General features: G+C 35.2%; 1 long non-coding RNA gene across 1 annotated transcript; it reads right to left on the reverse strand.

The window, feature by feature from the left end:
- Positions 1 to 31,783: 31,783 nt before the first annotated feature.
- On the reverse strand, positions 31,784 to 223,695 carry LOC128315147 (uncharacterized). The gene is made up of 3 exons (XR_008297599.1): positions 223,412 to 223,695; positions 222,828 to 223,322; positions 31,784 to 31,933 (listed from the first exon to the last, which is right to left on the reverse strand). It is a non-coding gene; the product is annotated as an uncharacterized LOC128315147 (long non-coding RNA).
- Positions 223,696 to 288,358: the final 64,663 nt, after the last annotated feature.

Here is a 288,358-nt window from a genome sequence, read left to right on the forward strand (position 1 = left end):
AATCTATTTAAACTGGAATGACTTTTGAGCTTATCTAAATGTAAAAGTATTACCATAAACTATTCTCAAAGTGAAAAAGTATTATGCAAATGAAATGGGTCTCTAGAATTCCAATTTTGGGAACAACAGGTTCCCAACAACTGGTATGAAAAGCTTAACTGATGTTGAACATTTAAAAAGAGAAGGGGATAATCATACTTTTTTCTATGTTTTTTCTGATGGAAGAGCAGGTTTAATAGCCAAAACTGGCTGTTAATTTTTAATTAAATGTAAGCCTAAAAATATGTGGCTTAAAGACACCATAGGGCACGATTTAGTAGCCCATTAATATTTGTCTGAATCTTGTGTTTCAGTTTTAGATACATTCATGGAACTCCAAAATATATCTTTAGAATATGTGAAATTTAATAGATCCAATCTTAGCATTTTGAGGACTCCTAGAGGTCACCCAACGCAACCTTTAGTTAATGAATCAATCCTATGCCATTTCTAATAAATAGTTAGAAATGTGCACATTTTTAGTAATGGGTAATTTATAACTTTGTCAAGATATTAGCAAGTAGATATAACTTTGAGAAAGTTTATATATTACATCAAAAAAAGTCTCCTTTTAACTTCTATCCATTGGTCCTTTTTCTGCATCTTGGAAAGTATTGGTGGTTTTTACTTCATAATTTCTCTTAAAACATATTCACAAAATATTTTATTCTGATTATCTTTTTCTTAATATTTCTTAGGTTGTTAATATTTTCCTGAAAGTCTACAGACAATAAGTGAGCAATTTTCCACATGCAGTTCATAAAAATAAAAAGTATAGGAAAAACAGATTCTTCATCATCCCCAAATCTTTAATGTGCATATTTTGTATACATTCAAATACAAAATATATTTATGACATTTTCTTATAAATTAAAAAACAAATAAATAATACCAGTACTTAGAACACCTTATTGGTTATGCTTATAACATTCCACAAAAATTATGTGAAATTTGGGCTACTGGGACAAAGCTGCAGAAATTGATAATTAATTATAAAAGATACTGTTGTGGGATTACTAAAGAGATCCATCGTTTCTTTTAATTAAAAATGAGGCTCCAGACACACCATCTCCTTCCCAGAAGTCACTGTGACCAGTCTGTGTGCCTCGTCCCAAAAATACTGTAGCTACTGCTGCTTTATAAAAATGTTCTCCCTCATAAGAATAAGTATTATATAATTCGGTGTATAAATAAAATAGCGGACATGTGTGTGATGACGGGGAAAGAGGAAATGGAATTATCTTTGAGATCTGAATTGCTATCATTTTGACATTTAATAATTCAATGTACATAAGAAACGGAACGTTTACCTTTTAGCCTTTTCATTTTTCAAAGATGGTAAAGATAAGTCTGTGTCCTGCTGGGAAAATTTTCAAAGAAGTTAGAGTTTTCAAAATAGTTATAGCCAACAATTCTAAAGATTTCCCTCTCAGATAGTATGAGGTGGTTCGGAAACTAATCATTTGATAGAGATTATAGTTTTTTTTCTGTACGAAATAGGTTTTTAGATCTAAATTGTTGTGCTGCATTGTCTTTATTTATTACTGTGATTGTTTATAGATATTATGAATGCCCTCAGATGCAGAAATTTTAGGAAGAGAGATAATAGCTTCACGATGAGTGGATGGACTTAAAACTAGAGCCTCTAGAAGATGATATATAGTGTGGAATGCACTTTCCTGAATTGATTTTATCCTTAAATAATTGTTGAACACCGTCTTTTGAGTAAACAAGTGTCCAAATCTCCTAATTTCTTGCTTTGTAGTTACTCAATTTTATACCTAAAAGGAAGCTAAAGTTAATTGTTACAACACAAAATGTAAAATTACAACTTCACATGTGTTATTGAATGTGTAGATTGAAAAGGTTTCCTGATTTGTAGACATGAGTAGTGAAGATTTATTTTTCTGTTAAGTAACACTCCTTTACCAGTATTTCTGTCTCTGTGATATATGTAAATCTTGTCAGAGTCCTCTTTTTGGAAATGTATACAATACATATTTATACAATATTAGTGGCTATTAATATCATTGTTATTTAAAAGTAAATGCTAATAATTTTTTGGTTTCTTTTAATTACTTTAAAGAGTCGTCACTGACTATATGAAGTTTGCTTTACATGTGTATGAAAATAAATGTTACTCAAAACGGATCATAGACATGAATGTAAAATGTAAAGCTATGACACTCCTGGGAGACAACATAGGAGAAAACTTAGATGACTTTGAGTGTGATGATGACTTTTTAGATACAATACCAAAAGCATAATTCATAAAAGAAATCATTGATAAGCTAGACTTCATTTAATTAAAAGCCTCTGCTCTGTGAAAGACAAGGTCAAGAATAAGAAGACAAAGTCACAAACTGAAAGAAAATACTTGCTAAAGATACAGCTGATAAAGGACTATTGTCCAATGTATATTAAAAACCCTTAAGACTCAACAATAAGTAAACAAATAATGCAATTTAAAAATGGGCTAGAGACCTTAAGAGACACTTCAACAAAGAAGATGTACAGATGGCAAGTAATCAAATTAAAAGATAGTCCACGTCATATGTCATCAGGAAAATGCAAATTAAAACAACAATAAAATACTGTTACACACTTATTAAAGTAGCCAAAATCAGGACACGGAAAACACCAAATGCTGGTGAGGATGTGATAACAGGAACTCTCACTCGTTGTTGGTAGGAATGAAAAGTGGTATTGTGCTTTGTGAGACAGTTTGACGGTTTCCTCCAAAGTGAAACATACTTTTACTGTATGATTCAGCAATTGTGCTCCTTCGTATTTACCCAGAGGAGCTGAAAATTTATGAGTCACAAAAACCTGCACATGAATGTCTAAAACTGCTTTATTAATAATTGCTAAAACATGGCAGCATCCAAGGTGTCCATTAGTAAGTGAATGAATAAACTGTCACATATATAGACAATGGAATATTCTTCAGTGTTAAAAAGAAATGAGCTATTTTCCAGAGTGGCTGCACCAGTTTGCATTCCCACCAACAGTGCAAGACAGCTTCCCTTTGTCCACATCCTCGCCAACATCTACTGTTTCCTGAGTTGTTAATGTTAGCTATTAAGACAGATGTGAGGTGTTATCTCATTGTGGTTTTGATTTGTATTTCCCTGATGATGAGTGATATTGAGCATCTTTTCATGTGTCTATTTGCCATCTGGATGTCTTCTTTGGAAAAGTGTCTACTCATGTCTTCTGCCCATTTCTTCACTGTATTATTTGTTTTTTGGTGTTAAGTTTGATAAATTCTTTACAGATATTGGATACTAACCTTTTATACCATACATCATTTTCAAATATCTTTTCCCATTCCATCGGTTTCCTTTTAGTTTTGTTGTTTCCTTTGTTGTGCAGAAGGTTTTTATCTTGATGATGTCCCCATAATTCATTTTTGTTTTTATTTCCCTTGCCTTCAGAGACATGTCAAGTAAGAAGTTGCCGTGGCCTAGGAATATTACTGGGCAATGAAAAAGAATGAAATCTTGCCATTTCTAACAATGTGGATGGAACTGGAGGGTATTATTCTAAGTGACATAAGTTAGAGAAAGACAGATATCATATGATTTAACTCATGTGGAATTTTAGAAACTCAACAGATGAACATAAGGGAAAGGAAGGAAAAATAAGATAAAAAGAGAGAGGGAGGCAAACCATAAGAGACTCTTAAATACAGAGAACAAACTGAGTGTTGCAGGGGAGTTGCTGATGGGGGGTGCGGGTTGAATAGATGACAAGCATTAAGGAGAGCACTTTTGGGGACGAGCACTAGATGTCATATGTAAGAGATGAATCACTGGGTTCTACTCCTGAAGCCAAGACTACACTATGTGTTAACTAACTTGGATAAAAAAAAAAAAAAAAAGAAAGAAAGAACGAGAGAAAGAGAGAGAGAGAGAAAGAAAGAGCTATCGAGCCACAACTTTTTGTGAAAATTTAAATGCATGTCACTAAGTGAAAGAAGCCAATCTGAAAAGGCTACATATTATATGATACCAACTAAAATCTTATTGTTATTTAGTTACAAATCTTTAGCATATTTAAATTTCAGGAAAATTATATGAGAAGGGGCTATATCTAAAAGTCAAATTAAATATAAATATCTATACCATTTTGAAAATTTATTTTTTCTGGTTTATAAATATCCCTGACTCAAAATCCCTTTGAATTATAAAGTTCCCCTTTTATTTATAAGGAAATTAATTTCTTTTCCATTACATATAGCAGCAAAAAAATAAGTACCGACAAATTACGACATCATAAGAAAACTAATATTCTTTGAGTAATGTCTTCTAACAATAAATGGTTATATATAAAATCCAGAAACTATATTATATTAAATTTCTGAAATGATGAAACATTATAACTCTAATTTCTGAAGTATCCACTTCTATGTTCCTTTGGGGACATGTATGAGCATCATTATCCCTTACCTAAAATGAATGGTAATTTTAAGGAAGATACAGAATATTTATATACTAGAAAAAATCCTTTTTTAAATGGGATTTTTCAATATCTTAAAATTATCAATAAGCTAATAATTAAATTACCATTGGTTTTTTTCCATGGTGAAGAAAACAAACAACACGGGAAGGCACAATGACATTATACATTGTTTATCTTTGAATGATTTATCTCATTCATGGTATTAATACTTAGTTTCTGGATGTATTACTTTCCTTGCATGAGCAGAGCTCTAAGTGATCATCAAAAGCCATTGCAGTGCTAAATTGAGGAAAAGTTTTCAAGTGTGGTCTTTCATTTTTTTAGCTGATTTCCTCATGAAACCTGATGTCACTCCCTGGCCTCGTTCCAGAAATTAATTCCACATGATTGGAAACTCATCAGCATTTTGCATTAGCTGGGGCATGCCTAAGAATCTTTTCAATGGAAATACATATTACCTATTTAAATCACTACCTTTTCTATTGGTTCAGTGAACACTGACTTAGCAGAATTCTCTCCTTGAAACTCTTAAAAGGCACTGTAGATATGTAGGGAACCCAGAAGATTGTAAACTAAAGAGCCTCATAGCTCTAACGCAACATAGGAGGTGATGGCTAAATGAAGGCATTTTTGCTCACATGAATCAGTGATCTTACGTGGATTATATCTGCATGGATAATGAGACTTCCATTTCAAAAACAGGTGTTTTAAGTGTCTGCTTTGCTTGTTTTTGTTTTTAAATCACTACTTTTGGAAAACATTAGAAGCATGGCTTTAGAAAATCATTAGTATGTAATTTTTTTAAGTTTACATAATATTTAATATATTGGCTTGAGTGTAGGATTTTCTTAAATATTGGAAGATAAAGGGGAATATTATTTATACTATTCATGAGCACAGGAAAAAAACAAATTAATATGCATGAATTCTGAGACACAGGGAAGGAAATTTTCAGATTACAACATAGCAGTGTTAAATTTAGAGAGATAGATAGTATATAAATTAATTTTGCTTGTAAAATGAGAAGGAAACATCTTTTTCTCAGACTTCCCTTTAAAATGAGAAAGCAACAGACATTTATGAGAAATAATTTATGAAGATGATCTTTCTCTAATAATGATGAACAACACTAATATTTGTCTTAAGATGCTATTTTAGCTCACCATGCCATAACCAATTTTTTTTATTAATCTATTTTGTTCTGGCCTACAGGACTTGCTTTTCATGATATATGATTATATAAAAGAATAAGCCATATTTTAAGAGACATTTATTCTATTTCAAAAATAAACTTTGAATATCATGTCAAGATAGAAACTCTGATTTAGTGCTGCCTGAAAAACAGTGTAGTACAGGCAAAATACCTATTTGGCTCTATGACTTTAAAGTTTTTGAAATAAAATTTGAAGTTAGTTAACTCATAGGCTTAAAAGACTTCATGAATGTTTTGTAGACAAGGCAAGTGCTTTTACATCTTTTTCTTGCACATGTAATTTAGATATTCAATAGGGTGTTAGAATATGAAGTACTTGTTTATGTGGAGACATTCACTAAAAGTTTTTAAAGGATTTTAATAGACTGAAATTCTTTTGCCTAATTTTAGCAATATGTGAGGACTGATGGTGTGAGACAAATCAGAATATTTTAATTTATAGAGAGCTGAGCTGATTACAGAATATTGTAAAGATATTTTTATTTGTACAAAAAAGACTATTTTCCAGGTGCACCTGGGTGGCTAAGCTGGTTGAGCATCTGACTCGATTTCAGTTCAGGTCATGATCCCAGAAATGGAGGATGGAACCCCGCGTTGGGCTCTGTGCTGAGCATGGAGTCTGCGTAACATTCTCTCTCTCCCTCTGTCTCTCCCTGACTTGTGCTCTTAGTCTCTAACATTAAAAAACAAAGACTATTTCCGAATATTAAACCATAGTTTTGTCTTCAACTTTATGGCACAATAAATTATATACGCTACACTGATAGGTAAAATCGAAACAGAGCAAAGATCCTTCATTAAATCCTGTTTTGATGAACAGTTGTAAAAAATGATACACATTCCTTTTTCTATTTCTCCATCTCTACCACTATCTCTTTATTGAAGAGCTGAAGAGATTGATTTCCATTAGTAAAGCTCACACATATCGAGATAATCTTTTGTTATATGTTTTGATTTTGGTGATGAATTGGGTTGTTTTAAAAATTCTATATTTTCCAGATTTTTTTTCCTCATTCAATGGCCAACTATCTTACTCAAAACAAAAACACTAATTTGAAAAGTTATATGCACCCCTATGTTTATTGCAGCATTATTTACAATAGCCAATATATGGAAGCAACCTAAGTATTCAGCCATAGATGAATAAAGAAGATGTGGTATTATTACTCAGCCATAAAAAAATAATAAAATCTTGCCATTTGCAGCTACATGGATGGACCTAGATGTTATTATGCTAAGTGAAGTGAATCAGACAGAGAAAGATAAATATCATGATTTCACTCATATGTGGAATCTAAAAAACAAAACAACCAACCAAGAAAAGTAGAAACACGCCTGCAAATACAGAGAACAAACTCATGGATACCAGAGGTGAGGAAGTTGGGAGATTGGGAAAAATGGAAGAAGGAGGGTGGAAGGTACAAGCTTCCAGTTATGAAATGAATAAGTTATGAGGAGAAAAGTTACATCATAGGGAATATAGTCGATGGTACTGTAATAGTATTGTATGGTCAAAGATTGCAGCTATACTTGTGAGCATAGCATAACATATAGATTTGTTGAGTCACTATGTTGTACACCTGAAACTACTGTAATATTGTGTAACCATATTTCAATTAAAAAATACTTCATTAGAAAAAAAGTCAACTGGGGCACCTGGGTGGCTCAGTCAGTTAGGCATCCGACTTTAGCTCAGGTCATGATCTCACAGTCTGTGGGTTCGAGCCCCACATCGAGCTCTGTGTAACAGCTCTGAGCCTGGAGCCTGCTTCAGATTCTGTGTCTCCCTCTCTCTCTGCCCCTGCCCTGTTCATGTTCTGTCTCTCTCTGTCTCAAAAATAAATAAAAACATTAAAAAAAATTTAAAAGCCAACTATCAGTTCACTTCAAAATGGTTTTAACTAAGTGTGACTAGAGTCTCTTAAATAGGATGAAATTTGTTTTAGACTTACTTGTTTGAGTTTAATTTATTTCAATTGTCAAAAAAGAAAGAGATGAAGGATACTTAGCATAATTGACTCTCCCCATCTACTTTTAAAAAGATATTTTAACTACATATTTAAATATAAATATTAATATTAAATATAAATATCAAAATATTTTAAAAATCTTTTAAGCAGCTCAGCTTTACAGCACATTTTTGAATATAGCATGGAAGAATATTATTTAACTCCCATCATTGATTGAGTGCATGGTGTCAACGATCTTGTTTGCTTCAAAGGGCCTTGCATAAAGTCACAGATTACACTTTCTTCAATAAAGAGGATAGACATTCCACATCTTTCAAGGATTTCAGTTTTAGAGATAGTTACCTATGGAGAGCTTTACTTAGGCCTGCCCATACATGCATGGTAGAAAAGAAGTCCTCTTATTGATAGTTTCCACTGGAACAAAAAATGGATGCAGAAGAGTGGTATTAACTCAGAAGGATAGTACAAACAATTATAGGATACTCTAGTTACAATCAAAGTAGCAGTGTGGTTAAAAAACAGACTCTGGAAGCAGAGTCAGAGTTATAATAGATTTTTTGAGTTCTATGTCAACTTTGACCATCCATGCTTCTAATCTCAGCCACTTCTTCACTCTGTGACCTTGGGTAATCATTTAATCTATCTGGACCTTGGCTTTCTTATTGGTAAATGGGAAAAATAATAATAGTATATAGATAAATATACTATATATACTATATATATATATATATATATATATATATATATATATATATAGTCTATATTATAGACTAGTTACAAGGACCAGAGGAAAGAACTTATATTGACACTTGAAATATATTATGGAATATAATAGTTTGGAGATTATTTTCTCCAATTCTGTTCTTTTTCGTTTTTACTCCTCAACCTGAGAAGTGTACCCAGAGAAAACATCAATAGATTGCAACCAAAATAACAGATATCCTAAGTGATTTTATTTTACAATAAATTTTAGGAGAGATTCTTTTATTTTCCTTTACTTGAAAAAATACATGCATAATGTTAATTAAAATTTACCTTATATATGTATATATACACATGGTAATATATATTTACATTTGGTACTATGCACAATTTCAGGCATCCCATGGAGGATCTGGAACATATGCCTCATGGCTAAGGGGGAAACCACTGTATGAATTAAATTTATTATTTGTAAGTGACAGGAAAACAATGAAGCTTCAATATCATTTATTAAAAATGCAAATAATAAATTATATTTACTTTTATTCATTTCATCATTAACGTGATATTTCATTATGTTATTTAGTTTAATTACTTTTATTGCTGTCCATCTAATGCCATCCTTTCCTTGTTGTTATTCTGTCACAGGTGATTTTAACAACATGGTATCCATTTACCAACTATGGAGATTTTACAATATGTAGAAACTGAGCTTTTCCTTCATAAGAAAAGAGGTTTATAAACTAATTATATTATATTATATTTTAGAGTTACATGTCAACTTTGATCTACTTTCTATTCAAATAATAAGGTATATGTTAATTTTACTTATGATATGCAAGAAATTCATTCATTCATTGCAGCCACCTTTTACCTATCAGTTTAACTTGTGGTGAATAAAAGAGATTTGGGACATGGGTATCTAAAGAAAGAAGTGGGATCTAGGTTGAGTTGCTGAGTTAGTCTCACACTGAAATTGAAACATTAGCATGTGCCTTTTGCACTAAAAATTAAATTGTTCACCAGGTAGTTAGCTTTGAATAGATTAAATACTTCCAGATTGTGTATAGTTTCTCATTTTTATTCCTCTTTCTCCCCTTTTTCAACTCATCCTCTTAGAAGAAAATATCCATATTTGGAGTAACTCTACTTAAACCTTGTCTGACACATTGTAGGGAGGGAGGGACAAGTATCACTGTCTATTCACACCTTGGCCAGGCCAATAAAAGGAGATTTTGATGGTCAGTACCCAAGGGAACAGGAGATATCCTGAGTTGTGATGGGTGTCACCATCTTTAAATGCACAGGATCAGAACACAACTACAAGGATACCATCTAATACCTTCAAATGTTCTTAAATACCAATAACCTTCCCTCAACTATTATCCATAGCCTCCAGGTAACAGAGTTGTGAAGGCAGTCTTAATTTGTAAGGAGAACCAATCAAGAGTTTATATCCTTTAGAAGAGTTTTCCTCTACATGTGCTTAGAGATATTTGTAAATTTTCTTTTAAAATCTAAGTCATAAAATAATTTAGCCAAAGATAACAAATGCATTCATAGAAACATTCATAAATATATTCACACAAACACACACAAATTGGACTGAAGAGAGACATTCTCAGTGAAAGCTCCATGATTGTACATCATGTACACTAACTCTGTGTCTATAGCCTTGACTTGTGAAGGTGAATTTACATCAAATGCAGATAAAAAAGTTTATTATCCACACTGGGTCCATGAGAGTTAGAGTCTAGCTCCCTTTAGTCAGAAATGCCTAAACACTTACATAGATGGATCCACAGATACATGTCTTACACATAGATAAAAGGGTGTTGCAATGGTTACATAAAGTTACAAACATTAAAAGAATTATCATAGTGTACTCTTGAAGAATAATATTTTAAAAAATTGGTCACATTCTTCTGCTATGGAAAAGTTTCTATTTTAAACATAGGTTGTGATAATCCTGGCTGACCTCTTAGCTTCTGGTTGATGTCATTTTTAATCATAGGTATAAATTTTCCAGAGAGTATTTACTGCTTAAATAGTACAGTGCAAACCAAGGCGTCCACTTAATGCAGTATATAATCAAGCAATTATCTTCACGTTTAATATATATTATGTTTCAATCAAAGTGCCATCTGCCCATGAAAATCTGAGCTTTTATAGGCATGCCATATAGCATCCTTTTCAACATAACGCATATTATCCAAACAGAGGTATGTTCTTCTTAATGAAATCTCCAGGGGTATACAGTGTTCTACACACCTGTGGAGCCACCCTGTATATCTGTTTAAATGTTCAAGAAGGCCAGATCACATTATCAGAAAATATAAAAATCTTCAAAATGACAGAAAGTGGAATTGAGAACTCATTTTTATTTTGGGTAAATTTCGTGCTGTAAAAGTTAAAAATTATGACATGGGAAGGACACGGGATAAGGAGCCAGAAAATATGCTTGTTTTTAATGGTATTGTTACATGTTATAACCACAAAGCTGTACATTGCACATTGCTACTTCTCTAAGAGTAGGCCACAAAGAATCTTATCTACTTTTTATTGATATCTTGTGCTTTGGGTGGGTGCTAGACAGTACAGGTTTCTTCTTTTTGTCCCAGCCTCTTTCACTTTCAAATGTATCATGACTTGCACAAAAAATAATGTGGTCTTCCTGCCCATAGACTAGGGACTGCATATAGCTATTTGTGCACATTATCTCACTGAATTCCCAAGGTATTCCCATAGGTGGAGATATATGAAGAAAATCATATTAAAAGATTTTAGATGATACAGGTAGAGGTCACACAGGAATTACAAGTGCCAAAGTTAGGACTTGACACTCAAAACTTCTCTTATGCTATGTACTATTTATAGGTGTGTTAACGTTTGTTTGTTTGTTTGTTTTCAGAGTTCTCAGTTGTTATATAGTCAACAAGAATGTATATCCTAAAAACTCGTGGGATAGTTGCCAACCTAAATTATATTTCAAAAAACTTTTCTTGAGGGAGTAAACCACTCAATAATTGGCCTTCATTGATTTTCAGTTATTCTATTCTAATCTTCATCTATTCAACAAGTAGAGATCTACTATGTCCTAGGCAGTGGGAGTATAAATAGTGATATACTTTAATCTTAATAAGCTTAACAGTTTGACAGGAAAAAGAAAACAACAACAATTAACACAAATGCACTTTGTGATACATGCTATACTAGAGGTATAGGTAAGATATATAGGAACATATGAGAAACTACACTGAAACCTTGGATTATTAGGATGTCAGTTCTGAGAGAGAGTCTTAAGGAGCAATAGGTATTAGCTAGATAAAGGTGGGAAGAGGAACCTTCTCGACAAAAGAGATAACATATAACAAGGATTTGCATTCAGAGAACAAGTAGCTTAGGGTATCTTGGTCCCAGAATTTGAGAATGGGTATGATTAGCTATGAGGGTACAAAAGTGCTATGGAAAACAAGGAGATAGCAGTTCCATTAACATATTTCTTATCTTGATCCTTTACTCTTGCTCAAGAGTGAAAATAACTGGTATAATACAATTTTTAAATAATCAAGTCTATGAAAATGTATGTATTAGTTACCACGTAAGAATCACTATTCAGTGCAAAGGATCTCAATCTAAGGAATTTTGTCCCTAGAGGATATTTCACAATAGAATGTTACAGAATAGGATGATAGAATTATAGAATGATTGTTGGGTAAAATAAAAAGAGCACTAAAGAAATCCCTTCCTCAATGGATAATTTAAATATCTACTCAATAACAGTATATTAAGAATCTAGTATATCCCAGGTAGTAGAAATAAGAAAAGCAAGAAGCAAAACAAAATCTAAAAAAATGTCCATTCTAGCAGAGGACAAAGGCCAAAAAATAATTGCTATATAGCTAGTGGATACTCTAAGTTACTTGCCTAATATGTATATATTTTCCTCTCTTCTAACTAGAACACTGATTTGAATTTTTTTTCTACCTCCATTAGGTCATGGTTCTTAATATTCTGATTAGTTTAGTCCAGTGCTTTTCAACTGAGGGAGAATGGCCCCTGGGGACATTTGGCATTATCTAGAGATGTTGTTGGTTGTCATGATTTTTATGGGGTTGCATCTAGTGAGTGTAGGACAAGAATGCTGCTGGACGTCCAACAACCTCCCCTACAACAACACCACACACACAAAAAAATCATTTGAATCAAAATGTCAGTAGTACTGAGATTGAGAAAACCTGGTGTAATAGTTAAGCGCGCAAACTGTCTGGATTTGAATTCAGCTCTACATATCCTAGCTATGTGACCTAAAAAAGTTTCTCTTCTTCTTTTAACAATTTTATTAAGGTGTAATTAAATTACAAAGAACTTCACATACTGTATTGTATATAATTTGATGAGTTTGAACATACGCAAACACCCTCGATACCATCACTGTAACCAAGGTTATAGGCATACCTGTGACACCTTCCAGAGTCTCCTTATGTCCCTTTGTTTTTGTTTGCTTACTTTGTTTTTGTGGCAGAAACACAACATGAAATCTACCCTCTAAACAAATTTTGAAATGCATAATATTGTATCATTAATTATAGTCACTATGTTGTAGAACACATCTCTAGAAGGTTTCATCTAGCACAACTAAACCTCTATACCAATTGAGTTTACTAACAATGTACTTAATCTTTTAGGGCTTTGTTTTCCTCATCTATAAAATGATTACAATAATAGTTTCTATTTCACAGAACTGTTTTAAGTGACTTGAGTACAAAGCACTCAATAAACATTAGCTAGTAGTAAGTTCTTCAACAAAGCACTCGGTAGATATTAGCTAGTAGTAAGTTCTTTAAGAACCAGGGAATGGGACTATTTACAAAAACTGTATCCAGGTCATTTGAAATGTAATATACCATTGACAATTCAGCTTTCTTATTTCCTTTTCAGGATTCTGGCCAGTATACTTGCTTATATTTCAAGTTTACATTTTGTTGTTGGTCCTATTTTTTTTAGGACCTAGAATATATTAGGTGTAAAGAAAGCTACAATATTTACTCTTACAGTAACTCACACTTGAACTAATTAATTTGTACATTTAAAATTTTGAATCTCTAGGGCTCAACCAAAATATATCTTTCACAAAGTGAAAAACAAAGTGTGCAAATAATTCAAGATATCACTGGAGAATATTTAATTTTTCAGGAAATAAATTTTTCAAGATTTTAAAATATCTTTAAATATACTTTAAATATCTTTAAATACTTTTAAATACTTAAAATATCTTTAAATATATTTTAAAATATAAAGTAATGTGGTAATTGCAAATATGTCATCTACTTTATCCTATTAAAGCAAAATATCAAAGGACTTCCAAAAGAAAATATAACTTCATTCCTATTTAACAATTCAACATGAAAAAGACATTTCCCTGAATTGTGCATGAAATAGTAAATCTTCACTTTACTTAACCAAAACTTTAACCAGAAAAGTAAATAATTACTTTTATTACTTTCTTACTAATTTTGCATAACAAATTTATTTTAAAAGTACTAAATGCAGGGCTCAGTCAGTTAAGCCTCCAACTCTTGGTGACAGCTAAGGTTATGATCTCCCGGTTGGTGAGTTCAAGTCCCTCATCAGGCTTTGCAGTCACAGTACAGAGCCTGCTTGGGATTCTCTCTCTTTCCCTCTCTCTGCTCCTCCCCTGCTTGTGTGTATGCTCGCTCTCGCTCTCTCTCTCTCTCTCTCTCTCTCTCTCTCTCTCTCATCTCTCTCTCTCTCTCAAAATAAATAAGATAAAAAAAATTTAAGTTAGCAAATGCAGCCAGATGTTAAATAGTAATACTGATAACATCTCATGTATTTAATATTTGGACATAGTTTTAAAGTAATGCTTCAAAACTATCACAACTAGATATAGAAAATGTTAGGAGAATTTATACACAAATATTTTTCTGAAAATATTATTGTTTTTGGTGAGTATCATACTATTATCCAGAAAATTTATTTTAGGAAATGATCCCAAATTACATTTAACATTTTGGATTTGACTCTCAGCATCATAAGTAAACAGAAGTAATTAAATAATCATTCTTTTTGGAATGAGGCTCAAACTTCCACAACTAAAAAAAACAAAAACAAACAAACAAACAAAAAACCCCACAAATCTGTATAGGGTGCCACTTAATATATTTACCACTCTAAAACAGAATCATCATTTTTAAAAATTTTGAAACTAATTAAAGTTCTTCATGTACATAGACACATACATATAATGATGCATAAATACATAAACAATGTTGCAATATCCATGGTTTTTTTAAAGAACAACTTTTCTTCTTTTTCTGGCTTTGCTTTTTTTTGCTCTTTTTTTCTCTTATTTTCAAAACAGCACCATTCTACACCCCTGCCTCTCTCAGGAACTTTTTACCCCTATAGTATGGACCCTTCTCTATTATTTTTATGCTTACGTAATCTTACGTAACGGGGATATTTCATAAATGTGTGCAGACATACACATATAAAGGTATTCAAGTCCATTGTGCATCGGGTCCATATGCACACAAATCCATATATTTCACTCTCCTGTACCTTGCTTTTTCATCTGTGACTACTTTCTTGTTAACTCTTCTTTTTTATTTTTTAAATATTTATCTTTTTAGAGAGAGAGAGGAAGACAGAACATGAGCGAAGGAGGGGGCAGAAAGAGGGAGTAACAGAATCCGAAGCAGGCTCCAGTCTCTGAGCTGTCGGCACAGAGCCTGACGCGGGGCTCGAAATCACAAGCTGTGAGATCATGACCGGAGCCTAAGCTAGACATTCAGACACCCCTCTAATTAACTCTTACAGACTACTGTTACTTCAATTGTATCTTTTAATGGGCATGTAATCGTTGTACAATGGATATACCCTCATTTATTTCACCTTTTCTTGTAGATAGTCATTCAATCTTGCTTCCAAGCTTTATTACTACCTACATACACATAATGCATATACATGTATTTACCTGATAATTGTTTTGTTTTCTACAACATAGGATGACCGCAAAAACGAATCCAGAATTATTTAAGAGAGGTGTTTGTGAATAAAATAAAAGTATTTTTGAAAATGTTTGAACTTCCCTATAAAGTCAGAATGCTATACAGCTTAATAGATCTTAAGCAACATAAATCTCTTTGTATTCAGAAAATAAATAACAAATGTGAAAATATTGAAGTTAATTTTAACTCTCTCCTTTAAGAAACTAGAGGAAGCCATTCATATGCTTGGTGGGTCTGGAACTTTTTTTTCTGAGTCCTCAGTTATCCAAGTTCTGTTGCTATGCTTTTGTAGCGTCTCTTTGCCTTTCTTCTCCCAGGATAATCTGCACCAATTTTCCTACATTATTTACAGAAAATCCTCAGCCTGTGTTTATTCAATTGTTCAACATTCATATTAGGCACCAACCAGTATTAACTCTATGCTAACATTTTGCCTCCCTCTAATATGCCCAGCAAAACATGTCCCACCAGTTACTTCTACTGAAGAAGACCTTGTATTTCTATCTCCTCTTCCTTCCGCTCTGCTCTCTATGCCTCTCTTACTCATTGCCTCTATAGTCTTCTTTTGCTACTGTAAAGGGAGGTATTCTCTCCTGCCAGCTTTCTACACAAAGAGTAGTTTTTTTCATACTGAGTCTGGAGTGAAAGCTTCCTTCGTTGAACACAAACATGGGTTCATGCTTCCTATGTACCCCCATTAGACTGGCCCCATAGCTCTTTAATGTGTTTATGTTCACAAATTACATCAGCTTCACTTTCACATACTTTTATAAGGTACCTCCTTAAAAAAATAATAATTCTGCCTTTTTGTTGAGTCTATTGGATAAGAGAATAATTATTTTCTGAAAGAGTAACTGTTAAACTACTGTTTATTTACCCCTTCATACAACCTCTACCTGGATTCTATACTAAATGGAATAAACTCATGATCTAGTAAATTAAATGGCAATATTTGAACGTAGAATTCTTTGATTTTATAAAATAATGTTGCAATTAGACACAGGGTTACATTTTCTTACATTTTATAGACACTCAAACAATCCATCTTAAAGTTCCATAATGCTGTTTTCCCCCAGCACTGTTTAAAAAATACAGTGTGTATGTGGTGTGTGTGTGTGTGTGTGTGTGTGTGTAATTTTATCTAAAGATATGGAACATTTAGTATTTATTTTTTATTCATAGGTTTCAGACTTTACAAATCCTGAATCAGGGCCTTTCTAAAATTTGAAATTAGAAAGACTAGCAGTTAAGTAATTTCCTAAAAATACTAAAATTGATTCATAGGTGTGATGTTTTTAAGAAGCTTAGATTATTATATTTTAAGCATGGCTGTTCTTACCTGTTATTTTACCCTTGGTGCTTAGGCCACTATTGAGCCCATAATAGACATCCCATGAATGTTCAGAATAAATGCATGGATACTATGGTTTTGAAGGCTTGGACTTGCCTTCAAAACCAATTAGAAAAAAGTTTCAAAGACTAGGAGATGGAAGTGGCCATCTTCTCTATTATCCATCTGGAGGCAATGCTAAACAAAATAAAATTTACTCTCTGAACTTATCTTTCTTAATTCTGAGATCAAGTTCTTTCTTCAAACATCCAAGTAGTCTGTCATCATTTATTCTTGGGGGAACACACAGAGGGGTGTTCTGGCACCAATTGCTAACACAAGTCAGAGATTGCTTAAAAGAGAGAATTCCTTCAAGTCTCCTGCTAATTTTTCTAGGGCATACATCATGAGAACAAATGAAATTCAATCATACTTCTGGTACATTTTCTGAGTTAGGTTCAGTATGTGGTTTTCTCTACCAGACATATGAATTTCAGATTAGTAGAAATTGGGGCAAAAATATTTCATAAGAATTTTGCAAGTCTAAATGATTATTTCTCTTTTTTCAATATTTATTATTTGTAAGCTTCTTGATACTTATAAGTACCAATGTATGCCCCCAAAAGACATAAAACAAAATAAATTATTAATTGTTTTATAAGAATCAGAGGTTTATATAGTTGCAAAGGAGAAACAGACCAGGAATGTCACAGACATTCCATTCATATTTATTTGTAAATTAAATTTATGAATAGATATATTTCTAAAAAATAAATACATGAATAAAATTTTCTAAATTGAATCATATTTTAATGCATCTAAGGTTATTATTACAGGTTAGCCAGGAATGTTTTGGTAGTGCTGAGTATTACTTTATTTGTCTTCATTAATAAGTGGACGCACTTGTGTACTAGGTTTCATTTAAAAAGATAAAAAGACAAAACATACCTATACATTATGTCTTGCACCCACTGTGTAATAAAATTGTTTTATATATTAGTTGTTTTTAGAAAGTATAATCTCAATATTATCAGATTAATTATATGTTGTTATAGCCCTCATAATCTCATTATTAATAATAACCTCCTTAGAAATCCATAGTTTGAAGCCAACTACAATGTCAGATCTATAAAGCTGGTGGACTATCATAAATCTAGATCTCATATTGTGTAGAGTGATAGACTATACTTTATAGGTGCTTATCTGATATTTGAGCCAACCTTAATTCTCTCTTCAGAGCGTGTCTGATTCTTTCCCCTGCTTGGAAAATACAGTGACTCAACTCTCAGTCTGAGAAGAGTAAGCAATCATACTCTAACACTTCAGAAGAGAGAGAGAAAAACTGCTTGCAACCCTGTAAAGGTCAAGATAGAGAATTCCTACTTGACTTTTTAACAATCTTGCTTGAAACAGTGGTGGAAAAAGGCTGAATATGCCCTTTTTGGGGATCTACCTATATTTATGAAGAATCAATATGACTTTCAGAGATAAAGCTTGATATGTTCCATTTTCCTTAAAAATAAATTATATTAAAACATAAATATAGTACTGAAAACTAATCACAATTATAAGAACTAAAAGGGTAAGAAGATTAGGAGAATAATCAGGTTCTGTAACCTTGAGAAAAACTTACATTCTCTGTGATTTTTATGGTGATGTATGCTGACATATTTTAGAATATTTAGCTCATGCTTCAAATCTGATTAACCCCATATTATTGACCCCTTTGGCTTAACTCTAGGAATAGAGCTAGTAGACAAATCCACATTCCATATTAGAATAGTCTCTGAGGGCTTATTGAAACATTCTTTTTATATTTTTCCTGCTGTTAATGACAGGCAACTGAGAGCTCAGATTTCCAGACACATCCTCCATGAAGCAAAACTTCAGAAAAAGACCTACCATCAACTTAGGTATTCCTTAGAATATTGCAATCAACCAGAATAGCCTATAAAATTTTAGCCCAAACTTGAATTACAAAAGTAGTTCTAAAATTATTCAAGGAAATTACCGAAGGAAGTAATTGAATGAAAGTTCAGAGAGAAGACAGATATATTCTCTTTCATTGAAACAAGTAAGACTCATTATGCTATTTTTGAATAAATGAACATAAAATTGTGAATAAGCAAATGAAATACTATTTAGAATCAGGTGTTTGAGAGACCAAAAAAGTAATTCATGCTATAATTTTGACAAAACTTCTTAATAAGATTATCGAGTTTTCTTATCATAACTTAAAAAATCTAAGATGACAAAAATAAATAAATGTTCCATGTATTTTTGAAAGAAAATGGAGGGACGTAATGTTAAATGCAACAAAAGGTTGAGGTATTGAAGTGTAGAGTTAGAGCTTTGTTAGTTTTTTGTGGGTTTTTTTTTTTTTTTGGTATCTTCAGAGGAAGGTGGATGGATTTGATCCCTTCCCTTTAAAATAAAAACAGTTTTCAGTTAGGATAAAGAAATCCATTTAAAATATTATATTTCTTTTTTATAACATAGTAATAGGTAACCTCTTGATTTTCATTTATCTGAATAAACCTTTTTACATGGAAGGGACTATAGTAAGCAGATGCCAAGTTCTCCTACTTAGTTGTAAATTATTAGCATTCTGGCTTATAAATCAACCTCTTTTAAGTATGATAACTGAGAATCAGAGACTGGTCATACTTGGATATACCAACAAAAGTGAGCATCTGAAATAGCAAAGCTGGGTCATGGTGAATCTGTGAGGGTAACTTCCCAGTAAGGCCTGGCCTGAGTAATCAGCTGGCTTTACCTATCATGTTACTATCTGGAGGCCCAGGAAATGGCAAATTTCAAAGCCATATCCCTAGACTGCAAATGGTACTGAAAGCTCTCACAAACTCTGGATTTATGGAGCTGGTATACTACAGAATTTAAAAGCCAACAGCTTAGTGAGTAAACTGGAGATGGGGGATGAATGTATAAATTAATAAAAATAAATATCCATGGATTCTTTCAAATGACAGATTATTAAATCTTTTGGAGAGATTTAGTGAAGATGATGGCTAAGAAATATCCTGGACTCACCTCTGGTGGACACAAATCTACAGCCACATAAGGAACGATGCTCACTGAAAAGAATCTGAAAGCTAGCTGAACAGCACCTCCACAACAAAGGATGAAAGGATCACATTGAGACAGGTAGGAAGAGCAGAGACATGGTCTTGCAAGAAATCTCACCCCAGGCTCTGCAACCCACAGTTGGGTGGGATCTCATACTATGGAGCTGGTCCCTGAGAAGCAAAGCATTTGTACCCCACATCAGGCACCCCAACCTTTGGGAAATGCAGAGAAACAAACCTTCAAAGTGTCTGGCCTTAAAAACCTATGGGTCTTACTTCCAGGGTAACCATAAGGCATAAAGAACGGAAAATTTGTTCCTAAAGGACCCACACAAAGACCCACTTACCCTGAGACCCAGTGCAAAAGCAACAGCTTGAAAGGTGCCTAAAGCATACGCAAAGGACACTTCCTTGTTAATCTTAATGTATCTTCCAGAGACGTAGAAATATATTGGGATTCTCTCCAGAGCTGGAGGCAGTGATGCACACCATTTTTGCATTTTCCATCTGCCTTGTTGGTGTCAATGCTGGAAGATGCCATTTTTTGCACCACCCCTCTAGACAATCAGCTCTTGTAGGAAACCAACCCCAAGCACCACAGCTTCAGCCTAGCCCACCCCTGCCTTCCAGCCAGCAGGCACCTGCAGCCACACAGGGCTATGGTGGCCAGACAGGATTGTGTTTCCAGGCTTCAAGGGTCTACAACAATCACAGAGACTGTCCTTTGCAGGTTACCACTCCGTACGGCACTGTACAAACATCAGACAGAAACATACCCCCAGTCTTCATGTGAAAAAAGGTCTATTTTCTTATTCTGGAGTTTCAGATTGAGGGACATGCCACATGTTCACCACACATCAAGAGGCTAGAGAGGCAACCCCTAGACCATATTACTGCCTTCCCTTAGCTTCTCCTCAGCTTGCTGATACCTCCCGGAAAGGGGCCTATACATACAACAAAAGCCATAATTTTCACAACTGTCACCCAGGGGACACTTCCAGATCTCCTGGTCTGGAAGTTAGCAGGGTTTACAATTGCAGACCTTAAAGCTGTTGCCTAGGACTCTGTTTACAATTAGCCTGAAACTGAGAACAGTCTGAGCCCCTTCCCTTTGGAACACTGAGAGTACTTGGCATACTCTCAAAACTTGGGACCTAATAAGAATAGATCAGGCTACTTTGAAGATCACAAAGGTTCAAGAATCACCAAAAGCTAAGACAAGGTTGAACAATAAGTTCAGAAGAGAAAGAAGGGTGTTACATAACAATATATACACATGAAAGGAAGTACCACTTTGCTATAAAAAAGAAAAATGAGAGGCCATTTATGACCACATGGATGGACCTTAAGGGTATCATGCTAAGTGAAATAAGTCAGGTGAAGAAAGACAAATAATGTATTATTTCACTTACGTGTAGAATCTAACAAAAAAATGAATAAACAAAAAAAAATCAAAAACAAACTCATAGATACAGAAAAAGGATTGGTAGTTACCAGAGGGGAAGAGAATTGGGGTGTGAGAAAAATGGGCAAAGGAGTTCTATTTTATGGTCTAGAAGTAACTAGACTTATGACAGTGACCTCTTGTAATGTGTACAAATATCAAGTTACAACGTTGCATGCCTGAAACTTATTTCATGTTCTATACCAACTTACATAAATTAAACAAAGGGGGGGTTGAATGTCTGTGGGATGGATAACTTGTGAAAGATAGAAAAGGAGAGCATTGAGCACTGAGTAAGAAGGAAAGCTGGCTTGTTTGTAACACAATTCTAAATTACCTGAAGTTGATTTTTTTCTCTTCAATTCCCTCATTAAGGCAACTTACAAAGCCATTTTGAATGCCCCAGTATGTTCAGTAGATTTTAACCAGCAAAGTGCTTTATTTTTAGAGATTCTGCATCCATGCCTTCTATTTGGATCATAGAAAATAAGCAATTCTTTTTAACAAAGATGACAAGAAAGTTATTGATATGATATCTCTTCTGTCAGTTATTAATATTAGCTACACAAAACAAAACAGGATACTTTATTTTGGGTTACAAATTCTAATTATGAGCTGGGTTACAATTCTGAGTACGGTTCTATAGTGCTACTAGAAAAGTACAGATACAGTTTCTAAGTCTGATTTTTTTTTTTTTCAGAGAAAGAGAGAGAGAGAGAACGTGAGCATGCCAAAGTAGAGAAAGAGCAGGAGAAGAGGAGAGAGAGAATCTTAAACAGGCTCCACACCCAGCATGGAGCCCAACGGGGGGCTCAATCTCTCAAACATGAAATCATGACGTGAGTTGAATTCAAGCCGGGTGCTTAACAAACTGAGCCACCCAGATGCCCCCTAAGTTAAAGTCATTTTAAGAGTGACATCGTTTATGTTTACTGATAACATAAAGTTAATCTAGAGAAGATACTATAATTTTACACCTCAAGTAAATAATATGCTAATAGTTTAGAAGTGTTCAGAAATGGTCATTTAATGCTATAAGGTTGTATATTTTGGGCTTCACACAACTCTAGTGCTTAAACCAAATATTTATGACACTGTTTTGAAATAATTCAACAATGACTTTTAAAAATGGTTTTCTTGGGGTGCCTGGGTGGCTAAATGGATTAAGGATCCAACTTTAGATATCAGCTCAGGTCATGATCTCATGGTTCATGAGACTGAGCACAGATCCTGCCTGGGATTCTCTCTCTCCTTCTCTCACTATCCCTCCCCCACTTTCTCTCTCACTCTCACTCTCACTCAAAATAAATAAATAAATAAATAAATAAATAAATAAATAAATAAATAAAATATTTTCTTTCTATTATTTATTCAAAGGATACAAAAACTGATTCAAGAGGCACATGCAAAAAAAAATTAACTAAAAAGCAAAAAGGGGGGCACCTGGGTGGCTCAGTCAGTTAAGCGTCCGACTTTGACTCAGGCATAATGTCATGGTCCATGAGTTCGAGTCCCATGTTGGGCTCTGTGCTGACAGCTCAGGGCCTGGAACATGATTCAGACTTTGTGTCTCCCTCTCTCTGTCCCTCCTACACACACACACACACACACACACACACACACACTATGTCTGTCTGTCTGTCTGTCTGTCTCTCTCAAGAATAAATAAGCATTATTTTTCTTTAATTCAAAGGGGTGCATACACCCTGATGCTTACAGCAGTATTACCAAAATAGCCAAATTATGGAAAGAGCCCAAACATCTACTGATTGATGAATGGATAATGAAGTTGTGGTATATAAACACATACAATAGAACATCACTCAGCCATCAAAAAAGAATGAAATGTTGCCAGTTGTAAAACATGGATGGAACTAGAGTGTATTATACTAAGCTAAACAAGTCAAGCAGATTAAGACAAATACCATATGATTTTTCTCATATGTGGAATTTAAGGAGCAGACCAGGTGAACATAGGGGATGGGGGAAAAAAGAGGGGGCAAACCATAAGAGCTTCTTAATTATAGAGAACAAACTGAGGATTGATGGAGGGAGGTAGGTGCAGAATGGGATAAATGAGTGATGGGCATCAAGGAGAGCACTAGTTGGGATGACCACTGGGTATTGTATGTAAGTGATAAACCACTAAATTCTACACCAGAAACCAATATTACCATAATGCTAACTAACTAGAATTTAACTAAAAGTTGAAACAAAAAAATGATTATCTATTTTATCTATTTAGAGAATATGGCTCAAAGCCATATTGATATAACAGGAAAATTCTTGGTCTTGCCCCAAGCATAGGTCTAGCATAAAGTTGGTACTAAATTAATGTTTGTTGAGTGAATAGATATCCTGTATTTGAATTTGGTTTGACCAGTTTCTAGCTCTATGTGACTTTGGAACTGTTAATACTCTGTAGGAGCCACCATTTTTCCATCTGACAGCTTTCAGACTAAATGTAAGGAACTGATAAACTTATTAAACTACTTTGAAAATTATGAAATTATGTATCTGTATATTTCAATATTTTCTCAATGGTGTCTTTTGAATATTTGCATACATTTTAAAATATACCTAAATATAACTAACTATTCTGAAAAAAAATAGATACGCAGAGGTCATAAAATTCTTATTTATCATCCTGTTGACATCCAGGGTACATTGATAGGATTCAGATATTTAGTGTCTCCTTCCTCTCTATTTCATGTGCTTCTCTTCAAATCTTCTTCCTTGCATTAAGTGAGCAATGAATTTTTCACAGGACATCCTTTGTACAATATTTAAGTTACATACCAGAATTATACTAAATATAGCACACCCTCAGCTGAGTTCTACGTATAAATGCATTAGCATATGTGTAGTCTCTGGCCTTGGAAGTGGATAAAGCTAATAGTTAGCCCCACTGGGATAGAATCTGTACTCTTGCCCTTATTATCACAATGGTATGAATTGGCATTTAATTAGTTGGTATACGGAGCTAAAGAGGGGAGATGGGAAATTTTCAGGAATAGGACACAACACAAAGCTACAAAGCCGAGCTTTTACTAAGAAAACAGATCTTTAGTAACTTTTCTCAGAAGTGAGGTGGAATTAAGTGTGCAGTAGATCACAGGTTGATTGGACACTTGAGGAGAAACAATTTGTTTTTCATCCTTTGGTAGTGGGAGTAACTTGAAGCTGGTACACGCTCAGGATGATCGGGATATGGTAAAGATGACACAGCAACGAAAGGAAAAGGCTTTGGTTGTGATTTATTATTTAATTCGCTTTATTTTGATTGAAGACTCGAACACAATTAGGTGAATAGAAAATAAAATACATTTATGGAGCCAAGAATGTGAAATCTAAACGAGGTCAGGGCATGAAGCCAGGCCTACATGTGCGGGAGGGTGAGACCAAGGAGATCAGCCAGGCTCTGATGCTGGGAAAAAGCTATGTTTACAGGTGCACTCCCGTGGTCCTAGCAGTGCTAAGAGGGAAGTGCCAAAGCAGAGGTTGCCCAAGGAAGTCATATTTTCGTTACATCAAGAGCCTGTGGTGTTTAGCAAGGGTTTGGGCAGGATAAGTTTAAAGGCCCTTTCACATCTATAAAGTCTCTATTAACAATAGATAATTTCTCTGAATATTGTTTCTCCAAGACCCAACTTAAATCTGGAAGGTCTTTAAATTGGAGGTTTTATGATCAGATTCTTATACAGCCTTGGTGTATGTATCGACCCTGTTAGATGCTATCATTCAACAAGGTGAAAAGCACAGCATTATATCTGAGCTTTCATGTACCCTCTCTACTCATAAGAGATGCATGTCTCCATGGCTAAAATGTCCCCCAAAGTGTTAGGTTTCATCAAGATTGATCGATGGGAAGAGAGGCACAAATGGGTGGTCTCACATTTCTGAAATTGGGCTGCTGCTCTAGCCGCAGAAGGCTGATTTTTAGATTCTGAAATGTGGGTATCTCACACAGTAGAACATTCTGTCTGTCCTACTCTCTTCCTGAAGTATTTCACTAGGCCATGAAATAAAAAGATCATGCCTAATGTCCTGTATTAGTTTCCTGGGGCTGCTGTAACAAAGCATCAAAAACTGAGTGACTTAAAACAACAGAAGTGTATTGCTTCACAGTCCTGGAGGCTGGAGGTCTGATATGAAGGTGTCAGCAGGACCGTGTTTCCCTCTACTATCCTAGGGGAGTATCCTTCCTTGCATTTTCTAGATTCTGATGTTTGGAGTAATTCTTGACATTCCTTGGCTTATAGATGCCATTCCTCCAGTCACATGGCTGTCTGCTTCCTGCATATCTCCCTATCATCTCTCCTGTGTGCATGTTTGTGTCCAAATTTCCCCTTTCTATGAGAATACCAGCAATATTAGATTAGGGCTCACCCCATTGACCTCATTTTAAGTTTACCACTGTAAAGACCCTATTTCCAAATAATATCACATTCTGAGGCAGTGGAGGTTAAGACTTTATCATTTTGGCGGGGACACAAATCAACTCATAAAAGACAAATTTGTGGATTTAAATTGTCGTATTCTGGTTTTCCACACTGGTATCTCACTTTTGCAGGTGCTTTTTGAAAGATTCCAATGTGGTAAAGTAACTGAGATTGAGTTTAGGAAACTTCTGCTGGAGGAATTACAATTTTGGTGATAATGACAGACTGAAAGGACATTGTTTTCTCTCTCACTTGGCTTGTGAAGGTCCGGAATGCAGTTAGCATTTAGTTGTATCACCAACATATAAGTCAGTGGAAATAATGCATAAGTTATGAGATACAGCAAAATGTTTAAGTGCTGAGATACTTTGAACAAGCTGTGTTCAGAGTGCTTCTGTCCTGTTCTTACCATGTTGTTGCTCAGACAAAAATTCTCTTTTCACATCAATTTGGCACCTTTGCTCAAAAAGGAAGTCTGACCTGACTTTTAAAGTTACTATGAAGAGAACTTTGTTTTATGTTATACAAAACTGGCTCTAATATTAAAAGATTAATCCCTTTTGCCTCTAAACATATGATTAACCATAAATTACCACACTAGACCTGATCACATCTTTCAAAAGCCTATTAAAAAACAAATTAACCTTTTCTCTCTAGTCTGAACTCCCTTGTTAATATGAAAATCAGGAGTAATTCAGGACTCTTAGCTTTTGTTATCCCAGCCATATTCCTTTGTGTTTTTCAAGTTGAGTTGTGACTGAAGAGTGAGTCATACCAGCTTAATTAATTTAGTTAAGAACCAATTAAAAGCAGTATTTTGTGCATGAGAAAGCTTGTCTGAAGTGTTTTGAATTTCATCAGGAGTTTCCTCATTACCCAGGCTTCTATATAGATGGCTGTGCCATGAGGAGGGGGGACAACTTACTTACTGAGTTAGACATCCTCTAATTCCTAGTCATAAGTGAATTCATATGAGTTTTCAATTCTAAAGCAGGTGCAATTTATATTTACTCTCATAAATATATGACACACATCAAAAATTATTACCAAATTTCTTATTGTAATAATAACGTAGCAAGGTTTATGAGCAACTAACCCATATATTTTCTTCCTCCAGTAGACTAAATGATCTAAACATGCACTGTAGGAAGAAGATTAAAGGGAGATGTATTCTTTCTGTATCCTTCCTACCTCATTAATTCGGAGTGGAGCAATGTGACACAGTGCATTTTTAAAGTAATGTACTCTAAGAGTAGTGTGGCTTAAAGCAGTCTGGTCTTCAGATTTTTGCCCCATGGAAGCAGATGTTAGACAAAGCACTAGCACATGAATCTCCTTATCAGGACTTCAGTCTGTGTGTGTTAATTTGTACCTATGTGTGAGGCAAATCCAGCAAACAAAAACTGTGTATTAGGAAAGAGTGGGAAAATTATTAGACAGTGAACTGGCTGATTTAAGGCAGGAGTCAGCAAATGTTCTCCAAAAGGGACAGATAGTAGGTGTTTTAGGCTTTGTGGACCAGATGTATCTGTATTTGGTCTCAGTTGCAACTAATCAACTCTATAGTTGTAGCATGAAAATGGCCATTGATAATATATAAACTAATGGATGTGGCTGTGTTCCAATAAAACTTTATTTACAAAAAAAAAAAACAGAAGAAAGTTTGACTCTGACTCATGAGCTATGGTTTTCCAATCCTTAATGTAGGATATGGTAATAGCACTGACCCTTAATGGGTGGGTAAGACTTTCATCATGCTGGTGTTCACTCTCCTCATCTTAAAACGAGTAGGTTAGACTAAAAGCCAGAAGGACTCTCCTGCTTTGCATTTCTAGGTTCACATAGAGAAATGGTCTTTAGATATAGTTCCAAACATAGTCTAGGGTCAAGCAGCTGATTCTCCAGTGTCCTCTTGGGAAACAAAATTCTCAGTAAGAGAAAATACTGGGACTTGTTTCTTTGTGTATGGGTATTATCTAGATTAAACACGGAATTGAAACAGTTATGACTTTAATACTTGTGAATTATTTATTCTCTAGAGGTCATAGCTCTGTTTAGGAAAAAAAGGTAAATATAAATATTTCAAAAGATTTCAAAAAACATTTACCTTGGAGTTAGAAATGGACTTTTCAAACTTGCAGATGACAATCTGAGTATTAGAGGCTTGAGTGCTGGTAGACCACAGGCTAGAAAGTGGCTTTCAAAAAAAATTTTTTTTTGAAGGGGTAAACTTCACTGGGAACATTCTCTTTGCTGGAACACCTCATTACCCAGCAATGTAGAATAAATGGGGCATTGCTGTCTATTGATTTGCCACCACAGCCTCTGTAACTAAATGTGGCCTGAGATAGTTCTTCAAACAAGAGGATCCCTGTTTAATTGTTGCTTGAGTAATTTTTCATTATCACTACCTAGGGATTGGAATTTCTATTTTCACTTGATGTTACTTGAAATATACCTTTGTATAGTGTGTTTTCCAGCATATCAGAATCAGTCACCTATTACAGGAGTATCATCAAATGTACACACTAATCCCACTGCAGCGTGACTCAGAACTGTAAATACACAAGTAATCAGCCCTCATTACTTATTTCCACTGGATTAAGGAAGGTTCTTGCATGTATAAATTTTACTCATGTTTAGACTATCTTTATCACCTTTACTTTGAACCCCATCCTTATGAAGCTCCCTGTCATAGTTCAGAAAAACCAGAATTCTATATATTTTATCTGCTGGTCTCCACATGAGTTGGAACTGTTCTCTTTGAGATTATTCAAATAATGGCTCGATGGGAGTCCATTCACAGAATTTTTCTACCTTAGGCTTTGTCTTTCCCCTGCCTTAAACATAGGATCTATTATTAATATCCTTTCAAGGCATACAACAGAGGTAGTTATATAATTTGACCTATCACTTTCTCTTTGTCCAAAGCAGCATATGTAAAAACAAATTAAAATTTGGTTACTATATACTTAACCAGGCCAGTAAATTCTGAGTATCCATGATATCTTTATATTTCACAATGAGAAAGAGATGTAGAGAATAATTTAATTACATGGATACTCTGGGGCACTTATTTTGAATCAGGTTTATGTGACTAAATTACATAAGCCACAAAGTCTGGTTCACCCTCCCAACCCCTCAAATATCATAAAATTTGATATTATTACCATTTTATCAGATAAGCGTCTCTGGCCAAATGCAGATCCCTGTTCAACCAGAAAATTTTCTTTAATGTAACTATTATTTATCCTGCTAGTGACTTCTACTTCTGACCACTGTAACTGATAATACTTGAAAGAGTGAGACGGTTTGAAGATATCCACTCAGCCACTTATTTCATTTATACAGCTGTTCAGTGGCTTGACTCCCATAACTTTAAAACTCTGGCTTTTACAAAAGTCCCAGATGTAGGAGAAGTATAAACAAATTTATAAATTTTGAAATAATGGTTGAAGATTATATCTCTGTAAACAATGTGAAATTATTTGAATGCTTATTTAGGTATTTGTTCAAGCTACTCTAAAATTTTTCAAATTGTTAAATCCACTTTAATTTTATAAGAATTCTTGAAAGACTTTGAGTTCTCTTGAATATTTTATCAGATGCAGAGGGTACTATTAAAGGAAAAATAACAGATAGATGATAGATACAGATATATAGATAGATAGATAGATAGATAGACAGATAGATAGATGATAGAAATAGCTAGGAATTACAGTAAAAGTTGAATTGAGCTGGCAAGGGGAAAACACAAGAGTGAAAGTTGAATGAGTAAATATTCACTGATTTTTTATAAGAAATGTCCTTAATATTGTCTATGAATGCAAATATACTTCAAACTACAAATATATTATACTCTATTCATTCTTCCTCAGCTTCATAAAGAGTATTTACTTTGGCCTGATTATATAATGTTGTAAAGTGCGTGTCTCTGTGTGTGTGTGTGTGTAATCATATACACAATTGTTTTATATTTTGATATACTTTATAAATAAGCCACCTTCATATCCCCAGAAATTATTTTCCCCAGAAATTTAATAATCCAATACACGAAAGAATGAGAATAAAACAAAGGAAAAAAGTGATTCAAAATTCTTATCTTCTAGACATCTCTAACTTACAGTGTTTTGGTGTGTGTATGTGCATGTGTGTGTTAATCTTTGGGCAGCTTTTAGCTGGTAATCTATCGGGCACTCTGACTAGATTGACCAAACACCCTACACAACTATAAATGGAGAGGATGAAAGGCAAAGTGAGATTTACAGGCTTGCTCTTGAAGATAAAACCAAGAAGGCTGAGAAAAATACTGTCTGTTAGAAAAGAAATTATTTCTATCAGAGTATATCCTTTATAAAAGGTATTTTTATTCTCTCTATTAAAATTGTTCATCACCAGTGCTCTTTGGGATTATATCACCCAGAAAAAACAACGCTTGAGGCAAAAGGTTGAAGATTTTCTTAACAAGAAAAAAGCACTATGAGATTTTCAAAGGAAATACAGAATGTTTTTCTAATAAGCACATTAATAACTTGCAAATGTGTTGTCACATTTAGGGCAATAATTTATAGTACATTTCTCCCTAAGTATAAGAATTTCTGCATCAATTTGAGGAAAACATAAAGAAGGAATAAAAACTAGGCAAAATTACTTGTTGAAAACAGTTTTAAATTTAAAACTTAGTCAATTCAATTCTTATACTGACTACATGTTGACAGTTTTCCATAAACCATTCAGTCTTGTGTTACTTAACACATATGCTTATATCTTAATTCGGCTTTTTGAATTACTTTATGTCTCCTTTTTAGCCTTTATGTTGTTATACAGTACTGGTTGGTTTATCATTCAATTCCATTTTAAATTTACATAATAAAAACTTGCTTATAAGCAATTCAGGGTATCTTACATGTTGACACATATTACCATGCTGTAGAGTAAATAACTCAATGTTAATAATAAAAAGTAAAAATAAAGTAATAATAATCACCAGTGCTAGAAGGATTGTTGCTGCTACGATTGATTACTCCTGTTACTTTCTGAAGGCATTTAAACACTGTGTGTGAGCACGCGTTAGGAGAATTTGGGTTGCAAGCGGAACAAATCAAATACAAGTAAGCTCAAGCACAAGTGATATATACTGACAGGGTGCCAGTATGGAAAGGCGTGCACACCATTGTTAAGAGTTCCAACTCTGCACACTTTCCATGTGACTTCAGACAAGTTATTAAGCACCCTATATTCCAATTTCTTCATCTGTAAAATGAAAACAATACTATCACCTAGCTTGTAAACTTATTGTGACCATTACGCGACCTTGTTTTTCAGAAGATTCAGAACAGAGCTTATATGTTTAGTGCTTTAGGACTGTTTATAATAAGCTATTTATAATATGTTGCTCTTGGTAAGGCATTTTTTAAGTTTAAGAGAGAGAAGTTTAAGTTTAAGTTTAGTTAAGTTTAAGTTAAGTTTAAGTTAAGTTAAGTTTAAGTTTAAGAGAGAGAGAGAGAGAGAGAACGAGTGGGGGAGAGGCAGAGAGAGAGGGAGAGAAGCAGGTTAGTGCAGAGCCTGATGTGGGCTCAAACCACAAACCGTGAGATCATGACCAGAGCCGAAATCAAGAGTCAGATGTTTAACTGACTGACTGAGCCACCCAGGAGCCACCTTAAAGCCTTTCTAAAAATCAAAAGGGAAAGTATGCAGATGGTCCTCTAGAAAGAAAGCAGGACCAGAGGTGACACAGGAAACACAGAAGTGCTCTCTGTCTCCCACTCTGCATCTCTCTGTACATCTATTTTAGTCTAGTAGATGTTATTCCCATTTTACAACTAGGAAACCTAAAACTTAGAGAGGCTAAATACCTTTCCAAAGTCACCCACTAAGTGCCACAGACAGGATTTGAAGTCTAGTTTGTGTAACTCGAAATGCTTGTCATTAAAAACTACACTAGACACATCAATCAAAACTTCTTAAAGTTTCAAGTAATGTCAAATGGTGATTATATAATTTTTCAGTTAATTTTTACAGTTAATTTTTAACAAATTGATAAGTACTTACAAGCGAGATGATTAGGTCTTCATTAGTAGGACATTCAATGTAATTGAGTTTGCAGAAAAGGAGATGGATTTGCATCACTGCATTCATTCATATTCCATTTCTTGGTTTCTTTGAGGCCATTGGTCTCTACCGAGACAATATGGCCGTCACGTTATCTAAAGAATAAAGTAAATGAGGCTTTTAAGGACTGAACATACATTGTCCACCATATTAAGGCCATGTTATCTGCCCTTAATCTAGGGCAGGATATAGCTAGCTAGGATGTAGGAAGCTGATAAACTGGCTAAGAACAACATCATCATGAGACAAATACTTCTCCTCAACCAAAGGTTCTTGGCACTTTTGACAAAGATCAAAAGGGAACTGAAACATTATGAAAAAAAAATTAAGTGACCTGTTGAAGTTACAGATAAAAAAAATTAAAAAAAAGAAAATTTATTATTTTGGAATATCTTTGGAGTGGCTCTGGGTCCACAAATGTTTAATTTTAGTCTCAGAGAAATATTGAAAGATTAAGTAAAGTAGAACCTTATATTGTAGAAGATACATTTATTTCTCAATATTTGTATCTAAACCATTGAAGAACTTGGAATAGTCAATAACTAGACAGTGGCTTTGGGGGCCCATGAAGAGGAAGGAAGAGTGGAGCAAAAAAATAATTTTTTTTGATATGGGCTAGCAAAGGGGGTACAAAGAGTCTCTTCATGCTCAGTTTTCCCTCCACTGTATCCTACAGCAATGGTGGTCATAATCAGTATTATTCAATTGCTAGTTAATTGTAAATCTGTGGTGATTATATACCAGCATCCTGTTATCATTCAAATTTTGTTACACTGAGTCAACTGAAGTTGATAGACTTACTTTTTTGGTTTAAAGAACTTAAAGGAAGTACAAATAAATGAAAAGGAAAGCTAAAAGTGCATCATAAAAAAAGGATGCAGAAAATAAAAACTTTAGCAGTTCGAAGATGGACATCATTTGCTCATTTTATTAATTTAATAAAGTATAATAATTCAAGAGTCCAATTATAAAATTTGTTATAATTGGCCTATGTTATCACTATAGTATTTTATTACTAAGGCTGCTGACAATATTTAAAAGTATTAATTGAAATGTTGGAAAAAGGTACCAAATATAGAGTTATAAAATCTATCCTTTTAAAAGAATATTTATTAGATTTTTATGAAAGTAAAAATATATTTTCTGGACCTTTAGAAAATATAGACATGTATTGTTTTAACATTCATTTAAACACTGAAAACTCAAGGAAAACTATTAATATCTGTCTTGAAGACTATCAAAGAAAAATATATCAATAATTTATGGTACACATTTGCTGTCTTATCAGGTAAGAGTTCTTAGATCATAATTAATTACACTAAAATTACAAGTTGCTTATTAAGTATCAAAATTCCAATTTGGAAGATATTTATTTACCAAAAGTTTAACGTGCTATTTAAAGTCTAAATAACATATAATCTGGTTGTTTTGATTCACACTATAAGATTCGCAGAATTAATATTTTAAAATAGTTAATATGTTTGATGTTATGGTTATTTTAAAGGTTTTTCTGAAATACAAGTCAAACTGTATTTTGTAATGTAAAGAGACAATGAGACTTTAAAACTTTATTAGCATTCTTAACATAGTTTTTTACTGCTAATTTGGTTCCAATATGATATGGATACATGCTATGGATACATGATATGATACATGATATTTCTGCATTTTCTTAAGATTCACTTCCAATGTGCTTTTTAAAAATATTTTAAAGTAAGCGCTAATGGAATACAACAAATGAAAAGTATTTATTCAAGGAAATCTTCTAAAACTTGGTAAGAACTACAAAAGTCTACATTATTTCAAACAAGTACTGCACCCTCCTTCCAACCTCCCAGCTCAATAAGACAGAAACTCCACTTCAGTTTGTGCAGCCAAGAACACAGTCTCTCTCCTCCCAGCTCCCAGTCAGAGGGCAATCTTCCTAAGATGGGTGGGACATCAGCAAATCTCATCTTCCCCCAGTTACCTGTTGCTGAAGCTAAGTTCCATCCATTGTGGTTAAGGGTAGGACTCCCTTCATCTGCTCAGCCCCTATTTGTAGGATACAAGCTCTACCTTGGGAACAGCACTGCTTGAGGACAGTGGGGTCCTAATAGCCCTTGCCCCAACTAGTGGGGTCAGTGTGGCACACTGAGAGAGTCAAGCTGACACGTGGGGCAACCCCCACCCATCTGCTAAGTGCCAGTTCCTAAAGTGGGATTGTTACACAGAGAAAAGTGTGCCATTGTTCTTATTACACCAGGGCAGTGGCTCAGAAATTTTGCTCAGGGGGAAAAGCAGACTATAGAAGAGTTCTCCAATCCTTCCTCAAAGAAAGTGCACTTAATTTACACCAGTATATGGAGAAAGTCAAGCCTAAGGACACTCTCAAAAAGAACAGTGAAAGTTGTAGTGAAAGGCAATCAAAAGGAGAATCATAGACTCATTGTAGTTGGAGGATCAGATGTAGGCCTGTTAGTTTGTAGAGAGAAACAATAAAAGAGACAGCTAAGAAGAACCTTCTTGGGATCACACAAATCTGAACCATTGACTTCAGAAACTATGGCTTCAAAGCCTGGATCAGTCTTTAAATCAATTTATGCCTAAAAGCATTGTCGAAAAATAGAGCTATCAGCCAGCAAATAGTGGGTTTAACTCTTTGGTGTGGCGAGGTTGAAGGGAACCCTGAGACATAACCAGTCCCATAGGGGGGGTAGAGAAGGGAAGGAGGGAGATCAGAATCAAAGGTTGCTACAGTATCAGTTGATTTTCATTATTCATGGTAGTTACATTCTACAAAGTCACTGCAAACACTGTATTAGTGCATACTGAACCATTAGCTCCTAGGGGAAATACAGGGATAAAGTGCTACAATTTCAGCCTCTGGTCACATTTTTGTCAATGGATCAATTCATAACCTTACCATACATGTGTTTCTGTTTAAAGACACCTTATTTAATGTATAATGTTGATTCATAAACATTGAACTCACAGCCAACAGCATATAACTCATGCCTGAACAAAGCTTATCTAACACATGTATTTTCTCCTGAAGGTACATCACAGCCTCTTTCAGCACTGTGCTTGGGGCCATTTAAAACAGCAAAAATCACCAACATAAAGCACAATAACATGGCTCTAAATAGATTCTGAGAGGGACACTTGTTTATAATAGGAAAGTGGAAACAGTGAAGGGAGACTATCAATCACCTTGTTCGACCTCAGTTGAGAACATGCACATTGGGTGATCAAATTTTTCACTGTTCTGTGCATATCCATGAAAGATCACAAAAGCACAGTGAGTATTGATTTGGGGTTACAGATAAATTTTAGTGAAAAGATAGATTCACAAATACTGAATCTGTGAATAATGAGGATCAACTATATTATCTAAAAGGTCCATTTTCCAGCAATGAAAGTTGTAAGACATACAAAGAAACAAGAAAATATGTCCCATTCACCAGAAAAAAAAAAACCCAGCAATAGAAACTGCCTGTGAGACCAAACAGATGCCATTTAAAAACAAAGACTTCCAAGCAGCCACTATAAATGCGCTCAAAGAACAAAAAGAAACAGTGACCAAACAAAGGAAGGCATGATGACAATATCCATTAGTACTGGGTTGTGTCAGAGCTGAAGGTAAATACATGTCTGAATAATTTCATTCTCTTTACTAAGAATAAGTTATGTTTTAATTTATAGAGCAGGTCACTGAAAAACGATTCACTGACGTGGATTTATTCCAAACAATATATGATCTAATTGTATAACATATGTGAATGATGCTTTTTTTCATTAAGCCTAATGAAATAAAGTTAAATAATTCAGAATGTTGTAAGAATGCATCACCATGCACATTAATATGGTATGAATGAAATATTGAAATGGAGCCTTAGTCTGTTCAGGCTGTGGAAACAAAAATATCATAGACTGGGTAGTTTAAACATCAGAAACTTATTTCTTGCTGTTTTGGAGGCCAAAAATTCTAAGATCAATTTGCCAGCAGCTTAGGTTCCTGGGGAAAATTCCTTCCTGGTTGCAGAGGGACACCTTTTTGGTGTTGATTTTGGAGAGACAGAAACCCCTCTCTAGTTAGTGGTTCTGCCTACAAAGTTAATAATCCCATTCATAAAGGCTCTCTCCTCATGACCTAACTATCTCCTAAGGTTTCCACTTCTTAACACCATCACCCTGGGGATTAGTACCTCAAAATGTAAATTTAGAGAAAAGACACAAACATTTAGTCCTTAGCAGAGAATATCAAACATTCCATAGAACAAAGGAAAAGAATTACGATAGCAAATTAGAGGAAAGGCAACCTTCTAGGCTGGGAACAGCACACACACACACACACACACACACACACACACACTCAAACAGAGAGTTAGTTCCTACTTTGTTCCAAAAATATTACTCAGAGCTAAAGTTGTTAATGGGAAAGAGATGATCTGTTTTCATGGGGCTGTTAGTTATCAGGAAGATAATCATAATGGAAATAATTATGAATGTAATACATGTTAGGAATCCCACAAGGAAAAAAAATCCATTAAAAAATAAGAACAAAAGCAATAACCAAATAATTGAATTAAAATTTTTAAAAGTTAAAAGAAAGAAAAAGTCTTCATCATGTCCTACTAAATACTAATAAAAATTTAGTACACTCAGACACAAAATAAGGTAAAAAGTATGAATTAAAAACATCTATGGGAGGAGTTAAGATGGTAGAGAAGTCTGGGAACCCTGGGCTTTCCTCATCCCTCCATCACAGCTGTATTGAGGTTAGATCACTTGGAACACCCAGGAAATTGGTCTGCAAAATGGCAGAAGGATCTCCACATTCTCCAACTCACAGGTGCGAGGTGTGTGGAAGTGAAATGGGGGAGAGAAAAACTGTGGTGCCACAGAGGGGAGGGAACCCTTTCCGTGGAGAGAAAAAAGGGAGAGATAGAGAGAGGGGTTGACTGAGTGTGGCATAAGATTTGCACACGAGGAAAACTAGACCATGGACTGGGGAGTGAGAAGTACTGAGTGTTGCAGTTTTTTTTGCAAACACCTTTTGGAGCTCAAAGTTTGAGATTTTGAAGTGCACGACTTTCTCTGGAGTGGAGCTATGGTATGCATTCCTGGGGAGAAGGAGGGAACTGACCCCAGAGTACACAGTGGGGTGTAGGGATCTCCAGGACGCACTGGGAGAGAACATTCCCCTTCTAGAGTACCTTTGGAAAAGGGTATATTGCCTCTTCAAGGACAGAAGACTCTGTAGGTACCAGCAACAGGCATTTCGTTAGCAAAGGATAGAGGCCCACCTAGAGGGAATATAACCTTTGCGCTGCTTTTAGTGGTACCTCACCATAGATTCTGCACACTATGCAGCTCTGGGATTATTTTTCTGGAACAAAGGACTACAGACACAGTGTGGAGAGGCTCTACTCTGGAGGAGGGGGGGAACAGATCCGCATAGTGCCAGATCCTTTAAGACTTCAGGTTTTGAATCCTAGCCATGTGACAAAGAAAAAGGCAGGAGAGCTGTGGCACAGGGCAGCTGACTGCCCTTTCTATTCTGTTAGGGCTTCCTAAACAGTGAGGGGTGTGAGGCCCCTTGTTTGGGGACTGGAGATTGAGGTGGTGACATTTTCCCCCCAATACCAACACGGTGCAACTTTAGAGAGCAGCATAGTGACCCCTTGTGGAGGCGGGACCCGCTTACACCAAACTCTGCCCCTCTGTGCCTGGCAAGTGCTTATTTACTGGGGCCAGAATGACTCTGAGCCAACACAGCCAGTGTCTCCTCCAGAAGACCAGCACAGGCAACATCCCACATGTGCCAAGCGTACTGAAAATTGAATGCCTCAAAATGACACCCGCAGTTCTGATGGAAATAGGACCAGGCTTACTTTTTCTTTTTCTTTTTCCTTTGAAATTAGGCTCATAGTTTCTTGTTTGTTTCATTTTTTTTTTTCCTCTCTCTCTCTTTTTTTTTTGGATCAGGCTTCAGTTTTTCCTTACTTTTTCTTCCTTTTTTTTTTCCTTCTTTCTATTTCTTTGGAATCAGCCGTATAACTTTTTGATTCCCTGATTTTTTTTTTCATTCCCTTTCCTTTTCTCTTTTCTTTGGATTAGGATCAGGCTTCCCCCTGCCCTTTTTTTCCCAGGCATATTCTTTTTTTTTTTTTAATTTTTTTTCAACGTTTTTTATTTATTTTTGGGACAGAGAGAGACAGAGCATGAATGGGGGAGGGGCAGAGAGAGAGGGAGACACAGAATCGGAAACAGGCTCCAGGCTCGGAGCCATCAGCCCAGAGCCTGACGCGGGGCTCGAACTCACGGACCGCGAGATCGTGACCTGGCTGAAGCCGGACGCTTAACCGACTGCGCCACCCAGGCGCCCCATTCCCAGGCATATTCTAACAAACAAATCAAAGGACAGCTAGTTAAAGGTCTAAACATTCCCCACTACAAGCAAGGAGGAGCTCTGCAGAGGACTGACCAGTGCGAAAGAGCAGCCAAAACACAGTAGCAGAGTGCACACAGTATTCACCAGGAACACGTCCTGAAGTTCTAGGTCCTGGAAAGTGTATGACCCCTTTTTTTTAATACAGTAGTACTCTCAGGTACAGGAAACATAACAAGATTTTGAAACATGCAGATGGGGGCGCCTGGGTGGCTCAGTCAGTTGAGCTTCCGACTTCAGCTCAGGTCATGAACTCATGGTCTGTGAGTTCCAGCCCCGCGTGGGGCTCTGTGCTGACAGCTCAAAGCCTGGAGCCTGCTTCAGATTCTGTGTCTCCCTCTATCTCTGTCCCTCCTTCATTCATGCTCTGTCTCTCTCTGTCTCAAAAATAAAATAAAAGATTTAAAAACTTTTAATTAAAAAAAACATGCAGAAGACAGAAACTTAGCCAAAATGACAATGTGGAGGAATTCTCCCCAAAGAAAGGTCAAAAAGAAATTACAGCCAGGCACTTGCTCAAAATAGACATAAACAATATATTTGAGCAAGAATTTAGAACAACAATCATAAGACTACTAGCTGCACTTGAAAAATAAGCATAGAAGACACCAGAGAAAACTTTGCTGCAGAGATCAAAGAACTAATCTAGTCAGGCTGAAATAAAAAATGCTGTAACTGAGATGGAAAACTGACTGGATATTGCCACAATGAGGATAGAAGAAGCAGAAGACAGAATAGGTGATATAGAAGATTAAATTGTGGAAATAATGAAGCTGAAAAGAGAGGGAAAGGAACCTATTATATCATTAGAAGAGACTTAGAGAATTGAGTCATTTAGGAGTCCCAGAAAAACAATATCAGGAAAAGGAGGCCGAAGGTTTATTTGAACAAATTACAGCTGAGAACTTCTCTAATCTGAGGAAGGAAACAGGCATTCAAATCCAGGAGGCACAGAGAACTCCCCCCAAAATCAACAAAACAGGGAAACACCATGACATATCATAGTGAAACTGCATAATACAAAGATAAAGAGAAAATTTTGAAAGCAGCTAGGGACAAAAGGTCCATAACCTACAAGGGTAGACACATAAGGTTAGCAGAAGACTTGTCCACTGAAACTTGGCAGGCCAGAAGGGAGTAGCAGGAAATATTCAACATGCTGAATGGGAAAATATATGCAGCCAAGAATTCTATCCATCAAGGCTGTCATTCAGAATAGAAGAGAGATAAAGACTGCCCCAGACAAACAAAAACTAAAGGAATTCATGACCACCAAACCAGCCTTACAAGAAATTTTAAGGGGGACTGAGTGGAAAAAGAAAAAAAAAAAAAAAAGAATAAGACCATAAGAACAAAGACTACAAAGGACCAGAAACATGACCAGAAATACCAACTCTACAAGTAACACAATGGCCCAAAATTCATACCTTTCAACAACCACTCTGAATGTAAATGGACTAAATGTTCCAATAAAAAGACATAGGGTAACACAATAGATTAAAAAAACAAGATCTATCTGTATGCTGCCTACAAAAGATGGATGCTAATGGATGTCAAAAGAAAGTCTGAGTAACCATACTTATATCAGACAAACTAGATTTTAAAACAAACATGTAACAAGGGATAAGGAAGGGCATTATATCATAATTAAGGGGTCCATCCACCAAGAAGATCTAACTATTATAAATATGTATGCCCCCAACTTGAAACTCCCAAATATATAAATCAATTAATCACAAACATAAAGAAAACCATTGATAATAATACCATAATAGTTGCGGGCATTAATACCCCACTTACAGAAATGGACAGATCATCTAAGCAGAAAATCAACAAGGAAACAATGGCTTTGAATGAGACACTGAACCGGCTGGACTTACAAGATACATTCAGAACATTTCACCATAAAACAGTAGAATATGCATTCTTCTCGAGTACACATGGAACATTCTCCAGAATAGATCACATACTTGGTCACAAATGAGCCCTCAATAAGTAAAAAAAGATCGAGATCATACCATGCATATTTTCAGATCACAACACTATGAAACTTGAAATCAACCACAAGCAGAAATTTAAAGAGCCCTCAAATACATGGCGGTTAAAGAACATCCTACAAAAGAATGAATAGGTTAAACAGGAAATTAAGAAGAAATTTTTAAATATACATGGAAACAAATTAAAATCAAAACACAACAGTCCAAAACCTTTGGAATACAGCAAAGGCAGTCCTAAGAGGAGAGTATATTGCAATTCAGGCCTAAATCAAGAAGCAAGAAAGTTCCTAAATACACAATCTCACCTTATACCTAAAGGATCTAGAAAAGCAACAGTAAATAGAATACCTAAAGGAGCTAGAAAACGAATAGTAAATAAAGCCTAAAGCCAGCAGAAGAGAAATAATAAAGATTTAGCAGAAATAAATGATATAGACACACACACACATGCACGCACACACACACAGAGCACATCAACAAAACTAAGAGCTGGTTCTTTGAAAGAATTAACACAATTGATAAACCCATAGGGAGACTTTTAAAAGGAAAAGAGAAAGGATCCAAATAGATAAAATCAGAAATGAAAGAGAAGACATCACAATCAACACCACAGAAATGCAAACATTAAGAGAAGACTATGAAAAATTATTTGCCAACTAACTGGCAAATCTAGAAGAAAGGGACAAATTTCCAGAAACTCACACAATACCAAAACATAAACAGGATAAAATAGAAAATTTTAACAGACCCCTAACCAGCAAAGAAATTCAATGTTATCAGAAATCTCCTGGGGCACCTAGGTGGTTCAGTCAGTTGAGCATCTGACTTCAGCTTGAGTCATGATCTCACAGTTTGTGAGTTTAAGCTCCGCAACAGGTTGCATGCTGGCAGTGCAGAGCCTGCTTGGGATTCTTGCTCTCTTCTTTCTCTCTGCCCTTAACAAATTTTGTTAAGATGTCTATACTACCAAAGTAATCTACACATCCAATGCAATCCCTATCAAAATAACACCATCATTATTCCCAGAGCTAGAACAAACAATCCTAAAATTTATATGGAACCAGGAAAGACCCTGAATAGTCAAAGCAATCTTGAAAAAGAAAACCAGAACCAAAGGCATCACAATTTCAGACTTTGAGCTATATTACAAAGCTGTAGTCTTCAAGATAGTATGGTACTGGCACAAAAACAGACACAGAAATCAATGGAACAGAACAGAGAACTCAGAAATGAACCCACAAACATATGCTCAACTAATCTTTGACAAAGCAGGAAAGAATATTCAATGGAAAAAAAACAGTCTCGGGGCACCTGGGTGGCTCAGTTGGTTGAGCGTCCGACTTCAGCCTAGGTCATGATTTCACGTTGAGCCCCGCATCGGGCTCTGTGCTGACAGCTCAGAGCCTGGAGCCTGCTTCCAATTCTGTGTCTCCCTCTCTTGCTGTCCGTCTCCCCCTCATTCTCTGTCTCTTTCTCTTGAAAATAAATAAATGTTAAATTTTATTTTTTTTAAAACAGTCTCTTCAGCAAATGATGCTGGCAAAACTGGACAGCAACACACAGAAAAATGAAACTGGACCACTTTCTTACACCATACACAAAAATAAGTTCAATATGGATGAAAGACCTAAATGTAAGACAGGAAGCCATCAAAATCCTAGAGGAGAAAACAGGCAGCAACCTCTTTGACCTTGGCTGCAGTAATTTCTTACTAGATATTTCTCCAGAGGCAAGGGAAACAAAACCAAAAATGAACTATTGGGACCTCATCAAGGTAAAAAGTTTCTGCACAGCAAAGGAAACCATTCAGCAAAACTAAAAGGCAGCTGACAAGATAGGAGAAGTTATTTGCAAATGACATATCATATAGTTAGTGTCCAAAATCTATAAAGAAGAACTTATCAAACTCAACTCCCAAAAGACAAAAAAAACCCAGTTAAAAAATGGGCAGAAGGCACAAATACTCACTTTTCCAAAGAAGACATCCAGATAGCTAACAGACACATGAAAAAATCCTCAACATCACATCATCAGGGAAATACAAATCAAAACCACAATGAGATACGACCTCACACCTGTCAAAATGGCTAACATTAACAACTCAGGAAACAACAGATGTTGGCGAGGATGCAGAGAAAGGGGAACACCTTTGTACCACTGGTAGGTTACCAACTGGTGTAGCTACTCTGGAAAACAGTAGGAAGATTCCTCAAAAAGTTAAAAATAGAACTACTCCATGACCCAGAAACTTCACTACTAGGTATTTATCCAAAGGATACAAAAATGTTGATCTGAAGGGGCATGTGCACCCCAATGTTTCTAGCAACACTAACAACAAAAGCCAAAGTATGAAAAGAGTCCAAATGTTCATCAACTGATGAATGGATAAAGAAGTGGTGTGTATATATATATATATTTACATATATATTCATATGCATACACATATATACATATATATACATATATACATATATACATGTATGTACATATATATATATACACACACACAATGGAATATTACTCAGCAATCAAAAAGAAGGAAATCTTGCCATTTGCAACAATGTAGATAGAAATACAGTGTGCTATGCTAAGCGAAATGACACAGAGAAAGACAAATATTATATGATTTCACTCATATGGGGAATTTAGGAAACACAAGAGATGAGCATAAGAGAAGGGAAGGACATATAAGATAAAAAGAAAGAGGGGGAAAACCATAAGAGACTCTTAAATACAGAGAACAAACTGAGGGTTGCTGGAAGGGAGGTCAGTGGGGGATGCACTAAATGGGTGATGAGTATTAAGGAGGGCACTTGTTGGGATGAGCCCTGGGTGTGATATGTAAGTGATGAATCACTAAATTCTACTCCTGAAACTAATACTACACTCTATATTAACTAACTTGAATTTAAATTAAAAAGAATATGGATATCTTATATTTAATACAAAAAATTATGTGTAATTCAACAAAAATTAGACTCATTTAAATTTTCATTAAGTTTCTCACTAAATGCTAAAAGTAAAAGGCAGAATAGTTTCAGAGATTTGAGGAAAAAAGTTTTAATCCAATAACTTCTTCTCTTTGTGCACAATAGAAATACTTCTCTTGGGGCGCCTGGGTGGTGCAGTCAGTTGAGCGTCCGACTTCAGCCAGGTCACGATCTCGCGGTCCGTGAGTTCGAGCCCCGCGTCAGGCTCTGGGCTGATGGCTCAGAGCCTGGAGCCTGTTTCCGATTCTGTGTCTCCCTCTCTCTCTGCCCCTCCCCCGTTCATGCTCTGTCTCTCTCTCTCCCAAAAATAAATAAACGTTGAAAAAAAAATATTTCTCAACTATACAATGGTTCAACAATTACTACTACCTATATCTTCCATTTTAAAAGTAAAGTGATATAAACATATGGTTAATTGGAACATATATTAAAATTATTAATGCAGGTTTGGGAAAGTTGTGGTAAAATGTAAAAAGCACTGTAAAATAGTGTGAAATTAGAATATTATACAGACATTCATGTTACATATTCAAGTTTTAAATGACCTGAGGAATAATAACAAAGTCTAATAGATATTAAAACTTCCTATGTGCTAGATACTGTTCCAAGTATTTTACATGTATTAATTCATTTAATGTTTACACAACCTTGTGTCTTATGGTTGCTTTATTTTACTTTTGAGGAGACTGAGGCACAAAGAAGTTAAATAAGTTGTCCATCCATGAATCTGGTGTTTGAACAAATGTAACCTAATCCAGATATCCAGTCTTCACTACTTCTAATATTCCATTAAGTGGGAAAAAAGGCAGAACACAGTGTTGTACATGATATAATTTTTATATCATTTATTTCAACCAAACTTTATAAAGTCCTGCCAAGACTCAAACACAGAAGCTATAATGTTTTAAATTTTCTACAATTAGAATATATTAACCAAGAAAATGTTTAATTCTTATTAAACAGAAAAGTATAGTAAAAAAAAATCTAAAAAGCTTGTGTATCTATACTTCACAATTAAAAGTGATTATTTCAATTTTGACTTCATATAATTTTTCTTAAAATTAAAATATTACAAACAGTTTTTAACTCCCCTCTTCCCAGTAAAGTTTTGACTGTATCTCTCCATAGGGATGGGGAATGAGGGGTAGGTGGACAGTCATAATTTAATGTAACACTTTGTAACCTTTGTACTTATATTTTGTCTGCATATAAATATTTCTATAAACACAAAGAGGGACTGTTTACATATTATAAAACTACATGAAATCCTTCTGAAGCTTGATTTATTCACTTACATTATTTTCTTGAGACATAGCCAAGTTGATGCATATAAAGCTACTTTATTTTTAATTTCTCTGTACAAAGTATTCAAAGAATGCCCTAACTGTATTCTACCCATTTTCTTACTGATGCACATTTGTTTCCACGTGTTTTGAACTCTAAACAATGCTACAATGAACATCTTTGTACATACATTCTTATACATATTGGAAAATGTATCTCAAGGATGTAAATTTAAAAGTTAGACCTTAGGATAATCAGAAACATGCAGTCTTTTTCAATTTTAATAGCTATTGCTCATATCTGGTTTTCAATCCATATACAAGGATCCCGGAAGTCACCACTCCATCCTAACCACAAAAAAAAAAAAAAAAAAAAGGCTTAGTGGACTGAAATAGCTTCAGTTCTTCTTGGATTCCTAAAAGAGCAAGGAACAAGGGCAAGCCAATGCCCCCAAGACTGGAGAGACACATAAGCAAATACAGGAGTCATAGCTTACCTTGAGCAGATATTCATGAGCAAATACCACCCTGGGAACCACCCAGTGGTTGGAAAACCTGAACTTATTTGACAAATATCAGGAGACTCAGTGTGGACAATTCTGAGAGTTAAAAATTCCAGAGAGACCGAGTAATATAGATGCCCCTACTATATTGGAAGATTTATCTCCAGAAGTTGGACCAGGTTCCCACAGTAAATATCTGAAAAAGAGTTACCATGGGCTCTGGCAGGGGTCAAGGAAAAGGAACCATTTTGAAACATGCCCAAGCACTCCACTTTTCTTTACAAGGCCTGCTGTCAGGGGAAAGTAGTTAACCAGACCCTAATGTGCTGGCCTATTACCAGAGCCTGACTGACTGGGGAAAAGAAAATCACCAACTCTACCTGGCTCTAGACTTCCAGGTGGAAGAAGGGAAAAACCTACCTCCAACCCTCTCTAGAGGCTTGTCTCAGTGAGGAGAAAAATGAGAAACACTTGTAAGTTTTACAGTCCCGAGGAATAGGCTCATTGGAGTCTGAAACCTAATAATTCAAAGATTACAGAATATTTTCCTCCCCCACCACCTCATTACATCGTTAAAAGACCTATTTACAGCAGTTTCTTTACCTGATACCTCATGTCAAAAAAAAAAAAAAAATTACAAGGCATACCAAAGGCAAAAACACACTTTGAGAAGAAAGAGAAAGTATCCAAACCATACACAGGGCGTTGGGATTATCAGACCAGGAATTTGAAACAGCTATAATTAATATGGTAAGGGCTCTAATAGGTAAAGTAGACAGCATGTAGAACACATGGGCAACATAAGCAGAGAGATGGAAATCCTAATAAAGAAACAAAAATAAACACTAGAGATAAAAAATACTGTAACAGAAATGAAGAATGCTTTTTCTTGGGCTCATTAGTAGACTAGATACAGCTGAGGAAAGAATCTCTCACCTAAAGGATAGACCAATAGAATTCCCAAAAAATAAAAAACAAAAAGAGAGAGAAAAAGAAAGAAAAAACTAAAGCAAACAAGAAAACAAACAAAAAACAGCAAACAAAAAACAGAAAACAAACAAAAACAGAACAAAATATCCAAGGCCTGAGGGATAACTATAAAAAGTATAATATACACATAATGAGAATAACAGAGGGAGAAGAAAGAAAGGAACAGAAAAAAATATGTATATTTAAAGCAATAATTACTGATAATTTCCCCAAATTAATGTGAGACACTAAAACACAGACCCAGGAAGCTTAGAAAACACGAAGCAGGATAAATGCCAATACATACATATATACGTACATACAAGCATATATATATAAAATAAAGAAAAATTCCTGAAAGAAACCAGAGGAAGAAATACCTTACCTACAGAGGAACAAAAGATGAGAATTACATCTGATTTCCCAGGCACTGTGCAAACAAGAAGAGAATGAAGTATTTAAAGTGTTGAGAAAAACAAAAAGAAACAAAACAAAACAAACAAACAAAAAAAAAACCCCACCTCCAATGTAGACTTCTGTACTGTGCAAAATCATCACTCAAAAGCAAAGGAGCAATAATGATTTTGTCAAAGAAATAGAAATTGATGGAATTTGTTGCCAGTTGACCTGCTTTTCAAGAAATATTTAAAATTCTTTAGAGAAGGATCTATAATACAGGTCAGAAACTTGGATCTACATAACATCAGGAATAGCATCAAAGAAGAAATAAGTGAAGGTAAAAACTTTTAGTTTTCTTCTTAGCTAATGTCTAATAATAGCAACAATGTATTTGATTATGTATGCTTATGTATATATCTTATACATACATATTATATGTACATAGACCCATTTATGCTTATTTATGCTTTTATATATAAGTGAAATGAATGGCAGGAATGTTATAAGGGATATGAGGGAAGGATAAGAATTATTTTGTTATTTTAAGACATTTGTGCTACCCATGAAGTGGAATAGTTTTACTTGATATAATTCCTTGCATTAGCTGTAAATGTATTTTGCAAACTCTAGGACAATCACTAAAAAAAGTACGGAGAGAAATAGAACTGATATGCTAAGACAGGAGAGAAAATGGAATCATCACATGCTCAGTAAAAACCACAAAAAAAACAAAGGGTGAAAAAGATAGAAACTAAGAACAAGAACAAAAATAAAATAGTAACAAGCATGTTAGATATTAATCCAACTATCAATAACCACGATGAACATCAATGGTCTAAAAGAACAATTAAACGACACACACCATCAAAGTAGATCAAAAAACAAGACCTAACTATATGTTGTCCGAAAGAAACGCACTTTAAATATAAAGACACATCTAGATTAAAAGTAAACGGATGCAGGAAAATGTACCATGCTGATATGCATCAAAAGAAAGCAGGAGTAAATACATTTATTTAAGACAGAGCCAACTTCAAAGCAAGGAAAGTTGTGAGGGAAAAAGAAGCATCACTTAACGGGGTTTAAAAGGTTTGTGCTGGGGACACCTGGGAGGCTCAGTCCTTTAAACGTCTGACTCTTGATTTCACCTCAGGGTCTTGATTTTGGCTCTGATCATGACCTCGTGGTTGGGCATCTTTGAGCCCCATATGGGGCTCTGTGCTGACAGCAGGGAGTGTGCTTGCGAATCTCTCTCTCTCCCTCTCTCGATGACCCTCCCAATCTCATGCACACACACTCTCTCTCTTAAAATAAATAAAAACAACTTAAATAAAAAATAAAAACTTTGTGCCAATGTATATACCCACAAGCACTGAATCAGTTCCAATTTCACTATGTCATCACCTCTGAGTAAGTCATACTTCTAGACGTCACAGTTTTGTTTTTTTGTTTTCTGTTTTTTGTTTTTTTTCATTTTCCATCCTTTTTTCTTCTCCAGATATATTTTTAGTCTATTACTTTACTTGCACAGGGTGGTTTCATCTCATTTATTTTTTAAATTCTTTAGACATTGTATATATACCAATTGTTGGTCAAAATACCACAACTATCTTTTCTTAGTCTAATTGTTTTTTTATTACAGTACTATCATATAGAAAACTAATTTTGCTGTTGTCCACCTTTATTATCATAAAATCATCCATGTTCCTCTATATGTTTTGTCTTTTAGGGTGTTGTCTTATTTGACATGTTTTTTTTTTTTTCTTAACCTGAGATCTTTCTCCTACATTTCCTCCTAAGAGCAGTCAGCTGTAAGTTTAATTGAAAACACTCCTTTGAAAGTAGTGTAATTCTTTGTGTATGGCTTTGAAATACCTAAATGATATCTTTATTTTCTCATGGAAAGCCAATGGATCCCAAACTGCTGACTTAAAATTCCCTTTGTTGTTGTTGTTCTTGTAATCCCTACACATTTGGAGACTGTCCATATAATTGTGGATTTGTTTCTAAGATATCTTTCATTTACTCCATGAGGCAATAGTATCCTGTTTTATATATTATAGCTTAAGTCTTGATATCTAATAGTGAAAGGTTTTCTCTCTCTCTCTCTTTTTTAATGTTTATTTTTGGGAGAGAGAGACAGAGTGCAAGCAGGGGAGGGGCAGAGAGGGGGAAACAGAAATTCTGAAGCAGGCTTCAGGCTCTGAGCTGTCAGCACAGAGCCCAAAACAGGGCTTGAACTCAGGAGCAGTGAGATACCTGAGCTGAAGTTGGGCACTCAACTGACTGAGCCACCTAGATGCCAGAGGAGAGATATTCTTTTAGAAATGTTGTGGATATTTATATCCTTCACTGTTGTACCAGTGAAGTCTCTTAGTTACAGACAACAGAATACTGGAAAGGGGATTTATTAACGATATTAGATATCCAGAATAAGCAGGCAACTTGGCTTGGATATACAAAGCCAGAAGCAAAGCAGTCAGGGAAAACGTCTCATTGAAGTTTTTTTTGTTTGTTTTGTTTTGTTTTGTTTTGTTTAACCTTGGGTCAGCCTGTGTCACTGTAACCTTGAATACCAGACTGGTCTCTGAAACTTTATCACAGCTTTATGAGAAATACCACATTCTTTGGGGCACCTGGGTGGCTCAGTCGGTTGGGTGCCCAACTTTGGCTCAGGTAATGATCGCACAGCTCGTGAGTTCGAGCTCCACATCAGGCTCTGTGCTGACAGCCCAGAGCCTAGAGCCTGCTTCCGGTTCTGTGTGTGCTCCCTCTCTCTCTGCCCCTCCCCTGCTCACGCTGTCTCTTTTCTTCAAAAATAAACATTAAAAAATTTTTAAAAACAATACCAGATGCTTCATACAGTGATGTTTGCTACAAATCCAACTTTTTTTGTGAATAGTTGATATCACATGTTGTTAAACTTTAATATTTTCTACAGATTTGGCTTCTTGGCTACCTGTGGGTCTTAAGCTTCTAGGAATTCTGAGGTAAATAGTTCTTAGCTTTCTAGTCTTCATAATAATAGATGACTGTTTAGAAGGAGGTGAAAATCTGTTCTGGCAAAGTCTTCTTTATGAAACATAGAGTCTATCTTTTAAGAGAAACCTAGAATATCCTTGTTGTTGTAATGTAATTAGTTAAATTAATTTGGGGAATTAAGATATTTTTAAGCTAATGAGTTTCTCTATGAATATAGAATATCTTACTATCTTTCTGAATCTTATTTTCTCTCTTTCATAATATTTTCTCTTTTTTGAGGTCTAACACAGTAAGATATATGGATCTTAAGTGTATAGTTTGATGAATTTTGATGAAAGCATAGCTTATGTAGAACACTATCATATCTTAGGAAGTTCTCACAAATTACTTTTCAGTCAACCTCCCCTCCCCCGCCCCCACCACCAATAGCAATTCACTACTTTGATTCCTAACACCATAAATTAACTTTGTCTGATTTTGAAACTCACATAATCCAAATACTATACATACTTTGTGTCTGGCTTTTTGAGATCACTTTTGGTTTATTTTGAGATTTATCAATGTTGATTTTTATATTAGTATTTTTTTCTTACTGCTGAGTAGTATATGATTAGACAAATGTGCCAAAAAATTTTTAGCATTATAAATAACAATAGGCATGCTTGCCCAAGTCTCTCTTTTCTTTCTGTGTGGATATATGCTTTTATTTCCTAAATATAAATGTTTTGCAAATGCTGAATCATGAACTTGCGTAATTTTATTACAAACTACCATTTTCCAAAATTTTTGCATACATTTTGTACTTTCAGTAGTGGTGAGTGAAATTTTAAAATTTTCTCCATCCTCTCTTATATTTCACACTTAGCCCTTCATAATTTGATGTACTTCATGTGTATGTATTTATATCCTATTATATTAACTTTCTTGATAAGTAATGATGGCTAGCAATTTTCCACACACATTTTAACTAGTTGTACATGCTCTTTTGGGTGCAAGACTTTGGCCCATTTTTAGTTGCATTGTTTGCCTTTATAATTATGATAACTATTTACATATTCTGCATATTAATTCTTTATCAAATATATATTTTGAATATTTCTGTGTTTTGATTTTATTTTAAAAAAATGTTTAATGTTTACTTACTTTTGAGAGAGACAGAGACAGAATGTAAGTTGGTTAGGGGCAGAGAGAGAGGGTGGCATAGAATCTGAAGCAGGCTCTAGGCCCTGAGCTGTCAGCACAGAGCCCAATGCGGGGCTCGAACTCACGAGCTGTGAGATCATGACCTGAGCCGAAGTCAGAGGCTCAACCGACTAATTGAGGCGCCCCTTTGATTTTATTTTTATAAGGAGCTTTCAATAAGAAGAGGTTCTTTTTTTTTTCAATTTTCAGTTTTCCAGTTTAATATTTATTTTGTGGTTAGTAATTTGTGATTTCTGAATAAAAAAGTTTTTATGAGACCATGCTCCCAAAGATATTCTCCTATATTTTGTTAGAGGAGCTTTTACAATTAAGTCTACAATTTATCTCCAATACATTTTTGGTACATTTATGGAGTATTATAGAGTCTCAATTTTTTCTCATATGGATTTTTCATGTGTGTTTATGGGGTGTTATCATGTGTTATCTTTTTTCCCATTTGAATATTGTTCCAGTGCCATTTGTCGGAATCACGTTTCTTATTGCATTGCATTGGTGATTTTGTATTTTCGGTCTTTTGAATTATTTGTTACATTTATTCCTAGATATGTTTTTCTGATATTTTCAATGGTCTTGAGAGAATTCACTATTGATGCTATCTGGACCAACAAGTTTGTGCAGTTATCAATGTATTGCTTCCCAACTTCATATGAACCTTTCTTTGCCAGACTTTGTGATATGGAGCTGGACCTTGAAGCCATTTCCACTTTGCCAGCTGGACCAATATTAGACTTTGCCAACAGAGGGTGCTAAAGAGACACTATAAGACATAGTAGTGGGAGGGGCTTTTCACCCCTGTTTTGGAGTGGTTTTCTTCCTCTAATTCCAGAGCTGCCTGCCCCATGCATGAAACCTAGTGATACTCACCCTACAGTGTGTTTTTACTGCACTGCAGTGGATTGCTTCTTGTGGACCAAGTCCAGACTGCTAGCACCCCAGTGGGTGAATTCCTGTACATCATAGGTAGCCCATTAATACCTAATGAACTCTGCCTGTACCCCAGGAAGTGGCTAATAGCAGACAAGCTCTTGTTTGTAGCACCTCAGCAAACTTCATTATTCTATGAGACGCAGCCATACTTTTTCCAAAGACATCTGAATTTGTGGGAGTCCCATTTCCAAGTATGTTCCTCCCTTGTTGTTCTGCCCCTTGCCTCAAAGTCATAGCTGCTTCCTACATTTATTATTCCTTATAATTTAGAATCCTCTTTTATCCCTTTTAACAGCTGTTATCTCCTTTTCCAGTTAATAATCTTTATATTTAATGTTCTATGTTCAAACTGTTAATAGTATTTCTGTCTCCTGATTGGATCCTGATGGCCAGTTATCTTTGTTTCAAAATTTAGTTACAAATTTAATATCTTTATAGATATAGGATTATTCGGATTTTAAATTTTTTCATGTGTATGTTTTTAGATTTGTTTTTTGATAAATTTGCATATTTTATCTAAATTTGCATTTTTATTCTAAAATGACTTAAAATATTATTTTATTACCATTTTAATGCCTTGAATATGCAATATTAGTTTTACTTTCATTTTTTTATATTGAATAAAATTATCAATTTTTCTCTGTTATTTTTCTGTCTTTATATATTTTATGATGGTATTGTTGGCTGCATACAACTTTATGATTCTTACCTTAAATTTAATTTTGATTGATATTAATATTGCTATAAGAGTAGTCTTTTGGCTAGCATTTGCCTGGTGAAATATTTGTCATCTTTACATTTTCATACTTTCTGTGTTAATTGCATATTTTTTAGGGTATATCTTTAGCAAGCGTTTTATTGCTGAGATTTAAAACATAATAATTTCTGATAATTTGTAAATTTTAATTAGTGACTTAAAATCTGTTTTTACCTTGTAATTACCAATATATTTAGATTCATTTCTACTATCTCCTAATATGTTTTATCTTTATTATTTTTTTTTCTTAGATTTTTTTTATAGGATTCTCTTGGATTTTTTTCTTACTCATTTAGATATTATAGAATTTATTTCTCTTATGCTATCTACTACACTTAGTATTTTATTTTAATTAATTTATTCTTTGGGGGGTGGGTGGAGGGAGATAGAGAATCCCAGGCAGGCTCCCCACTGTCAGTGTAGAGCGCAATGTGGGGCTCACTCGAATCCATGATCTGCAAGATCATGACCGGAGCCAAAATCGGAGGCTTAACCAACTGAGCCACCCAGGCTCCCCTACACTTAGTAATTTTATCAAACATATTTACCTTCATAATATGCTGGGTTTAAAGATACTCAGTACATCAATTCCCCTTCCCTTAAAAAAGATGTGAATCCCATCTGTCTTTAACTCATTATCTAATTTTATTATTATCACTATTTTTAAGTTTATTTATTTATTTTGAGAGAGACAGAGAGACTGCGAGCAAGGGAGAGGCAGAGGAAGAGGGAGAATCCCAAGCAGGATCCATGCTATCATTGCAGAACCCATGCCTGGTTCTAAGTCACCAACAGTGAGATCATGACCTGAGCCAAAATCAAGAGTGTGACACTTAACCCACTGGACTACCCAAGCACCTTTATTATTACTATAGTGTAGTTCATATTTTCCAGCATGCTTTGACAAATTTGCAGCTTACATTGCTTCTAAGTTAAGTTTTCAGATTCAGATTACCTTACTAGCTCTTTTTCTAGAATCTATAAGTGGTAGTATACCTTAAAATATTGCTATTTTTTTGAATGACATTTTAGCTAAAATTTAAGATATTACAGGTATTTTCCTTCATCATTTTGGAAATATTAATCCAATTTTTTTCCATAATAAATTTTTACTAACAAAAATTATATTTCATTAATGACATTTATCAGATTATCTGTTTTACCTTCTGAGTAAACATTTTTTTTTAATCATTGACATTATTTTCAATTCAAAATTTGTGAGTTTGGATGTATTTTTATTTTTTTCTTCAATATTGGATGTTTATTTTCTCTTTCAGGATTTAAATTCTCTTTAAATTCTTGAAAACTCTTAGGCATTGTCTTTTTGAGTATCAACTCTGCATTCTGTGTTCTCTTTTCTACTTCTAGAACTTTTATTAGACATTGGTTGGAGCACTTAAATCTCCTCTTCATTTCTCAAATTTATTTTCATGTTTTAATTTGCTCATATCTCTTTATAGTTAATTCTATTTTCAGTTGTGACCAACCTAACCTGTTTTTCTTCTATCGAATTAACAATAAATTTATCTGTATCTGCCTATCTACGTATAGATGTAGATAAGATTGATATAAATAGATATATCTGTATCTATATCCTCTTGTCTCCTATTTGCTTCTTTTTAGTTCTCTCTGGTCTTCATTTATGTCTACTTTTTATTGCTGTATCAACTGTTATTCTTTTTTTTTTTTTGCTATTATTTCTACTTTTATATCTCTGGGTTCTTTATCATACTTCTTTCTGTCCTTTTCAGATTGTTCATTGGAATAAATTCATTGGAGTTGATCTATTGTCATGAATCAACCCACTTACTGAAACTGTTGGCTTCTGTTCATTTAGTTTTCTTGGTATGTTGTGAAACTTAGATTGTAAGCTCATCTTGAAAGAGAGTTTCTTCTCATTCTTCTCTACTTCTTCCTTCTTATTAACTCCTTCCCTCCAACCTCTCAACATTATGACATCCCCTTCATATCTAGAAGTATGCTTTTCTCCATCATGCAAGTGTGGTTTTCCAATTCAAAATTAGAAATATTGGTAATACAGGGCTCTCATTCTATGGAGATATTATTGATCCAGTTTTATATCCCATGCATTGTGGGGAATAAGCTTAGGAATTCCCTGAGCCTGCACTGATGGGTTAACAAGACATAAAGAATTACAAAGCCATAGGATGCTCACACCCAGTTTGGGTAAACAAGATTAGATAAATAGGGACAGTGTAGGGGTGGGTGGGCAAAGGTTCCCAGGATAGAGTAGGGGGGTCAGAGGCCCCTAGGATAGAGAGGGTGGGGCAAAGGCCCCAATACAAAGTATATGAGGTAAACAAGATTAGGTATTCAGGGCAAAAATGCCCCCCCAATTTAGTACTATAGCCGATAGCTGCTTTCACAGGAAGGAAGGACCAAATTGGATAAACAGGGAAATAGGGCTATAGACCACTGCAGGTGATGCTGCTCAGAGCAGAGCTAATTAACAAAAGAAAGGTACCTTGTTAATCTAGGCTGGCTAAGGTAAACAGACATGGCGCCTCATATCTGTCATGTCTGCCATTAACATCCCGTGCCAGGAATTTGGTTAATATTGACCCAAACGCCCTAACACCATATATCTTCAAACACCCCTTTCCCTCATGCCCATAAGTTAATGTTCACAGATTCATTGTCTCTTTGTCCAGGCCCATCACATTTGTAAGACTTCTGATCTTAATAAATATGGAGCAAGGACCCTTATTCAGGGATCTTGTCTTTTCCCGGACATTAGCCATCTCTTGCATTTTAATCTTGTGTCTGCTTTCTTGCTGGACAAGAGAGAACTTTAGACCCAGAGTCTACTATAGTGCATGGCACGACCATGGTCCTGATCACATGGCTTTCCCCACTCTTCCTGTTACTGAAGCAGAAGCTTAAAGCTAGATGTAGACCTAAGCAATTATTGTAGATATTTAATGTCCTTTCATAGACAGAGAGAATGTACATTAGCTTCAGTTCTTTCCAGTGAGCCTGGTTCTCCTCTTTACCATTTATGAGATGCTTTTGCATCCTTTCTCCTAGGCTGAAGTTCAGCAGATCTGTGGATTCTGCTTCTTCTCACTATTCTGTGTTAGGTAAACAGATATATCTTATTTTGTTTTTGACCATGGTTATAGATCTTTAAATATTCTTTGGCATATGTTTCAGTCATCACTGCTATAAATTTAAGTAGAAGGTTTGATTATTTCTGTATGAATTCATAATATAATCTTGACAGGAAGAGTGCATATTTCTATAATAGAGGTACACTGGGGATGGCTGGAGAGGAAACTAAAAAGATATACTATCCGAAGACGCAAGTGTCCATAAAATTTACTTCTCCATATGTGTTTTCTCTTTTAATCTACAAACTTCTATGTAAATTATCCACCAAAGAAACTACATGCTATTCTTTTGATTTCAGAATTCATTGTTTAAATTACCATCATTTCCTGGTATTGTGTATAATCCTTTGCATAGCAAATCATTCTAAATGGCACATAGATATTAAGGAATAGAATTCCAGAATATGCCACTATACTACATTTTATATTTATTGTCTTTGGGTTTTTATTTCTTATCTGCCTATTCTTTTCAATGATATAGGTATCAGCTTTAGAAACTTGAAACATACCTTCAGCTTATCAAGTAAGGGTAGATCCTGATGAATAGTTTCATGCAAATAAAATGTTAAAATAAATGATTGGTTAATTATCCAGAAGAATTATACATTAATTCATTTTGAAAACTATAATTGCAAAGTAGACCTGGAATTTGTATCAACTCATTAGCTAACACACTTCTTTCTGATTGGGAATCCAAATTAAGATGAGAAACTGTTAAGCCAGTAAATATTTATCAAATAAAATTGAGGTTTTGTTTCTTTTATTTTAAGTGTTTAATTAACTGCCAAGCATATAACATATGGTTAAAAAATATTTTTCATTGTCCTTACTTCTCACCACAATCATTTAGTTTTTGGAGTTTACATAAAAGTTCTATAATGGTTATCTAAAAAGTCAGCTTACATAACAACAACAAAAACAAAACAAGTTGTTTTGTGTCTCACAAGTTACAACCTGTCATCTTGAAATGAAATGGCAGCCAAAATTTTTTTTGACAATTTTTAGTAAATTTTAGTAAATTTTGGGGTGCCTGGGCGGCCAGTCAGTTAAGTATCCAACTCTTGATTTTGGCTCAGGTCATGATCTCGTGGTTGGTGAGTTCAAGCCCCACATTGGGCTTTGTGCTGGTGGCACGGAGCCTGCTTGGGATTCTGTCTCTTACTCCCTCTCTCTCTGCCCTTCCCCCGTCCCCACCCCTGCTCATGCTGTCTCTGTCTCTCTGAAAATAATTAAACTTAACAAAAATAAATTTTAGTAAATTTTAACTTTTTAATAAACTTTTATGCTATATAGGTTACAGAAATAATATGATTCCTCCTTATGGAGTCTCCAAAGAATAAGTCCCATAGTTAAAAATAAGAAACCAGAAAGTTTTAAGAGATCATTGGTGGCATAATTAGTGATTCTTCCTTATCCCATCTAGTAGTTATTGTTATAAGATGGCAATACAGACTCTACCTCTTTTTTGAGTAATGTTAAAGTAAAAACATAGCAATATGAAACAAATTGTTTGTATGAGCTTTGTATGCGCTTACAGACGGCATTATCATCATCATTTGGGTTAACTGTCTGCCTTTGAAATGCATTAATTTTACAGAAAGATGATGCCTTTTCCCTAATATTTTGTTAATTTCTTTTTTCTCCTATCCTTAGAACTGATCCACATGAAATCATTGTGTTACCTTAATTTATCAACATCATTCCTGGAAGAATTTGCAGTAGAATCTCACAGCTACACACACAAATTGTGATAAACTATAGGAACAAACCATGCTTCTGAACAAAATAATACATTTGCATGGATTGAAAGCTGATGTTTAAAATACATTTGCAAATAGCAAGATACCAGTCATGTTTCATTGATCTCCACTGTAAAAATGTACTTGCATTGTATTTTTATTGCATGCCGAAAATTCAAACAGAAAAAAAAACCCTAATATTTGCCATAAGAACATTTTACGTACAACTTATTTTGTTAATTGACCCTATTAAAAAACTATTCTTTTAACATTTGTGTGGGTTTCATTGATTTGTTTTTTAATCTCTTCTTTTAGTCTCAGCAATCGCCAGATTTCATAGAGTTAAGATCCTTGGAGAGGTCTCGTCTGAAGATGAATTTGTAATTGTATTTTATTTGTAGTCTTCAGTTGGAGGGATATTATAGTAATTTCTACTATAAAATTTAAAAAAAGAATATTTAAATTTATCACCATGTATCAAAATGTAAGATGCTTTGATTTAAATGTATGTTGTGTTGGAGAGTTCACATAAATTTATAAGACAGAGCAGTACCACCATTTTTAATATATTATTAGATGACAAATAAATTCCTGCTTTTCTATATTAACCCATCATATTCTCTGAAGAAAAGGAAATGTCTCCTCCATAAAGGAATATTAAACTATTTAAATAGAGACTTAGAAATCCGATATATTCATCTCACTTCCAATTTAAGAATTCTTCTCCAAGTTCCTAATAAATGATAATGTATTGTCTACTGGAGCACTTCCAGAGATGTGAGCGCCCTAATCTATCTCAGACATCATCTTTGTCACATTACTTTAATGTTTCTGGTTTTACCCCCCTTTATTATAAACATGGAACTGATACTTAATATGGAACTTGAGATGTGTATACCCATGGTGAAAATAAGTAAAATTAGTTATTTCTTTGATTATTTGAACTGAGATATAGACCCTTATGTTTTCTCCTTCAATATATTCAGTATTATTATTTTGAGTCTATTGTTTTATATGACCAAAGATATTTTACTTTACTCTGTCCAGAATAGGTCATCTATCGTTATGCTAAACCGCTTTTTGTGATCTGATACATTTATAAAAAACAAGGTAGGATAAATGACAAAGCCTAGGCTATACAATTATACTCCTCTCTTGATCAGAATGCAGAGTCTGTGAAAAAAAACAATGGTGCATACATTTTTAAAAGAAGGTTATTTGGAGTTTTAATATGATATTCAAGTAGACCTTGAGATTCCACTGATCCCCAATATATTTAAGAACTGCTATTCAAAAAATAAATCAATAATCAAACACATTGGATCTGGTCTTAAACTAGTATCAGTCCATCTGTTGTATTATACAGCTTTCCTTTAAGGCATGATTTTAGTATTATATTTACTATCTACAGACAGCAAACTCCTTACTTAATAGTAAAAGTTTTCACAGAAAAGAGAAACAATGTAGAATAAATTTCTTAAAAACAAAGCAAAACAAGAATACTTTTCCTATAAGGTGTGAAAGTATTTTAATTAACCTAGGAAAACTTGTTTGAATTAATGCATTCATTTATACATTTTTAATGAACCCATGCCCCCTTAATCACAAGAATCTGAAGTTGGAACATGTTTTGTTGAAGTTTTATAATATTCTTTCAAGAAGATATGTAATGTCTCAGTAATCAAAATCCTCAGCATATCCTCATAAATTTTACAAGGAATTCTATATTTTAATTTAAAAATGTACCATTTTAGTAACAAAAGCCTAACTTTGATGCTAGTCTATGTTATTTATTCTTCCTTATTTGATTTTTTTTGTTTCCATAGAAACTTTTTCGCTTATTAAAATGCTTAAATCTTTTCTGTCTTCTGCCATTAGCCTATAGGTTCTATGGAGTCCTGGACCATTTCTCTCTTGTTCTCCATTATATCCCCAAACCAGAGCAGAGACCATAACATCTAATGCAAGAACAATAAATATTTTTATCAAATTTCAGGACAATATGAACATGAAAGATCTGGAAAACAGAAAATTGAGAACTTCAGGTAACTACGGCTTGATTTTAGCTACATTTCCCTCCTCAGAGAATGACAAAGGTAGATGGAATTATTTCCAAAGTGCAACTCAGGTCTGGGGGTTTTATTATTTAATTCGTGAACTAAGAGTTGGCATGCACTAAAAATATGTAGAATGTCCTCTCCCAAAAGACCTCATTAAATTTTAAGCTAGGCTTGACAGGCATGGATGTTAGGAGAGCCCAGGTGCTGGCTTCAACACCATATCCTTTTCAACAATATATAAGCTGCTTTCCACTACAAGGAAACATACTACAGCCCTTCACAGTCGCCTTCCCACAGCGGAGGGGCGGTCGGGCACTTCCTGGAGAGTGAGCACAAACTCTGCAGTGGGCACAAGGAGCTGGCTCAATTCTATGGGAATTAGGAATAGCTACAGTCTCGCTGTGTTTAGGGCATAATGGATTCCTTTAATTACACATCTCCAGGGCTTCCTTAGCTGCTAGGAGACCCCACTCAAGTGTTCAATGAAGGAAACCCTCTTGATTCAAAGATTCAGGATATGCGGATTTGAATACCCACTGCATCCTGCCCCCCTGGTGCCACTCTAGCCCTCTGTTGCCTGCAGATGCCCGGCCTGGCAAACACTCCCCTTGTTCAAAAGGAGATTAGCAGGTGTTAAAGACCACTGGCTCCTAATCAAGGACTTCCCCTAATGGAATCAGAAAATGAAAGAACATGGGAAAGGAAAGTTACACATAAAAAGTAAGCAGCTGCTTGAAGCATTTTATGTAGGAAATAGATACTCATGGATTTTTGATGCACAGAATCCGTTAGAAGCCTTCCTGTAAAGACAGGAGACTTCCTGTAATTGGAGCATGAGACTTCACTTGCCAGGTCCTTTTGTCACCCTGAATTGAACTATTGTACAAATTTATAGGCTACCATTCATGAAAATATGAATTGGCAATAGGATAATCAACATAATCATTATCCATTTCAGGTATCAGAAAAGAATTTCTGAGTGTGGATAACCAAGCAAAAGAAATGCAGAGTTATTCAGAGTAGATACCTCATCTAGATGTAATTTATTTGAGACTGAATTCTCTGAGGTTAGGATGATTGTTTGCAATGATAATTTGCAGCCATATCCAAGCAAAATATAAGTAATAAATATCTGACATTATTTTCAATTGTTTATTTTTTTAAATATTATTAAGACTTCTTTCCCTTCAATATGTTTTTTTTTTACATACATCAATGAACATTAGAAGTGTCTTTCAGTAGAAGAGTAAATTTTGCTTTGACTTAAGAGAATGCAAGTCTATTTTCAGAAAGGAGCAATTATTTGTAGGACTCTTATAATTAAATAATAGAATAAATGGGGAAAACAGCTTTTCAGAATCCATACTGCTCCCACCACTGGATCAATATTCTTCAAGTATTCTTTTCACCCTGATGTTCTTTGAATATGGTTTATCAGTATTCCTCTATGACAGCCCTATTAAGCTAAGCTCATCTTCTTGGCCTACAAAGCTCTCCATAATATGACCTATTGCCTGGTTTTCAACCTTTGTCCTAATACATTTTCAGTATTATTCTTTTGCTCTAGTGAAATTTGCTTTTTTGCTTTCCATTCCACACATTATGGTCATATCCACCAAGATAATTTAAGAATGCCTGTGACATAGCTCAGAGGAAAATGTGTCAATTTTTTATTCATATGAAGGATTTAAGATAAAACCAAGTACATTTTCTTCCTGCCCAGCTTATGATGTTTGATTCTAAGACCATATATAAAGAAGATGAAGATAATCACAAAGAGAGAACCAATCTGTTTCTGATATGCTTCTAGTAGAATTCATGACAGAATGTCTTCAAAAAGCTGACTCTCATGTACATAGTGCCTTATAGAGAACTGTAGAGTAACAATTCAACTGTCACTTATCCACTTAGTGTGGCTTATGACACAGTTAAATAAGGTGTGCGCATTATACTTGTTATAAACTATATTAATAAGTACAAATTACATTTTTTAACAGTTTAAAAAACATTCCAAAGTCTAACACATAAAAAAAATTCCTGAGGAAAAAATGCATTTTGTATTTATCTGTTGCCACTCATTTTGTGATTATGTGCATTTCTTTAAGAATGTATTATATAGCATTTCTCTATTGTGAGTGGTAAAGGCCACTTTTCCTCAGGGCATACAGATCCCAGTCATTACTTTGTTTGAGGGCACTTATTCATATATTCTGATGTTGTAGATATTAGTATACTCATCTTATAGGTAGAAAGTCATATTTTAGGAGTTGAAGTAGATTGTATATGTTTGCCTATTCATTAAATGTCAAGGCCATCATTAAGGAGATCAAACTCCAAAGTTTATACTCTTTTCAATATGTTATCTATTAACATTAAAAACCCTAGTTTTAAAATATAGTTTATCTAATGTTAGCAGTATAAAGGGTTGATATCAATCCTGTTAAACAGAAATGTTTTGCATTTTAGGACCTAGCTTCTATTTTTTTAATTTGATTATTCCTTAAACGAATAAATGTCATAATTCCATAAAATGCAACACCATCCTGTGGCAATTAAGAAAAACTTCTGAAATGCAAGAATCCGATACACTAACTAAGCATTTCCATGCATATTCTGTGTCTTCTATTACCTAAAGGCATTCTATATTACTTTTTTAAAAAAATGTGTAATTATCCGTTTCATATGACAAAGAATGACACATTTCATGTTTATCGTTTGCACATGCCAAAATTATCTCTCCATGGAAATAGCTCTACAAATTTTATATCAGTCAGTATAATATTACATCAAAGATAAATCTTACTTTTTTAGAAATCTGTATTTAGGAACATTACATAACTCAACACGATGACTGTCATGTTTAAAATGTGTGTACGTGTGTATGTGTACATATATATAGCTGTTCTTGATGATTCTCCAGACAACTGGTGACTATACATATATAAAAGACATTTTACCCTATATATGATTGAACTGCAAAACCTACCTAGAATCTGGTCAATTTGGATTTTAAATATTTTTTCTGTTTTGAAATTAGTAGAAAACTATGCATAATGAAACAAAAAATCAAGAACTGAAATGAGTCTTTGATGACCATATCCAATTATTCACAGTATCTGTAGTCAAAATTATGTTGGTGTCTTATTCAAAGAGAAAAGGAAAATTATTTTTAAAAATTTACTAGGTGGTTAGTGAAAATGTATGAAGGTGTCAGCCAATGGTGGTGTCTCCTGGATTCCTGACTTTTTTTATGTTCATCTGTATTGTTAAGCCTTTTTAATTTTTTTTAAAATATTTATTTTTGAGAGAGAAAGAGAGAGAGAGAGAGAGAGAGCATGAACAGGGGAGAAGCAGAGGGATAGGGAGACACAGAATCAGAAGCCAGCTCCAGGCTCCGAGCTGTCAGCACAGAGCCCGATGCGGCCCGAACTCACAAACCGCGAAATCATGACCTGAGCCCAAGTCCGACGCTCAACCGACTGAGCCACCCAGGCGCCCCCTGTTAAGCTTTTTTAATAGCTTCTAGGCTTACATTTTTAATATTTTTCAAAAAGGCTAATAAGATTCTAAGGCCCCACTACGTCAGGCAGTTGTTCTGCTTTCTGGTCTACTTATTCTCTTTTTACTTATTTATAACGATAATACTATTTCAATATTTTCATCATAATTTGATGTTCTTTAACTCTGTAATATACAGCCTCTATACTTCTCTTGAAATAAAAAATAGGTGAGATGACTTATTTTTAAAAGCCTAAAAATAAAAATCATACACCTCAGTAGACAGTGTGATGCAATCACTTTCAATGCCTGTGTGTTAGTCAGTTTGGGTTGCTATAGCAAATTACCATAGACTCTATGGCTTAAACAACAAACCATTTTTGATAGTTCTGGGCACTTGCAACTTCAGGATTAAGGTGCTGGCAGATCCCATGTCTCATGAAGGCCCATTTCCTGGTTTGCAGATAACCATGTTCTTACTGTATCCTCACATGGCAGAGAGAAGAGAGAGAAGTCAGCTGTCTCATGTCTCTTTATAAGGACACTAATCTCATTCATGAGAGCTCCACCTTCATGACCGAATTACCTCCCAAATCTCCTAATATTATCACATGGGAGGTTTAGTATTTCAACCTTTAAACTTTACAGGGAACACAAATAGTCAATAATAACTCATAATAAATATTATTTTGAGGCTATTATTAGAATTATATAACATTCAAAAGTTCTAGCTCTGAGGGGCACCTGGCTGGCTCAGTTGATGGAGCATGCAACTCTTGATATTGGGGGTGTGGGTTCAAGCCCCACTTTGGATGCAAAGATTACTTAAAAATAAAATATTTAAAAACAATAAAAGTTCAAGCTCTTGAATGTATGCCTGGGTTCCAATATTGAACTTATAATTTACTATCTTGGCCTTGGATAAGGTACTTAACCTCTCTGTGATTTACTTTCTCCTCTGAAAAAGATAAGTGTTATATAAGTATTAAATGAGTTAACATGAACTAAACTCTTAGAGCGGTAATTCTGAAAAAATATAAGCACTCAATAAATACTTGTTATTATTACTTACTTATCACTTCTACTTTTTTTTTGAAGGAGTATCAGATAGGAAAAAAATGTAAGTGATTGGTTTTACTTCCTATATTAGATACCTTAATACATATTTTGTCAAAAATTTTATGAAGGGTTGTCAAACATTTGGAGTCACAGAGATAAAATTAACAAGTAATGAACTGAAACTGGATATTTTGAAAGCAAAATATCCAGATTCCTGATTGGCCATCATATACACATTGTTGAACTGTATATCATTCTGTATCATTCTGAGTACAGAAGTTTCTATTATCAATCTTAAAAGTAAATGAGCCAGTTATTTTACCAGTAAAATGGGTTTATCCTGAATAACAGATCAATTATACTTCAGGCCATGCAAGCTATGACAAACCGAAAACAAGTCTGGAGATCAAAGGAGAGAAACATTATTTTATAGAGAAAAGGAGGAAGTTGAGAGAGGCTATTTTGAATGAAAGTCCACTGAGGGAAAGCAAGAGTTCAGGGTGATGATGGTTTCTCAACTCATGACTGAGTTATGGTATTTTCTTATTGGCTAAGCTGGTTGCTGGGCAAAGAGAAATTCTTTCTCCTGCTACAGCACTAAAGTAGGCTTCTTCCTGTTGGGATTGCAAGGTACATCCATGAGTGGTAAGGCATGAGATTGCCCTTTCTGGCCTACTGACTCCATTTTAAATGAGGTTTCTTTTATTCAATTTTATACAACATACTCATGAGATTACTTTTAATGCTCTGATCTTTAACATCAGAAAATGTAAATGTGTCATATGTGGGCTTCCTTTGACTGCTTTGACTGACTTCCTTTGAATAGAGCTGAGATATGCAAATACTAGAATAAGAATTTAAAAGTATGGCCTATAAATGGAAATCAGTACGAAAGAAAGGGATGAATGTGAATGTCATTAAACAAAGCAAAGGCTGTGTTAAGGACTAACAATGGTATTCCAGAATGAGACAGCAGAGTAGTAACTAAGGACTTACGTCACCTTTAGAAAAATGTGAAAATTTAAGGATAAAATAATAGCAAAACAACATTACCTAGATTTTTTATATTGTACTATGAATTAGTCACTGTGCTAAGTACTTGCTTTATATGCAATATCTAAATTTTCCTTTCCAGTTAGTCTATGAGGTAGCCATTTTATAGGTGGCAAAAGTGAGATCAAAATCCAAGTGAAACTCAACACGAAACCATCTCAGATAACTTAGGACCACATGAGTAGGTAAAAAAGAAATGTCTAATTGGTCAGGTCAACTTCCAATAATGCAGACTAATAGATGGGACACATGAAAAAGTCAGTTGTCAGGATAAGTCAATAACTGGACATTAAATTTATGTCAGCGAATGTATTTGTTTTGTATTGCTACTGTAAAAATTACCACAAATGTAGTGGTTTAAAACAATACAAATTTATTATCTTATAGCTCTGGACGTCAGAAGTCTGAAATGGATCTCACCAATCTAAAACCAAGGATCTAGAGGCTGTCAGAGAGAATTCATTTTCTTGCCCTTTCTAGTTCCTAGAGGTTTCCTGCATTCTTTAGGTCATGACACCGTTCCATCTCAAAGACACAAATGACCATTTGATTCCCAAATCTCTACACTGACTCTTCTTTCTCCCTATTCCATATTTAAGGACCCTGGGATTACATTGGATCCTGATAATCACCTGACTAGTAAACTGGATTGCATTTGCCACCTTAATGCCCCTTTCCACGTAATATAACATATTCACAGATTCTAAGGATTAAGATGTGGGCATTGTTGGTGGAGGGAGTGGGCATTCATGTGATTATCACAGCAAGGAAAACACAAAACAGCATAGGCAGGAGTTGCCAGGACCTAAGCCAGTATAGGATATGCTAAGGGTGCAAACTGTAAGTCAACAAACATATTTTTATTGGGTCCTATCAACATTTCCACATTCAGGTTTCTGGCTTCTCTGCATAACTGGAATCTGTGTCTGCATTCTTGTAATTCTCTCACTCTATTAAAGCTGAACAGTAGTGGCCTCCTTCAGATGCAGCATGTACCTTCTTTGAGTTCCTGCTACTTCCAGTGTTTGCTGAAACAGTGGCTCTGTGTCAATTGTTGTTTGCGATCATTTTTCTTACCTTTACATTTTTATATAGTAAAGAAGTATATCTTCAAGAGTGGAGAAATAAAGGGTGAGCCAAGAAGGCCATGTGTCCCGAGAAAAATTTGAGAGTCTATTTCTCTCATAATAAAAGTAAAGAATAGGCGAAGAAAGCATATTTTACAGCCAGCCTGTTTCACTCATTCATAGGACTTCTTTGGCCCCTACAGAGTTTGAGTGTGTGAGTCTGGATCTCTGTGAATAGGTGTGCCACCCAGAGAGTCATGATAAAGAGAGAGTGACACATTAGACCTGGGTAAAATCCAGCTTTTCCAAATTTAGAATAGTTTATGAGAATAACCATGCAGTAATTTTACCTGGAAATTCTATCAAGCAAAATTGAACTGAATATTTTTATCAAATATTCACTGTGGGCAAATCATACTGCATTTCTTTTTTTTTAATTTATTTTTGACAGAGACAGAGTGTGAGCATGAGCTGGGGAGGGGCAGAGAGAGAGGGAGACACAGAATCCAGAGCAGGTTCCAGGCTCCAAGCTGTCAGCACAGAGCCTGACGTGGGGCCCGAACTCACGAGATCATAACCTGGGCCGAAGTCGGACGCTTAACCGACTGAGCCACCCAGGCACCCCATACTGCATTTCTTATTGAAAGTCTTTAATACTCTTTTAAAATGTTCCATAATCGTGTCATGAGATAAAAGTGATGTCTGGATCAAAAGCTAGAGTAGCCAAGGGAAATATTTAATGAATAAATTTAGTAATTTAATGTAAATTAAAACTAAAACCAAGTTTAAATATTAAGAAATAAGAATGAGAAGTTAAGAGAGGTAATGAAATATATTAAAAATAAATCCTTCGCAAACAATCCATCAGGGGCGCCTGGGTGGCTCAGTTAAGCATCGACTCTTAGTTTCCACTAAGGTCATGATCTCATGGTTGTGAGATCAAGCCCTGAAGGCAGTTCTGCATTGGATATGGATCCTGCTTAAGATTCTCTCTCTCTGACTCTCACCCACTCATGCATGTGTGCACATGTGCACTCACTCTCTCTCTCTCTCTCAAAAAAAAAAAAAAACATTAAAAATATCCATCACAAGGAATCATACTACTAGCTGTTGGGCATACAGTTTTACCATAATATATCAATGCATTCACTTTTTAAGCATCTGTTCATTCATTAATTTATTCATTCAGGAGTTAGTGAGCACTATGGAGATATACAGACAAGAAAATTTCTAAGCTCAAGTAATTCATATCAAATAGAGAAAACACACTGTACTTGATTATGAAATAAATTTAGTCACTTTAGAGTCTCCTAAAATTCAAATTATATCATGCTATGTTTTTTGAAAATACCTTACTTAATCTTCATTTGTGAGTGAATCACAGAATTTCACATTGTAGATTGACATATGTTTCCTTTTCACAGGATATTTTATTTTCTTTTGTCATTTCTTGTTATTGATGTCTACCTTATGTCAAACTCCCAGTCTCTTAGAAAATCCACCTTTTTCCTCATGTTGTTTTTGAGAGTGCTCTTTTATATTTGAACTTCTTCCTTACAGGATGAGATGTAGATTGATTTTTATTTAAACGTTTGGGTGAAGGCTGTGCCACTCACATCTGAATCTATGTTTCTTTCTTTAAGCATTTAAAATTATGAGAAATAACATCTTTAAATAGTACTTCTCTCCTCCCTTTGTCTCTGCTTAGAAGTTCCAAGAAAGATGTAGTAGACCTTTTTCCTTCTTTGATCATTGGATTTTTAATCCTTCCTGAATATTTTTCATAACTGTATCTCCTTGTATTTAATTACAGATGATATGGCCATTGAGGACATTAATTAATTTTTTCATTATAACTAACTCGTTGGTTTTTTTTTATTACAATGACAACATTGTTTCTAAAATATAATTTACCTTTCTGCTTAGTTTTTTTCAAAGCTACTTGTTTTATTTCATGCTCTCGTATTCTTTTTATTGATTCATGTATCTTATTTTATATCTCGAATCATCTAAAACATATCTACATATCTATAACATTTTTCAAATTGTTCCATCATTTCCAATTCTGTGGAGGCAAATCTTAATTTTTTTTCTATTTTCCTTAACTACCTTTCCTTTCATTTTTTTGGTTATCTGTTTGCTTTTGTCATCTTTTTTCCTAAGTGATATTGTTAGCTATTGTTCAATGAGACCTGTTTTCTGTGAGAATGCTGTTCTCCCTGAGTTGTGAAAGGTTTTGGACAGATGATTTTGTTTACTTCCTCAAGAACCCTAGGGATGTCAATGTTCTGTTTTATGTTAATTTCTTGGCTTGTGTTTCTGCACCATACTGTAGTATTAATTTGGAACCTACAACTCTGCATAACACAGGACTAGACTTCAATTTCTCATCAGTGATTTATTTCTCCTATACATGGCTTTGATAGATGTCAAATGTCTTTGTCATTCACCTGGCCTACAAGCAGAGCTTTGCAAGTCACTTTTCATTGGTGGGACAGCTCCATAGAGTATAATTGTAAGACCTGGCAACTGCTTACTAAAGTGAGGATGCATAGCCTGTTTTGGGCTAGATACAATATGGCAAAATTCACTGGGCTCCCTAGCATCAGCACATCTCTGGTACTGACTTCATTCTTTGTTTTGAAAGCTGTGTATTTGCATTTATTTTCTCTGAAAAATATATTTAAATGTTGATGTGATTTTTTTCATAAAAGACTAGGCATTTCTATTTACAGCAGAAATAATTATTCTATTCCTGAAGCTACTAATCCTATTGATTTTTATTAACTTATATACTTTTTTTGAGCTACCCCCAATAAGTTAAATGCTCTGGTAATTAAATTGGCATTTCATTTATAACTATTTTAAGAAAGAGTTAAAATAATTCAAGAAATAAAATAGTTATTTTCTAAAAGTCCTGACATATAATTCATTAGATGTATTTTGATGTCCCTGGAAACAAATATATAATGATATAAACCATTTCTGTATCAAACAAGCTCTGTAAAATATTGTGAAACTTGCTTTGATATTCCCAGAACAATGGAGTACTATACAAATTAGTGGTTATAAAGAGTGAATGAAGTTGACATAGGTAAGTGACAACACTGTGATGTAGGCTTCAGATTACTCTGGTTTACTGATAACAAAGATAAATGTCAACTGTAACTCTAACTCTTAATCTTTCAAAAGAGAATATAAATATGTATACGTTCATATATCTACATGTAGGCCTTAAAAAGAAAAACACAGGCTTTTCCCATTATCCAAAAGTAGATTATTCCTATAAAACTTTTTGTAAGCCAAAATGGCAGAAACCAGAGAGAATCTCCCACTTTCTGAAAGTTCACATTACGCCACTTTGCTTTTATGAAAGACCTACACTATTACCTGTTTTTGATAACCTAAAGAAATCTGAGGAGGATTTTCATTTTGTGAAGATACCTGCATTAGTACAGTATGACTTTTTCCATAAAAGTGAAAATCCTCTTCAGATTTCTTTAGGTTATCAAAAATAGGTATTAATGTACGGGTCTTTCATTAAGCAAAGTGGCATAACACAAACTTTCAGAAAGTAAAGGATACCTGTTTAATGGGATTGCCTTAAATCTGCATTATTTTTTGGGGGGGGGAATGTAGAGATATCAAAGAAATATTGTATTTGAACTTGAGACTATTATAACTTTCTTTCTATTGGTCTCATTATAGAACTTTCCTTCATTTCAAACTCTAGCCAATTGATAATAAAATGATGCTCATTTAGAAGCTATGTTATAAATCACATAATTAAACTAAGTTCCACATAGTTAAAGTATGAGATGATTTAAGTATACTGACAGTTAATTGTAATATATTTTTAAAGCAAGAGTGTTCTTTTTCTTCCTCTACTTTCCCACAAGTTTAGACAAGATTAAAGGCTCCCCCCCCCAAAAAAAAGCACTCAGAAAGTTAATTGGAAGAACTATAAAGTAAACCAAATCCAACATTCTTATTAAGTTAGAAGTAGTCAAATCTCTCCATCTAGAGAAAAGATTAAAGGCTAAGTAGAAAGATCCTGAAGGGCTCTTGACACTAGAATGCCCTCAAGTCCCAAGGACCAATGCTGGGGCCATGTACATAGATGTAAATGTAAGGCCCTAACAAGCAGATTTTTTGCCATACAAGAAAACCTTCTACATCACTTGACATGCACACTTTTTTATAAACCCTAAATATTTCTGATACCAAGAAAAGGTTCAAGATAAATTAAAAGACTTTATCCTCCTCAAATCTAGGGATGGAATAAAGATTAAATTAAGCAGCTTAAAAATGATTGAAACAAGTACATATATATACACAATTATTTGGACTTCTTAAATTCTCAGTCTAAGCATGCATGGTTTCACACGTACAGTGATTAGAATATCACTGAGATAGGTTTTTTAAAGTTTTATTTATATGGAAAAAACATCATTTAAAAGAATGCTATGGGTTTTTAATAAAGTTGATCAAATAATTATTGGTATATTATTCCTGGTAATTTTCACTCCACATCCATTAGTCTTCAGGTTTTTTAATTCATATATATATATATATATATATATATATATATATATATATATATACACACACACACACACACACACACACACACATATATAGCATCTCATGTATGCATACTACTAAGTATGAGCTTACTAACTAATAAACTTGAACAGGTCATAACCTATTTGCGTCTTATTTTTGTACAGGCGTACCTCATTTGTTTGTGACAACCCTGAATGAGAGAAATCTATCAGTGCCATTCTTCCAATAGTATTTGCCTACTTCATGTTTCTATGTCACATTTTGGTAATTCTCACAACATTTTAAACTTTTTACTATTATTATGTTTGTTATGGTGGTCTGTGATCAATGATCTTTGATATTACTATTCTAATTATTTTGGAGTATCACATGACATGCTCATAATAAGACAGTGAACTTTATCAACAAATGTGTGTATTTTGACTGCTCCACCTACCAGCCATCACCCTATCTCTCTCCCTCTTTGTGGGCCTCCCTATTCCTTAGGACATAACAAAATTGAAATTAGGGCAGTTAATAACTATGATGGCCTCTAAGTTTTCAAGTGAAAGGAAGAGTCACACGTCTCTCACTTTAAATCAAAAGCTAGAAATGAGTAAGATTAGTGAAGGAGGTATGTCCAAAGTTGAGATAGGCCAAAGGCTAGGCCTCTTGTACCAGTTAGCCAAGTTGTGAGTGCAAAGGAAAAGTTTTTGAAGGAAATAAAAAAGTGTAACTCCAGTGAACATACAAATGATAAGAACGCAAAATAGCTTTATTGTTGACATGGAGAAAGTTTTAGTGGTCTGGGTAGAAGATCAAACCTGCCACATCGTTCCCTTAAACCAAAGGCTAATCCAGAGCAAAGCCCTAACTCTACCCAATTCTGTAAAGGCTGAGAGAGTTAAGAAAGCTGCAGAAGAAAAGTATGAACCTAGTAGAAGTCGGTTCATAAAAGTTAGGAAAAGAAGCTGTCTCCATAATATAAAAGTTCAAGACGAAGTGGCAAGTAGAAACTGCAGCAAGTTTTCAGAAGATTAGGTAAGATGAAGGTGGTTCACTAAACAACAGATTTTTTTCAATGTAGACCAAATAGCCTTCTACCGAAAGAAGACGTCATCTATGACCACAATAGCTAGAGATAAGTCAATGCCTGGCTTCAAAATTTCAAAGGACAGACTGACTCTCTTTTTAGAGGCTAATGCAGCCGGTGACTGTAAGTTGAAGTCAATATTCATTTACCATTCCAAAAATCTTAGGTCCTTTAAGAATTATGCTCAGTCTACTCTGCCTATGCTCTATCAATGCAACAACAAAGCCTGGATGACCATACATCTCTCTACATGGTTTACTGGTTTATTGAATATGTTAAGCCCACTGTTGAGACCTACTTCTTATTAAAAACAAAAACAAAAAGAAAACAAACAAAAAGGAAACAAAAACAAACAAAAAAACATTCCTTTCAAAATATTCCTGCTTATTGACAATGCACCTGGTCACCCAAGAGCTCTGAATGAGATGTGCAAAGGAATGAATGTTGTTTTTGTGGCTATTGATACAACATCCATTCTGCAGACCATGGATCAAGGAGTCATTTTGATCTTCAAGTATTATTTAAGAAATACATTTGGCAAGGCTATAGCTGCCATAGATAGTGATTCCTCTGATGGATCTGGGAGAAGTAAATTGAAAACCTTCTGTAAAGGATTCATCATTCTAGATGCCATGAAGAACATTTGTGACTTACAGGAAGAGGAGTTTGGAAGAAGTTGATTCCAATCCTCCTGGGACAGCTTGGAGGGGTTCATGACTTCAGTGGAGAAAATAGCTGCAGATGCTTCAGATAGTAGCTTAGGTAGAAAGAGCAAGTAGAATTAGAAGCGAAGCCTGCAGGTGTGACTGAATTGCTATAATCTCATGATAAAACATGTATGGATGAGGGTCCCTTCTTAAAGATAAGCCAGAAAAAGTGATTTCTTGATATGGAATCTACTCCTGGTAAAGATGATGTGAAGATTGTTGAAATGACAGCAAAGGATTTAGAATATTACATAAGCTTAGTTGATCAAGCAGTGGTAGGGTTTGGAGAATTGACTCCCAAATCTGAAAGAAGTTCTACTGTGGGTAAAATGCTATCAAACTGCATCACATGCAACAGAGAAATCGTTCGTAAGAGGAAGAGTCAATTGATGTGGCAAACTTTATTTTTTTCTTATTTTAAGAAATTGCCACAGCCACCTCAACCTTCAACAGCCCCACCCCAGTCAGCAACATCAAGGCAAGACCCTGACTAACTAAAATATTACAACTCACTGAAACATCACATGATGGTTGGTATTTTTCAGGAATATTTTTAATTAAAGTGATGCACATTGTTTTTTTAGACATAATACTATTGAACACTTAATAGACTACAGTATAGTGTAAACACTTGTTTGCCCTGGGAAACCAAAAAAAAAAATCATTTGACTTGCTTTATTGCAATATTGCACTGGTCTGGAACTGAATCTGCAATATCTCTGATGTTTGCTTATAACAGATTCCATAGCTTCTACTTCATGTATAACGAATATGTTTTACCTCTAAGATTCAATGTGATCTCTAATGTTCAAACTGGATAGTAATTGCTGAATTCTTACAACCTTTCACATATTCAAGGCTTTGTTTAATAAATATCAGCTGAATGAGTGAATGAATGAATGTTCAGCACTGTTAGACACTGGTAATCAGAAATGAAAGACAAGTTCCTGTTCTAAAAAATCATAGAAAGTAATGGGGCAGATGGAGGAGTAACCAATTTTTTACACTGTGATAGTTCCTTCAATAGGGTGTGTGTAGAGAAATGAGATCACGTTGAACAGGAACTTCACCCAGAATGTCATGGGGTATCAGGAAATGAATAAAGGACCAGTCTTTATAAAAGCCTCTAAGAGGCAGAGATTGTTACACACAGACTTGAGGGCAAGCAGAAGTTTGCTCAATAACAGAGAGAGAAAGCAAGTTTCACACAAAGGAAACAAATAGCTCCTAAGAAAGCATGAGTGAGTAAGAAAAGCGAAGTGAGTTTCTATATGAGATTCAACATGGTTGGATCATAGGGAAAATAATGAGATTACAGAGGTAGACAGTAGGCATGAGGCAGATCAGGAAGAATTGTTAAATGAATTCATTAAATGAATTTAAACAAAGGAATGACAAGATAAGACTTTTAATTTGTAAAAAGATCACTCTAGTTGTGAAGCACAGACACTGGATTCAGAGGAAATAAAATTGGAAATGGGAAGAAACAGATTTTGAAATTATCCTGGCAAGAAATGACAAGAGCATGTCTAAGGCAATGGCAGGAGAGACTGTACCTGTGTCGGTGTAATGAGGGGAGAGGAAGAAAGAAAAGATTGTTTTCAGTGCCTAGATTGCTGGCAAAGCCATTTGCAAAACAGGGAATTACAAGAGTAAAAAGAGATTTGTGATAAATCTACTGTATTAGTGAGACTTATTCTTGGTGTAGTGACAGAAAGTTCCACATAATAGTGATTTAAATAAGAGCTTGTTTCACAAAAAAGTCCAATTATATCGCCATGGCTGGCTAGGTTTTTCACACGGGTGGGAGATGAAGACTCCTTTGATTTTGTTGCTCTGTTTGCATGTCCTAAGCTCCCAGATATATCTCATAATCGAGCATATTTTATCTAGCTTCATGTCCAGCTATAAAATGTGCATTTCAGCTAGCTGGAAGGGAAAAAAAAATAAGGTAAGGTAAGGTTGGCCTATGCTGTTTAAAGACATTTCCAGGAAGTCACACAGAATTTCTTCTTCCATCCCATTGTCCTACACTTAGTCACAAGGCTAAAATTCTCTAGTGGAGGGACTGGGGAAGGTAGACCTTATTCTTGTTGGTTACGTGTCCAGATATATTCCGAAGATGTTATTATGGAGGAACACGGGAGGCCTAGCGATCTTTGTCCCAATTAATAAGAGCACCAAAGTGTGACGTCTTATGAAGTCCAACACAAGATTTCATAAAGGTACCTGGTCATGAAGGCCCAGAAGTCAGAAGAGAGAGCTGGGATGAAGATATCTTATATGTGGTGATTGAAGAGACAGAAGTTAAAAAGATAGCAAAGAGAAAGTGGGACAGGGCTATTGACAGAACCGAATGTCTGCTGACCAGTTTCTTTGAAATTCTTTATCAATTTTTGGGTCTATATTCTCTGCTGGTTCTCTGAGCTTAGGTTTCTTTTTCTTAAGTCTTGTCTTTCTTGTTGAGAGAGGTTGTCCCACCACTTTCAGTGCTTGACTCTTTCATCTTCTTCAATTACATTTATTCTGGTAGTGTGTATATTCAAGTGGATTTAACTATCACCAATATGCTGATGACTCTCCGATTTGTATCCCCACTGATATAATCCTCTCTTCAGAGGCTGTGTAACATCTGCCTAGGATATTTCTATTCAGATCCCTCATCTGTATCTGAAATCTAATATGCCTTTTTAAAAATCTTTTTCTTTTCTGTCTTGGCATATAACATCATTTCCCTAAACTACTTATACACCCATGCACGACTCTCTACTATCATTTTGCTTCGGATAATTGTAACATTTCCTTAGATGTTAATATTTCTATCTTACCAAACAAGTTGAAAATCGGCGTGGGATGTGGGACGTGGGAAGAATGATTACTACTCTTATTTCATTTTTGCCTTTAATGTGTTGAGTATATAGCATACATACAAAATCAATACTGATGATTATAAAATAAAATGGCACCAACACGGATTCTAAGAGGTGATGCAAAAATAATATCTGGCAAATTTCCATTTGAAATCACTGGACTGTAGTAGTAGAAATAATACAAAATAGATCTCTTAGTAAATAGTTTTGTTTGCAAGAAATGAGTGATACACTGTGAATATCCCTGGTAGTATTCTCTGCCCTATAGGAATTATGCTTATGCAGGAAAATGGTGCTTGGTATTGCTAGCCAGGGCAAGTTCATCATGCTAATATCTTATCTGGGACTCACATTCATAGTGATTCATTTTGTGTCAATATAAAACATCACTTCTCATTAATCCATCTCTAAAGACGTACTGAGCACATGCATGTCACTGCATAAGAGCCTAAAAAGAAAGCCTAACTGTACAAACTCCTCTGGTACTTCAGGACCTTTCGGTCTTAATAAGAAAACGTGGTACACAAACGTGGAACACAATCTTAGTTTGTGATGAGAGACATACGCGTAATAAGAAATGGAACAATTTGATAGAGTAATCTCTGTGGGTTAGGAAAGACTGCACTGAAAATGTGAGGTAAGGGTGCGGGGGTAGCTCAGTCAGTGAGGTCTCTGACTTGGGCTCAGGTCGTGATCTCACGTTTCATGATTTCGAGCCCCACGTGGGGTTTTGGGCTGAGGGCTCAGAGCCTGGAGCCTGCTTTGGATTCTGTGTCTCCCTCGCTCTCTGCGCCTTCCCCGCTCATACTCTGTCTTTCTCTCTCTCCAAAAATAAATGAATGAATAAATACACATTAAGAAGAATTTTTTCTTAATGTGAGGTAGGAACTAAAGATTCTGTTTGACAGAGATTAATAAAGAATCTTCTTCCAAGAAGAGCAAACAATGTGGATTAAAATGTGAACACAGAAAAGGAAACTAGTCTGGGAAGAGTGACTGAATGGAGAGTAGTCATACCTGACATTCTGTGTATCTTTTTTTTTTAACCAAGTTTTTAAAATTTTAGTACAGTAGTCATCACTAAATCAATAATGATGTTTCTTTTAAAGAGGGAAGCGCATTCAGTCTATGAGATTCTATAAGGATTTTCAAAAATAAGATATTATCTGTCCTTTTTACAAGTTTCCTCAAACATACATTCTATGTGTATGTGTGTAATAATATGCCACTGAATCATCTGCAATGAATATTGGGAGACAAAAACTTTAAAAATATTTTCTTTGCCTGATTATATAGGATCAGAGAAAAATAATGATGACACATCTGAAATATGGTGAGTGCACATCAAAACTAGTTAATTATATAAGGAGGCCATGCAAGGTAATAAATACTCTTTAAATGAAAATATTAAAGATATTGTCAGCCAAATTTCATTATTAGTTAATTCCACATGACTCTCTGGCAAAATCAGCTACTCATGTGGAATGTCTATTAACTTTAGCAGGTGTTATGCATAACTAGCTTAGGGCAGATTATGGTCCACTGAGTGCAAGTATAACTCTTAAATTGATAAACCCAAGTGGAACTCCTTGCCATATTAAAAGGGATTTATCAAAATTAATTAGAAATTTCATAAAAGGGCTCCAGAGTCCAAGAGATTGTTTTCATTTCCCCTAGTTCAAACCAAACTACATGTACATATAGTATTTTTATAAAAATGCATAACTCATTTCTAAGCAGTAATGTATTTCTATTCCTATTTGAGCATACAGTTCTCTAGAGCTAATCTCAGCTGAAATTTATTCAGCCTTTTTAAGGCTTTGAATGTTCCACTACTTCAGTGGTGGTTGCTGTTAGGAGTTTTGGTCCAATATCACCACCCAACATTTTAGCTTTGCTACTTAAAATTATCAAAGTGTTTTGGTCGGACCTGAAGGTAGGCTCAGTACACTTGGAGTTGAACAGTTTTCATTATTTTCTAGGCTCTGTGTTTAATCTGGAAAGACATTAACAATATTTGTGATAGCAGGCAGATATATCAGAGAACAAGAATAAAATAAGATAGACTTTCTATGTGACAAAGCATACATAATAGATCAGCTATTTGTTCTGTAGTATAATTAAATCCACTGTCCTACATAATTTGTGTTATAATCTTTCAAGTTTTCTATCCCATTTTTTCTGTTGCTAGCAGTTAACATTTTTATTGGATACCAATTAGCTTTAAGACACTTTTGATAAAGTCAATAAATCAATACAAATAAATAAAAGAAATATAATATATAATCCATATCTTCTGAAATTTAGATACAGAGGGGAAAATAAGGTATGTGTGTGGATAACTTCATTTTGATGTTATAAAGTACAGTGTGAGAAAACTTCTATGAGTCTAGAAATCACATGCATGTGAAAATATGAAACTTTGATATTTTTGCCCAAGCATGATTAAATTTCATTAATTTAAAGATAATTATGACTTATTTGCTATTTCATAAATTTATTCATTTTGATATTTTTTATCTAGATGACGCATTAGTGGAATAATTTAAGAGCAGTTATTTTTAAATCTGAACTTTATAATTTTTTTTTAATTTTTTTTTCAACGTTTATTTATTTTTGGGACAGAGAGAGACAGAGCATGAACAGGGGAGGGGCAGAGAGAGAGGGAGACACAGAATGAGAAACAGGCTCCAGGCTCTGAGCCATCAGCCCAGAGCCCGACGCGCGGGGCTCGAACTCCCGGACCGCGAGAGATCGTGACCTGGCTGAAGTCGGACGCTTAACCGACTGCGCCACCCAGGCGCCCCTAAATCTGAACTTTAAAATAGCAAGTTTAATAGCTCTTTTAAATATCTCAGGCACTTTTTTCTAGTGTTTATAAATTTAGCTTCCAAAAACTAATTGCAACCTAGATTTTATTCGGCCATTTTCATTTATTGTGTAATATCTTTAGAACCGTTACGCTTTAATGCTAACTTATTTTTCAGCTGAAGGGAAGGGTTGAGCTACTTTGTTAATGATTAAAAAAAAAAAACTATGATTATTTTGCATTTTTAAGAAGTGCATACAAATCTTTTAATCTCTGCCTACACCCATCAGAACAATTGCCTTCCAATGTAATTATATTCAAAATGCAAGCGAGATAATAAGTATCTTGGAATTTAACTTGATAAATATTCATTTGCCTTATAGGGAAAAGAAATGAACATTCTCATATAATTAGCTGCATATTTTTAAACCATGTTTTTATTGAGTTTTTTGAGGTATATTTTATGTATGCAAATCTGCTAATTTATAAGGTAAGGGAGGTAAGGAGGATGGAAAAACTGAGAAATCAGAAATATTCATTCCCATTCTGCCCTTCTTTCTGGGGAATAGGTTTCCTCATTATAAGAGAGAAATCTTTCCTTCCTCCTAACTCAGATGCTTTGTTTTAGTAAACCTAAGCCGATCAGAGCCCTTAATTATAAAACCAGGCTTATCATTCTTAGTCGCTATAGAAAAATCCTTGCCTTGTCTTTCTTCCTTTCTTCCTTCTTTTCTTTTTTTTTTTCTTTTTAAACTCTACAAGCAGTGAATTCAGGCACTAGTAAGAGAAGAGTGTTCCACCCTTGGAAGATGACACAGGGGCACACAACTTCTTTATAGTTTGAGGTCCACAACATTCAAGGCGGCACTCTCAGATCTGCAGGTAGACCAAATTGTACATTCTCTGACCCAGTACGTGACTGGTAAGACACAGATTTATTTTCTCTTTCAGTGGGGCGAAGACCAGACATACGGTAATTCATATTTAAACATTTTAAAGTGTCAACAGTTTGCAAATTGTGTGTGCGCCCACGATCAGAGGTGATCTCCTAAGCAATCGTAAGGTACATTTTGCAAAGGAGGATGCTGAGAGATTGGATGAGCAGCCAAAGAACCCACAGTGGGCACAGTGGAATTGACAGTCCTGTTCCAGGGCTTTCTACTGCTTTTTCTCTCCAGCACTGCTCTGTAAAGTGTTCTATGAGAGCATTGCTTTTACAAAAATTGCATCTATAATTAATCAATTTCTTATGAAATTATGAAAAAAATGATTTCATAGGGAGGAGATGAATCTCCCCCCCACCCAGATTTCTGTAACTTCACCTGAACTGTATAAATGCCTCAATGTGCTGTAGTTTTGTATTTCACCTGTCTTCAGATCTTATTTTGCTTTCATTCCAGACTTATTATTTACGACATTTTTAGCACCATCAAAATTTGATCAGAGTTCCCATAATAAGATAAATTGACAGATGTGGTGCGCGCAGGTATCCTGATTATGATTATGCCTAAATTGTATTTTATGAGATCGAATTAGTTATTGATAAAATAAATTAACATGAATGATTCATGCATATGTTATAGATTGGTTTTAGTTCTAAAATTATAATATAAAGAATATGTACCCTAGGGACATTTTATTAATGTCTTTTTACTTGAAAAAAGAAATAGGAGTCTATTTCCAGGTAGTAGTGTTTCACTTTAGAAACTTAAATACTCTTCACTCTGAGTGGATAGAAAATTAGTCCCAGAAAGAGGATTCCACTCCGGTATTATAAAGTGTCTGATTTTAGAGGATTGCACTCTCAAATTCCAAGCTTAAGCTCAGAGATTGTTGGCTTTTACTTTTAATGAAAAAGTCCTTAGAAGGCTTGTTTGTACTGGTAGTGAAAAACAGATTGGACTCAAAGTACTTTATTCCTGCAGAGCTGAGATCAGCACATGCATTACTCTACCCATCTATCCAGAAAATGATATGTCATACTCAGTTCTGCAACTTAATAACATTCCCCCTTTTCAGTCCCATCCCCACCCCTGTGGATCCCTGGGCACCTGAACAGGTTTCAAGCTCCTTTTATCAGACTCTACAGTTACTGTGCTTTGGTGAGACCCCTCAGCGCCTAATGAGCCTGAGAAGGACGCTGTGATTCCAGGTGGAGATAAATGGAAATATTTTCAGACTATGAGTTGCAGTCAGAGTAAATGCTGCAAACGAACAAAAGAGTCTTCAAATTGACAATCTTCAGGGTGGGAAAGAACACACTTTAAGGGTGAGATTTCATTTCTACCACTACTTGGATTTTCTTCATTTTCTCTGACATTTTCACACAGTCTGCAGTGACATCTGCTTGTTGCAATGGTAACAATGGTTCCTGAACTGATCGGTTAAATTGCACAAGCCAGGCATTGCTTCCATTCGCTTTCAAGTAACCCGGCTGGAGTCTGCTAGAACCCAATGAGATTGCTGTTGTTATGACAATTATTGTTATCGGTATTTTATGGTAAAGTCATAACCTTCAAAGGCTGTGCACAAAAAAAGCACAAGTTGAATACTATTTGGACTGGAGGAATGCAGAAGATTTAATTTTGTCTTTACATTTAAATCTTGCTTAAACACTCACGTTTCTGACATAAACCTTTTTGAATTATTTGTTTTTACACTTTTGAAAACATTCATTATGAAGAAATTTGACAAGAAAGACACAGAGGAAGAAAACCATTCCCCATGCCACCACCCAGAGATAGCCACAACAGTTTTTATTACTATCTTTCCAAAGCTTTTAACCAAACATTGTATTTCAACTTGGACTTTCTCTTTGGACTTTCTCTAAAGAAACATATTTGAAACTTCTGTATCATGCAGATCATTTAGTATATTTGGTAAAGAATGGGAAGTTTTGGAACATATTAAGTGGGATATTAAATATAATAATATCAGAAAAATTTCTTAATAGAACATTTTCCCTATAAGGCAGTCCCCTTGCACTGATAACACTTCTCTGTTGTTTTGCAGTTTTGTGAGCTATTTTACTCTATATAAGATAAAATGTTCATTTCTTTTTCCTTCTTTATGTTAGGGCCACGTAAGACTATATCGAATAATCCTTGTATCACTACATTAATAACAAGTTGAAATAGCCTTCAAACAATCTCACTTCCTTGGCACCTGCCAGCTATTTCTATTTCTATTTCTTTTTCATACTTCCCTCCCATAAAAAAGGCAATACTCTTGATGTGTGAAAAGGAGGATCCTATAAACAATATGAGAATCTCATGAACATGATGCCTCATCTGTTTTTGGTAGTAGGATCTCTGTATGCCTAAATGGCAATTAAACAGCAGGAAAAAAAAACAACAAAGGGAAGGAAGGGAGGAAGGAAGGAAGGAAGGAGGGAGGGAGGAAGGAAGGAAGAAGGGAGGAAGAGAGGGAGGAAAAGAGAGAGGAAGGGAGGGAGGGAGGGAGGGAGGAAGGAAGGAAGGAAGGAAGGAAGGAAGGAAGGAAGGAAGGAGGGAAGGAAGGGAGGGAGGGAGGGAGGAAGAAAGGAATCCCTTGGGGCTGCTGAAGGAAAGGGCCCACATGTGAGCTCAGGTCTTGGCAGGTTATTTCCTGTGGTTTACCGTAATTTCCAAACTGAAGCTTCCAATACCTTCCAAAACCAGCTACTGATTAAGCTGGGCAGATAGCAAAGGCTGACAGTCCTAAATATATTCTTTAGGAATGGTCACTATCTCCAATGCATCAGACCCACTCTCCATGCAGATTTAGCATTTGCAACTCTCTTTCTACCTGGAGCACACTTTTCTGAGATTCACATCGCTCACTCCCTTACCTCTTTCAGGTCTCTGTCAAATGTCACCTTGTCGCATGGTTTTCCCAGTACCCCTATTTAAGATTTGAGCCTGGGGCACCTGGGTGACTCAGTCGGTTCAGTCTGGATCAGTGGTTCAGTGAATTGGAGCCTTACATCAGGCTCTGTGTTGACAGTTAAGAGCCTGGAGCCTGTTTCAGATTCTGTCTCTGTCTCTGTCTGTCTCTCTCTCTGCCCCTCCCCCACTTGCACTCTGTCTCCCTCTCTCCCTCAAAAATAAAGAAACATAAATAAATAAATAAATAAATAAATAAATAAATAAATAAATAAATATTTCAGCCTTCCTCTGCTGTGTCACATTTTATCAACCATTCTTGCTATATTTGTCTCCTAATTAATTTAAATCTATCTAACCTACACTATCTTTCATTATTTATCTTGTTTATTGTTTTTTTTTGGGGGGAAAATCTCTAAAGGCAAAGATCTTTGTCTTGTTCATTGCTATATGCTGAGTTTACAAAAGTATCTGACCCATACGTGGTAGCCACTCAGTGAGTAGTTTTGGAATGAATGAATAAGTAAGTTGGATTTTATGCCTCATTCCTCTGAATGCATACCTGTAGTTGATTTGGTAATATTGCCACAAAAGTGCTATATATAAAATTTTCCTTTTTTTCCCCATAAAACAGATCAGCTAAGGAATTAGCAATGAATGCCATTTGTCATAGGCTTTTCCTATAATCTAGCCTTATAAAAAGTTCCAAAACAGTATCCATATTTTTTATTGTCTCTTAAAGACTAAGGTACATATTTGTATAATTATTCAATAACCCAGAATAGCTATTACTATAAAGTAACTTAAAGTGGACATTTCAAGTATTCATCCTAAATAATTATTGTATATCTTCCCCCATATTCATTATTAACTTATCGCAGAAAAGAACTACTTTTCCTCCTAAAACTGAAATCTTAAATGCCAATCCAGTCATTTAATCTCATTATCACCAGATAAATCATAAGGAAAAAAAAAGGAATGATAATTACCAGCTGACAACCTATATGGAATAAAAGCAAACCTGAATTGAGTGCTATGGTATGCTATTCACTGTACTAAACATACACACATATATATGTATGCTAAGCATTACATATAAATACACACAGAGACCCTAATCCGCACCGCCAAATACCACATCAAGTGATGATGTTATTAACCTCATTTCACAGCTGATAAAATTGGAGTTGAGATAGATTAACTTCCCCTAAGTTACCAAAATGCACAAGAAGCAAACTGGTGACTTGAACCCAAATGTGTGATTCCTAAACAGGAAGTCTATTAAGTGATTAACACATATCAATCCACTTCATATACCTAACATCCCTAGGATGTAGGTGTTTTACAGATGAAATCGAGTATTTGGAGACATTCATTAATGTGTACAAAGTTACATAAATGAGTCTGCTTTAGGTGTGTTCTTTTCACTAGCTCTAGAGGGAAGAGAAGATTTCTTGCATAGTCCTAATTTTGTGTTCTGGCTGGAAACCAAGGGAAACAAAATTTCCTTAATTGTGTTTTATAAAGCTCTTTCTCTGGCCCCACTGGTGTTTTCCCACCATGTTGTGATGTGACATTAGTGCTATCAAAACGTCAGCTTGGAACATAATTCCTGCCTTTCATAATTGCTGTGAAAAATCATGGGTGTGAGGAACAAGTACTTTGTTTCCCTCTAAAAGAGTTGTGTCCAGAAGTCACCATTTATGCCAAACCTTCAGAGAGAAAAGAAATACCTTTTTCTGACCTGAATGCAATCTTACTATTCATTACAGTTAGATTTATATTGACTTTTTCAAGTGAAAATTATACACTTTGGAGAATATTATTTTTAGAATCATGTAGTATGAATGCATAACTGACCTCAGGTGGATGTTCAAAGCCTTGGTGAATTAGAAATATTCCATGAAGTTAATGCAGCTTTGGGCAGCAGTAAATAATTCATGCTATATTTTAATAGTTCTCTTTTTACCATGAATATTCATAGTGTATATGATGGGGGAAAAAATCAGTTAGAATTACTTGGACCTCCTGGGAAAACTACAGATGATTGTTAGAAAGACGAAGGAAAGCATTAAGTCCTCAATAATTTAAAAGAATTTAGAGGTTTAAGTGTTAGTTGGTATAATCATCAATACTGTAAATCATCAGAATGTCTGTCATTGTCATTGGCTAGTTGCTTGTACCTTAGTTGTTATCAGACATAATTTTTAACATAATGGGGAACATTAATGTTATTTTAAAAGCGTTTTATCTAGGGGCACCTGGGTGGTTCAGTCGGTTAGGTGTCTGACTTCGGCTCAGGTCATGATCTCACGGTTCGTGGGTTCAAGACCCGTGTCGGGCTCTGTGCTGACAGCTCAGAGCCTGAAGCCTGCTTCATACTCTGTGTCTCCTTCTCTCTCTGCCCCTCCCTTACTCATGCTCTGCCTCTCTCTCTCTCTCTCTCTCTCTCTCTCTCTCTCTCTCAAAAATAAGTAAATGTTATTTTTTAAAGTATTTTATCTAGCTCCTTAAAATAATTTCCTGAAACAAAGTGCTACGAGAATATCATTTTAGATATTTGAGCTTCCTTGAATGTAACAATAAGTAACATTTTATATTTATAGATTTTGACACACAGAACACAGCTACAGTGTAAAAACTCCTCTTTATAAAGAGTTAAGAGTTCACTGATAACTCCAGTCGTTGATTTATTAGACAAAATAATAATCTGTGTGATTTGATCCACATTTAAAAATAGAAAAAAGGTTTTGATTCTTAATTTGGTTAAACAAAAATTTGTTGACTATCCACTAACTGCAAGGTACTTTGTGAAACATAGGTACATATGTCTGAATAACAAATACCATCTACCCCATCAACTTATATTGGTGACTACTCATTTACTGAGTTGAGAAGATCATCTAGAAGACTTGAAAGAGACATGGATATGCACAAATTGTAGATTTATCAGTCTAGTTACAAGTAGCCAATTCAATATTGTCCACCAATTTAATAGTTCCTTTCTTATAGATTCAAGAAACTTGCTTGTTTTTTAATACTTTGACTTAAAAAGTACTCCAATTTTTTGTCTTTCTGTTCACTCCAACTTCTTCAAATTCACAGAGGAAGATCTTATACAAAAGATTTAAATGACATGGTGACATATTGGTCTTATAACTCCTTTTATGAAAGAAGCTCAAATGCTATCCTTTATTTTCATTCAAAAACACTTGCTAACTTTATTCTACTTTGATTGATCCTTATAAAATTTATTCCAAAACTCATGTTGTCACCATGGTTTTCCTTATTCATTTTAAAACCAGATTTTTGAAATGAAAACATTTTGATCCCAGTTTAGATTTCTTATCAGTTATTATTATTGCCATTGCATGAATTATAAAAGTATGCATGATAATTTAAATAAATTCTAACTAAAATTATAATGAATGGTTGCATTTAAACTATGCAGGGCTTAAATAAAATAGAACAAAACACGACTGTGGTGAATTTTAGCCTCTTAAGGATATAATGAGAAGGGTATAATTTCCTTTTGTCTAATAGTAGAATTGCCAGGCAGAATTAAGTCATTTGAGATAGCAAGATAATTCTGAATTCTCTAAAAGTGACACAAATCACTATATCAAGCAGTGCTTATGGAATGACCTTTTGTACTAAGCACCTAAATATAGTATTCATGTTAAAAAGCATTCATCCAAAACTAATCTGAAAATCTATTCCATGGTGCACAAAATGTCTGTGCTCATTCTTCATGTTTTACTTCAAAACTCACTTTGTGAAAACTTATCTAAGCAACATTAGAATCAGGAAAGACTGAAGAGTAATCTGGGTGAGGATAAAATGGGATCCCTTTCATTTTGAAATATTACCTCCATTTTCCATTGTATTTGTGTTCTGAAAACTTTTTCCTGCATACTAATTACATGACATTGTATTTATTTTATCTTACTTTATGAACATGTGTAAAATATGTACAAAGTACCATTCCAGGATTTTTCTAAGTATCTTATAAACTCTGCTGTTGTGAAATGCTACTAGCGTGTACCATCTGGTCCCCAGGGAGGTCAGTTCATGGTTTAGCCCAATTCAACATGAATGAATCTTTCCAGGTTAGATATTGGCAGCTGACTCATCTGGAAACATGGGAACAGAAGTGGCAGATAAGTAGATATCCTTCAGAGAATGGGAGCAAACTTTGAACATGTTGTATAGAAGACAAGAAAATGAGTAAAGAACTATGAACAAATCCACTAATGATTCTAGATTTAAGAACTCAGGTAGTTAACAGAATAAACAGGTTGAGATATATAGGATATTTGGTGTATCTATAAAAGTATGTGATGACAGTTTGTTGTAACAAAATCTCACTCAGCTACAAGGACATATAAAAGCCTTCACAAATGTTTGAAAAGATAAATTTCACCAGTGAAAACAACTGAGAAATAAGGGGCACTGTTGGGAATTCTATACACCCTTTAACATTTCCTCGCAATTTCTTAGCATCTAGACACGTCATGTATAATGATTCAAAAGACCTCTGGGTGTCTGTCTCCCCAAATTCCAGTTTCCCAATTGTGATTCTTCCACTGAGTAATTTGGATGCTTTCTTTTCCTCAGAAAATAGATTTTTTTTTTGTAAATGGCTTAAAGCTTGTCCAAGAATGATGAGAAAGCTCTTATTCTTCCATCAAGGAAGCTTTGTTTCATTTCTCTTTCACCTGGGTCACTAGCCTGAGGTCTGTAAAAATGACTTTTTTTTTCCTTTGGTATTTGATGGAGTTGAAAAAAAAATCTGTCATAAAGCTTCTAGGATCAGGAAACAGAAAGTGTGTGCGTGTGTGTGTGTGTGTGTGTGTGTGTGTGTACATGTCTATAAATGTGCATATAGATATGTGTAAGAAAACTACATATATGCATTGTTTCATTCATATTCAATTCATGGTAGTACAGGTAGATTAGAATTTTGCTTGCATTGGGGTGCATTGGTGGCTCAGCTGATTAAGTGTCTGACTTCAGCTCAGGTCATGATCTCACAGTTTGTGGGTTCGAGCCCCATGTCAGGCTCTGTGCTAAGTGCTCAGAGCCAGGAGACTTCTTTGGATTCTGTTTCCCTCTCTCTCTGCCCCTCCCCAGCTCACACTCTTTCTCTTTCTCTCAAAAATGAATAAACGTTAAAAAAATTTAAAAAAAAAGAATTTCCTTGCATGTTTTTAATGTAGTTGCTCCTAATTAGAATATTTACAGTGAAACCATTGCAATTAGGTAATTTGTTTTCTAGATGGCTTTCAACATGAACAGAGAGGGGGGAAAATTCATACAATTTTTCCCTTACAATTGTCTTTCCTAACAAGTGAAATTTTCAAAGATGATTTTGAGTTATTCAATAATGTCATGACATTATTTCTGCTTTTATTTTGTCTAACTTTTAAATATTTGCTTCCCAGGTCTTTTCTGGGCAACAGTGGATTTAGGGGTACTTTTGATCCTATAATTACCATGAAATCACTACTTTCTTAGGAAAGAATCCCAAGGAGGTCCAATTTGTTATTACAGAGCAAAGCCTTCTAAATTAAATTTCTTTCATTGATTTATCTTTTAGGCTTAAAGTGAAGCAATGTCAATGACATCCTACTAGGATGCAAATTCCTTACTCACCAGGAATTCTGTTTCTGTTTCTGCATCTTAACACCTAGAACAGACCTGTGCATATAGGATAACTAATAATAAACACTAGTTATATTCTTGAATAAAACTTTAGAACAAAAATCTGTATTCTCTAGAGGGAAAAATGAAACAAAAATCAATTTGTTCAAATTTTCAAATTTCCTCATTCCTCACTTTGACATCTTAATTGTGGGGGGGGAAGGACAGGGGTAGTTTGGGTATATGTGAGTGTGTTCACTGAGTGTTTTCAGTTTCTACTAGCTAGTGAAAGCAAGATGACATTTGCTATAACCTTACATCTTCTTCCATAATCTTCGGTAATTTTACCTCTTGCATTAGACTTTTCTTCACCTCCAAGGATTCTATCTACATGATCTCTCTTCTGGGCTATCAAAATAGCTTCCTAACTACTCTTTCTGCCATTGCAATCTAACCTTGAGTGTTAAAGTAGCTTTGTAAGATAAAAATATAATAATGATATGAATTTTGTCATTAAAAAGCTTTGTTTTGCTCTCCGATGACCACAGTATTATGTCCAAAATACAAATCATGTTGAAACCTCTCTTTCCAGATAGTTCACCTGTCATTCTCAACCTGGCTCCAATGACAGATAACTAATTATAGTTTCTGAAAGAGTCATGCATGTTCCAGTTTTTTGTTTGTTTGTTTGTTTGTTTGTTTTACTTGACCACATGGAGACATACTAGGTACCCTTTAAACTCTCAGCTCCAGGGGTACCTGGGTGAGTCAGTTGAGCATCTGACTTCAGTCAGGTCATGATCTCACAGTTCATGAGTTCGAGCCCCACATCAGGCTCTGTGCTGACAGCTCAGAGCCTGGAACCTGCTTCAGGTTCTGTGTCTCCCTCTCTCTGTCCCTTCCCTGCTTGTGGTCTCTGTCTCAAAAATAAATAAACATTTAAAAAATTATAAATCAATAAATCAATAAATAAAATTTAAAAAAATAAAATAAAATCTCAGCTCTAATGCCCCCTCATCTGTGAGGTCTTCTCTGACCATCATTCCTTCTGATACTCCCTAATACTTTTATATGCTCTCTGCTAGCACACCTCACAATGTCCTGTACTATTCATTTTCACATCTCTCTATGCACCAGACTGGGTGATGAATCCTGTGGACAACCTTATGGTCTATTACCAGGTCTCATAGCTTATAGGTATTATATATTTGTAGAATCAATGCAAATATAAGTATATTTTATAACATACATTAAACAAAATATCCACAGGCAAAATCTGTGTTTGTAAGTTACTTATAACACATCTAATCTATTCATATAAAATATAAACATGTTTTATGAAAGCAGCATGAATGATTTATAGTGGTGACAGTTTGTTAATTTGCTTAAATCCAGGCATAAAGAGAAGACTAGGAAAAGTCATGAGCTTCTTGGTTGATGAGACAAAATTGCATTATTCTAGACTGCTTTCCTTCAAAAATTTACATGCTGAGGATTGCTTTAACTTACCAAACTAATATTTCCAGCACATCTTCTGAGACAATTTTTAAGACCAAAGGTATTACTGTCTTGGAAGCAATAGGGGAGAAAATCTATGATTTTAATTTTCCACTTCAAGTAATAGGCAAGGAAAATGTTCATGGGTTTATTGTGGGTGAGGTGTGGAAACAAGGTAAACAAGTAAAGAGGCAGAGATATGTGTTGTGAGACATTTGTTTTGAGTTTGCTGTTTTAAAAAAATGCCTACAAATGCATGCATGCAGCACGTGAGCACATGCACCCACATCCCACACAGAGAGAGTTAAATAACTTCTCTGAATGTAAGTTTCAGTCAAGTGGATTTGGGGGTAGATTGAATATTCAGCTTTATTTTCTTTCTATTTAGAGATAGTAAATGAATCATTAGTTACTATTACTATCTGCCCCTTCTCAACACAGACTCAACAAAATTTTCTGATGCCACTATGGTTCATGAGTTGCCAGCCCCCACAGATTAAAAGGGAGCATATGGAGGGCATGGCCTAAAACAATGTTTGGCAAGATCATTACCTTATAACAGCTATGAATCAGTCCTTCTGCACATACACTGTGAGAGGGGTTAACTGGGGACATTCATTTTTTACAGTGGCCATTCCTTGGAAAACTCAAGATTTTGTAGCCATCTTAATATTCTTCCCTATGGGCAGAAGCAGTTTGTCTGGCTGAGGAGGACAAGGAAGTTTAGGAAGAACCAAAGACTAATAAATTTGTCTTTGAAGAAATTGTTGACAACTTCTCTCACTCATAGACTATGTTCGTTTTAAATGAACTGCTTGACATTTTACCAAATGACAGTTTTCCTAAAAACTTATTATTCAGTATAGATAGAAATTTACTTTTCTGTCTGTCACCACAGTGATATTTATTTATGGAAAGTGGATGAAGTTTCTCAATTTCAATGAGTAAACTCTCAGCGGTAAACCTTGTCCTGTGTGTTTAAAGTCCTTGAAAGTTTTCTTTGGAGTTAGTTGTTAACGTATTTGATAAATTATAATAATTTTATGTGATTATACTTCAGATATTATAAAAATTATATTAATTCTCTCATTAAATAGAGATCAGCTTTCATATAAGTATACATGGATGGCATGTTAAATATACATTCATGTTGATATCTACATTTGATATTCTACCTCTCAATTAGATATATATGTGTATATGTTTGTATATATATACATATGTATACATATATATACAAACCCCCATATAAGTAATTGGGTAATCAATTGCTATGTAATCAGTAGGCCAGAACCCTGAGCATAAAAGCAGGTGTTCTAAGGGAAGAGGTAAAAAGGGGAACCAGTTATAAAACATTTGCTATCATACCACTGAGTGACGTCCTATTGAGGAGTTTTCTCAAATTGAGAATCACTCTATGATTTACTTTATTATATTTTGTAACATAATATTTTCAATGTACCATTTCAGAGGAGTTAAGATGGTGGAGTAGTATGGGGACCCTGAGCTTGTTTTGTCCCTGAAATGCAGCTAGATCAGCATCAAACCATTTTGAACACCTAAGAAATTGATCTGAGGGTTAACACAGCAATCTGCATAATTTAGCCCCAGAACTTGGCAGGTATGTGGTGTGGAGAGGTGAATTGGGTGAGAGAAAGCCATAGAGCCACAGAGGGTAGGGAGACATTTTTGCAGAGAGAGGACAGAGAGAGAAAGAGAAAGGGGGAGAGAGTGCAGTGCATCCAGATTGTGCAAAAAAATCATTCCCCTTGAAAGTATCTGGAGATAAAGAGAGGAAGAGTGAAAACAGTCGCAGGGGATTGGACAAGAAATCCGTTCCCCAAAATCTTTGCCAGGGAAGAGGTAAGGGTTTCAATATCACCAAGGTTCTATAAACAGTAGAGCACAGAGTGTGAAGTCCCAAGCTCAGTGCCTGGCCGTGTTCTGGTGAGGAAGTAGGACAAAATGCCAGGAACAGGCAGAGCAGTCTGAAGGGTCCATGTGTCACTGGAGAGAAGTGGTTCCCCTGCTTGGAGTACATTTGTTAGAGGTCATATAGGCTCTTTGAGGGCAAAAGTCCCAGTGGACTACAGAGAGCTGCCATGTTTACAGATATCAGAACAAAGATGCCAGAGTGCAGCAAAACCTGGTGTCTCCTGTGTTGTGATTTATCATAAACTCTGAGCCTCTGCTGCTGCATAATCAATCATGCAAATGTTTTCTGGGACAAGGCAGCACCCGGCCATTGTTTGGCAAAACCCTCCTCCAGAGAATCAGTGCAGGTCCAAGCCAATGGGGTCTCTGAAGTGAGAGGTTTTGAAACGTACCCCCATCTGAGATAACACTTTGAAAGGAGGCACCACCTGGCAGGCACAAACTTAAGACACAGGCAGGGTAAAGACAGGGAGTAGAAAGAAGCCTGAGACAACAGAGGGGTGCATGATTGTGTGTCTGTGAGAACACGAAATTCCCTGCCAGAGATTAAAGAGCTGGGTGAAGCCATTTTCATCTCTAGCAAGTGTACACACAGGGATCCACCCCAGTGAGTTAAGCAGTACCACCAAGTGGAGAATGGAACCATTACACCATGTCCCACCCACCTGTACCAGGCACATCCGCCAAAAGGCCAGCACAAATACCTTCCACCTGCTCAATCTATGGACTAGAGCATGCTGCAAAGTTTCACTTCTAGGGGAAACTGTATGTAATTTCATTCAGGTTTCATTTTGTTTGTTTGTTCATTTGTTTACTTTCTTTGCTTCTGTTTTTGCTTATTTTTTTATTTCTTTCTCTTTCTTGGATTATGTATTTAATTTTTTTATTCTAATTTAGTTTCTTTATTTTATTTTATTCTATTTCATTACTTAATTTTTTATTTTTAATTTTTTTAACTTTTTTTTTCCTTCTCTTTTTTCTCTTTTCTATCAAGCTTCTCTCAACAAGCAGACCAAAACACACATAGGATCTAGTGTCCTTTAATTGACTGTTTGTTTCTTTTTCTAATTTTTTAATTTTAATTTTTTACTTAAAAAAATTTTTGGGGGGCACCTTGGGGGATGAGTCGGTTGAGTGTCCAACTTAGGCTCAGGTCATGATCTTATGGATAGTGAGTTTGAGCTCCACATCGGGCTTTGTGCTGACAGCTCAGAGCCTGGAGCCTGCTACAGATTCTGTGTCTCCCTCTCTCTGCCCCTTCCCTGCTCATGCTCTGTATGTCTGTGTTTCTCTCTCAAAAATGAATAAACATAAATTTTTTTTTAATTTGTTTTCTTCCTCCAAGATAACAAGATGGAGGAATCACTCCAAAAGAAAGAATAGGAAGAAAGGGCTGCCAGGGATCTAATCAAAACAGGTATAAGTAAGATGTCTGAACTAGAATTTAAAACCATGATTATAAGAATACTAGCTGGGGCTAAAAAAGCAGAGAAGACACCAGAGAATCTCTTTCTGCAGAGATAAAAAATAAAATCTAGTCAGGCCAAAATTAAATATGCTATAACCAAGATGGAATCTTGAATGGATGCCATGATGGCAGGATGGATGAGGCAGGGAAGTGAATCACTGAGATAGAAGATAAAATTATGGAAAATAATGAAGTTGAAAAAGAGAGGGAAACAAAGGCAAAAGATCATGATACAAGACTTAGAGACTACAGTGACTTATTAAAAAAGGAATAACATCCAAATCACAGGAGCCCCAGAAGATGAGGAGAGAGGGAAAGGGCTAGAAGGTTTAGGTGAGCAAATTATAGCTGAAAACTTTTCTAACCTGGGGAAAGATACAGACATTAAAATCCAATTGGGGCGCCTGGTTGGCTCGGTCGGTTGAGTGTCCGACTTCGGCTCAGGTCATGATCTCACAGTCTGTGAGTTTGAGCCCCGTGTCAGGCTCTGTGCTGACAGCTCAGAGCCTGGAGCCTGTTTCAGATTCTGTGTATCCCTCTCTCTCTGCCCCTCCCCTGTTCACACTCTGTCTCACTCTGTCTCAAAAATAAATACACGTTAAAAAAAAATCCAAGAGGCACAGAAAACTGCCATTAGATTCAATAAAAACCAACCATCACCTAGGCATATCATAGTCAAATCACAAAATACACAGACAAGGAAAGAATTATAAAAGCAGCAAAGAAAAAAAGTCCTTAGCCTACAAAGAAAGACAGAACAGGTTGGCAGCAGATCTGTCCACAGAAACTTGGCAGGCCAAAAAGGAGTAGCAGGATATATTCAACATGCTGAATTGGAAAAATATACAGCCAAGAATTCTTTATCCAGCAAGGTTATCATTCAAAACAGAAGGAGAGATAAAGAATTTCCCAGACAAACAAAAACTAAAGGAGTTTGTGACCACTAACCCAGCCCTGTAAGAATTTTTAAGGAGGACTCTTTGAGTGGAGGAAAAAATACCAAAAGCAACAAAGACTAGAAAGGGCCAGAGAACATCACCAGAAACACCAACTCTACAGGCAACACAATGGCACAAAAATTCATATCTTTCAAAGATCATTCTAAATATAAATGGACTAAATGTTCAAATCAAAAGACATAGAATAGGGTATCAGAATGGACAAGAAAACAAGACCCAACTATATGCTGCCCACAAGAAACTCATTTTAGACCTAAAGAAACCTACAGATTGAAAGTAGGGGGATGGAGAACCATCTATCATGCTAACAGACATCAAAAGAATGCCAGAGTAGCCATTCATATATCAAACAAATTAGATTTTAATCTTTATTTATTTTTGAGAGAGAGAGAGAGGGGGGAGAGAGAGAATGCGAGCTGGGAATGAACAGAAAGAGAGGGATACACAGATTCTGAGGCAGGCTTCAGGCTCTGAGCTGTTAGCACAGAGCCCGATGTGGGGCTTAAACTCACTCACAAGCTGCGACATCGTGACCTGAGCCAAAGTCCAATGCTTAACCGACTGAGCCACCCAGCCACCCACAGACAAACTAGATTTTAAAACAAAGACTATAACAAGAGATGAACAAGGGCATTATATCATAATTAAGGGGTCTATCCACCAAGAAAATATAATAATTGTAAATACTTATGCCAACTTGGTAACCCAAATATATAAATCAATTAATCACAAACATAAACTCATTGTCAATAATACCATAATAATAGGAAATGCTAACACCCCATTCACAATAACGGACAGATCATCTAAGCAAAAAATAAACAAGGTAACAATGGCTTTGAATGACACACTGGAGGAGATGGACTTAACAGAAATATTCAGAACATTTCATCCAAAAGCAGGAGAATATACATTCTTCTCTAGTGCACATGGAACATTCTCCAGAATAGATCACATACTGGGTCACAAGTCAGCCCTCAGCAAGTACAAAGAGATTGATACTATACCATGCATATTTTCAGACACCTATAAAACTTGAAATCAACTACAAGAAAAAATTTGGAAATACCACAAATATTTGTAGATTAAAGAACATCTTACTAAAGAATAAACGGGTTAACCAAGAAATTAAAGAGGAAATAAAAAAGTACATGAAAGCAAATGAAAAGTAAAAAAAAAAAAAATGACATGAACAGACACTTCCAAAGAAGACAACAGATGGCTAACAGACACATGGAAAGATGCTCAACATCACTCATCTCCTGGAAAATCAAAATCAAAATCACAATGAGATATCACCTCACACCTGTCAGAATGGCTAAAATTAACAACTCAGGAAGCAACACAGATGTTTGTGTGGATGTGGAAAAAGGGGAACATTTTTACACTGTTGGTGGGAATGCAAACTGGTGCAGCTCCTTTGAAAAACGGTATGGAGGTTCCTCAAAAAATTAAAAATAGAACTATCCTATGACGGAGGAATTGCACTACCAGGTATTTATCCAAAGGATACAGAAATGCTTCTTTGAAGGGAGCACATGCACCCCAGTGTTTATAGCAGCACTGTCAACAAAAACCAAATAATGAAAACAGCCCAAATATCCACTGACTGATGAATGGATAAAGAAGTATGTGCATACACACACACACACACACACACACTCACACACACATGTGCGCACGCACACACACACACACACACACACACACACTGTAATATTACTCAGAAATCAAAAATGAAATCTTGCCATTTGCAACAACATGGATGGAAATAGAATGTATTATGCTAAGCAAAATAAGTCACTCGGAGAAAGACAAATACCATATTTCACTCATATGGAATTTAAGAAACAAAACAGATGAACATGAGGGAAGGGAAGGAAAAATAAGATAAAAACGGTGAGGGAGGCAAGACATAAGACACTATTAAATACAGCGAACAAATTGAGGGTTGGTGGAGGGGTGTTATATGGGGGGGATGGGCTAAATGCGTGATGGGCATTAAGGAGGGCACTTGTTGGAAGGGCACTGGGTATTATATGTAAGTGATGAATCACTAAATTCTATTCCTGAAACCATTACTACACTATATGTTAACTGATCTGGATTTAAATAAAATTAAAAATAAATAAAAATAAATGTACCATTTCAAACAACACAAACCCACAGATTTCTTATGTAACATTGATAATCACTGTTTTGAAGGGTCAAAGCCAACAGCAACCAACAAGAATTTACTATGCACCCAACACATTCTAGGTCAAATACACATCTTGTATTTGTTCACAATTGATAATTCAATGAGCAACTCCAATTTACTTCAAGATTCTAATAAATTCATTGGGTAAATAAATATTTGGGGAAGGGTGAGTTCTCTCAACTGAGAAAAGTGAATGAAAATCAGTCCATCCAAATCCAAAAATAATGCCTAAACTAAACTTCACCTTTTCAAGAAGAATTAGCTGAAATTTTGACTAAACCTTTGTTTGATGGCCATAAGTCAGTAATTTCTTTTTGTTAATAACAAAAGTGTCTTGCTTTATAATTACACACACTATATAGAAATAGTGTATTAACATGTTTTAAAATCACCTCTCATAGAAAGATTTCCAGGTATATCTGGCAAACATCTACCTCAAATTCAACAAAAGGGCATCACTTAAGACTTCGGCAAAGAATAATTAAAGTCTTTAATACCAGCTACATTCCTCAAGCAAGGTAAATCATTCAAGACATATTAAAAATGCTCAACTAGATCTGTTCCAATTCTCTCCAGTATTCTATAGAAGTGTTTTTAGAATTTTGTTTAATACTTAAAAGTTGTATTATTTTCAGAACAAATTAGGATGGAAAATAAAAATGCAATTAGCAATTTCTTGTAGCCCCTACATACCTCTCTTCTTAAAATTTTTAATATAATATTTTATCATGTTTTATAAATTTATTTTCATTCTATCTTTAAATATAGAGACAATAGATCTGTACTTTGACATGGTGACAGAATAGCCTTGAACAAAAGATTAAATGATTAAGTTCATTGGTTTTAAACAATATTGTTCTACATTACCAGGCACTTGAGAGCATTGATCTTAGGCACATAAGCCATTTATCTATTTATCTATCTATATTTAAAATATGGCACAGAAAAGCATCTCAATAAGACTGAGGCAAATTGAATTCACTAATGGGGAACAGCAAATGCATTTGATAGTCTGATCCTATTGTTTCTTTGAGCCTGAATCAAAGGGAAGCATGTCCCTAGAGTTACATAGGTTCAATAATAATCTAAAGTAGGGGGGAATGTGAATATTTTGTAACAGACAAAACATAGTGATATGCTATTCCTTGTTTTTATTTTTGGAATAAAGAAATATAAATGTTCAAGATATTCCTATTGTGTGTCCAAAATGGAAAGAAGTGAGCAGGAGGATTGGAGGGAGAGAAAACATTTAATTCATTCAAGCCACCCTTGTGAGGATAAAAAGAAAATTGATTGTGGTTTATTAGTGCTTTCCAATAAACACTCAAGAGTTCAGCTAACTGAAAGCAATTGATACTAGTGGAATCAATGATGCAGTAGAATACCCTAATGGGTATTGTTGAAACTTTTAATTCTCATTATGTAGTTTATTCTTTCAAGGGTTATTTGATGGAATTATTGTTGATGAGTATGTCTGAAGCTTTGCTATTTAAACAATTGGTTTATTGAATGACTTTGCCCTATTTTAAATCAATTTACAGATGTCAGCACTGCAATTCATGCAAAAATATAAGCATAGAAAAAAAGTACATAACCTACACAGTGTTTAAATTCCTTCCACTCCTTTCTAATTGATGGAGTACATCTAAGCTCCAATGGCCATGTTTCATTAAAAGTGATTGTAATTAAGAATTTCAGTAGGCTAACTTGTGACTGAATCACTCGATGAGCTGCTTATGTGTCATGTAAGATTCAATCCAAACGCGGTTTAGTTGTACCTTTCTTGTTTGCATTTTCACTGCCAGGTCTTTAAAATGAATTAGAAAAAAGTTATCTGTTACAATTCACATATACATACCCCCAACTTGATCTTTCTGCTTTGAAACAACTGTACTTTCAGCAAAGGAATCCGTGGAGAGGGAAAATCAGAGTAGGCAAGACGATAAATTACAGAAGAAGCCAAACTTAATGAAGTTTGAAAAATCTTGTAAGAATACTCAAAGATATGCATAATTTACTCTTTCTCTCAGTGTGCTTTTATTTAAAAGTAAGTATACTTTTAAATAAAATAGAGTATATGTATATGTGTGTACATATGTTTCCAATTAAATATGAGAAATATAAGGAGTTTAACAACTTTCCAAGGCTTTAAATGACTGCAACAGTTTAATCTAGTATAGTTGTATATTCTTACTCTCCCTCTATTAATTCAAAGATAATCTGAGTGTAACTACAGGTATCCTTTGGAGGAAACTATGAAAGTTTGCAATTTTGTTAAGACTGTGCTCCTCAGATTACTTTACCATTCAGAAAATGAAGTCAATTAGATTTGTCCTTATATGATGTCAGGAATCCCCTCTTACAGGGAGAAGTGAAAGTAATAGGAGAGAGAAATCCAGGCAGGGAATCAGAAATAAGGGTTTTCATGTTCGCTGCACTGGTTATTACCTCTTCATCTCTGGGCCACTCACCCAAGAAAACATCTATACACTGAGAGTCACAAAGTTCTTAAGAGGATCAAATAAAATTATATGTGAAATGTGAATATCTTTGAATCTATGTTAAATAGTAGTATTTTGCTATTATTGTTAGTAATAATTTATGGGAAAAAGTGAAAACCTTCATATTTCTGAAATGTGACTATTGGCTTGGTGATTAAAATGACAACATGACTTCTAATGAGGTTGGGGCATTGTCCTTCTCTTTGCCTCATTTTCTTTTCTGTAATCATAAGGTTAGCGCAGGCGCCAGCATATTGTGAATAAAATTTGTCTGGTTTAACCTGAGAAATTTACATGCTTTAAGAAGAAAACAAATAAAGATCTTATTCTAAAATGCATTTGTATATATCCAATAATTAAAATAAAGATTCTAATGTGTTAAAATAAGCTCAGTATTAACAAGAAAGATATTTATTATCACAGGTAGTATTTACTGAGTACTGGCCATATGCAAGACCCTATGGTGTCCACTTATATGCATTCTTTCACTTAATCTTCACCATATCCCACTGATGCTTATAATATCATTGTATATTACTTCATATAATATTTGTATTAACTCTATAAATGTGATAGCATCATTATACTGACTTAATGATTATGAGACTATGACTTAAAAAGTCTAAGTAACTTTCCCAAGATTATAAGGCAAAAGTTCATTTTGAGTATAGGTATTTTGTTGCAAAAGCCTAAATCACCTCTGGAACTAAGGTCATGAACACTTGTCATAAAATAATAATAATAATAATGAGTAGCTGGATTTAAGTGAATATAAAACTGCGACAAACCTAGGTGAATTTCAAAAAATTCACCTTATTTTCCGTGACCTTCCTTTGGCAGGTGGCAGATGACTTTTGTCAACTAGGAAAGCATTTAGTATGATAAAAATACATTCTTTTTTAACCTCTAGTATCCTAGTATTCAAAAGTAGTAATAAAAGTTAAGAGTAACATTAGACATGTTGAAATATGTATTTTAAAATGTTCTAGTGTAATCAAGACAGTGTGATATTGGCAAGAGACTAGAGAAATAGATCAATGAAACAGAATAGAATCCTGAAATAAACTCATGGAAATATAATCAACTGATCTTTGACAAAGAAGCAAATATAATACAATGGAACAAAGACAGTCTTTTCAACAAATGGTGATAGAATTACTGGACCTCTGCATGCAGGAAGAAAAATGAATCTAGATACAGACCTCATGCCCTTTACAAAAATTAACTCAAGTGGATTACAGACCTAAATATAAAATGGAAACTACACAACTTCTAGCAAATGACATAGGAAAACACCTAGATGACCTTCACTATGGCAATAATTTTTTAGATGCAAACTAAAGGCACAATCCATAAAGAAATAGTTGCTATTCTGGAAATCAAATTAAAATTAAAAATTTCTGCTCTGTAAAAGACACTTTCAAAGTAAATGAGAGGACTGAGTCACAGACTAGAAGAAAATGTTCGCAAAATATACTGGGAATAAAAGACTGCTATCCAAAATATACGAAGAACTCTTAAAACTTAACAGTAATAAACAATCTGATTCAAAATGGGGGAAAAAAAACCTTAATAGATACCTCACCAAAGTAGATATAGATGGCAAATAAGCACATGAAAGACTGCTCCATATCATGTCATCAGGGAAATGCAAATTAAAACATCACTTCACACCTATGATTATAGCCAAAATTGGGAACGCCAACACCACCAAATGGTAAAGATCATGTGAAGAAACATGAACTCTCATTTATTGTTGGTGGGAATGCAAAACAACACAGCCACTTTGGAAGACAAGTTTGGTGGTTTATTACAAAACCAAACGTACTATTACCATATAATCTAGTAATTGTGCTCCTTGGTACTCACTGAAAGGAGTTGAAGTTTTATGACAACACGAAAGCCCACACATGTATGTCCTAGCAGCTTTAGTCACACTTGCCAAAACTTGGAAGCAACCAAATTGCCTGTCAGTAGGTGAATGGATAAACAAACTGAGGGACATCCAGATAATAGAATATTATTCAGTACTAAAAATAAATGAGTTACCAAGTCATGAAAAGACATGGAGGAAACTTAAATGCATATTAGTAAGTGAAAGAAACCAATCTTCAAATGCTGCAAATGATATGATTCCAACTATATGACATTCTGTAAAAGACAAAACTATGGAGACAAGAATATTAGCAGTTTCCAAGGATTAGGGGTAGAGAGGGATGAATTGGCCAAGCACAGAGGATTTCTTTTAATTTTTTTTAATGTTTATCTTTGAGAGAGACAGAGAGAGAGCACAAGTCTGGGAGGGGCAGATAGGGGAACAGAGGATCTGAATCAGGCGTTGCACGGACAGCAGTGAGACTGATATGAGGCTCGAACCCACAGACAGTGAGATCATGACCTGAGCTCAAGCCAGACACGTAACTGACTGAGCCACCTAGGTGCCCCAAAGCACAGAGAATTTTTAGGGCAGTAAAAATGCACTGTATGATATTGTAATGATGGATACATACCATTATACATGTACCCAAACCCATAGAGTGTACAACTCAAGAATTAACCTTAATGTAAACTATGGGCTTTGGATGATTATGATGTGTCAATGTAGTTCATCAATTGTAATGAATGTACAACTATGGTGGAGAAAGTTGGTAACAGGAGAGGCTATACATGTATAGGGGTAAGGAATATATGGAAAATCTCTATATCTTCCCTTCACTGTTGCCGTAAACCTTAAACTGCTCTAAAAAATGAACTCTTGATTTTAAAAAATGCCTTAGTAAAAGTAATTATGTAACACGTATGACACGAGAAAGAAAATCTAAAATTTGGCTGATCAACTCTCTCTCGAGATACTTTCATACTAATTTTATTGTACTCAACTTCTTACAGTGTTTCTATCCATGCAAGGAAATTCTTGAAATAATATAGAAGTGGTGTTCCAACATTTTTATTACATCTCAAAAGAGATTCCAATTTTCTGCAATTTGTCTTATTTGAATCTTCTGGGACTTTATTCCAGATGCACATTTAAACAAGACCAAATTTGCTGCCAAATCTTTTCTTTTTTTTTCTAATCAGCAACCAGTCTCTCCTGGAAGGCTATATTTAATACACTGTCTATATCTTAGTTTTTGGTTTATGCCTGGAATCCATGGAATTCTAAAAATTGATCTAGAGTTTCTACACTGGAATAATAAATAATAAGTAGAAGCAAAATAATCTAGTCCAGATAGCAAATAACCTTAAGGACTTTTCTAGACCAACTCTGAAAATCTGGAAAGCAGGTAGTTTGCTGAAGCCACACCCATGACTATTTGCTCTGTACCACCCAAGTTTCAAAGTTTACTTTATCAGTGGAAAACATGGCCACTGAAAGTGCTTGACTGGTGCAGTGGTTATAACCAAGAACTAATTCAAGGGAGAGAAGGTTCCAGGAAGAATATGTGAAAGATAGTTATCAGTTGAAATCTCTTTGACCTCATCTTCTACTCTCCCTCTCGCTTTCTCTTTTCTAACCACTCTAGCCTCCTTTCTGATCCTTGAACACAGCAGGCCACCCATGCCTAAAAGCCTTTGCAACATGCTTTTCTTTCTCAAATGTACTTACCCCAGAAATACGTATGGCTCTTTCACCTCTTTTAGGGGTTTTCAAATATCACTTAAGCCATTCTATTTCAAGTACATCCCAGATTATTGCTGTGCTTCCTATTCTTTTTCTGTTGCCTTACTTTCTCCAGCTATAACCATACTATATATTATAACTTCTCCTAATGTATTTAATATCCCACTTCTTCCACTAGAATGCAAGCTTCATTAGGAAAGAAACTTTTCAATGTTTTATTCTGCGCAGTCCTCAACACCATGGACAGTACCTGAGACTTCTTAGGCTTTTATAAATATTTATTGACTGATTGAGCGAATGATATTACCTTTATAAACACAGAGAATAAAATGTGAATGAATCATTATTTTCTTTTCTGAAAGTTTGATACCATATTTAATGAATCTGGCTCTCTTTGCTACATGTATAAATGAAATGTGATATTCTAAAGTTACTTTCTTCCTTCTTGCTCTCCTTAACTTGTGCCTCAAATACAGATTTTTTTAAAAAATAGGAAATTTCATGGGGCGCCTAGGTGGTTCAGTCAATTAAGCATCTGACTCTTGATTTCAGTGCAAGTCATGATTTCACAGTTCATGGGATTGAACCCCACATCAGGCTCTGTGCTGACAGTGTGGAGCCTGGTTGGGATTCTCTCTCTCCCTATCTCTCTGCCCCTCTCTGCTCTCTCTCTCCTCTCCCTACCTCTTTCAATAAATAAATAAACTTAAAAAATAAAAATTTAAAATTTAAAATACTATAAAATCCTAAAAATGTTTATAAAAAATTATCAAACCATCCAACATTTAAAAGATTACTTCCTGGGGTGCCTGGGTGGCTCAGTCAGTTAGGCGTCCAACTTCGGCTCAGGTCATCTCACAGCTCCTGAGTTTGAGCCGTGCGTCAAAATAAAATATAATATTAAATATTATATATTGAAGTTGACTTTCTCTTTAAGAACACTGAAATAAGGCTATATTTATATATTTTATATACATTTTTATATAATCAAGTTGGTAACTATTTAACTTGGAGTCAGTACACTTGTTTTCTCCCTACGACCTTGTCACAAACTACTTGTCCTCAACCAAGTCATTTAACCTCTTTGAATTCAACTGACTCATGTAAACAATATAGAAGAAGCAGAGAATTAATTTGTGTCTTCCAATCTAAAATGCTTTGAGTCTATCTGGCTGATTTGTGATCTACTATGTTTATAATTCCTTATTTTAGGGCAATAAAATGAAATATAATTTAAAGCATCATAGTTTAGTATTTTATTTATTATTTATTTATCTATCTATTTAGCATATTTTAAAGTAAATACTTATGTACAGAATGAAGTATCCACGTTCTCTTTGTTGTTGGTTGTTTTGGTTTGATTTATTTTCACCATTGTGAACAGAAACTTCAAGTACTTTGTCGATTATTTTTTGAAACAACTTTGCAGAGTAGAAATTATCTAATTGCAATGATCACTGTGGAATAAAAATTTGTAACTGGATATTGATCATTGTATTCAATATGACACTGTTCTGTTAATTTGAACTTAACGTATTTATCTTTCTAAACAATGCTCCTAAAGCAAAAAGAAGGCCAAGAAGTCAGTCATATCATACTTGTGAGTGTAAACAAAAAACAAAAAAACAGCAAATAAAACCCAGAAAGACTGCTAACTAGTTGTGGAAATATAAAATCATTCTTATGACTTATATTATGTCTGACTCACTGATCCAGATGTCAAAGGAATGCATGAGTCAATGAGACAAACTGTGTTTTCTTCTACTTTCAGGGTCCCAAATTGTCATTTCTGATTCTTTATCTGTTTTGTCACTAATTAATAGTTCTCAAACCATTCTATAACAAATTTCTTCATTCACTTGCACAGATAGTTCGATAAATAACTGAGTTAAGGTGACAGGTTCTGAATCTTTATCAGCTCTTTAACTCAGCCTGAAGTTTTGTAAAAAATAACAAGGAAGAGAGCAAATAAATTAACTCAACCTGCAAATCTAAAACACATAAAAAATACTTTTTTTAATAAACTGACAGAAAACATCCCAATTAGCACTGGCAGAAGAAGAGAAGCATCATATCCTATACCTTGAAGCAGAATAACAAACAGGTCAGTAGCAGTGTTATAAATGTGCCTATTTGTTGTAAAAGAAACCCACTCCCCACTGATATATCAATCGTATAGACAGTGATTCTTCAGCCTTCCAGGGCATCAGAGTCACTTGGAAGGATTATTAACACACAGATCACTAGGCACTCTGATTCAGTAGGTCTAGAAAAGGGCACAATATTTGCCTTTCTAGCAAGTTCTTCAATGATGCTGATGTTGCTGGTCCAAGAATCACACTTTGATTATAAATAACTTGAGTTGTACAATTATGGCCTTGAAAAGATCTTAAAGGTATTTAATCCACTTCTGTAATTCAAATTTTAATCATCGCTGATGGTTGAATTCATTGTTAAATATGAACAACTACCACGTGTTAGACATTGAGCCAGATGCAAATGATACAGTAGTTAATAATCCCCTTTAAGAGGTCCATGGTCTTGAGTGAGAAAAGCACATGCAAAGGCTATTATTACACAGTTTTTCATGGAAGGATGAGCAGGATTTAGATACTGAAGATCTACTAAAAACTACATAACAGCATAGCAACATGGTCAAGATTGAATTTTTAAATTTATTAGCCTGGCCTGACAGGAAGCAGGGGCGAATCAGAAAATGATTGCAAAACTCCAAGTCAAAGACAACAATGGTGCGTAAAACCCTTCAATTTTTCCATTGCTTTTAGTGTATCATATCACTGTTTTAAAATGGTAAAAATCATTCTGAGTGCCTGATACCTGTTTACTTACACAAGCCTATCTCCTTGATTATGCTAGCCCTATCCACACTTAATAACAATACAATATTTAAAAACTGAGTCCCTTGGAATCTCCTTCAGTCATTCAAATTCACAGCAGTTTCTCCCACTTCTAAATTTTTATGCTTTCTTTTTCTATACCAGGATAACTTCTTGCCATCTTCCTCATTTAATAATCACTAATCACTAGCTAATCACCAACATTTTTATTTCAGTGTATAGGTCTCTTCTGCACAGACCCATTCCTTACTGTCTCCTCTGTGCAAGAGCTCTTTGTGCACTTTTCCATATATTTTACTACAGCAGCAGCCTCTTCAGGGCAGAGGCTGGGATCTTTATCAGTGCATTCTTTAGAAAGCACAGCTTATAATAAATATACAATAAATATATGCAATTTTAGTGAAGGAATAAGAGCCTGTGAAGGAGACAAAGGAATGGACAGAGATATAAGAGAAAACACAGTCAATTGCAATGTCATAGTAGCTAAGAGTTTGAAGGAATAATCAGCAGAAAAATAAGGACTTAAAAACATCCAGTAGTTTTATCTACAAATGTTATTGATGACCTTATAGACAGTGGTATCAGCAGGGTGATAAAGACAAAGACAAAGAAGGAATTGGGATTTCTACACATTTTTATGTAACATTTAATTCAGTATTTACAATAACCCTAGGAGATAAAAACCACTAGTATAATTTTACAGATCAAGTAAGTGGAGCAGAAAAATATTAATTGGCCAAAGGTTACAAAGCTAGAACATGGCAGAGTTGAACCGGGAGCCTCTGATTCTAAGTAAGCTTCAATCTAATTTGTGTAATCTCCCCTAATCACCCCCCCACACACACACATGATAATAAATTAAGCAATAAAATGAAAGGAAGGAAACACAAGTACCCCTACTGAGCCTGCTTTGCAACATGCCTTGTGGTATCAAATGGTTCCCATCTTCAGTTTCCTTCTCCTTTTCAAGTGCATTGATTTGAACTTAGCCTATTGAGTATCATTCTATTTTTGAAACATATCTCCATTTTACTGAATTTAATTTTGGTTATAACATTTGTTGCCGTTAAAACACCTGTTGCATTTTACCTGTCCACAACATTTCATCAACTGCAAATCTAATGCGTTTGCACTTCATCCAAACCACTATTTTATGTATTAAACAAGAAGGATAAGCTCAAAGATGCCAACTGACTCACATGTGATGTCTGTATTCATGCTTGTTTGTGGATAGGGGAATTGTTGCAGTTTGGATTCGTTCAACATGTGTATTAAGAGGGCTACAGCATGTTATTAAGTTCTTTGATCTCAGATTTGGAACTCAACAGTGTGGTATACATTAGACAACTTTTGCAATGTTAGCAAGGTTCTACAGTTACACCATTGGATGGGTTTTGTTAAATAGACTCTCACTTTTTAGAAATAAAATGACTGTTGTGGGTGTTACAATCAAAAGGATGGTCCTTCCTTCTTTCTTCTTCCTTTATATGGCAAATAAAATAATCAAACAAAACATCTAAACTCCAAAGATTTCCAGGACCAAACTTGAAATGACTGTAGACAATTCTATTCACACATGGGTGGGAAAGGGGGGGTTCACAAAGAAGATGGGGGAAAATGTGAAGACAAGCATGAAGGCCTTTTGGTACTGTGATCTTTCCAGTAGAAGTCCAAGGACAATAGAGAAGAGAGATGATTGTGTTTTACAATGGTCTTGATAAATAATTTTTTTTAATTGGTAGTTAGAGATAGGTGAGAATAAAATGAAAAATCACTTGAAAAAACCACAGACTCTTGGTGGAGGCTGTGACCAGAACACAACAGATACCAGTAATATTAAGGCCCAAAAGAAGAGTTGTAGTGCATGGAGCTCTGGAAGATGAAAGGTTCACTCTAATCCCTTTATGAAAGCAGACTTTCCACAGAGAGGAGATTTTAGTCCTGGGAGCACAAAACTCATAAAGAAAGGATGTTATTTCCCCTTATATTCTTCCACACCGTCTTCTCTCACTGTACCCTGAAGATGAATAAGACAGAATATCTGGCATGATATAAGAAGGAAAGTGATATAATGAATTAACATCCTTGCTTTACATTGAAAATAAAAAACAAAAACAAAAACAAAAACAAAAACATTTTCAACATAAGGTTCCATCATGCCCACCGTTGAATGAGTAGATGAGACTTTGCCTAAAATAATATTGCTGGTATGAGGGGTTGCTAATAACAGTACACTCCACGATCTGTTTTCAACAATCCTTTGCAAACTTAATTTACCACTACTCTCAGTATGAGTTATGCTCACTAGTAACACTGAACCACTTACTGCCCTTCAACTAACAGTTGGCATAACTTCATTTGGATGATTCTTATATTTAATAATATTCTTTTCTAATCAGCCTTTGCTCTCCCAACTGTTCTTTAATCACAAAGGCTTAGCATTTTCTTTCTCTAAAACTCATGCCATTCACAGCGAGAACCAGTCATTGAGCAAGTAGAATGAAGGACTTGTGTCATCAGTTAATTTTCAGTGTCTGTATCCCACATTCCAGTCAGAAATCCTTAACCCCAACATTATGAGTTGATTAGTAACTTATAATTAAGGAGTAATGAAATATTATTGTTTGAATTTGGTTTTAAGAAATGCTTCCTTTGCTAGATTTGTCTTCCTGCCATAAACTGAGGATTTAGACAGAACGCTTGTGTTCCCCAAAACTCCTATGTTGAAACCTAATTCCCAATGTGATGGTATTTGGTGGTGGGGCATTTGGGAGATGATTAAGTCATGAGGGTGAAGCGCTCATAAATGAGATTAGTGCTTTTATTAAAAAGACCTCAGAGAGCTTTCTTGCCCATTTGTCATATGAAGACAGTCTGGACTAGGAAATAGGCCCTCAGCAGACACTGAACCTGCATCATCTTGGTCTTGGACTTCCCAGCCTCCAGAACTATGAGAAATATATTTCTGCTTTTTTATAAGCCACCCAGGCTATAGTATTCTGTTACAGCAGCCCAAATGGACTAAAACAGAATCTAAAGAATGATTTCCTAACTTTCATGTATTTATTTATTCTGTACAGTATCACAACTTAGAAATTGACATTGGTATAGTGCAATGACTTTATTCAGATTTTATTAGATTTGCATCAACTCATCTGCACATATGTGTGTGTGTGCATTTGGTTCCATGCAAATTTATCACATATGCAGTTTTATGCAACCACCACCAGAGTCAGAATATAGAACTATTCCTTTACCACAAGTTTCCTGTTTGATAGCCACATGTTTCTCTCCTTGGATCCCTCAGTCCTCAATTCCTGGTAGCCACTAATCTGCTTAGCGTCTCTATAATCTTGTCAGTTCAAGAAGTTTATAAAAATGGAATCACACATTGTGTGGCCTCTTAAGATTGGCTCTTTTCACTCAATATAATACTGTTAAGTTTGATCCAGTCATTGTATGCATTGATAGTATGCTACATATTACACAAAAATTCACTTAAAATTGATCACAGACTTAAATATCAACTATAAATTTTAGAAACAAATACAGGTAAAATTCTGGGAAACTTGTGCTAAGTGAAGAGCTCTCAGACTTGACCACAAAATTGTGTTCCATAAAAGGAAAAAAAAAAGATAATTTGAACGTTATCAAAATTGAAAACTTTTGCTAGGAAAAAGACCTTGTTAAGAGAATGGAAAGACAAGCTACAGACTGGGAGAAAATATTACAAACCACATAACTGACAAAGGTCTTATATTTAGAAATTATAAAGAACTTCCAAAACTCAACAGTAAAGAAACAAACAATCCAATTAGAAAATATAAGATTACAATAATAGATATTTCAATGAAAAGAATACACAGATGACAACTGAGCAGTGAAAAGATATTCAACATTACCAATTATTAGGGAAATAAAGATGAAAACCACAATGACATATGACTACACACTTAGGAGAATGGCATAAATAAAAACTAGTGATAACACCAAATGCTGGCAGGATGGGAGAAACTGAATCATTCATACACAGCAGCTTATTATTTGATATTTTTAAATATCAGAAAACATTAATATTATTATTTAGGATCAATATACAGTTAATATTTTTGTATATTTTTTCCTATTTGCTCCATTGCTTTTCATTCATTCCTGCAAATTCTATTTTTGTATGAGATTGTTTTTCTTCTGCCTAAATAACTCCAATTAGTGTTTCCTTTAGTGCCCATCAGCTGGTAAAAACTCCCTCAGATTTTTTTTTGTTTTTCTAGAAATATGCTTATTATTTTGTTTAATTTTTGAAAGTTATTTTTGAAGGATATAGAATTCTAAGCTGGCTGTTACTTTCTTTTGACATTTAAAGCTTCTTAACAATGTTTGTTAGTATCTTTAGACAATTTTGCAATATTCTCAGCATTTATCTCTTCAATTATTGAGTCTGCCTCTCTGGCACTTTCTCTCTCTCTGTCTCTGTTTCTCCCTCTTTAATGAATCTATTTTTCTGGAACATGGCAGTAAAGGAAACTGTTTCCTCTAGTGCTCACCTAGCAGCAGCAATAATGATGGTTCCTTTGAAGGCCAGTTTTAGATATTGCTCCTTGAAGTTTTGTCTTGGGTCTACTCCAGTCTTCCAAACAATTCTGTAGTTTCACAGTAGCCTTTTAATGAACTCCTAATTTTTTATATAGAATTATGTTTTATGACTTCAAATGAAAATAGCTGTGGTTACCATTTCAATTAGCCTTAGGAATTTATTAGGCTTTTTTTTTCTTCTTGAAATGTCTGTTTTTTCATCCCCTCTTCTCTTAATCTTACCCCTCCACATCTTAACTAAGCCCACCTAGATGTCAGAGCAAGGGAGTGTGACACTCATTTAATGATCTCAGTCTAATGATTTTCCTTTCTCCGATACATACCTTGATCATATTTATGTCATGTTTACAGTACTTTGATCAAGTTGTTTCACCTCCCAATAATTGTCAATGTCTCCTTGTGGAAAACAGTAATCACCATATATATTATCTATCACCTGTTTTTCTTTTTCCGATATAATTTTTTCATAATTTCAAGTATGTTTGTGTTTTTATCTTATCTTATCTTATCTTATCTTATCTTATCTTATCTTATCTTTTACTCCCCAGTATATCCTCCTAGATTTTAAATGTTGTTTGCTACACCTTTTCTCATGATATGATCTATTTTTTCTTCCCCTGATCTTAGGCTTTCCCTGGATTCTGTGAGCTCACTACTGTCCTTCCTTCTATCCACTCACTATACAAACATACTCGACTTTTTAAAGTGGAATCCTAATCATCAACAAGTGTAAAATTTATATTGTTGGTTTATATAGCCTATAGCAAAGAATCTTAAAGGCATCACACCAAATGTTAAGAGATGTTAGAAAACGGCAATATATCTTTCCAAATCCTTTCTCAGTTAATTTCACTTATAATAATTCTAAATATGTTTATTATTTATTCAAATGATAAAAATATAAAAATCAATACCACTGAATCAGTTTATTGGAGAAACCATTTATATATAAGAAAATATAGGTAATAATGGAGAATAAAATAAATTAGGCAACAAATTTTGAGTTGATTTTCAAATGATTTAAAATGATTTCTACCTTCTTCACAAACCCCATTGCTCTTTACTTCCTCTAAATTTGTCACACATAGAGCAATATGCATTATCTTATTTGTTGTTGTTTTGCATGTGAATAGTCCCGTTAGAAAATTTGAGGACATAGAAAACAAGTTATTTTTCTTCAGTTACCCCAAAAGAACTTGAGCTTAAACCAAACATATAGTATGAGTTCATTAAATGCTTGCTGATTTCCAAAAATTGTGGGAAAGCTAATTAGGGAAATCCCCCTAAAAGTGAATATAAATATTCTAAAAGTGAGGTATTAAAATTACATGTTGGATTACTCAGTTATAATCTTAGGAACTGTAGGAAAATGAATAAGGAAAATAAGTAAACAGTATTTGAATATAAAGACAAAGGATTTATTAAGGAAAATAATTAGAGATCACAAAATTGTTCTCTCTTGTAAGAATGCTTAGGATTCGTGGGAAACATTAAAACAGACAATGAGAGCATTAAGGTGGTAAGAACAATGCAAGACAATTTAGAATTCAGAAAAGGAATATGAAATAGATGACACAAAAAAAGGAAAATTCTGATGAGGTGAACAAGGTTACAGAAGGCATACAAAGCAGAATTGAGAGAGGCTTACACAAAGAGGTACTAGGACAAATTGAAGGTCAAGCACCAGATAATGTTTTACTAACAGATATGCTTTGATTTTAAAGGAGATGGAAAAACAACAACAATATAAGATCACTGAATTCTCAAAGGCAAAGGAGCTAATTAGAAGTAAAGCAATGGAAAAGTCACAAGTAAAGGCATATTTTTACATATTATTAAAAAATGATAGGGAGCAATGGGAAAATCTTTCAATGTCCATTAAGATACTATTAACAAAAAATAGTGTCTTTGCTCCTCAAATAATTACAAAGAAATAGGACATACACAATGGAAATACATGTTTCTGACAAAATAATTTAACTTCTTAATTTAGAAAAAAAAACAAAAATTTAAGTGATCCCAACATTGAGAATTTAAAGTGAAAAAAATAGAGTATGACTTTTTATATCTATACAAAATAGGAGGACCTCAACTATTAGTGACTCCTAAAAGTATTGAAAACACTTTTTCAATAATGGCATATTACATCAGCATTATATTTATAGATACATTGTTTAATTAAGATATTTCTTTTATCCATTTATGGAATTTTCTAAGTCCCCTGTGATTTCCATTGTTATTTAAAAGAAATTATTTTACTGCTTATATAAACTTGATATTCTATAGATTTCTATAATTTTTACACAAATGTAACATATGATATGATAAGAACTCAATTCCCTTATCTGTAATATAGTTACTTCACTAATCTGTACTACAGCTGCCTAATCTGTAAAAGCTTCAATTTTTTAAAATGGCATTCTATAGTTGACCACTAGATGTCACTCAAGATAAGGTTTCCCCTTTCGTACCCCAAACACCCCTTCAGCTTCTAATTCTTGGTTCATTATTCTTATTTGGCAAATTTTATGTTTGTATTTGTACCCATTTAAATTTCGTTACTTCCCACTGTGAGCCTTCAGATGGAAGTTTTCACATATAAAAAAATAAACCTCTAGAATTAATAATAATCTTGATTACATATGAAGTATGTAAAATACTGTAGAAAAAATAAGGTGGAGGTCTTTATTAGTGTGAAGGACCTATGGACTATGGAATTATCTGGAGCATAATTTTTAATTTCCATCTAGGTGTATACAATTATTAGAATTCAGTTTTTTAAAAAAGTAAATCGTGTTACCAATTGTTTTGAATTGTTGATGGACAAATGTTATTGTTGTATGCTTTAATATTTCATGCTTTACTTAGTTTTTGTGTGTGCATATGTGTGTGCGTGTTTGTATGTGTGTTTGAAAGAGAGTGTGCACGAGATGGGGAGAGGGGCGGAAGGAGAGGGAGAGAGAATCTTAAGTAGCTTCTGGGCTCAGCATGGAGCCCAACTTGGGGTTCAATCCCACGACATTGGGGCCATGACCTAAGCCAACATCAAGAGTCAGGCACTCAACCAACTAAGCCACCCCTCCCCCCCGCCATCTCTATGTTTTTAAATAGAGATAATCCTAAAAGAGGTATTTTATATTATGAAGAAATTACTGAATTGCTTTAGATTTATATTATTTTCTTCTAAAATTCACTTATAAGACAGTCTTCTTCCCATTGCACAAGGTCTTCAGTTTCTGATTTCCCAATAGAGTGCTGTAATTTTTCCTCAAGGAATGCGAGACATGCTTACAAGCTCTTATGTTGGTGTGCAGCAGGGAGGGCTTAAATAACAGGCAATTTTGCTCATTTTAACTATCTTCCTGAAACTAAAATTGCATATTACTTTTTTGCAATTATAGCTTACAAAAAGCATTTTTAACAGTAAGTGTGGAACTAGCCCTGGAGCACTCCATGATTGATAAATTTGTCACTATTATTCAACAAGTATTTCTTGGGAAAAAAAAATACTTTGCATAGAGGGAACACTTTATTTGTCTTTCATAAACTTATCATTTCCTTATTATGTCCTAATACTAAGACTTTTTTATTAAAGTACATTCTCCCAAAACATGACCTAATATCTGAGATTAAATTTGGCACTTAAGAAACGTATTAATTCTTTGAGTCACCAGGGCATCAAGAGAAGTGAGTGTTTCATTGTATGAAATGGTACTCTGGGGACTGAGTTAGTCCTCTATACTGCCTAGTCCAAAGAAAAGCCTAGTGCATTATTAATTGTAACTGTGCAGGGTCAAGTTTTACTAGGGAAATGGAAATTGGACAAGTGCTCAGATTTTACCTATAAACTTTGGATACAAAACTCCAGCAATAAAGCAGCTCAAAGAGAAAGAGCAGACTATAGTCAAATGCCAATCTGGGAAAAACATTCTGATACAGATGAGACAATAACTCCATTAAATAAATAAAATTTTCCAAGGCCAATAGTAAAACAGTAATATGAAACAGTGAACAAAAGATGAAGAATAAATAACTCTTAATTTTCAGAATAGTGATCTAAAGCTTAAAGTACATTAAGCTGTCCAAATTTTAAAACTTTAACCATACCTAGCACTTTTGAATACTAAAATAAATATGCCCATGGGTCTCTTAAGGAAAAATTTTAAAGAGCTGCCACAACCAGTAAAAATTATTAACACATTACTTATTGGGCTGAAATAGAGTTTCACATAATGCAACATGGCGGGCAAAGACTGATGAGTCAGCCTTCATGAAGATAAATGATTATGTAAAGCAAAGGTTTCAACATGGTGTAATATTGTGATCTTCCTTCTACCTGACCTACAAAGCATAAGTAAGTTACTGTTTCTCTACTTTCTGGAAGATATGATTTGTAGGGGAGTTAGGGGTCAATTTTAGAAAAGTTAGGAGTGTCTCTCTGCTCCAGTATTTCCCCCTTTTCAGAGGTCACTATTCCACGTTTTGTTGTTCCATTTGGCTTTGTATCAGTCTGCATTTTATCCTATCTCACACATTTACCTCCTTGGCTGACAGCTCCCTTTAGTTGTTTAAGGAAATTAATCTGAAGAACTGATGTACACGGAATGGCTGAGGAAAGAATGTGTTGCTCTTTTCTGGTGACCATTTGTTTCAAAATGGTGGAATTTTGGGCTGCCACCAGGAAAAATATTTAGGGCAGATGAGTATAGTAAAGCTCTCTAGTACTAGGCTGTCCTACAGCTATTTTCTTCAAACATGTTAAATTATTTATGGCAGGCGTACTTTCTAAAATGACTTAAGGTGGTTCACATGAAAGGGCTTAAAGAGTAAAACTATTAACATTTGGATGAAAATATAAGAATCATGTAAGAAGGGAAATTATTATTTAAAAAAATTCAGGAGCAGAACGCAATTTAGCATTGGGACACCTCGCAGCAAAAAATGAAGACAAAACAATGTAGCTCGTAGTTTATGGTGACAGTGTGTTTCCAGCTTTGAACTTGCAGAGAAATTTTCACCTGGGGAAAAGACATACATGCAAGTCCAGCAGGGATGAAGAAGGAGGAACCACTATCTCTGATTGCAGTTCTAGCTACTCCAGGTGAGATGAATAGAGACAGCAGAGAATGTTAGAATCCTTAAGCCATGGATGACATCACTGTAATCTACACAAGCAAAGGATGAGTTAGAATTGCTTTTATTTTCCCAACTCTAGTGAAAGAGTAAAGAAGGAAGTATGTTAAATATATTTATTTGTTTAAGGTGCTAAAAACCTTACTATTGAAGTATACTATTACGTTTTTAAATGGAATTTAAAATAGCCATTTAAATTTTCTTATTCCTTTTATTTTCAATTCAAAGATTTACTTGCTGCCATGGTAAAGTGGGCATTTTTAGGCTTTTCCTATGATGTAGCACATAAAACAATATAGTTGCTATGGATTTTGAACTAAGATGTTTTAATTAATTTGAGTTGCTATTTCAAGGGTCTGGGAAGGTCCGATGTTCCCAGAAAGTGTTTACAGCTATCTTCTAAAATTGTTCTGTTTTCTCAGATTTTACAGAATGATACACTGCTGAAGTCCAATAACTCAAATATTTGGGCAACATTCATCAAGCTGAGCGAACCCAGCCTCTGCTCTTGGCATTATCAGGATTTTCAAGGAGCACATCACTTCCAAGTTGTAGCTGTAAATGGCCTTCGTAGAGGCAATTTCAGGGACATCAGTCAAGATTTTGTCTTGAAACATAATGGCAGGAGATTAGAAATAATGCATTACCCCAGTAAACCACTACACCTGGTTTTATTAATAACATAGTTTTTAGGGGCACCTGGGTGGCTCAGTCGGTTAAGCATCTGACTTCAGCTCAGGTAACGATCTCATGGTTCGTGAGTTCGTCAGCGAGTTCTGTGCTAAAAGCTCAGAGCCTGGAGCCTGTTTCAGATTCTGTGTCTCCCTCTCTGTCTCTGCCTCTACCCACTCATGTTCTGTCTCTCTCTCTCAAAAATACATAAACATTTAAAACAACTAAAGAAAATAATATAGTTTGATTAGGCAATTCCCAGTGTTACATAGACAAAACCCACATGGAATGGGGTGTGAAAAAAAAATGTCTAACTGGTATGAAGAGCTGAAAATAGAAAAAATAATTGGGGGTAAAGTTTTAGAAATATGTATTTAAGAGGAATTATCTAGTTACAAGCATACTTAAAATCCACCCCCCAAAAAATGCAATTAATGGAAAAGTGTGTTAGAGTTCCAGTGTGCCTGCCTATAAATTGCAGATATATTATTAATGAAAATAGTATACTACGAGGTCTCCAAGCATGTCAAAAGTGGGTCTCAGTCATTATAACCTTCTATAATTGTAGATTTAGAAGTATTGAAGAATTTTAGTTAGTCATCATGCACATCTCCAGAAAAATAGACAAGGATATAAGATGTGCATAACATAGCTTAGAGCATGCATTTTGAATAGGGTCCAGATTTGGTTATAAAAGAGAAATACAATTTATTAAACTATCTTTCTATTCATTCCACAGAGGAATGAACAGAAACTCATTCTAGAAATTCTGCTCATTCTACTCAAGAAAATGTCATCCAACTAATGTTTTTGGTTCTCCTTCAACTATGACACTTTCTGCCCTCTATATTTTGCTAGTAATAAAAAATGAGTATGTTATAAATATTTATGAATGTATATTTTTAATATGATTTAGGGAGAAAATTTATAGTTGCATGATGTAATCTATTTCTTCATTTTTAAATATCTGCATATTAATAATGCCAATATACCCACTGTTAATTTTAAATATCAGACAAAGTCATATTTAGCTAATACTAAATAATCTTTTGGCCCTTGATAAGGAGGATTTTTCAAAAACTTTTTAACTTATTCATTAGGAAACTACCTTGACATGCTAATGAAAATATGAAAATGAACTATAATTTCATCCATATATAGTTAATTTAAGACATATCCATGATGAATTGAAATTTATTACAAGTCAATAAGACTATTAACTATTTTACTTATTTATTTATTTATTTATTTTTGAGAGAGAGAGAGAGAGAGAGAGAGAGAGAGAGAAAGAGATTGAGCAGGGGAATGACAGAGTGAGAAGGGGACAGGGGACAGAAGATCCGGCAGGCTCTGCACTAACAACAGAGAGTCCAATGCAGGACTTGAACTCACAAACTCTGAGATCATGACCTGAACCAAAGTCAGATGCTGAAGCAACTGAGCCACCCAGGCGCCCACTATTAACTATTTTATAATCACACTTCAGTTGATCCATGTAAACTTAATATGCCCCAACTAATACTTGAGTACAAGGACACAAAGATGAATAAAACTACGATCTTGTTTCAGATTGCTTATAGTTCAGTCTTGGACACTGACATGTAACAAATGGTAAGATTATTAAGGCGGTGGGGAATTTGTGGAATATAGTGAGATCACAAAGAAGGAAATTATTAGTTTTGTCCGTGTCAGAAAAAGGGTGTTTATAGCAGGCTTCCTCCCCAACCAAAACAACAACAAAAAAAAGACCTAATGAGCGAGGGAGGTAATAAAGTATTCCAGGCACAGAACTTGGTGATGAAAGCATCCTGTTATTCTGGGAAGACAGGTAAATCTATGTGACACGAGGCTGGAGAGAGGTCAAGGAGAGGCTGAAGGTATTATATGTGGAACAAGTTGCATAAGAGCTTCCATACTCTGCCTGGGAATTCTGAATTCATTCTAGAAGACGTGGGAAGTTCCTGAAGATTTTCGAGTTGGGGAATCATCTATATCTGAAGTTCTAGACAAATAATTGTGAAGCTATGGAAAGAAATTAGAAGAAGAGAGACATGTTTGTTGTGGAATATTTCAGTGTGGAGAGAGACAATGTAGAAGAAAATGACATGATTCAGAGTTGGGGATTCTGAGTTTACAAGCTGGTTTAATGGACTAGCAGTGTGATCTTGAGCAAGTCCTTAGTCCTTTTGAAACTTACATTTTCATGTATGAAATCGTGATGAATAGGACCTACCTAAAAGGTTGTCGTGAGGATTATCTGAGGGAAATTAATGTACATATGCCAGGATAATTGTTAAATATTTAGTTATCTTTCCTAGAAAATGATCTTGACACTTTACTTAATCTGTGACTACAATGATAAAATTCATTCAATGTTTTAAAAGATTGCTAAAAGATACCCTGGAGCCACAGGTATCCAATACCTAATTTAAACATGTATAATCATTTCCTGTCAGATAAGTTTTCTTTCTAATAGCTAAAAACCACACACCTTATAAGTAGCTTAATTTTATTTCTTCTTTAGTTACAACAGAGAATGAGGAAAATGATAATTACCCTTTTCTGTGAATATTTGTTTAGACATGCAAAAATTTAAAAATAATTCTTATAAGTGCACATTTTGGGGACTAATTGTAGACTTACTGTATCAGAATCCCTCATCAGGAACCTTGATATTTCATGTTTAGCATTTTAATAATTTTAATATTCATCTATATTTGGAGTCCACCACTCCTCCTCCTTCTCTTCCTTTTTAAATCTTAGAACTCAGCATCTACATCCCAAATTGCTTTAAAGATTTCTCCTGGACCTCCTTTCATTATAACTCCTCCTTTATTATTATTTGCAAAATATAAATGTGCAACCAAGCCTATGAGCACAGCCTGCTGCTTCCCAGATGTGAAATAGTGTTTACTTAATCTTTCACTGTACAGAGCACTCACTGTAAAGAGGATGATTCAATGGTGGTCGATAACTGTTCTTTTGAAAGGGAAAATAAAAAGACTACACTCATCTGAAATGTTGCTGACCTTATAACAAATTAATATTTTATTCTTTACTCGGTTTTCAGTCCACCATATTGTTTAAAATGTCAGCCTTTGTAACTCGAGGCTGTTACAAATCACATGGAAGCATGTTTAAAAGTCATGGCCCTGAGCCCTCAGCCCTGTATCCAATCTACAGAATCTGCATCTTGTGGAGTAGAGCCACATATCAGAAGTTGTAGAAGTATTCAAGATGATTCTTGTAGACATAATGTTTGTTCATCATTGGTCTAATTCCCATGACTCTTCTCTGCTATTTTGTATGTGTGTACATACACATATATATATATGAATATATATATGAATATATATATGAATATATATATATATATGAATATTCATATATCATGTACACATAACTAATTTTTTACCTAAAAAATAGTATCTCTTTTCTTCTCAGAATACTTTCCTTTCCACATCTGATCTATATTAAATAGTATAACATTCTTCCTTTCTCAATGGCTATCATCAGGCAAACTTAAAACTGATCTGACGGGTGTCAGGGACAGATACAAAGACTGAGTGTCTGAATCAAAACAGACAACCAAGAAATGAACACCTGATTCTAGGACCAAGGATAAATTTGAGTATTGTTATTGATTGCCAATTATTTGTTGATTGCACTGGATAACCAATCAAAGTTCACAATGATATTTATAAATTTCCATATCTGTGGAAAAAACTTGAAGCATGCAGGCCATATTAGGCCCATAAACATATTTTGTTTGGCTTGCACATAATTTTTCTAACTAAATTAGTTGTTGAGATTTAAAAATCAGAAGATTAAAAAGAAAATTTCACATTTCCAGTCTCTCATTAAAAAAATGGTGAATCTAAAAAATCTGTGCCTATATAACCATATTGAAGCTTAAGAGATGCTTCCTTTGCACTTCAGAAAACTTCACTCCATACTGGCCCACTTCACTCATTTACCTGTCCAGCCTCTGTAGGCCTGAGACTTTATAACTCTTATTCTAGAAATTTGGTATAATGTCAGCTACACTATCTCAAAAAGGAACAGCAAATAAATGTGTGTTGGATGGATATATGACTGAATGAACCTGGGAAAGTAGCTACATTTAAAAAATTTTAAATTACAACTTTATATAGTCACAATTTGTTAAGGATCCCTAAATGCTGAGCCACCTAATAAGTAGGGAATCTAGATTGTATATTTTCCATTTATTAGAGTTTAATACGAAAATGGAACTCAAGTTCTTATCACAATTATCTTTTTCTCTTCCAGCAGGAAATTGGGTTAAAAATGTCTAACTCAAAATAAGAACGACCCTGTAGTCTTCAAACTATCATACTAATTATTCTTATACTCCTGTATTTCCCTAATTAGAAAAACTAAACTCTCAGACTTGTATTTTATAAGGTGATATTGGTTTTGGGTTGGGAAATAAACCATCTAATTCTGTAGTAATCATACATTACGTCTCCATCCTGTCATAATTTGCCATTTGTTCAAGTATAATGTTAAACTAGTTTCATTTGCAAAATATATATTTATCATTCAAATTCAGTTTCTCTCCAAAAGGGTTCATTTAAGTCACTCTGCTTATCAATAAAGAACAATTTGAAAATGTATTAAACAATGGCTTACATAATGTCCCTCTCTTTCTTTTGGCTCATTGGGTTTTTCCAGTAAAACCTGTGTTTTCATCAAAATGAAACAAAAGATGTTGGTTTATTTTTTAAGAGTGTCAGCACTGTTATATGTAAGAATACTATTATATTATGTATAATATACTTGACAGAATATATTTTCTAGGTTCTAGTAATCCATTTAACTTAAAATGCTAAGGAGAATGTAAATTGACTTAGGTCTTTTCAGGAATTAAAGAAACGATTTTTTTAAAGGGAGGGAAGAAAGGGGAGTTGCAAAAGTAGGTCATATTGCTATCATCTTTTTTTTGTTGTTCTTTTGAAGGATGCAGACTGAATCAGAATAAGTAGAGACAATATACACACTTGTTCTGTGAATCACAATCCAGACTCAGAGCTGGTACAGATTTGAGGAATATACATGATTCTTATCCAAACCACGTCTGGTGTTTATCCAGGTTAAAATTTTCTTTCTTTTTTTTTTTTTAATGTAGAATGCAATAAAAAATACATTTTTCTATTCACTCCCCAGTGTTCCAGTTAGAAGTTCATTCGGGTTGTATTCGTTCAATTCATTTTATTTCTTGACTTGGTAAGCTTAATATTCCTGGCAGGCTTTGAAAACATGGCTAAATAAATTTATGAATGAAAATTGCCAAGTTCTAAACCTGGCCTTTACCATTATTTTTCACCACCTTTAGAAGAAAATCAATCCCAGCTTTTTTAACGTGGCTCTCTTATTGTCAAATCCCTGTGAAGTGCTGGATGCTGTAGTAAACAAATATTGACATATCAAATGTTACGAAAGCTTCAAGCATGGTTTTCATTAGGAGTTGCAAGTAGAAGTTGAAAATGTTTGTACAAATTATATTTTTTCACTTTTTATGTAAGTGACCAGCATGCTTTGATTCACTTTTATAGATTGGTTATTTGGAGAAAAAAACAAAATATACACTTCATGTTATTTCACAGTTCTCTACTTCCATGGAAAAGAAAAATCTTGAATTTTAGCATAAAATCTTAGATCCAATACTGGGTTTTTTTAATCCCTGCACGGCTTCCTGTTAGGCCTCCAGAACCAAACATAACACAGAATAAACAATATAAAACACTGTAGGATAATTTTTCTCTAGTTATTTTAAGGGATTTTATGACATTCTCATAACTGCTTTAAAATATTTTAATTTTATTTTATAAAAAAATACACAGCAAACAGATTTTTATATGGACTCTGTGCTGACAGAAGAAAAACTTAAGAATCATTACAGTTTAATGCTTAAAATGATGTAAAAAATTAAAATGTGTGTATTAATTTATAATTTCTTCATTTTGTGAGATATTGCAGATGATTTGCAAACCTTAATATATTCTTAGTTACCTGCTGTTATGAGCTGAATTGTGTGTCCCCCAAATTCATATATTGCAGCCCTAACTCCTAATGTGACTATAATTGGAGATAGGGCCATTAGAGGGAAAAAATTAAGGTTAAAAAAAGTTAATAAGGTAGGGAGGGCCCTTACTGTACAGGAAGAGATATCAATAATCTTTCTGTGTGTGTGTGTGTGTGTGTGTGTGTGTGTGTATGTGTACAAACAGTACATGCAGAGATGAAGCCATGTGAGGACACAGAGAAGGTAGCCATATACAAGCCAGTAAGAGAGGCCTCACCAGAAACCAAACATGTTAAGACCTTGATTTTGGACTTTGAGCCTCAAAAACTGATAGAAAATACATTTCTGTTGTTTATTTAAGCCACATAGTCTGTGGTATTTTGTTATGACAGCCTGAGCTAATATGCCTGCCCACAAAGCTGGTATTGAAGTTATTTCCAATTTTTCCCAGGATCGACTGTTCCTTGTGAACAGAGTGAAGCTTTTGAGGAAGAATTTGAAGGAGTAGTTATATTCTAGTGGCTAAATTTTCTAGTATTAGAGTAGTAGATAGGAGATGTCAAAGTCATTTGAAGGCAGAGAAAGAGTGTTGATAACTTGGATAATTCCACTAAATGTTTTTTGTTTTATTGTCACATTTGCTAAACCATAAAGTGTGTTTACACTATCAACTACCCCTACTTAATTATCTGCAGCAGTTTTCATAATTATACTACTATTCTGAGGGTGTCTTATGTACAACTCACTGAATATTTAGCATTTTACTAAACATTACAGCCACTTCTTAAAATAGACATTATTAACCCATTTGGCAGATGACAAGACTAAAGCTCAAAATGGTGTCTTTTTTCTTAATAACATACAGCTGGAGAAAATCTATTTTTGAACCACACTGAACGAGCCAAACATGGCCCATGATCAAGTGCACTGACTAATAAAATTTTTAAGCCTGAATGAAAAAGTCAAAGAGGTGATGTCTTCTGATGAATTTCACCACGTATATACATGTGTAGGTGTATATGTACAATTTATATGTGTATACAACTATATGTCACATTTTAACAACTGAGGAAAAAAGTTGTTTGGAATAAAGGTAGGATATGAACAACAAATCGTTCAAAAAATTGTTAAATCCAGTTAAAAAATATTACCAAAATTAACAATATAAATTCCTATTGGAAATTGTAAACAGAGAGTCAGTTGGGCGACTGACTCCAGCTCAGGTTATGATCTCGCAGTCAGTGAGTTTGAGCCCCATGTCAGGCTCTGTGCTGACAGCTCAGAGCCTGGAGCCTGCTTCAGATTCCGGGTCTCCCTCTCTCTCTGCTCCTCCCCCACCCACACTGTGTCTCTCTCTGTCTCTCAGAAATTAATAAATGTTGAGGGGTGGTTGGAGGAAGATGGCGGTGTAGGAGGACTCTGGGCTCACCGCGTCCTGCTGATCACTTAGATTCCACCCACACCTGCCTAAATAACCCAGAAAACCACCAGAAGACTAGCAGAACGGATTCTCTGGGGCCAAGTGTAGAGGAGAGGCCCACGGAAGAGGGTAGGAAGGGCGGAGAGGCGGTGTGCACTACACGGACTGCTGGGAGGGAGACGCGCAGAGGGGCAGACCACCTGCAAAGCAGAGCCCCTGACTCTGGCTTGCAAAAGCAAGGGGCCGGATTGAGTGTGTTCTGACAGCAAGCGGGACTTAACAGCTCTGCTCAGAGAGCAGGAGGGCTGTAGGACAAGAGGAGGGAGAGTTGTTGAGCCCAGGACGACAGAGCTCAGCTTGGGTGAGGCACTGGCCAGCACCATCTCCCTCTCCCATCCCCCACCAAAATCCCAAAGGGAACCAGTTCCTGTCAGGGAACTTGCTTACATCACACAAACACCCAAGGCTGTGCTTCTGCAGATCCATCCCTCTGGTGGTGGCGGGTCTGACTCCCTCCTGGTGCTGCAGGGCCCCTCCCGAAGCGGATCACCAAAGGAAAAGTGAGCTGAGCCTGCCCCTCCCGCCCCTGTGCACCTTGCCGATCCACCCCAGCTATTCAAGACAGAACAGGGGAAGTGCCCTGCAGTTCCGCACCACTCCAGGGACTATCCAAAATGACCAAACTGAAGAATTCCCCTCAAAAGAATCTCCAGGAAATAACGACAGCTAACGAACTGATCAAAAAGGATTTAAACAATATAACAGAAAGTGAAGTTAGAATAATAGTCATAAAATTAATTGCTGGGCTTGAAAACAGTATACAGGACAGCAGAGAATCTATTGCTACAGAGATCAAGGGACTAAGGAACAGCCAGGAGGAGCTAAAAAATGCTATAAATTAGCTGCAAAATAAAATGGAGACAACCACAGCTCAGATTGAAGAGGCAGAGGAGAGAATAGGGGAACCAGAAGATAAAATTATGGAAAAAGAGGAAGCTGAGAAAAAGAGAAATAAAAAAATCCATGAGTATGAGGGGAAAATTAGAGAACAAAGTGATGCACCAAAGAGAAATAATCTATGCCTAATTGGTATTCCAGAGGAGGAAGAGAGAGGGAAAGGTGCTGAAGGTGTACTTGAAGAAATAATAGCTGAGAACTTCCTGGATCTGGGGAAGGAAAAAGTCATTGAAATCCAAGAGACACAGAGAACTCCCTTCAGACGTAACTTGAATCGATCTTCTGCACGACATATCATAGTGAAACTGGCAAAATACAAGGATAAAGAGAAAATTCTGAAAGCAGCTAGGGATTAATGTGTTCTAACATATAAAGGGAGACCGATAAGACTAGTGACAGATCTCTCTACTGAAACTTGGCAGGCCAGAAAGGAATGGCAGGAAATCTTCAATGTGATGAACAGAAAAAATATGCAGCCGAGAATCCTTTATCCAGCAAATCTGTCATTTAGAATAGAAGGACAGATAAAGGTCTTCCCAAACAAACAAAAACTGAAGTAATTCGTCACCACTAACCCAGCCCTACAAGAGATCTTAAGGGGGATCCTGTGAGACAAAGTACCAGAGACATCGCTACAAGCATGAAACCTACAGACATCACAATGACTCTAAACCCATATCTTTCTATAATAACACTGAATGTAAATGGACTAAATGCACCAACCAAAAGACATAGGCTATCAGCATGGATAAAAAACAAGACCCATCTATTTGCTGTCTACAAGAGACTCATTTTAGACCTGAGGACACCTTCAGATTGAAAGTGAGGGGATGGAGAACTATTTATCATGCTACTAGAAGTCAAAAGAGAGCTGGAGTAGCCATACTTATATCAGACAAACTAGACTTTAAATTAAAGGCTGTAACAAGAGATGAAGAAGGGCATTATATAATAATTACAGGGTCTATCCATCAGGAAGAGCTAACAATTATAAATGTCTATGCACCGAATACAGGAGCCCCCAAATATATAAAACAATTACTCACAAACATAAGCAACCTTATTGATAAGACTGTGGTAATTGCAGGGGACTTTAACACCCCACTTACAGAAATGGATAGATCATCTAGACACACGGTCAATAAAGAAACAAGGGCCCTGAATGATACATTGGATCAGATGGACTTGACAGATATATTGAGAACTCTGCATCCCAAAGCAACAGAATATACTTTCTTCTCGAGTGCACATGGAACTTTCTCCAAGATAGATCACATACTGGGTCACAAAACAGCCCTTCATAAGTATACAAGAATTGAGATCATACCATGCATACTTTCAGACCACAATGCTATGAAGCTTGAAATCAACCACAGGAAAAAGTCTAGAAAACCTCCAAAAGCATGGAGGTTAAAGAACACCCTACTAAAGAATGAATGGGTCAACCAGGCAATTAGAGAAGAAATTTAAAAATATATGGAAACAAATGAAAATGAAAATACAACAATCCAAACGCTTTGGGATGCAGCGAAGGCAGTCCTGATTGGAAAGTACATTGCAATCCAGGCCTATCTCAAGAAACAAGAAAAATCCCAAATACAAATTCTAACAGAATACCTAAAGGAAATAGAAGCAGAGCAGCAAAGATACCCTAAACCCAGCAGAAGAAGAGAAATAATAAAGATCAGAGCAGAAATAAACAATGTACAATCTAAAAAAACTGTAGAGCAGATCAATGAAACCAAGAGTTGGTTTTTTGAAAAAATAAAATTGATAAACCTCTAGCCAGGCTTCTCAAAAAGAAAAGGGAGATGACCCAAATAGATAAAATCATGAATGAAAATGGAATTATTACAACCAATCCCTCAGAAATACAAGGATTATCAGGGAATACTATGAAAAATTATATGCCAACAAACTGGACAACCTGGAAGAAATGGACAAATTCCTAAACACCCACACACTTCCAAAACTCAATCAGGAGGAAATAGAAAGCTTGAACAGACCCATAACCAGCGAAGAAATTGAATCCATTATCAAAAATCTCCCAACAAATAAGAGTCCAGGACCAGATGGCTTCGCAGGGGAGTTCTACCAGATGTTTAAAGCAGAGATAATACCTATTCTTCTCAAGCTATTCCAAAAAATAGAAATGGAAGGAAAACTTCCAGACTCATTCTATGAAGCCAGTATTACTTTGATTCCTAAACCAGAGACCCAGTAAAAAAAGAGAACTACAGGCCAATATCCCTGATGAATATGGATGCAAAAATTCTCAATAAGATACTAGCAAATCGAATTCAACAGCATATAAAAAGAATCATTCACCATGATCAAGTGGGATTCATTCCTGGGATGCAGGGCTGGTTCAACATTCACAAATCAATCAATGTGATCCATCACATTAATAAAAGAAAAGATAAGAACCATATGATCCTGTCAATCGATGCAGAAAAGGCCTTTGACAAAATTCAGCAACTTTCTTAATAAAAACCCTCAAGAAAGTCGGGATAGAAGGAACATACTTAAAGATCATAAAAGCCATTTATGAAAAGCCCACAGCTAATATCATCCTCAATGGGGAAAAATCGAGAGCTTTTTCCCTGAGATCAGGAACACAAGAGGGATGTCCACTCTCACCACTGTTGTTTAACATAGTGTTGGAAGTTCTAGCATCAGCAATCAGACAACAAAAGGAAATCAAGGGCATCAAAATTGGCAAAGATTAAGTTAAGCTTTCACTTTTTGCAAATGACATGATATTATACATGGAAAATCCGATAGACTCCACCAAAAGTCTGCTAGAACTGATACATGAATTCAGCAAAGTTGCAGGATACAAAATCAATGTACAGAAATCAGTTGCATTCTTATACACTAATAATGAAGCAACAGAAAGACAAATAAAGAAACTGATCCCATTCACAATTGCACCAAGAAGCATAAAATGCCTAGGAATAAATCTAACCAAAGATGTAAAAGATCTGTATGCTGAAAACTATAGAAATCTTGTGAAAGAAATTGAAGAAGATATAAAGAAATGGAAAAACATTCCATGCTCATGGATTGGAAGAATAAATATTGTCAAAATGTCAATACTACCCAAACCTATCTACACATTCAAGGCAAGCCCAATCAAAATTGCACCAGCATTCTTCTCAAAACTAGAACAAGCAATCCTAAAATTCATATGGAACCACAAAAGGCCCCGAATAGCCAAAGTAATTTTGAAGAAGAAGACCAAAGCAGGAGGCATCACAACCCCCGACTTTGGCCTCTACTACAAAGCTGTAATCATTAAGACAGCATGGTATTGGAACAAAAAACAGACACATAGACCAATGGAATAGAACAGAAACCCCAGAACTAGACCCACAATGTATGGCCAACTAATCTTTAACAAAGCAGGAAAGAATATCCAATGGAAAAAAGACAGTCTCTTCAACAAATGGTGCTGGGAGAACTGGACAGCAAGATGCAGAAGGTTGAAACTAGACCACTTTCTCACACCATTCACAAAAATAAACTCAAAATGGATAAAGGACCTGAATGTGAAACAGGAAACCATCAAAACCCTAGAGGAGAAAGCAGGAAAAGACTTATCTGACCTCAGCTGCAGCAATTTCTTACTTGACACATCCCCAAAGGCAAGGGAATTAAAAGCAAAAATGAACTATTGGGACCTCATGAAGATAAAAAGCTTCTGCACAGCAAAGGGAACAGTCAACAAGACTAAAAGGCAACCAACAGAATGGGAAAAGATATTTGCAAATGACATATTGGACAAAGGCTAGTATCCAAAATCTATAAAGAGATCACCAAACTCCACACCCAAAAGACAAATAACCCAGTGAAGAAATGGGCAGAACACATGAATAGACACTTCTCTAAAAAAGACATCCAGATGGCCAACAGGCACATGAAAAGATGCTCAACGTCGCTCCTCATCAGGGAAATACAAATTAAAACCACACTCAGATATCACCTCATGCCAGTCAGAGTGGCCAAAATGAACAAATCAGGAGACTATAGATGCTGGTGAGGATGTGTAGAAACGGGAACCCTCTTGCACTGTTGGTGGGAATGCAAACTGGTGCAGCCACTCTGGAAAGCAGTGTGGAGGTTCCTCAAAAAATTAAAAATAGACCTACTCTATGACCCAGCAGTAGCACTGCTAGGAACTTACCCAAGGGATACAGGAGTACTGATGCATAGGGGCACTTGTACCCCAATGTTTACAGCAATACTCTCAACAATAGTCAAATTATGGAAGGAGCCTAAGTGTCCATCCACTGATGAATGGATAGAGAAATTGTGGTTTATATACACAATGGAGTACTACGTGGCAATGAGAAAGAATGAAATATGGCCCTTTGTAGCAACGTGGATGGAGCTGGAGAGTGTTATGCTGAATGAAATAAGCCATACAGAGAAAGACAGATACCATATGTGTTCACTCTTATGTGGATCCTGAGAAACTTAACAGGAACCCATGGGGGAGGGGAAGGGAAAAAAAAGAGGTTAGAGTGGAAGAAAGCCAAAGCATAAGAGACTCTTAAAAACTGAGAACAAACTGAGGGTTGATGGGGGGTGGGAGGGAGGGGAGGGTGGGTGATGGGTACTGAGGAGGGCACCTTTTGGGATGAGCACTGGGTGTTATATGGAAACCAATTTGACAATAAATTTCATATATTTTTTAAAAAAAGGAAATTGTAAACAGAAGTTTTCCTTTACCTTTTACATTGTCTGTCCACCCCCAAAAATAAATAACAGGGATTCTATGTTTGCCAAATTCCTTATATTTATAGGACTTTGGTTACTTAAGAATAACTGAGGCTTAATATTAAAAGAACTAAATTTTACTCACAGCTATATAACATTTTGTGATTGCCTGTGAAATCTTTTGTTGTCACTTTGATTTAATGGATAATAAAAATTGTGTCATAAAAAATAAGTTATCAGAATACATGCCACACACATATATAAATACACACAGATGATGATGATGATGATGATGATGATGCCGAAGACAAAGTGAGAGAGAGAGGGAGAGATTGATTCTGTAAACCTGGACCAAATTCACTGATTATTTTAGTATTAAAAATATACTTAGTAATTTAGTTTGGTTAAGATGAGAGAGCAAAAGCAATTCAACTGTCTACTAAATCCATCCTATGACTGTGAATATTTTGAGTCTAAAAGCAGTCAGAGATGATGTGAGAAGATAGCAGTATAAACACAGCACAAGGCTTAAAAATTAATGAAAGGTCAACTGTTCAAATGGAAAACTGACAATATATCTGTGGGAGAAAGTAATGCCTCAGACAGATATTCCACTTGATGTAATTTAAGACTTCCTTATGTGACCTGAATTTACCTGACAGATTGTCACATTCTGAAACTTCATCTTTTATATTTTTATGTTTCTTTTCTTATCTTCGTCCTTATTGTGTTTTTGCAAAGATACATATGTTCATTTTTTTCAAGTAGTTTTTCAATACAGTGATTTAATTTGCTATATCTGAATTTGACAGCAAAGAGGAAGAGCAAATTAAAACTGAATACATTTCTTTTCAGTTTGCTTTAACTTGAATACACCTATTTTGAAGAAGAAGAAGAAGAAGAAGAAGAAGAAGAAGAAGAAGAAGAAGAAGAAGATGATTATGAAGAAGAAGGGGAAGGAGGAAGAGGAGGAAGAGAGGAGGAGGAGGAGGACAATAATGACGATGATGACTATGAACTAGAGGTTTTAAATTACTAGCCCAAGGTAATACAGCTAGTGAATAGTGAAGACAGGAGTCAAGTTCACACACTGTGGCTCCAGAATCCATGCTCTTGAACACTTCACTTCATTTGTCTTTCTAGAAATATTCAGACTTTAGAGAAGAAATAGTGTGTTCAAGTTGATGTTAAAACACTATTAAAGGGTTGCCTGGGTGGCTCAGTTGGTTAAGTGTCCAGCTCTTGATTTTGGCTCAGGTCATGATCTCACCATGGCATCAAGCCCCGTGTCAGGCTCTGCACAGAGAGTGCAGAGCATGCTTGGGATTCTCTCTCCCTCTCTCTCTGTCCCTCCCTCTCTCCCCTGCTCTCTTTTTCTCTCTCTCAAAATAAATAAGCATTACAATTTTTTTAAAGACTATTAGAAATATTTTAGTTTGAACAAAAGATGAAGCACATTCTAGGCTGAGGAATTAGTGTGTAAATGGGAGATCACCATAGATTGGCCAAACTCCAAATTGTTTAGAATGAGACTATAGAATAAGCAGAAGAGGGAAGTATGGGATGCAGTTGCAGATGAGGGCAGCTACAAATGATGGTGTCATGGATCGTGATAAACAGCTAAGAATTCAGTGTCTAGGTGGTAGGCAACCAACTGAGTATTTTAGGAGTGAAGATTACAGGATGTCAAAATAACCATTTAAGGAGCACTTTATTGATCTATGGCAGTGTCTACAAACTTTTTTTAACAGTGGCAGATAGTAATATTTTAATCTCAGTGAAAAAGCAGTAAATTAAGGACATTATGCTGACCCTGATCTAAGGGAAAAAGCTAAAAACCTGAAATAAGGCAATAGTTTCTGGTAAGGTTGACGTAATTGTGTCAAAGAATCAATATTGGATTGAGAATCTATCAAAAGTTTCAATTTTAATGTTTTGTGATTGATTCAAATATTGATGCAAATGTGGAACTTGCAAAATAAGGAAGAGTCTGCAGTGCCTCTGAAGATTCTTGTGTAGATGACATATTATTCCTTTCCTTCCACCTGCCACAAGCATACATGCACACACACACACAAATACACACGTGCACACACATTTGAAACAGGAGATTGAGAAGGTAATAAAATTAGTTCTCATTGATTTCACTTTGACACTTACGAAATTTTCTCAAATGCTTCTCCTGAAATATATCTCTTCTGCCCTGGCCTCAGTGATGCTGGATTTTCTGTCAATCTCTGACAAGTACCACATATGTAGTTTGGAACACATAACCACTAAGGTCCCTTCCACATTATTGAAGACTGAATCAACTCAAAGATAAAAAGACGAATTATCAAGCACAGACACTACTTTCAAAAAACGTAGTAATGATAAAAGTAACATAAAGAAATAAGGACATTGTTAGTAAATTAGATAACTAGAAAACCAGAGAAGCTTCTGGTAAGGATACCTGTTGAGGTACTGGGTGGCTCAGTGGGTTAAGCATCCAACTTCAGCTCAGGTAATGATCTCACAGTTTGTGGTTTTGAGCCCCACATCAGGCTCCATGCTGACAGTGCAGTGCCTGCTTGAGATTCTCTCTCTCTCTTTCTCTTTCTCTCTCTCTGCCCCCCCCCCAATATAAATAAATAAAACTTTAAAAAAAAGAATATCTGTTTGCTGGATAAAATTAATAGCAAACTCAAAATTTAAACAAAAATGCACACACACACACACACATATACACACAATTTTCTTCTTTAAATGTATAATGAAGTATCTGAGAAATTAAGAGAAATTCATAGAGGTCAGGACAAAAACAGGATATGCAATAGTAGCTCTTGTTTATCTGAGTGACCTAGAGCCTGGCTTTAATGGGTCTGGCCTTGTTCATGTGAGGGGGAGTTTATAAAACTTTAACCCTAAGCAAGATAGAATGATAAACTGGAGACCCCTGCATTTGGAATGTATTCTCAAGGCCTAATAACTTCAGAGCACAAACTAAAATAATAAATCCTAACCTACTAGGAATTGGCAGAACACTTGCTTACCTCTCTGGAGAGACCTCTGCTCCAATTACGCTGAAAAACTCTATGAAATGAAGTGCTCTTTAATTGGTATGATACATAGAATTCTCCCAACTTGAATGTCATTGTAATTAAGTCTGGAAAGCCCAGTGTCCCCCATTCATAAACACCTTAAGATTAATCTACAGAAAGCCATAAGGAGGAAGAAGAAAACAACATATTGAGCAGTGAATTGGCAAATTACTTATGAAGGCTGAGAGTTTCTAGCACTTTTGAACATCTCTCACAAGGATACAATCCTTCTAGTGATATAGAATCTATGGAAGGTGAAAAACAAAGCATTTTCCTGACAACAACTAAAATTTTTTTTCCCAATCCACCTGGTACATGATTGTCGTTCTTAATCAGCGTTGTCAAAGAGGAGACTTCCTATCTGGAAATCATCTTCTGTCTTCTCTTCACTGGTGTTGTCATCATAATTTACCCAGATCATTGCCAACTTTTCTTCACACATCCTTGGCTTTCCCTGATGACTTTTGCCAGTAATTCTCAACATCAGGATCAGCATCAGCATCAGGTGGTATTATGGGCCCAATATTCACATATTGAAGCCATACATCCCAGTACTCAGGATGTGACTGTATTTAGAGACAGGGCCTTTAAAGAGGCACAAAGTTAAAATGAAGCCATGAGAATGGGTACTAATCCCAAAGCTAACTGTTGTCCTTGTAAGAAATGGAAATGAGAGAAAGCTATATGCACAGAGAAAAGAATCTGCCAGGGAATAGTGAAAATGTATCAATCTGCAAGCCAGTGAGAGAGCCTCAGGAGAAATTAACCCCTCTAAACACCTTGAATTTAGACCTCCACGCTTCAGAACTATGGCAAAATAAATGTATACTGTTGAAGATATTCGGTCCGTGGTATCTTGTTGTGGCAGCCCTAGCAAACTGATACATTTGGGAACTTGTTAGAAATGCAGATCCTGGGGTCCACACAAAACCTGTTGAATCAGAAATTCTGGAGATGGGGCTCAGCAATTTTATTTTACCAAGATGTCCAGATGATGCTGATACATACTAAAGCTTGAGAACCATTGATTTATTCTATGTTGTTGAAGACTGAATTAATATGATATGATCCCAGCTGAATTCATTGCAATAAAATTCATACAGGGTCTCATTTTCTTCTCAGTATCACCACTTATTTCTCTGTACTTATACGTCAATAAATGTTCATAGGGGATCAAGTACTTCTTGACACCAAGATGTTTATGGAGAATAAAAAAAAATACTAAAAACACTCCAACATCTGAGGGCAAAGATTTACTAATACAAAAAAAAGGAAGAAGGAGAACATATCATAAAAACTAATGCAACACCTAAACTGTAGGGGGTTATTTTATATTAGTTTCCTTTGTATTTGGAGACTGATACAGGAGAGGGGAGGCTGGGGGATGGAGGTGGTTTAATTTTGTAGGTAACCTAATTTTTTTACATTAAACAAAACTAAGGAGGAGCAATAGTATACGGATGGAAAGATTGAATAATGTACCTTCTGCAAGCAGGTGTAAAAATAAAAGAGAAAAGAGCCAACTGAAAGAGCTTCCAATGTTCAAAGCCGGAATGGTTTGACTGAAAAAATGAACTGATATGGATGATAATCCAAAGTATAAAACAAATATTCATGAATCCATACTGATACAAATAATTGAATGAATAAGCAAATGGGGGATAGCAGACAAATCTTCCATGCAGAGGAATTTCAAATTATTTGTGTAGATACTGTGCCCTCAAGCAGGTGGAGCATAACTCTCCATTTCCTAAGTGTGGGCTCTACATGACTTCCATTCAAAAAGGACAGCTTGGAAAGGGAAAATTAGTCATTTTATAGCTACGTGGTAAACAATGACAAAGACTTGTCTAAGTGATCAAGGTTAACATCAACAATGATGTCATATTGATAGCACGTATGCTTGCTATGATAAGATGGCACTCTACTTCTGTGTTCTTCTTCCAAAAAAAAAAAAATGTGACATAAGAATAATCATGAGGAAAACATCAGACAAATCACAACCAAAGGACATTCTATGAAATATCAGATCACTATCTTTCAAAAAATCACTACTTTTCAAAAAAATCAAGGTCATCAAAGAGGGAAGTCTCCGGGGCACCTGGGTGGCTCAGTCAGTCAAGTGTCTGGCTTTTCATCTCAGCCAAGGTCACGATTTCATGGTTTGTGGGCTCGAGCCCTGCATTGGGCTCTGCACTGAAAGCACAGAGCCTGCTTGGGATTCTCTCTCCCTCTTCCTTGGCCCTCCCCCATACATACTCTCTCTCTCTCTCAAAATAAAATAAACTTGCAAAAAAGGGAAGTCTCAGAAATTGTAACTGCTAAAAGGGCCTAAAGAGAAATGAGGACCAAATGACACATGCGATCTTGCACTGAATCATGGAACTGGAAAAAGACATTAGTTTAAAATCTGAGGAATTTTTTTTAAACACAGAAAGTTGAGTTAATAATAACATACTGATATTGGTTCAATTATTGTAAAACCTGTACCATATTAATGTAAGATACTAATAATAAAGAGAATGGGTGTGGTACATATGGAAACTCTCTATGTTGTCTACAAGTTTCTGTAAGTCTAAAAGTCTTTTAATATAAAATAAGTATTTAAAAAGAGAAATTAGAATTTAGCATGAGAAAATTGTTTTGTAAACAGAAAAGCATTGTATGAAATGTAAGGGATTCTTATTATCAAGTGCCATAGAAATTAAAACCAAAATGCTATAAATATTGGGAAGAGAGAACTCTGGAGAGAGACCTCATGTTGAGGGGTGGGAAAACTAGAGGAATGACCATTTAATGGCTCTGTGATATTGTAAAGGAAACTTAATTTCTCTGAGATGTCACATCATACAAGTATTGTTCATGATGTCTTTCATGACTATTTCAGAAGGTTATATTTTTGAGAAAGCATTTGAGAAATGCATAGACAATTTGAAGTGATGCTATTATTGTGATTTTTTAAATGGTTATTTATTTTTAGAGAGAGCGAGCGCAAGCAGGGGAGGGGCAGAGAAAGAGGGAGACAAAGGATCCAAAGCGGGCTCCATGCTGACGGCAAAGAGCACAATGTGGGTCTCGAACTCACAAACTGTGAGATCACGATCCGAGCCAAAGTCAGATGCTTAACCGACCGAGCCATGCAGGACCCCCCCGCCATTACTGTGATTTTTAAATGTTGTTAATATTATTAAAAACCCAATGGAATGTAGGGTATTTGTCAAGTAAATCTTGGAGAAGATTACAGTAGGGAAAATTGAACAAGTGTGAAGGAAGGAGGGCTTAAAGGGCAATGATAAGTCCATTCTGGCTATTTTGGGTGAATACTATACAGTCACGCTTAACTTCATTCACTAATTTAGTTGTGGAAAATTTACATTCCATATTTAATATTTCTGAAATTAATTTATGCATGTGATGGAACACATGTGTTCCTGGACATCATCCTAGCTGTTGTGTGAAGAAAGGCTGGGAAGGGGCAAGATTGAAGGCAGAGGGACCAATTCAAAAGCTGAGAGTCGCTACAGTCACCAATATAAGAGGAACAGAGCCTTCTCTACATTTGTGGCAGAGGGATCAGAGAAACATTAATGGATTTGGAACATACATTGAGGATTAATTGGTGAGATTTGGCAATGCATTGGATTGGAGAGTGGGGAGAAATCAAAAGTCAAGAGCAAATACTGGGTGGTGTCATTTACTAAAATAAGAAAGGAAGAAGGAGAGGAAAATAGGGAGAGAAACACAGTATGTATTTTTTTAGATATGTTGGTTTGAAATATTTATAGGACATTCAGACCTATAGATCTAAGTATTACGAGAATGGTACCAGCCAGAGATATACACATGAGAGAAATAACTTATAGTCGAACTTTGTGCAATGGAGGGAGTCATCAGAGGACATTGGTCGTGTGAGATGAAAGGAAACCAGACTCTGAGGAACAAAATCATTCCACAGATAAGCCTTAATTCCTGTTTAAAGCTTCATCTGTTCAGCATCCACAGTATTGTCCTGCTCAGTTTTTTCAACTCATCTCACTAGTTCCCACACTAAGATGCAACATAAGTCAGATTAATATGTCTCAAACAAAAATGCCGTGTTCTTAACCCTTGCTCCAACATTATGCTCTGTCCTCTTGGAATTTCAACATTCTTCCAGACAGCAATTCCTTTATTTATTCACATTTTCATTAAGACAACCATTTAGTAAATAAAATCTCATTGCAGCTATTCCATAGAGATGTCACTGGGCTCTTCATGACCCATTTCATACAGCCATTTTCAGCCACCTTAAACTCAGTAATGCCTCTTTCCAGCTCATGGTCATTTGTGCTGTAGGGTTATCATTGACTCTCAACTAACCTATATTGCTGTAAAACTCAGATAACACTTAACTCCATTCTGCCTTTTTTTTAAGTTTTTATTTATTTATTGTGTGTGTGAGAGAGAGAGAGAGAGAAAGTGAGCGAGCGCACAGGCAGGGGAGGGAAGAGAGAGGGAGAGAATCCCAAGCAGAGTCCACACTGTCAGCACAGAGCCTGACACGGGGCTCAGACTCACTAACCGTTGGTTCATGACCTGAGCCGAAACCAAGAGTCCAATGCTCAACTGACTAAGCCACGCAGGAACCCCAACTCCACTCTGCTTTTTAATGTTCCTTACTTTTGTGAGTACATTGACATCTTGTCTTTAGGTAGATTACAAGTATCTAAACAGCTGGGATCACTCCCATTTTTCACATCACCCAGCAAAACGTCTTGCCATTAAGTATTTGTTGATTCACTGATTAATTTCCTGACTAAAACAAACAGAGAGCAACAAAAAACAAGCTTTGCTTACTGATAAAAGGGGAAAACCATATGCAAACTTGAAAGGGCTATTTGTAAGAAACAAGTTTCTTATGTTTTATTTTTTCTATGCTGATTGAAATGGTGATTCTGTTATGGGCATTTTCCTTTGTTTCCTTTGTCAATGAAGAGTAGAAATGAAGTTTGTTTATACATGACAAAATAAATTTTCTATTTTTAGCTTATAGCAATTAAAATATAGAGTTAGACGTTTTAAAATATTTTTTTTTAATTTTCTTCCAAAAACCACAATATGTATAAAACCTTTTGGTCTTACACTTTAAGATTTTCTAAGTCTGACTTAATTGCAAGGTGCCCTTTCTTTGTCATCAGCAGGTACAGAAATACATGGCCATCAATTGTTAACTTCAATTCAGTACTCAAGAGATGCAAACTCTCATATATAAGAGTTTGACCTCCAGAAACACCCTATGACCCTGACTTGGTCCAAGAAATGGCTGGCCATAGAAACCTAACCCCTCCAACAAAAATGAACAACATCTCTCTTTTAAATGTCTCCAAACTGCTCCTTTGCTGCCAACCAATGGCTACCTGATATACCTGAATACTAGTATGAAATCTCTCCAGTGCCTCCTTTCCCCAAATCCTGTCTTAGTAGGATCATTGCTACCATTAGAGGGGCTTTATCAATATTTACTTTTTTTTATATATAAAACATACTCTCCTTGATGAAGAGTACTGAACTACTGCAGCCAGATGGATTCCCTTGCCATACTTATTTATGAATAAGCATCAATTGCTAATTTTGTGTCAAACTTATGTTGTCTTTGACACAAACATAACAAAAGAAGTAAGTATGCTGTACTGCATTTTAATATATTATTTTAAATTATCCAACTTAACATAAATACAGAGTGTTAAGAAATTATGATTCTCGGGGTGCCTCAGTGACTCAATCAGTTGAGTGTTCGACTTCAGCTCAGGTCATGATCTCACAGCTTGTGGGTTCAAACCCTGCATCAGGCTCTGTGCTGACATCTCAGAGCCTGGAGCCTGCTTCAGATTCTGTGTCTCCCTCTCTCTCTACCTTTCTCTCTCTCTCTCTCTCTCTCTCTCTCTCTCTCTCTCTCTCTCAAAAATAAACATTAATTTAAAAAAAAAGAAATTATGATTCTCTCTAGAAAAGATTTTGATAACCCTTTAGGTAGAGAACATCTGTTATACATTCATTGAGGTGCATTCAATGTGTCTATTACATATTGGATTAGAACCAGTTAATAGTTCTCTAATCATTTGCAACACAGACAAAATATCATGGTGATATTTTCCTTATACTATATCTTGACGTACCTAAGAATACCTCTGGAGCATTTTCAGCCTTTTGATGAGCCTTGTTACAGCCTCAGATCATGTGTTTTTTGTTTGTTTGTTTGTTTTTTTGTCTAGAGACAGGTTTCCAAGCTAAACCTTTAATTTTGTAGCAATTGAAAGGTGAACACCTTCTGTTAAGCAACAGAAGGACTGTATTGTGGTAATAAGAATCCAATGCACCTCCACCGGGTAATGTCTAAATATAAGGAGCTTGACATGTCAGTTACCTGGTGTAGAAGTTAATATGAAAGAGTTTAACACACATTTATTCTTTTTGTTTTCTCTAGCTTTTCAATTGTATCCCAAACAGCAAACTGTTAACCTTTCAAGGCCTAATCTAGAATTCTTATTCTGGCCAACAGCTGATTTACTTGACTGAAAGTTGTGCTGATGTAGAGAGCAAAGGATCAGGCATTTAATGGATACCTAACAAGAAGCTCAACTCCATGAATTTAAATCCATTTTACATTAGAAGAACTTATAAGTTTATGGCAATAAAATGTCAAGATGTTAATAAGAATCGGCATATTTCCATGTGATTAAATGACAGAAGCACAGCCCAGAATGCCACCTTTTTGTTGGAAATGTAAGAAACAGACTGAACAGATGCATTCAGAAAGAAAATCATTGTATAGACATCTGTCTACACTGTATAAATTTTCCTTATAAAGTCATCCGTAATTTCGTCGCAATGAGTCTTAGGCCACTTTGAAAATAATGGCATCAGAAGAGACTAGAGTTCTGAAACAGACTTCCTCATTTGTTTTAAATGGTGCTCCCACTTGAGAAGATGGACAACCTTGTTTTCAGATACAAATACACTCAATTTGTTTTTAATTAAAATTTTAAGAAGTAAAATGTAGATACCTCTTATGTATCTTTTGATCGGGACAGCTGATCTTAAAGGTATAGTCCTTGCTATTTTTTTTAATTTTTTAAAATGTTTATTTACTTTTGAGAGAGAGAGACGGAGCATGAGTGGGGGAGGAGCAGAGCGAGAGGGAGACACAGAATCCAAAGCAGGCTCCAGGCTCTAAGCTATTAGCACAGAGCCTGATGTGTGTTTCAAACCCACAAACTGTGAGATCATGACCTGAGCCGAAGTCAGACACTTAACCGACTGAGCCACCCAGGCACCCCTAGTCCTTGCTAATTTAAATCAAAGAGATTATCTTGAATCTAAAGTGATTCCACAAATTTGCCCTTTGCATTCATTGTTTGAAGTTTGTGTATTCAGCATTTACTGAGTCTCACTCCTTATTACTTTGTTAACTTATAAATTCTACAGAATGTACCAGAGAAGTTAACACAAGGGTTATTCTTTTAAGTAGAATGAATAAGTAATTAGATAAACAAAATTTGAAAATAGAAATAAGTCTTTCAGCATTATAATGGTGTACATGTGTTCTTCTGTGCTTATATATGAGACTCCCTGCTATTCATTTATTTGGTTTTACATCCTAAGATGTTAGTTTTTGAAGAGGATACTTCCATTCTGAACACATCTCTGTTTCCTTGCTTTCCAGCCAATTAGTTTATTTAAAAAAAAAGAGTCAAAATACTCATTATGCTATATATACAACCTAGTATCAAATGTTTAATTTTTCCCACTACTTTTCAACTGACAATTGTAGATTTGTGTGGACACAATCTGACCCACCCTATCAGGTTAACAGAGCCATCAAAAGAGGCCTAGTTAGGACCCAGAATCCTCCAAGGCCATTGTCTGATGATTAGCACAAAACAGTGTGTTGCTGATATTGTCAAGAGTCCTCTCCACTCCCTCAACTCAATTTCTCGCTTCATTGCTTTGAACCCCTATGGGGCAGCAGCAGTTTAAGGGATGTCAACAAGAATACTCTTGTTCTCTCAGGAATTCAGTACAAGAGGATAAACAGCCACACAGCTGGCCAAACTAATAGGTAGAGAAGTGTGTGACTTAGTGTTTAATAAATGCACGAGCATTTTACAAGACCTGGAGGACCTTCCTCAAAATTATTGAATTTGATTGATATACGTATAGTTTACTTGAGGTAATTTTTGCTTAAACACACAGTTGTAGATTTTTTTTTATTAGATGTTACGAACACCATGTTGAGTTAATTAAGAACCCAGATAGAAGGTCACATTTTGTCAAATATTTCTGTAAATAGCAAAAAAGTTTCCAAAAAGAAATTTCAGAGAAACCCGTCAACTTCATTCTATTTTGTGTATTTGTAACAGGCAGTGTGTATGAGTAGTTTAGAGTCCACAAATAAACAGACAGAAAACTGTACATGTGTTTTCAGTACTCCTCTTAATACGTATTTGTGTAAATACTGAGTGCTGTCTTAGGGGCTCTTCATCCTTTAAATAAGGATGGCAGGACAGCAAACAACCTATGACTTGAGGAGTGGAAATTTATGGAATGCAAATTTGCTATTTCTACCCTAGAGTATAACTAACTGCAATTTATCTGCCTGGAGCACGCTGCTATTATATCCAGTCATTGAATGGATATTATTTTAATGTCACAGAAATTTTTATTTGAACCCATAAGAGGCTCCAGTGGTTTAAATGAAAATCAGCATGGTTGATTACTTCTTCTGCAACATACCTGCAAAGAGCTGATCATGGCTGTAAGGATAGGATTGGGCTTGGAGCTATGAATTGTTGCGTGAGACCCATACTCACGTCTTTTAGATAGAGTTCATTATTCCAGTTTCAACCATCATTCTTTCTTTCTTTTTACTTGTGACAGTAGGAAAACAGCCTGAAAGATGCAGGATATATGACTAATTGAAAAGCAAGTATAATGTGTTGAAATCTCCTTGGGAAGATCTGCCTGGGAGAACAACATTGAAATTAAAAAAAAAAAAAAAAAAATGAGTGACAGCATTTTGCCACTGCCACTTAAACTGCTAAAACTCTCTTTCAAAAATATAATAAAACAGGAGTGTTGGTTCAAAAATATGAAAAAAAACATCTATCAATTCAAAAAATATTTTTCAAACTACAGCTGGTGAATATTATGTGAATATTATTTTATACTAATTAAACCCACTGGCAGCAAGATTCCTTTTCTCTGGAATCATTGCTAAAGCCTATTTAAAGTATTGGAACATTTTATGAGGTCAGGAAGAACCAGACTGTATATTTTTAGTGTCCTCACTCCACACACGCTATTACCATTACTGATAAAATCACAGACGACATCTAAAATATTTAAGGGAACTTACTTATGACTTTTGCTTACTAGTGTGTAGGAAAAAAATCCTTTAAGTTTCTTACACTATGGTGCCCTCCTGAATTGGGTCGAGTCCTGAAATTAGGAAATCGCCTAGGACCAGCCTTAAGCAAAATTTTTGATAAATGGAAAGCTTTCCTCTTGCTCTCCTTTCTCTCTTTCTGATACATCCTTCAATAAATAGTCGTTCCTTTCCTTACACAGCTTTTGGCTCTTCCAAACCCAGGCCTAATTTCCTGTGATATACTCCATTTTCTGAAAACACTGCTCCTTCCTTCCTTTTGCTGTTTGTGACCTTCATCAAAATGTTCATGTTCTGAAAATGTGTTCCAGTGAGTCAGGAGAAAAGGAATTGGATTGAAAAGTAAATAAATAGTCTCTTGAAGTGTTTGATTTTTTTTTTTTTTTTACATCGCGTCAGTTTTAGTTTTTGTTGTTTTTTGTTCTGTTTTGTTTTGTTTTTTTGCACAAATGATCTCCTCTCAGCATGGGTAATAACTCTTTTGACACTGAGTTGAACTAAATTACTTTTTAATGTCTCTTCCTCCACAAGATACCACAAAAAACATAAAGTGAACTATTGAAGAGTTTGTGAACATAGATTTCGATTGAGGATCAGATTTTTTTTATTTTCTTTAAGTTTATTTATTTGGTTTTGAGAGACTGAGACAGTGCAAGCGTGGGGAGGGGCAGAGAGAGGGAGAGAATAAGAATCCCAAGCAGACTGCACCATCAGCACAGAGCCCAATGCGGGGCTTGAACTCACAAACCATGAGATCATGCCCTGAGTCGATATCAACAGTTGTTTTTGTTGTTGTTTTCTCATTTTTTTCTTACTTTTTCTCATTTTTTCTTATTTCTTATTTCAATATTTAGAATAAAATATTTGAGTGGCAAGAATTGGATTCTTAACCGACTGAGACATCCACGCGCCCCAAAGAACAGATAGATAAATCTTAACCAGGCATCGACTATACTTAGACAACTATCCAATTGTCTCATGAAGCCATCCCTGCTTGATGTTTTGAGATAAAAAATAGGACATGAAATAGGGAGTAGTCAAATTCTGAACTAGAAAATGAAAGTGAGTAATAAAACTTGCTAAAACTTCATATGAACACAAAAGGTCCTCATAGAAACACAAAGCACTCCAGCCTTGAATTATTAAGGCTTTATTTTATCTAGGTCCTAAATTTGGATTCCAAAGATAGTATTTCTGTTAAAAAATATTTAAATGCTTCCTAAAAATGTTAATAGAGTATATCTATCCTATTTTTTTTCGACACTATGTTCAAGGTATAGAGAGTGATCCAGCTTAACTTAGTGTTAAGAATAGCTTATTCTATTAATGAAAAGAGTGCATAGTAAGGAAACATAAATTTAGGGATAAAAAAATAAATATTGCTGTTTGTAAGCTTATTCTTTAACTTTGCAGCTGCTGTAACACCATAGGTGGGGAATCATGTTACAAGGAAATAGTAAAATTGTTTATTAGTAAATCTGCCACAGATCAGTGATACAAACAGTGCATTATAGCTTTTTAGACATGTCAAAGACCTTTGACATTACTGATAAGTTTTGTAACCAGAGCATCATATCTCATATAAAATCCACAGTTGAATTCCTTTGTTTACGTATTTTAGAATCTCCCTGCCTCACCCCTGCCCATGCTGGCCAACTAGGCACAACAAACACATACATACTTAAATTTTCTGGGAGAAAAGAAAATTTGCAATTTGGAATAATGATTTGCTTTGAATTTCTATCAAATATTGGAATTAAAAACTGTTCCCTACAGGTCTGGGTAAACCTATGGTTTGTTACTTAGCTTCTGGTTTCTTGATTTTGGAAAAAAAAAGTATATAAATCAGAATTTTTGTGTTCTAAACAATGGCTTAGTCAGGCATAAAAATACTTAAGTCATATATGAGAGTTATTATTTGACTATATCTTGCTGTTAGTTCAAAGTTGCTTTTTGAAATACTGTTGATAACTTCCCAGGAGAATTCAACATTTTATTTGTTTGGGAATACTATCACACATTGCATTAGTTATCAAACCAATGACTTAATTGCTCGATCGTATTTTCACATCTGTTTTATTGTCATAAAGGGTTTGTCCTGTGTAATGCATTGGGTCTTTGTCCATTATAAAATAGAAACTAAAACTTTTTAAAGCTGAAGAGTTCTAAAATCATATCATATGTGAAGGAATACAGCTCTTTAGTTAGACAACTTGGATTGAATTCTAGTTCTGAATCTTTTGACTATTTACATGTCTGATTTTTCAACTGTAAAATGACAAAAAATTATACATATCTTAGGTATTTAGTGTTGTTGGAGACTTTAAAAATATACTGTATGAAAAGGTTTTGTAAAGCGCTAACAGAAATTAGCATCAATAGTGTCCCATTGGAAATAGGGTAAAATAAGAAGTCACTATCAGTCAGCCTTCAATAACAATCTAGCACTCACAATGGACAAGGCACTGTTTCCATAGTCGGAAATACAGCAATGACCAAGGGAGGCAGAGCCTCCCATCAAGAAGCTTACACTAAAGTGAAAAGGACAGACACTAAACATAAAGGTAAAAAGTATTTCAGTGAATAACAAATGTTACATACTAAATTAAATAGAGTAATGTGGTTGTTTATTAATGCATATAACAGTATTACTGGTTTGGATAATGCCACTACAGATATATCACTTTGTGCTTTGGTTGCCTCAAATTATACGCTGCTTATTTCATCTATTCCTACATACTTTGACATAAAGAAATAAGTGATTTGAAACTGCATATCTATGAATGTCATCTTGCCTCTCTCCTGTGCTTTATTATTGAAGACATATGACTACTGACTCATTGTGTCTAATCCCCCAAGGTCAACACATGATTCCCACTTTGCTAAATATCTAGCATGATTAAAATATTTTTCTAAAGTATAATCTTCATTTTATTATTTTTTTCCAGAGAACAGTGTTTCTTCAGTCCTTAAGGACTTAGCTTCTTATATAGGGCTTGGTGGAGGTCATAGGGGCAGCACCCTTGGTCTACATCGAGCGGGGGTGTTCAGACCTTCCATGTTCCACCAGGGCGATGCCTGACCATCTTGCTGTGAATGGCACAACTCACACAGCAATGTAGTTTCACATACAGCTTGGGCAGCAATTAGGCTTCAAAGACTCTCGCTTTGGAGATGTCTCTCGGGGCAGAGGGCCTCCACTATGTTCCAGATAAGGAACTTAATGACCTTGTCCTTGCAAAAGACTCAGTTGGTGTAGTGAATAGGCTGCAGGTGACTGCGGCCCATTTTGGCACAACCATTATTTCTTCTTATCTTGGTCAATTTGGAAGCAAGAACTTGAGAGAGTGATCAAAATATTTAAAATAAAGACTCTGGGGGCACCTGGGTGGTTCAGTTGGTTAAGCGTCCAACTTCACCTCAGGTCATGATCTCATGGTTCATGGGTTCAAGCCCCACATCAGGCCCTGTGCCGACAGCTCAGAGCCTGGAGCCTGCGTCAGATTCTGTGTCTCCCTCTCTCTCTCTGCCCCTCCCCTATTCACACTCCATCTCTGTCTCTCTCTCAAAAATAAACACTAAGTGTTTTTTTTTTAATTCTGCATGCATATAACATAATATTTATAATATTTTTCAGAATAACAGCTGAATAATTAGCATTAATCCTCTCTACATCTTTGACAAGAAAATGTTGGAAGGCTTTTCCCTGATTCACTCATTCACACTGTCTGCTACATGTTTAAAAGGCCTCCTAACTAGTAACCGGGGCCAGAATGAAAAGTGAGGGCCAGACACAGACATTTGGTATGATTTGTTAGCACCTAAGAAACAGAGACTATAAGAATTCCAGTAAGAAAATTGTGATTTAAGTTGGCCAGAAATGAGATCACCTGCCTTCTGAGAAGATTCATAGCCTGCTGCTACACCTAAAGAATATGCAGTGGGGACATAATCAGGTATCCTGGATAATTCATGCAAAATAAAAGAATAAAAAAGGAAAATAAAAGTCTATCTTGTGTCAATTGATAAATTGTTCAACAGTCCATCTGGAAAAGAGGCATATATAAATCAACTGGAATTAGTTACACCTTGTCTTTAAATGTGACTTTATAGGGGCGCCTGGGTGGCTCAGTCGGTTAAGCGGCTGACTTCGGCTCAGGTCACGATCTCACACTCTGTGAGTTCGAGCCCCGCGTCGGGCTCTGTGCTGACCGCTCAGAGCCTGGAGCCTGTTTCAGATTCTGTGTCTCCCTCTCTCTCTGACCCTCCCCCGTTCATGCTCTGTCTCTCTCTGTCTCAAAAATAAATAAACGTTAAAAAAAAATTTAAAAGTGACTTTATAATATATACCGAGTAAATTATAAGTGATATTCAATATGATCTATTTGTAACATTTTGTCTTAACTTGAAAAATAAATCTAATGTTATTTGGGTTTTTTTTACAGTTTTTATTTGAAATAGTAACATTTGGGGGATAGACCAAAATATACAGCATTTTTCTTAAATTTCTCATTTTGTTACATTAATTCATCCTTTCCACATACAACTTTTATTGGTCATTCAGTTCTTATTTGTAAAGGGAACTTCCCTACTAGGATTGTAGAATCTAATATCTAAAAAAAAATTTATCTGTCTAAAATTTTGCCATTCCTCATGTGTGTTCTCGAAAGTCATTTTTGCAGGCTCAGCCCTCCACTTGCCAAAGGAGTTGTACCCTAATAAATCTTATTTTGTGATTATAATGTGACAGAAGTTCAATACAAAGAAAATGTGAGCCTCATAAAAATCAAATCTGTAGTGAGGAGATGAAGATAGCCTTGTAAATAGCTGTACACACACAAAAAATGTAGAGTTGGCACACTTAGACAGACTTCTGACTCTTACTTTTCAAAAGTAACATCTTTGCCAAACAGTTTCCTCAGCAAAAAGGAAATGCATATTGTAGGGCTGGGTCTTTATTTTTTTTCTCATTAATCTAAAACAACTATTTAAATTATTTTTCCCCACTTTGTCCCCCTCCTTAGCCATTTTTAAGACAAAGATTTTCATTTTTCCTTGCATAATATAATGCAATGAACAGTTTTTTTTTAAGAAAAACATCAGTTCTTTCTGGCAAATAAAAACAAAAAATAAACAACAAATAACTCTAGTTGGAGCCCACAGCTTAGTGATGGATGGTAAAATCAACTATTAATTAGAAAACCCCATTTTTATTCTTCAACCCTTCAATATTTTTTAATTTTTTTTTATTTTTGAGAGAGGGAGGGAGGGAGGGAGAGAGAGAGAGAGAGAGATTGAGAGAGAGAGAGAATAAGTAGGTGAGGGGCAGAGAGACAGGAGACAGAGAATCCTGAGCAGTCTCCTCACTCCATTCTAAGCCCAACAGGGGTTTCAATCTCATTAACCATGAGATCATGACCTGAGCTGAAATCAAGAATCAGATACTTAACTGACTGAGCTACCCAGGTGCCCCTCAACCTTTCAATTTTTTTTACCATCTCTGCAATAAGAATATTCAATGGTCCACAAATGCAAAATAGATGATTTCTAATTATTCATATAATGCATATATCCTTCCAAAAGGTTTATCCCACCCACCAACCTTTCCATTTTTTCACTGTCTCTGCAATAAGAATATCCAATGGTCCACAAATGCAAAACAGACAAGTTCAAATTTTTCATATAATGCATATATCCCCCGAAAGGTTTAAAGTGGATACCTTTAAATTTGGGGATACCTCAAAAGGATAAATTGATAAATTTAAAGATGCAAAAAAATAAATAAATGCCATTTGAATAAATTTTATATTTATGTTCATTGGGGAAACCCATAATTGCACCACAGTTAATCTATGGGGTGAAATTTAATTTTCACGTAAACCATATACTTAATGCAATGCTGTACCCTACTCAGTGAAGGTCTTGAAGTTGAAATGTCTATTTAACCAATGTGCCAAAGAGATGCTCTAAGGTATTTTCCTCTTCCTTCAGGGGTTCTTGAACAAATATTCTGCATACTGACATGGTTGAGATATCTCATTCAAAATTAATATTTTTTGCCATCAAATAATATACTTGGGGCTTTAACTACCACCACAAAATATGATGATATGTCCCAAAAAGAACAGGTCAGAGAATTTACTCCATTTCAAACACCCTTGAAGGGGGAAGAGGATGGTGACAAGGGGCATGTGGGTGGCTCAGTCGGTTGAGTGTCTGTCTTTAGCTCGGGTCATTATTTCATGGGTTCATGAGTTCAAGCCCCACATCAGGCTTGCTCCTGTCAGCACAGAACTCACTTCAGATCCTCTGTCCCTCTCTCTCTGCCCTTCCCCCACTGTGCTCTCTCAAAAATAAATAAAACATTAAAAAAAAAGGAAAGGTGAGTGGCAAGAAAATAAAATCGAGGCACCTGCTGTACACTCTGTGAGAGTTACTGAAAAATATCAGGGATAATATAAATAGTTTGAGTCAACCTATTTGCCTTTCATAAAATAATAGAAGCTTCATATAGTACAATGTAGCCTTATAAATTATACTAATAGAGTGACATGGTGACACAATGTTGATGAAAAAGAAAAAAAAAACAATTAAGAATCAGCATATTAAAGATGGAAGTCTTTAGCAATTACCTGGTCCAACCTGCTCATCTGAAAGATGCAGAACCTGAAACCAACAAAGGAAAATGGAATTTCATCATCCGCTGAAGAATAGTTACTATTTTATTGACCATTTATTATATATTAACCACTTGCTAAACACTAAACACAGCCTTGTAAAATAGGAATTGCGCAGTGGAGAAAACCAAGGCTCATCAAAGTTAATGTAAGCTGTCTAAGGTCACATAGCTGTGCGTCAGGACTCAAATCTGGCCCTGCTTGACTCCAAATCTTATGGTCTTTTTATAATTTGAGTATAATGCAAATTTCTGTAGCATTATAATCACATAGCTTCATTGCCACAATGCTCAATGACACATGTGGGTTAATGTGTGACTAAGCCTCCTGACTCATACTTGGGCTTGTGCACTAATATGAGTAATTTTCCCCAAAAGCCAGAGTCAGGTGGGGGATACAAAACAAAACAAAACCAAACCAAGAAAAAGAAAAGAAGAAGTTGAACACAGACCTTTAGGTAGTTAAGTAGAAATTGTGTCACTTATTGCAAGTGTGTTTTAAACAAAATTGCCATTATGTATTAATTTTAGCATTATATACATGTAGAAATCAAATACAGTGACATTTCCATCTCTGCTCTTCACTGTATAGACTTCTCCATTTTATCTCACTGATGGATGCTTAGGAAAACTTTTTTCCACTAAAACTAGGAGCTTTACCTTTCATTTGTTTGTTTTGTAATTTTTCCATAGGAATTTCAACAGAATTAAAAAAAAATAGAGAAGATAAAGTCTATTTCATTCTCACAGGTAAAAATAGTTTAGTTATTTTCCATCAATGTTGAATGGGATCCAGTCAGATTAACTCCCATTTGCTGACAAGAAAAGTGAGGTATTGAAATTCAAAGAATAGCTCCCAGAGATTTTAGGGGTTATTTTATCGACCATGTTATTTTTAAGGTAAAGAAAGTGGCTCAGAGTGATTAACAAATTATTTGCAATTATTTTCATGCACAGTTATAGTTGGTGATAAAGTAATTACGTGACTGTCCAACTCTTAACATTCAGTCTCATCATGTTTTTACTGAGCCATATTCCTCTCCATAATATTATAATTTCTATAAAACACTCTTTTTTTTTAATGTGTATTCATTTTTGAGTGACAGAGAGAGACAGAGGATGGGTGGAGGAGTGGCAGAGAAAGGGACATACAGAACTTGAAGCAGGCTCCAGGCTCCATGCTGTCAGCAAAGAGCCTGACACGGGGCTCGAACTCACAAACTGTGAGATCATGACCTGAACTGAAGTCAGATGCTCAACTGACTGAGCAACCCAGGTGCCTCTAAGACATTCCTATATAATAAGAGTTTAAATAATGAAGGAAATAATACAGATGATCAGAATCCAGAGAATCAGGGCATTCAGCCAACAAGCAATGTCATTTTTGCAAAGTTTAGAATGTGGCTAACTAGAGGCTTTGTAGACAGCACTCTCAGGGTGAAATGGAGAACTCTAGGTAGAAATAAACTGAATGTTTACAATACTATGCTGATTCTGACATTGATCACCCTAAGTTAGCAAAGACTCCACAAGTTAAGGGCATGGTCCCCAATAGGATTGCCCTTAAGTCAGCTGAAAGTTTGGGCATCTCCTGTCTACCTGCATTTCTGAGTAACTGGTTACAAATCTGAGACATGATTGATTCAATTTTTGGCCATATGACTGAACTCAATCCTCTCCTCCTCAGATGTCAGAAGATTAGGCTCATACATGAAGCTCAAAACCTCAAATCTCTAAACATATGGTTAGTTTTGTTGGTATGACCAGTCCCTATCCCTGAGTCAGCATTGGCATAGATTCAGGTATGGTCCAAAGGCCCATCACAATAACAAAGACATTCTTATATCTTGGGAAGTCCCACGGGTTTAGAAGTTTCCTCCCAGGAACGATGAACAGAGACTAGACAAATTCTTTATTCTACAACAAAGGTTATATACTGAATTAAGGGAGCATGTTTTTCTTGCCCTCAAAACCTACTACGGTGATAAGACAAACTATTTGACCCATGGTAACCTTAAATAGAGGATGAGTACTGCTCTATAGACCATGTGCAGTTATGCACGTAAGTACTTTTTTACTATTGCTGGTATAAAATTGCAAAAACCTCAGTAAATTTCTTGAGTTTCAATCTATTAAAAAAATGAGATATTAAGGAATGGATAAGTAGTGTTTAGTAACAGTCAGACACATCACTGAAATAACCAAGCACTTAATTCAAACACACAGACAGCCCTTCAACCACAAACAAAGCTAAAGCCTGAATCTGACAAAATCCATTAACTGAGAATATTGTAATAATCCTACTAATTAATGGACTGCAAAAGGCTTCCAGATGGCATAGACAAATACACTTAATTATAGTCCATCATTCTTGCTTGTACTTAGAACCTCCAGCATTGTAGGACAATTTTGAAATTTATATAGTTATGAATTATTATTGTGGCCATATGGCAATGCGGTTTTGATAGAACTGCACATTTAAAAATCTACTTATTCAACAAACACATAACTTTAAAAATTTTTGTGCTTATAAAAATTTGAAGTCATAAATTTCTAAACCAGAATGTTAATGGACTTTTTAATATTCTTACACAAATTACTTATTCAAGAATCATGTCATACTTAGTAAATAAAGAGTAAACAGCAGATTCATTTACCAAACTCCAGTGTGCTCACAAAAGAAAAAAGAAAAAAAAAGAAAAGAAAGAAGAGTAAAACCCAAAGGTTCTCTGAATTTGCTTTGAGTGATCAAGTAAATGTGTTTTTTTTTTATCTTGATAACACCTTCTCATATTATATCAATTATCATTGTTATTAATATACCAAAATGCTGCTTCTCACAAAAGAGCTGTGGATTTCTTTGAGGGCCAATAATCTTTTAAATACATTTTTCAATGTTTAGTAGTATCTGTGAGAACAAAATATGGTGAAAAGAAGTTTATGACTTTTTGATATTTTCTAGTTAATCTCTTATAAAACCAATCTGTGATACTTCATTGGAATAATACATGAAGAATGATATTTAGAAATATCATTTGTACTATTGTTATTGGGCCACCTGATTGGAATAAGACAAATGACATTGAGAACATCCTCCAGTCATATCTGATTCTACCACCATTGGTAGACATTGACGCAGGCAGAAAGAAGGTGTGTAGAGAAGTTCTAAGTAGGAATAAGCCATCGAAAGCATCCTGAATGTACAGATACTCTTTCATCTGCATTTTGATATTGTTCATTATTGCTCAAGCTCCGTATTTTAAATGATGTTTGAGATAACTCAACACCCATTTAAAACAAGGCACTTTGTAAGTTATCCCAGGCATGCAGTATAATTTGAGATAAACATGAGATGGCCATCAGGGAAATGCAAATTAAAACCATTTAAAACCCTCTAGGATGAATATAATAAAAAAGACAGACAATAAAAAGCATTGGAGAGTAGAGAGAGATATTGTAAGTCCCATACAATGTTATGAGAGATGTAAAATGCGCAGAGAAATACTTTGGAAAATAGTATAGCAGTTCCACAAAAGCTTAAACAAAGAATTATCACATGACTCAGTGATTGTACTCCTAGATATGTATCCAGAAATGGAAACATATGTCCACATAAAACTTGTAAACAAATGTTTATTATATTTATAATGGCCAAAAAGTGAAAAACCCAAGTGTTCATCAACTGAGTAAATAAAATGTGCTATACTTAAAAAATAGAATATTATTTAGTAATTAAAAAGCGAAGTACTGATACAGGCTGTAATATGGGCAAACCTTTAAAACATGTGGCAAGAGGACAGAAACAAGACACAAAAGAACACATATGATTCCATTATATGAAATATTCAGAATAGGACAATTTGTAGAGGCCAAAAGTGATTGCCCAGGGCTGGAGGAAGGTTGGAGGAATAAGATAACCACCAATATGTATAGAGTGTCTTTTTGGGATGATAAAGTTCTAATATTGATTGTGGTGTTGATGGTTGTACAACACTGTGAATATGTTAAAAAAAAAAAACACTGAATTGAAACACTGAATTAATTGAATGAATTGTATGGTATGTGAATTACATCTCAATAAGGTTGTTATTTTAAAAACTTATAAATCTTATAAATATTTCTACAATTTTCTTTTAGAATTAATGTGCTTAGAATTAATTGGTAGTAAGTTCAAGGTCATCTTCTCTCAGATTACTGTAAGAGACAGAGAATATAATGAGTCAAAAATAAGAGACCGGTGATGTTAAGGTGGCATTAAATAATTATACCCTAAAATAGTACAAATAATAATAATACTAATATTGGATAAAAGAACCATTTCAAATGAAAAAAAAATTGTCATTGTATAGAGGTGGATGGACATAAAGGTTGAAGCTTCAAGATGATGCAAACAGATTAAAACAGATGCATTTGCACATTGGAGACAGAGTATGGGGAGTTAGCATATATTCAAGAGCTCTTCCATTTATTTAGAAAAGTTAATTTTTGAAACATTTTCTTAATATTTTTTCCTTTCATAACTAAAGGTTTAATCAAAATGTTACCTTTTTTCAAGTTTTCTCAACTACACAATTTCTTTTGCTCACTAATATTACTGAGGTACCTACTAACATACTTAAGAAGCAATGAGTATTTATACACCATTGTTCATTGCTCAGATTCAGTGAAGAGGCACTTTCAAGATCCTGACACAGAGAGAGGGACCAACAAAAGCAAGGCAGGGAGATTCAGGGAGGGATAATCTTGTGATACAAAAGAAAGGAACAACTGATATAGGAAAACTAATAGGAAATGAAAATGAGAAAGTATAAATGAACCAAAATAAATAGGCTAGGTCAACACCAGAGAAGAAAGAAGTAAAGAGTTTTCATGCATGTTGGTCCCTTAAATGCACAATATTTATTCTTGAGTTACTCATTTCCAGATGTGATTGGCAACTGAGAAAATCGTGGGGTGGGGGGTAGACAAGAGGCTCCAGTTACCACATCAGGGAGCATGACAAGCTGATATGCCTCTTAGAGAAGTTTTTAAATTGTACTGGAGGCCATTCATAATTTTTAAAATTTGGAAAACAAAGAACCAGAGTGAAAAATGGAGAAAGAATATCTGATACAAATTTGTACAAGATCATGTATTTTCGTCATAAAACATCAAATGTTGTGTGTTTTATGAATGTTTAGCAACATTTAATTGGAAATCCATTTAATGATTAATATCAGGGAGTCACAAATTCTTTTCTTAGATCTTCAGTCGCCATATCATAGATAGGCTAGACCCAGAGAGTAATATTCTAATTATTTAACCCGAGATCAAATAAATTAATTTGGTGTTAGTTATTATTCATAGAGCAATGTGTAAAACATGATATATTAATGATGCTTTTTTATTATTGGCTAAAAAATGAGTTTTAAATATCTTTGGATAATTTTTTTAAAAAATATATAAAATTAAAAGCTATCCTTATAATATTTTTAACAGATTTAACCCTTACGTGTTTTTAGAATAAAACATAATGCCTTAATTTTACCATGTTTACGTCCAAGACAGCTAAAAGATTTAAATAGATATATGAAACATATATATGACACTTCACAGAAAATAGCACCCACCCTTATATTTTCTTATACTTTCATGATTAACTTGCTCCAATCTTTACCATTAGTGGTAAAAATAGCATAGTAATTTTATTTTGTAATCGATATTAGCATATAATCACATATATTTATTGTTAGGGCCTATGAACAGGTTTTGTTCTTTAACAGATTTGTTTGTTTTATTTTGTTTTAAGTTTACTTATTTATTTGCAGGGGTGGGGGGCGCAGAGAGAAGAGAGAGAAAGGGAGAACAAGCAAGGGAAGGGCAGAGAGAGGGGGAGAGACAATCCCAAGCAGGCTCCAAACTATCAGTGCAGAGCCCAACATGGGGCTTGATCTGACAAACTGTGAGATCATGACCTGAGCTGAAACCAAGAGTCAGACACTTAACTGACTGAGCCACCAGCCAGGTGCCCTGTGTTTGTTTGGTTTTAAGAATTATAAAAAATAATGAATGTTGAGAAATTGTCTTCAAGGTTTTCCACGTTTTTTTTAAAATATATGAAGTTTATTGTCAAACTGGTTTCCATACAACACCCAGTGCTCATCCTAAAAGAGGCCCTCTTCAATACCCATCATCCACCCTCCCCTCCCTCCCACCCCCCATCAGCCCTCAGTTTGTTCTCAGTTTTTAAGAGTCTTTTATGCTTTGGCTCTCTCCCACTCTAACCTCTCTTTTTTTTTCCCTTCCCCTCCCCCATGGGTTCCTGTTAAGTTTCTCAGGGTCCACATAAGAGTGAAAACATATGGTATCTGTCTTTCTCTGTATGGCTTATTTCACTTACCATAACACTCTCCAGTTGCACTCTTCTACACTAATAATGAAGCAACAGAAAGACAAATAAAGAAAGTGATCCCATTCACAATTGCACCAAGAAGCATAAAATACCTAGGCATAAATGTAACCAAAGATGTAAAAGATCTGTATGCTGAAAACTATAGAAATCTTGTGAAAGAAATTGAAGAAGATATAAAGAAATGGAAAAACATTCCGTGCTCATGGATTGGAAGAATAAATATTGTCAAAATGTCAATACTACCCAAAGCTATCTACACATTCGAGGCAAGCCCAATCAAAATTGCACCAGCATTCTTCTCAAAACTAGAACAAGCAATCCTAAAATTCATATGGAACCACAAAAGGCCCCGAATAGCCAAAGTAATTTTGAAGAAGAAGACCAAAGCAGGAGGCATCACAATCCCAGACTTTGGCCTCTACTACAAAGCTATAATCATCAAGACAGCATGGTATTGGAACAAAAACAGACACATAGACCAGTGGAATAGAATAGAAACCCCAGAACTAGGCCCACAAAAGTATGGCCAACTAATCTTTGACAAAGCAGGAAAGAATATCCAATGGAAAAAAGACAGTCTCTTCAACAAATGGTGCTGGGAGAACTGGACAGCAACATGCAAAAGGTTGAATCTAGACCACTTTCTCACACCATTCACAAAAATAAACTCAAAATGGATAAAGGACCTGAATGTGAAACAGGAAACCATCAAAACCCTAGAGGAGAAAGCAGGAAAAGACCTCTCTGTCCATGTTTTTAATACATTCTTTTTTCTTTAAATATTTTAATATAACAAGTAGCATTTTAATATTTCTAAGCCCTTTTTGCATTTTATTTCATATAATAAATACATATTCTACTCTGTCAATGAGAAAAACACTATCATGGGTATTAAAAACCTGAAAATATACTAGTCAGTAAATCTAATACAAAGCATATTGTCCAAAGTGTTTTTATTTTCTCAGCCACTAACTTAATTCCTTCAACTTTCATATTCAATTTATCAGTATTTCCTATGGGTTCTACTTTCAAAATATAGCCAGAAGCCAGACATTTCTTACCACCTAATACAAGCTGCCATTATACCCATTTTGGTTTACTGAAATCACCTTCTGAATTTTATATAATCTTTATCCTCATAGGAATAGTTTCTTTATATTTAAATACAAGTCACATACTATCATTTTTCTTAAAATCTCCCAACTACTTCCCATCTTTCAATCTTCTCACTATTTTTGAAGGGAACATGGTCAAATTAAGGCACTGAATATTACTCTAAAAATTCTTAAAGGTCAAATCTGTTAGAAGTATCAGAAGAATTCCTCTTAATTTTTCACACGTTTTAAAAATTCCCTTATAGTATTTAACTCATTGTTTTATTTGATCCTGAAAAGCACCACTCATTAATATTAGTTCTTTGCCATGGTATACAATGTCCCAGATGACATGGGCTTGTTCACATCTTGGACCACCTTTTCTTTAGCTCCAGCCACACTTGACATGCTAGTGTTCCTTCAACAGTTCAAGTTTGTGCCCTTATCACAAGGCACAAAGGAGTTTGTCACAAGGAGTTCAATTCCATTTTTGGTGTTTGGCCTCAAACATTTTTCATGCACACTCTCCCTTTTCTTCCCTTCTCCAACATGTGGGCATGGCATTCAGCCTCCTTTGACTGTACACGGGAAGTTCAAACTATGCCAACACAGGCCTTCTTGGCTCCACCTTCTAACCTCAAAAAGCAATAGAGCCACCTGCCTGCAAATCTACTCCCCCTCCCTCCTTTGTTTCTACTCCAGGCAAAACTTGAGCCCTTCTCCTTAGAGAATTCTTTGTTTACTATGTTTCTTTTACTTTTTTTGTTCATTAATGCCTATGTGTCCTTAATCCTGATCTCCATAAATTCTGGAGAGAGATGCTGCCAAAGATCCAGCAGAGGATATGCTAAGTGCCCTAATAAGACAATAGGTACTATGAGCAGGATGTCATGGCAATGATCATTGGTATGAGGTATCCTTAGTTTCTCCCTCTTAACTTACTAACTGGATGCATTACACACAGTTCCGTGGGATTAAGTAGGGTCAGTTATTACTGAGCTTGTGTAATTGTGCTCTGGGTTGTGCCTCTTTATGTTTGGTTGACTAGATTTAATCTGTCTTAAATTTGTCTACACTGAACTGACCCTATGGGTGGGAACAAAATCGTAAAGAGCCAAACCTTGAGTAGGGTTGAAGAAGCAAAAGGAAATGGAGGCTGAGTTGCTTAACAAGCATAGTGCCGTTGTGATGCCTCTAACCAGGCACTGACTTCTGTATTTCAGGACTGATATGGATTAAAGGGTAGTGGATCCCCTATGTGGTTACTAGTTACTATTTGGAATCATGTCACAATGGTATGGACCTAACACGGTCAAATATTGAGGTCGCTATTCTCCCTTATTTCATAATATTTGGATCCACATTTGGATTAAAACAAAAAACAGAAAAAAATAATAATAAAGTAAAAATTTTCTTAAAATATATGGAATTACAAAGGTATAGATAAAATCATTAAAATAAAGAAAAAAAATTGTGATAATGATATGAGTTTGGTACTGCCATATAAGAATCCTAGGGTGAAATTTAAAGTTTAGGAATGATTTGCATAATAAAGGAAAAAAGAACAATTGGCTTTATATCTAACATTCAAACCAGATACAATAAATTAAATATAAGTTTAGGATGATTTACATAATAAAAGGGGGAGCAATTGGCCTTATATCCAAGATTCAAATCAGGTATAATAAATTACCTTTAATTAATTTTTTTCTTTATTTTTTTCTTTATTTTTTTTCTTTAATTTTTAACCTTAAGCGTATATCTTATTAAATGGGACTCTTCAGATTTGCCGTAGCAACCCCACGATAACTAATAAAAGCTACCAAATTATAACCCAGGCTATAAAACCTTCTAAAGGACGGAATAATTAGTCCAGTGGCTTTCCCCTTTAATAGTCCAACTGGAACAAAATGAAAATGAATGTTACCGCACAATGAATTATCATGTGGATGCTTCCTACAAAACCTCTAATTTCAAACATCATTAAAAAAATAAATTCCATTCACCTGGCTATTGGGAACTACTTTGCAGTCATATTTGGCTAACTTGTTCTGTATAGTGTCTCTTTCAACAGTCTCCCAAATTCAATTTGTATTCCCGTTCAAAGCAAGAGTCCACCCTGACTTGGCATCCCATGATACCTGAATAGTCCACGCATTGCACATAAGCTAGGCAGACAAGACCTCCATCACATCTAGTTGTCCTTTGGAATACAGATATGATATTTATTGATGATACTCTTCCTGTACACACAAGCATGTGTGTGTGTGTGTGTGTGTGTGTGTGTGTGTGTGTATACACTGCATGTTTGAAAGACACTTGTAAAAGTAAAAGAATATAAATTATTTTTCTCTAGTGGTATTCTGGTCAAATCACATAAGTAAAAACTAAGTGTCTGACTTGGTATTTCCTTAATTCTGGATTGAAGCAGTTTTTAAATTAAGTTTCATTGAGATGAGCTCAATTTTTCCTTCAAAATAATGACTACCCTGCAATGAGTTTTACTGAGGTGACAGATGTCTACAATATGTATAACCGGATACATACATAAACATTTAAAACTTCTATAGAAGTGCAATTGGAGCAGAGAGAGGAAAGAAAATAAAAAATAGCAGATTATTTCTTATTAAACTCATCCAGAAAGGGCATGAATTATACAACTTTAGGGTGCATTTGCTACTAGATTAATGGAAATTTATTCACAAAACTCCCTAGGAACAGAGTTGAGCACACACTATTTACATTTCTCATTTTACATATTGTAAGTTTATATGTGTCGATAAGTTATATACTTAAAAGACCAGCAGGCAAACTGTTAATAAGAAATGACCTTTTGATCTTATTTTGATGTTTAGTTACAAGTAGAGAAACACAAGAATTTAAAACGCTTACGTCAAACCCAAAAAATTACCTTGCAAGAGGCAACAGAGACTATGCTTATTAACATCTTGATGCTGTACTCTAATTTAGGCTAAAATTATTACTTTTGTTTCCATTTCATATGTTGCCTTTATTATTGTTGATGTTGAAAGCGTCTTCCATACCAGTTCTTAATGGATGTGAAACAATGTAGGAACTCACTTTAAAGAGTATGGGGTAGAGGAGGGTAATCCTCTAACTCTACAATTGAGCTACAAATTACCAAAAACAAAGCAAGAAGTTGGCCCCAAATCACTGAGAGAATGTATTGATGCTTACCTTTGAACCCATTTCAATCTGTTAAAATATTGTTCGAATCACCTCAAACCTATGAGCCTCATCTTGAAAATTATAATGTGAATCACAGATTCTTACCAGCCATCGGGGGAACACAAGTAGAGGTGGCAGTTGCCGTTTGAGGAAGACAGAAGACTGTTATCAACTCTTTGTAATCCACTAGGAGGTAACCATTTCAGAAATACCTAATTTCTGAGGGGGTTCAAGATGACTGTGTTGGAAGATCCTGAAGTCACCTTGCCCCCAGACACAACAAATTTACAGCAATGTATAGAACAATTTTCCTGTTAAAAAGACCTGAGAACTAGATGAATAGCACCTCCACAGCAAAAGACAAAAGAGACACATCGAGAAGGGTAGAAGGGTGCCTGGGTGACTCAGACATTTAAGCATCTGATTCTTGACTTTGGCTCAGGTCATGATCTCACAGTTTCTAAGTTTGAGCCCCATGTCTAGCTCTGTGCTGAGAGCACACAGCCTGCTTTGCATTCTCTCTCCCTCTCTCTCTCTGCCCCTCCCCCAATGGTGCAGGCTCGCGCGCGCTCTCTCTCTCTCTCTCTTTCTTTCTCTGTCTCTCTCAAAATAAATAAATGAATTTAAAAAAAAAACAAGCAAAAGAAGTAGATGGGTAGGAGAGGCAGACACAGCCTCACCTGGGATGCTACCCCAGAAGCAGTGAAGTAGGAACAATTCCCAAAGTATGGAACACTCCCTCACAGGGTACAGGGATTGTGCCCCATACCAGGCCCTGGAGGTCATACTGGAATTACAAGTCCACAAAACATCTTGTTTTGAAATTCAACAAGGAGTAAGACCAAGAGAATTGCAGAACTATAACAAGGATCCTACTCTCATTGGGCTCACACACAAATCAACTTACCCTGAGATCTATCACAAAATCAACAGAGTGAAAATCACCTAGACTATTATAAATAAAGGAAACCCCCTTACTAATTTTAAAGTGGCTGCTGGAGAGGCAGGCACACGCAGGGAATTCATTCAGGGATGGAAGTGCTGGTGGAAGCCATTTTTGCAATTGCACCCTAACTTACTGATGACAGCAGACGGGTGCGGTTTCTGGTGCTGTCTCCTGGGCCTGCCAACACCAGAGGGCATGCTCTGCCCACCTTGTACCACTAGTTGAGCCCCCTGCCCACTCTATACAGAGACTAAATTGCAACCAGAAAGTCTGTCCTTCCCACATATCAGATGAGCTACAACCAGGCTGAGCAAATGCCCTGTACCTCATCCTACCCACACAGCAGACAAGCTGCAACCAGAACATACATTTCTTTTCCAAGTGCACATGGAACATTCTCCAAGATAGATAACATGTTAGACCACAAAACAAGTCTCAATAAATTTAAGATTAAAATCATATTAAACATCTCCAACCACAATGGTATAAAACTGAAAATCAATTACAAGAAAAAAGTAGAAAACACACACACAGAGACTAAACAATATGCTATTAAACAAAAAGTCAAACACAACTTGCTACTAAAAAACTAATGAGTCAACAAAGAAAGCAAAGAGGGACTCAAAACATACCTTGAGACAAATAAAAATGGAAACATAATGTTCTAAAATCTTTGAGATAAAGCAAAGTTTTGTCACAAATAATAAAAGTTATTCATAATTCTCAAATAAACAGCCTAATTTTAAATTTAAAGGAACTAGAAAAAGAAAAAAGTTTAAGAAACTAAAATTAAATTTAAAATTAAACTAGGGTGTCTGGGTGGCTCAGTCAATTAAGTGTCCAACTCTTGGTTTCAGCTCAGGTCATGATCTCACGTTTCATGGTTTTGACTCCCATGTCAGGCTCCATGCTGACAGTCCAGAGCCTGCTTGGGATTCTCTCTCTGGCTCTCCCCCACTCACTCTGTCTCTCTCAAAATGAATAAATTTAAAAATATTTTAATTGAATTAAATCTAGTCCCTTTAAATGTAAAGGAACTAGAAAAAGAAAAACAAAGCCCAAAGTTAGTAGAAAAAAGGAAATAATAAAGATCATAGTGGTAATAAAAGAAATAAAGACAAAAAGTAGAAAAGATCAGTGAAACTTAAAAAAGCTATTTCTTTAGAAAGATAAACCCAATTGACAAAACTTTTAACCAGACTCACCAAGAAAACAAGAGAGGAGTAATATCAGAAGTAAAAGAGGAGAAATGGAAATAATACTGCAGAAATACAAAAGGTCAAGGGAGTACTATGAACAAGTATATGTCAACAAATTACAGAATCTGGCGGTGGGGGGATAAATTCCTAGGTACACACAATCTTCTAAGACTGACTCATGCAGAAGTAGAAAATATGAACATACTGATTGCTAGTGATAAAATTGAATCAGTAATCAAAAAACTCTCAACAAACAAAAGCCCAGTACCATATGACTTCACAGGTAAATTCTACCAAATATTTAAAGAAGAGTTAAAGCTTACCCTTCTCAAATTATTATTTTTTTAACTGAACAGGAAGGAACACTTCCAAATTCATTTTACAAGGCCAGCATTACCCTAATATCAAAAGCAGATAATGATGCTACAAAATATTAGTAAATACAATTCAATAATATATTTAAAGGATCATGCTCCATGACCAAACAGGATTAATTCCAGGGATGCAAGGATGGTTTAACATCTGCAAATCAATCATATGGTAAACTACAGTAACAAAATGAAGGATAAAAACCATTCGATCATTTAAATAGAGGCATAAAAAGCAACTGACAAAAATCAACATCCATTTATGATAAAAACACTCAACCAAGTGGGTATAGAGAGAATATACCTCATTATAATAAAAGTAATATATGATAAACCCACAGCTAACATCATACTGAATAAACCCACAGCTAACATCATACTGAATAATGAAAAGCTAAAGCTTTTTCTCTGAGATCAAAAACAGTCTCACCACTTTTATTCAACATAACATTGAAAATCCTAGCCACAGCAATTAGGCAAGAAAACAAATGAAAGGCATATAAATTGGGAAGAAAGAAGTAAAACTGTCATTATTTTCGGATGACATGATACTGTACATAGAAAACCTTAAAGGCCCCATCCAAAAACTATTCGAAAAAATGAATTCAGTAAAGTTGCAGAATACAAAGTTAATATCTAGAAACCTGTTGTGTTTCTATATACTAATAACAGACTATCAAAAAGATAAAATAAGAATAAAATACCTAGGAAAAAATGTAACCAAAAAGGTGAAAGACCTGTACTCTGAAAACTATAAGAACTTGATGAGAGAAACAAGATGACACAAATAAATGGAAAGAGATACTGCATTCATAAATTGCAATCATTAATATTGTTAAAATGTCCATTCTATCCAAAGCAATCTACAGGTATAATGTAATTTCTATCAAAATACCCATGGTATTTTTCACAGAATTAGAACAAATAATCCTAAAATGTGTATGGAACCGCAAACTATCAAAAATAGCCAAAGCAATCCTGAGAAAGAAAAAACTGTAAATATCATGCTTCCTGATTTCAAACTATAATACAAGCTGTAGTAATCAAAATGGTATGGTAATGGCACAAAAATAGATACATAGATCAATAAAACAGAATGGAGAGCTCACAAATAAACCTACACTTATGTGGTCAATAAATCTATGACAAAGGGGCAAGAATATACAATGGGGAAAAGATGGTCTCTTCAATTAAAGTGCTGAGAAAACTGGACAGCTATATGCAAAAGAATGCAACTGGACCACTTTCTTAGACCATATACAAAAATAACTCAAAATAGATTAAAGACTTAAACGTAACACTTGAAACCACAAAACTTCTGGAAGAGAACATAAGCAGTAATCTCTGTAACATCAGTCTGAGCAATATATTTCTTTTGGGTATGTCTCCTTAGGTAAGGGAAACAATAACAAAAATAAACAAATTGAACTACATCAAATGAAAAAGCTTTTGTACAGTGAAGGAAACCATAAACAAAACAAAAAAGCAACCTACTTAATGGGAGAAGATTTTTGCAAATGGTATATCTGATAAAGGATTGATACCTAAAATAAATCAAGAACTCATACAACTCAACAGAAAAAAACGATTCAATTTAAAAATGGGCAGAGGATCTGAACGGGCATTTTTCCAAAGAAGATGAATACAATACAATACATGAAAAGATGCTCAGCATCACTCATCATCAAGGATACACAAATCAAAACTTCAATGAGATATCACCTCACACGTGTCAGAATGGCTAAAATTAACAACACATGAGAGAACAAGTATTAGCAAGGATGTGGAGAAAGGGGAACCCTCTTACACTGTTGGTGGGAATGCAAACTGGTGCAGCCACTCTGGAAAACAGTAGGGAGGCTCCTCAAAAACTTAAAACTAGTACTACCTTACAATCCAGCAATTACACTACTAGGTATTTACCCAAAGGATACAAAAATACTGATTTGAAGTGATATATGCACCCCGATGGACTATTCCCCGATGATAGTGCACTAGCAGCACTATCAACAACAGCCAAATTATGGATGAGCCCAGATATCCATCCACTGATGAATGGATACAGAAGATGTGGTATGTATGTATATATAGCAGTAATGCACGATAATACATAGTATGTCTTATGTAATATTAATAATTATTTAATTATTCAGCCATCAAAAAGAATGAAATCTTGCCATTTGCCACAACATGGATAGAGCTACAGAATATTATACTAAGCGAAATAAGTCAGTCAGAGAAAGACAGATACCGTATGATTTCACTCATGTATGGGATTTAAGAAACAAAACAGATGAACATATGGGGGAAAGCAAAAAGAGGAGCAAACCATAAAACAGACTGTTAACTCTAGAGAACAAACTGAGGGTTGCTGGAGGGAGTTAGGTGGGGGATGGGCAAAATGGGTGATGGGGGTTAAGGAGGGCACGTGTGATGAGCACTGGGTGTTGTACATAGTGATGAAGTAGTGAATTCTACACCTGAGACTAATATTACACTGTCTATTAACCAAATGGAATTTAAATAAAAACTTGAAAAAGGAAAAAAATAAACCTCCAATGAGATATCACCTCATACCTGTCAGAATGGCTATTATCAAAAGGACAAGAATAAGTGTTGACAGGTTTGTGGAGAAAAGACAAATCTTGTCACTGTTGGTGGGAAGGCAAACTGGTGCAGCCACTAAGGAAAACAGTCTGCAGTTTCCTCAAAAAATTAAAAATAGAACTACTATATGATCCAGAAATTCCACTTCTAGGTGTTTCTATGAATAATACAAAAACACTAATTTGAAAACATATATGTACCCTTATGTTCAATGAAGCGTTATCTATAATAGTCATAATATAGAAGCAACCTAAGTGCCCATAAATAGATGAACAGATAAAGATGTGATACATATACAGAGATAGATATATATATGGATATAGACACCCACACATACACATGTATAAAATGGAATGTTACTCAGACATAAAAAAGAATGAAATCTTGCCTTTGGCAACAACATGGATGCACTAGAGGGTGCATTATACTAGAGGGTATTATACTAAGTTAGAGAATGATAAATGCTATATAATTGCATGTATACGTGGAATCTGAAAACAAAACACACAAAACAGACTCAGAGATACAGAGAAAAAACTAGTGGTTGCCAAAAGGGAGGGGAGTAGGAGGGCAAACGAAGTAGGTGAAGGAGATTAAAAGGTACAAACTTCCAGTTACAAAATAAATAAGTCATGGAGATGTAATATGCAGCATAGGGAGGTAATATATAGGATAAGGATTTAACATACAGCATAGTCAAGAACATTGTAATAACTGTATGGCGACAGATGATTACTAGACCTGTGACCATTTTGTAAGTTATAAAAATATCAAATACACTATCTTGTACACCTGAAACTAATATATTGTGTATCAATTATAATTCAATAAAAAAGATACTTTGCAGCACTTATGTTGACAGTGCGTCATTTTTGAATAAGGGCAGAAATACATTTCTAAGTACCTGTAGATTATTTCTCAGTTAAGATTCTTGTAGTATGAACCCACGCTTTTCTCAGTTGCCTTTCCAAACACCAGAATCCTATAGAGTGCACTCTTGTGCACTTTATGCTCATATATCTCAATTTAAACATTAAAAAATATAGAGAGATTCCTAGGAAGAAGTATTGTAAACGCACTGCTGTGATTTGTAATATTTTATCTGAACAAATGGTTAAATAGGCTTTCTCTTTACTTTCATGTTTCAGCAAGAACTTCTAAGTAAATCTTACATGCTAAGATTTTAGCTAAGAAAGAAATGGTTTTTGTGAGTTTCTGCTTGAATCAGAAGATATTTTGACATTATTCATGTGGAAAATATTTATGTGCAAATAACAAACAAATAAAATTAAACCATGTTGTTTTGGTAACCACTTTATTGTATGACAGTGTGTGGTAACTAATGTATTATGTGCCAATTGTTTTTTCCAAACAGCTAAATATTTTCCATATATTGTTCCTTTTTCCAAATAAAAAATGCAGACAGCTCTAGAAAGTTTTGGAAATAAAAAGAATATTTTTGACCTCCAGATCACACTATTTTATTAATATTCAGTAACATGAACATCCAAAGAACAGCCATCAGCACATTTTCTGCATTCCCCTGATTTATTTTATGTGAATAAAAAATCAACCACATATTCAAAATGGATCATACCTCGTAAAATACTATATGTTTTTCTTAACTCACGGATAACTAGGAAAAATACATTAACTAATAGTTCTCCATTCCTCATAAAACCAATACGACAATCTTCTTAAAAATAGTCTTTTCATTTAACGTTGCAATACTTAGCTAATAAACATCTTAAGAAATTTTTCGCAAATATGCTCTCAAATTTAAAATGCAATGTAAAAATTCTCCTAGGCCTATACATGACTCAGCTATTTATTCTAGCTCTCTTTTAAGTACAGAAATTATCAACAGCCCATAGAAATCAATGTCTGTATTTGATCTACTTTTCAAAAGTCACTTTTTTTTAACTACACACAAAGTGAAAAATGGGTTTTGTATAAGAAAATTATGTTTCTCCTAGGCACCCTACTAGCAGACCCATATATACTAGACTAATTATCAAATATTTTTAATTCTATCTTATGGGAAACCTTTAGGGAAAATAAGTCAATGCATTTGACCAGTCTTGTCGAGCATTTTACCTCTATTCCGGGTGCCTGTGTGGAGAGAATGTTCCTCTTCTGACTCATTCACTCCGCACATATTTGTTGAGCACCAAACATGTGTTATGCGCTCTGTGCTGGTTATAATGGTGAACAGAACAGGCATGATGCCTAAAGTTGTCCCACCTGGGGAGTAATTCAAAATTTGAAGGGCGCCTGGGTGTCTCAGTCAGTTAAGCGCCTGAGTCTTGATTTTGGCTCAGGCCATTGTCTCACAGTTCAGTGATGGTGCCCCAACATCAGGATCCGTGCTGACAGCACGGGGCCTGCTCAGGAATCCTGGTCTCCCTCTCTCTCTGCCCCTCCCCAACACGTGCGCGCACGAGCTTTCTCTCTCTCTTTCTCTCTCCAAAGAAATAAACTTTAAAAAAGTTAAAACAAAAGAAAATTCAAGATTTAAAAGTTACAGGGTAGATAAAATAGAAACTGGATGGGAAGCAAATGAGATGAAATGATCTTGGAATTGTATCACTTTCAAATACACAAGTCAGAAAAAAGTCGCTATGCCTAGAATTTTTTTTACATTGTAAATAGCCTAAAATATTTCCAGCCCTTTGGAAAAAAATACACTTAACTCCTTTGTGAAAGAGACTTTAGTCTTTAGATCGACTGAATTTTGAGTCCTTTTATTTACCAAATTCATAGAGTAGCCATAAAAAACTACCAGTTCTAGAGATATTGCCTTCCAGTCTATAAGGCCATTGAAATGTCTGTTCCCACTGCATATGAACATGGTTTGAATGGATCAACAGATATTATATGTTTTCTTCCCCCATAAATATAACAAATTAGTTGATGTAGAACAAACAAAAAGTTTTTTGCCTCTCTGTGATCAATTCATTTCACTGGACTTAAACTTTATCAACAATTCAAATGAAATATCAAAGTACTGTCATTCCTTAAAAACTCTATGCAATTAGGTCTACTTTAACTTGTAGGTAATGCAATTTTTTTGCCCAAATTTTCAAGTATGAATTTGTCTCATGTAATCATGAAGTTAGGTGTAGATTCCAGGAGACCACTACACTTCATATTTGAAGTATGAACTTAGTTCTCATAAATATATTGTAATTAGCTCATAAAGCTCAATTCCATCACAACTATCTCTCAGTTTGTTCACTAACAATTGAGTTTCATGATACAGTGTATTCTTACACAACTGACTTTTTTAAAAACTCCAAAAACATGGTTGGTGACGTTTTGCACAAGCATCACAGCCTGGAATGCACAGGCATTTGTACCCAGGGGAACAAATCCTTACCAAAAAAACATGTTAATTATGTATTATAACGAGGAAAAAAAATCATATGTTTTCTTAAAGCACTAATAAAGGGCCTATAGCCTGTCAGATGACTTCTAATATATCAGGAATCAAGGAATATCAAATCAAGTTTGTTCATTCACTCTCCTTCTAAATTTAAATAATTCAATACTAATATGTGTTGGTCAATGGTTTCTGTTCAGAATGACATTCTTAGCTGAAAATGGTTACAGAGCTATAGTGTCCCTGAGTTGGAAGACTGAACAGTCAACAAAGGCTTTCAGAAAGCAGGAAAATTACAAGGGATGGGGAGGGAGGAGAAGAGCTCTATCTTATGAATGAAGAGAAGCCCACAGGTATGTTTTCTTTGTAGTCACAGGGTTATTTTTTCAATGTTCATTTTCTTTGAGTTGAATTAAATTTTCCTTAGAAGAATCGTGCATTAACCAATTTGTCACTGTCCCCACCATTTCCTGCTATTTTACATAGAACCCAGTTTATACAATTATGATCTTTAACAGGCTCTCTGCTCCATGCTCTATATAAACTCTCCTACCTCATATTTGAACTTGTTCTATGAAATCTGAGAAGTTTTTCTTATCTAAGAATTTAGATTAAGATTGTTTTGAAGCTCCATTTAGGAACGAGCCAGTTTTTACCTTATCCGCTTACCTCATTGCTATTTGCAATGCCACAAATTTGTGAAATTTGTATAATATCATGCCTCATATTTTACAGTGTGCTATAATTTAGTACACTGTGTGGAAAGCTTATATTCTGTTAAGACATTGTTTGGATTACAAATACTAATAAAAGTGGTCAATTAACCAAAGTCTCAATATTATAAGCATCACCATATCTCAGTTGAACATGTAAAGTATATATTTGTCATACTGGGACTAGAAGCCTTTTGTCTGGGTTTATGAAACTCAGTTGCCCATGAATATCCCTTGGACACCCAAAACTGAAGAGTTTAACCAATTCGCTGTTTAGAATTGAAATACTTTACCAATAGCCCCTGCTGTGAGTGAAATTAACTCAGATTATAAAATCTACAGTCACAGCAAGGGTCAAGGGTAAATCACATCACTGCTTGAGAGTGTCTCCTGCTAGCTATAAGCCAGTATGAGAAGAAAGCAGAGAAGACATGAGGGCAGAAAACAAACAACCACAGAAACCTCAGAAGCAATAACTACAAAAAATTATGTGTTTGCAGCCTTTAAATTCTGCCTCGCTGGAGAGGTTGCTGACATTTAATTACAACCTGATCCTTTATTTGTGTAAGATTTTATTTGAGCAGTTTTGTAGAAGTGGCTATACTTATAAATTTCAAGAATTTTCTAAGACACTAACCACTCAGCTTTCAGTATTTATTTACCTCTCATAGTAAATTAAGAATAGAGACACCCAAAGGAAATATACAATGTGTTTAGTGCCCTCTTGTTGATAATACAACAAGGCAAAACAGAAACAATTTTAGTAATTTATTTTCAAGAACCCCATAGGGCAATTGCTTATGCATGCACGTGTGTCCACACACATGTGTACACACATACACACACGTAGAACTTGTTTTGATAAGTGATATTAGCCCTCTGGACAATAGTTCTCATTGCTATAGAAAATCAGACTTTTTGTAGTTTTTAGTGACAACTTCCTGTTTTGAACGTCATCTTACTAAAAAGGCTAGAAATGTTTACATTGGACTAAGGAGGTGCTGTCCCTTCTTTAAATGAGAACTTTAATATAGCTTCACCATCTACTTGTTTCCAGAATTTAAGTGCTGTTTCCAAAAGCAAGGCCCAAAGATCACAGGCACCAGAATCTTCTAGAATGCCTAATATCAATGCATTTTGCCCCAAACATCCATATCACAATCTCTTGGGTTAGGCAGTGAACACTCCATGTGATCACTATATTTTGAGAATCATTGTTTTTACTACAAAACTGCAGAGGAAAAGCAGAATAGCTATAATGGTACCATTCATCAGTTGAAAAAACATGTAATGAAAGTAAACAACAATATGCTTTCAAGTAAAATTTTAATGTTAATTTGTCACCAAACTTTCACTCTTTCATTTGTTCATACTACTGTGATGCTGTCACTGCTCCTTTCCTTGCGTTTACAATTACATCACATAAGTATATAAAATACATATTTTTACCTGTAGATATTGGCACAACTTTGAATCCATAAATCTTTACGAAAACTATCTCCCTTGGAATTCTTTGGGTTGCAGTTTAGGAACTACTGTTGCAAATTATAAGTAGTTTCCTTGGCCATTCTTGACCATTCTTCACTGAACAAGAACATTTGTCCTTTCCTAATATATATTACTAGTCATAGCTACTCAATGTTCATATAACAGAGAGGAAGAAAGATGTTCTGGGATATGTTCATCTATGAGGTCTCTCAAATCTAGGAAAAATTATCAGAAGAAGAAAGTCAGTGCTTCTCCATTGTAAACATCAATTTTCAGAATTCCTTTTTGCTAAAGCCACCCAAAGTAAATAATTCTAGAGTCAAATAGTTCTGTTTTGAAAAAAGGTAGATTTGCATGATGAATGTTTTTTTTTTAATTTTTTTTTCAACGTTTATTTATTTTTGGGACAGAGAGAGACAGAGCATGAACGGGGGAGGGACAGAGAGAGGGAGACACAGAATCGGAAACAGGCTCCAGGCTCCGAGCCATCAGCCCAGAGCCTGACGCGGGGCTCGAACTCCCAGACCGCGAGATCGTGACCTGGCTGAAGTCGGACGCTTAACCGACTGCGCCACCCAGGCGCCCCGCATGATGAATGTTTTAAAATAAAGCTAATAATACATTTTCCTTGATACATCAGTACCTGCTTGTTTATACATTTTGTAAGTTGAAAAAAACAAAAAAATAAAATAAAAGGTACATTTTGAATGCCCCACCATCCAATGATGACCAAAGTTAGTTCGGTAGATTTTCTGGAATTCACATATTTTTTCTTTAAAAAAGTGTTAACATACTATAAGTACTTATTTTTTACTTATTATTATATATCTACATTTTTATATTATAGATTCTTTGTTGTTATAATGAAAATGACTATATAATATTTCATAAAGAATATTCTACCACAGTTTGCTTAAGCATTATGGTATTTTCAAGTGTTGCGTGATTTCCAATATTTCAACATAATAAATGGCACTGAAATGAATTCAGCCTTAAAGCACTGTATAAATTTTGGATTGTTTCCTTTAGGCAAATTTATAGGAGTAGAAATATATAATCAAAGGGCATAAAATATTAAGGTTTTTGATACCTACTTAGAATTTTTTTCTCAGAGTTTTTGCTAGCTTTGTGGATGGCAATATGAAAATACATGTCAAATCTTCAAAATGCCTTTTTTATTGAACTTGACTATTAGGCATTTGTAAAAACAATAATGAATAGGCTAAAATATGTGGAGTTATTTATTGATTTTAATAGGAAAAATCCAACAATAAAGGTCAGTTACCTAAAGATTAGGAAAGAAGTTATATAATATTCTATAACAAATATTATTGAAGCAAAAAATATATAAAATTTTGTGATAGTTAAAACAATAGTTTTAGTTAGCTAAAACATAGTCTTTGTTAGCTAAAAAAATGGTAATCATATGTATCATAAATATGGTTTTATATATAGTTACATATGTATGATTGCATATATGTCTATATATATGGTTTAGATATTTATAAATATATGCTACATATACACATAGACCTGATAGGAATGCACATATTTTTAAATGTTATTTTTAGTTCCTTGTACATATGTATTTTATATGTCAAAAATAGATATTATAATCAGAAAAAAACATATGTAAAGTTGTGCTAATTTTATTTACACCAGCCTTGGGTAAGAATGTCATTCCCACAGCTTTGCAAACCATGGCTCTATTTTTAAAGCTGAATGTACTTTTAAATAATTGTAGAAAAGAAAGCAGTATTGATATGTAGATATACTTTCAATTTGGAAATCTTGCTGCTAGAAAGTACATTTCACAAAACAATTTGACAGATTTACCCAAAAAGCAGAAAATAGGTGACTTTGCCTTGGCAAATACATTTCTAAGAATGATTACTACTGTAAGAATGGTTAAAGGCTGCTTCCTGCAGAGAAGATGGCATCAGATAGGATGTTTCCTAAGCAGTCTGATGTCTGATGAGAGGATTTGCTTCACTGAGTCTGCAATATGCCTAGTAATTCCATATTTTTAAAAAAGTTTACTTATTTATTTTGAGGGAGAGAGAGCACGATCAGGGGAGGGGTAGAGAGAGAGGAAGAGAAAGCCCAAACAGGCTCCATGCTCAAAGTGAACCCAATACGGGGCTCGAACTCACGAACTGCGAGATCATGACATGAGCCAAAAATCAAGAGTTGGATGTTTAATCAACTGAGCCACCCAAGCGCCCCTACTAATGCCATATTTTATAGCAACTACATTTTGACATTTGTAGAACAATTTTATAGGTAGAATAATGCTTTATTTTTATTCAAATGATCTGATGGTTGCTAACAACAATAGAATAAAGATGCCATAAAAATAAGTAAGATGTTAAGTAAGTACTACCAATTAGGAAAACAATTTTTATTTTAGAATACAATTTTGGAAAAATACTTTTGGAAATAAGTTATATTTTAGATACATGATCTTTACATTCAAATAAATACATTAGATGGCATCAATCTATGCATAATTACTAATATATATGAGACCCTGCCAGCCTAAATTAAAATCTGCTGATACAAGATCTACATCAAATAGTTGTAAGCCTAACCTCGTGCCCATCGGTAAGATTTTATGCAGTGAGTGTAAAGTGAAACATGGCAAATCAGCTGTTTTATTTTTCATTTTGAACTTATTAGTGATTACAACTATTTTTGCTATGTTCTTGAGAAACATTGCACAACTTTCAATCGCCTTACATCTGCATTTTCACTTTGGGTATTCTCAGGAGCACTAGAACTTTCCACAGAAAATGTTGACTAGATTATCACATCAAAATGAGTATCTCATCTGTTTGTGCATATAGTTTTATAAAAACTGTGCTTTTCTTTCAGGATGTCATATGATGGTGTAAAATATTATTAATTATGTGTAAGTAGAATAGTCATTTTCCAAATTAAAAGTAGAGAAAGTAACGAGTCATGAGGGAATTGATCGTTCTCAAGAAAGTGGATAATCATCTATATGTCTACTTCTCTTTTTTTGCCAATATTAAGACATGTGTTTATGTTCTTTTAATAATGAATTACTTTTTTGTCTGTAGTGTCATATTAATTGTCTCCATGTTCCAGGAAATTTTAACATTTGTGTGAGTCACTTCTCATTATATTAAGAACAGTTCTTCCTCCTAGCTACAGACTATAGTGAAGACCCAGTGTGTTTTTCAGATACAGCAGGCTTTGTTCACAAAAGAGAGTGTATTGGCAGAGGTCTGGGGAGTAAAAACACGCTCTTTCTACTCAACAAACATTTCAAATGAAATATATTCACTTGTCAATGTCATCCTTAAACATGATGAGCATTTTCACTCTACTTAACTTTTCATTTGGATATATTTTATTTTAGAAAAAAAGCATGGCATTCTCTATGTCATTTATGTTGAAGCTACTTACACCTGCTTTCATTGCTGCTTCCCCTTCACTGAAGAACAGACTCTATCCCAGAAAGAAGAGCTTGAATGTGCAGTTAATAGCCAGTCTATACTTCTGAATTGTATACTTCGAAATCACTTCAAATATTTTTTTTCTGGTTTTTAGAGGCAATTGCTTTTTAAAGTGAGTGTTAAGACAACAAATATTTCACAATGCCAGGGGCTCCTGGGTGGCTTAGTTGGTTGGGCGTCTGACTTCAGCTCAGGTCAAGATCTCACAGTTGGTGAGTTAGCCCTGAGTGGGGCTCTGTGCTGACAGCTTGGAGCCTGGAACCTGCTTCTGATTCTGTGTTTCCCTCTCTCTCTGCTCCTCCCCTGCTCGCACTCTGTCTCTCTCTCTCAACGATAAATAAATGTTAACAAAAATTAAAAAAAAAACAATGCCAAAAACGTCTTTATTCAAGATATGTACATAAATAATAGAACCGGTCTTTGTACAGGTGCTTCAAAAGAGCACCTGCCACATGGTAAGGGCTGTACAATTGTTAAGTAATGAAACAATATGAGATAGCTAGTTAGAATTGTAAAACCTCACATTATAATATCTGACATTTAGTGCCTTTGGTACTTGGGAGATTATGACTGTAGAGCAATAACCATATCTAGCTTATTGTAACACTGAAGTTTTACATTTTGTAGAAAGCAAAAGAAGCCTTCAAAAACCCTGCAACCGAGTAGGTAATATAAAAGTACCACACACTGAATTTCTATTTCTGTTTATTCACAACTTTTTACTTATTAAATGACCAAAATCTGAAATTCCAATTCACTACTCTGGCCTGTTTAAAAGGACAAACTATGAAGTGTACCACTAGATGGCAGAACAAGATCAGAAAATTTCCATTATATACTCTTACATTTAAAAGTGGGTACCGTGCACTTACATAACATACATTAAATCATGATTTAATTATACTTTTCATTATCAGTAAAACATGCCTTATAAACTTTATAAAAGAATAGAATATTCTTTCTGATAATCCTTAATCTTCATTTGACCAAGAAGAGTGAAATTTTTTGTCTAAACAGAAAATTAGAGAAAGCATCAGACTGAGCTGGTAAAAACGGCATCCAGCTTTACCTCAACAACAGATATGCTCTGTAATCCCTAGTAGGTCAACATCCAGATGTCAATAAATAGGTGAAAAAAGTTTGGTTCCTAAAAGATCTCAAGGAAGAGAGGAGAATGACTTCATTAATTTTTTCATTGCCCATTTTTAGAAAAGCTTAGATGAAATGGTGCTGCGATTTAATTTTATACTATCATCATCTTGCTTACTCATTTAAGCCTGAATTTTTACAGAGTTCTCATTACATTCCATTTTGCCTAATGGGTCTTTATCTTTCTTATTTCTCCTCCTCAAACTTATCATGTGTTAGTGATCTTCCTCATTCTCTCTTTCTTGTTTGTATTCAGGAATGTTTGTATTGATGGAATGTGGAATGAGGCAAAAGAATCAGAAAGGTATGACTTTAGAATCAGTTGGGTGAGGGGGTCTTCTGTTTTTCTGAATTTCTTACAAATTAGGAAAACTTGAGCTTATTGACTTAAAATGTCGTGTAAATAAATTATACTAGATGTAGGATGATTCTCACGGGGTTGCCGAGCAGAAATCTCAGAGTCATCTCTAAAAATTTTCTATAAACAGATTATTTGATCAAATATCTACAAATATCTATAATTCCAAACAAAATACATATATACCTACCTACATACTTACATACATACATATGAACATAAATTTGACTCTTTAGGTCCTTGATTCTATGAATGATATGCTCACTTCAAGTAGATAAATCCTTTTTATACCTATGCTTACAAAACACTAAAACATGTCTTCAATCATAATAGCACACTATAAACAGCACTCTGAAGTCTTATAGTTCTTACTGTTTATGCTATACCTTTGGCATTGCCAATGATGTGTTTAAAAATAAGTATTTTAACTGAGAACAAACTGAGGGTTGATGGGGGGGTGGGAGGAAGGGGAGGGTGAGTGATGGGTATTGAGGAGGGCACCTTTTGGGATGAGCACTGGGTGTTGTATGGAAACCAATTTGACAATAAATTTCATGTTAAAAAAATAAATAAAAATAAATAAAATAAAAATAAATATTTTTGAAGTATTTTTCTCATCTAGTGTGATTATAGGCACTTCGTGTGCTGGGGCAGTATCTGAGACATTTTTAATTTCTAGACATTCTATCATATAGGCATTTAATAAATATTTATGGATTGATTTCCTTATCATATAACCTCAGAAAAAACAATCCTTCTGATGAATCTTTTAGGAAGTATAATGATACATACCCATTTATATTTTCTAACTAAATGTTTCTTCTAACCTCAGAAAATACCATGTTCTTAGGATTTTTTTTTTATCTTGTTACTACTATCTTTTGGCTCTTTGAGAATAGTTTTGGATAAATGGCACTTGAGAAATATTAACAGTTCACATTCTGAGTTAAAGCTGTGTAGTGCATAACCATAAATAAGAGTTTGTAGTCACACTGAAGCCACTAACAGCATCTGACTTGAACCCTCAATCCCTTCCATGATTTCCAGAGATTCTTGGGGTTCCTATTTGACTTTAGCAACTTCTACTGTTTATTCTTAGGCCAGGAGACACAATTGGATAAAACATATCAGTAGCCTCCGATTTCCAGGCTTAGCTAGAATTCCCTTACCCAGCCCCCCAAACCAAAGGTAAGGCCCAGATTATTCATTTATACCTACCAAACTGCATATGACTATTTTTTTAGACAGTCTACTGTGTAATCCCCCTTAGGGATTGTTTCCTGCCTGCTAGTATTCAATATAAGCACAGGTTTCCCAAATCTATGTAACTACTATCTTAATATACATATATACATAAGCAGAGCCCTAAGGTCCAACAATTCCATTTCGCGGGATGCGGGAATGCTTAAAATCCAGCAATTATGAATAACAACAAAATGATGATGACAACAACTTCACCAACACGAACTGATCTCCTAGCATGTCACACATTGTCCTAGGAACTTATCGAGATATGTGATAGCTTTTGTTAGATTCTGTTAAGATGACGACCTCAAAAAGTTGAACGAGTTTTGGGTCACAATTTAACTGTAGGTGGAATCGTGTGCAGTTCTACTTACTGCACACATCTTTTTCACTTTGGTTTCAGGCTAAAGAAGCAGGCCTACCTCAGTGTCATTGAAAAGGGAAAAGCAGAAAACTTCACATTTTAATGGGGGCCTATCTTCTTGCTTCAATAGCTGATATATAATCTGTTTTTCCTAATATTTTGGATTTGCTCCCTTAATGTGTTTAGATTGCTTCTATAATCATCCTAAGAAAATTAATCCTTACTGCATATCAATTTACCAACAGCTGGGAAAAACCCCATTCATTCTTTCATCTCAAAGGAAGAACTTTTAGTGAGGAAAAACCATAGATATAATCTAGCTAATCTTTTCCTGAAAGATCTATTGATGGTGTCACTTTGATAGGAATAACCAAAATTCTCTATGGATGCTTTTTATGTTTTTCCCAGATAAAATGAATTTTGAGATGCTCGAAGAAAGTAGAAAGGAAAATTCACCAACTAAAGAAACTACATTACTGTCCTGCTTAATTTCAAATGTATGCCTGTCTTTTTGTTGTTGTGCTTGAAGTTAGAAGGAATTTAGCAACTTCAAACTTACCATTTTAATTTTTTTCTATTTGAGAAACTTCCTACTCCCCTTTGCTTTGATAGTTTTACCAAATTAGAAAAGTATATTCTTAGCATCTTAATCTTAATCTCGTTTACCTCCTAAATTTCATTTGATATTCTCTGAACTTTCCACATCTGCTTATAATAAGACACAATAGGCAAGAATTTATTAAGACTGTAATCAGAGTTTAAGAGAAATATTTTATTAACATTCTATCTTTTCTATGAAGATATTTGCTTCCTTAAAACACCATTGCTAAGAAGTACACTGTTTATGGCCCAGGATGTTCTCAATGTCATTCTTAGTAAATTGGCTCACAGTTGGCCTCTCACTTTACTCTCATGTAATATAGAGCAAATATGGTAAATATTATCCATGAATACTTTGTCTTTTATTTCTCTATTATATTTTATATGTCTACTGATATTTCCTATCTCTTGACTTACAAGGAAATTTCAAATTCCATTGAGAACTAAGGTAGTTGTAATGCTAACCAAATGGTATGCTCTACTCATTCACACACACACGAACACAGTTTCATAATGGGTTAATTATTAATTCTATTTTGAGAATTTGTCAATCTAGGAGTTACTTCTTATGAAATATTAGCGAGCTGCTTATCATTCCTCCAGATGCAGAAGAGAACGTCAGGAAATGATGGGACAGTGTCCTCATCCATAAGGTGGTTAAAGTTCAACAACTATATGATAGTTGAACAGAGAAGAGTTATTTTTTCCTCTTTCTCTTATTTCCTACCAAGCTTTCCTCAGCTGTGGAGAGTTTCTACGGCTTTTGTCCAAAGAGACTTTGCTACATAATCAGTGCAAAGTATCTTCTGAAGAGGATTGAAATATATCCCTATGAGAACAGCTCCTGAACGCAATGGTCAACAGCTACTTGATTGCCTTCCCCTTCAGAGAAGAACACTTGAGGCAATACATGGAAAGGATTGCTAACCTCAAGCTGAGGTAAAAGTGTCTGGTTGTTATCAAATTGATATTTGCTGTTATTTAACTGGATTGGCCATGAAAGACTATCCTTCTAGAAAACTTCCAGTTTTTGCTGTAAGTCATCTGATATCTGCCATAAGGTAAAAGAAGCCTGCACATTTTTGAGTATGAAAATTGGTTGGAATACCTCTTCAGTCTTTCACAATGGAATTACTGGATTTGGAGAGGGGCAATCCTTTGTTCTGAGAGTCTGTCCTATGCATTACAGAATATTTAGCATCTCTGTCCTCCATTCAATAAATGCCAGTAGCTCCCTCGTTCCAGTGACTATTACCACTAAAGCATCAAAACTATTTTCCTGAAGCCTCTTGGGGGTAGAAGAGACCTGAGAATCACTGCTGTATAATATCTTTTCCATTAATACTAAAATGTGATACTGTGTACATTATAAATTCCTACATTTTAAACATATATACAAAATTAAGCAGAGGATAGTTTCAAGAAAACATAAATTCCGAAATAGTACTGTTACAATGCACAGATGTGGTCACACTTCGATTCTGAACTTCAGAAGAGAGGAATTCAAACCCATATTCACTCTAATAAAATGACTTAGATGTTTCCAAGAAGCGAGAAGTGAAAGATAGTCATACCTCGAAATGCTTACCTGTTTCAGTGTTTGTCTAGAAGCACTAGAGCATCCTAGGGGAAAACTACATTTTAACAGAAAAAAAATTTCTTTCACCTTCCCTTGCATTATAATTGGAAGAAATGAATGCAGACAAAACTTTCACACACAAGTCTCATTCTCAACGATTAATGCGATCAAAACTTCGTTGGCTGCTGACACCATCTCCTAACTGTGGTGTTCTGAACTGTTGTAAATTTTTCTTTATGCATTTTATTTCTAATAGCCCCTTAATCAATCAGTTCCTTTAAACACATTTGGACATAAAATAATAGATATTATGTGATTTAATCATACTGTTCATGAAATAACAATGATTTTAGACTAGAATTCATGAAACATGACGTGTTCAACAGGTTCGTTTTTAAGTCTTACTTGTGATAGAATGCCATCTTGGATGGAAACAAATCTTTTCTACAAATAGCACTACTGTTACTTATTGTGAAACCTACCATTGTGTCATAGAAAATTAAATTAGTTGGACTCAATTTATTCTTCACAGAACCTCACTGTTTACACTATCTTGGTGTTTACTCTTTTTTTTTTTTTTTTTTTTTTTTTGGTAGTATCAGTTTGATTATTGAATGAGTTGAGGAATCAAAGTTAAACTGTCCAAGTTAGGTCACATATTCCTCTTTTTTATTATTTTTGAAAGAGAAAAGCTGCATATGCTGCTTTTCTATTTTCGTGAATTTTGCCTTTTCTATTCAGGACTGTAATGAACCAAAATCCTGACTCTAGGAACTAAACTTTACTGTTCCCATGTTACTCATATTCCCTTTCTACGAACTCCTACTCTTTCCTGCAAAATCATATTTGGAAATTAATCAAATAAAGTTGCACTCAGAGTCTCTCACTTGTGATATGACCCTGCCTTTTCTATTTCTCATGTGAGAGGGAAAAAATGAGAGATCAAAAGTCTCCCCCAATGCATACATTCCAAGTTTTCTTATTCCCATTGCTTTCATTTTTCTGCTAGGATTAATTCATATTCACACTACCCTTGTTCCATCCTCCTTCCCCTGTCTCTTGAGATCAATGTGGGCCCTAGTAACAGATTGGCAGCTGGAGGAACCAGTAGACAGATATCAGCTTGTCATTCTGTGCTTAAGCTTGAGTTAACCAAGGGTGGAGAGTCTTTCCAAATATGTCTGAAAGTATGAAAAATGTGGTTCTTTCATGCTTGAATAACGAAAAGGCAGCCAAACTATTTCTACCAAACTTAGAAAGAATCAGACTGAGAATAGCATGATAAATTTTGACTCAAAAGTTAATTTATTCAAAAGGTTACAGAGCACTTGAAATCAAGGAATTTAAATAGTGAATGCCTCTTGAACATCTGGAGTATCCTTGCAAGAAAAGTGAAACTGATAAGGAAATATATGAGAAAGCAAAGAGATATCCAGTTAATTATAAATTCCATTCAGATAGGTGGCTATATGGAAATAAATTTCTCTTATCTTGTTGTACCTGTATCAGACTCACTTTCCTCCAAAGCATCATATTGAAATATGTCATCTGTGCAAATGTCCTTTCCAATTCCCTCTTTGGTATAATTTCCAGTGTATTTATTAGGTGACATGGATAAAAACACATTAAGTCCCTGTGGTGAGTTTTTAAAAATACTTTTTTTTCTTATTTTGATCTATTTTGAGAAAGATTCGTATCTGTTGTCTCAGTAGACATTTTCATGCTCAGCTACCATTCTCGAAGATGCAAGAGTTTGTGGTTACGCTAATAATTCAAAACTTCAAAAGATTACAAAATCGGTATTGTATAATTTCACAGGGAAATCCCATCTCTTTATTTGACACCCTGTGCAAATACATGAACAAATTTCTATTTTCATTGATCTTGGAAAATATTTTTGGCTTTGCAACTTGTTATTATCTATTCCTTCATATGTTCCCATACGCTGAAACAATATGCATAACGAGCTGACTGGAAAGTAAAACAATCAATTTAACATTGTAAATAGGTGCCAAATAAATGGCTCTCATTCAAAAAAATAAGTGAATTTCCAGACCTCAGATCCTGAGGTTAGATACTTATCCAGGATAAGTGGGGTCTTGGGAAGAATCCAACTGCTAAGGCTGTGTTACTCCTTCACCTCTTATTTCCTCCTCATTACAAGATAGACTCAAATTCATAATGCAAACACATACTTGAAGTTCTAGTTTTATATCATGACAAACTGTCCGAAATCTTTAATGAAATGCTTTTTTAACATAAAAGAATAAATAGAAATATAGACATCAAGAGTAAACTTGTTGATGCCTCAGGCTTAGTTTGATGTCTGAAACATGTGTGAAGACTCAAGAGTCTTGTAAATGTCCTTACCTCCACCTCATAAACTCCATCTCCTTGTCCTCCAAGAAAAATGTATTATAAGGATCCTCGTTGTTAGCCAGGTAACACTTTGATGGTTAAAATATTAAATAAAATATTAGTGCTAAAAGTAGAACTCTATGATAGAGATGTTTCCTTTTCTTTTTTTTAATTCTATTTAAGATATATTGAATTCTTCTTTAAAAGAAAAAAAATTAACGTGTCTTGCTTTCATCGGTGTGTGTTACTTCATTTTTAATAACTGAGTAGTATCGCTCTGTAGAAAATCTCACACTTCAGAACAGTAGTATGTCTAGTACAGACCTCAAGGTGTAAGATTTACAATAACTTCTGGACAAAGTGTAATCCAATGTTAATGAATGTTATCTTCTTAATTAAAATTAAAATTTATTAGCTTAACAGTATATTAAAAATATTCAGATATTAAATCATAGATGGTTTTTATTTCAGTTTAGCTTTCCCATTTTTATTTATTTTATAGGGGCACTGACCTTTAGTTTTTCTTTCTCTTTCTTTCCTTCTTTCTTTCTTTCTTTCTTTCTTTCTTTCCTATTTTTTTCTAATGAGAATATCAACTGTGATTCCTTAATGTACCATAAATATTATGAGGATGTTGTACAAATATATTCTTTCTATATTCTTTGGAGCTATAACTACTCTTGAATAACCACATACTCTTGCTAATTTAGTTTTTAATAGTCAATTATTATCAATAACACTGAACATACATAAATATAATTTCCTCCATGAATTCCTGACTATATCTTAAGGATAAATGCTAGAAGAAAAATTATTAAATTAAACCATGTTATCAATGTCTCAAAAGTTGTACCAATTACCTGCCATCAGCTAGCTTCTCTACTCCTTATCACAAGACATCATCACTTTTTAAAGACATTAATTTTTAAATGGATTGGAGAAATGGTAATTCATTTTACTTACAATGTCATTCATGGAAATCTAAACCTTTTTGTCACTTAAAATAAAAAATGACAACAAAACTCAAAGACTTCTAAATACTTTAATTTCTTTAATTTAAATAAAAATCTAAATAAATGACCTCTTGGATTCATTTAACTTAAATACATTTTTAACTTCCACTATAGTATCTGCTTCAGAAAAGGAGTTTTCCAATGTAGTCATTCAGTAAACCCTGTGTCACAGGTTAATAAAAGTTAATGATTACATTAATCATTAGTATATGAATGAGCAAACTTGTTTCTGCCTCAGGCTTAGTATGATGTGTGAAACTTGTGAAATTATAAATTTGGGGGGTATGAAATTATACATTTTCTTTTTTTATGTTTATTTATCTTGAGAGGGAGCATGAGCAGGGAAGGGGCAGAGAGAGAGGGAGAGAGAGAGAATCCCAAGCAGTCTACTCTTGGCACACAGCCCAACTCAGAGCTCAATCCCACAACTGTGAGATCACAACCCAAGCCAAAATCAAGAGTCGTACACTTAACCAACTAGGTCACCCAGGTGCCCCTGAAATTATAAATTTTTTTAAATATTTTTATATAAATATAAAAATGCATATGAATTTATGTAAATCAGCACAGTGCCTGCTTGGGATTCTCTCTCCCTCTCTCTCTCTCTCTCTCTCTCTCTCTCTCTCTACCTCTCTACCTCTCTCTCTGCCCCTCTCTTGCTCTCTCTCTCTCTGTCAAAACATAAACATTTAAAAAAATATATTTCCTTTTGTGGCTTGCCAATTTATTTTTGCCTTCAGTCATAATGCACTGAGTAATTTCTATGCTCCTAAAGGTAAGACCCTGTATAATGGCTTCTACAGTTTACATTAGAAGAATCTACATGTCCCCAAGAGTAAAATTTAAAATATGGTAAACTCCCTTAAGTGGAACCATCTTTGCCTTTGCTTATATATCCAAGTTCTAAAATTGGAAAAATATTAGATCTTAAAGGAACTGATGGACTGTTGCTATCACTCTTGTAATTTACTTTCATACAGAAGGAAAATGGAGCCTAAGGTAATGAAACAGCACATGCACGGTTATACGGAACACTACAGAAAGGTGGAGCAAGCTCCAGAACATCTTGACTTCTGATCTGATGTCTTTTCTGCTACTGGGCTAATAGCACAGCAGGAAAGAGCCTGCTTTCTCTGTGGGCAAATTAGAATATTTTGGTATAAGAACATGTCATCTTAAATGACATAGAAAAAGGTGCCTGCACAATCTGCCATTAGACCACTACTTTGTGGGCATTCTTACACTGTGCTTGTTTCACCAATAGATGGCACACTTACTGCTTACAGTTTTATGACAGTCTAGTTACCTACAGAAAGGCAACATTTATTAGAACTTTGAGAATATGCTATCTTTCTTAAACAAGCTATACTTTATAAAAGAACTATGTAAGTCTCTTCACCAGTTTTTTAAAAAGGTCAATCACCTACCAATGATTATAGCAACAGGTTATAACTCAAATAAATATGTGTGCCAATTAGGAAGTGAAATTTCCTTCTGAATATGCTCTACATAAGTACATGCTCCATTCATATCTTCTATACTCTTAGAAAGAAAATGATAATATAACAGCATGTATGATACATTTATGAATGTTGATTCTTTATAATACACCTTTTCACGTTACTCGGGGCCTACTTTTATACTACTCGGCTATACATTTTCAACCAAAGAATAACCTGCTGATGAGGTAATTAGAACTCACTCCTTAATGTAATATGTACTCCAATCTACTTTCTCAACTTTTATGATATAAATGAATCGACTGTATTATATCGCTATTTCTTACTGTACACTTTTTTAAAACATCCACTTAATAGAATTTTGTATTCTAGATTAAAATTATTTTAATGTTTAAAACTCTACTGCATGAACTTTTGTTATGAATTGGAAAACAAAATTTTCAAATAGGCAAATAGTAGATTATTTCAGAGAAATATTCTAATTTTTTCAAATAGACCAAAGTAATTGGGATGATCCATAAATGTACATATGTGCCAATAATTCTCAGGTTTTATCAGAAAGATTTTTTCAGGCATTCTGATATCACATACAAAGTCACTTCACATTATACCTCATGTGCACTATTTAGGAGTATGAGAAACAGAATTCATTCATCCCTAAAAACTAAATCATTAGCCTGCAGTTTCTGAAAAGGCAGAAAAAGACAGTGCTTTTGAGATATAAACCATCTCTCACCCTTTAACATTTTGAATGAAAATGTACAACAATTCTCCCAGCTCATGATGCTTTTTAGCACTTGGCTCCCTGATTTCTCTTTTGCTGCTCTGGTTACCATTCTTGGGAATTCAACTTGGATACAAAATCTTTGATCTTTTCATCTTCTAAGGTTATTCTCTCCTGGATCTTGTCTTCATCTCCATCAATCCTACTTTAAAAATCTACATTTTAATGATCCCATTTCACTACCACATTCTAACTTTACTGTTTACTTAATGAAGTAATTACACTCCAGCTAAGTTTCAACCTTTCACACAGGCCTCTAATAGTTGTCTCTACTTTTCCACTGTCCACATCTATCTTTTTCTTTACCTTCCTCCACACCCCTGTCCTTACTGCCTTCTTTGCTCAATAGAGATTCCTGAGATTCCTTGGATGACTGTGCAGCTCTATGACCCATGCCTTGTTAACGTCCTTGTCCTCCTCTCCCTCTGACCTACTTGCTGGCAAACCCCCAACGGTGGTTCAATTCGCCTATTCACCAACCCTTCATTTCAGCTTGCATTTGTCTGGAGAAAAAAATTCTCTCCACTCTATGGACTAATCTCACCTTAAATTTGTGTTTACAAATCTCAAATTGTGATGTCAATTTGACACTTCTATTACACTTCCCTAAGCACTTAAGATACTATTGCACACATTTTCTTCTCCATTCAAACACTTATACCACTCTCTCTCACTCTACACTGAGGAGATTATGTCAAATGTCATTGAAAATAATTCGTTACCATAAGAGCGGATCTTATCTTCCTCAACCAAATTCACCCATTTACCTGTGCCTGTACTCAGTCTTCTTCCTCCTGCTACAAAGAAAAAGATGTCTTCTGTGATCTAAGTCCAGTTTCTTCTTTGTGGGTAGTCTGAAGAATCCCTTCAGTCGCATCCATTTATTGGCTTTGCTTTTTATAATTACATGTAAAATTAGCCCTCTTTTCTCTGTGTCATCAAATTTTTTCTCATTCTTACATTACTTCCAATAGCAAAACAATAATAAAAAAAAATATCACACCATCTTTGGAAAAAAGAAACCAACCGTCAGTTTCTGTTCATTTTCTTTGTTCGCTTTCTGGTTTGAACTCCTAAGCTTTGTCTGTGCCTGTTGAACCTGCTCTCTCATCTTCAGTCCACTCCTCAACTCACTCCACACGGGTTTCAATCTCCCCTCCAATTTACTGAAATTGTTTATTAAAATGCCTATGGAGATCTCCATGTTGCAACATCTGATCCTAATAAACCCTTTATACACAGCTGCCTTTATCACCCTTGACAGACCTTTACTCTACTTCCTGGGACACTATACTCTTTTGATTGTCTTTTTAACTTGCTGACCACTTCTCAGGTGCCTTTGTGTGTGTGTGTGTGTGTGTGTGTGTGTGTTAAGTTTATTTATTTATTTTGAGAGAGAGAGAGCACAAGCAGAGGAGTGGCAGAGAGAGAGAGGGACAGAGAGAATCCCAAGCAGGCTCCATGCTATCAGTGTAGAGCCCAATGTGGGGCTTGAACTCACCAATGATGACATCACGACCTGAGCTAAAATCAAGAGTCTGACGCTTAACCAACTGAGCCATCCAGGCACCCATCTTTGTTGGTTTTAAAATGCTGGATTTCTCTATTTTTTTTTCTTTTCAGCCTACAATTTTTCATTGTAGAATACTCAGCCCTATGTCTTAAAGTATACTTGCATATTATCTCTGTCTCCACCAACTCTTTTGACCTTCTTACTTATATGTCCTACTGTCCACTGTATATCTCTGCATGTATATTTGATATACAGACTTCAAAATATATCATATAGAAGTTTTAATCACCTTCCCCTTTACAAGTTAGAGATAATCTTCTCAATTGTCACTTTTGAAAGACTCACCCCTGTTCCCTCCATTTTCCCCACACTCTCCATCCAACACATCATTTCCATTGTCATTACTTCCAATATATATCTTGGCACTTTCTACTCTTTATAGCTAAACCTCTAATTCAAGCCATCACTGCTCACCTGATGTAAAGAGTGGGCAAAAAAAAAAAAAAAAAAACTTGTAAAAGTTTAGAACATGTCATTTCACTCCATAGCTCAAAACTCCTCCAATTCTCCCACTGAAAGTAGGACACCTTTCCAGACCTGCATCCTACTTGCTTCTCTGACTTCAGTTCCTAACAATCCTCCTTTTTTGCATTATGCTTTAGCCACAATGGCCTTTCTAACATCACTTTGTATGATGAAAGCAGCCCTCCCTTAGTAACTCTGGATTCCTTCTGGATGATTTTTCTTTAAGCTTTTAAATGTCTCCTCACCACATAGATTTAGCTTAAATGTCTTTGGAGTGGTTCACAAGTATGATAGCTGAATTATCTCCCAGGAAGTTTCTATTTCTACCTTAAACATGTTAGTTATATATTTCTTCATATGCCTATTGACCGTCTCTCCAGTATAGTGTGAACTACATGGGGGACAGATACTTAGTCTTCCTGCTCACCAATACATACAGAATTCCTGGCATAATACTGTTGATATGATAGGCACTCAAAAAATATAGATAAAAATTAAAAGGTAAGTTTTAAACATGAGTGCTAGCTCCATCATGCAATCAGTTTCATTAATATTTGTTTCTTTTTTATTTCTTTAATTTATTTATTTATTTTGAGAGAGAGAGAGAGAGAGGGAGAGTGAGCAAAGGAGGGCAGAGAGAGAGAATCCCAAGCAGGCTCCACGCTATCAGTGCAGAGCCCATCACGGGGCTTGAACCCATGAACTATGAGATCATGACCTGAGCCTAAACCAAGAGCCGGTCACTTAACCAACTGGGCCACCCAGGCTCCCCTTTCTTTCTTTATTTTTTAGGCACACTCCATGCCCAGCTGAGGCTTGAACTCATGACCCTGAGATTAAGAATCGTATACTGTACTGATTGAGCGAGCCAGATACCCCAGTTTTATTCATACTCTTAACAACAGAGATTCAGTCTTAGGAAAATCACATTTCTCTTAAACTTTTTAGGTATCGTATTAATATTTAAGGGCTGGCATAATAAAGTACCTCAGACTGGGTAGCTTAAACAACAGAAATTTATCTCCTTACAGTTCTGGAGGGTGGGAGTTCATTATCAAGTGCCAACAGGTTCGGTTTCTTCTTGGTTTGCAGGTGACCACCTTCCCCCTGTGCCTTCACACAGCCTTCTCTCTCTCATGTCCGTGCCCTCATTTTCTCTTCTTACAGGAATATCTTACTAGATATATTGCATTAGATCCCTCCCTAATGACCTCATTTTAACTTAAAAATCCTATCACTTCAGTTACATTCTGAGGTACTAATGGATAAGACTTTAAACATCTAAATTTGGAAGGGACACAATTCAGCCCACTATAGGTACTCATTGAGGAAAAGTCAGATCTGTGTTCTAATCTAGTTTTGTCAATTTTTCAAGCCTTGTAGAAGTTAATCATAATAATTCTGTTTCTTTATCATTAAGGTGGTAACTAATAAAAACCACTTCAAAGGACTAATGTTAGCATTATAGGGGAAAAAAATTAAGAGATTATAACATGTGCTTCTCACACAAGAAAAAACATTAATCATAATGTGCCTGTCACACAGATGATCATTTTATATTGTAAATTAGTACTGTTCCCGTTTCCTTGTCTTTTTATTTTATGTTTCACTATTGTTTTGGGGGTATTTTTTATTGTTGGTTTTTAGGGTTTTTTTAAGTTTATTTATTTATTTGGGAGAGATACTGCAAGTGGGGGAGGGACAGAGAAAGAGGGAGAGAAAGAACCCAAGTAAGCTGCCAGCACGGAGCACGACGTGGGGCTTGAACTCATGAAACCAAGAGACCATGACCTGAGCCGCAACCAAGAGTCAGAGGCTTAACCGACTTGAACCACCCAGGAGCCCCTTATCTTCTCTATCATGTGTGTTTACACATTTCGCCATTATCTTCTAATAGCATAAGTTTAAATTCTCTCCATATGAAGGTAAAGGTAAAGTAGCACAATTAATTACATAGAACATTTGCTCGATGTGCAACCACTCTGTCCTAAACACCAAGAGTCCTGCTCACATGCTACAAAATCCCTCGAGGCCACGATACTCTCTGTTAAGAAGTACAGTTCATGCCTGTTTTGAATTGGCAGTCACGTTGAAGTGAGCAAGAATGAACTGTCATTAAGAATCTTTTGTGTTTCCGTTAGTCTGAGGGATGTTAGCAATGTACAGAATATGGTCTGTAACCCTAAGGAGTAAATGATCCAGTTCAGGGGTGGGAAGGCTTTTTTTCTGTAAAGGCCAGATAGTAAATATTTGAGGCTTTGTGGCCCATAGAGTCTCGGTTTCTAACTATTCAACTCTGAAGTTGTAATGCGAAAGCAGTCATGAACAATACATCCATAAATGAGAGTGGCTGTGTTCTAATGCATATTCACTTGTCAAAACTGAAATTTGAATTTTGTGCCATGATTTATTTGTAATTCTTCTTTCGGTTGTTTTCAGTGACTTTAAAATCATTTTGTGGCCTGCAGGCCTATGAAAGACAGGTAGTAGGCTTTATTTGGCCTGCTGGCCATCGTTTGTCAACCCCTGAGCTAGTTTAAACAATGAGAAAATACTTAGGAAATACTTTGTGACTTACACATGAAACTCAGTGCTATGTTTTGTGGGCATAAACTTTGTGTGATTTCAGGGGCCTAGTGTTGTTAATACGAATATTAATGCCCTTATAAGAGTGTCAAATGGGCTATAATGGATTCTTCCAGCCCGCCCCTTAGACAATAACTATGTAATTAATTAGCACCATCATCTGGATCTTTACTCCTCTGTTCGTACCAGGCAGGTCTCTCACTCCCAGCTTGAATAACTGGGCTTACTGCATGCTATGGGAACCTGAAAAAAGGCAATTCTCAGAGTCAATTCCTTCTTGGCAATCATTCAAGAATCCCAAGTGTAAGCCATTTCTTGTCCCAATGGGGGGGAAAACCAAGTATTCAAACCCAGAGAGCAAGAGGAACGGGTGAAGTACAGTTCTCACTATTGAGGAAGTAAATTTCTGAATCCATAGCCCATCTGATAGATGAGCTGTCAATAAATCTCTATGGGTAACTGCAATTGTAAAAACCATCCCTAGCATTCTGAGATACCTTCCTACTTTCATTCATCTGGCTTGCCAAGACTTCATGATGTTGGCGTTGAGGCACATGGCATCATAAGTCGTATAAATGTTTAGACAAGTGACACCCCCCATGAGGTCATGAAAGGAAACAATTAAATCAGATAGGGATCATTTCTAGTGGAAAGGTTACCTGCATAAAAAAGGAATGTCCAAATAGGTAGATTTATAAAATAATTTAGAAATACCACAAACCTGTTCTAGTTTAGAGCCTAAAAATTCTTTAAACTGCTAAAGCAAGATGTGTTTGCCTTTTATTAATGAAAAGTAACGTTCATTCACAGTTATAAAGTTACTTGTTACAGCAAGAAAAGTCCTATATTTTAAAATATTATCAGTTTTAAAGTCATAGAAGCAACAGGGCATTAATTCACTTTCTAGGCTGGGAAGTCTTTCTCAGTTTTCCATCTCCTATGAAATTAATGTCTGTTAAATTCACTGCTCTAATTTATAATGCTATGCAAAGGTTGCATCCCATCTATAATGTTTAAGAGTAGACTGCAATTCTAGAGTTTAAAAATCAGTTGAATAAATAAAGCACTGCTTGAAGTGTACCTATATTATAGGGCTATTTACTGAAACTTTTTATTTCACGTTTATCCTCACATGCTACATAATAAATAGTGTCATTTATATTTGGTCTCTTTAACAAGTTTTCTATTCTATTAAAAAATGATGTTATATTGGGGTGCCGGGCTGACTCAGCCGGTGGGGCATGCAACTCCTGATCCTGGGATCATGAGTTCAAACCCCACATTGGGTATAGAGATTACTTAAAAAATAAAATCTTAAAAAAAATAAACACGGGGCTATACTTAATTTTGTAAACGAACTCGAATCCTGCTTGGAAGTAAACAAAAAGTATAATAATATAAATACCATAAATTTAATTTTGTACTGCTGTGCCATTGATTTATAAAGCCAGAATATATAGGGAGAGACACATTTCCAACAACAATGGTAATGTAACCATTCCCAAAACCAAAGTTAAAATGCACATGAATTTCCTGTTTAACAAATTTGCAGGCAAAACCCTTCTCCTACCCAAATGTCTTGTATTTGAATATAAGTTTTATTTTCTTTTCATTCCTCTAATGGAATTGCCTTTACATACAGCAGAATGGCTAATGCCATCACTTGTTTTACATTTGTTTTGCTTCCTGCTGTTGAATGAACAATCAGTGTTTACAGATTAGCAGCAGTTGTACTCTTCTGACTTTTACTCCTTTCAAACCGGCGAATGAGAAGCATTTTATATTTGTTGCTCTGGCATTTTTGGAGTAGCTAGGACATTCACAGTGCAAACCACTGTTATTCATACGGTTATAATTCCTTTGCAGTTAAGTCATTATGGGCAATCATAGCAGGCTTATAGTACAATACCTTATATGGCAATGTCATGTGAGATGCCCAGAGCAACTTAACAAAAAATAAAGGCCAACTTGTCTGGCTGAGGAGGGATTTATTGCAAGCCCCTGGCAGAGGGATCTTCTGGAAAGTATTATGTGCTTCTGTAGGGTGGATCATATGAACCTGAAATGCAGCAGGTGTCCTGAGCCTCAGAGGAAAGGTACAGTGAGAATCCAACCACACAGCATTTCTTTTTAGAATTGAATACATTTCCCATTGCATTTCCTCTATACATAAAATTTTAACAGAAATTACTCTGATAATTAAAATATTAACCAAAATTAGCACAGATCAGCAAAACCACGAAGACACTGTGAACATTTAGTTAGTCCCACTTCCCTACCTACTTCCCTGCTTAGAGGCAAACTGGAAAGACAAGTTCATTTTCTTGTCTACAAACCTATCTCTTTGAGTGCCTGTAATTTGCTGTGAGACTCTTTGAAAGAACTATTCCAAAGTAAAAATGGAATGAGGGCCTTAATTTATCAATCCCAAAATTCTCAGGAATTTAATTTCTACTACCCAGGGTCAATTTAGCACCTGGTCCTCCTCAGTCATAAATGCCATGTCAAGAGAGAATTTGGAATTTTTAAAGAAGTAGCCCAGAAAGGAAAACACCACAGGGAAACACAGCAAATGAGGAAGTTCTATAACTATTCCTTGAACCACCTAATCAAGTCACTTATCTTTTTCTATATGTGTATGTGTGTGTTATTGCTTTAATTAAAATGAAAATAATAATACCCTATCCAAGTATGTGCTAACAATAAAATATTAATAACTAGCATTTGTAGGGGTGCCTGGGTGTCTTAGTTGGTCGAGTGGCCAACTTTGGCTCAGGTCATGATCTCGCAAGTGAGTTTGAGCCCCACATCGGGTTCTTTGCTGTCAGTGAGGAGCCCACTTCTGATCCTCTGTCCCCTTCTCCCTGCCCCTCCCCTACTCACGCTCTCTCTCTCTCTCTCAAAAATAAACTGTTTAAAAAAATACTTTAAAGAAGAATAACTGGCATTTGAATAACATTGCTAACAAATCTAACATCATTACATTTGACCATCACCTACATGATGAGATGCAGTGAGAGTGGATAAAAATGAGAAAACAACACATGAGAGATTTAGTAAATTCATTAACCTCACATGGTATACAAAAGCATCACAACTAGGTGTTCTTACAGAAAGCACACTTAAATTTTCTTTTAAGTAATCTCTACACCCAGCATGGGGTTTGAACTCACAGCCTTGAGATCAAGAAATCATATGCTCCATGGATTGAGCCAGCCAAGCACCCCAGTAATTATTACTGTTTTTAATATACTTAACACACAATATAAAATATTTAAGTTATTTCAAAAGGAAAATAACTTGTCTCAGTGCAAAGTGAAAGGTTTAAGTGCAAAACAATGTTTTCCCAATCCTCTTAATTGCAAGAATTAGCAAGGATTTAAGAGAGCATCCTCCAAGCTGCTGGTTCTACAAAACACATCAGCAAATTCTGTAGACCTTTTGCAGAACTGAAAGGCAACAGGTAATTTCTACACCCTGTGGTGGATGCCAGATTTTTGACTCCAATCATCTTGAAATTCTGAATTAACTGATTAACATGAAAGTAAACACCCAATAACACTGACAAGAATTGAAGCAAAGATGCCAACCACAATCAATTGTAAATATGGTGTGTTTTAATCTTGTATTGCATTTCTGCCCCTTGGTAGACAAAATAAAGACCTCTCAAAGATGTCCGTACCACAGTCCCCAGAACCTGTGAATGTTACTTTACATAGCAAGATGGACTCTACATATGCTATTAAGATTAAAGTTTACGAGATGAGAACATCATCCTGGATCATGCTGGTTGGCCCAATCTAGTCTTGGGTACTTAAAAGCTTTCCAAGCTGGATCAAAGATAGAGATGTGACAATGAAAGAAGGAACAGAGAGATGAAGATTCTGGCTTTTTAGATGAAGAAAGGGGGCATAGAAGCTGGAAAGGGGAAGAAAATGGATTCCCCCCTAGAGCATCTAGAAAGAACACAGCCTGCTCATATCTTGATTTTAGCACAGTGAAACCTTTGCAGAACGTCTGCGCTACAAAACTAAAAGGTAACAAACGTCTTGTTTCATGCCAATACATTTGTGGTAAATGGTTAAAGCAGCAATAGACAACATTAATATATGCTTTATATTCTAAACCTCTGACTTCATTGATTTGTAACTATGTGATGTTGCAAGTTATATTTTGTTACTTTGAGCAGCATTCAGCGATTTGCATCACAAAAATAATATGGGAAACATATGGTAGACGTGTAGACAAATATCACAATAGGGCTATAAACACTTATCACTGATTTAAACTGACTGTATCTTTTTAGTTACTTTTTTGACTGATTTTTTTTTATACCATCTTATGCTGAAGTTGTGCTTTCATGGGTGATTCTTATATCATGTCTTCTCTAAAAACTGAAAACAATAATTAAATGAGTGTTTTCCTCATTTGATGACTAACAGTGAATGGACAATTCTTTTCTTTCATTGAGATGAATGAATATATCTTTTTGAATAAACAAAGATTTTGACACACACACACACACACACACACACACACACTATTTCTACAGAAGTACCAAGATTGATCACCTCTCATAATAACATGATATAAAGATATCTGAAATAGTATGGCTGGCTGTTTGGCCATTTTATTTGAGTTAAATCTGCCTTCTCTAATATAATGGACTGCAGTTTTTTAAATTCTAGAAAAGCGGTGCTTCTCATGTGAGGATTTTGAAAAAGAAGATTTACCTGTCATCTGCTTTCTGTCTGAATTTTTGATGGATTATACTTGTATAACATTTGAGAAGCATATTGAAGATCATCAATGAAATGGGAGACCATGGTTACATTTAGAGTTAATGTTGTGTGTCGCATTTATGGAGGATTTTCTATCTTCACATGTGGTAGACTTGGCTGGCTCACTGGTTATATATAGTTCTTGAACCATTTCAATCGTGCTCCAAGACTGTAATGAAGTGAACTTAAATATTTTATATGCCACGTTTTCAGCAATATATACAAACACATTAAAGGGTTTGTTCCAGGACATTGAAATACCACTCATGTTCCTTTTACTTACTCCTTACACTGATGAAATTCAAAAACATGTGGAACAGCCAACTGCTTCTGGCAAATTTATATGGATTTAGAAAACTATCATTTAATAAGTATTTCTTTTTTTTCAAACTAGAAATTCTATGGTATGACCATAGCCTCAGTGTGAAGATAGTTCAGTTATTCTTTTGTGTTTTAAAAACTCAAAAAAAAATTTTTTTTGCAGTTCACCTAAGTGCTCCTACTTTGAGGAATTTATTCCATGTCAAATAAATTAACAGGACATTCATTTATAAATTAGGATGTCAGTGAATTAACGGACACTGAGAAACGTGCTACCTTCTAATCTGCAATGATGAAATTGACTAGAGGAGTCTCATCTCTAAAAGGTGAAAGGCTTAGAAGGGAAATCTAATGAATATGAGAAGGATGTTTTAGTGAACACAGTTGAGTGTTTTCCACTGACAAGACCCCTTGAGGTTTTTCTGGCCTAATCCCATAGAGAATCACAATCCAAAGATGTTGAACCTAGAGTATCCAGAAGTCCTGGGTAAACAATGTTGGCATTAAATATTTGTGGTGGCTGACTTTTTACAAATAACCAAGTGAATAATCCATTCAGGGTTAATCAAGAGTTGAAGGAGAATGAACTATTATAAGAGCTTGACATTGAAAATGACTTCTAAAGGGTAATTCATTGAGCAAAGCATGGATTTAGTATACTTTTTAAAGATGTTTTCTCAAAGGAGAGTTTATTAAGATCTATATTGAGGATCATGATAATGATATAAGTAATTAGAAACATTTCCATTTGTATATTTAATTATCTAGGGTGATACACCAGTTAAATCTAAATCTGTGTCTGTTGCTCTCTCAACTACAATGAAACAAAATTAGACTATTTTATCTTATCATCTGGTATCTTGGAATGATAGCTTGGAATGTCTACCTCTACCATGAGAATATCCCAAAGGTAAATGGAAACATTTTCTTGAACTATATTGTGTAAACTTAACTCTGGTTATTTTTCCATTGTTCTAGACTCCAAGAATATGTATTTATGTTACTACACTAACTTTTAAATGTAATGTGTTACAATTAATTGGTTTTTAGCTTACCTCATATTAGTTTTATTTTACTCTTGCTGATGTGAGATTTCAAAGAAAGCTTAACCAGTTTTCTCAATCGTCTATTATGCCTCCTTGTGATTGTAAAATTCTCATGCTCCTATTGCCTTCAAAAACAGTTAGGCCAAATTCCATCTCCACTCTCCTGTCTTTTTTTTTTTTTTCTTTAAGTTTATTTATGTATTTTGAGAGAGACAGAGACAGCATGAGTGGGGGGAGGGGAGGAGAGAAAGAATCCCAAGCAGGTTCTATGCTGCCAGTACAGAGCCCTATGCAGGCCTCAAACCCACGGAACTGTCAGATTATGACCTGAGCCAAAATGAAGAGTCAGATGCTTAACTAACTGAGCCACCCAATTGGCTAAGCCCCATTCACTCCTCTGCTTTATTTATTTTTTTTTTTTTTAAGTAAGCTCTGTATCATACATGGGGCTCGAACTTACAACCCCAAAATCAAGAGTTGCATGCTCTACTGTCTGAGCCAGCCAGGCGCCACACCACTCTCCTACTTTTATTCATCATAAAATATGCTCCCAAAAGCCACAGAGATGTTTTCAAGCTTTAATTTTTCTATAATTAAATTTCCAAAATAAATATTTTGTAAATATATAATTACAATATTAAATGACACATATATATGCTGTCTGTAATTCTTTGATGGAATATATAAAGCAGTCTACTCCTATTAGTATTAATATTTGCCACTATTAGTGGTAGCTAACACATTTATCATGCTCTTCCTGTGTGTCAAATTATGTATAAACTTCTCATGCATTTGTTTATTTGTTTCATAGATGAAGACTAAAATGTTTACAGTGTTGAGTATTGCACCCACGAGGCAATTTGGAACTCAGGGGGCCATATTCCAGTTTGGGACTCTAATGTTTATTACCACCCTCAGATCACCCTGCCAAGGATATAAAGAAGCCCATTATAAATCAATTCAGCTAAATTAAAACAATGGCCTTTGCATCCGTATATATATGATATTAGTCACCCATAAAAAAGAGTGATACCTTGAAATTTGCAATACTATGCATGAATCTAGAGAGTATAATGCTAAGGGAAATAAGTCAGAGAAAGACAATTGCCACATGATTTCACGCATACATGGAATTTAAGAAACAAAACAAATGAACAAAGGGAAAACAAAGGACAAACCAAAACAACAACAACAAAAAACAGACTTGTAACTATAGAAAACAAACAGATGGTTACCAGAGGGTAGGTCGTTAGGGGGATGGGTGAAATAGGTAAAGGGGATTAGGAGTACACTTGTCTTAATAAAGACAGAGTAATGTATGAACAATTGGATCACTATATTGTACACCTGAAACTAACATAGTACTGTATGTTAACTACACTGGAATAAAATAAATTGAAGGAATAAAATAAGCCCCAAAAAGAAAAATCCACATTGCTCTACTAGATTGTAAAGTCCATAAGAGCAGCTTTCTGTTTTGTTTTTTGGAGGGTAATCTATTTTGTTCACTTATATATGCCAAATGCCTAATGTACATAATAGGCACTCAATAAAGATTTGTTGAATGAATGAGCAAATACATAATGATCTCTGCCCCTTTGCTCCAATTACTTTATTTCTTTCCCTGCACTGATTTATACTACGTTTTTTAATGTTTCCACAAAAGATTTTCACACAGATTCACTTTGTTATCATTATTTTGTCATTCAGGAATCATTAGATACAGTGATTTCATCTAATCTTCTTTATTCTGAAACTAAGAATGGTAATCAGAGTTTCTGCATTAATCTTTTGTGAGCCAGGATATTGTAAATTTTGCCTTGCCTTTTTTTTAAGTCAAATATCATTTATATAAGAGGGATTAAAAAAGAATTTATAGATTGTCCCAATATTATGAAAAAGAAACTTGACTGCACTACTCTACAGTCACAGACTGACTTTAACCATAGTCAGTTGCTCACATAGTTATGTTACAACTTCAAAAAGAATTTGCCAAAAGTGTTAAAAGAATTCTGAAAACATTCAAATACTGTAACAAATCATATAAGGAGAGTATAGAATGGACACTGTTTAATCCATCACAAGTAAACTCAAAGCTTCTATTTTTCTAAAGATAGTAACAATTGTCCTTGTGAATTGTAATATTTTAGTATAAGGCTATTTGGGACCATGTAGAGTTTATACTACCTACTAACACCAAAAAATATGGCATACTTCTCTGAATCCTATTTAATACTGTTAGTAAATAATTGAGGTGATACTTCCATATAGAGAATCCCTTTTAATTCAGGGTACTATTAATTCATATCAGTGTTGTTACTCTTTCTGAGTTGAGTTCATTCATGTTTTTTTTAAGACTGCCTTCATTACATAGTATTGCATTTCTTATTTTATAATGATAATAGACACCTATTAGTTGTTTTGGTCACCCAGCTTCTAACTCATTTTTAGGAGTGAAATATTGACTCCCCACACTGGAATTTGAAGATGTTAAAAAAGGGGGAGGGGGGCATTCTCAGACTCTCCTGATGTGAAGGGACAGGCACATGATCTGGATTTTACCAATCAGATATATCCATCTCAGACTGTAAACTTGAAACAATAACAATTCAGGGATCACATGGAATCCTGCTTGGAGAAGAGAAGCAGAGGTGAGACTTATGGTGATGAGCATTTTGTAATGTATATAATTGTCAAATCACTATGTTATACACCTGGAAACAAACGTATGTCAATTACACTTCAATAAAAAAAGACTTTGTTTCTTACAGGAAAAATTCTTTGTAATATTTCATATTAAAAAATATTTCAAAATTGATTTAAAAGAATGTCATTTTTTTCCATGATAATATTTATTGTTCAATAAGAGTCACTACACAGGACCAAGGCACAATTAGACTAATTTCTTTTGAATTTCTTACATTTTGTAATTCAATCCATTCTGTGGAAGCATTATATCAGAAGCTATATAATAAATATAAGTTACAGGTAAAGATACAGATGTGGACATCTTAGATAGAGATATTATGTATACACGTTTAAGTCACTTTCACAAAGGCTATGAAGGTTATCATTGCTATCAATACCTATGAAAAATACGTTGGAAGTAGTATATAATTACTGAGATCTAGTTTTTTCTGGGGGTTGTTTAGGATAATTTTTTTATTTACTTTGGTTCTCTAAAGAGCTTCTTCAAATTGCTATTTCTTTTTCTTTTTCCTTTTTTAGGAAGAGCCAGAAGACTTTCCCCCAGCTTTATTGAAATATAATACACATACAAAGGAAGACAAATACCATATGATTTCACTCATATGTGGAATTTAAGAAACAAAACAGATGAACATCTGGGAAGGGGAGGGAGAGAGAGAGAGAGAGAGAGAGAGAGAGAGAGAGAGAGAGAGAGAAACCACCAGAGATTCTTAATTATAGAGAACAAACAGGGTTGCTGGACAAAGGTGGGTGGGAGATGAGCTAGATGGGTGATGGGTATTAAGGAGGGGACTTGTTATGATGACCGCTGGGTGTTATATGTAAGTGATGAATCAATGAATTCTACTCCTGAAACCCATATGACACTATATATTAACTAACTAGAATTTAAAGAAAATTTGGGAAAATTTCAAAATAAAAAAAGGTTAAGGGAAGCAATTATAAGTCAAAAGGGAAAGATGAACAGAGTTCTAAAATAATCATTTGGGGGTGAAATAGAAGGGAATAAGAATCATAATTGTTTAATAAAAAGTAAATCATTTAAAAAAAAAAAAAAAGACAGGCAACCGCATGGCTCAGTCTAACTCTTGATTTCAGCTCACGTCATGTTTATGGGATCGAGCCCTGCATCAGGCTCCACACTGAGCATGGAACCTGTTTAAGATTCTCTCTCTCCACCCCTCTGCCTCTCTCCCCTGCTCACGCTCTCTCTCTCTAAAAGAAAGAAAGAAAGAGAGAGAGAGAGAGAGAGAGAGAGAGAGAGAGGAAGGGAAGGGAAGGGAAGGGAAGGGAAGGGAAGGGAAGGGAAGGGAAGGGAAGGGAAGGGAAGGGAAGGGAAGGGAAGGAGAAAAGGAAAACACAATATAATAATTTGATACACATATATGTTGTTAAATGATTACTACAATTGTGATGAGAAAGTTTCAGTCTACTCTCCTGGCAACTTCAATGTATACAGTACAGTACTGTTAACTATAGTCACCATGCAGTACATTAGATCCTTGTAATTTATGTTAAAACTGGAAGTTTGTATAATTTTGACGACCTTCATCAATTTCCTCCACTCCCCTGCCCCTGGCAATCACCAATCTACTTTCTGTTTCTTTTACTTATCTTTATTATTAATCTTTAAATGTTAACATTTTGTCAACACTTTTTTCACCTTGCAGTTAAATAAAAGATTGATATCAAAAGATGGATATAGATGAACTATCCTTTTTGACTTATTTTTTTCTACTTACTCTCCACTTTAATATTAATCTGTTTTCCCAAAGCAGAAATTGATAATTTCCCGACATTGTGCCATGACTCTGTGTCACAGAGGTAGTTTAATCACATATAAAATGGAATCTAATATCATTTCACCTGAATAAGCTGAAGTAAAATTGGCCTCTGAACCAAGAAGAAGCTATAAATTAAACTGTTGAATCACACAGACTTGTCCACACAAAGGATACTTTAAGGGTAGGAGAAATACATTTTTCCAACATAAATGCAACATAAATGAAGACTTATAAATTGTGGTTTTATTCAACAAGTTAGATGTTAAAAATGACTGAAATGTTACTGTGTATATTTAAAGTTTGTTCAAGACTGATAATTATATTTTTTGTAAGAAGTTACATTTTTAGCTCTCAGTAAGTTGCAGGTTTTACATTTATATGTTATATATAAAACATATATAACATATATGTTACATATATGTCACATATAATATATGTGTGACATATATGTTGCATATATGTAACATATATATAAGTTACATATATATATATTTGACAGAGAGAAAGAGACAGAGCATGAGAGGCAGAGGGATAGAGAGAGGGAGACCCAGAATTCGAAGCAAGCTCCAGGCCTCCAGAGCCCAAAGTGTGGCTCGAACCCACGAACCGGGAGATCATGACCTGAGCCAAAGTCCAAAGCTTAACTAACTGAACCACCCAGGTACCCCCAATAATACTTTTCTAGTAAGTATTGAAACATTTCTCTTATTTAGTACTATTATAATCAATTAGTCTAGCATAGTTTCTTATAAAGTTTGTGATCATGCAAGGACCTCTTCCTGTAGACTTCTTTCATGCAAAGTAGTGCACGTGATTCTCTTTGATTACATTGTGTGGCTAGGATGAAAACGTAAGCGCTTACTTAGAAACACCTCATAGGAAACTGTGGAGATGGTAAATGTGCCTGTCATATACGTATATGTGACATGTTACATATCACATGTGATTACCATCTATGTGAGGATATGTGACATATTACAAATGTACTCCTCTAGAGAAAATTAAACCCTCTAATAGGTAGCAAAATCATATGCTGATTCTCATCAAAGACATTCCACCTCATATCGATTCAGGAACTCTAAAATAATTTTTTGAAGTATTTTCACAGAAACTGAACTTATACTTTTAATTTTTAAAGAAGCACATTTTAATAACATACTAACCTCACATCCTGGAAAAGATCTACGATTTTGTAAGAATTGTCTGTTATTGGTTTTTGATCTTCTATTTTCAGTATTTGTGTGACACAAAAAGGCATCTTGTAATTCTTGTTTAACAGAGTTAACAGTTACAGACTTCAGTCTATGATACAAAATGGCATTAACATAGTCTGAAAACAAATAATCAGTACTTACATTGTAGTCCTATAGATTTATTTGAAGGATTGAGGAATTGATTGGCTATATCAGTGAATTCAACTGTTCTTAAAAGTGCAGCGGTAATTTTAATGAAATTGATGTGTCTTATTGGAGACAAGATCTAATCTCATAATAGAAGCAGTTTATATCTGTACTTTAAAAATAATTTGGGGGAGCCTGGGTGGCTCAGTCGGTTGAGTGTCCGACTTCAGCTCAGGTTACTATTTCATGATTCGTGAGTTTGAGCCTCACATCGGGCTCTGTGCTGACAGCTCAGAGCCTAAAGCCTGCTTTGGATTCTGTGTCTCCCTCTCTCTACCCCTCCCCTGCCCGTGCTCTGTCTCTCTCTGTCTCTCAACAATAAAAAATGTTTAAGAAAATTTTAAAAAATACTTTGATGAGGCAAAAATTAAAACAAAAACCTATAATAACTCCAACTATGTTATATGTTTTGCATTAATTTAATTTTTAATCTAACTTAATTTAATTTTAATTTAATTTAATTTAATTTTGTGAGTGCTCCAGACATACATTTTATTAAATAGTGTCATGAGTTAACATATTTTTAGCACCATCATCAGTATAAAAAATTATTTTCAACAAGTAATCGGTTTATTTCAACAGTTTTCTCTAAAACCCTGAAGACAATACAAGATTTTATGTTTGGATAAATAGTAGAAAAATTAGCTTGATTAATATATTTTGTATTTTTATTTTTTCAAGCTTTCTTGAGACATAATGGAAATATAACATTATGTAACTTTAAGGTGTACAATGCATTGATTTCATACACTTATATATTGCTAAATGATTAGCACATCAACATTAGTATATGCCTCTACCACCGTGCATAATTACCATTTCTTTTTGTGCTGAGAACATTTAAAATCTACCCTTTTGGCAACTTTCAAGTTTATAACACAATATTGTTAAGTATAATCACCATGCTATACATCAGATCCCCAGGACTTACTAGTCGTATAACTGGAATTTTGTACCCTTTAAACAACTCCTCCGGCGATCTCCATTCTACTCTGCTTCTATGGTTCCACGAGTCTGGCTTTTTTAGATTCCACACATAAGTAACATCATAGGGTACAATAGTCCCCTCTTATCCACAATTTCACTTTTCAAGGTTTCAGTGCCCTGTGTTCAACCATGGTCTGGAAGCAGACGAACCTCCTTCTGATATATGGTCAGAAGGTCAATAGTAACCCAAGGCTAAGTCACGATGTGGATCTCATTCACCTCACTTCATCTCATCACACAGGTATTTTATCAGAAGAAGAGGGTGAGTACAGTAATGTAAGATATTTTGAGAGAAAAGACAATTCACACAACTTTTGTTACATTAAGTTGTTACAATTGTTCTATTTTATTATTAGTTGCTGTTGTCAATCTCTGTGCCTAATTTATAAATTAAAATTTATGCATGTGTAGGAAAAAACAGCATATTTGGGTTCAGTACTATCAGCAGTTTCAGGCATCCATTGAAGTTCTTAGAATAGATCCCCCATGAGGAAGGGAAGGACTACCGTATCTGTCTTTCTCTGCTTTATTTCACTTCACATAATGCCCTCAAGTTTCTTCCATATTTTCCCAAGTGGCAGGACAAATTAAAAGATACTCTTAACTCTTTATATACCCTTAACGTAATATTTTGTTTTCATCAGTTAACTGATAAGACAAATCACTGTTGAAAATAGAGTAAATAATGGCGAGTTAACTGTGTTACATTTGATTTACATTGAATATTTCCACAGGATAGGTTTGTATGTGTTCATTTGGTGGCAGGTTGCCCAAATAGTCCACATATACAGGGCAACTAGGCACAATAGGGATATTTCACAGCCAAACATTTTGAGCTGCCTTTTTATGTTACTAAACAAAAATCTTTAAATTATTTGACAATTTCTGATCAACAGGTTGTATTGTGATCACTCATATATTCTGTCCCAAAATTCTGAACATTGATTAACTTTGTGGCTTAAGTTTCTTCAAAGTTAAAATAATAAAGTTACCTTCATGGATGTTAAAGCTTCCTTCCAGCCCTAGAACATTATAAATTAACTGTAGAATTGTTATGTTTGTCTTTTTTCCATCCAAAATTAAAATTAATTTTATATATAGTGAAATGTTGAATATTACTGAAGTGAATAGACAGAAAGGTAATATCAGCATGACAAAAATAATTTAAATGTAAAATAAGCTAGTTCAGTATTTTCTAATTTATATGTGTTATTTATAGATAAAATCCATATCTTCTTATTTTTACCTATTTAAGAGACTGTAAAACTATTCTCCAAAGAAATCAAACATGGTTTAAAGGATCAATGAATCAATGAATTTTTTTTTAAACAAGGAATAGTCATGTTTTCCTATCACGTATATTCCTATATAATGCTCAATATTCTTATCATGAAAAAATAATTTATATATTTTGTAATTTTAGTTTTAGCACATTAAACAAAATTGTCATCGATCTGGTCAATTTTTCACGATGACTATAGTAAATGCAATTCATACATTTGCCATTTTTATTCAAATGCTTTGTGTGTCTTTGCTCATTTAGGAATCATAATCTTTGACATCATTAATGTGATAAAATAATTTCAGCACATAAAGTGAACAACTGAACTCTAAATAGGAAATTTGGGCATTTGGGAAAACCGTTTTGTATTTTTGTTTTGTTTTCCTAATTCAATTCTAATTGGACAGAAAAAAAATGCATTTAAGCAACAAAAAAAAGAATTTAAGTGGTCTATTCTACACTTGAGTACTGAGAATTTTTTATTGCTTTCTACAGTGTTCTTTATTTACTACAGTCGGTGCGATTGAAGATTTTTAAAAATCTTACTATCTATATATATAGATATACATCTATATCTATATCTATATCTATACACACACACACACATATATATATATATATATATATATATATATATATATATATATATCTCAAAAGGCCAAATTTAGCCTGAAATAATTAAGTCAGCTTATACTAATTTCATCACAAAATAAGTAAGTGATTAGATGCCTTTTGTATTAATGTTAGCAGAGTAACATGGCTCAAAGATATCTTCTAGCCTAAGAGTATTTTCAAACTAGTTAACATTTTGATTTATGACCTGGTGACGATAGGTTTCCAACATTATATACTATATTTGGGATAGAGTAAATTCCCTGGATCTTCATGTACCAGTTCCCTGGGTCAGTTTGAAAAGATTCTTGGGACAGATCCTCAAAATGAGGCATAAGGGAGAATGTTAGTTATGCAAGGCATTCACAAATGTATGCAGTGCCACTCATTGACATCTACAAAGAGTCCATTTTATAAATTGTCAAAGAAGCCATTGTGACAGAGTGACACCAGAGAAGAGCTGTCAATTCTATTATTAAATTGACATTCCGCACATGCTGCTTTCAGATGGAGACCCTTAATGAACTTAGTCTCCTTCTTTTTTCCCCTGCACCATTTAGTGTCTTCTTTCTTATCTGCTCTTCAAGTAGACATCAGTTTATATTAGTGTTGGATAGGTGAGCCCTCTAAGAGGCCATCCTTCTGGTTCATTGACAGAATACTTGGGAAGAGTCTTCACTGCATCTCTGTCTCTCAAGGATACTACAATGATTGCTACAGAAACTATGACATCTCCTAGGGTATTGTCAATCAAGCATTTGAGGGTAAAAACAAGAACAACAACAAAGTGTTTTAAGCAAGATAGCAAATAGTACGGTAATCCTATTTGTGAAAAAAGAAGAACAAGGCATTGTCTTAATCTGTGGAGCTCAACACCCAGCTCTTGGATGTTTTTGACAATGTAAAGCAAAAAGCAGATGCCTTAGCCAAAACTGAGTGCTTGGTACAAGCTAGTTGTTAATCCTCTTGGGGTCTCCATTATTCTACTAGCCACTGGAGCCATGCGTGCTAAACCAGCATCCAATGAAGAGAGTGCCCTACCATCCTTGTTCATTTGTTTAATGCCATTCTTATTGTTCTATATCCCCCAAGCTTGGATTTCCCAGGTAGTCAATCTTGCTGTCCTGCCTGCTGTGAGTCCTCTATGAAGATGACAAACATGAAGCGATGGGGGTTTTGTTCTCAGGGGTGTCTTGTTGTGGGTATCCTGTGACTGACAGCTGTTAGGAAGCAGGACAAGGAGATTTTTACATCTGTTTACTGCCTTCAAGTCTCCCCATTCCTTCTCACATTGGCTATTGTCATGCGTGGAGGAACAAGAATTCCTACCCTTCCAATGCAGATGCCACAGAGCTACAGAGATGTAAGGCTAAGAAGTGACCATTACATGAGAAATAAGGAGTGGACTGGGGTCACTGATAGTCGAAAGTTGTGATAGTCTAATAGAATATAAACATTCCTAACACTAAGAAATCATTTATATTATTCTTTATATGAAGCAGGAGGCTTTAATACTGTACATTTTCAATATGATATGGGCAGAATGAGATATAATTTTTTTAATTGTGTCCCAACTGTTTTGCCTTAAACTTTTTATTTCTTATTACAGCTATTGTTTCTTATTAAAGCTAAAAAAAACTGGCTGAGTGGAATTAAGATTTCTCTGGTAGTAAACAGGAGATTCACCTATAGTTTTGCATTTTCAAACAGTAACTATTCTTCTTTCCTTTCTCTCTCTTTTTTTTTACTTGTTTCCTGCCTAATTACTATGACTTTAAATTCCATAATTAGTTGCTTTAGTATCATCTATGCTTTACTTCAAATAGGATGGTGTAATAAAATCTGAGGCTTATGTAAAACTTCAGCACAGAAATTATATGACAGAACTTTCCTGAATGAAGAAACCAAATTGATGGAGTTCCCATGCCCATTATGTGGTCTAAAACTTTCTGAAAAATGTTTTACTGTGGCATATAATTTACTCAATGTAAGTGGTTTCTATAGAGCTATTGAAAAGCCTTTCTGTCACTTACTGGCTTTAGGATGATGGGATTTTAAGCCCTTTGATCCAGAGCCTGTGTTTCACAGTCAAGACTAAAAGCCAAGACTAAAGCATAATTGAACTTCCTAACTTAAAAAAAGGATTGAGTTATGGATAGCCTGAGGGAAAAAAAATCAGTATGTCTTCAGACACAGAAATATGTGCTAAGTGAACATGAAACCTTGAAATACACACGTTAGCTAAAAAACCAAGTCTCAAGTCCAGGACATCTACCTATTTTTTTTGAACTACCTACACATGTTATTCATTTATACACACACACGCGCGCGCACACACACACACATATATATACACATATACATAAATATTTTCTTTCATGTTATTTCACAGTACAATTATCTAAAACACCTTATTCTGCTTTAGAACAAGAAAAACTTTGAATACTTTTATATGGGAGGGAAATTTATTTTTCCTAGTATCCTCTTAGGTTTTCTGGCTGTGGCTCCGTGAATAAGACTGTCAAAAGGTGGATTAATGACAGAAAAGCATACAAATTATTTAATAGAAGTTTATGTGATACAGAGCCTTTATAAAGAAACAAAGACTAGAAGGGTTAAATCTGAGTGTTTTCATACGAGGTTTGATGAAGAGTGAAAAGTCATAGAAAAATATGATAAGGCAAAAAGGTATGAACTAAGGGTAGTAAACTGGGGGAAACAACAATGCCTGTTCCTTCAGATTCCTTTTGGCATCCCTTCATCTTTAGAGATAAGGATGTTCCTTTCCTCCGGGTATAGGGAAGGCACCTCTCACATGAGGGTCTTATGACCTGCTTCAGGGGACAAGGGGGAGGTCAGAGAGTTTTCCCTGCACCTGCCATTTCTCAAATTCCTTAAACTTAAAATATTCTAAATGATAAGTTGCTATATTTTGGGGTAGTGTGTTCTGAACCTCTTTCAATATAATAATTTTAAGCATTTTGAGTTTTTTAAACAATTTTTCTCTTCTTTTTCACCTCTCAATCTCACATGACTTGGAATAAAATATGTGATTGACATCAAAAATACTATACAAAATTCAACCATGTGATTGAAAGGTCATCTTATTATGTAAGTATAATAATTTACAGAAATTCATTAGTAAGAATCTCATACTTTTTGTCTAAGTGAAATAAGAATCATTTCTAATGCTATACGAGCTATAACATTTTATGATCCCATCACTATAAGGGCAATGAATTTTTGACATAAGAATCCAACATTGTTCACTTTAGATGAAACACACTAATGAAAATAAAGCATAAATTGTATGCAATTTAAAGTTACCAGTCAGAAATCAGAAATTTATATATATAATTTCCAAATTTTGAATGTTAAATTTATACAAATCTTTTATTCAATTATCTGTTTACTCAGCAAAAATATAATGACATAGCGGTGGTATATTATTGGGGATACAGCAAAAAACAAACCAAATGATCCCAGTCCTCATGGAGCTTACATTACAGCTCAAGGAGATATTAATTAACAAATAAGTTGTATTATTAGTTGATAATAGCAAGTTATAGCATAAAAGGAGACAGTTATTTTAAATAGGGTGATCATTAAAGCCTGAGAAGGCTATTAACTCCTCTGAGAAAGCAACATTAAAAAGAAAGAGAGAGAGAAAGAAAGAAAGAAAGAAAGAAAGAAAGAAAGAAAGAGAAAGAAAGAAGACCTAGAATCAAGTAAGAGACTGAGTCATGTAGGCATTATGTAGAAGGGGTGTCCAGTAGAGAGAAGAACATGTAAATGACCCCGAGGCAAGAGTATATCTGGCTTACTTCCAGAAGAGCAAGGGTATAGCTGAAATACAAAAAGGAAAGATAAGGAGCATAGAGAATAAGGTCAGAGATATAAAGAGGTCAGGTTATGCAAGTGTTTGTAGAAAATTCTATAAACTTTGAACTTTACTCTGCATGACACAGAAAACCACTGGACAGTTTTGAGCAGAAAAAATCAAACAATCTAAGCCATTGATGTGTTGTGAATAAACTGGAGAGTTAGTACAAGGCCTGAAGCAGGTAGACAAGTTAATTGACTTCTACTATACTGTCAACTAAGATGGTCGTGGCTGGTGGGTCACAGCAGTAGAAATGATGAGAAACGGTTCAGTTCTGGATGTATTTTAAATATAGAGCCAAGAGGATTTGCTACTGGATAGTAAATGGAGATTGAAAAGCCATGTGCTTCCCCCAAGACTTTTCACCTGAGCAAGGATGGAATTGTCATTAACTGAAACTGGGCTACTGTATAAGGAGCAAGTTTGATGGGTAAGATGAGGCAATTGATTACAGACATATGATGTTTGAAATGTCTATTAGATGATTAGAGACATAAATAACTATATGAAACGGGTGTTCATGGGAAAAGGCTGGTCTAGGAAAACAGATTTGGGAGTTTATGTACCATATATGTAATATAGCTGGTATATAAAGTCTGAAGACTAAATAAAATCATCTAGAGAAAAGAAAAATATATGTAAAATATAAAATCTAAAGATGGAACTCTGGGACATTTCAAACCTCGGAAGTCAAGATATGAAGAACCAGAAAAGACTCAAAAGGGCTAGGCAGTAAAATAGAAGAAAAGTTAAATGAGTAGATGTCCTGGCAGCCAAGTCAAAATATTGTTTCAAGGAGGAAGGATCAATCAACCATGTCAAATGATTCTTGTAGGTCAATAATGAAGATGATTAAGAATTGAATACTGCATTTGGCTATAGTAAGGTGCTTAGAAATCTCAATAAAAGTGCAATTCCATATGCATTTTGAAGGGTGGGTGATAATTGGAGTACTTTCAAAAAAAATGGGAGGTAAGGGGGCTCCTGGCTGGTTCAGTCGGTACAGCATGCAACTCTTGATCTTAGGGTCATGATTTTGAGCCCCATGTGGGGCATAGAGTTTACTTAAAAAACAAAATAAAACAAACACAAGAAAATGGGGAAAATGTCATTGGCATTGGAGTAGTTTGCACCTACCCATAAAACAGTCATAGTAACTAGAGTAGCAAGACTGAAAGATCACAGACAATGTTTACAATAAAACCCAGTAATAAATTCATTTAGAGAAAATCAAATAAGGAAATAGAAATGATCCACATTATCACAACCCAGAAATAACTACTACACAATATCTTTATTTCCAATTTCCTTTCAAAACAAACTCATGTGGAGTTTCACCAGTTCATTTTTAATATTTAACTTTAAAATAATATGAGATTTATTCTGCTGTGCTATAGGAATAAGTGACTGGGATAACACAATGTATTAAGTAAAAAATGCTGATTGCAAAACATCGCAATCTTTTACAAAAAAAATATATATAAACTTCAAGAAGTACACTTGTGATAAGCAGCAGGTATTATATGAAAGTGTTGAATCACTATATTGTATACCTTAAACTAATAAAACACTGTATGTTAATGACTTAAAATAAAAACTTGAACTTAAAAACTTAAAATATATATAAAATATATATTTATATAAAAATATAGTAAAAAGCTGAGATAACAGTAATATACTAAAACTATAGATAGATGAATATATGGATGGGACTGGTGATACAGAAAGGAGTATGAATAGCAATTGTCTCAGAATCATAGGATACTGAGTAAACGTACTTTAATCTTGTTTTCTTTTCTACATTTCCCACATTTTCTGTAATAAACATGGTTATTCTAATTAAAAAAAGAAAAAAATGATAAAGGATTCCCATTGCTCTAAAATAAACTATAACTTTTTTCTCATGAGACCTACCCTCCAGGCTCATTTCACACAACTCTGTTTTCCTGGCCCTCGAACACTGTCTGTGCTCCAGCATTAATGAACTATTTTTAACTTCCTGAACCAAGTATGCTGTTTCATACGTCTGTGCCACTGCAGATACTAGTCTACCAGAAATAAACCTCTCTCCTTCACTTACCTAGTGAACTCACCCAGTGAGTCACCTTTCAAGACTCCCCTCAAATATTTCTTCCTCTGAGAAACATTCCAAGACAAAACTGACAATGTTTTTTCCTCTATCTTCTTTGAATTGTTTCTTACTGTTCTAGAATTTAAAACATCTCATTTCTACCCACTTCATCACACCTACATGTGTCAATCAAATTGAGAACATGAAAAAATGGGAAAAAGTTATCTTTATCAGGTTCACTGGGAAAAGTTGTTAGTGGTAGCCATATTACCTTCCTTTCTTTCCTTTTCCTGGACTCTTCACCTTGGAATGCATATGGCAGACCAACACATAGAGACCTTCTTAAATTTTATTTTTAATGTTTACTTATTTATTTTTGAGAGAGAGACAGAGACAGAATGCAAGTGGGGGAGGGGCAGAGAGAGAGAGGGAGACACAGAATCTGAAGCAGATTCCGACTCCAAGCTGTCAGCACAGAGCCCAACGTGGGGCTTGAAGTCATGAACCGTGAGATCATGACCTGAGCCAAAGCTGGACACTTAACTGACTGAGACACTCAGGTGCCCCCCCCCCACCCTTTTTAAAAAATTTTTTTTAATGTTTATTTTTGAGACAGAGAGAAGACCTTTGTAAAACCATGACCTGAATTTACTTTGTCTCTGCCAAAAGAATTCACTCCAACAAATTTCAAAAGTTAAGAAGCTAAGACTTAAGATACTGTCTTTAAAACTGTCATGTACTACGGCAGTCTGGTTTTCTGACCAACTGTCATGTCAGAAGCAAGATGTGATTCACAAAAGTCAAGCTCCACCAAACTTGTATCAAAAGTGGGATTTTCCTTTCCTTTGACTTATTAGTGCTCGGGACATCTCATAAGAAGTGTTTAATTATTATTTGTCCGACTCTTCTGGCTTGCTTACAGAGTCAGTATTTAGGTACATGTACAGAGAAAACATTCTTGAGTTCAAGTCTGACTCGTTCACATTTAAGATGTGGTTTTGCTTGTTTTCTTATCATAGTAGTTCCTGTGCAATGACAAAGAATGAGATAGATAAAGAAGAAAAGGATAATAAAAGCTTGCAGCTTGCTCTACTTTCTCATGCCCCAAGGCCAGAGACGCATAAAGAAGATATAAAGGAGATGCGCTATATATGTGCATATACTTCTATGTCAACAGCTATCATCTTGCATTTTTGTAATTTATGTCCATGCATTTCTCTACTCTTGAGCTGAGCTGCTTAGGATAGGAACTGTGTCTTACTCATTTCTATATTCTTAGTACCTAGAAAACTATGGTCATTAAAGAAGTGTTTAACAAATGTTTTTAAATAAAGAAATGCAGACATGGATGAATGTTAGAATATTAAAGTGTAGCTCCTGTCTTCAGCTGCAGGTATAGCTCACAATTATAGGATGTAAAACAAAGGCACAAATAATTATATGGCAAAGAAAAAATGATTAATAGTACAGATAAAAGTACAGATATATCTCACAAATTATTTTACTCTATATTACCCTAATATTACAAGACAAACATTTTGATCTAACGAAATCTCTGTCTTCCTGTTGTTAAACGTCAATACAACAACATACATAAGATAGGAGATATAAATGTGGAAAAGTAGGGATGGCCACACAAAAAATAAATGGGAGAGGGAGAAGATTGAAAAAGTGAGAGGAGTTATTATTGAGGGTATATATTGGCACAGGCATTCTGGAAGTAACTGGCAGTACTTAGTAAGATTATGTAGAAGTATACCCTTTGACCCAGAGATCACGGTTCTGGACGCATGTCTCAGAGAAATTCTCACATGGCCTGTATGACAGCAAAGGGGCAGATATCTACGGTGGCTTTCTTTGTAAGGGCAGGAAAACACAGGCAACTCAAAGAGTGGGTGAGTAAAATGTGGTGTACACATACTTGTGAAATGTTACACACCAATTAGAAACAACTAGATGTGCGTGTAAAAAAAAAAAGTCCTTAAAAGCAGCATTACATTAAACAAACAAACAAACAAAAAAAAAAAACAGACCAAGATTTATAGCTCAATACCACATAGGAAAATTTAAAACACCTATACATTAATTCTACATATTTTATAAAATTATATGAATATTTAAAGACCTATCCAACACAATAGAATGGGGTTCAATTGATGGGAACGAAAACAGAGTCCAGGAGTGAAGGGAAAATAGAACAAGTACACACACTGATGAGCAGTACAAGTAACTCAATTTCTTATGTATGAAAGATATTGTTTTTATAGGTGAGAAGTAGTATGAGAAAGTTTTAATAGATAGTTTACAAGTAAAATTTATTTGAGCAACCAAATGATATTTAAAATTATTGCAAATTTGAGTTGAATTTTTAAAATATATTTATACTTGTTTATGAAAATTTTACTTTACATAACCATTTCTAGAATCAGATAAAAAGATTCACAAATCCCTTCTTTAGAATTTTTGCACTCCTTCAGTTTTTAACATTTTATGGTTTTGTGAAATCCCAACTATTGTTTGTTAGGCACTATTGATGATATGATAACAAAGTAAATGCACAAGTAATATGTAAAAAGATATCCAAAAATGGAAAGAAGTTAGTGTAAATTCTGAAAGGCTATTTTCTAGAAGTCCTGTCCTGCCATATATAACTCTATATTGAGAAAAGTAACAGACTACCTGTTGGGGAGACCATAAATGTGATAAAAATGTATAATATAGACTAAAGGACAGCAAACAGCCTGTATGGAGATACCAAGGACACAAAATTTATAATTACTCTGGGTGTTAAGACTTCACTACTTTAAAAAAGTTATAGTCAAAGTAATACAGGCTAATAGAGATTTAACAGGAAAAATGCACATAACTAATTCCTAAGCACTTAGTTATGACCAACAAGGGGATCTTTGCATGACTGAGTCATAATACTAAGCACCCAAAGATTACAATGGAAAGAATATTGATTCAGAGAAGCTGTCTCAGCTACCAATGCAGTTTACTGAGTCTGTGATTCTGGACATTTTATACATGTGGATCATAGACTTCTTACAATGATTAACTAAGTTAATATATGTAAAGAGCTTAGCATCCCTGGTACAAAGTTACACTGTAGATGGTCTTATTCTATGAGCCTTTGTTTCCTCCTTTATAATATGAGGATGACATATTGTGAATCTTTTCTCAACTTTAATATGGAATAATAATATCTAACTCACAAGATTACCAGGACACTAAAAGTGTTTATTTAGGGTGGTCTGGGATGACCTCACTAAGAGGATGATGTTTCAGCAGATACCCATAAGTAGAGAGAAAAACAGACCTGCCGATATCTCCCAGAATAATATTCAAGATAGGAGGCGTAGCAAGTATGAAAGTCCTGAAGTGCGAATTTTCATTGCATGTTACAGGGCCTCCAAGGAGACCAGCATCGCTATAGCAAAGTGAGTGAGAAGTAAATAGGATAAAATCAGAAATGTTTGAGACCAGAAACATAGGACTTTATAAATCATTGTAAGGACCTTACTCTGAAAAAGAAAGCCATTAGGGGGTTTTGATAGAGTAGTGATATGGTCTGCTTGAGTTGCAAAAGAAGCGTTCTCATGTTCATTTTGAGAATAAACCAAAGGGGGCCAAGCACTGAATCAGGGAGAAACATTAGTAGACTCAACAACCATCAAGAAATAATGATAGATGGGGCGCCTGGGTGGCTCAGTTGGTTAAGCGTCCGACTTCAGCTCAGGTCATGGGCTCCAACCCAGTGCAGGGCCCAATGCTAGGGCTCAATCTCGCGACCTTGAGATCATGACCTGAGCTGAAATCAAGAGTCAGATGCATAATCGACTGAGCCCCCAGAGGGATTTTTAATGTGTTTGTATGTGTGTGTGTGTGTGTGTGTGTATGTGAGAGCAACTTCATTTTACAAATCTTGAGTTGAGAAGTAATCCAGGCTATAGAAATAAATATGAGAATTGAAAGTGGTCAGGAAATCTGACACCTGAGAATTATCTTCTGTGTAATAATATGAATATTTTGAGATACCTGACAGAGTTTTAAGCAGAGTGATAGAGTAAAAACTAATCAGACTTAATTAAGAATGAGAAGAGAGGAATTGGAGAGAAATGGTATAGACAAATGTTTGAAGAGATTTGCTATAAGGAAAAAGGGGTCGGGGTATTAACGGTAAGAAAATATAGGTTGATATGGTATCTTTGCACATTGGCAAGAATTTCTCAATAGGGAAAATTTGATCATTGTAAAGAGTGAGGAGAATTTCTGGAACTATAGTCATGGGTGGGCAAGGAGGGTTGAAATTAAGTGCAATAGTGGAGAAATTAGTCTAGGAAAGCATTACAGATAGCTTACAGTTACAGGACGGAAGGCGGAGCGTGTCACACACACATACGTGGTACGTGTGGTCATAGCTTAAGAAAGGTCTTTTTGACAAATCAATTTTTCTAGAGAAATAGGAAGCAAGGTAATCATCTGTGAGTGAGTTTAGAGTTGTTCTGGTAGAGACATAAGGAGAGAGGAGAAAATTTAAAGTACTAATTAAAAGTTGCTGGAGAAATAATGGACAAGGGAAACATATATTTAGAAGTCATGAATTTAAAGCATGCTAGGCTTTTTTTTTTCCCCAGCCATATCATTTGCAAAGTTTCAGGTGAAGACAGGGTAGAGTTGAATCCAGCTACATCTAAAGTTTTTCCAAGGGAACATTAAAAACCAAAAAGGGGCAAATGAGTGAATGGAATCTGCAAATAAGTGATCATAATAATGACCTTAAGATCTAGAGAGATAATATGAATTGGGATATCATATGGAGTGGCTATAAAGACAAGGCTAAGAGTCAGAAAGGAAGATGTTCAAACTGAAATTTTGGGTGATCATAAAAAACAAGTATATAATCATGGGAATGAATGGTGGAGATAGAATGGGGGACAATACGATCTTGGTGAGAAAAAATCAGATAACAGAAAGGCTAGAATAGTGAAAGTACCATCAGCATAGATATTAAAATTGCCAAGAATTAGGATACCCCTAAGGCTGAAGTGACAGGAAATGAAGTCTTCAAAGAGTAAAGGAAGTGACCAGCATGTGGCATCTGCATTATGTTAGATTATGTTACAAGAATAATTTCTTTATCAACTCACACTGTAACTGACATAGTATGTGTGTGCCAGGTAGAAGAGGGGTTAAGTGGACCCTGCTCCACACAGTCATTCAGGCAGTCAGGCTCTCTATGCTGAGGCTGCACCATACAGAGCACAGTGTTCTAAGTTTGCACCAAAGGGGAGAAAGATAACTGAAGGAGTCCTTCACAGATCTCACTATCCTTTGGCACAATCCATAGGCCAGAACCAGTCACATTGCCTTGCCTATGTGAAAAGGGATAAGAAAAGTATGGAAGCACAGAGATACTTGGTGAGCAACAAATGCCTGAGACACCTGGTATATGAAGATAACTGATATAAAGACAGGTGGTAGATGGTTTATTCCCCATATCTGCCAAAGTAATCTCTCTACAATGCAAATCTCACTGTATCTTTGGCCTACTAAGAATCCTCCAGTAAGCATATTTCACTATATGTAAATTTTACCTGAATTTAAGAAGGGGTAGGAAATCCCTCCTAGTGGCTTCCTCTAAATTTTAGGATAAATTTCAAACTCCTTATCTTGGCAAATAGGATCTTTGTGATCTGGCCCTTGCCTACTTCTCCAGTTCCTGTTCTCTCTCTGCTTTACTACCTTGTGCTTGGTACGTACTTGCCTCATTTATATTTAACCATCTTCTACCTCAAAATTCAACATGGTATAGTAATTTCTGGAGGAATTTCCCTTCCATACTCACCCTGCTTTCACATGTCTGTCTTTGGAATTCTACAGAACTCCAATCTTGTACAGCACTGTCCTATGCCACTGTTGATTCACCTCTCTCTGCCTCCTGCTAACACCCTCAAGGACAGTACCATGTATAATTTGACTTTGTATACCCCATGATTAAAAGTTACTGGTACACAAAGCAGGCAATTAATAAACATTTGCTGAATGAATAAATATGTATGTGTCTTTGTTATGGTTTTATTTATTACTGTGGCTTTTCATGAAATGCAGATTTTTTTTAATCGGTTTTCCTTTAAAAAAAAAACAAAACCAGCATGGGTTGTTGTATCAAATGTTCTCTTTTATTCCTCAGCATGTCCAACTCTCGGAGCAACCATTTTTCTTTTTGTAGAGCTTAATCTATCTCTGAATAATTAGAATTTAAACCATTAAAGTTTCTCTTGGCAAATTACCACGATAATAATAAAAGCACAAAAATGTCTTTTTTTCTGTGCCTCAATAAAACACAATTAAAATTTAATAAAAGCTCTGGATTTCCATTTATCCAATTCGGCACATCCAGAGAGAGGTAACAGAGGTGTTACAACCAGACCAATTAAATAGCCAGTTGTAGTTAAACTCTTTAATTCACAGAAAGGTGAGTGTAATTCTGTACTTAACATTCCAGGGTGGCTCATGGCTTTTTTGAACAAACTGTTCATTTTTATTCAGTCCCATCCATATTTCAGTATGTTGCAGAGTGATTTCTCATTTTATTATATTTGTTAATATTATAATAATGTTTCTATCATGTTTTCTTGGCTGTCCATTTTCTTCCAATGGATTCATGTCTAAATACCATCATTTTAAAATGCATTTCCCCTTACATCATTTACCACCACTGTCATCACAGAGAAGAAAAAGAGAAAATCTGAAGTGGAATATATACCTTTAAATGGCTAGATGTCATTTAAAAAATACAAGCAGCGGCAATATTTTCCGAATATCTAAGAGATCCAAGAAGGATTTTTGTAGAAGTATGCAAACATTTTCCCTTCTATAGGATTTGAAAAATAAAGTTTGAAACATTAGTGAAAATTGAATTAACATATGCTACCTGCATTTTGGCGTTCTCCCAAAATAATTCAGGCCCATTCTCTTCATTTTATTCAGGACAATCAGTCTACTTTGTCAGGTATTTACTGACAGAAGTCTTGTGCACTAATAGTTACTATTGTAAACATACACATCCACTTAAGTCTGAATGTTTGCTAGGTGTGTAAATCTGACGAGATCTAAATCTGTAGTTTTAGAAACACTGCTGGAAAGCAGAAAGAGGCAATTAGAAAATGTAAGATTATTCCCTTCCTTTATCTCCATTAGCTTGTGGTTCCTGAGAGTGGTTTGTTTTGATGAAGTATTGAACATAACTTACCGCCACTTTATAAGATACTTAAAATTCCAACATGAAAGATATGTTTCGCATTTCAAGCCCAATAAATCACAGTTATAGCTTTCAATTGAAGTATATCTGTGGCAAACTTAGAAAAGCCTGCTGAAACCTAGTGGTAGTTTTTTGTTTGTTGTTTGTTTTTTTAAATAAAACTTTTTGTGACCAAGAAAAGCAAAACTGGAGTTTTTGAAATGTAATCTTCATAGAATTATAGTGATAATCAACAGAGTAGTTTTTTTTTAAGGTCATACATATTTGAAGCATTTGTATACTCAAACCTCACACATTTTTCTCTTTTGTAGTATTGTCAATCACAATTCTTCCCTGAAAAGATGAGGACTCAAAATGTTTTTAAAAAATAATGATAGGGCATGTAACATGTGTTTTTTAAATCTTTGTTTGATAATGCTATGAATTATTTCTTATAGGTGCCGATATTACTTAAGAGGTATTGTTGGCAGATTAATACATTGAAAGAAAATTACAGATCATTTAGAAACTAATGAAAACCTTGTCATAACGTTAGTAGTTAATAAAGTAATTAAAACTCTTTCACTGGCTTTCATTTTTTTTAAATGTGCTATTGAAACTTTTAATGTTAATTCCAGAGAAAGGAAAATGTTATGACATGCATTTTACTGCCTTTCCATCTGACTAGAATTATGTTAGAGCTGGTTTAACTACACCATCTAAAACATACCAGCTTGAGTCTCTCTCAGGCATTTGTATTTAGTTCTGAGTGCTCAATTTTTTATTTACAGATAGTAAAACTTTACTTCGGTTGTGTTTACATGTATACCTGGGCTAACATTTTAACTACATTATATGTATGCCTAAGTTAACGTGTCAGTTCACTCAGAATAGTTTAAATAATTTTCTCTTAGACCCAGGAGTCCTATTTGTGAAGCAGAAGGAAAGGTAACAGAATGCCTGCATTTGTAGGATCATTTGAATAGACACTGGTACATACTGAAATAATCTATATTTCCCTTACCATTAGCTTCTAAAGTGTCATTACACACCTTTTTGACATTTTCCAGTACAACAGTTTCAAGATGAGACAGATTTCTTTGCTTGTATTTTGTAGGAGTTAGGCAACTGGAAATTTTCCAACTGGCTATTTTTTACTGCAATCTGGTTGTTCTCGATCGTGGCTGGGGAGCTTTGAAAGCAAACTGAAACCCAGGCCTCACCCCACACCAAATGAATCAGAGCATCTGCGGGTGGGGACAAAGGAGAGGTACTGACCAAGGCAAGGAGTGTTTTATGTGTCATGAGCTAGAGGACAACAGCTATGTAACCTCCGTGATATTTTCTTGGAAGTAGCATTACTATCCACCTGTTTGTATGAATAGTTCTTGATAACTATTTTAGTTTTCAGGAAGAGAACTAAGCCATCTCTACCACAGATCAATGTGAACAAAATAACATGTACACAATACAATTATGACGACAAGCTGGGTTATGTTGTTAAAAAGGAAAAGATTTCAAGCAAGCATATTATGCCTACTTTTCCTTTTGTTAATTCATTATTGTAATCTGCAGAGTTTAAGAAATACCTGTAATTCTACTAAATGTCTTATCTATAGGGAATTTACTGTGTAGCTGGGGAGAAGAGATTATATTGACCATGTTCGGTACCCTGCTCAGATGTCCTCCAATTGTTGTAAATAGTTCCATGCTACTTTTCTGGGAATGCTTCACACCTGGGGCAACATTCTTCTGAGGATGGTCCATGGACTTCCTGATTGTGCCTGAGATTTTACACCACCACCATTCCTCCATCCTCCTTTCCACAGCCCACAGCCAATTACTGACTGGTGGAACATACAGAAGTCCAACTCTATAAACATTAAGTAGAACAATCTTGGGAGAGCAATGTACACTCCAGAACTCTCCATGGGATCAGGCTGAGGCTCAACGTCACCTAATCATACCCTTGCTTGCCTTCTTCCTTGTCCTATCCTGCCTGCTTGCAACCTTAATCACATACAGATGAATCGGACTCAGGTGTGTCTTTTGCAAGCCAAACCAAAATGATGAGACCATCTCACACAAACAAATATGGAACAAGTAAAGAACACAATAATGACATCGATAATGACAGTTAACATAAAGTGAGTACCTACACGGCACAATGCAATTACTTTAATACTTACAGTAGCTGTTATTATCACTGCTTCGTCCCCCCAGTTTATAGGTCAAGAATCAGAAGTTTTGAGTGAGCAAGTGATTTCCACAAGGCTCTCGGCTGACCAAGGAACCCAAGCCTACAGTTTTAACTTCTCTATAAATTCAATGCTTAAACACCAATCAGTATAGATTCATATAGCATAGAGAACGATGGAAACCCTGAGTATAATGGGCAGAGATTGGGATCAAACAGAACTGCGGTCTTGCCATGGACCAGTTATCAGTTGTGTTGATCAGCAAAACTACTTACGTCCACAACTGCAATCATCTCTACCTTGTCAAAGTTTTTAAGATTCCATGAGACTCTTATTCAAAGCTCTTAACATGGGAGTTACTGAAAATAAAATAATAATAATAATTACAAAACCCCATCCATTTCTAAGGGTAACAGAAAAATTAAAATTTCAGCCATGTGGCCAACGTAGTTAGTTATATAATATTTCTTGGAGAATTGAAGTTTGTTTTTTTTTTTTTAATGTTTATTTGTTTTTGAGAGAGAGAGAGACAGATTGAGAGCAGGGGAGCGGCAGAGAGAGAGACACAGAATCCGAAGCAAGCTCCAGGCTCTGAGCTGTCAGCACAGCCCCAACATGAGGCTCAAACCCACAAACCATGAGTTCATGACCTGAGCTGAAACCAGACGCTTAACCGACTGAGCCACCCAGGTACCCTGGAGAATTGAAGTTTCTAAACCAGAGATTTATTTGTTTATTGTTTATTCATTTATGGCGAAGAGAATTATATAGGAATGGTTAGAATTACATAAATTAATGGGTACTTAGTTCACCTAGGTCCTGGGGCATAGCAAACATTAAAAGATATAATTTTCTTTGCTAAAAATGGTTTTATACATATGGATATAAATGATTACAAAAAATAAAAGTGGAAGAATAAGTAAATCTTTTGTACAGAAGAATTGCAAGTAAGTCACATAGATACTCTTCCCTCAAGGACTTTTTACCCATTGAGTGTTGGTTACACTTAAGGATTTGTTTCCAAAGAATACAGTATACAAAGTTGCGAGGGGGGAGTACCTTTATTGTGAAGAAAACTGGCAAACACCAGTGTGTTTACAGTGGAGAAACCTTGCAAACACTACCTCAAGCCACGTGATTAAGGTTAACATTATCAACGATAACATATGTTGACAGTCTATACCCTTGATGTGGTAAGAATAGCATTTCTGCAGTTTTTCCCCCCAAAAATCCACAACCCCACCCTAACCATGAGAAAAACATCAAAATACCCAAATAGCATTCCAAGAAAATGCCTAGGTCTTTAAAAACAAAGAAAGTCTGAAAGTCACAATCTAGAAGAATCTAAGGAGTCATGAAAACTACATGTAATGTGGTCTCTTAGGTAAACGCCAAGGAAATCTAAATAAAATATAGACTTCAGGTAATAATAATGTATCAATGTCCATTCATTAGTTCTAACATATGAACCAGACTAAAGTAAGATGTTAATAATTGGGAAAATTGCCTGTGGGGCATATAGAAACTATCTTTGCAACTTCTCTGTAAATCTAAAACTATTCTGAAATAAAAGGCTTATTTCTTTAAATAAAAGGCTTCATGAAAGAGACTTTAAATATAGAGTTTTTTTACGAGAAAGTCACTGGCAACCATGAGAATGTAAAAGGCACTTAATGTCATACATACAACGTAATATTCACCCGTAAAAGGAAAGAAATTTTGACACATGGTATAACATGGATAAGACTTGAAGATATACTTAGTGAAGAAGGCCAGTCTAAAAATTTCTTCCTAGAGTAATTCAATTCATAGAGACAGAAAGGGGAGGAGAATTGTTGTTGACTGGGGTGAAGGGAGGGCAGAATGGGGAATTAGTGTTTAATGGTTACAAAGTTTCAGCTGGTGGTGGGGAGGGGGTGCCTGGGTGGCTCAGTCAGTTAAGGGACCTACTGTTAGTTTCAGCTTAGGTCATGAACTCACAATTGTGGGATCCATCCCCACATCAGGCTCGGCACTAAGCATGGAGCCTGCATGGATTCTTGCTCTCTCTCCCTCTCTCTCTGTCCCCCCTCATTTTCTTGCTCTCTCTCAAAATAAACACCTTTTTAGAAATGGTAAATTTTATGTTATATATGTTTTAGCACAATAAAATAGGTGCCTAACGTCAAAATAAATTCCTACATATGTAGGATCATAAGTACTTTGAAAGGAGGTATCATACATTTGTATTCATTTTATTATTCAATATCTCTTAGTGCCTAGAATGGTACCTGATATGTATCAAGCATTTCAGGATGAAAACATCAAAAGGTGATACTTAAGATTTAATTAAATATCCGAGAAAAGGTGTGATTTCGTAGAAAAAAAATCAGAATTTAGTGACATCACAACTATTTAATTTGATTTTCGTAACTTTTAATCATTGTAATGGAAATAGCGGTTTCACACCTTGGGAAGAGTAGAATTTATTAGGTGTATGTATTTTTCATTAGTTATGTTGGTGAAGATTAAAGGGGCTCTTTTAAAAGTTGCCCTTGAGGGGCTCCTGGGCGGCTCAGTTGGTTAAGTGTCCAACTTTGGCTCAGATCATGATCTCAAGGGCTCGCGTCAGTCTGAGCCCTGCATCGGGCTCTGTGACAGCTCAGAGCCTAAAGCCCCCTTAGGATTCTGGGTCTCTGAGAAGAGAGCTGGCACTCTGTCTCTCTCTGTCTCTCAAAAATAAACATTAAAAATAAATAAATAAAAATTAAAAGTTGCCCTTGAAAATTCTTAAAAGAGAAAATGTAGTTTCTGTGCATCTGGGGATTAAAACTTACATAATTAACGTTAAGTGTCATCCTAAGCCAAGAAAATTCAACCAAGTGCTTTTTCTCAGAGAAAAAGTAATATTTTGAGTAAAATTTGAAATTCTTACATATTATTTTTACTATATATTATTTTGAAACATGAGCTATCACTTTTAAAAATCAACAAGTTATATCTCAAGGCCTTTTGGACTGTGTCTGGCCTCTTAGGCCTAGACGCCCATTCCCTATTTGGGCTGCAATATCCCTGGAAGAAATCTCCACCACTCTCTGTGTCTATACTTTCACTGACCTAAAATTCACAAGGGACAATGTGTGTTCTTTTCTACTGGAGCTCTGCATTTTTCTAAATGGGTCTTTCCTTACAAAATCGTAGTCATTGGGATACAATCATGCATAACTTTTCTCCTTTTGTGTGAAGTTGTAAAGACTGTTTTTACAGGCAGCATCCCCAAATGTCAGATATTTAAAGTTGTGAGTTTATGACAATGACAAGTTGACCTGTATCTTAAGGGTAGCATTTTGCTGGCCAGTATTGAGAATGAATCTATTGGAAGTAGAATCAATAAACTCCTCAAATGTTTTGTATTTTGCTTTTAACTGGCAATACTTTTAATTGACAAAGTGCCATGTGTCAGGGATCATGCTAAATCCTTTAAAAGTATTATCTGGTTTAATCTCAAAAGAACTATATCAATAAAAATTATTATGCCAATTGTATGAGGAAACTGAGGATTTATTAATTACCGTTAAATATCTCCCTCAAGATTCAGGCAGCCAGTAGGTCAAAAAGCTTGATTCCACTCTAAGTATATTCTCCAGTCATTGCACACTTTACCGTTTCTAAGGAAGATGCTAAATGTGAAATAGGAGTCTCTTTACAGTCCTTCTTTAACTTAGGTTTCAGCCAACAGTTGAAGCTGTCTTTTGACATTTTTAAGCTGTAGACATTTCCAGTGTAAAAACTATACTTTACTTTTGAATTGAAATTAGAGACAGAGATTTGTTTGATGCTAAAAGACCAGAGCAGCTTAACATTGAGACCTAGGGACACCCATTTTAACATTTTTTTAAACCATACCTTTATCCCTAACTCACTTTTTCCCTAATGAAAAGTCATCCATAAAAATGATGCAAAGGACAAATGAAGGAGTTGGGCCAGTTGCCATACTGCTTTTTGGTGGAAGGATTTGTATCTGTGTAGGATTGCCACGAAGATGGTATAAAGTCACAGGATCATTCTCTGCTTCTCACATTGTCTCCTTTGCTCCTTTCTTTTCTCTCTCTCTCTCTCTCTCTCTGCCTTTCTTTCTTTCTTTCTGTTGTTGTTGATGGGTCCTTCTTTGTCTCTCTCTTTTCATATTTATTTTTTTCCCTTCACTCTTAGTCCCTTTCTTTCTTTTTCCCCATCACCTTCCCTTGGCCATTAGTTTTGTTGACTCTTACCCTCCCCAGGAGGGTAAGGAAATCATCCATGGAGCTCACAGTTTGAGGATTTAATGAAGCATTTTAAGATATACCTTTCCACCTAACCTTACTTGACCCTTTTGTGTAAGCTATGTCTTCTAAATAGTCTTTTGGCTCTAAGGCTAAAACAAGTACAAAAATCCATTTCAGTCCTTTTTTACCTCATCCCCCCTACATTTTCCTGCCAAAAATATTGGATCTATAGCAATTAAACCTATATGTGTCATTGTATCAAATTCATATTATTTTCTCCATTTTAATAGTTATTAAATGATAGTTATCAGTTTTGTTTATATTTACCAGCCAATGACAATGTTAGCTAATATGTAACCATTAGACAAGACCATTTTAACTTAATAAAACCAATTTTAACTTATTTATGCATGACTCTGGTTTAGGCTGTAGTTTGTTTTTCTGATTTAAAATACTTTCCTAATTTTTTATCCTGATATGTTTCACTTCACATATGATGACTGCTACTTTAGAAGTTGTATGGGGGAAAAAAGTAAATTAATAGAGTAACTTAACAATACAGAATATTAAAGAGGCTCTGGTCGGCCATGGAGGGAATAATTAATTGCAGCTATTAGGAAGTCTTTATTCACACCCACTCAGAAAGATATACATCTATACACACATACCATAGGAAACAAACACGTACTTACCCAGTGATGTAGCATCCAGACAGTCCTTCACTGAAGAGCTTGCTACCCCAGCTGCTGCAGGTATGTCAACAGTTTTCACAATGCTCTTCAGGGCTCACCTCAGACGCAGAGCCCAGCCACTTAAGGTCATCTTTCTCGAAGGTCATGTTCCTACTCCCGAGTGGCCCACATTACCCAATGATTGGAAGAAGTGGGAATACAAAGGTCTGACCATCTTGACCCAGCTCAGGGCAACTCTGAAAGGCATTTAAGCTCCAAAACCACTTGCAGGATCAGCCGAGATGTGCTGGGTTTTCCGTGCAGCCTGGCTTTCTCCTCTGCCCAATCTGCTTCCTTCCCCTCCTTTCCACAGGTGTAGGTGTGTTTAGGTCTGTGCTGTGGTTGGCTTCTTTCTTTGCCCAAACCTGCTTCCTTCCCCTTGTTCCTACAAGTGTTGGTCTAGGCATTCTCCGTAATAATATCCTGCATGCCCAACACCTTTTCAGAGTGTGTTTTCTAGGACACAAATAAACAATTTCCTAATACATTTATTCCTTTATATTTAACATAATTTAAGCAAATTATTTTTAAAATGTTATACATACTCTTTAAAATTAAATCTTCCTTAGTTGCAATTAACTCTGTGGCCTTCACATCATTCAAGGTAATTAAAGAGACGTTTCCATAACCTATAAAAAATCAATTATCAAATATTGTAAAATTCATGCACACGTAGAAACAATTTTACCCATGAGGATAATAATTCCATGAAAATTAAGTCTGGAAATGAATCAAACAGAAGGGAAAAAAACCTACAATGACTATACAATTCAAAATTAAATGTTTCAATTAAAATGAAAATTTTTTTTTGTTGCCAATAGAAACTGGAACTACAACGTATCTCCACTCTTTCAAGGAGAAAATGGAGAAAAATAAAGATGAATGTGAGCTGAACAACAACAAAAACAAGTGGAACTCTGATGCCAGGGACTCTGGTATATAGTCCCCGACCTTCAGGTCCAAAGGGGTAGTATACCTTGACACTCTCAGTACGCCCGAAGCAGGCAGCAGCTGTTTCTAAATAACTGCAATTTGCTACAACACAGAAGATAATATAAATTTCTCTTCAAAAACATTTTCAGAACGAAGTAATTAAAATTGCTTATGTCAGTTCATGAAGTCTAGAAATGAAGACCAATGTAGAGAAAAGAAAAGCATGACAAGAGCAGGGATGGGTGTGGGAGGGAGATCTCTCTTCAAAACAAAACAAAGACAGTTGTTTCCTTTGCGATTCAAATGCTTTTCCCAATTATCATTATGGAATCTCACAAAAAATGTTCCTTAAGATCCTTGGGGCACCTATGTGTTTCTAGAGCCCCTTGGAATTACAAAAGAACAACAAAAACAACCCTTGGAGGAAACATTAAGATATTGTATAATCCTTTAAGCATTTTTGCGTTTGAAATGCACATTTAGCACTAACGCTCTCATTATAGATACTATAATAGGAATCATGTCAAAATATATTTTTACTTCTCAAGGTGCCCCTTTGAATAGTCCTCTCCCCAACCCCCCCCCCCAAAAAAAATACTGTGGCTGATCTGAAGGACTCTGATTAAAATGAATTCAGGTGTGGCCTGGGCCACATTATAAATTAGAATTGCAGCTCTCCTAACTCCAGCCTTAAAACATAGACTGGACCATGTATTCTGACAGATAGGGACAAATTGGAAATAATTCATTGATTCATTTTATTATTTAATATCAGAACTAACAATACTGACTAAAGCCATTTCAGATTTTTATAGTCTTTTTCTACAGCCAGTTTTCTCTGTTACTCATTCTCTTTGTGCTTCCTTAATCTGCCCTTCTCACAATGAATATCTATTTAAATAGCTGAAGTAAAAGGTACTAGAAAGTGGACACTGATCAGGTGATGATGGTCTTGGAGAGAGGAGAGAGTTACAGGGGATAATATTTGGGGAAAAAGTGGAGATAAATATTCAGAGAGAGAGAAACTCATTGTTGTCTAATTGAATTTGGTTAGCCATGGTATTTTGGTTTCATCTCATATCACTAAAAGATTAACTACACTTTTAATCTCTCTAAGTATATGAGAGTGGAAAAAAAAGGTAAGGAAGAGAAAAACAGAGAGAGAATGGAATAGAGATAAAGAGAATGAGACAATCAAGAAAGCCTAGATTCAGATGTGTGAACCTAGCTTAGTGGTTTAAGCAAGAAAGGTGTATTTTTTCGGTTAATACCAAAAGTCTATCACAAATTGGGAAAGAGCTCTTCCTGGGTCATCTTCATGCAGAGAAGAATGGGTGCTCTCTAGAAGAGGGATAAGGTAAATGGCACCTCAGCTCTTAACTATTTCTGTTTATATTTCACTGATCAAAGCCATTCATGTGGTCATGCCTAATTTCGAGGAGCAAGTTTCCCATGTGTTCAGAAGAAGCAGCAGCTAAAACCATTAGTGAAAAATTTAGTATCTACCACAGCTTGGTTATTTTCAAATAGGAACATGAGATTGCATACACACACAAACACACACATGCACACACAAGGTTAGATTGATTGACTGATTGACTGATTGATTGATTGACTGGTTGGAGATGATCTAAACAGTTTGTTAAAACAAGACAATAGGCCCCAAATGGAGTTTGATCATGCTATGCATCACATCACCAAAACAAGACTATAATTACAGCTTGGCTTTCCCAGAAATGGAATCTTGAACCAATCAATCAGAAATCACCTGCTCAGCACTAGTGAGGTCATCTGCTTGCTAGATCCCTCATGTCCCTAAAGGACAGTGACCTTGCAAAAACCAATCTGCTTTTTTCATCTAGTATAACTTTGTTTCCTCTTCTCCTGCCTATAAGTCTTTATTTTGCACAGTTCCTCAGAGCTCCTTTCTATCTGCTAGGTTAGATGCTGCCCAATTGGAATTGATTTTTTGCTCAAATAAACTATAAACATGTTTAATATGCCTCAGTTTATCTTCTAACAATCTAAATCTATTTCCCTGCACACTGCAATTGCATTTGCTCTAGAGTTATTATCTAATAGGAAATTTGAAAAATATGTGTTTTTTTTTTTCCTGTGGAGTACAAAAGCATACCTGTAAAGGAGATTAGGGAGGGGTGACTTGAATAGCTAATCATGTTATCAATATTTCATAACTGGCTTTTTACAGAAAATATCCCTGCAGCCTTTATTTTTATCCATCTTAAATCAAGAGTGGGTGTCAACATATATATATTTGAAGAGATTCTAAAAGTAACAATCCTACAAACTTCTCCTTTAATACAATAGTTTTGCCGCTCTTCAGTGTAAATGTCATTTTCCAATATTTCTGTTAACATTCTCTGGAAACTTAGTAATAAATTTCTGCTATATTTAACAATTTATTTCTAGGGGCACCTGGGTGGCTCAGTCGGTTAGGCGTCCACTTCGGCTCAGGTCGCAATGTCACGGTTTGTGAGTTCGAGCCCCGCGTCGGGCTCTGTGCTAACAGCTCAGAGCCTGGAGCCTTCTTCAGATTCTGTGTCTCCCTCTCTCTCTGCCCCTCCCCTGCTTGTGCTCTGTCGATCTCTCTCTCAAAAATAAACATCAAAAAAAATTTATTTCAAGATATATATTTTTAAACCTTTACTGTGATACAGTTTATCTACAATATATTACTTAGTTGGGGCTTATGACATTGATAGGATAAAGTGGAATTTGAAGGTATATAAATGTTAATAAGAAAGCAGGGAATCATGTAAATTTTTAAATAATTGACAGAATCAAATGGCTGGTTCAAGCTGGCCTGCATATCAAACTCTAATTTATGGAATCTAATCTTAAATCTAATTATTTCAAGAGTAAAGCTTTATGTGTGTTTATCCCTCAGCCCTAGGGTCTAGGTAATATGGAGAAAAAAAATTTATAATTAAAATTTTGTTTAATGTTTATTTATTTTTGAGAGAGAGAGAGAGCACGCGCAAACAGGGGAGGGGCAGAGAGAGAGGGAGACACAGAATCCAAAGCGGGCTCCAGGCTCTGAGCTGTCAGCACAGATTACGACGCAGGGCTTGAACCCATGAACAAAGAGATCATGACCTGAGCCAAAGTCAGATACCTAATCGACTGAGCCACCCAGGCGCCCCCAAAAGTTTATATTTTTTTAAAGTTCTTACTTATTTAAGTAATCTCTGCACCCAACATAGGGCTCAAACTCATAACCCAGAGATCAAGAGTCACATGCTCTTTTGACTGAGCCAGCCAGGAGCCCCAAAAGTTTTATAATTTTAGCAAAAATAGATATAAACTCAGTAAAGTTAATAAGTTATTCTAAAGAGTACAACCGCAAAACTGCAAAATGAAAACTGTTAGTAAGATTATTTTAGGATTAAATTTATTTTTAATTAATCCATATATTAATAATTAAATCATAGATCTGAGACACTAAAATGTAAACCCATAAACAAACCTTATTTACTTAATACTCTTTGCTAAGTAATGAAAATGTGAGTAGGGATATTATTTTAGGTTTAAAAAAAAACCCCTAACAATGAAAAGCAAGTAATCTTCATTGTAGTTTTCCATTACATTATCCATATGTTAGAAAAAAATAGGAATTATAATTCAGAATATAAACCCTAATTTGAGGAATGAGCATTTCTTGGTAATCTCATCTATGTTTATCTCAGTGAAGTAATCAGAAAAGAAAATTTGGAGTTTTTGCATCTCAAAATCAATCCACATTTTCCTAAAGTCAAGAAAACATTATGACCAGGAGGAAACCCATTCTAACCAAATAAGTATTCTGAATCTTTAATTTGATGGTATCTATGTCATGTGTGTTAGATAATTTATATGCTAACAATGCATGTTCCCAAGCTTTCAGGAACTTCAGAAGGCTGACACAATCCACTTTTTTTCTCAGGCAATCCTCTCTCCCTCTATGCTGACTTTAAGATTTTGAAATCCAGTCCTTTCTTGTGAGCATCTGGCATAAATCTCCATCAGACTCAAAGAGGAGGGGAAAATTCTGTGGTTTGCATGAGAACAGCCTGACAGCTGCCAGTTTGATCCCTTGACGATGCAAAAATTTCTTCAAGGAGGGAATCCCACTTAACATGCAAACAGTCAAGTCTGATAGACTTGGTTGCTTTCCATTTTAGTTATTAATTAGAATGAGACAGACCAGCATCTTTTATCTTTTTCTGAAAAATAGTTAAAATTATGGAGAAGAAATTTTACGTCAGCTTCTAGATGATTCAGATTTACATGGTGAATTTGCAATTACATTGTATATTTACAAACTGTCAATTATCAACCATACTAATAACTTTGAAAATGCAATAATGTAATAGTTTCACACACACACACACACACACACACACACACACACACACAAAACCCCTTTGAGGAAACTTTAAACTTAAGACCTTGAATGCAGGATGGAGATGGGGGGGGGAAAGGTGCTATGGGTGGACAAAGGATGATCTTCATCCTTTTACATTTATGCTTTTATTTTTTTCCTGGAGCATCCCATAGCTTTAACTAAATAATCCTCACCACAAGGCCAGTGATCTGGCCCAATCTTGTAATTCTCGGCAGAACTCCATTTACTAGAACTTTCTATGCCTTGCTCCCCCAAAGTTATAGCTTTTTGTCCTTTCATACGATATTCCCCCAATCCAGTCTTCTTCAGTTATGCATTCCAGCAATTCACAAGCCTTGGAGCCAGAAAGCGATATAACTAAATGGAGACCTCCAGAGAGAAAGTCAAATTCTGTGTCCTATGTATTGTTCTGGCATCGACTTCAAAACCATGGCAGAATTATTTCACTCCCTTCTGCGGGTCGGCACCCCTGGGTGCATTGGTCATAATCCAAATTAGCATTGAGCCTGTTCTGAAATCACTCTCTGTGTCTCTTTTGGGAGAAAACTTGTAAGAATTGACCATTTCTAGTTCCCGTTTTGTGTTTCTAATCTATTAGAGGGAATTGTAATTATGTCTCAGTTTAACCCAGGACATCAGAGACGATCTTGGGACAATTAGAATCCCACTAGAATCACTATCAAGTACAACTCTTTATTTACAAGTCTCATTCTTATTTTACGTCCTCCCCAGCCTGCCTCAGAGGAATAATAGCAAACACACAAATTAGTTACCATCGTTGGGCACTATTCTAAGTGCTTTCCACATCTTTATGGATGTGTGAAGCACTCTGGACACTTTCTCAGATTTCCTTGAAGTCCTTTCCCACAGAGTCCTACTTGTGCTGGCTCTCCTCCCACTTTCAGACTCTGATGAACCTCCCTGCAGGGTTTCCTGGGGGAAACACCAAGGGCTGAATGGCGATACGGAGTTGCAGGAGAGCCAGTTCTACATTAAGGTGAACTTTCACCAGTGGGAAACAGCCGATGAGGGGTCATGGAGATGATTTCTTCTCTTCTCTTTTCTGTGGCTATTCCCTACTGCAACCCTTTCAGGTATTCCCAAGTACAGACTAGACATGCCTGCGGAGAGACCTGCTTTTTTCGGTAGGCGGTTTGCTGTGGAGTTAATACCCAGATGGAGAAACATCACATCACGTGATTTTACCCGCCGTGTTACCGCACTTCCTTTTTTCCCTCCCTCTTACCAACGTGGGCTGTAACCACCAAAATGAAGGGCTAGCCTCTTAAATCTTCCCTCATGCTATGCTTTCTAGAAAAACTGGACTAAGGTGCTCTTTTCATTTCCATAAAAATCCTATAAGGTAGGTATCATGGTTTTGCCCGGTGTACAGATAAGAAACAGAAACAGTGTGATTAAGTAACTTACTCAAGTTAACAGAGCTAGTAAATAGCAGGCCAAGATAAAAATACAGGCCATTTGGGTCCGGAAGTTCATGCTTTTAATTCACTGCTGTGTGATGTCTGGATCACGAAGCCGGCGTGGAGCCGAATCTCTGTGTCAGCTTCACCTCTACAAGCACAAAGAATGATTAGGAAAATAAAAAAGAAAACACAACAAAACAACACAGAAGACAGCTGTGTTGGGTACCAGACGATACCGCAGAAAATGTGAAAATAGACAATACCACAATGTCAGTTTGATCTGCTACCTAATTGAAATAACATTGCCAGGGGGTGTCTGCTAACTTACTACTTATATAAATAGCAGGGTAGAGTTTTGTTTTGTTATAGCACCATCAGTGCCAGAATATTCTAGAAATACCATAAAGCCATGTGAAAAAATATACTCTGGATTACTAAATTCCTTTGGATGAACCTCGGAAAAGAATCCTACGTATATCCCTTCCTGTATATATTTCTCATGTAATAACTTATGGCAAAATATACCTTTATTTAATTTTAAATAATACATGTGTCTATGCTTTAGGACTAGGCATTTATTAATAGTTCTCACTAAGTTTTGACTAAATATTTTCTTATAGTGGAACTTCCCTTTTAACAATAAACCTAATAAATTCTCAATGTAGCAATGCAGACTTCTATCAGCCAAACCTAAAAAGCAGTTCAAATAAAATTGTAAAACTGGGAAATAGATTCTTGCCTGGGGAAAGTATAAAATTAATATTTGCCTGTGGATTAGAACTTGAATTGTCAACATAAAAACAATTGGTAAATGTAAACATTTGTTCTTAGTAATATTTTCACACATATATACAATAATAAATCTGACAACTATTTATCGCAGAATGGACTATGGTCTGCCTCATGCACATATAAACCATTCCATTCATTCCAAAAATCAATTATGGTTCTTTCAGGAAAATGTGGAGGAGTCTCCAAATTCAGTTGAATTTTTTAGGAGTTCAAATTCCAAACTTCGTGTTCTTCAGACTCATAATCTAAATATTATTTTTTAATATTTTTAATATTTAACATTCAAATCATCAGATTTTACCAATTCTCCCTTTACATCATTTTCGCAGCTTTAACATTTCTTTTCCATTTTCAGAGCTGTGGTACACTCTATTTTCAGACTGTAGTTCAACCAGTATGGCCCCGGGCATAGTAGACTCTGTACAGCATCCCACAACTTTAGGGAGAAACATTTTCCTAAATGACTTGGTGAATTGCATTCTCTCCCCCAATTTTGTGATATGGTTCATGTTTCCTCAGAATCATAATCTTTCATTTAGTCAAAAGTATTTCTTCATATTACAACTGGCTTCAAATTCTTGAATAATTTTCACAAGCTCCCTTCCCATTTAGGACCTCCAATACTATTTTTCTGTTGATTTTCACAATTTATCACTCAAATCCTTCAATTAAGAGTGAAATCTATAGACAGAATGGTATGATTGTTACATTTATTTGTATATTTCTCTTTGGGGTGTTATGTTGGGTTTTCTTCAGGTATATTTGATTTTTTTTAATCCAGCTAATCTCAAGCATAATTAATAGGACTCTCCAAAGAAACACACACACACACACGCACACACACGTATACATATACATATATTAGCATATAAACACATCTGTATGTGTGTGTATACATATATGTATGTATTAATCCACATATATACATCCCATTGTATCCTATGTATATATATATATATGTATGTATCATATACACACACATGCACACACATGAAATTTATTTATTATAAGGAATCGGCTTTCATGATCATGGAGGCTTGTGAATCCAAAAACTGTGTTACGTATGGACTAGTGGGCTGGAAACCCAGGAAAACCAATGGCGCAGGTGAAGTCCAAAGGCAATCTGACAGTATTCTGGAGAATTATCCAGAGAAGCTTCACAGAAGCTGTGGTCTTTTTATTCTATTCAAGCTTTCAACTGATTAGATGAGGCTCACCCACATTATGGACAGCAATCCACTTATTCAAAGTTTACCAATTTGAATGTTAATCTCATCCAAAAACACCCTCCAAGTTGATTCATAAAATTAATGATCACTCATAATGATTGTGTCTATTGCTGTTTTGTTTTGTTTTGTTTTTTTCCTCTGGTAACAGTAGCCAGTATCCATGTTCTGTTTAGCAGTCAATAGTTTATAACTTAGGTGACAAGCTCATAGTATGTTTTGCAGATGTCTGAAAAATAAATTAGGCTGGAAAAGATCATTTGACATGGTATAATAAAAATATAATGGGTTAACAAAAATATATTTTTGTGATCTTTGTTTTTATATGCTATATCCTTAGAATCAATGGAATTGATGTTACATGTTGCATGTTACAAAAGCAAATGTCAGTTTCTAAGCTCTGGATCGCATTTTTAGATAACTTTTTGGTAACTTGCAATACAGGGTAGAGGTGAAGCTCAGATTGAAATCAAACTGCTTGGGATTTAAATCCTGGTTCTGTCCATGAAAAGCTGTGTTCCTCTGGGCAAGGCACTTAATCTGTCTGTTCCTTGTTTACTTACCTATACAAATATTAATAAAAATCTTCTTTATAGGCTATGCTATGGACTAAGTGTTTGTATACCCTCAAAATTCATTTGTTGAAACCCTAATCCCCAGTGTATATTTGGAAATGGGACCTTTGATTAGATCAGGTCATGAGGATGGGCCCTCATGCTGCGATTATAGTCCTTACTTTTAAAAAGAGGATAAGATGAGGGACACCTGAGTGGCTCAATCAGTTAAACGTCCAACTTTGGCTCAGGTCGTGATCTCACAGTGCATGAGTTCAAGCTCCACACGGGCTCTCTGCTGTCAGCATAGAGCCAGCTTTGGATCCTCTGTCCCCCTCTCTCTCTACCCCTTCCCAGGTCATTCTCTCTCTCTCTCTCTCTCTCTCTCTCTCTCTCTCTCTCAAAAGTAAATAAATATTAAAAAACATAAAAAGAGGATGAGACAGATCTCTTTCTCACCCTTTCATGTGTGGAAACCATGAAGAAGGCTTCCTCCAGAACCTGACCAAGCTGGCACCCTGTTCTTGGACTTCCCAGCCTCCAGAATTGTGGGAAAGATGTTATTTAAGCTACCCAGTGTATGGTATTTTTTTTGTAACAGCCTAAGCTAACCAAGACAGGTCATTAGGAAAATTAAGTAAGTTAATATTTGTAAAGTCCTTGGAAGTATATTTGGCTCTTATTAAGTCCCATATGAGTTTGCTAAAAAACAAACAAACAAACAAATAAAATACTTGTCTTGCTTTAAACAGGGGTCTTTTCACTGCTGTGAATTGACCTTGGGGAAGTGCAAAATCAGCATGACTATTTTTAGCTAATTAAATTCTCCAATTCACTGAAATAAACATTTTACATAAGTGAAAACAATGAGCTTGAAAGTTGCATGAAGTATTTTCTTTAATTGTTAGATTTGTGTGCACGGTATAATGCTAGCATACCATATTAGAGAAATAAAGTTGTCTTTTCCACACACTAATGTGCATAACATACATACAGATGAGCAGACAGTTTCATCTCTTTGACAAGTAAAAAGTCAGCAAGTGTAGTGAGGCAGGGCTGGTGGGATATTTGGCATTGCACACACTTAATAATTCACTAGCCAGTTTTCCTTTTTCAGTGTTCATCCAGTGGATGTCGTGATACATAAGCCCATACCCACGAAAACATTTTTGGAGGAGAAGTGGCAGAATAGTTGGGTAAGGTCTTCTTTTGCTGTATATGATACAGTATCGAATTATAATATCCAATCTCCTTTTACGCTATTTTTATGCTGTAGGGCAGGTAATAAATCAGGCCATGGTCAAATATTAATATTTATAATTGTATTAGGCTGCCTTAGGACTTTGAGATGTTTCAAAAATTTGAAATTTTTTTCTGGATTTCTAATACCAAAATGTACTCTCTGACACAGCTCCTACAGATAGATCATATCTGCTGTGCTGGGTCAAAAAACAAGAAAGTACATATCAATCTCCTTAGGCTTAGGTGCACAAGCACAAGTTAACAAGCCAAGGAGATTTATATGGCTTCTGCACGGCCGTTGCATTCAACCTCTGCTTGATCAGCAATAGATGTTGATGTCTGCTTCTAATTGCCGACGGGCTCTCCAGCTCTTGTACTACAAGAGATTGGGTCACCATGACCCAGAAGAGTAAAAACCTGACAGTGAGGTAGCTCAGCATTTCCACACAAGAATATCCTCCCGTGTTTATGTCAGACTTAGGGGCCGATCCCATACCAGCTAGAGCATGTAGGGGCATCTCAACACACAGAAATAGGAAAAAAGATCATGAGAGCACAGTGTTGGATTTGAAGAACTTTATTATCTTTCAACTGTCATGGGAAAAAAATGTAAAGAAGCTACCTTCCCATGCTCACTCCAATGGGATATAAGAGGCTTCTGTAACCCCAACATGTTCCTAGCCAAACTTCACACAGTGTGGGAATGTGGACAGTCTAAGCAACAGAGAACAGGAATGATTCTCTCTTTCCTTACTACTGAGAGAAATTTTCAGTGCATTTTTTGATACTGATTTATAGGATGTTTTGAAAGTGTATATATACATATATATGTGTATATATATTTGATATTACTCTTTTAATTTATATGCTGAAAATGTAGCTTACAGGATTTCTATCTTGTTTGTGGGTATATAGATATTATGTGTATCCTTATTTTAATTTATTTTTAATCTGTGATTAAAAAGGCCTTCTCTACCCTGAGATTACAGATTATTTACCCAAAATATTTTCACATACTTACATGCTTTCTTATTTTACATATAAGTCTATTACTTATTGTACTAATAGGAAATAAATGTCCATATTTATTTTTAACACCATTTATTGAATGATCCAACTTTAAATATGACATTTATTTATATGGCATGAAATTTCCATTATACATGAATATAATCTAGCCCATTGATCTATCTCTATGTTCACACTGCTTTTTAATTTATGAAACTTTATAGCACATTTATTGTAGGTAAATCAAGGCCTCATATTTGTATTGTTTCTATTATTTTCCTATTTCCTTATGGATATTCCTACAGATATCCTTTCTAAAGATTTTGTTTTTAAGTAATCTCTACACACAATGTGGGACTCAAATTTATAACCCTAAGATCAAGAGTTGCACGTTCTACCAAATGAGCCAGCCAGGTGACCCAAGTCATTTTTTTCATGTTAAAAAAGCTCTTTAAGAATTTGACTGAGAGGGATGCCTGGGTGGCTCAGTCAGTTAAGTATCTGACTCTTGGTTTTGGCTCAGGTCACGATCTCATGGTTTCATGGGTTTGAGCCCTGCGTGGAGCTGGGCACTGACAGTGCAATGTCTGCTTGGGATTCTCTGTCTCTCTCTGTCTCTCTTTGCCCCTCCCTCACTCACACTGTCTCTGTCTCTCTCAAAATAAATAAGTAAACTTAAAAAAATAATTTGATTGTGATTGATTGTACAGCACTAATAGAGATCAATTCAGGGAGAATTGACAAATTTCACTTTTTTCCTGATCTAGAAGAAAAAGTATATTATCTTTCCTTTAGTGATCTGTTCTGCAAGAAGTTGCAGTTTTAATTAAATGTTTTCTCTATCGTTCTACCATGCTTTGAATTAAGATATTCCTGGGATTCCTTTTACTGTTTTCATAATATTGTGATTGTGTTTATAGATAGGAAAACTACTAAATTTATGTCTGAAAGCTTTTAAATGAATTTATTAGTAAAAAATATCTTCACAGACTTGTTAAATAGTAGGAGAGATATTTTATTTCCTCTGTATACAATGCCTGGGCAACATGTGCAAAAAAGTTTCTCAGACTTATTACTATGCTTCCAAACTTGGCCAACACTAAGAGGTCCACAGGTTTGTGAGCCATTGAATCATATGACTGTTTAAATTCATCTTTCCCAGGGGCTTCTGGGTGGCTCAGTCGGTTAAACATCCGACCTCAGCTCAGGTCATGATCGGTTAAACATCCGACCTCAGCTCAGGTCATGATCTCACAGCTCCTGGGTTCAAGCCCTGTATCAGGCTCTGTGCCGACAACTCAGAGCCTGGAGCCTGATTTGGATTCTGTATCTCCCTTTCTCTCTGCCCCTCCCACACTCATACTCTGTCTCTTTCTCTCTCAAAAATAAACATTAAAAAACATAAATTAATTAATTCATCTTTCCCTGATGAGCCTGTATTTCACATTGATATGAGTCTTCTTTGCAAAGTGTCACAATTCATGTCATAGAGTTTGAGAACTAGATGAAACTATAAGAAATTATGAAATCCATTCCATTAAACGTTTCCCATACCTCAAATACATTGAGGTCTTTGAACACATTGAAGCCTTTTCTTTATTAAATATAATCATCACTACTCCATTGTTCCAATTACTGGGCTTCGGCAGGTTGAATTTTATCACATACTCAGTTGAACAGATAGCCAAGGACTCACCAGAGTGGAGGCCCTAATCTTACAGAAAATAAAAAACTGATATCAGAAAAAAAGTATTGGTGTCTGCAAGGCAATCAATCTCCTCGACACTAAATCAGTCATTGGTTCCCCTAAGGTTGGGCAGAACTCAGGAAAACTGTTTGTCAGTGTCAAAAAGAGATTATTTGGGCAAGCCCAGATAACAGTAAAATCCAGCAATTTTCCTCTACCAAGTTTTCCAGTAGCAGAAATCATAAATCTTTCTTCTTTATGTAACAAATGGATAATTATTTTCTATATCTGCCAAGTTGTGAATGAGTCAATCTCTATCATTTCATAGTCAAGAAACAGGTGAGATACTAAAGATGAGATCTAACCCCTACGCAGCTGATCAGGAATTAGGGAAAATGGCTCATATTTTTGGTACAGACTCCTTAATGGGTATAATATTCAAGTATGTTAAAAAATAGACATATGATAAGTCATGACATCAGCTGAAGAAGTCTAAGCCTTCTTGCAGAAGTTCCTATCAACTGAAAAGGAAGTATTTTCTCTTTTTGGCAGTTTGGATGGCAAGAATCTATTAAAGCAGTGTTCTCTAATCCGTACTATTGTCTATACTTTCAGAGTAGCTTTACCTTAAGAATCATCCAGCTTGCAAAAGAATCATGTGGTGTTGGGCATCTGGGTGGCTCAGGTGGTTAAGCGTCTGACTCTTGAACTTTGCTCAAGTCATGATCTCACAGTTGGTGGGATCAGGCTCGGTGTTGGGCTCTGCTCTGTGAGCATGGAGCCTTCTTGGGATTCTCTCTCTCTCCCTCTCTCAATAAATAAACAAACACTTAATAAAAGATCATGTAGTGTTGAAATTAACTATGTTTATAATGTTGGTAATGAAGTATGGCAAAGCTAATGGCAGCCCATCTACTCTGTCATGCAAGCCACCCAGTTCTTAAGAACATGTTGGATTTCCAGTCACTTCAATGATTTCCTGTTGGTCAAAGTGATAAAGCAAAATCTACCTATGCTAGATCCTCTATTATATGGCAACTGACTTATTCTGGTCCAACACCTGTCTGCGGTATAGCAGCTGTATTGATTGACTGACAGGAAAAAAAAGATGGTTATCCTAACTGACAGAATGGAGTGAAGTTCAAGAACTCAGATGAAGTGCAGTAAGGCTGCAAATGGATTAGTAATAAAGGCTAAAAGGCCTATTCTACATATGCAGGTGGGTGGATGAAACCAAGGGTGAGGACGGCAATCAGGAATCTCTGGCTATATGTCCAGCCGTATTTCCAAGTACGCTTCATAATGACTTCACGATCAAGCATGCTGTTTTATGACTTTATGTCTTTGTTGAGGTGGCTCCCCTTGGAAGGTTTTTGCACTCCAGCCAGCATGATGAACTCCTACTTATCTTTTAAAACTGAGTTCTGATCAAACCTTCTTAACTCTTGTATTACTCCTCTAACTGGAAAACCTGACACTCACCTCCTGCCGACACTTCGGCTAATATCTACAGGCAATACATAGAAGATATTGAGGAACAACCCTAAGGATCTGGCTGTCATGAAAATAAGATCTCCCTAAAAGATTAAACTACAAGATGAAGGTCTAATGAAATATTGCTAAGTATATTTCTACAGAAATATACACAGCCACAATAGTCAGAGTAAATTCTGGACAATGGAAATGCCACACTAGAATTGTTGATATTAGTTCAGAGTGGGAAGAGCGAGGAAGGAATTCAAGTAAAAAGGAACGTGATTCACTCTCTGCCAAGTTCTTCAGTGAATGAGGAGGACTGACCTAGAGATTAGAAAGGAAGACAAAGGAGAGGCAAAAGATAATTGAACATAATGGTGTGAATCTAAATGGAGGAGGACATTTTACTAAAAAGCTGTGTAATAATCACCATGGAGCTGCAATAGAGAGAAAAAAAGACACAATCCTATTTTCCAACAGTTAGGAACGTGAGTTCAAAACTGAAAGATGCAGAGAAAGTGATATCTTCAAGGTAGAGCTAGACTTCAACTAAGAGAAATGTAGGAGAATTATCTGGCGTATTATCTGTGACTCTTGCTTAAGTTTAGTCCCAATGGTTTCTTGAACATGAGTGAATACTGAGCCAATAAACAGAGGACTTGTTCCAACCCGCTTGGGATGGTGTTTGCCAAGTGATAAGGGCTTAAGCAAGACTAATGCTGCAGGGACTACATCAGCATCTTGTCCACCAGGTTTTGTTGAAATGGACAAGATAGACTCATACAGAAGAGGATCAAGCAGCAATAGTCCTTTGCTCTGATACTCTGTTCACAAAGCAATATTTTAATAATTTGTTTTTTTAACGTTTATATTTGAGAGAGAGAGAAAGAGAGAGAGACCACGAGTGGTGGGAGGGGCAGAGAGAAAGGGAGACAGAGGATCTAAAGCACAGAGCCCAATGCAGGGCTTGAACTCAGGAACCGTGAGAACATGACCTGAGCTGAAGTCGGATGGTTAACCGACTGAGTCACCCAAGTGCTCCTAATTTGTCTTTTATACAGTTTGCCTAAAGGGAAAGAATACACTTAGAAAATGAACATAAACATCTTATCTTCCTATAATTATATTTATTTCTGTAAATTAATAAGTCCATATATATTGGTTTTATACATCAGTCTTTTGTGAACATTGTCAAAGTTGGAAACCCTAAAGGATCATTTCTGGAACACAGAAAAGATCACTTTTCAGGCATAGCCAGATTAGAAGACAACTCCAGATTTACTTCTATTATTGAAAATAATTCCGTTAATACTGAATATCTCTATACACTAAGAAATATCCCTGTAGTGCAAAGAGAAATTATGTTTCATGTGTGTCTTGTTCCCCAATCTATGGGGCTTGGAGGTCAGAAAAAGTCTCTTATTTTCTTTTATATCCACAACATCTAATGCAGTGCCTAGGTATGTGTTAGGCAAACATTTAATAGCTTATGGAAGGAAAAGAGCAGTGCTATAAAATGAATATTTGTGTCCCCCTAAAATTCATATCTGAAACCCAATCCCCAATGTGATGATATTTGGAGGTGGGGACTTGGGAAATTATTAGGTCACAAGTACAGGGCCTTTATTAATGGGATTGTACCCTTATAATAGAGGCCCCCAGAAAGATCTCTAACCTTTTCTGCCATGTTAGATTCCATTGAAAAGATGGCTGTCTAGATCGCAAACACGGAATCTTGATTCTGTGCTTTCTAGCCTTCAGAACTGTCCGAAATAAATTTCTGCTGTTTATGGTATACCTGGTCTATGATATTTTGTTATAGCAACCCACACAGACTAAAATAAACAGTTATTCAAAACAGTTATTCAAAACAATTATTTATAGTTAAAAGAAGCCCTTTTCCATTGAACAAGACTATAATACACTCAGAATCTAGCAACTGGTTGTCTCTGTGGCAGGTTGTGTTGCACAACAGTTGTTTCATGTGCAATGTTGCACTAAATGGCTGATACATGCAACTTGTTGAACCATGTGGCAGATCTATGTGACGGGTTGTATCATTAGTCCTATTGTTAGATGGAGGCAGGTTTAGATTTGTGAAATACCTGACCTCTTAAATGTGTGATATAGTTGGGCACCATGGGAATTTTTCCAGCTCTCTCAGTGGATGTCTGAAAGCCCTTTTTTTCCCCCTAAATGAATGGCAGATTTAATATAGATTTTGTTTAAACTGCATGACATTATGTAGTATGTTTAAAACAGAATATTTAACATATGAATGATTTTGATAACTTGAACTGCAAACGCTATTTTCTCCAAAATCTTGGGGATTTTTCATCTACATTGAAGCAACTGAAAAGTTTCCAGGATAAGAAAAGGTATTTGGGAAGGGAGTTTTTAAACCAAAACATTTTTTTCCCCTCAACTCCAAATAGCCTATGGAGAACAAATTATGGTTTTGTAAGGTTAATTTATAATTTACTTCCATTGATTGTCTTAACAAATGTTTTCTTAATAAGATGGAAGCAAATGAAAAAGCCTATGTAAGACAGGAAACTGGGCAGAGAACCAGGAACCGTTCTCCTAAGATATAAAGACACAGAAACCAATTGCTATGGGTTCCACTCCATTCAGTCAAACAGTGAACCAACAGTGTGCTCAGCAGTAGAGCTAAATTCATGAATCTAGTGCCGAAACCATGGAGATGGAAATCCAAGAGAGAAAAAACAGGAGAGGAACTGGGGAAGAAATTGTGAGAAACACAAGAAATCCGAGCCAATTAGTCAAACTAAAGTTAAAACTCAGTACATCACACAAGAATTATGAGCCCTACCCACTTGATGCCCAACCCTGAGCTACTATAAAATGATTCCTACCTTCAGAAAAGATATTGTCTACTTTGGAGGTAAGAGTAAAGGGTCAAATTAGGCTATATGAAACCGCTACAGGGCAACCAAGCTCTAATCGGTAAAATAATAAAACAAATTACAAGATGAGTTCAAAGATAGAATAAAAAGTATGTGTGGATTTAAAATCAATATCCAGACCCTTAACTATATCTGCATATAGGGTTAGCACTGAAAGGAGCCTGCCAAGGCAAAGAAATACTCTTTACATCCTGCTTTTGCAAGTTTATCTTTCTGCCATCAATGAACTTATTTCTCCTGAAGTTCTAAGAGAAATGGTAAACAGTGTAATTCCCTATCTTGACATAGGCAGATTCTGATTTTGATGATTGTTTTGAGGTGTTTTTTTGTTTTCATTTTTGTTTTTAATAATCACCAAGTCACCATCACAACACATTCCTGCTACCTTTTCTTCTGTGAGGCTATCGTGTAGACACAATCCTAAAAAAGATGAACTACTCTTATTAGATAAATGACAATCTTCCAGCAATTTATTAAATAAGAATTGTGCACTTGTACTTTAAAGCATAAATTTTAGTCACCATTATCTTTTTGCTTCACTGTAAATTTCTTTATATTTTCCTCTCTGTTATATTCCTGAGTTTGATTTATCCAATATGTTGAAAAACTCATATTAAAGACAAATGAGTTGATGCTGGGCATGTCTCATAAAACATGTTTGGACAATAAGTTTTGATGGATAGGAAACCTTTTCGATCAAACTCGCAGTTGGTTTTCAAAGGTCGTTTTTTTGTAACCCAAATTCAATTAGTCTTATAAAATGTGAATTAGTCATGTCCATCCAATTCCCAACATATCCTGACCCAGTAGCATATGGAGCTGGTGATAGGTATGTCAGAAATAGCAAATATACCTTCAGTTTCTTCCTGTCCATTCCACTTGATGAAGTCCAATTAACCAAAGAGGGATTGGTCTTCCAGAGAAAATTTCAGTGACTACTGAAGTAAAAGATCATTGCCTCTAAAAAATTTGGTTGGGAGAAAAGTCAGTGTTTATTTGTATCTGAAGATAGATCTCATAATAATATCCTTTTCATTAGTTTTTCTCATCACAAACAGATGAAAATTCATTGTAGAAATGAATTAGAATTAGAATTAACCATTATTATTTTAGATACTTTTAAAATGGCTTTTAATGGTTTTCCTTATATAATAGCTTTTATGTCTGATACTCAGGTATTCTCAGGAATACTGCAAAATCTGTTAAGTATCATGTATTGTTTTCTAACATTTTGAGATAAAAAGCATACAAATAAGGGGGAAAAAGATATAATTAAGCTAATAAAAGGGTGTTTTTTTTTCTAAAAAACTTCTTGGTAACATTTGACTATTAGTATTTTATAATAAAAACAGTATTCCATGCTACTCACTGAACAGTAGTTCCTTCTATAAAAATCTGAAAGACGTTGTAATTATAAAAAAATAACTGGAAGGCTTTCTGACAGGAAAATGCAGAGAACTTTCTTTTCTAGCAGGTCAAGCTAGATAAAAAAAGTAGAAAGAAAGTTTCTTGTTCATGGTTCCACTAACAGTTTCACATAGGCTGAAAAAGGAACTATATGATCCCGTGACTGGGCAGTGCACTCTTGTTTCTCCAGCCCTCCCTGCCCCTGTGCTGCTGAAAACAAACATGGCTTGAGAAAGTGTATGAAAACAGTGATCTTATTGTGCCTGTCTTAGTGCAGTTAGATGATTGAGAAGCACAACATGCTCCACAGATGTGGAAACCATGTAATTCTGAGCTTCTTCCAGGAAAGAATGAGCTTTGATAGGCTGGAACTAAAGCTTCTTTAAAGGTACAAAATAACCGTGAATTTCCTATTACCGTGGACAACTATTTCAGATATTCACAGCCAATTTAAGCATGGTGGCTAACAGCTGTTCATAATATTGCTGCCTTAGAGTACATATACCTTCTTATAAGAGTGAGGGGTACATTCCTCACTCTTGCTTTTTTTTTTTTTAAGAAGTTATAACCATGTTATTTTCGCTTAACTTCTGGTTCACCAGTTTACTTGATTTGGTGAGATTTGCAAATGTACGTAGACCTTTTGTAGAGGACATCTAGAAGTAGTACTTTCTTGTTTTCTAAAAGTTTGAATTTTGCCTCAAAAATGCATTTTAAATTTTAGAAATTTCTAGAAATTTAACACAAGTTTATATTAGTTGCAAAGTTTGAGAAGTAAGTTTTCCAATTTCTCCTCATTCTAAGGACAATAATTTAACTATATAGATAATTGCCCAGAGATGCAACCCACATAAATTACAGTACTTGCCCATTTCATTTTATCATTTATAGAATTTTAGTTCAAAGACAAAATTGAATACAATGGAAATGGAATGTGCTTTCATAATACCTGTTAGAAAGTCTACTTTTTGATGGAATACATAAGTTTGAATATCTACTTGAAAGTTCTGTCTTTTGACCTAGAGAGAAGTTTTATAATAAGTACACTGAATTTTAATATTAATTCAGATCTGTGAAATTGGCTTCAATCTGAGAAATCTCAATGGCATAGATAGCAAAAGTCTAGTATATAATAGGTTTATACGTATCACTCAACAAATACCAATAAAAGAAGGAGGAGGAGGTGGAAGAGGAAGAAATGGGGGAGGGTGTGCGTGAAATTTGGGTGCTAGTTATAACTTTTAATATGAATTTCTGGAAATAGGAATCATGCAATACTAGTAATTTCTTTCCCCACGTTAATTTCTCAAAGTGGAAATGAATTGCCTTGGTTTCAGAGGACAATTTGTACCCATAGATATTGTACATTGGAAAAGCACTCATAGATATCTGAAAATAGATGACTGAATCTACTGTGTACCCTGAAAATCATTTTATAATCAGCCCTTCAATTAATCACCTTTTCCAATTGAGGAAAATTTATGAGAATTGAGGCATCGTTCGTACTTTAGAAAGTCTTCTACTTTCCCAAGCCTTTTTATTTGCTAGGTTTGGGAACTCAGACTGATAAAGTTCAAAATGTTACTGCATTCACTTGGATAAGCATGTTTCAACATCACAGAGAATATTACTATTTTATAAGAACCACCTATTTACAAACTCCATGATGTAACAAAATGTAAAGTGCAAACCTAGATTCACTATACATACATTTCCAATTCATTTTCAAAAGTTTATTTGTTTTTGTTTTGTTTCTTAAAGGGATGTAGTCAATGAAAGGAAGATTGTCTTAAAATATTTTAACCACGACAGTTGATGGAAAAGATAGAATACTGAAAAATGTTGTGATATTTTCATTTCAAAGGTCATTAATGTAGTTATTAATATTGAAATGTATATTTTATAGAAAAATGTTAATGGACATCAGTGTTATTAAAACTTGTTTCCTTTTCAAAAAAATTTACTATATAATACTATTATAGAAAAGTTAGCTTTGCAGTGTCTGAATTTTAATCTACCTCATATTCAGTGTTAAACCTCAGAATTTCTGGAAATAGGAATCATGCAGAAATGAAATGCAACTATACTTATTAGAGTTACATATTTTTCTAAATTGGATAAATGGTTGATATATTTTGTCATTTTGATATGAAAATGTTCTCATGATTAAAATTATATACAAAAGTATAAAACTATTTAAAACTGAGTAAAATGGTGTTTATTTTTTCAAATACTACTTGGATTCATTTCCCCCTTAAAAAGTATTAAATTTATAAATAATAATCAATCCTAAACCTCCTTAAAACTTGTTACTGGGTCGAAATATACAAAGCTTTTATGTTTGTTTTTTTCTCTGATTAAGTGATAAAATAAAGCCTTCTCAAAACAATAAATTTAAACACTACAAATGGATCACCTTCCCACACTAATAATAATAACTTATCTTCATGTAAATAGTACTTACTATGGAGTTGGCACTAATCTAGGCTTTCTGTATATATGTATATGTACAATAATTAATTCTTACCATATTCTTTTAGGAGAATGACATAATGTTATTGATATTACTTTTCTCTAGAATACAGTATAGCTCAGATATGAAAAATCTTTATGATTTCCTAAATTCCCAAGTACCACCACTATAGCAAGTCATAAATGATAAAATATAAATAAAGATGATATTAATAAGATATTCTTATTAATCAGCTGGGCTCTCTCTCATCATTTTTAAGTAATTTATACCTGGTTCCATAATAATATAAAGTCATATATTATCAAAATTGCAAACTGCCACAGTTTAGAAACTTGGAGTAACTTGTTGGTAAAGAGATACAGCAAAGAGACTATTCTATTTTCATTGTGCAAAGGGTCTACAAAGAGGAAATCTTAACAAAAAAGAGAAAAAAAAACCAGTGGGGAAGTAAAAAAAGGTTTTGCACCTTCTCTTTAAAAACCGATGTTATTGTGATCATTATGTTTTTCACTGTGCCCTGTGGTTATTATCTCAGGGGAGGAAAAAGGCTTAATAGCATGAAAAGAAAATTTCAAAATTTATGTTTTTATGACAGCATCTATTTAGATCAGACCAGAGACTGGCACATAAACTAGTTCCCACAAAATGAGTCACTTGAGATGATAACATTCATTTGTTGAAATCAATGTTGTTTTGAAAATCCGCACTGCCCTCACAATCCATTAAAAAAAGGACTAATTTATTAGTCTTATTTTCTTCCCCAAACAAACACTTCTAAAAAAGGGGGGTGGAGGGGAGGCATAGCGTGCTTCTATTTGTAAATTATACATTAGGAGTATAGATTAGTAGGAAGAGATAGCAATGATAACAATAGGGCAGTGGAATCTGAAACTTGCTGCCTCATTCAACCACATCTTCAATAAACTTGTATGCGTTATTCACATTTTTCAGGAATTCTTAACAATCTTAACCTAACTTCCCTATCATCCAGAATGGCCCAAAGCTGACTCCAGTGAATCTAGCAAGGAAATGGCAAGTGTAAGAAAACTAATTGATTTTTATTTGATAATCATTGATAAATTCAACATTTTAAAAGTTAATTACTCCAACAAAGTGAAAATAAAATTCCACGAAGTTACATCTATATACATATTGATAAAACAGCTTGGCCAATGGAGACAAGTAAAAAACAAACAAAAATGAAAATCATCTGCAGAAACATGGTTGTTACTTATCTGGCAAGTGAATTGATCAATAAAAGACAGTTAACCAATTTACGATAAACCATAAGGTAGTAGGAAAAATCTGGCTTTTGAATCAGACAGAAAATGTGGTTCAAAGCCTGGACTCTAAACTTATCTGGTTTTTTTTTTTAATTTTTTTCTTTAAAAAAATTTTTTAACATTTATTTATTTTTGAGAGAGTGAGCAAGAGACAGGGTGTGAGCAGGGGAGGAGCAGAGAGACAGGGAGACACAAAATCCGAAGCAGTCTCCAGGCTCTGTGCTGACAGCTCAGAGCCTGACGTGGGGTCACACTCTTGAACCATGAGTTCATGACCTGAGCTAAAGTGAGATGCTAACTGAGCCACCCAGGCACCCTCTTTTTTTTTTTCTTTCTTCGAGATTTTACTTTTTAAAGTAATCTCAACACACAGTGTAGGGCTCAAACCCACAACTCTGAGATCAAGAGTCACATGCTCCACTGACTGAGCCAGCCAGGTGCCCCTTATCATCTTTTTAGTTCCTCTAAGTAAAGTAACCTGTATCTCAGCCTTGGAGTCCTGATTACTTGATTAATTAATTAAGTTTAAAAAATCATTTTTAAGACTTTTATAATAATTAAATAATATAGAGATTATAAAGAGCTTCACACAAGGAGGAAAAAGTGTAGAGAATTTTGTCATATTTGTACATATGTGTTCTGGGCTGAATTGTCTCCCTCAAAATTCATATATTGGAGCTCTAATTCTTAGTACCATAGAACATGACTGTTTTTGAAGATTGCCTTTAAATAGGAAATTAAGCAAAAATGAGGCCTTCATGGCGGGCCCTAATCTAATCTTACTTGTGCCATAGGAGGAGACAATTTGGACACTCAAAAGAGACACCAGGGATACCTGCACACAGAGGAAAGATCATATGAAGACACAGCAAGATGGCAGCCATCTGCAAGCCAAGAAGAGATGATCCAGAAGAACTCATCCTGTTGACATCTCAGTATTGGTCTCCCAGCATGTAGAACTATGAAAAAATAAATTTCTGTTGCCTAGTATTTTTTTTATTTTATTTTTTTTACATTTATTTATTTTTGAGAAACAGAGTGAGACAAAGCACGAGCGGGGGAGGGACAGAGAGAGAAGGAGACACAGAATCTGAAGCAGCCTCCAAGCTCTGAGCAAGCAGTCAGCACAGAGCCTGATGCGGGGCTCAAACCCACAAACTGTGAGATCATGACCTGAGTCAAAGTCAGACGCCCAACCGACTGAGCCACCCAGGCGCTCCTCTGTTGTCTATGTTGTCTAGTATTTTATTGTGGCAGCCCTGGTAAACTAATATAATTTGCATATGAAAAAATAGCAAATGACCCCAATGTAGGCAAATGTCTAATGCTGTATGTCATAGTTGTTAGACACATGCCTCATGATGTGTTCCGAAAACTACACATATTATTTCATTTAATCCTTGATAATGGGTTAAGTGCTATTTTAATGTCCATTTTACAAAGACGAAACTGAGTCACAGAAGTTTTCAATGACCTAACTACGGTCACAGAGTTAGCCCCAAACTAGAGCCTAACCTCACAACCACTATGCTCTGAAAGAAACTGCAAAATTAATAATAAATGAGTAAGCATTCAGTTTTACAGGCATGTAGTACAAACTGTACATCCTTATGCATCAAAGAGCATGAAGGCATGAAGTCCCACAGGCTTTGTAAAGAAAGAAGGAAAAGTCATATAGACTTTAAACCTAATTTGGGCATACATGAGTGCATGTTATCAGATCTATTTTTACAAGGACTTTTCAAAGCTCGTTTTCATGAGGAATGTAGATGACACACACAGTTCTTAGAACACTAAGAGCTGTTTTCAGTGTAGCCTAGACTATAATTTTAGAGTCCCTTGGCCCTATCAGTTCCATGTACCCATTGATTAATTCCATGAGCAAAACCACAAAAGAGATATAACTCAGAAGGAAATAAAAGCTGACTATCTTATCTGACCCACGGTTAAAATGCTCATATTTTCGACTTGAAAAATTGTATTTCATTTTGCTAAAGTAATTTGGTGGAAGGATTTGAACAGGTCAAATATCTGAATTATATATTATCCTAACAGAAACTCGGCTTGATAATTGAAATTACTGTTAATCAAATATTGATATGGAGAGGCCCTAAGGGATATAAAATAAGAAATTGATACAATGTTGAATATCAATTACTAATAAATAAATGTATCTGTAAAGATTAAAATAGCATGGTTAGTGATGAAAAACTACTTATTACCAGATGTCAATCACTTGTCCAGAAAGACAAAAACCCTTTTATGCATTTTTCATAAATATGAGAAAAATACCTAGTAAACTTTATTTAATACCATGGCTTTTTATTGAAATGCTCTTTTAAAATTTTTTTAATGTTTATTTGTTATTGAGAGAGACAGAGACAGAGAGAGACAGAGCATGAGTTGGGGAGGGGCAGAGAGAAAGGGAGACAGAGCATCCTAAGCATGCTCCAGGCTTGGAGCTGTCAGCACAGAGCCTGATGTGGGGCTCAAACTCACAAACTGGGAGATCATGACCCGAGCCGAAGTCAGACGCCTAACCACCTGAGCCACCCAGGCGCCCTGAAATGCTTTTGTTTTTGATGGAGGAAAAGAAAACTTTATCTGATGATTCTATAAACAAAATCATAAATTCTAATATTTAATTATGTTAAAACAGTATTTTCTAAAAAAAAATGTAATGTTTATCTATTTTTGAGAGAGACAGAATGTAAGACAGAATGTAAGTGGGGGAGGGGCAGAGAGAGAGGGAGACACAGAATCTGAAGCAGGCTCCAGGCTTTAAGCTGTCATCACAGAGCCTGACACGGAGCTCGAACTCAGGCTGAGATCATGATCTAAGCTGGAGTTAGATGCTTAACTGACTGAGCTACCCAGGCACCCCCATGTTAAAGCAGGATTTTCATTCACTTACTTATCCAATCTTACTCTTTATGTGCCCTAAAATCTAGAAGGATTGTACTTTAAATGTTTCCTCTAGTTGTAAGAGCAGTACATAACAATTGTGGAAAATTTTAATAAAGCAAATACTAGCACTTGTATTCCTTCACCATTATGGATTGGCATTATTCAGATATTGATTTGATATACTGCATTTAATTTGGTATTTGTATATATGTGTTTGTGCCCTGAAAATTTGATTCATGTGTTAATTTATTATTTAGGTTAACAAATATATATTTTGAATAACTATTCTGTACTAGAGCAACAGAATACAGGAGTGACATCTATGTATTCTAAGGTGGAGAAATCCATAGATGGAAAAAAGACCAGGAATCAGACTTGGACATGTTGAGTTTGAGATGTGCATTAAATACTGAAATAAAGTTGAGCAAACGGTTGACTATAGAATTGTGTGGTCCAGAAGAAAAGTCTGGTCTGCATATGGAACATCTGGGAGTAAAAGTTATTTAAAAATTTTTAATGTTTATTATTCATTTTTGAAAGAGAGAGAGACAGAACACGAGCAGGGGAGCGGCAGAGACAGAGGGAGACACCGAATCCAAAGCAGGCTCCAGGCTCTGAGCTGTCAGCACAGAGCCCAATGTGGGGTTCAAACCCTTGAACCGTGAGATCATGATCTGAGCCCAAATCGGCTGCCTAATTGACTGAGTCACCCAGGCGCCCCAGAAGTTATTTAAAACCAGAAGGCCATATAAAGCAACAAAGATGTAGAGTATGGGTAGAGAAGGGAAGAAGCCTGGGACTGAGCACTGAAGGACTTCAATATTAAAAGAGTGAGAAGAAAAGGATGAATCAGCAAATGGGACAGGGAAGGAGCAACCATTGAGAGAAGAGGAAAACAAGGAAAGTTTATCTATCAAGTAGGGGAGAGTTCAAACTCTGTTAAATTGTGCTGATAGATCAAGTGCGACAAAAAATAGGAACTGACTGTTGGACTTAACAGGAGGAGGACATTTGTGATCTTGATGAGAGCGATTTCCATGGAACATTAGGAAAGAAAACCAGCCTGAGTGGAGTCAGGGGAGAGTGGAACGATAATTAGAGTGAGCATGTACAGGTCACACTTTCTTGAAGTTTTACTGAAAGGAAACCAAAAAAGAAAGAAGAAGAAGAAAAAAAAAAAAAAAGGAGTGTTATTTCAGAAGGAGATGGGAAATGGGGCCAAAATAAGCTGTCACTCTTTTTTTTTAAGGGGAAAAATAATATCTGGTTTGAATGCTAATTAAAATGATCTAAAGGAGGCTGCCTGGGTGGCTTAGTTGGTTAAGCATCTGATTCTTGATTTTGGCTCAGGTCAAGATCTCAGGGTTGTGAGATTGAGCCCTGGGTGGGCTTCACGCTGAGCATGGAGGCTGCTTGGGATTCCCTCTCTCCCTCTTTCTCTCTCTGCCCGACCCTCTCTTGTGCACACAGTCTTTCTCTTTCACTCTCTCTCAGAAGAAACAAACATTAAAATGATCTAAAGGGGAGCAAAAATCTGGTGGTATAAGAAAGATGCCTTGGAGCAAGAAAGGGGTGAGAGGTGGAGCTGTAGGAGGAGGCGGGAGGGCAGGGGATGTGACGGCAGGTGAGGACAGGCAGTCGTGACAGTCTGAAATGACGCCTTTTGATGACTGAATGGATTAGAGATGGGACAGAGTAGACCCAAAAGGTGAAAGAGAATTTCATGAATTCATAGTGAAAACCATCAGGGTAACGTGTTTGTTCGCCACTCATGTTCAGCTAATTGGATGTTGATTTGGATTTAGGTGGTATTGGCTGGTTCATGGGATGGCCACAAAAGCAAAATAAAGGTTTTCATCAAATTTTTGTCATTTGATATTAACTCATGAGTTTCTTTTCTGTGTCGTCAAATATTCATTAAACATTATTTTAATGCTTCTAAATGAATACATGCAATCATATATTGAAATCTCTCCCTATTTTTAAAATTATGTTTTTAATTATATATAATATTTCAATAATTATAGAATTTGAGAGTCAAACGAGAACCACTTGAAAGAAGAAAGGTGTTCGAAAGAACATAAGAAATTACAAAGGGATTTCAAAGGAATAAACTATTTTAGTAAAAACCTATTGCAACATAACAATTCACTGCCAAATTCAGTCTTCAAAAACAAGAGCTATTCATTTGCTCCCATTCATGCAATTTAAGTATTACTTGGTGGGAATAGATCGTTTCTCCTTCAAAATGTATCAGCTAAAGCAATTTGACTGGAAAAATTACTTCTAAAGTGGAGTCACTTACATGACTATTACTGCTGTCTGGCCCTAGGAGCAGACTGGGGATATTTGAAAGATTATAATATATTTTAGAAATCAATATTTCATGATGGATATGAATTTAGATTAGAAGAGTTTTTATATATTCCATTGTTTTCCAAAAATCTTTTCAAAATTTACTAATTCTACTTAAAAATTTTGTTGGAATAGCTTTCCTATCTCTCTTAGGTATTTGCTGTTCTTTGTATGATCTATTAATGTAACTATTTAAGTTCTTTCATTCCTTATAATTGTTGAAATATGTAAAACTATGCTTGTGCCTCTGGTATAGTTTTTGACACATACGTTTAAAATGATGTTGGGTACTAAATATCAGCCATCATAATTTGTTTTCTATTTTATACAGTACTTTTTAGCCCAGATTTGTTGTGCTTTGTTCATTTTCTGTGTTTATTTTTTACTTGTTGAGGTGGGGTTTTTTTGTTATTTTTTTAAAGATTTCTAATCATGTTGATTTAATTAAATAATGTAACTCTAAAGTTTCTTCTTTGAGAAATACATTGAGGTTTTCTTTTGGAATATCATCTAAGTTCATGTATTGAAGAATTTTTCATGAACTCTTAATGTGAAATCATATTCTCAGTTTGGTGGCTAGGTTCAATGTTTCCCCTTTAAGGGTGGCCTCATGATTAGTCACTAAAGTATTTTATTTCATTCTAAGTATATTATACCAGTTACTTGACTGGCTAAAGCTTTTAGTGTGCAACAAAATTATTGTACCAGATTCATGGCTGAAAACCGTTTTACAGAATCATCTCTTTTTTTAAAAAAAAATTTTAATGTTTACTTGTTTTTGAGAGACAGAGAGAGAGAGACAGGGCATGAACTGGGGAGAGGCAGAGAGAGAGGCAGACACAGAATCCAAAGAAGGGTACAGGCTCTGAGGTGTCAGCACAGAGCCGAACACGGGGTTCGAACCCACAAACCGTGAGATCATGACCTAAGCCAAAATTGGATGCTTAAGTGACCAAGCCACCCAGGTTCCCCCAGCATCATCTCTTTTGTAGAAATGCAGTATTTTTATTCATATTAATGGTCTGTTACTATATAATTAATTGTGTTTGCCAAAACACAATGAATAATCCATTCATTATAAAGTCATACAAATACAAAAGTATTCTATTATTTTTACCGCGATATAGACAAGATATTAGCTCTTATGTCTAGAATTATTGTTTGCTAATCCTAAATTATATATTGTATCTGTGTGTAAAATGTCATATATCTGAATTTTATTTATCTCCCCCAATACTTAAAAATACTTTAGAAACACTTTTCAAATGTATTTAAACCTTAAAAGACTGTTACCTTTTTATTCACAGAATGCCTCTTCCTACACTCACGGCATCTCGAGTTTAACAGTACGGTAAGTCTCTTGTGATAAGTTCATCTTATATATTCATGTTTTTATGACTTCATAAATTATCCTAATCATTTCATACACCTGGATATAAAACAGAGAAAGAACTATACTAATCACAAGGTTAATAGCATTGCAGTCTAAGTGTGTTTACTGAAATCACATATCCCTTCTTTTGACTATAATTTTGCAAACTAGACCTCAGGGTTTAGTTTTTACACTATTATTGTAATTTTATTGAAAAGTATTACTTATTTAAGTTAATATTTTAGCACAGCAACCATTCATTATTCATGTTTTCTAAGTTTATTATTGATAAGTTAAAATATTTCAATGACCTATCTGTATGTAATATCACAAAACTCACAACTATTTGACTTTCATTATTTGCATACTAAGGAAATGACTCTTACAGTATTTCTATGGAACAGAAAAATATTTTCTTCGTGAACTTCATTAACATAGATATTTGTCTTCTTGGTTTAGAATTACACTTGTCACAACATGAGCATATTCTATGTGAATTAAATGCTTCCTAGGTGATATAAATAAATATATTCCTGTAGCCAGGGCTGACTAATAGCTAATTATTTTTATAGACAAGCTTCTGTGGCCGAATTTGTGAGGTTTATAGGTATATTTTAATGCCATTTCAACAAATGCACCTCTGTGCCCAAAGAATAAGCCTAGATTGTGGAGATGGTCTGCTGGATTTCCAGGACTACTTGACAAGTAAAAAACATGTTTATATTTTAAGATTGCTATTATTCTATTATTTGTAGCTTTATTTCTTCTTCTATTCTTGTTCTAAATATAATTTTTATCTTCCATTTTGAACAGCATAGTTTTTCCCCTTCGGTGTAACTAAGGACTATATCAGACAGTAAATCCTTTTTATTGCGATCTATAGGTAATAATACACTACATTTAATTTCCCCAGGTAAAGAAATCTTATAAGAAAGTTAAATTTTATTACGACCGCTATTCTAGAATGTAGAAATGCACTTTGTTAATATCATTACTGCAGTTTTTGCCAGTTTTTAAAGACCCAACGTCCATATGGGAATTTTTGATGTTATCATTATAATCCTTTATATATATATATATATAAATATATATATACATACATATATATATATGAATATGTGAATATATATATGAAGATCACACACACAAGTAATGCCTCAGTAAATGAAAACCTAATCTAAATAAATATCAACACCTAGAGTGTTATGAACTAGATCAGTGATAGCAGATCTCTTGACTAGAGTCCTGTGTTCTCCATTTACTACCTGTTTGTTTTTTTCTTTATTTATTCATTGTGAGCTACTAAATTTTTCCAAGTTTCAAAATTCTTATCTGTAAAATGCGATTTTTACCCAGGACCGTGGTGAAGATTTAAGGAGATAACATATCTAAAGGGTGATGTATTTCTGGTACATAGTAAGCAGTTGCTGTATGTTAATTAGTTACTTTTATTGTATTTTTTTCATATCAATATAATTTTAAATGGAAAATATATGCACACAATTATGTGTGTCTTTGTGAAAAAAATTACTACAGTTTAGGGAAATATATAATGAATAGTATATAGTGGATGCCACAAAGAAATTTGAATAAGATCTAGATACTTCAAGAAAAGGAGATCTTTTTATTTTATCTTTCTTTAGAGAGAGAGAGAACATGTGCGAGTGGAGGGTGAGAAGGATAGAAGCAGAGAGAGAATCTTAAGGAGGCTCCATGCTGAGCATGAGCCCAACATGGGGCTCAATCCCACGGCCCTGGGAAAATGAACTGAGCTGAAATGAAGAGTTGGATGCCCAAACCAACTGATCCACCCAGGCACCCCTACTTTTAATTGATGTTTTCAGAAAAGACTCCACGAATGAATAACATACTTTTGTAATATCTGACACAGATTTGGAAGTTAATTTTGTTATTAAAATAAACTATATGGATAACTGACTAGATGACACAGGTGCACTTTCAATAATACTAGAGATAATATATATTTTTGATTTAAAATGGATTTAATTCTCTCTATATATATGTATATATGTGTGTGTATATGTGTGTGTGCGTGTGTGTGTGTGTATGGCTTCTAATTGAATTCTCTATTATATTTGAGTCCTTCAGGTGTGTTCAAGAAACAAAGCAAAGTACAAATGTTTTTAAAAGTCATAGGTTAAAAAGTATGTGAAATATTTTTTAGAAAACATTTCAATTGGTTGCTGCACAGATAATAACCTTCAGCATGTGGTCATGAATTAAATGCAAAATAACATCAGGAGCCCTGCTTCAAGAAATAATTAGGCCTTCTGCAGAGTCATTCAGTAAAATTACATTATTGTGTTCAACTGAGAGGAGCTGTGTAGAATTGTATTTGTAAAATATAATTGCAGGGACAGCTGGCCTGAAAAAAGGAAGAATCTTAATAATATATGTTGCTGAGGTGGTTGGTTGTTTACTCCCCATTATGAAAGTGGTTGATAAGAAGAACAGGCATTGTTGCATGGGAGAGAGAAATTAATTCAGGAAAATAATGATGTGGCTTCTCTTGCAGTTTAACTGAATTTTAAAGTGAAATGTATTGTTAGCCAAGCAAGCAACATGCCTTGAGGATTTGTTCTCCTTGCTCCTACTCCTGAAGCTTCAAATCTTCTATGTGGCCTTTCTCAGTTGGCTTCCTCTTTTATTTTCTTAACTTCCCCCTTGTAATGTAAACATGGGAAAGAGAAAGTGGTAGAACAAAGGATAAGCATACAAAATAACTCCACTCCCTCTGCAGAAAGATTTAATAGGGAAATGGTACCACACTGAGATTTTATGAAAAGATTGATAATAGTGTGTTCATTTAAACCAAATGGGGAGCCACTGTATGTTTTGCCATTTTAAAGTTAATTTCACTTTTTACTTAAAGGCCTTCTAGACTTTTTTCTACCCTTTGTCAAATAAGACAATTAATTTTATCAACATGGCCTTTCAATGCCATTGTAAACTCACATGTGCTAAAATAAATGTCTTGACACTCTCGTGAACATGAATTATACAGAAAATCACATGAAATATGGGGGCTAGTATTTCATATACAATTTACTGTCATGTAAATTAAACACAAATCAAGGAAAGTCAAAGAAATATTTTGGTTATTAACTCCAGAGAGAACTATAAGTTGTAATATGATATTTAACAGTAAGCTAATTTTTAAATGGCTTTGGAGACATAAATGAATATCAAGTAAATACTCATCCCTAAAAATAAAGGCATTATTAAATGAATATATTAATAATTTCTTGAAAAATAAAAATTTCTGTCTTTATCCAATGTCAGAATACCTCTCTCTTTAAAACTATTGGGTGACTGAGTGGGAGAGAGCCAAAGCATAAGAGACTCTTAAAAACTGAGAACAAACTGAGGGTTAATGGGAGGTGGGAGGGAGGGGAGGGTGGGTGATGTATTTTGAGGAGGGCACCTTTTGGGATGAGCACTGGGTGTTGTATGGAAACCAATTTGACAATAAATTTCATATATTGAAAAAAATACTATTGGGGTGACTTATATTTATATTTGTTAAAACAAAGTCTGTAATTTTCAGGTAAAATATCCAAAGACAAAGTTTTACTTCTAAAGCAAATATTTATTAAGGCTATTATGTGTGAGTCACTTCTATGCCGGAAACAATGTAGAGTACACTCAGGGAGGTGATATGCAAAAGTGAAGGTGGACATTACATATTTAAAATAATGTCAGTAGTGGTGAGTATAATGAAATAAAAATAAGCAGACTAAGCAGATCAATGAAAGATGTACAAATAGGTTGGTCAGGGAAGGCCTGTCTGAGGAGGTGAAATTTAAGCAGGGTTCCATCTTTTATTCTGGTGTTTTTTTGAGGATTCTTTAATAATTTTATTTATTCTGAATTTAAGGAGACAAAATTATAAGATATATATGGAAGAATTCTCTATTTGTCATAGGAAACCAAGTAAATCCCCTCAAATATATATTGCCGTTATTCACAAAAATGTTTTTGTTTGCCACACTTATGTAGAAAATATGATTTAAATAAGGCAGTAGGAGATATTTAGAACCCATCTCTAGTTTATTATATCTCATAATCTTATGGGTCAATAACTCAGGCAGAGCTTAGCTGGGCTATTCTGTTCCATGTGATTTTAGCAAAGGCCACTTTGGTATTCAGTGGCATGGCTCTTTTAGAAGGTCCAAGGTGGTTTACTCATACATCCGGGGCCTTAGTGGGGATGACCAAAGGCGGAGCTTGGTCAGGGGCTGTCAAGGAGGATGTCCATGTGTGCTAGTCAGCATGGCAATCTCAGGTAGTCAGAATTCTTATGTGGTGGTTCACGGCTTCCTGAGAGAGTGTTCCAAGAAACAGAAAGTAGATACTCCTAGCCTCTTAAAGTCCAGACCCAGCACCTGTCCACAGCCTTACTGTGGCCGCATGTTATTGACCAATGCAGTCAGAGCACTCACCCAGATTCAAGGTGGTGTCATAGGCTCCACTTCTTCGTGAGGGTAGCATCAGAGTTTGCAGCTATCTTGAATCTGCCCACTATCCATTTAAAAAGTTACAAAATTGGGGCACCTGGGTCAGTTCAGTTAAGCTGGGTAAGTTCAGTTGGGGCACCTCAGTCAGTTAAGCATCCTACTCTGGTCTCAGCTCAGGTCATGATCTCATGGTTTGTGAGTTGGAGTCCTGCATTGGGCTCCGCGCTGACAGCACAGAGCCTGTTTGGGATTCTGCCTCTCCCTTTCTCTGCCCCTCCCCTACTCTCTCACTCTCCATCTCTCTCTCTCTCTCTCTCAACATAAATAAACTTTAAAAAAAATTACAGAAGTTTCTCAAATACAATGACCATAAGCAAATCACTTAAAGCATTTGAATAGTTCTATAGGATCTGCTGCATTCGTGTGTGTGTGTGTGTGTGTGTGTGTGTGTGTGTGTAGTATTTCAATCAAACGTAAAATGATATAGGTATCATGAGAACATGGTCTTTCTCCATTGGGTATTCTGAAACACACATTAAAAATCCAGTCAGAAAAACATTATTTACTCATGTAGTGAAGGTGGTGATGTGAATCTGTGAAATACAGAAAAATAATACACTATTGTTAATTCTTTTATAGAAAAAGTTTCATAAATGGTTTATATTCACCTCAATATTGATGTTAGCCCTTCATTTCTTACATAATGATCTCCTTTATTTTTAACACCCCACTGAAAAAAATAATAATAATGAAATAAAGATATCTCTATAATGTCAAAATTATGACTTCCCTACGTGACTTAAAGGCTGTATTGTATTTGCTCCAGCATAAACTTGCAAACCATTCTTTCAGTAGCTCTGAGCTGTCAATCTAATCAGTATGGTCTTTGCTTCTGATGCCTCCTTGGATAGATAAATCAAAATTCTAAACAAATTATTCAACCAGTTTCACCTACAGTAGCAGTAAAATTATCCTAGTACTCTAGTTGTAGTACATTTTTTTTATTCCCTTTCATTCACTAAGTCTACTTTCATAGGATAAGATCACTTAGAATATCTGCTATCATCATGGGAATGCTTAATTTGGGGAACTATCAAGGACTTATAACAACTGGGATCTAATAGTAGCTATAAGTTAGTTATATTATTAATTTTTTCTTTAAGATTTTTAAAAATATATATTTGTTGAGAGAGACAACACGCATGCAAGTGGGAGCAAGGGAGGAGCAGAGAGAAAGAGAGAGAGAGAGAGAGAGAGAGAATCCCAAGCAGGCTCCAAGCTGTCAGCATGGAGCCTGATTCAGGGCTCAATCTCACAAACTGTGAGATCGTGACCTGAGCTGAAATCAAGAGTTGGGGTCTCAACCGACTAAGCCACCCAGGTGCCCCAATTCTATTTTCTATGTAAGAATTTTTGGTCTATGATATTTAAATTGCCAGATGCTTACTATGATAGTGGTATGACTTTGTTAAATTAACATTTATTAAGTGGAGCACAGGGTGTTGGATGGTAAGCCATGGCTCAACTACACACTACAAAAGAAAATGAAATAGAGAAATCTATTATTCATAGATCCTAGGGGAAGTACATAGTATTCTTCAGGGGGGTCACATGGAGAGGTCAAGTCAGGATGCAGGCAGAGAGAGGCAGAACATGGGACACATGCCTTTACTAGGGTTTGTGGCTAGAGTGCTTTGAAGTTCCTGGGCTAAGGTGGGATTGATCAATTCAGACCAAATGAGTTGGGTTTTGGAAACCTCCATGGGGTCTTATTTAAGGGGAGCATAAAGAATAGGCACTAGGAGGCAGAGGAGACTGTTGACCATAATGGCTGTTGGGTTGCTCGTGCCTCCATGGGCTGCTATCTGTGGCATGTACTTGTGTGAGAGGCTAGTGTCAGTTTGAGGTCCTCCAGTCTACCTGGCCAAACAAAATGGATATGGAGGCAGAATACCATGGAGTAGCTTAATTAAACTCTTGACAGATATCTTAAGTAAGAATATATAAAATTCTAGAACAGTATTGACTCCATTATAGTAACTCTCTGATTTATCCAAATTCTGGTTTGTGTGGACAGCAAGATCTATACTTTTCTTGAATTCACTTGAGATTTAACAGGGATTCTTATTTCTGTATATTTAGGCAAGTCTGAGGATAGCTATGTATTCTATTCACCCAGATGCAACATACTTTCTTTAGAGATTCTTTTTATTTTGTCCATTTGAAGTCCCTCTGACACTAGGTATAACTAGAACTTATATTAATTAGATAGGCTCTTTCAAGACCTAACTTCTCGTAACTTATTTTTATGGTAAAGAATCTGGGAGATCTATGGCTGCATGACTTGGAAAACAAAACTTCCCCTTGCATTTTTGCTCACTAAACATACAAAAGTTCCTCGGAAACTGGCCCAAGACATTGCCAGTTGAAATAAATTAAAAATGAAACTACATTCCATTCTTTTTGTGTTGGTCTAATGGAATAGTCCCTTTCACTCCTTAAAATATGTCTCTAAAGTCTGGCCTTGGCCAGGAAGGTAAGAGAACATAATCACAATCTGTTCTCTTTGAATTGGGTGGTTCTGCTGGCCAACTTCCCTTTTGGCACTCACAGTCTGAAATTAGTCGTGCAGTTAATTAATAACCATTTTAATTCCTTTCATGAAAAGCATGATAAAAAATGATATCCCAACACTTAAACGTCTCCCATTATCACCTGGAAATGAGAATGATATCTGTTTCGTTTGATTTCACTGTTACAGGAATACCTAGGTCTAGATATTTGGGAATATTTGAAAGCATAATAATTAAACTAGTTGCTTTCTTACAGATTTTTTTTCTCTTTTTTCTGGGCTTTTAGATAAGCCTAACTAGAGATGATTTGATAATGAATAACTTTTTATAGGAAGCACTCTTAGCACTGAGTATCTTCTTGGATTTACCATTTTTAAGTGTTTCCTTACCAGGAGCCCGGCTAGCTCAGTCGGTAGAGCATGAGACTCTTAAATGTTTCCTTACCTATTTTTTAGAGAGAGAGAGAGAGAGAGAGAGAGAGAGAGAGAGAACAGGGAAGGTGCAGAGAGATGGGGGTGGGCAGGGGACAGATGATACAAAGCAGGCTCTGAAGTTATAGCAGACAGCCCGATGCAGGGCTCAGACACACAAATCATTAGATCATGACCTGAGCCCAAGTCAGATGCTTAACCAACTGAGCTACCCACGCACCTCTGGATTTACCAATTTTATTTTCTAGGAGTCAAATATGCTTTTTAAGAGTTGTGGATCCATGAGCATTGATAATAAGAGCTCTTACTGCGGTGTTACTCTAAGTGCTTCTTTGTGTATTAACTCATTTAATCTTCTTTATAACCCTATAAGAAAGATATTTTTTGGAAGGGAAAAAGGCATCCTCCCTAATTATAGATGGTGAGACTGACTCAGAGAGGTCACAAAGATAGTAAATGGTAGAATTGGGATTTGAAGTCAGGCTGTTTAGCCTGTGTGGTCCTTATTTGCTATATTGCCCTTTCTTTCTATATTAGATTTGGGAAGAAGCTATTTGTAAAAACTCAGTTATGACTTAAGATAAATCATAACAGAACCAGTGCATTTGAAATTGCTTGGTATGAATCATTTAGTGTCCAACATTTTGGATCTATAAACTCTATTTAAGCTAAAGTCAACACACCTTAGACCACATAGGATATCTAAGCATAACCTCTTTTGGTGAAAGACACTCCTCTTCATCATTTGGACAGGTATTTCTGTATATATATCCATAGTTGTCCAGAGTTTCTGCACAAAAATGTGAACATTTTATATATATATGGCAATGTAACTATTTTTGATTTTAAAATAGAATTTTCCTCCTAAGTTTACCTTGTCTAAGGTGTGTCTAGAAGGTAAAAACAAATGAGTCAAATTACATTTGGAATTTCTTTCTTCTAAATTATTGTTCTATTCTCAGTGAGTGGGAGTTGTGGTAATGGGGGTTGAGAAGGAGACATTTTCTAAAAAGCAAAAACATTTCATATATTTTGATGTTCAACAACATGACTAATAAGTAACCGAAACATTGCTAAGAAAAGTAACAATATGATGTCAAAATAATAATTGCTTATTGTACATAATTCTTATATATACAACTGTTCATAGGATTTAAGTGACCTCATGAATACTAGTATACAAATATATGCTAATAGGTATAATTGACACAATTTCAAGAGAAATATCTATTGAGTTTGGCAAAATTTAGAAAATTTAGAAAACTTTAGAAAATTTCCAAGATAATTTAAAAAATTACTTAAAGTGTGAGAATGTTTTTACATCAGCACTTATGGGCCATCAAAATATTTCTTAAATACAAGACAGAAACATTAAGATAAAATGTTCAAAATGACTGTTTTTTATAACTTGTTAAAACAGAGCCATTCTTGTAGGTGTCAAAATTTGACACATCAGCAAAATATTCTTGCTAATTCGTAGTGTGTGAGATGACTAGCAAATTTTACTTAAATTGCTGTTATGTGGTGTGCTTTTTCTACTCAGGCTATGCAAGGTATGGCTCATTAATGTCTAACTCAAAGAAATTTCTATTTGAAAAACATTATAACTAGATCCCCAAATAGGTCTTCCTTATGATCTCTTCAGAAATGAACAGTATTTTTTTTTCCAGACATTATTTAGCTTTCGTATTTTGTCAGTGAATCTATAAATAGAAAAGTTGTAACCTCTATGGAGATCGTAAAAGGTCTGATGCGTGGTCAGGTGTGGATGTAAAAGAACAAAAATTTGAGGGACGTGATCTTGGCATTTCTCCATTAAAACATTATATGTTCTCTGAGGCTGGGACCATATGTTATTCATCTTGAGTCTAGTACAATTTCTGACACATAGTAGGCAGTTAAAAAATATTTATTGAATGGAAAAATGACTATGACTGAATGTCCTTAACTGTTCTTACTTAGCATTTAGAGGCTATTTTTAAAACAGCTCGAGTGACTAATATACTCATTGAAAACAGCAGAAAATATTTTCCTTTCACAAATCTCCAAGGATTTTTGATAGGTATGCTAGCTCCCCTGTGTGCCAAAAGCTCTAGTCACTGTTTTCTTTTTAACAAAGCACGATGCAAGTCTTTGGTTATATCTTAAAAACTTAAGTTTCTACTTCCAGATGCTCTTTTTATGGAAATGTCAATTTACATGTTGAATTTTCCATTTAGAAATACCATTAATGGCTTTTATGCATTAAGCCTTATGGTTATGAGCATAAGCAGTTTTTTGTAAAACAACTCTCCCTACTAAAAACCATTTAACGGTTATTTTGTTATACATAAACCTCACAACAACTCCAAGATATAGGTATTATAATGATTATTCCTACAAAATTAGGCCTACATATGTTAAAGGCATCATTCTCCTAAGAACAGGGTCGGATAGGACGAATTCTAAATTGTTGCCACTATACTATGGTCTCTGGCAAAGCTATTTTTGTTGGCATTGTAATATGTACCTTATTCATTGCTTTAGTGTGTATGTATTAATGTGTAATTAATCCATTCCTAAATTATATGTAATCAACTTAGAGTTCTTGCTTTAGCAAATTAATTCCTTTAGCAAATTAATTCCAGCCAAAAGTACATGGCTGGAAATGTTAATGTTTCAAAATACTTTATAATAACAATATAATTCATTTTTAATATTTTAAATATATAGAATTTCTTTTACTTTTTCATCTTCTTAAGGGCATCTACCCAGATATATAAAAGCCTGAAGAATAAAGATAAAACTGGCTTATTTTTAAGAGCCAGATTTGTTTTTCGTATGGTAGATACTTTAACTTGTTTTCGTGTTTCCTAAAATGCTTACATAGTTGTGCCTGGACACAGATCTACTTGTTTATGATATGATATTCTAGTGTTTTTCAGGCAAATGTATTTTCTTTTATTTTTTTCAGAATGTTAATTTATTAATGTAAGCCAATGTACTACTAAAATGTCTGTAAGACTAATTAAGGAACAAATTTGAGACCACTATTGTCCAGAAATGAGTAGAAAACACATGAATTTAAATTACCAAAAAGTGCTCATATTATTTCTTCAATCTGTACAATTCTGATATGACTAGTGATGGACCAGACTCTCTGAGAGCCATAATTGTATTCCTATTATATCATTTGGATGCTCTTAGCTGCTTGTATCAGTGAGCCACATCATGGCCGTAGAACAGACTGTTTCTTGCCAAAAGCAGCAACATTATAACAGTTCTCTGTAAAAATAGAGGCAAAGTACTGCCATGTTCATATTTTTGCATTGTCATTATTTTTATAAGTTGCTTCCATTTTCAAAGTTAAACATCCATCAGGGTAATTATTATATCTGAAGCAACAGAAATAACTATATAATTTACTTTGATTAGTGTGGTAATGTAACAACTGATTCAAGGGGTCAATATAAAATTACAATTCTACTATTGTAATACTCTTAGTATCCATATTTTTGCTTTAGACTGTCTAGATAGACAAAATGATTGACCACTTTAATGTGTAATTTACTTATGTCAATAGAAATTTATAAATTTAGATAGTAAGATTTTCCTGATTGTATAGACAATCAATCCTTATCTCAGTTCATTTACATAGTTATTGAATAAATGAGTGAACTAAGGACATCTCAGCTATTTGTGAGTAAAGTCAAACTAGTGAAGCAATGAGGCCGAAATGGGAGACCATGGATGCTCTTTTGAATGTTACATGTAATAAGAGAAAATTTTTCATTTATTAAAATTATGGATTTTTTAAAATGGTATAATTTGAAGATTGGTGATTTAGGAGTCAAAGCCCTAGACGCTTATTGGTTCTGCCACGTAATGCTATGTAACTTGTTGCCATTTATTTAACCACACTGGGTTCCAATTTTTCATGGAGACTATCACGACTTTCCTTGACTCATAACTTTGTGATGACTATCAAAAGATACAAGATATGGTACAAAACAAACAAACAAACAAACACAGAAAAAAAATGTAAATTGTAGAGAGTCTTGGTAATAGATTTTTCTTATTAATACATAGTTGAAAATTGTCTGGAGTTTGCCTTATTTAGATGGAATCCGTACCCCCAGTAGCCTGTTCCTTTTTAAACCTTTGGAATTTTCCATGTCTATCCCAAGAATAGCAAGTGGTAAATTTCCTTGATGAGTTTATAGATCATAGAGATAAACAAGGAAAGTGTGCACCTGTCATTAGATCAGATGACTAAACTGTAGCCATCATTCCAGATTGCTTTATGGTCTCATGTACCCAAACCAACATAAATGGTCTTATATGTATCTGTGCATGTGTATGTGCATGTGCTAATATAAGTTTGTGTGCCTATTTGCTGTGGGTTTTTTATGGTAAATGTTTATTATTCCTTCAACAAAATATGCAAATTTTCAACTCCTGAATAATCCACTGCATGTAGGAACTAAGTCAATACTCTATGTCTTAGAGAAAACCCCTCACACAAAGATAATAGATTTATGTCTCCCCAAAGGATAGCAGAGCAGGAAGACATTATACAGGAGAAATACCTGGCTTGTTTAAAAGAACCAGTCTTAAAAATACACAGCTTATGTTATTATGTAGAAATGGTGAAGGATACTCCTCATAAATGGAATCAGATGGCAATAAGAGGAAGCATATCTGATATCAGGATTGATTAGTTAAATGATACAGTAGCACCTAAAAGGCTACATACATCTGTTGTTACAATGTGAAGTACCCCAAGGAATTAAAGGATCATACGAGAAAGAGTAGAGGAATTTCACACACCTTAACTTTTTCTCTAGTTGACAGTTGAACTGCAGAGATACCATAAACCTATTTTCATGCTAGAATAACAATACTCTCCAAAATAAATAAATAAATCTAAATCTATTTTAACAGATACTATGATATTCAAGAAGAAAGAAAATGTGATATTCAAGGAAAAAAATACTTTGTTTGACAGTAGTTAGCCAAGAGAAAATACATGATTTCTTTTCTGCAAAAGTCGTTTTGAAAAATAAAATAAAATTTAGCAATACAGATGACAATAAACTAATTTCTGATCATCACATAGATAGGTACTCTTTTTTATATTGGAAAATTAAATAATGACAATTTTTAAGTTTATTTATTTTAAGAGAGAGAGAGAGCGAACATGACTGGAGGAGGGAGGGAGGGCAGAGAGAGAGGGTGAGAGGGAATCCCAAGCAGGCTCTGCACTGTCAGCACAGAACCCCCAATGTTGGGCTCAAACTCATGAACTGTGAGATCATGACCTAAGCCAAATCCAAGAGTCGGAAACTTAACCAATTGAGCCACCCACGTGCTCCAAGAATGACCGTGTTTAAGTAGTAGTGGGCTTCAGTGGCAGCCATGTGTTACTATAATCAACTATTTAACTATGTTGAAATGTTACAAAACTTTTGTGCCTATTTAACTGTCTTGTGGTCAAGATATCCAAATTGAGCACATTAAAGTCTTGTAAATGAAAGCAACTTAGTCTAATTTTTTTTCAGAAAAAAGATAATCTTCTTGGATAAACTGATATAAATTGATTTTAGTATTAACCTATTGTTCAGATTCAGACACACCTGTCTACTTTCCTATTGGAGTTATGACTAAAAGTATATTAATGATCCTTTCTTCAGTCAGTACATTTAACTCAAGGGAGTATAGGGTCTCCTTTGAAAATAAACCACAACAGGGGCGCCTGGGTGGCTCAGTCAGTTGAGCATCCAACTTTGGCTCAGGTCATGATCTCACAGTCTGTGGGTTCGAGCCCCACGTCAGGCTCTGTGCTAACAGCTCAGAGCGTGGAGCCTGCTTCGGATCCTGTGTCTTCCTCTCTCTCTGCCCCTCCCCCACTCTCACTTTGTCTCACTCTGTCTCTCAAAAATAAATAAATGTAAAAAAAAAGTTTAAAAAAAAATAAAAAATAAATAAAAATAAACCACAACATAATAATATGATAACTGAGCATGAGCCCATATTCTAAAACCTCTGATATACATTATTCTTTGATGCTAGAAACAGTGAAGTAAACCTTACATAGAAGAAATAGGCCAAAAATTATGTTGCAGTATTTCCTCTCTAAACTTGGCAAGTAATGGTTTTTACTATGAAACCAATAAAAGCATTTGGTATGATCTCCATCACATCATTATTTTTTCAGTATGCCTTCAAGCTTCTCTAAGTAACATGTGCTATTTGGAAAAGGGAAACATAGTCAAATTTAGTGGCACATAGCCAATGCTATTTAAAAAAAAAATGCTTTTGCCTTTGTACTAGTTGATATCAGGTTGGTGTTGGTATTGGGGGGGTTGTCTTTAGGCTAGCAATGTAAGAAGGAGTACTTTTCGGGGTAATAATTTTAAGTTATATAGTTATTTTTCAGTGACCACTTTGAATTAGGCCCTAGGATGTTAATGACTCAGTTCACTTAGAAATTTGAAAATTCAGAGGGTCTTGGGAGAAAAGAAAAGAAAATAATTACCCACTGCTGAAATATTTAGAAATATGAATTGTTTTTTTTTTCCTACAAGGCTCAACCAATTGTATTTCTGTCTCACTGGTGTGTAGTTCATATAATGTTGAGCTAAAATACAGAAAAACTTCATTGGTATAAGCAACAGATACAGGAAAACTCACATATAATGATGATGATGATGATAATAATGATGATATATCTAGCAAGTACACAGCATTTATTATGTGCTAGAAATTATTCTAAGACACAGATAGATAGATGCACAGATATATATTAATATTTATATATGGTACATGTATATATGTAGAAATATATACACAGATATAATATAAACATGTATATATAGAAAGATAAGCGTATATATATTTATATATGACACATGTATATATGTAGAGATACATACACAGATATAATATAAACATAAGCACACACAGAGAATGAAACAGAAACAGAGAAAGAATGTCTTTACTAAAATTCCAATTCCATATGTGGCAAATACCATTATCTCAATTTCAAAAATAAGAAATCAGCACAAAGTATCAAATTAGCTTTTGTATGATCAAACAGCAAATAAGTTCTGGAGGCAGGATTCAAAATCAGAAGCAGGAAGGCCTTGGAGTCTATATGTTGAGTCTCTATACCAAAGTGGACTTCCCTTTCATTAAGGCCTCAAACTTTTATTAAAAAGAAAAAAATCTGAGCTGTATCCCCTAAATCTACTTTCAAGCAAATAAGTGGTTATGTTATTTTTATTGTTTCTCATTGCAAAGTGGCTCAAACAGTTGACAGACTTCAAAGTCTGCCGTACTTGAGTTTGAATCCTGATCAACATATGACTTACTACAAGTATTACTTGGGGTTAATCACTTACTATTTCTGAGCCTCAGTTTCCTCATCTCTAAACAATGAGAAATAATAGTTTCCTTTTACTATTGTATACAGAATTCAGCAAAGATCAGTTTTATCATTTGTGAAGTTCTTGACATAGAGCATAGAAAATGGAAAAGGCAGAATAAATAGCATTATTATTAATATAATTGTTGCCATCATCATCATCATCATCATCATCATCATCATCACCTTCCTTTGGCATGGTGTTCAAATTTTTAGACAAGTTAATTAATATGAAATAAGCATATCCTAAACATATGGTGAATAATGAATGAGTGTTCATGTTATCTTGCAACATCTTACAGAATATCAACTCTGTTGTATAAACACTCTTACTATTTTAGAGAGTATTAGCCCTACACATTAAATTGAGAAAGTATGCTTGGGATGTGGTTGGGATTTCTTGGGATACTTCATTTGTATTAATACATCAATTTCCAATGTGTACTTACAACCCAGCATTCTTTCACTGGGCCAGGGTTGTATTTATGTCTGTATCCATTTGACTTCAGTTTAATCCCTGATAAACTTTTGTAGTTCAGCCCTTATCTTGATCTGAGTCTCCATATCCATCTTTTTCTATGATAAAAGACCTAATAACTTCTATAATTAACTGCACTCAAATGTGTTTAAGGAAAGCTGACATCTAGCACAAGAAACATCTTGTCTTAGAGCCATATTTGAAGAGTGAAGGCCAATTTTCAGAGATTCCAAATTCTTGATTTAGTCTACATGATCTTGAACACCGCTAAAAAATTATAATTCTCTATATGTAAAAAAAAACTACCATGTTAGTGATCCTATTTTAAACATATTTAATATTGAGATTATATTGCAAATGTAGTAACAAAGATATATTCTTTAATAAGAGAAAAAGAGTGTCTCCATAGATTCTTCACAATTTCTTGCTTTTTCATTTTCTTTTTTTTTTAATTAGTGACAGGAAGGATATTGACCTTTATATGTGAATCTAATAGCCCTAAAATCTTATTTGGTTCAACAAACAGTTATATAGTAACTACTAATAAAATTAGTCATTAGTTATTATCCATTTCACATTCAATAGATCTTTTTAATTTTAGAAATGATCCCATAAGGTATTTTATGGGAAATAAGGTATTACCTCCATTAAAAAAAAAAAAAGACGGAAACTAAGACCAAACAGATGAATAGTACAAAAGACAGTGAGCTTTCACTGCAAGTAAACCTTGCAGTCCACTGCAGTGGGACACAACCATGAACACAGAAAGCTTTACACAAGGCATGACATAAGCTAAGCTATATAAGCAGAATACTTTGCATTTACACAGTGAGAAGCTCATGATACTGATGGGAGAAAACTAGAAGGAACTGCCCTTTGATACAACTCAAAAGAACAAGTGAAACATCTGAAACTGTGGGAAAGGACTGTTGAGGCAGAAGAAACCATTTAATCAAAGGCGCAAAGATGTGCAAATGTAAGGCAAAATTGGAAATGAGTGGGTCGCCATGTGCAGTTGTCATGTGGAATGTTTGAGCACATCTGCTCTCAAACTTCAGCACACATCAGAATCACTCAGCAGTGGACCCAAAAAATTGTCCATTTCTACTAACAAGTGACAAGGTTATTCTGATGCTTCTGACTCAGGGAGTGCACTTTGAGAACTACTAGTTTAGGGGCATATGAGTTACTAGGTTTACTTCTGAATTGAAATTCATTGCAGAATATAAAGTAATATATTGCTTATAATTTGTAAAACAAGATGTCCAATTTTGGCCTACAGTGTTGAAATCCTATGAATGAAAGTGTAATTGAATATAACTCTGAAGGCCTATTGAGAAAGGACTTACCACAATGGAGTCAGTAGTTCATATAACTGTATATTCAACTGTCTGCTTAGAGTCCTAAGGATGAAAGTTCTGATAATATTGACATAAGACCACGCTGTTTCTAAGAACAAAAATTAAAGCAGCAAGCAGTGCCCCGGTTGTAGTAACATATCAATTGTTTCTCTAGTCTCTAGACTCCAAATGGAGACTAGAGAAACAAAGCAATACCATGTGACATATGCCAAAGTGATGCCATGTGAGACCAAAGAAAGGTCTTTGAAGTGTCTCATCTATGTGAAGATCTATTGTAAGTGGTCTATGAATTTGTACACATCCCACAAGTGTGCAACTGAAGTAGATATGGGGGAGTTAAAGTCCACCTTTAATCCCTGTATCCTGATATTCGACATGGAGTCTGGGGTATAGATTTTCCTGCCACAAAATATTCATTTATCCAGATGGTGCATCCTTTTCTAATCTATCATCCCATTTTAAGAGTCTTTTTATTCAAACCCAGTAAGCCAAAGAATTGGGGCCAATTTTTCAGTTCCTGAAATATGAGAAAAAGCAATCACAATCACAACGTGGCTATATGACTATAAGTTACATGACAATACATTACATTACTCTAAGTTACATGGCTATAAGTGATCTAATTCTTCTGGGCTGCAGTTTTCCAAAACATGAGTTGACATAGTTGGAATAAGTAATCTCAAATGTTCTTTCATCCCTGATATCTCACAATCCTATGTTTTAGGATAAAGGAAGACATAGTATGGAATAGAAAAAAAAAATCATGAGAATTGATGCTGAGCAGATCTGGGTGGAAATCCACATTCAGAAAGTTTTAGATGCACCATTTAATCTCTCTGAGTTTCAGCTTAATCATCTGAAAAATGAGGATAATGATTCTTACTTCATAAGAACAAGTAAAACTGAAGAACAATGAGTTCCAACATAAATATTTTGTTAAAGTCATTGAAGCAAAAAATTGCTTCCATTATTTGTGTGCCCTTGGTAAAATAAAGAACCACACAGAATGAAAAGTCACACATATCCCCATATCAAGTCTCCCCTTTTCCAACCCTGCAAGGTTTAAATCTATAGATAACTTTTTTAAAAAGATAATACGGAAGGAAGGAAGTGATAGAAACAGATGGAAGAAAGGAGGAAAGGATGTAGGGAAAGAGAGATCTTTTAATTCTAGAAGAGAACTCTTTCTCTTTAATCCAAAATGAAAAACTCAAATCATGGCAGTATAAAGATATAGAGACCATATGAAAAGTTACTATAAAAATTAAATTGTCAGTAGATGATAGACAGATAGATGAGATGAAGGTAGATAGATTATATAAAGTATGATCACAAAAGGAACAATCAAGCAGCACAAGAATTATTTAACAGGTATCTCTATAGAGAAAAGATTCAGTATTAACATGTTAAATTCTTGAAAGTGTCCTTCCTTAAAGGGTACGAAGTGCTTTCCTATTTTTGAGGAATACTGGAAACATGGTGGGCACAGAGGGTCAAACCAAATCCTGTTTGAATCTTGATTCCCACACTTGTACTCCAGTAATGTGACTTGGGACCGGTTGTTTACACTTTCTCAGCCTTAATTCCCTTACTTGTCAAATGTAGATAACACTACCTACTTTTCTAGCAAGTCTTGTTGCTTACTCACATGAAAAAATCAATTGCAACACTCCCAGCCTCGTTTCTGAGCTGTCTCTAAGCATTGCCTCTTCCGAGGCATATCATTAAATATGATAATGTTTGTAAAGTACTTGCACATAGTATTCATTCAATGAATATTACCTTTATTAATATTAAAGTTTTGTATAAAAGTATTTAGGTTACCTTCAGTTAAAGATATTTACAAATGGGTACCATCATTTCAATTACTTTAATACCCTACAATTTTTAACTTTGTGAAGTTAATCTAAAATATTTATGTTTCTGGGGAGCCTGGGTGGCTCAGTCGGTTAAGTGTCTGACTTCGGCTCAGTTCATGATCTCGCAGTTCTAGCCCCACATGGGGCTCTGTGCTGACAGCTCAGAGCCTGGAGCCTTCTTTGGATTCTGTGTCATCCGCTCTCTCAGTCCCTCCCCTGCTCGTACACTGTCTGTCTTCTCTCTCTCTCAAAAATCAATAAAACATTTAAAAATTTATTTAAATAAAATATTTATGTTTCCTTCAAAAACTGGTAAAAGTTAAATGAAGATGAAGCATTTTCTACAACTTCGGTGACTTTTCATGGGACAAAGGAGAAACATGGCCATTTCAAGATTCACTTTTTCCATACAAGTCAAATCCTATTACTACCATTTCTCAACATTAGCCAATTTATCCAAGCAAGCAAACATAATAGCATAAGCAGACCAGCCTAAAACACAAGTAAAAGCATCAGTCATCTTTGTGTGAGTGTTGAACATTGTTTTTCAAAAATCCCAAAATGATAATGCCCCAACAAGTATCCTTTTATCTTCTCAATACCTGAAATTCTAAATTTTAGTGTTGCTTTGTGTTCAAAGCCAAGATCTCTCCTAATATGTTCAAATACTCCTGAAAAACATACTTTTTAAATATAATCACTGGTTCTCCATACTCACGCTCATATTCAATCATGATTTTGACCAACTGCCTCCTCTGACATAGCCAGCCTTATAATCCAGGTGATTTTTCCACTCCTTTTTGGCTGTGTACTTAAAATCTAAATGCTAGTCCATTTGAAATGATTGAATGATCATTAATACTACTCAAGCTACAAACTAAACACCCTTTTTATTATTATGAGTAAATATGTAGGCACAGTGTACCGATGTTGAAAAATACAAAAGTTAAAGAAAATCAGTATCACCTTCCACTCAGAATCATCCTACATAAATAGCAACAAAAAGCTCATACCCTACTATTTTCATAAATATTATTGTAACTATTCTAATGAGTGTATAATATGCATTCACATATTTGTACTATAATTAACTTCAATAATTTTTACTGTTGATGCCAATTTTTTAGTATCATAAATGACATGACAATAAATATAATTATATATATAAACATGTGAGCATTATACATTATTTTAAAATAGCTTCTTAAGGGGGGAATTCCTGATCCAAGGTTAATAAACAGCACCAACTTTTGGAAAGTATGTCATTTTACTTCCCAGGAACATTGTATCAATTAACATTAAATAAGATCACTGTTTAAAATATTTCCTTCTAGTAACAGAGTGCCTGATTAGCTCAGTCAGTGGAGCATGTGATTCTTGATCTCAGGGTTGTGAGTTTGAATCCCATCCATTGGGGAGAGGGTAAAATTTAAGAAGTAAATAAAATATTTCCAGTAACATTTACTTTTAGTTTAATAAAAATATAACTAATTAACGTTCATTAAAAAAATAGAAAATACAGGAGAAAATTTGGGGGGGGCACCTAGGTGGCTCAGTCAGTTAAGCATCTGACTTTGGCTCAGGTCATGATCTCACAGTTTGTGAGTTCGAGCCCCGCATCAGGCTCTGTGCTGACAACTCAGAGCCTGGAGCCTGCTTCATATTCAGTGTCTCCCTCTCTCTCTGCCCCTCTTCCACTCGCACTCTGTCTCTCTATCTCAAAAATAAATAAAAACATTTTTAAGTAAATAAAATATTTCCAGTAGCATTTACTTTTACTTTAATGGAACTATAATTCATGTTCATTAAAAAAAATAGAAAATACAGGAGAAAATTTTGGGGGGCGCCTGGGTGTCTCAGTCAGTTAAACATCTGACTTTGGCTCAGGTCATGATCTCATGGTTTGTGAGTTCGAGCCCCATGTTGGGCTCTGTGCTGACAACTCAGACCCTGGAGCCTGCTTCATATTCTGTGTCTCCCTTTCTCTCTGCCCCTCTTCCACTCGCACTCTATCTCAAAAATAAATAAAAACATTAAAATAATTTTTTAAGTAAATAAAATATTTCCAGTAACATTGACTTTTAGTTTAATGCAAATATAACTAATTCATGTTCATTTAAAAAAAATTAGAAAATACAGGAGAAAATTTTTTAAATCTACTAAAAATTTTTACCATTTATAGTGTTGTTACCCCTTTCACCTTTCACATATTTTTGAAAGACAATTAATAATATACATTTTGGGGGCTCTTGGGTGGCTCAGTTGGTTAAGCACCTGACTCTAATTTGGCTCAGGTCATGATCTCGAGGTTATGGGATTAAGGGCTCTGTGCTAACAGTGTGGAGCCTGCTTGGAATTCTCTCTCCTTCTCTTTCTGTCTCTCCCCCATTCATGCTCACTCTCTCTCAAAATACATAAATAAACTTCAAAGAAAAATGAATATACACTTCCAAGCTCTACTTTTCCTCTTTACATTGTATTATGAGCATTTTCTAATGTTCAATTCTGTTTCTCTTCCCTATCTCCATCAACACCACTATCTACCCTGGTGTCCTAATCTGAAACGGAGGAATCACTCTAGATGTGACTTTCTTTTGTCCAACACTAACAGCTGACCAGCCCTCAAATGTCCACCTTTCGAACAACCCTCATGAGCCTCAGCTCTCCTCCAACCATATTTCCCCTGTTGTTCTCACTTACGCGGTTGCAAATACCTTCTACTAGCTCTTTCTGTGTCCAGACAAGCCATTTTATATCCCATACTCCATGATGCTGGAGAGTGTTCTTTCTATTGTTGAAATAAAGCCCTGTCAGTCCAAGGATTACAATGATTCATTTAAGATAAAATCCTGCTTTTTCAATGTGACATTGTTCTCATTAACTTCTTTGACTTTAACTTGCCCTCAAGCAATGCCAAACCACTTGCTCTGACTGTGTGTTGCTCTTTCATGAGTACCTAAATTCCGTATTGGAAGCCTCCTATAGGGACTGAGGAAAAGGGTTCTGGCGACACACTGCCTGTATTTCAGTTCTGGCTGAATTGCCCACTGTTGACTTTGGGCAATTCACTTAACTTATTGTGTGCTTCACATATAAAATTAGGATAGTAACAGTGCTTACCTGTGGGATAAGTATGAGGATTGAATGAGTTAATGTTTCTGACATGCTTAGAATAGTAACCAGCACAAGTAAGTGTTACGTGTCTATTAAATAAAGGTTTTTATTTTGCCTATTATACTGCTTCGTTTATACAGCCTGCTTAACTTTGAGATCTCTCCAAAAGTGTTTCTTCTGAAACTACACTGAGATGCTTGCTTCTATGCTTTTACCTTGGTCCTATCACTTTTCATGCAGAGTTGATACTGTCTACATTTGTGACTCCTAAAACAGACAGTTGTCTGAAAGGACAGGTCATTTTCCCTCTCTTCACCACCAGGAGCTAGCACAAAGACTAAGCAACACCCTGCTGGTTGTGGTCTGTCAGTATCTGCTTTGCAATTGAACAGTGTTTTATAATTGGCAGTTTTGACACTTCGCTTGTTCTCTTAATGTACAGTATATTTTCAAGCCCCTAGTTAAAATAGTTTAAGGGCCAAACCTCACATTACAATAAATTACAAACACACAATCTAATTTTAAAAAGGGACTGAGTCAAAATCCACTTTTATCTGGTTTTTTGCTGTATTTTTTTCATGGAGTACACAAGTAGCACTTCCCACATAATACAGTGCAAATTAACAACCAATAAGCATATTTCTGAGATCACAAATTGTAGCAATCAGAACTGACTACAATGAGAAGATGTGAAAGAAAAAAAAAGGACTTAGACCTTACTTTAAAAGATTCTGGGGCTCCCTTTGGCTTCAGAACACACATCTACATGATTATTTAGAAACACCTAAAGTCCTGTAACAGGCTATAATTCAAAGAATAAGCACAGTAAGACAATGTAGGGTCCACGGGCATAAAAAGGCCATAAATGGAATGAGCAGGACAGATTCAGCTCATCAAGCAAATAGTTTAGGAGAAGTGAGATTTAATCCAGATTACAAAGACAGACAACTGTACAAGAATTTTAACAAGAGAAGGCTAAAATAGCTAAGGGAGATGAATAGCACACTCAAAATCATGAAAGTGGAAATAAGACGGAAGAACTTGAAAGCTTTTTGGAGGATGTAGAGCAATTGGCAAATTCTCTCTGCCTGAAAGTCTATCAGAAAATGAAATAGGTGAGTAGGCTATAAAGCCTGGACATTTTCCACCTAAGTCTTCAATTAATATGAGGTTAAAACACTTTGCAAATAAAGATGTTATAAAATATATTCTTATAACTTCACTAATGTTGCTATTAAGTTTATGACAACAATAATAGTAGTAAGTAATACCATAATAATATCATAACAATGGATTATAATGAAGATTATGAAGATTACCATTATATTAGTAGACTAGGGGAAATAAGATTAGAGGACAAATATAGATATCCTAGATTATGTCATTTATATACTTGAAAAACGGAACGCCTGGGTATCTAAAAAGAATTATCCCAAAGAATATGCTATTCCTTTCCTAATAAAAAGAACTTCAAAGGAAAATAAATAAATTCCAAAGTCTTTTTGGTCTCCAAGTCGCTCTTATACAAGAGGAATTTGATGAGTTAAGTACAAATGCATAAGAAACATGTGGATTACATTTTCTTTAAAAATACACAAGGGCTTAAAAATTAGGGAGAAAAAGTGTTTGGCACAATGCATTTTTCATGAAGCCAAACCAAAAACATTCAAGACAGTTTCAGATTGTAGTATGACCTTCAGCATTGTTGTGTTTATGTCTCTTAAAGTAATCTAAAAATAAACACTATTTTAACTGGGAGAACTGAGGCAATAAAATATTCACCAAGATATAGCTTTAAATGAACAATTTCTTAAAAGTTTTGCTGAGTTTCTCTCTCTCTGTCTCTCTTTTTAATAATCCACCATCCAAAGATGCTCAAACAAATGCCCACCATATGTGTCATACTCTGTGTCTATTCCATTATTTCTTCATAATGTTTCTGGTTCACGTAGTAGAGGAGACAACATCTGAATATGTGTAAGAAAAATGTCAACCCTCCCCTAGTGGTAGGATTAACTTAACCACAACTTGTGATCTTCAATTGGTTCAAATGTATTCTCAATTTGAGTCATTTTTTAATACTTTTGGCCTGTGCTTTGTTCCAATTTCTGCCTATATATTTATTGCAAAGACACTTTCTGAGATGATACTTCGTCCCTCTAAATAGGCAGGAATGAAACTTGAACAAATGGGTTGAGCTGTACTGGTGGGTGAACTGAGGTGATGGGACACATCCTGACAGGCAGTGTCCATCCTAATGGCCTGCAACAACAAGTGAAAAGAACAATGAAGTAAGAATGTGAAAATTGGTGTTTTTATTTTTGGCCTTTGCTGCTGGCTCACCAGGGGCCTCTATCTGAGCCTAGTGTTTCAGTGATTTGGCGCTGGTGTTTTGTTCTTGAACCAGAGGTAGTGTAATGAACATTTTCTATTCCTCAAATTACTCTTCATCATGCATTATCCTCATCTCCTTCATACTTTTCATACCAAGCATGAAGTCTTGTCAATGATTGCTTTGCATCTTTCCTCAAAGACATCCTTTCCTTTTTCTTTCCATTATCACCTTCCAAATGGCTTTTATCTCCCTACTCCTAAACTGCAGTTATAAAAAGTGAGAAATCACCAGATATATGTCTTTGACTTCAAGTATGCCTCCATAGCCCATGGACAAGCATATATTTCTAAAGCAGACTTTTTTATTCTATGACTTTTTTACTCAATGATCTTCAAGAATATCCTATTGCTCAAAAGCAAAAATCTTAAACCACAATAGTAGAAAGCAGTATTTACTCAAATGTTTGTTGAAAAAATGAATGTATTCTTCTCATGTACAGCCCTCTAAAACCTATCTCCAAACCACCTCCACTACTTTTTGAAGCACACTAAGTCTCTAGTAGGCAGAATGGTTCTCCAAAGATGTCCAAACCCTAATCCTGGGAGCGAATGAATATGTTATGTTACATGGCAAAAGAGGTTTCACTGATGTAATTAAGATAACAGATTCTAAAATATGAAAGATAACCTGGATGATGCAAGTGTGTCCAATCTAATCATGCCAACCTTTATAAGCAGAAAAACTTTTCTGGCTGGAGGCAGAAAAAAGGTGGCAGAAGGCAAAGTAAGGGATATGTGACAGAAGGGAAAGTCAGAGGGGTTCCAAGCATGAGCATATATCATGTGCCCTTGCTCACTCTTAGATACAGGGACACACATGGAAGGACCTGGAGAGGCCAGGAGCAGCCCCATTCACACAGTCGGCAAGGAAATGGGGATCTCAATTCTATAACCACATTGGAACTGGATTCTTCCAAAAACACGTGTGAGTTTGCAAACACAGATGGTCCCCAATTTATGATGGTTTGACTTATGATTTTCCTACTTTACCATGGTTCAAAAGTGATTCACATTTGGTAAAAACTGTATGTGAAATTTTAAATTTTGATCTTTTCCTGGGAAAGCTATATGCAGTGCAATACTCTCCTGATGCTTGCCATGAGCAGAAGTTCCCAGTCAGCCATGTGATCACAAGAGTAAACAACTGATACACATACAATCATTCTCTTTTTCATTTTCAGTGTAATATTCAATTAATTACATGAGATATGTAACAATTTCATGAGGTTTTGTGTTAGATGATTTTGCCCAACTGTAGGCTAATGCAAGTGTTCTGAGCACATTTAAGGTAGTCTGAGTTAATTTATGACTTCAGTATGTAGGTGTATTAATTCATTTTTTTCTTACAACATTTCCAAGTTACAGTGTGTTTATTGGGACATAACTCTATTGTAAGTTGAAGAAGATCTATAGATTCTTCCCAGAAACTCCTGATAAGACCAAGTTGGCCAACATCTTTGTTTCAGCCTTGTGAAAATACTAAACCCCAGAGGAGAGAAATAGGCCAACTTGGAATAACTGTAAGATAATAAATTTATGTTGTTTTAAGCTAAGCTTTTGGTTGTTACAGTAGCAACAAAAGCTAATATACTCTCAAAAATGTTTCACCTGGGAAACAAAAGCAAAAATGAACTATTGGGACCCCATCAAGATAAAAGCTTCTGTACAGTAAAGGAAACAATCAACAAAACTAAAAAGCAACTGACGGAATGGGAGAAGATATTTGCAAATAACATATCAGATAAAGGCTTTGTATCCAAAATCTATAAAGAATTTATCAAACTCAACACCCAAAAAACAAACAACCTAATTAAGAAATGGGCAAAAACATGAACAGACACTTTTTCCAAAGAAGACATCCAGGTGGCTAACAGACACATGGAAAGATTCTCACCATCACTCATCATCAGGGAAATACAAATCCAAATCACAATGAGATATCACTTCACACCTATCAGAATGGCTAAAATGAACAAGTCAGGAAACAACAGATGTTGGTGAGGATGCCGAGAAAGGGGAACCCTCTTGTGCTATTGGTGGGAATGCAAACTGGGGTAGCCACTCTGGAGAAAAGTATGGAGGTTCCTAAAAAATTAAAAATAGAACTAGTCTATGACCGAGAAATTGCACTACTAGGTATTTATCCAAAGGATACATAAATGTTGATTCAAAGGGGCACATGCACTCCAATGTTAATAGTAGCACTATCAACAAGAGCCAAATTATGGAAAGAGCCCAAATGTCCATTGACTGATGAATGGATAAAGAAAATATGGTATGTATATATATACATAATATCCACATTTTAAAAATTTTTTCAAATGTTTTTTATTTATTTTTGAGACAGAGAGAGACAGAGTGTGAGTAGGGAAGGGGCAGAGAGAGAACAAGACACATCCAAAAGCAGGCTCCAGGCTCTGAGCTGTCAACACAGAGCCTGATACGGGGTTCAAACTCACGCACCGCTGGATGCTTAACCAACTGAGCGACCCAGGTGCCTCCATAATATCCACATTTAAATGGACATTGTGAGTATAAATGAGATCATGGATATAAGGGAAATGCTTCTTATTGTTCCCTGTGCCACATGCCCTTGGGTCAATCTGAGCTGCATATGTCATAGACAGAGAACATCACACTTATCATATCCCATATGAAACATCAGCCACATTCATTGTAAGAGAGATTACAGCAACTCAGACAATACCGGCAAAGCAGCCCAGAAATGTAGTTAATGTCCATGGATGAACCCAGTGGAGCTCAGGGGTTGGCGATGAAGGTCCTAGGCTTGGGTTCTGCATTCGTAAGTGTCTTCCATACTGTTCTTTAGAGAGATTGAGGCTCACAGTGGGATGCATCCCAGTTGTTTTCAGTAGGATTGAGTCTCAGTTGTTCTCAGTAGGAATAAGTTTTTGTTTTTGTTTTCCTTTTCCTACATTATTTTTCTCATCCCTTCATTTCTGTTTCTAGGAATTGCCTTCCAAATACACTACAGTTTAATAAGTCCTTGTCTAAAGATCTGCTTTTGGTATCACATTCAGTAATCATCTTACCTGCTTTGGAATGGGATTAGGGATAGAAGAGAGAGAAAACTTTCACTAATGGAGTAGATCTAACATTTAAACTGTATAGGGACAATGTAAGGACAATTTTAAAGATCATGGAATTAACTAACTTATTATTTGCATTGGAACTTTGAAGAAGTAAAATGATAGTCTGAAATCAGCTACTATAAACTCAGAGAATGCTGGGGAAGCCAGAAGATTTTCATGGAAATTTTTTTTTAAAGATCTTCATTTCCAACAGCTAGTAGTGGACTTTACTGAAATTCATTCCTGAGTTTTAATAGTAAAGGTAGAAAAAACACAGGGAAGACAATGTTTGGCCTTAGTGGGTCTTCCATACTAAAATATGGCCAAGATACACAATATCTAAGAACCTGAGATCTAGCAATACTTTGTGTATCCAAGAAGGTATGCGTTAGTGTGGAGAACATTAACATCTTTGAGAAACTCAGTGCGACTGTCCTCTATAGAACAAAAATGACAGGAAATGGTGATTCCATGAGAGAGAAGCTTCTAGTGTCAGTGAAGATGACAAAGTTCCAGAACAGCAAAGGCCAGGTGGTGGCAGAAGCAAAGTAAGCACAATTATAAAATACAGCAATTCTAATGTGGCACAAAAGAAGCCTTTCACCTGTAGTGGTCTGTTCTGATTGATGGCTAAGAGACTGTGGCAGGTCTAGGACTGAAATAAATGAGCAGCCAACAGGGTGTTGCTTGATTTGTAGAGAAATCTCGAGGCTTCTCCTAACTTATATAACAACAACAAAATCACTATTCCTTGCTCAACATCCAAATCTGAGCTAGCCCCAGATACAAGACCTGGTGAACAAAATGAAGATAATTCTCTTGAGGAAAGACTGTGCTATGCCACCAAAAGCATATACAATAAATTTTACATTAAACTCTCCTTGAAAAGACCTCTGGCCTTGTACCAGAATAATGGTGTATTGAGAAAAATGAATATCCAAGAACTTTCAAGAGATGTTGAAAACTAAGCCTTATTTAATACTGAAATTAAAGTGACCTTAACCCCTGTACATTCTTGCAAGAACAATTTCAAGTAGCTCCAGAGAACCTGTGGAAGTCATTTGAAATTAGGAGATGGCTAACCAGGAAAGAAAACAATGGTTTTAACTCTGTTAATCAGAGGTCTGTTAATCTCTGAATGTGGCCAGGTTTTGTCCTTACTTCACTTAATGGATTTCTGATCTAAACCTATCTTGCATTGTATTTAATCATTCCATGGATTCACCCTGTGGTCATTTCCCAAGACCCTAAGTTTTGATCCAATCATAATTATGTAGAAACTGGTAGAATCTTTATATTAGATTTCTGATCTGCAGAATAAGAGATGTTCTGGTGAAATATCAAGAGCAAACTTGAGGTCACCCACCAATCCTCAGTCACAGTAGTGAGTTAGAAGTGATATTGTATTTAAAGTGGAAGTATGTGATCACAGGATCATAGACAATTTGATGGCCAAAATGTCAGCATGGGGAAGATATCTTATATGGTTAGGGCACTACCTTCTATGATGCAGTATTCTTATTTAATCAGCAGCTATTATAGGATGCCTTTACCCAATACTAGAACACACAGATGTGGAAATCAAACACTGAAAGAAGTATTGACAACTACCACTATCTCCCCCAGTGACTCACTGGGGAGCGTGTGCTGCTCACTCCTGTAACACTGGACTCTGCGGAGTTTAAGGTCTTGAACCCCAGTTAGAAAATGTTTCTTTTAGGAAACATACTAAGGGCTCCTCCAAAGCTAGAACTTCAGCTTTTGAGTAGTCAGTCTTAGCTCCTCATGGCTCTAGACCAGCAGGTAAATAAAAGAATTAGTAATTTGACAGCATTATTGACTCTGATTACCATTAATTTCTAAGGTTGCTGCCACATAATAAAAGCATGGAGGAATGTATTGGGCCCTGGGGTAGGGGGCAGGGAGTGGATCACTTTAGTATCTGGTAGTGTCTCTATGCTCAGTAATAACAGAAAAGAAAAAGGCATTTATTGCAACAATTTCCTGATAAGGGGCCCTGCAACCAAAGACTGAGACACCTAAGGAACGAAGGACTGGGTTTCTTTTTCAGGTAAGGAGCTTATATACCAACTTGAGAGATGGCTAAGTGTGAAAATACTCTAGAATTGGTGGTAGAAAAGGGAGACAATATCAGTAATAGACTTGAGACCCACTACTATAGCTAGCTTCACTAAACTTGTTTTAAATTCTTTATTTCAATATGTTGTGGCCAGCCATAATTTTGAAGGGTTATTAAAAAGTCAAACTTAGTGTGAGGCAGTAACATTTCTGAGCAGCGAATAGGGTTGCTGTAGTAGACAATGTTGAGGCTCTGTGTTAAGTTCCCCTAAACAAACCTACAATTCATCTGGACTTGCAGAGTTCAGTCATTTGGGTAGTCATTGGGTAGCATCCTACTGCAAGTACCTGTTTCTCTTCTTTTCTGCTTTTGTGGAAGTTACAGGAAGCTCATTCACTGCACACAGGACAGCTAGGGAGTGTGAGATAATTAATGCCCCTGAAACACAACCCTCAACAATGGACAAAAGTTATAACAAAGACCCCAGCTTCCTATCCTTCAGAGGAACAATTCTAAGATTCCCCAGTAGGACTAAGCCCTGATTGTCCACAGTAGTAACTCACTTTGTATTGGCATATCTTCCTGCCATATCTCATTCAGCTTACTTTTGTGTATAGTCTGTCTACTTCCACTACTTCTATAGTAGTTGTAGCAAACATGGAGTGTCCATTGGTCCCTTCTTCTCAGAGATATAGGCAGTTGGTTAAATCTTAAGAGAAATGTCTGCCCCTTGCTATACACCAAATTCTTCCCAGGAACCCCTACCTGAATGCAATGTGCTTTTAAACGTGTAAATCCAGCATAGTCAAACCTGGAATAAAACTTCTGTTTAAGAAGAAGGCAGGGTTTCAACTTTGGGGATTATAAAATTCCAGATTCAAGGTAACTTCTAATTGATTCTATTTAAAACAGAACCACTTATCTCAAGAAAATGAACTTGAATAAAATCCTAACTAGGTGAGGGCATGAGTAGGCATGCTGTGATTAATTGATATGAAACATAATCATTTTATCAGACTAGATATGCCCAATGAATAAATATGAATAGTTAGAACCTTTTGTAAAACTTCTGAGGAAATAATCTATTTTTAAATATGTTATTTTTGCATATATTAGACTCAAATACTGTATAAAAGAAGTCCTAGTATTATAGAATATTAAACAGGAAGTCTCATAGAGAATGTCCAATGTCATCCTCTGTCTGCTTTTTCATCCTATCAGCTCAAGAAAAGCAGTGCAGTATTAAGATCAACCCAGAATCTGGAAGCAAATCACACTGGTTCAAGTCCTGGCCATGACCAAGCTACTGAACTTCTCCATCTACCAGTTTTTCACCTGTGCAATGGGGGTGATAATATGAGTAGCCAATTACAGGGCTATTGGAAAATTGTATGACTTAATACATAGGAGATCTTAGAAGAATTTGTCACACACTAAGAACACAATAAATTTTATTATTTGTGTTTGGTTTTCTTCCTTCAACAACTATTTATCACATACTTACTGGATGCAATCATTGACTAGATACTGGAAATATAAGGATGACTATCATGGTCTCTGTTTCCAAGATGGTGAGAATCTGAGAATAGATGAACACAAGAGTACATAGGACAATGGTACAATGAACAGAATGAACAGATTTCCTTGGAGCAGTCTTTACAAATGAGAGGATATTTTAACTAGCTCTTGAAAGTTAAGTAAGAGCTATCTGGGAAGTTGTTCCTGCTGCTGCTGCTGCTGCTGCTGCTGCTGCTGCTGCTGCTAAGAAATAGTAATTATTACTATAACCTTTACTTAGGGTTTAACATTTACTGGGTCCATATAATAGGTCAGATAGTTTGCAACATCAATATGTATTATTTTGTTTAATCATCAGAAAGATCCAATGAACTTAGTTTCATTTTTACCTCTAGCCTTGAATTTAGGAAGCTTAGGCCCAAAGAGATAATGACATTTTCCCAAGGTCACTGAGAGAAAATATGGCAGAGCTGCAAAGTGAGCAGGGGCAGAAATGCATTTTAAGCATTGAGACAAACAGTGGAGAGCACACCTAAATATGAAATAGCAAGGCATGACCCGAATGAGAAAAAATTCAGAGTGGCTTGAGTTCTGAGTACTTGAGATGTTAAAGATGATGGTAGGCAGTGAAGAGTCTTGAATATTTTGCTAAAAGCTAGAATGTAATACAGAAGAACCCAGTAGGAAAGGAGAAGACTGTGGAAGTTTATGAGGGGAGAAACAAGAGTAATTGCTACTGTTTACCTAGAAATTTGCATCCATCCATGTAAAATTATCAACAATATACTAGCAAACTGAATCCAACAATACATTAAAAGAATGATTCACCACAATCAAGTGGAATTTACTCCTGGGCTTCAGCAGTGGTTCAATATCTGCAAATCAATACATCACATTAATAAAAGAAATGATAACAACCACATGATTCTCTCAATAGATGCAGAAAAAGCATTTGACAAAATATAACATCCTTTTATGATAAAGCCCTCAAGAGGGTATGGATAGAGGGAACATACTTCAAGATTATAAAGACCATATATGAAAACCCACAGCTAATATCATCTTCATGGGGAACAAATGAGAGCTTTTCCCCCTAAGGTCAGGAACATGACAGGGATATCCACTCTCACCAGTGTTGTTCAATATAGTGTTGGAAGTCCTAGCCTCAGCAATCAGACAACACAAAGAAATAAAAGGCATCCAAATCAAACTTCACTCATCACAGACAACATAATACTCTACATGGAAAACCCAAGACTCCACCAGAAAAGTGCTAGAACTGATACATGAATTCAGCAAAGACACAGGATATAAGATCAATGTACAGAAATTGGTTGCATTTCTACACACCAATAGTGAAGCAATGGAAAGAGAAATCAAGGAATCTATTCCTTTTACAATTGCCCCCCCAAAAAAAAATCATAAAATACCTAGGAAAAAACCTAACCAAAGATATAAAAGATCTATACACTGAAAACTATAGAAAGCTTATCAAAGAAATTGAAGAAGACATAGAGAAATGAAAAAGAATTTCATGCTCATGAATTGGAAGAACGAATATTGTTAAAATGTCAATACTACCCAAAGCAACCTGTACATTGAATGCAATCCTTATCAAAATAACACCAGCATTCTTCACAGAGCTGGAACAAACCATTCTAAAATTTGTATGGAACCAGAAAAGACCCCGAATAACCAAAGTGAGGTTGAAAAGAAAACCAAATCTGGAGGCATCACAATTCCAGACTTCAAGTTGTATTACAAAGCTGTAATCATCAAGACAATATGGTACTGGCACAAAAACAGACACATGAATCAATGGAACAGGATAGAGAACTCAGAAATGAACCCACAAATATATAGCCACCTAATCTTCAACAAAGCAAGAAAGAATATCCAATGGAAAAAATACAGTCTTTCCAGCAAATGGTGTTGGGAAAACTGGACAGCAACATGCAGAAGAATGAAACTACACCACTTTCTTACACCATACACAAAAATAAACTCAAAATGGATGAAAGATCTACATGTAAGATAGAAAACCATCAAAATCCTAGAGGAGAAAATAGGCAGCAACCTCTGTGACCTTGCACAGCAACTTTTACTAGACATGTCTCCTGAGGAAAGGGAAATAAAAGCAAAAATGAACTATTGGGACCTCATCAAGATAAGTTTCTGAACAGCGAAAGAAACAATCAACAAAACTAAGAGGTAATTGACGGAATGGGAAAATATATTTGCAAATGACATATCAGATAAAGGGTTAGTCTCCAAAATCTACAAAGAACTTACCAAACTTAACACCCAAAAACAAACAACCTGATTAAGAAATGGGCAAAAGAGGGGCTCCTGGGCGGCTCAGTGGGTTAGACATCTAACTTTGGCTCAGGTCATGATCTCACAGTTTGTGGGTTTGAGCCCCATGTTGGGCTCTGTGCTGATAGCTCAGAGCCTGGAGGCTTCTTTGGATTCTGAGTCTAACCTCTCTCTCTGCCCCCTCCCCCGCCCCGATCACACTCTGTCTCTTTCTCAAGAGTAAATAAGCATAATTAAAAAAGAAAAAATTCAAAAATTATTATTATTATTAAATATTATAATTATTAAATTATTATTAAATATTATAATTATAATTATTAAAAATTATTGTTAATTTTATTAAAATTATTAAAAATAATTAAAAAAGAAAAAAAAAGAAATGGGCAAAGACATGAACAGACATTTTTCCAAAGAAGAGATCCAGATGGCTAACAGACACATAAAAAGATGCTCACCATCACTCACCATCAGGGAAATACAAATCCAAACCACAATGAGATATCACTTCACACCTGTCAGAATGGCTAAAATAAATAACTCAGGAAACAACAGATATTGGTAAGGATGCAGAGAAAGGGGAACACTTTTGAACTGCTGGTGGGAATGCAAACTGGTGCAGCCACTCTGGAAAACAGTATGGAGGTTCCTCAAAAAATTAAAAATAAAACTACCCTATGACCCAGCAATTGCACTACTTGGTATTTATCCAAGGGATACAGGTATGCTTTTTCGAAGAGGTACATGCACCCCAATGTTAATAGTAGCACTATCAACAATAGCCAAAGCATGGAAGGAGCCCAAATGTCCATCAATAGATGAATGGATAAAGAAGATGTGGTATATATATACACTGGAGTATTACTTGGTGATCAAAAAGAATGAAATCTTGCCATTTGTGACAATGTGGATGGAACTAGAGGGTATTATGCTAAGTGAAATAAGTCAGTGAAAGGTATATACACTAAGATTTCACTCATATGTGGAATTTAAGTAACAAAACATGAACATAGGGAAGGTGAAGGAAAAATAAAATAAAAACAGAGAAGAAGGCAAACTATAAAAGACTCTTAAATATAGAGAGCAAACTGAGGGTTGCTGGTGGGGTGTTGGGTGGGGGGCTGGGCTACACAGATGATGGACATTAAGGAAGGCACTTGTTGGGATAAGCACTGGGTGTTATATGTAAGTGATGAATGAGTAAATTCTACTCCTGAAACCATTGTTACACTATATGTTAACTAACTAGGATCTAAATAATATTTTTAAAAAAATTAAAAAAAAAAGAAATTTACATCCATGCTTGCTCTCACTTAATTATCCCCAAATCTATAATTATGTAATTGTAGCCTCGTTTGTATGAGAGAAAGAAAGAAAGAAAGAAAGAAAGAAAGAAAGAGAAAGAAAGAAAGAAAGAAAGAAAGAAAGAAAGAAAGAAAGAAAGAAAGAAAGGAAGAAAAGAAGCTTACATTTAGAGATATCAATCACTTTCCTAAAAATTATGGAAAAGAAAATGATAATAGTTATCATAGCAGTAATATTTTATAATAAGAACGTGATCTTAAATTTTGTCATTGAAGAGAAAAATAAAGATTTGTTTGATTTATTGAGTTTTCATAAAAGGGCTTTGATAAAAAGGGCTAAACTAGGTATTTTGCAATAATTAAAGTAAGTATCCATGTTCTCCTGAGGTTAGTACAGGAGGGACCATGCCAATGTGGTAAGTGAAAGAACACTTTGCTCTGACGCTGAAGGTTGGTCAGAGGCTGGAGGGAGGGAGAGAAGGAGATAGACTTGTGTCTCAGTATTTCCTCTCTGGGTTTGACCTGAGGATGAGGAAAGTCTATTAGATAATTTAAAGAGAGCACCAAATTCAGGGACTGTGACTCACTTCTTCAGTTGAGATCATTTGAGTGGAATCACTATGCTCTATAAGCTGTGCTAACATGAGGTAGCTCAATCCAGTAAAGAAGGTGGAAGAGCATAGTAAGAGAGGAACATGGTTGACACTCTCTTGGTTTTGCCATAGTTCTATAGTGGGGAGACCACATTGGAAGTCACCAGGTCTATGAGCACCCTTACTCTAGTAGGATGAGTTAAACTTGTGTTGGGGCGCCTGGGTGGCTCAGTCGGTTGAGCGTCCGACTTCGGCTCAGGTCATGATCTCACAGCTCGTGAGTTTGAGCCCCGCGTCAGGCTCTTTACTGACAGCTCAGAGCCTGGAGCCTGCTTCTTCTTCTGTGTCTCCCTCTCTCTCTGCCCCTAACCCACTAGCATTCTGTCTCTGTCTCTGTCTCTGTCAAAAATAAATAAACATTAAAAAAAAAATTAAAAAAAAAACCCAACAAACTTGTGTCAAAGCCAGGAAGAGGCAGGGACAAGAATTATATCTCTTAACCAGCTAAAACTGAGGGTAAACTAAGGGAGATAGCTATGCTCTGGAAGGACTGTCACAGCCAAAATTCAAAATCTCAAACTTTAGTTTCCAAAGCATGTAGGTGGCCCAACTATGAAGTGGGCAAGATTGGCAAAAAAAAGATCAGGTAGTGCAAATGTAAGAAAAAGAGGGAGACCAGAGGAGGCCAAACCAAAATAAGACAAAATTAAGAGTCACCATGAAGAAGTTACATGAAGGACATGTGCTCCTTCTATTTTGAGCACCTTGAGTCTGACACCTTAGACCCTTTGACCATCCTGACACATTCTTTCTTCTATTTTGAAAACCCAATTTCCTAGCAAATGAAATAGGAGGAGAATAGCTGAACCTAGTTTCCATTTGCTGTCATTGTTCTTTGTTCCTGTTTTTGTCTTTCATTCTTTTTCTGCCCTTTGTTGTTTTAATTGAACATTTTATATGATTCCATTTTTTCTCTATTCTTTAGCATATCAGTTACACTTTTTCTTTAACTTTTTTTAGTGGTTGCC

Source organism: Acinonyx jubatus, chromosome C2 (assembly GCF_027475565.1).
Source record: "Acinonyx jubatus isolate Ajub_Pintada_27869175 chromosome C2, VMU_Ajub_asm_v1.0, whole genome shotgun sequence".
NCBI classification, from domain to species: domain Eukaryota; kingdom Metazoa; phylum Chordata; class Mammalia; order Carnivora; family Felidae; genus Acinonyx; species Acinonyx jubatus.